At 36.2% G+C, this 288,358-nt stretch overlaps 17 protein-coding genes across 21 annotated transcripts; 9 read left to right on the forward strand and 8 right to left on the reverse strand.

Annotated features, from left to right (window-relative positions):
• The first annotated feature begins 3,654 nt into the window (after positions 1-3,654).
• Positions 3,655-12,804, forward strand: LOC137385320 (hypoxia-inducible factor 1-alpha inhibitor-like). The gene is made up of 8 exons (XM_068071766.1): positions 3,655-3,822; positions 5,287-5,534; positions 5,967-6,115; positions 8,445-8,590; positions 9,123-9,229; positions 9,612-9,675; positions 11,467-11,574; positions 12,680-12,804. The coding sequence occupies exons 1-8, from the start codon at positions 3,655-3,657 to the stop codon at positions 12,722-12,724; spliced, it is 1,035 nt and encodes a 344-aa protein (XP_067927867.1). The 3' UTR covers positions 12,725-12,804.
• Positions 12,805-12,932: 128 nt separating this feature from the next.
• Positions 12,933-20,982, reverse strand: LOC137385319 (outer mitochondrial transmembrane helix translocase-like). The gene is made up of 7 exons (XM_068071765.1): positions 20,806-20,982; positions 20,469-20,691; positions 20,068-20,225; positions 19,715-19,757; positions 18,631-18,827; positions 16,548-16,732; positions 12,933-13,382 (listed from the first exon to the last, which is right to left on the reverse strand). The coding sequence occupies exons 1-7, from the start codon at positions 20,980-20,982 to the stop codon at positions 13,280-13,282; spliced, it is 1,086 nt and encodes a 361-aa protein (XP_067927866.1). The 3' UTR covers positions 12,933-13,279.
• Positions 20,983-25,610: 4,628 nt separating this feature from the next.
• Positions 25,611-36,288, forward strand: LOC137385540 (phosphatidylinositol 3,4,5-trisphosphate 3-phosphatase and dual-specificity protein phosphatase PTEN-like). 3 transcript variants are annotated; one of them, XM_068072018.1, is made up of 10 exons: positions 25,611-25,856; positions 26,048-26,132; positions 26,787-26,831; positions 27,825-27,999; positions 28,940-29,047; positions 30,995-31,133; positions 32,302-32,644; positions 32,745-32,774; positions 34,919-35,051; positions 35,336-36,288. In XM_068072018.1, exons 1-10 carry the CDS (start codon positions 25,769-25,771, stop codon positions 35,483-35,485), a joined length of 1,296 nt encoding a protein of 431 aa, XP_067928119.1. In that variant the 5' UTR covers positions 25,611-25,768; the 3' UTR covers positions 35,486-36,288. The 3 variants fall into 3 exon arrangements, with proteins under 3 accessions (XP_067928119.1, XP_067928120.1, XP_067928121.1); XM_068072019.1 differs by having other exon boundaries at positions 34,922-35,051; XM_068072020.1 differs by lacking the exon at positions 32,745-32,774.
• Positions 36,162-46,245, reverse strand: LOC137385539 (serine/threonine-protein kinase 3-like). Its single transcript, XM_068072017.1, has 11 exons — positions 46,125-46,245; positions 44,053-44,127; positions 43,761-43,841; positions 43,375-43,555; positions 43,020-43,082; positions 42,687-42,851; positions 42,214-42,319; positions 41,839-42,038; positions 41,136-41,451; positions 37,111-37,262; positions 36,162-36,827 (listed from the first exon to the last, which is right to left on the reverse strand). Exons 2-11 carry the CDS (start codon positions 44,064-44,066, stop codon positions 36,669-36,671), a joined length of 1,437 nt encoding a protein of 478 aa, XP_067928118.1. The 5' UTR covers positions 44,067-44,127; positions 46,125-46,245; the 3' UTR covers positions 36,162-36,668.
• Positions 46,246-46,614: 369 nt separating this feature from the next.
• Positions 46,615-65,913, forward strand: LOC137399890 (roundabout homolog 2-like). The gene is made up of 17 exons (XM_068086152.1): positions 46,615-46,755; positions 47,036-47,452; positions 52,543-52,827; positions 54,019-54,267; positions 55,612-55,728; positions 56,549-56,707; positions 58,031-58,126; positions 60,202-60,387; positions 61,072-61,305; positions 61,715-61,819; positions 62,152-62,631; positions 62,758-62,948; positions 63,091-63,235; positions 63,471-63,669; positions 64,343-64,458; positions 64,639-64,809; positions 64,974-65,913. The coding sequence occupies exons 2-17, from the start codon at positions 47,092-47,094 to the stop codon at positions 65,141-65,143; spliced, it is 3,264 nt and encodes a 1,087-aa protein (XP_067942253.1). The 5' UTR covers positions 46,615-46,755; positions 47,036-47,091; the 3' UTR covers positions 65,144-65,913.
• Positions 65,914-66,174: 261 nt separating this feature from the next.
• LOC137393719 (lipase maturation factor 2-like) lies at positions 66,175-100,021 on the reverse strand. Its single transcript, XM_068080394.1, has 15 exons — positions 99,940-100,021; positions 94,273-94,381; positions 93,935-93,985; positions 93,538-93,766; positions 92,704-92,894; positions 92,401-92,426; positions 92,091-92,243; positions 78,039-78,150; positions 75,583-75,726; positions 74,291-74,396; positions 71,486-71,701; positions 71,278-71,399; positions 70,773-70,986; positions 68,633-68,726; positions 66,175-66,939 (listed from the first exon to the last, which is right to left on the reverse strand). The coding sequence occupies exons 2-15, from the start codon at positions 94,355-94,357 to the stop codon at positions 66,787-66,789; spliced, it is 1,896 nt and encodes a 631-aa protein (XP_067936495.1). The 5' UTR covers positions 94,358-94,381; positions 99,940-100,021; the 3' UTR covers positions 66,175-66,786.
• Positions 78,884-90,630, forward strand: LOC137410640 (malignant fibrous histiocytoma-amplified sequence 1 homolog). The gene is made up of 16 exons (XM_068096096.1): positions 78,884-78,987; positions 79,374-79,618; positions 82,996-83,174; positions 83,313-83,430; positions 83,530-83,752; positions 83,883-84,245; positions 84,502-84,754; positions 84,857-85,137; positions 86,096-86,258; positions 86,860-87,051; positions 87,171-87,369; positions 87,530-87,675; positions 88,557-88,796; positions 88,935-89,135; positions 90,004-90,282; positions 90,370-90,630. Exons 1-16 carry the CDS (start codon positions 78,884-78,886, stop codon positions 90,628-90,630), a joined length of 3,447 nt encoding a protein of 1,148 aa, XP_067952197.1.
• A 459-nt stretch (positions 100,022-100,480) lies between the features above and the next one.
• On the reverse strand, positions 100,481-105,936 carry LOC137405573 (SERPINE1 mRNA-binding protein 1-like). The gene is made up of 5 exons (XM_068091871.1): positions 105,549-105,936; positions 104,801-104,894; positions 104,412-104,708; positions 100,985-101,192; positions 100,481-100,900 (listed from the first exon to the last, which is right to left on the reverse strand). The coding sequence occupies exons 1-5, from the start codon at positions 105,847-105,849 to the stop codon at positions 100,664-100,666; spliced, it is 1,137 nt and encodes a 378-aa protein (XP_067947972.1). The 5' UTR covers positions 105,850-105,936; the 3' UTR covers positions 100,481-100,663.
• A 198-nt stretch (positions 105,937-106,134) lies between these two features.
• LOC137404710 (protein FAM234B-like) lies at positions 106,135-128,307 on the forward strand. Of its 2 annotated transcripts, none has more exons than XM_068090946.1 (15): positions 106,135-106,157; positions 111,248-111,435; positions 111,549-111,731; positions 111,829-111,927; positions 114,527-114,709; positions 114,806-115,120; positions 115,798-115,930; positions 116,326-116,505; positions 119,127-119,220; positions 124,089-124,262; positions 124,383-124,446; positions 124,530-124,649; positions 126,904-127,065; positions 127,268-127,431; positions 127,603-128,307. In XM_068090946.1, the coding sequence occupies exons 2-15, from the start codon at positions 111,288-111,290 to the stop codon at positions 127,726-127,728; spliced, it is 2,145 nt and encodes a 714-aa protein (XP_067947047.1). In that variant the 5' UTR covers positions 106,135-106,157; positions 111,248-111,287; the 3' UTR covers positions 127,729-128,307. The 2 variants fall into 2 exon arrangements, with proteins under 2 accessions (XP_067947047.1, XP_067947053.1); XM_068090952.1 differs by having other exon boundaries at positions 124,578-124,649.
• A 1,779-nt stretch (positions 128,308-130,086) lies between these two features.
• On the reverse strand, positions 130,087-137,271 carry LOC137409114 (UPF0764 protein C16orf89 homolog). Its single transcript, XM_068095544.1, has 7 exons — positions 137,067-137,271; positions 135,985-136,110; positions 134,377-134,593; positions 132,667-132,766; positions 131,826-131,961; positions 130,980-131,114; positions 130,087-130,238 (listed from the first exon to the last, which is right to left on the reverse strand). Exons 1-7 carry the CDS (start codon positions 137,269-137,271, stop codon positions 130,087-130,089), a joined length of 1,071 nt encoding a protein of 356 aa, XP_067951645.1.
• A 4,471-nt stretch (positions 137,272-141,742) lies between these two features.
• On the reverse strand, positions 141,743-155,876 carry LOC137404240 (zinc finger protein GLI1-like). 2 transcript variants are annotated; one of them, XM_068090417.1, is made up of 5 exons: positions 155,687-155,876; positions 152,403-152,582; positions 150,504-150,633; positions 143,283-143,411; positions 141,743-143,207 (listed from the first exon to the last, which is right to left on the reverse strand). In XM_068090417.1, the coding sequence occupies exons 1-5, from the start codon at positions 155,787-155,789 to the stop codon at positions 142,568-142,570; spliced, it is 1,182 nt and encodes a 393-aa protein (XP_067946518.1). In that variant the 5' UTR covers positions 155,790-155,876; the 3' UTR covers positions 141,743-142,567. The 2 variants fall into 2 exon arrangements, with proteins under 2 accessions (XP_067946518.1, XP_067946509.1); XM_068090408.1 differs by having other exon boundaries at positions 150,504-150,648.
• Positions 155,877-156,122: 246 nt separating this feature from the next.
• Positions 156,123-160,307, forward strand: LOC137399417 (uncharacterized). The gene is made up of 4 exons (XM_068085560.1): positions 156,123-156,194; positions 158,990-159,049; positions 159,609-159,741; positions 159,845-160,307. The coding sequence occupies exons 2-4, from the start codon at positions 159,005-159,007 to the stop codon at positions 160,006-160,008; spliced, it is 342 nt and encodes a 113-aa protein (XP_067941661.1). The 5' UTR covers positions 156,123-156,194; positions 158,990-159,004; the 3' UTR covers positions 160,009-160,307.
• Positions 160,308-161,690: 1,383 nt separating this feature from the next.
• Positions 161,691-167,946, reverse strand: LOC137398377 (twinfilin-2-like). Its single transcript, XM_068084488.1, has 9 exons — positions 167,812-167,946; positions 167,307-167,381; positions 166,708-166,758; positions 166,263-166,390; positions 166,046-166,141; positions 165,685-165,915; positions 163,300-163,450; positions 162,844-162,965; positions 161,691-162,339 (listed from the first exon to the last, which is right to left on the reverse strand). The coding sequence occupies exons 1-9, from the start codon at positions 167,834-167,836 to the stop codon at positions 162,184-162,186; spliced, it is 1,035 nt and encodes a 344-aa protein (XP_067940589.1). The 5' UTR covers positions 167,837-167,946; the 3' UTR covers positions 161,691-162,183.
• Positions 167,947-168,087: 141 nt separating this feature from the next.
• LOC137398364 (leucine-rich repeat-containing protein 49-like) lies at positions 168,088-204,254 on the forward strand. Its single transcript, XM_068084473.1, has 20 exons — positions 168,088-168,177; positions 168,649-168,818; positions 168,992-169,075; positions 174,393-174,513; positions 178,573-178,623; positions 179,762-179,914; positions 184,628-184,733; positions 185,159-185,362; positions 189,190-189,256; positions 190,415-190,558; positions 192,808-192,869; positions 194,191-194,338; positions 194,696-194,779; positions 196,036-196,196; positions 196,279-196,452; positions 200,096-200,291; positions 201,489-201,674; positions 203,117-203,226; positions 203,360-203,507; positions 203,765-204,254. Exons 2-20 carry the CDS (start codon positions 168,756-168,758, stop codon positions 203,972-203,974), a joined length of 2,472 nt encoding a protein of 823 aa, XP_067940574.1. The 5' UTR covers positions 168,088-168,177; positions 168,649-168,755; the 3' UTR covers positions 203,975-204,254.
• A 125-nt stretch (positions 204,255-204,379) lies between these two features.
• LOC137398384 (receptor expression-enhancing protein 5-like) lies at positions 204,380-218,659 on the reverse strand. Its single transcript, XM_068084493.1, has 5 exons — positions 218,449-218,659; positions 207,962-208,055; positions 205,448-205,586; positions 205,136-205,292; positions 204,380-205,036 (listed from the first exon to the last, which is right to left on the reverse strand). The coding sequence occupies exons 1-5, from the start codon at positions 218,582-218,584 to the stop codon at positions 204,960-204,962; spliced, it is 603 nt and encodes a 200-aa protein (XP_067940594.1). The 5' UTR covers positions 218,585-218,659; the 3' UTR covers positions 204,380-204,959.
• Positions 218,660-219,097: 438 nt separating this feature from the next.
• On the forward strand, positions 219,098-223,445 carry LOC137398372 (rho-related protein racA-like). The gene is made up of 11 exons (XM_068084482.1): positions 219,098-219,146; positions 219,321-219,460; positions 219,642-219,810; positions 219,981-220,120; positions 220,243-220,363; positions 220,470-220,657; positions 221,010-221,163; positions 221,491-221,721; positions 221,808-221,914; positions 222,590-222,841; positions 222,946-223,445. The coding sequence occupies exons 1-11, from the start codon at positions 219,104-219,106 to the stop codon at positions 223,186-223,188; spliced, it is 1,788 nt and encodes a 595-aa protein (XP_067940583.1). The 5' UTR covers positions 219,098-219,103; the 3' UTR covers positions 223,189-223,445.
• Positions 223,446-236,619: 13,174 nt separating this feature from the next.
• LOC137409275 (general transcription factor II-I repeat domain-containing protein 2-like) lies at positions 236,620-238,434 on the forward strand. Its single transcript, XM_068095555.1, has one exon. The coding sequence runs from the start codon at positions 236,620-236,622 to the stop codon at positions 238,432-238,434; it is 1,815 nt and encodes a 604-aa protein (XP_067951656.1).
• The last annotated feature ends 49,924 nt before the right edge of the window (positions 238,435-288,358 follow it).

The following is a 288,358-nucleotide window of genomic DNA, read 5'->3' on the forward strand; positions in this document are numbered from 1 at the left end:
AACAAGCAACCATTGACTAATTCAATCAACAACCAGCACATTTTTGACAATTTTGGAAAGTTATTAGGAATGGTGGGTCCATCTTTGTGATAATTCTCTTTTTTGACTACTACTAGTAGAGGATTTCACTATAGCATGAGGTCTGGCGTGTGGCAGAATGATGCCTACCATGTGACTCTGGGAGTTGTCTATATTTGCTAGTTTTATTAATTGTAGCAATTCATTGTAATTCAGCAAACCATTTATACATGACTTAATATGTATATAGACTAATAGTAAACTATACTTATTAGACGTAATTTGGTCATTTAAACATTAGTTCAGTATTATATCAGCTGAAGTATCTGCTTATAGCAACCTAGATCAGTCGACCAACCTTATCAGTGGATCTCCAGCAATATTATGTAAATACATCAATGTGTGCACACACAAGCAGTGGAGCGATCGTGGTTGGACTCTAAAACTGCAATTTTTTTAAAAAAATGCAAAGGTTAATCAACGGCTGTTACAGTCTCAAGTTGACAAGTTTTCTGGAAGGCAATGAAAGGAAACTCAAATGATTGATTTGTTAAATGTTTAAAAGATATACCCACTACCACTACAAATATAAAAAAATATTTTTGTTTGTGATATGTAGGCCTACATATCTATATCTATATATATATATATATATATATATATATATATATATATATATATATATATATATATATATATATATACAGTAATACTTCAACTTACGAGTGCTCCAACATACGAGAAACTTGAGATACGAGCCAGCTTTTAAGCAAGTGTTAGCACTAACATACGAGCCATGTTTGAGATACGAGCACGTGAGTCACGTGCCAAGTATGCCGGAGGTGTTTTATGAGAACAGCATCACTCTGTATTTTTCAACTGCTCAGGCTATACTTTTGTATCGTGTTTTTTTTTGTGCGCGATTTTCAGTGCAAAATAATGTGAATTAAAAGTACTGTGCGTTGACCAAAAGTTTGCCAGTAAAATGAAAAATAATGCAAAGAAAAAGCGAATGATAACAGTTGATATTAAACGGGAAATTATTGAAAAATATGCAAAATATATATGTGTGATTGAGCTAGCTCAGCAATTTGACAGAAATACATCCACAATTATCAAACAGAAGGATAATATTCAGGGCATTTAGTTCGCAAAAGGACTAACGATAGTTTATAAATGGCACAGCGATCTTCACGACCGCTGATGGAGAGACTACGCAGACATTGGTTAAAAGATAAACAATGGGCCGGTGACAGCGTACTGAAACGATGCTATGTGAAAAGGCCGGGTGCTATTTATCAAAACTATAAAAATTGACATTCGGACAAGTTGGCTAGTGGTCGTGCATTAACCCTTTGTGACGACACCTGTGTTCGTCCTAATCGCAACATGTTGAAATGGCGACAAAGGCAAACGTCCTTAGATAGGTTTATCTTAAAACGGCCGGCTGGTCGTGAAAGCGAAACAAAGGAAAAATTAGCTAACCAGCGAGAAACTTCAAACTATGAACGCCAAAGACATTTTAATTACGTTAAGGTGAAAATGAAAGTTTGCTTTTAGGTTTGCTTCTAAGTTTGTCTGTTAAGACATTGATAAAATCCAAATTTATTAAAGTCAACTGTCGTAATGAAGGATAACTTATATCTCCCCCCTGGCAAATGCTAGCGTTAGCTGCTATTGTATGTATTTAATTTTACATTTTAATTAATCACATTTCCTTGCATTATTTTTTATTTGTTGCTTTTTGAAAGCATGTGGCAAGTTAGGACAATAACCAACATGTTCTTTCTGTTACAATATCTTGCTTTGAGTGTTTTATTTGCATTTTTTAGAGTATGGAAACCAATCAATATATATTTAATTGTTCGATATATAAATAAATTGCACCAACATGCGAGCAAATTAACATACGAGCTTAGTCTCGGAACGCATTAAGCTCGTAAGTTGAAGTATGACTGTATATATATATATATATATATATATATATATAAATCTAAGCGTTTGTTTGTCTGTTGTAAGTTCAGTTAAAATAAAGCAGAAGCACACTTGAACTACTAAAAAAGTAGACGCCGAGACTTCTCCAAAAATGATCAGATCATGATGTGTAACGATCATAAGTACAATTATTCCAAGGCATACCAGTATTGGTAGTACTGTTGGCTAAACACTCGTGTATTCAAATGTATGGGTTTGGTTCTTGTGAAGTGAAATGTTTTTTCTCAATACCCAGACGGAAGGACGAACATCAATCTTATTATAATAAAGATTTCGACTAGGTAATGTTACCCAAACTTATGCAACTCATAAACATGTATTCATATTCATGAATTCGTACAAATTCATAAGTTGCTCAAAAACATTTTTGTTACCCGTGCAACGCCATGCATTCATTTAATATGTGTATATGTGGTGTTTTAAATTATTATGAAGAGATGAATAATTTATGGTAGACCGCACGCTAAAGTGATAACGGGAGATCAACCTCATGTTGTAGTAGTAATAGACGGAGTGACCATTGAAACGGCCTGAAGCGTATAGCTTTTTTGGCAAAGAGGCAATATTGAAAAATAGGGAGTGCATTTAAAATATAATGAATCAAGCATCAGCACGCATAAACAGTCTGTATAGCTACTAAAGCTTCAGAACAATGTTTCTTACTGAACAGCCCAAGTACATTGGCTTGTGAAGTCAAAATGAATTAAGTTTGCTTTAATCACAAAGTTTCTAAAGAGAAATGTTACATCAAAGAGCTGCTTTGTTGACACTTGAAAATCAATCAGTGCTTTGAGAAATTGCGTATTTACGCATGAAGAGATTTTTGACAGAGGTGCTCCGAGAAAACTGCGTCGTTTTTGTATGGAATAATATCGCCGAATAAACGCGTCCTCATCTATTGCACACACAAATGACATTGTGACAAATATTTTAACTATTTACATTATTAATATTAGTTTTCTCTTACAAATAAGTAAGGATTTAAAAAGTATCATTGAAACTTGCAATATTATGTCGAAGATTATTGATTGTTTTTGTCAAATACTGACTAAGATTTGGACATTAAAATCACCATATAGATTGACGCACCATCACATGACAGCCTTGAGACTGTAACACCGTTTTATTAGAAGCTTAGTAAATAGGATTTTGAAATACGGAACTATGCGGTGATTTGTATTATGTAGAATTGGTCCAAATGTTATCAGATGCAAACTGGAAACAGTCAGTTTCTCCATTGGGTTCAATCAAGACTCAGAAAGAAGTTTGGAGAAAGAATACGATTAAGCCAATTATTATTCATGTATGCTATGTTAGAATTTTAATTGTTGAATATTACGAGTATTTTTTCATTTGGTTACACTCACTTAAGCTCTCATGTATGAATCTGCAATACATATTGTTTTCATTCAAGAGACCCATAATTCACTAAATTGTGCCGAAGTTATTTCGGTAGAGTTGTCTGTTCACTCTCGAAACGAACATTTCTAAATGGTTTTGATAAAAACAATTAATAAACAGTTATCTCACAATTTTTTTTATAAAATTTAAAAATTTTTTTTAATTTTTATACGTGAGTTCTAGCTTTACACAATAAACAGTTCTAGCTTTGCTGTTATAAAACCACACCAGTCCTACAACATGGCCGAAGTGAAAACATCTGTAAAAAATTGTGACGCCTCTGCCATTGACAAAACTAGTTCTACCGCAGCGCCTAAAAGAAGCGATAGAAAAAGATTTTTTACAACTGAGACAATTCCTCGACTTAGCCACGAGGATCCCAGAGCTAATGAGCTTATTGCGCAGGAGGTAAAACTACAAAATTTCGTTTGGAAAAGTTATTACGAGCTAAGACTTTCCTACACGAGCTATTTTGCTGGCAGGTCTATTTTCCTTATATATCTCAATAACTATGCTTTTTTGGACTCGAATGCTTCTTATTGTAAAAAAGTTCTTATGCCTTACGCAATGTATATATACATGTATATATTTATGATTTAATATTAATGATGATAATTATTACGGAAACATCAATTCATCATTTAATAAACGATCTACGTTTAAATATACAATACTCGAAATCATGCCATAACTTGTTTTTAAAAACTGAAGTGTGAGGTTGATCTTATAGATGTAAATAGAACGCCTTCCTGAATGAATTGCTTTAAAAGCAGTTCATTCATGATATAGCCTACAAAATATGCATATACCATACAAACTAACCTTTCATAGTTGTTGTTTATGCGTAAGTAGAGTAAAGGTTTAGCTATGTTTTTACAAGATATATATATCTTTAAAATTTCCAGTTTTTTGTCATGCTCTTAGTTGATATCACATTTTAATTTCAGTATTAAATACGATTGAAGACTAAAATCAAATTGCATCAATGTTTTCTTTTGCTTCATAATATTTGTTGTATTGTCCACATTTTCTTAATGCTAAATTTAGTACTGCTTTTATTACATAGTATGGGTGGTCTCGAGGCTATTCAGAGCTAGTACAATTTGTACTCTCCTGCAGAGTATACAATCCTTTCACACATTTTTAACTGACACATTCTGTTATAAAAATAATGATTGGTAGCTTCTAGTATGATTGGCTAGTATGCAAAAACATGTATTTTTTTTGTCTTGGAAAACTTGCTGTTAGCCTCACAGATTGAATTCACATTCGCAACCTACTAGGTGTAATTGGATGGAGATCAAACTAACGTTTGCACCCTGAGGTTACTTAGCTATCACTATGCATTAGTTGGCCATTAGTTCTCTGTTGATGTGCTACTGCAACCCGAGCTGTTTTGTGTAAAATTATCAGATTAACAGAGAGCACTTAGAAAACATTCTACTGTTTATGCAGTTCAAAAATACTGTGCAGCAGGCTCTAACAGATGGTGTTGGCAAGCATATTTGTCATACTCTCTCTTGATTTCAACTGGGACTAGATCAATACTCTCAAAATCTCAGCCTTTTTTATGGTATTACCAATTTTTTTAGCTCTGTCAAACGTTAACACATTTTCGCTCTGTCAAACGTTAACACATTTTCGCTCTGTCAAACATTAACACATTTTTGCTAGTAAACTTTATTGTAATGGAAGTTTTAAAGTAAAACTAAAATGGTGTTGTGACACAAGCCCAAAACTAGTCATATTTTTTTCTTGTTCGCAACTAGCCAAATAGTCACAAAATAAAAGAAGACATGGATTCTACCCACCTGAACCACTTAAGTTAACCAAATTGTAAAGTTTTCATATCGTGAATACCTCGTGCTGTAGAAACCAGTGGTACTCACAGACACAGGGCTAGTGGCGACTGCCTTGGGTTGGGACTTGGATTTTTTGCGAATCAACCTTGGAGACGGTCTGTTCTCAGTCTACCTTTCTGACACTGATAAGTTTCGGTACTACGATGAGAAAAAAAGGAAAGACTTTGGTGAAGACTTTCTAGTCGGTTTGGAAAGGAGGGATATGAAATTTCCAGAATTTGTTGAACTGTTGCAGAATTGGAAAGAAGGAGATAAAAGGTGTGCAAGCCACGATTCTAGAAAGTGCTTGGCTTTTTTCTGCTTGTTGCCAGTGTTAGAATGTATCTACTTAAGGTTTGCCAGTATTTGCTTCGGTTGAAATTTCAGTGTGCCTTTTTAAAAAAAGCTGTTGTGTTCTGAAATGACTTCTACGTGAAACTTTTTGATTATATACTAATAAATTCATGAACAGTGTGGCTTCCAATGGTTTTTAATACCACACTGTACATGTACATATATCCGACCTTTAAACCTGGTCCCAGTACTAGTTCATATAATTTATTTAGATAAAGAGTGACATTTGAGTACCTCAAAGAGTACCTTTTGAATTGTTCATAGCAATGTTTTATTTTATGGTCTTATTTTCTTATTTGGTGTATACTTGAACTCATTTAGTAGCTGTAAGCACTCAAACTATATTTCTGTGTGTAGGATATATCTGCAACAGGCTCTAACAGATGGTGTTGGTAAGCGTATTGTCATAGACTTCCTTGGTTTCAATTGGAACTGGATTAACGATCAACAGAAGAGAAACAACTGGGGACAGCTGACATCAAATCTCCTTTTTATTGGACAGGAAGGTATATTTGGTTACAAATTTGAAATGAATAAAGGCTGCTGATGATAACAGGGAAATAATTCATTGTGATTACTAAAACACTTAAATTTTGTCGTAATGGTTTATGCCACAGGGTTTCCACTCATAACCTCAATATTGTAGTTGTCCTACCTTGTAATCCTACTATTCTTTGTACCTTCGACATCAACTCCGTGTGATGGCATTTAGACAGCGTATGTCTTTTTTTCATACACATTTGCAGCGCTTCGCAATTATACATGTGCCTACAAGTACCACATTTATGATTATCATGGGCATCTCACATTTTTCCCCTTTGTCTAGTTGTAAGTAAATCAGCGAAATGAAACCTGATGCATGTATGTGTTTAAGCTTTTAAACCTCTCGCTGCTAGAGGTGAGGTCGCACCTTTTTTAAAACTTTTACTAGAATGTTGATGCTTATGGCCTAATAAATCAAACCGCCAACAAATTATTATAGAAATTATTAAAATTATCTTATTGCATCCGAACGTGTCCGTAAATCATATACAAATTCAATATGCTGTTAGGGAGAGGAAATAGTATAATTTTTTACAACAATTTAACACAGAAGGTTCTTCTTACCTTTAAGAATGTGTTTAATACTCATTACAAACTACCTAGAAACTGCGTAAACACAAATACATTGTCATTGGAGTTTTTATGATCAAGCTGGATTGAAAAAATAACGTTTTGACAGTTCTCAGTATATGTTAATAATCTCTATTTACAATTATGGCAGCTCAGAAAACTTGAGGAGCTTGACTTGTAATTAACAGTCATTCACCCTATTAATTGTTTCTTGTTTCTATTGAAATAATTTTAGCTAAAACAATTATTGGCATTGCAATCAATGATTCATTTCTTTATTTATCAAAAATTGGTGAACATATCTAGTTTGAAAATGTTGTTTTAAATGAAAGGAAACAGTCATCTCTGGCTTTATCAAACTAGTTTGGTTAGACAATGACCTTTATTCAAGAATAACCCTAGTGTTCTACAGTTAATGGGAGTGAGCCTAAAAACACATGTAAAATAAGGCTGCTCATTTTCATTTCAGCTAATACTTATATTTGTTGTAAAATTGGAATTTTCAAGAGTTTTGGTTTTTAGCTGATTTCTATGCTTCATCTATAAAGGTGGCAGTTGGAAAGTTAATGTAAATTATATGTGCTCACTAGACGTGCTGCTCACTAGACATGCTAGTGCTAGGGCTTGTTACAATGGCATTATGAGCGCTTAGGCCTATATTGCCAGCTAGTGTATCCGGCAGCAAAAAGCTTAAAAATCGTATATAATAATTCTGCAAAAGAATGGAATGACATGCAAGGAAAGTTTCTGTCTCAGTACATTGTCAAAAAGACTTAATATGTGTGATGTCAATAAAAGTTGCCAAAATAATCTCCTATCTGTTGTCTGCCTAATTATTGAATGTGCTGGTGGGATTTAAAAAATAGTTTTTTTGGATGAAGAATATGAAGAAAAATTTCCAAAGTTTTGTAAACTCACAAGGTTTGATGTTTTGTTGCTTTGGTAGTGTTGATCTGGACCAACTCAAAAATATGTGCGTAGTTTATGTAAGGCAATTGTGAATTCATTGTTTTATCGATAAGGCCATTGCTTTCAACATTTTGTATTATTCATTATACAAACAAACATTGACTTCAGCTGCTTCAGCATTTAAGTCTTCCGGCATGCCATGTGAAATGTGAGCGATATCTGACTACAAAGAAGTAGTTTCCAGGATTCAACTCTTGAAGTTTTTGAAAAATTTCAGTTCTGTAAGTGAACATAAGGAGGCTGATGGACATTAAATATGAAACAAGAATATACACAATTTTATAATCATTCATGTGAGCCAAGTTAGTTTCAATTTCATTTGGTGTAGGTTAGAGTAAGCTGCATCGCAAATTTCTATTACCACGTCTACCTACCTATGCTTAAAAACTAGTTCTTATGGATTTTTGCGTAATTAGTTTAGATAGCCACAGATGAATTAGTTTTTTTTTATATAGTTTTATATAAGGTATTTGTTTTAATGCCATGTATAATTACATGTTGTAGTGGTAAAGAAATTATTGGTGGTTGTGAAGCTGTGGTATAATTCTCATGTTTGTGATGTATTATAGAAATATTTTTTCCAACATGTGACAGGTTTCATCATACGAGGCAGACATTGGAACGAATTAACTTTTTATGTCAGGGTTTTACTATAAATGAAATTGCTATACAGTAAAACCCTGACATGCAAAGTTATAATTGTTAAGCATGTTGCGGGAAGCGTTATGTCAGTGGGATTCATGTATCTTGTAGGCAACATAACTCCAGTGCACTATGATGAACAACAAAATTTCTTTGCGCAGATCAGTGGAAAGAAAAAATGCACATTGTTTCCGCCTGAAAATTTTGAGTCTTTTTACCCCTATCCAGTGCATCATCCTCATGACCGACAAAGTCAGGTTCGTTACATCTGCTTAAATTCCTTCTCGTCTTTCTGTAAAGGACGTATGGTATCCAGGGCTACATACTACAGTAGCCCATCCAGTTCATAGTATTACTAAATTTAGATTTTTTTTACATTGACTGCTTTTTGAGAGACTTAGCCATTTATGCCATTGCCTACCCAGTAGTTCATGTACATGTAGGTTGAAAGAAGGTGAAAACTCACATAAGTAGGCTTTTGTTATAGTTCTAACTTGGATGAGATAAAAATAAACACTTTTACATTTTTGTCTGATTCGAGAATAACAAAGCTGATCAATTATAAGTATTGTTGCCAGAATAGCCGCTTGACACCAAGCTGGAGAGACTCATTCTGCCATGAACTGTATAAGGATTTATAAGGCATATTGTGTTTGCTTCAATTGTGACTATTTCAGGTACCATGGGTATTTGTATTAATGTCATGTAGTAAAATTTTTAACTAGGTAAACAAAATGTAAGTTCGTGCCAATCAGGTTTCTTACACATGTGTGTTCTTTATCTGTTCAGGTCGATATGGACAATCCAGATTTTGAAAAGTATCCAAAGCTCAAACAGATAAAAGGGTACGAGACTGTAGTGGAAGCTGGGGATGTTCTATATATACCTATGTACTGGTAAGTTCTATATATACATATGTACTGGCAAGTTTGATATATACCTATGTACTGGTAAGTTCTATATATACATATGTACTGGTAAGTTTGATATATACCTATGTACTGGTAAGTTCTATATATACCTATGTACTGGTAAGTTCTATATATACCTATGTACTGGTAAGTTCTATATATACCTATGTACTGGTAAGTTCTATATATACCTATGTACTGGTAAGTTCTATATATACCTATGTACTGGTAAGTTCTATATATACCTATGTACTGGTAAGTTGTTAGCTTCTTGTTTCACGAGTTCTTGTACTTCTTTCATGGTTCAATCAGTGATCAATGCAATTGGTGTGAGATTTACTATACATGTACACATGTAATCATACAGGTGGCATGAAATTGAGTCACTGGATGACTGCGGTGTGGCGACATCTATCAACTTTTGGTATAAGGTAAGTTAGCTCTGCTTTGACGCACTCTATGTGTATCCTCTAGTATTGTTCCCCAAATCACTCTTTGTGTATCCTCTAGTATTGTTCCCCAAATCACTCTTTGTGTATCCTCTAGTATTGTTCCCCAAATCACTCTTTGTGTATCCTCTAGTATTGTTCCCCAAATCACTCTTTGTGTATCCTCTAGTATTGTTCCCCAAATCACTCTGTATCCTTCAGTATTGTTCCCCAAATCACGCTGTGTGTATCCTCTAGTATTGTTCCCCAAATCACTCTGTGTGTATCCTCTAGTATTGTTCCCCAAATCACTATGTGTATCCTTTAGTATTGTTCCCCAAATCACTCTATGTGTATCCTTTAGTATTGTTCTCCAAATCACTGTGTGTATCCTCTAGTATTGTTCTCCAAATCACTCTGTGTATCCTTTAGTATTGTTCCCCAAATCACTCTGTGTGTATCCTCTAGTATTGTTCCCCAAATCACTCTGTGTGTATCCTCTAGTATTGTTCCCCAAATCACTATGTGTATCCTTTAGTATTGTTCCCCAAATCACTCTATGTGTATCCTTTAGTATTGCTCTCCAAATCACTGTGTGTATCCTCTAGTATTGTTCCCCAAATCACTCTGTGTATCCTTTAGTATTGTTCCCCAAATCACTCTGTGTATCCTTTAGTATTGTTCCCCAAATCACTATGTGTATCCTTTAGTATTGTTCCCCAAATCACTATGTGTATCCTTTAGTATTGTTCCCCAAATCACTCTGTGTGTATCCTCTAGTATTGTTCTCCAAATCACTCTGTGTATCCTTTAGTATTGTTCCCCAAATCACTATGTGTATCCTTTAGTATTGTTCTCCAAATCACTCTGTGTATCCTTTAGTATTGTTCCCCAAATCACTCTGTGTATCCTTTAGTATTGTTCCCCAAATCACTCTGTGTATCCTTTAGTATTGTTCCCCAAATCACTCTGTGTATCCTTTAGTATTGTTCCCCCAAATCACTCTGTAGCTGCCTCAGATATTCTACATTTAGAGCAATTTATTTTATTAAGAAAGAAACCTTAACTATCCAGTCATCAGTTAATCGTTCCCTATTTATTCGATAGTCGATGTCAGTCAGGTTCACCATCTTCTAGAAACATCTTAATATGCCTGGTGTGTCTCCTTACTATTATTTCTTATTGTCAGATGTCTAGTAGCTTCTGCGAGAGAGCTGAAAAAATCTATGACGCTTGTAAATGTTTGAATTGTAAATATTAATAATTAGCTAACACAAACAAGCCTCTACTATAAATTGTATAATAAAAACAATGATACTCTAACATAATAAAACTCAAATCAATAAAAGTGGTGCCGATAGCAGTTGATTCTAAAGCTTGCTTAAATCAAGGTTTCCAAGAACATTGATCACTCGATTGCATTTGTGATACAAGCTTTTAGTTTGACAAGTGTTCGTTTGAAGCAGCACAAATCTAATTTTTACATAGCTTTTAGTCATATTGTGTCCCATAAGCAGACAACTAGGGTAAACTGAGTCAGGCCAGGTTGCTCTATCAGTTCTATAAGAATGGCTGGTATTAAAGCATGGCTGGTATTAAAGCATGGCATATTCACATCATCTACATCTATGGCAAAGAAACCCTGATCCTGCATATTGTCACACACTTCTTGTATAACATGTACGTTCCAGTTTGTCTTTGAGTTTATTCATGAAGGATTAGAGAGGCCAGCCATGAAACTGATTAATGCTTATATTTAAGGAAACCCAGATTGTTTCTGATTTTTCGGTACAGGCTGGTCCTACTGGGAAAATAGAATACCCTCTGAAAGCTCATCAAAAGGTTGCCATGATGAGGAACATAGAGAAGATGATCACTGAAGCTTTAAATAATTATGATGAGGTAAAAAAGTATTTTGATTAGCGCGTCAAAGTCGAGTAGTCAAAGTTGCCATCATTGTTTGTGTTTAATGATGACAATCAACATAAGTGTGCTAAAAAAGCATTTGTGTCTATAATCTATATACAATGATACATTGAATGAGAATATATTAACATAAATCTATAACAATATGAGCTGTGATTCTGCTAGACCTTCGAGATGCGAATATGTTCGTAAAACGAGCTTCTGTAGTAAGTGTCACAAGTTGCTGTATTTCTATTACAAAACTACTCATTTAAAATGTCTGTGTATAAAAATAGTTTGTTTAAAAATTATTAAATAGTAGTACTGATCAGGCTCGCGGATGTGTTTTTAAACTACAATTAGTGAACCAGCAGAAACTTGATAGATTTTTATTGCGAACATTTTTTACTGCTCCATTTCTGTTCACTCGTTTTAGTGATCCTGAAGCTGTTGTTTTCACTGCTTGAATGTTGCTAGTAGCTTTTATATTTATTGTGATGAATAGAGGAGAGTTGGTCTTAATATTTTTATCCCACTGAAAGAAACTGATTGCGTCAAGGAACAAAATTTGAGCAATCTCATATCTTGAAATATCACTATTCGACCTACAGTAGGGGCTCCTACAATGTAAATGATCATTCCGAGAAAATTTACGCTATAGGAATTGTACGTATTTCTGAATAATTGTGCACCCACTTATTATCTGTGCTTTATCGGCACACCGGAGGATCTCTTGTGGCACACTAGACTACCAGGGTACTCGCATATGTATATATGATAGAGATACCCAATGCCAATTTATTTTCGAAGTGTGACAAGAAAAAACGATAATTTTCAAGGGTAACTGCGGGACTCTTGTTATTCAAATCGAATTTGAGAACTTTTACTGACTTGATGTTTTACGTTATATAGAATTTCTTATGTAGTACAAAGCAAAAACTTACCACAAATTCTTTATTTTATGTGGAATTTACATAAATGTTTACGTTCTAATGTTAACGTCTGCTATATTTTGTGGATTACTAATTTTTACAGACAACCATTTGTTTTGTATGACAAATGTAGGACACATTGTATCAACAGACTTGCATTTATTTGGTAGGTCGCTCCCTTCATGCAGTCTATGGTGCTTGGACGTTACACATGATGGCTTTCATCAAAGTTAAATAATTTTGTATGTGCCATGTTTAATAGCATTTATTATAAATTTTCTTATTGAACTATTAACCATCTTGCCTCAGTTTTGTATTTTGCTCACAGCAAGACATTCAGAAGTTCAGCCAATACCAAGATTTGTAGCGTGTATTGATAGTGACATAATTCATCAATTTATCTTCAACAATATAAATAACGAAATAGCTAGCTAAAATTACCTATATAGCACTAGTCATTTTTTGACTGACGTGATAGTGGCTAGAGTGGTAGTGAATATAAGGTTACTTGCAGAGTTCAACTGTACAACAGTTCAAACAATAGTCACAGCGCAGTTGATGTTCAAAAAGATCTTCAGGTAAACTTGTTAAAATTTAAGAACAAACGGCGAACAGCATGCCCAAATTTATAAAACAGTTTTGTTACATCACAGCAGCCATCCATGTGGAGAAATCCTGGCTTAACTACCCAGGCAAAAGACAGAACAAAGTTGTCAATGGTTGATTGGTTAAGGCAGCAGTCTCCTCGGGCATGAATACCCATGTGTGTGCTATTGTAATGACATGTTTCTAAACTTTTCCAAAGCTCTCTTGAAGTCTTGTAAGTTCATTTGTCGCAACTGAGGAAAATCACCTAGGTTTCTAGCTGGTGGACTGCAACATAGATTACAACTTTACCATAGACAGAAAACTTATATCTTATGAGCTGTCAACTGTATTGTCGATGGCAATGAATCCCTAAAAATGTACAAAGGTCATTTTCCAAGGTGGACAAACTTCGTATATACTATATAAGACTCGCATAATTTCAAATTTGTCTTAATAGTTTTTTTATTTTAATCATGCAAGACATTTGAAAACATTGAGAAACAGAAAAACTTGGAATTTAATAGAGGTTTCAAATAGGTAGTGGATTGCCTCACCCTACATCTCCACTCTGAATGCTGCGTAATCTCCTGAGATGTTCTTACATTTGGTGCTCATTTAAATTGAACGCTCAGCTTGCCTAATCTTTATTATTCCACAAATGAATTAAATATAGCCATGAGTTCAAAGAAGTATCCCAGGCATGGTATGCACCGTGCCTTAAAAGTTCCCAACAGCAATATTTACATTGCCCTCCAACAAAACTAAAAAGGATTTATAACTAGACAAGCATAAAACAACTCCTTTCCCGTTTCTCTTTCAATCTTTTGATATGTCTCAATAGCATATCATATTCCAAATCTAAACCTGATTTGGCATAGCGATGTGGTTAAGATGATAACTGTTGTGTTTTCACTGTAATGTTCTTTACACCAGTACTGAGTTTACAATGAATTGGTAAAAGACATCCCAAGTATATATGTATAGAGAGCTGTTATAGCAAAAGTATTATCCTTGAATTATACATTAAGCAAGTAAATTTAATATGTAATTGTTCCATAAATAACCAGCTATGTATAATACTATAATGACATAGTCAATTTCATTCACAATTTTGGGCACTGATTGTCCATTGTAATGTCCCAACAATAACAATATTAAAAAAGTTAACAGCAAGTAAGTCAAGCTAAGATGATTGTTAACATACTGGGTTGTTGGTAGCCTGTCTTGAAAACTTGTTTTTTCAGAGTTATACACCGTCAAGCGAAGCGAGCAAAACAACAGCTTATCACAATACGCACTGCACCTGATGCATCAGCTGCACTGAAAGGAAGTTGTTCTCTTCCGTCTATGCAGCTTGGCTGTGATGTTGTCGGTCGCTCCATTGGTAATCATAACAGATTTAGCCCAAAGATTTATGTAAAAAAATAGATAAAAAACGTTAACATTAGCATATCTTTAAACTGCAAGAGGTTGCGAAAAGTCATACTGTAATGGCCTGATCTGGCGAATGTTGAACTTCTGTAGCAGAGGCCATGGTAACTGAATTTCGGCATCCATATAACTTATCTATTTATAATCTAATTAACTGAAAACAATCAATGAGCCAGCAATGAAACTGAATTTAATTTAGAACAAATAAAACTGACTAATACAAAATTACAAATAAAACTGACTGACAAATAACAACATGTTTAGTCACTGTTGTTGCCTAAGTTCTTACAGGTTGACTTGCAATAAAATTCACATTACAGTTATTTGATATGAAAAGATTCACCATGTTTTACTCTGTTGTGTTGTAGATGCAAAATATGTGGGAATGTGATTACAAGCTCTTAAAAGTTAAAAAACGAACAGTTAATCGTAGCCACACGAGACAGCCGTAGTTTGGATTCGCTTTCCAAAACGGCTCAAATGGGACGTACTTGCTACAGGATGGTTTCTGTTTACACTTTCATGCAATTTCATTCGTCAAAATATTTTCACAAATATACTTCACGCATTCAATAAAACCATGTCTATTGTTCTTACATGTCTATTTTATCGTCATTGTAATGCTGTCACTTTTAGCACTGATATCTTATAACTTACCATAAGAAATCGTTAAACTTTTCAACCTTAGCTCGAATGAGTACATATCATTGTCTGATAATCATGACAAGCCTGTTGGTTACCTGTGATAATCGAAAAGTGATGCAAAAATTATTTGCGAAGTATTGGGTCACATGATCAGATTAAGACTTAACGATTAGTCCAAGCCGAAACAAAACGATAAAGTAGCGAGCATCTATATTTGATACGGGGTCTTCGGTAAAACCCCAAGTGTTTGTCATAAACTAGTGCTATAATAAGTTTTATATTGAGCTTTTTATTGGCCTTTCAATTCCTGTGAGAACATCACGTGACAAGCTGATAACCAAATTTCATGGTTACGTCATCGAAATAAAGAGATTCCAATCTATGACGGCTTTTCATTTTTGAGCATTTATGAGCTTGTAATCACATTTCCACGTGTTTGGCACCTACAACACAACAGAGTAAGACATGGTGAATTTTTTGATACCAAATAACTGTAATGTGAATTTTGTTGCAAGTCAACCTTTAAGTTCTACTGAAGTTTACCGCAGTGACTGGTCTCTGGTTAAACGTTTTTATCTTGTTTTTCCTACATAAATTCTTGGGCTAAATCCGTTATGATTACCAATGGAGCGACCGACCTAACATCGCAGCCAAGCTGCATAGATGGAAGAGAACAACTCCCCTTCAGTGGCGCTGATGCATCAGGTACAGTATGTATTGTGACAAGTTGTTGATTTGTTCGCTCCGCTCGACGGGAGACAACTCCACAAAAACAACAGTTTGTCAAGACTGGCTAGGTTGTTGGTAGCAACTAGCAATCATGGAAAACTGTTAAATACAATGTACAAAAAATAATTACTACACCATAACATGCCTCATGCATCAACTCCACCTTTGAATGTATGATCTTCGTATACAAACAGTACCATATAACTGCTTTACATGGAATCTTACATAGGGAAGCTACATCAACTTCAATGGCAATTAAAAATCGCAAAAAGGCAAAATAACAATGTCTATTTTTTGTTTCAGTTTGGCCTGTTAAGATGTGATGCCTTTATTGAGTTGGCTGTTTTATATAGTAGATAAAAAGCTGTTAGGGCTTCTTAAAATATTGTACCGCACAACAAACAACCATAATTAATCATATGATCAAACGCAAAAAAATGTACTTTGTACAGTTCATTATGATGTAGATAATAATGGAGTTGTCAGCACATCATGCATACAATTCTACGTAGATTAATTTCCACAATATAGCCTGAAAACACATCCTTGAAATATGCTACACAAAGTAAACTGCTAATATCAAATACCAACTATTAAGCGGATTTATGCTGATAGTGAGATTAAGAAGTCATTTGTAAAACTTACCTGACTCTTTCGGAGTTTATATAATCCCAAACCCTAAACAATGCAGCATGCCTACACAGTTCCTTGAGGTCGCTGCCAGAAAGCTGATCCGTTGCTGCTGCCATCTCCTTAATCACTGTCTCCTTGTTACCTATCTGCTCATCTTTTAGAATAACCCCAAGTATCTGCTCACGATCCTGCTCCCTCTGATAGGAAAATAAACAAGAATAGAAATCAGATATTGTATAGTAACATTTGTAACACAGAATAATGTAAGTGCTTAGGCAGCCCTCAGGACTCACTTGTCAGCCGACAATTCACAATTTGGTAAAAATTCAAAAGCTAAAATCTCAATTGAACTAATTTCATACGAAAGCTATCCACAAAATTAGTTCTCCGAGTGCTGAAAACATTCAAAAGTTTGGAGTTGTCTTAACTCTACCTTGCATAAGTGACTTCAGTTACACAGTTACCATAGAACCTCTAATTGAACGCATCATTTTTCAAGAACTTTTTCTATAATGGTGGTCAATTGGAGGTTGCATTCAAATAGAGGCTGGCGTTGTATTTTTTAAATGGCTTGTCAGAATTTTCGAAAGATTAATTTAGCCCCTTTACAAGCGACACGAAGGTCACCTATATTTTCCCGTCTTTCCGATATTAAACCGGTAAAGCAATATTAACCTTTTGGATGCAATAAATCTGCTAACTTAGGTACAACTTCTCAAAGCTCGCTTAATAAATACAGTATACATTAAGAAACTGAGAAATATCTCTACCAGTCGACATCTATTGCTTGCAATTAACCTGCGATAATATTATAGCCTGTGTCCTGCTTTGCAATTTGTTGGGGCTTTCAATTTTTATTTCATTCTAAATTTGAAGACATTTTTATTTTATACCTATATTTATCAGTGTTGCATAAAAGCTCATTGCACTTATTGATATGTTGGCTACAGTTTGCAGTCAATACTAGCTTTTAATATGCAATAGAAGAGGAGTTACGAGGGTTGATCAATTGTAAGTTCAGATTACTGCAATGATGCTATTAAATAATGTGTTATAAATCTGCAATTTATAAGTTATATGAAGATAATCTATCAAATGCTACAAATATATATTCATGAACAAGTGACATAGAGGAACCATACTTATATTCCATGCAGAAACAAAAATATTTGCATCGTTTGCTCGGACAGCTGCATTCTGATTGTTGCTTTTGATGGAACGAACATCATCTAGTTGTATAATACCTTCCACAATCTCTTCTGACCTAAACTCTTCTTCTGCGCTACTGAACTAGTCGATATAAGCGTCCAAACATTATTTTTGGAGGAGTAAAACTTTTACACGTTGCGTTGAGCACAAATGCAACACGAAAATGTTTTGCTCACTAAATGTAACTTTTAGTCCAAAACTGTAAACAGTTTTTTATATACCTGAGACAGTTATTAATTATTTCTACAGTGTTGCTTTCAAAATTTTAACAAAAAAAAAGTGAAAAGCTTAAGAGCTGGACAATGAGAGAATTGATTGCGATTGATGTAACGATTCATTATTAATACGATTTTGTGGACGCTTTTCTACTGATCACTTGATATTATGGGTTCATATAGGTCAAAGATTGTCAAATGGAGGTGGCGTTAAAATAGAGGGTGGCGCTCCATTTTTCAACCCTTTTCTCATAGTGGTGGTCTGATAGAGGTGGCGTTCAAATAGAGGTTTTACGGTAATTAAAATTTCAATAACGATAATTGATCAACTCAACGAGAGCAATCCTCTATCAGGGTACATGTATTCACGATAATGCGAGCTGATCACAATTTCTATTAAAATGATATTCAATGTTTCAGGCAATATCAGCTTACCAAAATAATATAAACTGATTGATTATTGTAAAAGATATTTTTCCAAGAGTATCACAGCTTTGAATTGCTTTCACCCAAATACATGCACAGATTTTCGCATCACAGTTGCCTTCCTAACGACATAAAATATGCTATATTCATTTGGCAGCAATCAACATTCAGTACAATCAACACAGCGTACTCAGTGTAAGCTGAGCTAATGATAACTGGAGTGAAATGGGTTAAGGGTAACATACAGGCATGCCTATTTGTAGCATGCAGGGCATGCGTCTTCGAAATGCAGGGTCGACATCCATAGGTCGGTTGGTAGCACCCATAATAAGCACTTTACTACCAGCGTCCGTGCACAGACCGTCCCAGAGACTCATAAACTGAGCTTTCACCATAGCTGTGGACTCATGATCAGAGGCATCTCTTGATCTCAAGAATGCATCTGAAAAAATATTGACATTGAAACCATTTAAAAACTCAACAGTGCATCTGAAAAAATATTGACATTGCAACGATTTAAAAAGGGGTAATATTGTTACTAGTAAAATAACTATTGTTGCATGTATAATTTAAAACCACTCTCTACAAGTGATTCAGAATTGTACAAGTGAGATAAGGCTCACATAGAGACCTAGAACACTGCAATGGAAAAAGTTATGCTTGTTTATGCCTTTCTGGCAGCCAAAGCAACTCGATGGGACTGTGTTAAGATGAACCGCTTTTTGTGGTAGATGATAACGTGGCTCGTATATTTGGAGACAAAAACGTACTCTATAGTTTACCGATAACATTTCACAATTGACTATATACAAAATTTTATGCAACTTGATATGGCTACTGACTCATAGAACATTTCAACTGAACAAATCAATTGATATTGTGAGAGAGCAAAAGCATAAATAAATGAGGAAAACACACTGAAGACCTAAAAAAATGACAATCTGATTGAATCTATCATCATTTTGCTTTCTACTTTACATTTGTGTTAAAATGAACAATTCTGATAACAAAAATAACTTTTTTTGCTATGATAGTTGCGATTTATGCTTAGTCAGCTAGTACTAGCAACAAACATTGCATGCCGCTTACTAGGTAGACCTTATTTGTGATATTAACATCTTTGGAACTTAGCAGGGACTTCCACATCCAAGACTAAACATCGGGGAGTTTGCAGACCATCCGTAGACCAGTGTGAACCAGGTCTACGGATGCACAAAAACTTTGGCAAACATTCTGGTGGGTACAGAACTGAGATAGAGTCAATGATAGCCCTGTAAAAAGGGTGAAATCGAATAGTAAAACAGGAGAACTGGATGAAGGTTTGCTTACCTATTTCGTCGATAAATATTATAGTTGGCTCGATTCTGGCAGCCTGCAACAAGTTTACGAAAAGATTGCTGTTATGTAAAAAGCCATAACAAGAGTTTGTACTGTAGAGTTTGATACCTAAGTTAGTGGATGACCCCTTAGAGTCCTAATTGACTATGTCAAGGCCACTGTTGAAAAATAGAAGACTATCAACTACGGTATATACATTTGACATACAAACATCTATGATTGAATGCAACAAACACAACCAATCTACCATCTCATATTGACTGGTTACCTCACTCTAAGGATATACAAGGGTTAATACACAATTGAAACTACATGTGACAACAGCTAGCATTTCATTCACTTACTAGTGAAAAAATAGCTTCTGCTCTCTTTTGTGATTCTCCATACCACTTATCAAACAAGGCTGAGGCCTGTAGGTTTATAAATCTAGCACCGGCTGCCTTAGCTGTAGCCTTAGCAAGCATGGTCTTGCCACAACCCGGAGGTCCGTATAGTAAGACACCTACAGCAAATGTATGGTGAACTTATATAAAAACATATATGCCTGCTAATGTTAAGATTTAAAGTTAACGCTTACAAAAACATAATTTTTTTGTGAACGAAGTCAATCAGCACTAAAATGCCAAGAGTCATCTATCCTTATGCCATACATCAGACACATGGAGCATTGCAGATTATTAAACGATTAGAGTATCACACAATAGCTAGAGCTGAGTGAAATGCAGCCACAGCAACTATGCTTTACCCTTTGGTGGTTGTAAGAGTGCCGAAGAACGAAAAAGATCAGGTCGTGTGAAAGGAAGAATGATGACTTCATTGATTTCTTCAATTATATGTTGTAAGCCTCCAATATCCTTCCACTCGATAGTAATAGTGTTTGTGTCAACTAAATTACTGGCTATGCACAGCTCGTACTCAGACAATGGCTCTGATAGCTCAATGCCAAGCTTCTTTATCATCTTCTTTGCCTGTAACGAGACGAGGTGTTGGTGTTTTTTAAGGCTACGAGACTACCGCAAGTATTCTAAAATGACAAATATACCAAATTTAAAAGCATCTAAAAGGGAACAAACATAACCTACTATTTCTTGAGACTTATGCTTGTCGCCTCCTGTAGGATCCAGCCTTTTGAGGATTTGACTGAGAACTAGATATGCAGTGCCAAGAGATAGCCCAAATCCTAACAGTGTAGATAGAAGTTCAACTCTCGTCTTTGCAGGCATATTTCTGAACTTTAATTGAGAGAAGACACTCCCCATGGCTGCTGCGTAAAAGAACATAAAATCATCGAGAGAGCATCATAGATATTCATTTGCTCTACACTCACAAACATTTGAAATGTAGAAAAATAAATAAATAATGATGAGTGTATAAGTAATAATATGAGTAATTCCTATGAAAGATCTCAAATACTAAATGAGATTAGCAAATGGCTAGCAAATAATCTCGGAAAAACAGCTATTATATGTGAGCGTATATAGAGAGACTAGCTGTGCTACCGCTATAATATATATATATATAGATAAAAAACAAATGCATTGGATGTAAAAATTCATGATACAACGGAACACCCTCACATGAAGAATATGGTATAAAACACATAATAGAGATTTGCTGATCGCGGGTACACTGAGACACGCAAATTTTCAAATGTAGACCTACAAAATCGCATTGACACAATTGCAAGCTGCATATGGCATGACGCATATGGTATGACACATATGGTATGATGCATATGGTATGATACATATAGTATGACGCATATGGTATGATGCATATAGTCAAGACGCGCTGTTTGGGAGTACACTGACGCATAGAAACTACGACTGTAAACATACAAATCAACTAATGATGATTCTAATAAAATGCTTGACAATTTATTTTATAGACCAATTGATCAATTGTAAATAATAGACTTTTATGTCAAATATTTGGTAGGTGCAAACGGCAAGACTAAAACAACCAGTCAACCCTCAAGCTTGTATTCTAAATCTTTGCTTTGTACGACTCAGAAAGCATGTATATCAATGTATTCTAAATCTTTGCTTTGTACAACTCAGAAAGCATATATATCAATACGAAAAAACAACAATGCATTTTTTCAACTTGAGTAAGTGTGATGGTGATAAACGCTGTGCATTTACCACAATAAACACATACACAAAACTCAACAGTTATCTATATATATATCTCAAAGTTTGTCTGTTGTCGTCTGTCGGTCTTCTGTCCAACTGTAGCCGGTAAACTTTTAGCAAAGGAAAATCACCATCGTCATGGATTAGAACTGACGACATTCAAATCGCAAGTCTAATGACAAGTGTGCGTAACCACAAGGCTAAGCCGTTCTTATCACATCCACTGGTTGTGTGGATTTAGCTTCGCTGGCCACTGAGGCTAAATTATCAACAACAGACTTAGAATCCCTATTATATGACTGAATACTAAAGAATGCGTGGAACCATAGAGAAAAGCTGAGGTCGACTTGGCCTCACGATTATAATAGACACTACTACACCGGTAACATAAACCTCGGTTTAGGTAAATCTTTACTATAATGAGAGCAGTGTCAATCAGTCTATCTGAAGCCACAGTAACAGCGTTAAGAAAAAGGCACCGCATGGAAATGAAACCCGGATTTTCAGATTTCTAGACAAGCAAGCTACCATCTACACCAATCGATCATCTTGTAGTAGCAAGGAATAATTGTACACATAGTTATTACACAGGATGATCTCTCACAGCGCACATGATTAGTTTAACAATATACTAAAACATTTTGTATAAAAAAAGTTTATCCTTCACTAGTAAAATATAAAACTGGTACTATTTAATTCCTAAATTACTAGCATTTTTCAAGATATGATACAATGTCTGAAACATGACTGTAGCAATAGCTAATGATAGTCAACCAATTTTACACATGCATTTGTACGACGATAACCATACTTGTATACGTATGAGTGTCAAAGATGTTACTGTATACAATTCAAACTTTGATATATTATTATATTACAAAACAAACCAAATTACTAACTTATTTGATGTTTTAAATTCGGGATACCATAAAATATATTTCTAGTTAAAACGGTTGATGTCAAATGCAGCAGAAATGTTATTAAAAAAAATTTTCTTCTGCACAATGTTAACTGTTGATATAAGCGTGCCTCTTTATTCGAATGCCACATTCCAAACTTTACAGGAGCAAAGCTGCTTAATCTTGCTTGTCATTTGATCATTTGCATCTAACAGTGACATGTTGGCTCAGTGATATTTTGGTCTCGTATTTACATATTTCCTTCAACCCATGAAGAATTGAAGTGACAAAGATAATCACGTGTTTCAAGTTATATGTTCTGCATAACAAAACTGAAAGCTTTTCGATGTGCAACCATCTAGTTTGTTTCTATGCCTCCTTATCATTCATGATCGTGATAAGTTTCTTACTGCGATAGAATCACCACAGGACACGCTGAGCTTTTTGTGCAACCAATTTTAATTTAGTTAGTTTGCAGTTTTCTCATGAGTAATCAAGGGTACTAACAAATTTTGTGTCACATTGTTTAATTTGTATGTCAATACATGAAATCATCCTCCCCCTATTTGTATTGCAGTCTATGCAAAAAAGAACTACATACACAGATAGTGATTAACAGACTGTTGTTAAGTTTGTACTTAACAACAGTCCATTGCAAGTTAACTAGTTTACTTACGGTACCTTGTATGTTGAGACAGGTATTTGCTCAAATTTCATGTTATATGTCAAAAATTTGTGTGTGGAGATAGTCGTAAATCGAGGTTTGACTGTATTTAAGCAGGTATCTCAATGGATCATTGGCAGCATAAAATAATTTAAACACCAAAACTTTAACTGAAAAGTTAAGATTATTGCTTTATGAAATCTCATTAGAAAACAAGCAACGATCTGAAAATAAACAAAGTAGTGTATGCTATTGTTAGTAAAATTAGTTTAAACTGTGATGCGCTAAAAAATACCAGTTAATTGTTTAAAACATTTAAAGATGCTACTGTAGAAAATGTGCAATTTCATGAGATTTATTCAATATTATGCAATTCTGATCCAACAAGTCGCTGTAGGTAATTTGTGCACTGTAATTAGGCTGTTAATACATGTAGCTCATGGCTAAAGTAATATTTGTGGTAAGGATGTCTTGAATATTCGACCACTAATTCATAACATCACTAGACATTAGTGTAGCTAAACATTAAATATCTTAACGCAATTGTGAAACAATTTTTTTTACTATACAAATAGTTCTTGTGGCACACAATAGCTAATGTTGCAGTCCAAATTCACGGAGTTGCATATATATATCAAGAAACAGCTAATATATGTAGTCTCCATTTGAATATGTTTTAAAATGCCCATAAAACTTAAGAGGAGCTAAATAAACTGCATTGGTTTTAAAACACATAAAAATGCAAGTTATTCAAGTGCCCACAATAAATAAAGTTAAACAGACCACAAGCATTCCATAATCGTACTAATTGATATTACACATTTTCATTGTAACATATAAAGCAGTTGCAAGTTTTGTAGACCTTGTCTTAGACAGAACCTTTCGGACGATTTTAGTTTGTTGAAATCATAGTGTTTAGAACAATGACAAATTTGAATATTGGCCGCAATTAGTGAGATAGCAATGAATTAAACCTTAAAATGTATAGGCCTTTAAACTACACACAAATATTTCTTGTTTTGAAGTGATCAAAAGTATGAACTCAGTCATGGGTACTACGTGCGTTGTGAAAGACAGGTGCGGCGAGAAAAATGGTAAAACTCAGTTTCTAGGTTATTTGAGGCCTAGTTTTCTGTTGAATGCATTAGCAAAAAATTTTTAATATGTCCTTCTCGTTGTCATCGTATTTCGCACCACACGTAATACATGTACTCGTGATCTCCGTGGATACTGCAACGAATGACAAAGATTTCATCAAATACGCGAAGCACAGCAAGTTTTCTTTTTTGGTCAACATTGAACATTTTACAAGCTAAAATCAGTAAAAGAAGTAGTGATACATTGAATAGTTGATAAATATCATATGTTCATCACAACAATGTCGAGCGTTAAGGTTACGTTTCATATCGTCAGAATAAAAAAATTTCACCGAAAACTTGCTAAATGGGTTAGCTCGGAAAATCCCGTATAAACAGCGAAGGCTGGTTTCTAGCGTCGTGAGAATAGCCGTGAGAGAAGTCTATGTGCGGTTACACGCATTTTATCTAACGGCAACAGACCAGCTCTATAAAAATCGAAAATATATTCATTCGCGTTATTTTTTGCTGTACGAAAAACAAAAAACGTTCTATTAATTTTGCATTTTAAAAACTGCAATCAAATATATAACACTTATAGTACATTTAACAATTTGCATTGTAATATTTAAATGTGCGTTATTTAAGTCGCGGAGTAATTAAACTTTTGAAGCGGCAACAAGCTACTACTAATGGAAAAAGAGGTGGCTTCCTATCAGCGAAGCTTTGTTATTGTCATCAGTTGCCGTTATTTTTGTTGTTTTTCATGTAGATATGTGGTTGCTAAAATGTGATATTTTGGTTTGGTTTTTTCTATAATTCTCTAATGCATAAATGTTAAAGTTTCTAATGCATGTATTTTAAAGTTGCTTTAAAACTTTCTTAATAAACTAGTTTTAGTATTATCATAATACAGTGCATCTCACATATAGGACGTTCTTTTATTGCCTAAATGTTATAATTACTTTGTAGTAAAATATATTATTTGGTTCATGTACATCGATCAATTGCTTGGAGTTGTTTTACTGGCTAATATAATCTTTGTTTTTTAATGCCTCCGTATACTCTTACAGAAATTAATGAGTGAGCTCCAATACGCTGTATCGATTTGAGAAAATTTTACTATATTCCAATGTGAATTGTAGGTTTCATATTTGAATATGACCTGGTAATATTATTCAACCAGTAAAATGATTTGATACGAGGACAGAAGATCCTAACGTTCGTGGAAGGCGAGGCGTTTCTCAAGACAATCCTGTTTATGCCTTACAATGGCCAGCGTTCTCAATGTTGTAAGGAAAACTGTCAGTAAGAAGAAACGACGATTCGAAGATGGAAATTACAACCTCGACCTTACCTGTATCCTTTCAGTTTGTCTAAATAAGTAAAACATTCGCTTTTTACTTATCTGTGACATGCTAAACCGATCGTTGTATTTTCTCCACGTTGTATGCGGTCACGTATACCTCAAAAAGGCTGCCATTTATATTTGCCAGTTTTATTGTTTTACACTTTTAATCTTGCTAGTTTCCTCAACTGGTTTATGACAGATGTTAAACAGAATCTAATAGCAATGGGATTTCCAGCTGAGAAGATGGAAGGAGTCTACAGAAATCATATCGATGATGTGGTTAAGTGAGTCTTTGGATTTAGTTGAAATTTACCTGATTTGATGAAGAAGTTTTTTGTAGTAGCTAAAGCATCTTGTTTTGGTGCGATTGGTTGTGTTCATTAGCAGCAATTGTCAAGCATACATATGCCAAGGCACCAATGTAAAACTTTCATAAAAAAAGATATTTTGCTTGAATCAGTTTAGTATAGGCTAAATTAGGTGCTTCATTGTAAATGTTCTTTATTTACTTCAAAACCTTGTTTGGCGAGGTAGATTTAGTTTTGAATCGGATGGATATGTTAGAAGTACCAACAGATGTAAGAGTTAACATTCTTTGTTTTACTAGAAGCTGCAGGTGTTAATTCTAAGGGTGAGCAAAACTTTTGAAGTTGGGTAAGACTTTCAGTGGATAAATCAAGGGGCATTTTGAATGGACGAATCAGAATTGATAAATGGCGTAGACTTATGTAACACCCTGAAAGGCTAATTGTAGGGTTACCTAATAACAGCGCTGGCTTTAAAGCCAACTAGTGCCGTTCTTTGTTCATTGCTTTTCTTCCATATCTTGGTTTGCGTTGATTCAATAGTATGAATTTAAATCTTATTGTGGTGGGCGCAGAGATGTCAGATGTTAAGATAATGTGTACAATAGGTATACTGGTGTATTGTTTCTGCAGGTTCCTTGAAGAAAAACACCATGGGCATTACAAAGTCTACAATCTGTAAGTTGTTGCCTTTTATTTGTATCTAGGCATATGAGATTGTCGTTTGTTCATCCAGTTGATGTAGTTAAAAATAAGGTTTGTCCACAGAAATCTATTCCACAGATACTCCTCGATCTCTAACCTGGGTGAGGAAAAGATATAAGTTAATCTACTCCCAAGTCCGTTTTTATTAATATATACAAACATCATATAGTTTTTTTTCTACTAACAAGAGATCACCAAATTCAGTAAATATTTACACAAAATAGTTATAGGTCGCTTTACCTAGTATTAAAACCTTCACTCAAGCTATGTATATCGTACTTTTCAGACTAGTTGCCGCTACGTTTTTCCGATGTTTTGGGCCATGTGGCTTATTTAGAGGCTGTGGCTATTCTGTGGTTTTTTTCTTTCACCACTAGGGCGCATTAACCGCAATCTCTGGTTAGTGCGCCTCTAGCGGTGAAAGAAAAAATGAAACAATGCCTAACGGTACTGTTTCATTAGGACCTGGGTTAAAAAACTTCGTTTAATACGGAAGAGTGCCGTTAGGCACTCTTCCGTATTAACCAACGTATTAACTGACGCATTCCGTCCAGTGAAGTATTTGAGCACAATAAATGCCTTTAGCTTTAACACACCTTTCTATTCCTTATATATATATTTTTGTACCTGTTTGTGGTTGTCGGTAATGTTGCTTGTCATCTGGCAATGCAACTGGGCTAAATAACTGGAACTGAAATATTCTGAACTAGCATTATAGTTTTGCTGCAATCATCCACGTAGGGTTTGCAACAGAATACAGCCTTCTATGGCCTTAAATCAAACATCTGCATCTGACTAATAGGTCACTCATGTTACAATAGGTTGTTACAATAGGGATGTTATGTCTGTGTGCTAGGTATAGATATGAGAAGCAAGCACAAAACTGCCTGTTGCAGTTTAAGGACAGTCTAGTTTGCTTTGTTGTTGAAAATGATTCATGTATATTGACTGTTGCACATTTTGTAGATGCTCTGAACGGAAGTACGATGTTACCAAATTTCAATCAAGAGTCGCACACTACCCATTTGATGACCACAATCCACCGAGGATAGAGTTGATTCAGCCATTTTGTGAGGATGTGGATGCGTGGCTGGCTAAACATCCAGACAATGTTGCTGTGGTTCATTGTAAAGCTGGCAAGGTAACCCTTAACTTGGGTGTTTTTTTCTGCTCATTGCATTATCCTAATGTTCTGACAGTTCTTGACAGGTTTCATGCCATGTTGGTTCCCTGTAGCAAGTGCTACAGGCTCCACACTTGACAAACTCTTTCTCTAAAAGTGCAAGAGAGATAATCAATTTTTGCTCGGAAATATGAAGGATTGCTTGATGGATTTGTTTTACATTCTTTTATGAAAATAAAAGTGGAAATTAATGAGGTCTCTAACTATACAAGAAAAAAAACTGGTACTTTTATGTCTTCAAATAAGACATTTTGTATTTAAAGCTGATAACTATGGATTACTAAAAGATGGCCACATGATCATATTCTGGCAAGTCTCTCTAGTCACTGTAGTTCTAGCATTCCATTGAGCTTTTGTTTCATTGATTCTTTTGCCGAAATTTTTTCAAGCCAAAATGTCTCCTCTCGTGAAAAATTCTTCTGGTAGCCCACTGCTCGTCCGTCCTTTACAATTGTCTGTGATCTTCGATTAATTTGCCGCTCAAGTTATGATTTGTTCTGAAGCTACGCGGGTGTCATTTTAAAAAAGCCCAAAAAAATATCAAAAAAAATATTTTTTGCTTCATTTCGTATAAATTTTTGTCATAATTTTTATTAATAATTCTGCATCTAGCCATATTGTTAGAAAGAATAGCGCATGTTATTGGAAGTTTCAGCCACCTCTGAAGTGGACTTCATAACTAGGTGTTTTATTCTTGTACATTCTCAAAGTTCAGGCTAGGTTTTATCATTTAGCTTGGTGTTAGGGGAAATATGGTACATTACTCATCAAGAGTTCCATGTGTTTGTGGTAAATAGCATTAACTGGAGGCTATGGTTCAAGTTTCTGTTTGTGCTAAATAGCACTCTGTTTGTAAATAGTTTGTTTGTCTAATTGTGAGAGGGTAATCTGCATGCAGGGCCGAACTGGAGTGATGATTTGTGCATACCTACTCCACCAGCATGTCAAGGAAAACGCCGCCGATGCTCTCAAGTTTTACGATGAAACTCGAACTAGCGATCATAAGGTTAGCGCTGCATTATTCCTATCCTTTTGAAATGCTGCCATTTTTTAAAACAATTTTACCATCTTTTATATTCATTTTTAACCATTTGCTAATATCACAGGTTTTGCTGTGCGATTAACCATAGCAAGTGACTAGCTTGTAATCTTAAGTCGATAATTAAAGTATGTAAAAACTTTATCTATTATAAACGTAGAAGTAAAAATCCACCCAGTTGCTTGTCTTTATAGTAATACCACATTAGTATTTGTAATGAGGATTGGTTCTACCACACCAGTGCGTACACATAAGTTAGCACTTGAATAACGGGAAACAGTGCAGGTCAAAGACTTGAAGATATGTATGTAGATGGGTGTTGGTGAGATTTGCAAAGCGCTTCTTACCTTAGATGGATAGTAAGAAACTAGCTGTTTTCTTTATTCATTTTGTAACCTGCAAAATTGTTTGTGCAGCTGGTAACATGGTATTTAGTAATGGCCACAACAATCACAAAAGCTGACAAAGAGATGACTGAGCGCCTGAACACAATTGGATTGAACTTCCTTGACTTGACATTCTGCTCGAGTATGATCAGATCTATTAGAAGTCAGATGCTTAGTCTTCTCTTTGTTGTACTTGTACTCGTAATCATTAGAGAAGCAAGGAAATTTGTAGTTGCTTATTCTTTTCTCGAATCGTTATTATCACAGACAGTTTTAATTCAGATTTTAGTCCAGGGAAGAGTCAAAACTAAAATCAAATACAAAATTTCGGATTCTAGATGTTGCTCAACAAGCTAACCAGTAACGCCATTACTGTGTTTCTATTCATCAAATTGGTTTGTGTTGCCCGCTGCTGATGAGTTCGCGTTCTGCTGTTTCATTGATTCGGAGTTGCGCTGTATGTATAGATCTTTCCGAGATTCACGATTTATCCTTCAATAGAAAACTTGTTAAAGTAGGTGTACTTTCTCACAGCAACTGCCTTGACATAAATGTGGAGAAGTGAAATGGCGACAAATGCGTTCGGATTTTACTGTTTCTATGATTCAAAGTGGAAGCAACTCCAAACCCAATTGAAGCATAGAAACACTGTGGATGTGGCCAAGAGCCTTTTTAGAAGCGTTCTTTATTTGCTGGAATCATTTTTGTTATCGATAGCAAGACAGTCATGTCAAACAATTTGTGTAGTTCTTCTGGTCAAGGTCTGAATGAGTTTCATTGAGCTTAACAGTTTTGTATGTTTGGAGCAAAAGCATGTTTCAACATAGCTGTATGTGTTTTATTTGATCTCCAAAAGGACAAATGGTCGTAGTTGGTATTAAACTTGTTAAAACGGTTTGTAAACAATCAGCAGCATTAGTTTGCTGGTTTAGCAATATTTCTTTTTAGCATAAGGTTTTCTATGCTGTGATTTTTCGTTAGCGATACTAAATTCAGTAGCGTTTTAATATCCATTTATCTACAAAAAACAATCAGAGCTTTAGAAAATTTTGTCATGTTAATCGAATGTTTTAGGCAATATTAGAACTTATTTGTGTGAAACACGTGAATGTTTTCTGTCAAGTCTGCCTGTTTGTGTTGGTAATTTATTCAATTTGTAAATATGATGGATCGGATATTCATAGCCTACAAATATTTTGGTTGCTAAACGTCTAAATTCACTTTGGTTGATTATACTTCTGTTCCATGGGCTTCAGATATGCTTGTTGGCGGTTGCGTGTGCTTATACTTCTGTTCCATGGGCTTCAGATATGCTTGTTGGCGGTTGCGTGTGATTATACTTCTGTTCCATGGGCTTCAGATATGCTTGTTGGCGGTTGCATGTGAGCATGCGCTATGAACTATGGTACAAGAGTTAAGACTGCAGCACATTCATCAATAAGCTAGTGTGGTTTAAGGGTCTACGAGGTTGATTTGTTCTCCTCTGTTTTAAGGTCAGCGCAGTTAAGTTGCTCTCCTCTGTTTGAAGGGTGTGACCATACCGAGTCAGCGACGCTATGTCGGTTATTATGACCTCCTGCTGAAAGCCAAGCCAGAAAAATATGTAGAAACAACCCTGTTACTCAAGGGCATACGGCTTAAAACAATCCCTCGCCACTCCAATCTGAGTAAGTAGCGGTTCAATCTACATGTAGGTAGTATTAAGGTCAGCCTCTTTTTTAGCATCTCATTTGCTTTAATTTCACCCTCAGCTCTGCCAGTTCCTGAGTATCTAGTCTGAGAATTATGGTACGCTTACCAAGTCTGTCACCTCTTATATCTCTTCAATTATGTATTCCTTTTAAATCTTAATAAATTCCTTAATGCAGCGATACCTTGTACTGCCTTGTTTGTACTCCCTAGTCAAGACCAAATTATTAAAAATTTTAGAAGATTTGGTGAATTGGTGAATTAAATGTCAAACCATTTTGTGAATGCATTTTTATATTCATGTTCGAAGATTGCCATGTGTTAACTATTCAGTTAGAATTTAATTGGACACTAGTCTGCTGGTAGTCCTGCGCACCATGAGAGATGGTTATGTGTCTATGCGTAGTGTGTAGGCGTAGCGAGTATGCGTGGCGATGGTAGTAGGTGTAGAATATCGCTCAGCTTCAAATCCGAATACCCAGGTTTGATTACCTTTTATTATAGTTGAGATATGAAGGTTCATACTTTTTAGTATTTATTTAAATGAAATGATAAATGCTTGTATATAACTATTTGTAGCTTTCTTTGATTCATAAGACACACGTCATAAAGCGGTAATTGATTTTTGCAGTATTTATGCTAATTTACACATACTATTGTTGCGCCTTTCAATCTGAATTTTGAAAGCACTTAGATTCAGGAATTGTCAATCCTTGCTAATCTGTTGAGAATGTTTCAATATAAGTACAAATACTATGGTGGCTCATTGAGATGATTTACAACTGTTCGTAAAGACTGACATGCGTCATCCTGTGACTGTTAGTAATATTTGTTATGAATAAAATCTTAGTTTAGCCAAAAGGTAATTTCTGCTGATTGTTCTGATAACTGAGCTCTAAAAATAAAATAGCCATAACCATGCTTCCACTTTCTTTTCCATCAAAGAGTCATGGGCAGGTTTAGTATTTATTGTACGCACATTATGGCTGTTTGTTTTATTTAACTCTAGGAGGGTAATTATGTTGATGTGACAATTCTGCTTGCCAGGTGAATAACAGCTTGTTGCTTAAACGCTAACGGCAAAGTACAGCTGCATATGTACCTACGAAGTTGGAGTGGTTGTTATGCCTTTTGCTCTTTTTGCAGCACCACAGATAGTAATATGGAAGTCGTCCTCCTCTTCGGCATCGACTGCCAAGTTGTATGAAAGTTTACCCATCAGCAATGCAAGCAAATTTGACAATGAGCTTTTCTTAGAGTTCACGGAAAAGCTGCCGGTGTCAGGGGACACTCTCATTACCATGTTTAACAAGCCACTCATTCGTAAGAAAGAACGAATGTTTCAATTCTGGTTTAACACGTATTTTGTGACGGAGGACTCAGGTCAGAATACGTGTAAAAACGGCAGCACCATATCAGATCTCTACCCTAAGCTGGCTGAAGTGCCCAAGTCTACGCACGCTAGCTATGACTTTGGCAGGGTGCGCAGGTATGCTCAAATAGACCTTAGTCTCTTCGACTCTTGGTTAGCCTGGCCAGCCTGTCCTTTTAGTTGGTCCCTTTCTGTTGCACTTAAATTTCCTTTGCAGAACTCAATCCCAGCCTACCCATAGTGAATCGTGAGTATAGACATGACCGGTTATATTCCATTTTGTACTCGTCTCAGCATGAATTTTTTCTGCTTGTTGCTCGCTTCATTTTGTTTGGTTTAACTCGCATGATGGTCAGGGTTAGTTACGAACTATCAATTACCTACTAACTGTCACTCCGCAAGCCCACTCTTTCATTAACAAACGATTGGTGCATGCCATTTGTCTCTCTTTTTTACCTCTACTAACCATCGTGTATGTATACAATGTAGTTGTAGTTATTCGTTTCTACCATCTTGGTATCCACTTTTATAGCTCTACTAATCTTTGTGATTGCTTCTTTATTATCTTCTTCAATTTATCTCATCAACTTGTACCAGCAGAGGAGAGGTGGCAATTATGTTTTTAACCATTTTAATTCTGCTTTCACTTACTTTGCATACGGTACGTAGATAGTAAGTAAATAAAGGAGATATCATATGGCTGAGCACGTATGTTAACTAACATCACATGTTCTCCTTTTCATAGTATCTGCGATATTTTCGGTATGTTTATATTGCCGTTACTTCATTCAATCACAATATGACTCGCTTATTTCATTTCTACAAATACATACACTGTAGAACTTTTAATGCATTGATTAGCTTTAACAATTCTTTTGGTATCTAAATGAGCTAATGTTGTCTAGTTTTAAATAACTCTAACCCATTTCTCTCATAAAATCCACTTATTTGCATCTCTGCATTTACCATAATTCACCGCGGAAGAAATTTTTCTAGAATAAATTGCTTTGGTAGCAGAAAAACCGTCTTAAAGTCGGTGCGATCTTAGTTTTACTAAACAGTTGAATGTAACTACATGGCGTGGCCAATGATGTTTCACTATAAAACCCGTTCTGATTGCAAATTTGATTAAACAGTTAGTGATTAATCTTTAAGATTTGAATATTAGTGACTAGTCCAGTGTTCCAGGTGTTTTGTCATCTCTTCTCTATTGTGGCTTAACACGCTTCTATGTGGATTGTTCTATAAGCTTCCTCCACTCCCTCCTTGGCTCATCTTATGGTTCATATACCCCACCTCTTTCTACTCAGTGTTCACTATACCTCTTCTCGATTCTGGTAACATACTGTCTACTCTCCGTTAAATCTCCTGATACTGTTTTTTTTCTGCATGACTGGGCTGTGGACAGTGTCAAAGCTTTGTCTTACTGTTGGCTTCTATTTAAAGTGGATGGTTGTTATCAGTTTGTTCAACTATTTGCTGTCGTCATGAGCAATGGTCTGTAACAACAACATCGATGATTCAAAACAGGTAGTAGTCCCTTCATTTTACTGCAGGCTCTCTGATAGCAACTAAATTACTAAGCCATAATTGTTATGAAAATGTTGCTCCTCACAGTGTGTGTGTTACCTTTTTCAGCTATTTTATTTGTCACTTCTGTTATATTACTGGCTACTCGTAACTCTACGCGTTACTCACTGCTAGAGTTATGTTATCCTTGACTAGGGTTATGTCGCTTGCGACTAGTATCATGTTCACACAAATAGCATTGACGTACGTATACATAATATGTCAGTTTTTTCTTAAATGTCAAATATTGCATAATTCTCACAGAATAGTAATTGTTACCTACATTGTAGATTGTAGGTTTGTAATTTACAGTCAGATGTCACAGCGTCTACTAGTTATCAGTTGGACGGTTTGTTTAATAGAAAGTTTGTGATGCCTCTCACCACTGGGACATTAACGTTCAGTATGCACCAATGCATTGGCTTATTTGCAGTTTTCTAAAAAAACTTTCCCACAGCCTGAAAGGCATGTCCTCAAAGTTAGAGGCATGTCCTGAGAGTACAGCATGTCCTCAAAGTTACCTTGTGTTACGAACTTCGTGTCTGTTGACTGCATTTTTAATCTGTTTTGATTTTCATAGGGGTGTTCGGGTCGAACATATTAGATGTTGTGGTAAGTTTGTGAACAATGTTGTACAGATAAGTCTCATGTGTAGGAAAGAATAAATTTGGTGGGATCGGTCTTGCCTGCTGGCTACATTATGGCTGGTTCTGCCTGACAAAATTAGTATTTATTGAATTTGAACTCACGAAGAATAGGAAAAGCAGGTCAGTTTTGTTCTCATTGCAGTACAAAGTTTCACATATTTATTGGTTCTTTTAGCAGCAGAACTGTGAAAGCTTCCTCATCTTTCTCATTTGATATGTGCAAGTGCCTCGTTCTAAAGCTTAACAAGCAGGAATTAGACAAGGCCAATAAGGACAGATCACATCGCCTATTCGATCCAAACTTTCAGGTAAGTTTCTAAAGAGTGACCTATTGTTCCATATTGCTAATTCATATTGAATATCTGGTATTTTTTCATATCATATGGAAAACCTAAGCCGTCTTTAAAAGTGAGCATTTTAGTATTTGCTTTTTTTCTTGTAAAATATGCCATTGGAAGTAAGAAGACTTACTTTTGGCCTGATTTGTATGAAGCTACATGAGCTTTCATAGTAGTATTTGTTTGTGGTACTGATGCTGTTCTTTGTTTGCATTAATTTACTGATAAGTACAAATAGACATCCATTTATCTAGGTGATTTGTTACTTTGAGCGGGAAGGCCATGCAGGCACGTTGCTGGCAGCTGCCGGCTTAGAAGGAATAGACGTATCTCTAGGTGATGTGGAGGAAGTTGCATATGACAATCTGTCTGACAGTGACACTGATAGTGAGGCCTACGCTTGATGAACTAATTGAAGCAGTACATTACATTATCTGATAAATAATGTTGTATAAACTATTGTACCAGCGAGTTTAGGGTAGTTGCAGGCTGACCTTGTACCATTATGCTTGCCTTATGAGGCCTCACTTCGATCTCGAGGCCTCACTTTGTAATCGTCCATTATCATCTTTGACATTGTTATGAACAATTAATGGATTGTCCAATCGAGTTGTCATTAAGTTCGAAATTACAACCTAGGTCAGCAGTTTCTTTGGGTCAGCAGTCTCTTTTTGGTGCATTGTTTAGCTACTTGATTTGGCAATTGTAAAGCTGTGTAAGTTTGGTACACAATCATTGCTTCTAGCAAAATAGAATTTGAAATTGAACATTTTGTTGTCTAAGACATCCCTACTTAATGTTATCAATGATGATGCTTTTACTGTGTATCAGTGTTCTTTGCGGCGAGGAGGACTAACTGTGCCTTTTTTCCTCAGACATTTGAGTATTTATTGACTAGAGTGAACCATTTTATTGATGTTAAAATTAGTCAGCCCACTGGGCATCTCTTTATTTGGAGTTGTTTGCAGTTACAATGTGAAGGTGTTTCTAGCGGATGGTCAATTCAGTAGAAATTTGTACATTAATGTTTTCTGAGATTCACTCATTTTTCATCTATGTGTACATAGCAATTCATAGCAGTTCCAATTTTATATTATTTGTATTGTTATACGTATATTATTACGATTATAATTATTGCGTAAGCATTGTGCCGATGAATATTTTTGTACTGAGATTTTAAAACAATAACATCAATGTAAAGTGTGCACATGATGTGTTATGACTCCAATTTGAAAAACAGGTAGCACAGATTATACTCACCATGTTGCAACATCATACATGTGTACTAATCATGTATTGGACAAATTCTACATAATTACAAATTAGGTAAAAGCAATTTTAACAATAATTTGCAGCAATAAATAAATAAAAGATTTGTCAAATTGAAGCGTATTAGCTTTGATAAAAGTGTTTTAGCATATCAGGCAATCTCATTCTACTGGATAGGTAAATCACGCCATGCAAATGACTATCGGAAGGGGTAGCGATTCTTGAAAGCCATCAGAAATCTAGAGTGCAGGAAGCATATATACATGTAAATCAGCTTGAACAGCTTTCATACAGTAAACCAAAAAGAGATTCCATATGTCAAAAGTTTTGAAGCCTTCGTTTTTTAGCATCTATAGCTTGTATGATCGGAGTGCGTTTTGCTTCATAACGTCTGTTGAGTTCTTCAATTTCTCGTTCCATCTCTGGGTCTATCAGCTTTAGTCTTTCCTGAAGTTCTTCATAAGTCAAATTGTTCAGCTGCAGAAGAAAGACATGCATAAGTTGGTATTGGAAGAGATGTTTACGCGCTGGCAAACTGAACTTTACTGTTACTAATAAACATGAGAGATGAATAATTGTTGTCCTACGAAGATCAACTCAGTAAGCTCAACAAATCCACAGCTTTCTTGATGCTCCGAGGTCAAAAAGACATACCTAATTGTGTTGAAAAGTTATATTATTCGCATGTAGTATCACAATTAGCGTGCAAGCATTGAGCGATTAAATCTACCTTTACTAGGTTTAATAGCAAATTCCTTACTGAGTCAAAATTTCCATCAAGTGACTGAGCAAACAAGCCTCCGGAGCTTCCCCTTGACCAATTAGAATCTGCATTGTTTCTTGAATTCTCTTTGGATTTATTCTCTCGTTCTTCTGCGTCTTGCTTATCAAAATGAGCCATGTAGGCTGGCACTAGAATACAGCATATGAACATTGGAGCCTGTATGCTAGGATAATACCTGTAAACCTAACTTTAGTAGACTGGAGTTCCTGCTTACACATACTAACTACTTCGCAATTGTTGGAGGTTTTGTTGGGCCATGTTCAAGTGATAAATCTGTTAACAGTGTATTGCTATTACCAAACTTCGAAGGTTTAATTTTCTTGAATCTGGTAAGTATACATGCATATTTGGTCACGGCTAGAAAAACGACTGCAGTCTTAACCAGTCATTTGATGATATATAAAGAAATTTGGGTATTATTGTTTACTGTACAGACGGTTCCCAACCTACGAACGAGTTACGTTCCGAGCGATTGTTCGTAAGGTGAATTTGTTCGTAAGTTGCTTCAGTGTTATATTTTGTATTATAATTTATGTTTAAGGCCTATATAAGTATATTGAAGGTTTATATAAGTATGTTTAAGGCTTGTATAAGTAACCTGTATTGGTTTGTACTGAAAAAAAAATTTAATGAAATGGAGATAATACTTTGGTGGACGCCGGGCCATGACACTGCATTTCTTATAATTACATCTTGTCCTTTTTATTATATTGCTGTTTTAATCGTTATGCTATCACTTATCGTTGTTGTCTTATTTTTTGTATGTGTTGTCCGTTTATTATATCGTTGTTTCACCAGTTATGCTATTGTTATATCTGATATACTGTCATAACACTATCACTTATCGTCACTTAGATTGTTGTGATACCAACGCGGTAGCGGTCCTATTTATTCACCTTGTTAGCCGGTGTTCTTACCGTTTGCCGTTAGCCGGAATGGTTGATATTATTGTATATAACTGAGTGCGCTCATTTAGTTGAGCAGAGCAGATAGCCGTACGCTCCTCGGCTAGCGAAATTTCCTTCGCTAATTAAAAGCTGAATGAAACTACACGCACTCTCTTCTCTTTATTTATTAGTAGAGATCGTGCCAAGTAAAGGCCGGCAAACCCCTTTACAATACGTATGTAAAGTTCAAACAAAGTTCAAACAAATAACTCAAAAGTAATTTGAGTTACGAACAACATACATACGTTCGTATGTATCGTTGTTCGTAACTCGAATGTTCGTAAGTAAGGAACTGTCTGTATCAGTATAATTGTATAATGGTTAGTCCAAATTCCTAAATGCTTTGATAATTCCAAAACCACGATGATTGGTCATTTAGCACTAAGGCCCAACTGAAATTGTCTGCACATAGCAGTATGTGCAGACAATTTTAGCGGTACCTTCGTGCAAGCACCAATACGTTAATGACTAGATTCAATTTTGAATGAAAAACTCAGCCAAATGTCACGAGAATATTTTACTATCTGGAAGTCTACAAGTTCATCGAAAGAAACTTATTAGAAAGAATTTAGAGGTGCAAGGGAAAGTAGTTTTATCTGTCTCTACAAAGACTGCTGAATTTTTGACAATAGCACGCAATTCTTTCAACTTGACATCAAATGACTTGCTAAAACCATAGCTGTTTTTCAAACCGTGGTCAGTTCCAAGAAACCTGATGCCTCAAATGAGACTTGAAAGTTGGGGATCCGCAATGAAGACCATGTTTCACCTAAACATAGCCTAGGAAAAAGTCAGTTTGATATAACAGTAGGTAATGTGTATATATAATGATATAACAGTAGGTAATGTGTATATATGATGATATAACAGTAGGTAATGCGTATATATGATGATATAACAGTAGGTAATGCGTATATATAATGATATAACAGTAGGTAATGTGTATATATGATGATATAACAGTAGGTAATGCGTATATATAATGATATATTAATAGGTAATGTGTATATATAACTAGAAATTCCACTGTCATACAGCCCACGACCAAAGTGATATTGGAAAAAGAAAGGGTACTGATGGTTGAGAAATGCAATATTAGCAGTCAAATGGCACTGCTGTGCAATAGGATAACTGCAATGGTAGCTGTAATGTACTGGGTGTGGGTGTTATTATATACAACAAACAGCAATAATGAAAGGAAAAGATTATATGTTTATATCTCTCCCCCTGCAATAGGAGAAATGCAATATTGGCCAATATTAGAAGTAAAATGCACTGATATTATTAGAATAACCAATATTATTAATATAGTAATAATATAAAACCAATGCACAATTTTGTTTACATTTCAAAACGTCATAGCTAACAATATCAAGAAGTGATATTTATATAGATTTTTAGAAAATCTATTTAAAAAAGTGTTTGGTCATGACAAACAGTAATAATAAAAGGAAAAGATTATAGGCTTATATCTCTCCCCCTGCAATAGGAGAAATGCAATATTAGAAGTAAAATGCAATATTAGAAAACAAATGAACAATTTTGTTTACATTTAAAAACGTCATAGCTAACAATATCAAAAAGAATATCACAAACTTAGTAATAGTAATACAGTAATAATAGAAAACCAATGCACAATTTTGTTTACATTCCAAAACATTCCAAATCATAGCTAACAATATCAAGAAGAATATCCAAACTTATAATTAAATATCGTAATCTCATAAGAATTGTTAGAAAAAAATATCATCATTTCCTTTACTGAAATGAAACGATTTTAGTACTCCTACGCTAATTACAGAAACCTTCGACAATGCTATAGACTGGTGAAATGTGCAGGTTTTTTTTCATGAAATGCGCACGACTTAATCGTTCTATTCCCTGTCGCTCGGCATTTGAATTTCGGGTCTTAACTTTGAAAAAAGTGAGGCTTAGCAAGTTTTAATAACGATTTTCGTCCAAATAAATCTGTCTATTTGTGTATAATCCGATCAGATGGGTAAGTTTTAAGAGAATTTCGATAATTTACAAAGACTTGGTAACATATTTAAATAGGCCTATATGTGTTTTGTATCGTTATTATACTTTAACTAATCTACAAAACGATGGTTAAATTTGTTGATGAAATTTTTATACAAGGGTTCGTCTCATTGTTGATGAATAATTTTCGTAAGTTGTGTGCACATGCATTTATCATAAAACTCCCAAACTTCGCATCCGCTCGTTTGGTCGTGGGATGATATAACAGTAGGTAATGCGTATATATAATGATATAATAGTAGGTAATGTGTATATATGATGATATAACAGTAGGTAATGCGTATATATAATGATATAACAGTAGGTAATGTGTATATATATAATGATACAACAGTAGGTAATGTGTATATATGATGTTATATAACAGTAGGTAATCGTATATATAATGATATAACAGTAGGTAATGTGTATATATGATGGTATAACAGTAGGTAATGTGTATATATGATGATATAATAGTAGGTAATGTGTATATATGATGATATAACAGTAGGTAATGTGTATATATAATGATATAATAGTAGGTAATGCGTATATATGATGATATAATAGTAGGTAATGTGTATATATGATGGTATAACAGTAGGTAATGTGTATATATGATGATATAATAGTAGGTAATGCGAATATATAATGATATAATAGTAGGTAATGTGTATATATGATGGTATAACAGTAGGTAATGCGTATATATAATGATATAATAGTAGGTAATGTGTATATATGATGATATAACAGTAGGTAATGTGTATATATGATGGTATAACAGTAGGTAATGCGTATATACATGTATAATGATATAATAGTAGGTAATGTGTATATATGATGGTATAACAGTAGGTAATGCGTATATATAATGATGTAATAGTAGGAAATGCGCCATAATTTATCTATAACACATAAAAAAGATCTAAGAATAAAGAAAAATACAATGACAAAGGCATGACATTGAAGGTTATACTTCCTACAAGGATATGTGAAGGACATTAGCAGAATCATTCTATTGACACTCACATTTAGCAGTTCCCTCATTAGTTTCTTCTTCATTGATGACCATAGTACCGAGTTCAGAGGTCATTGTAGCTGTTGGAGTGCTGTTTCTAATCATCGTACTATCAGCTGTTGGATTGATAATCATGGTGCCCGCATCTGTTGCAACTGTGTCAGCTGCACTCGTTCGTATCATTGTTCCTCCATCCACCTCGTCTTCTTCCTCTTCTTCATCATCATCATCAGCGCCCTCATTTTGCTGAGCTACTTGAATCTCTTTAGCCTCTGATATCATCTTTTGTAACGTTGAGCAGGGCTGAGCATTCCTCACGAATTCATGCTGCAGGCAGACAGAAAAGACTCGACAGTAGAACAATAAATACTATTTAGTTGAATTCTAACCAATATGTAATCAATGGTTCTGTCTGTTATCATCCAAAGATATGAACAATTCCGATTAAATATTACGAGTAACTGTATGGATACCTTTCTAACCAATCCATGAGCAAACGTTACTGCAAACTGGCTAAAATATGTGCCCTACCCAATTACTAACAGAGTCAAAAGAAAGATGCCAGTGGACTATGAGCGACATAAAAAACAGCTCAGTAATGACATAGCGTTCTTTTAAGAATACACAAGTAGAAACAGCAGTAGGTTGATGGAGAAATAACTACCAACAAATGGCCTATCAACTGCTATGTACTGTTGGTGACAGGAGTTACACCTTGAGAAGGTCAGATGCATTAGTTCGCTCTTGTGGGTTTTTCACAAGACACAACGAAACAAAGTCTATGAACTCGGCACTCCAGTTATCAAGATCTCTGAAGGATGGAGGGGGCCTGGTGGGGATGGTAAATATGGCCCTCATCGGGTGCACATCACCGTAGGGTGGCTTTCCTTCTGCCATCTCTATTGCTGTGATGCCTGTACAAACCAAGGTCATTATAGAGCTGAGATGATAGCCAAGTAGAATTCATCACTATGAACTAAGTTTACGAGCCAAGACAACATAAAGGTGTAGGACTTAACTTTAAAAAAGACGCTTAACAAACTGTGAAAGAGAAAGAAAGGTGCAGAAATTAACTTAAAATACACCCACCGAGGCTCCAAATATCAGCGAGACAGTCATAACCGATTTCCTGTATGAGTTCGGGTGCCATCCAATACGGAGTGCCTATAACCGTGTTTCTCTTGGCCATTGTATCCTGTGCATTAAGACATAGCAACACTCAGTGTAAATGAACAAACTTGATAAACATGTTGACTGGCACACTATTTACATACAAGAGTCCTTTGTTTTGCTTCTACTCGAGTGGAAAGAACAGAAGATATGAACAAAAATTAAATACAACAATAGAGTAAATAACAACAGATAACAACAAACAAGATCTATGGTATAAACTACCATACTCAAACACAAGCATAAAAAGCATAAACTGGAAACCTAATACTGAAAATCCAGTACTGAGAAACTACCCTAAAATGAGAATACCAACAAGCAAATTGAAAACCAGTAGTTAAATGTAGATGCCAAGACACGAATCTAAGCAAACAACTAAAGGCGCATTGTACCGTCAATTGTCCAGCGACACCAAAGTCTGCAAGTTTAGCGTGTCCTTCTGTGTTAAGGAGGATGTTACCGGCCTTAATGTCTCTGTGTATCTTGTTTCTCTGATGGAGATAGTCGAGGCCTTTGAGTGCATAGGATAGAATGGTGGCTATCTCCCCCTCGGTTAGCTGGAAAAATAGTTCTTACAATACAGACGCAACTTCTTAAGCAAAAAAGACAACCACAAGTATTGTACAGAGCATGTAACTCATAAACAAGCCCATGCAGAATGGTTTGGCTGTCATATGAGGCAATATGCAATGCAAAAAGACAAACAATGGAAAATAAAAACTTACAACTTTGCGTCGCAGACGCATGATGTCACTGACTGATCCAGCACCGCAGTACTCCATAACGATCTAAAATAATACTCCAACAGTAAATACTGGTCCTACTCAAACATATCTTTGCCGAACCACTTCTACTCACAGAGGCTACTTACATGTAATGCCACATTCTACAGATTTTGTGGTGTCATTGTTTATATCATTGTATCAAATCACAACAGCGGGTCAATTAGATAACATACGCCCAGGACAAAAGTTGTGATGACTACTACGGGACTCGGACAACCCACAGTATAATATAAACATAACACAGTATATCGAAAGATTCATCACATCTGTCTGAGAGAAGGCAGTGCCATATTACCCAGAGATCCTTGTCCTTGAAATAGCTGCCATAATATTTGACTATATAGGGACTGTCACACTGCTGCATGATAGATATCTCCTTGATGATTTCCTGGAGGTCTTGCAAGACGGGCACCTGCTTTATGGCAAGCATCTGCCCTGACTCTTTGTGCAGCGCTTTGTACACGCTGCCGTACGACCTGTAAACACGAATGAAAATATTAGAGTTGAAGTAATAAATATACACTTCATTACATATGACTTTTGATAAATGTAACTGACTGTATAGAGAGTTAAACAAAGCTAGGACAGTTTCAAACATGTGCAATATATGCGTAGAGTAATGGAATCACTCTCAAAAAGGCTTGAAGCACGTCAAGGTATTCATTTAAGCTAAATTTTTACCCTCTACCGATCTTGCATATTATGTCAAAGACTTCATCAGGAGGCCTCGCAAGGTGATCGTCACTCAATTTGCTCAGGTCTCTGTAACATACAATTGTAGAGTACTTTTTGCATGCATTTAAATTCAGAATCTAGGTAATCACGTACCATAGCAATACTCTATCTAAAATTCATACTCTAGTACATTTAATATAATTTATATAGTGCATGTAATTATATGTTCACGTATAAATTATACATACCATATATAATTTATACACGGTATATGTGTACATATAGAATAATAACAAACCCTTTTCTTGACATGCTTGTAAATGAAAGGATTGAAGACTTCTTCAATAACTATATCTGCCTTGCTTAAGAGTGCCTGTAAAAACAAAGTCCATGATAAAATTTTGGTACTTCAATCTGGCACTAGAATGCAGCATATGAACATTAGAGCCTGTATGCTCGGAAAATATGTGTAAACCTAAATTTACTAAACTGGAGTTCCTGCTTACACATACTACTTTGCAATTGATATTGTTAATTAGAGGTTATGTAGGGCCATGTCCAAGTGATATATCTGGTAACAGTGTATTGTTTTCACCAAACCTCAGTTGATTAAAGTAATAATTTTCTTGAATCTGGCTAAAGTATGTAAATATTTGGTCACGGCTAAAAAACAGCTGCAGTTTTGACTATTCATTAAATGATATATAAAGAAATTTGTGTATTATTGTTTACTGTATCAGTATAATCGTATAATGGTTAGTCGGAATTCCTAGTGTAAATGGTTCGACTGATTCCAGAGTCAAGACCTTTCGATAGCAAAATGTGCAGACAATTTTAGAGGTACATTCGCACAAGCCCCAATACATTTAACCATTTACAAAAGTTAACCTTCACATTAAACAGGACTATGGTCATTAGATGTCTGAAGGCAGTTTGTGCGCAACATAACTGGATGTAAGCCCATTAAGCAACCAGGTAGCCGAAAGAGCTCGTTAACTGAGAAAAACCATTGATCAAATCTCCTACAATATTATGCGATAGTAAATTTTGATAACTTCAAACTAACAAACTAAATTGAATGTTAGAGAAAGACTAATCACCTTTTCAGACTAGCATTATTCAAGTAAAAAATTATATGCAAGATATATACATGTAGTATTAGCTTGACTGTAGAATTTTTCAAAACATTACACACTATATTAACAGTATCAGCAGTCTATTGGGTGTTTGGTGAAGTGCCCTAGTGATGTAATTATGTGCTCTCAAGTACAAAGCGTAGGGTTATGAATTATGGGTAATGAATTATGTTACAGCAACAACTCAGTTTACGTACAAAGTTTTCAGGCAACAGTGAAAGCAAGCATAAAAAGATGGTAAGGCACTATTGAGTAATGTTGAAGTTTATGTAAACGGGTTTATGAAACTAAAAACGTGCGTTGATAATTAGCAAATAAGTAAAATACATACATAAAACAAAAGTTCACAAAGTCACAATTGATATTAGCAAAAAACTTATTGATATTGTCATAACGCTGATGGCTGAATTAGCATTTCTTTTTTACTCAACAATGCAACAAAAAACTGAGTGTCAGCAGACTTAAGCTGGTTGTGTTATAAGTTAAAATCAAAAACAGACTTGCATAATACCAGTGATATACAGCTCCCTGTATATCAATGGGGGCTGTATGTCATTGATAATACATCATATACAGTGCAGTATTAATCCCGATACACAAGTCTTCAAACCAATAAAAATTTGAAAATAAAAAATACTGAACAGTTGAATACTTGCATATACCTAATATACAAATGTAGGTAAAACGTATAAAACTAAGAATTTAAGTTTCGCGTAGTTTTAATTCCTTTAAAAATCAATGTCAGTAAATTATTCGCAAATTATAAAATTTAAGAAAATTTACCAAAAATAGCCTACCACGCTTATAAACATGATCTTTTGACTGAAACATTGTAATGAACAATTGATTTTCTACGTTCCTACTAGTTGACACTTACTTCAATAATCTTATTCAAATAAAAATAAAATGTAGAATTTTCATGATTTTTATTAATTAAGCTACCACTTTGCTTTACGTATAAAAAAGATAGAGTTTTGTTGGTGTAAAATATGTTTAAAGTGTAGATACAGCAAGTAATGCACAACACTAAAAATCCTTACATATTAAGACCAAATAAATATGATAATATCTATGTTATTGCTATTTTATAATTCTGCCGAGTAGTATAGCAGATTGCTATATGATTTAAAGGAATTACATATTGCCAGAGCTTATCGCACCTATAATTTGTAACTAAAACTAAACTGAGTAATAATAATTACTCCTAAATATTTTTTTAAATCGAATACTGTACCTCATAATTTGAGTTTTGAGTAATAAGTTTTTATATAATGATTCATTGGCCACAGGAAGTTCTTTCATTTGCCTTCTCTCGAAAACCCGTCGGATATGTCAGTTCAAGGTCTGGTTCAAGGATATTGCGGCTGACAATGGTCAAAACTAAACTGTAAATCTGCTTCAAAATATAGGTGGAGCTAATCAAGTAGAAGCCAATGCTGTTGTAATTACAAAAACAACGTCGACGAATATTGGCTATTCGCTTCAATTCTCCGCCTACTTCAATCATTTTGGGTATCTTTAATCATCAATTATAGCTAACGTAGCCCTAAAATCCAATTATTTGGTATGTGACGTAGTCCAAAGTTTTTCCATTGGCTAATAAACTTAGGCTCTACGCACAAACGCGTGGTCAATACGATTAGCGCAGGATAGGCAAGCGAATGGTATATGTATGTGATATCGGATTAGATACCTTGCTGCTCCTAGAGGCGTCGTTCTTGTACAGTAAATGGTCTTGGATGAATTTGCCTACATATTATTTGGTGTAATATTATAGTTTGTGTTGGAGAGATTTAAAAAACTACTGCTTCATACCATATATAAAACTATTGTGCAGGACAGCCAGAAGTAAGACTACAGTTCAGGTATGTGTATAATGTATATTTTACCAGTAAACCTTTTAATAGCTTACTAAACTTTTCGAAGCATAATTGACAGTAATATGAATACAAAGGTTCAGCATAAGCAAATAATTAGGTTGCATTTTGATATAATTTTAACATTCAGCATATCTAGTGCTCAGTTCATTATCATTGAAGATTAATCAATTCAAGTGTTTGTGAGAATTTCAACAATTGAATAGAAAGCTGTTATGTGGCTTAGAAAAACTTTTGTCTCTTTGTGTATCACATCTGTTATTCACAGACCCAGCAAGCTGTCTAGCGGCTTGGCTTACTCGGGAGGAGGTTTGTCAAAGAAGGATGTACACCACCTTTGCGTTTGTCTTCATCTTCACCCTAGTCTCAGGTGGTTTTGTCAAGGAGCCATCTAATGTAGTCTACAAGCGGGGAGAGCAGACGATAGGCCACATCAGCTGTGAAGTTTCACCCGCTGACTCATCAACCCTAATATGGCAGTTTCAGTCTTACAACTCTCAAGCTTCTGTGATCATCTTCTTCAATAGAACAATTGTACACAACAGGGAAAAATATTCTACTTCGAATAACGCTGTGAAGACAGGCAACTTCACAATCACTATAAATAACCTGGAGAGGAACGATAGCGGCGAATACACTTGTCAGGTGGACGGGATGGCCAGAAAGGCCACCCTTTACGTGGCTGGTAAGTCTTTCATTCCTACAAGCTGATCACCTCGGTCACTTCATTAATAAAGGTTTTTGGAAATTTAGGAGCAAAGGCTAAACACGGTAATGGTGTGACTATCTGAATGGGTAAAGGCTATCCATGATCAAAATATTTTCAAACCAATTCTCAAACAGAATTGAAACAGTTGAATCTAAATATGGCTCATGCGCTTGTCATTCATATGTCAACCCTCAGGTGACACGAATGACAAGGTGGCTGAAGTATAGCACAAGCCAGTCTCCGCTGAATCAATCACCTATTTCACTCTCTGGCATGAGACATGATTGATTAGTGTGCAGTTGAGTTCTTGTTTAAATATGTTTAATATTATGTTATAGTGAAGCCCGGTACACCGCTCGCGTAGGTTTACACAGTTAATGTCTCGACATGTCAGCGGGAAGGCAGGCTTGCTGTTGCAATGCTAGTTAGTACACAAGCGATTGTTTTACCTGTATTTGGTTACCATTCTATTAAACGCATAATGGCGTCCTTCTATTTGCCAATTTCACACCGTTTTTGCTTTGTTAAATCAACAAGCATTATTTTGCAATTTGTCAATGCGAGTCAATAAAATAACAGAGGGTCTAAGAGGTGGCATTGATAGAGACAATGGAGCGTAAGGATTAGCTTGGCTCAACCTCAATGTTTATGGAGTAGGTGCACACATCTCTAACCTAGCCATTCAAACTTGACAAACACTAACTATTAGCCATATTCGTTCTGCTGCCGCTGTTTGAAATTCATTTTAGACCACCATGAATATAGTTAATTATTTTGAAAATAACTATACATCATTGGTGGCAGCCTTTCTTTTTACTATATTAAGGTCATTATGCTACACCTAGCTTAAACCTCATTCGTTGAAATCTAATTATGGCAGGAAGACAAATTTGTTTTTAAGACAGCCTATACCGTGTTTAGTCACTTCTGGTTGGCCGCTACTTCTATTTTTCTACACGCATCCATCCCCACATCCTCATCATCCTCCACCACTCTACTTTCACCTCAGCATCTCTCTCTGTACTGTTACCATTCGCCCATGGATATGATGAACCATTCGATATGTGATAGAGGATTACACAGATGTTTACTGATTTCACCAGTGCATAAATCACTCGCAATGTTGCTGATTTATTTATGAGCGCCAATTGTGGATGGTATGAACAGGATGTACGAACCAAACTTCTCAGTAGAGCACTATGTTATGTGGGAGTGTTATTTATGTTTGGTAGCGATATGGTGAAACTGTAGAAAGATCTTCTGTGATGGCCGAGGTAGCCGTAGGATTTGTTATACCACGTTTAAGAGAAGAGATTAGCGATGGCGGTTGTGGTTCAGGCTAAGCTATCTTTCCCTTCTTAATACTTAACCTCGATGTTAAGTATTTCTGTGAAACTTACGCTGTATTTTATTTTACGGCAGCGCGATGTGGCTATAATCTGCTCTGGTGTCCTAGTCAGCGTGGAAAACTGGATTGGTCACTGTCATGAGCGCGAGGACAGATTACTAATGGGTTTTGATTGCTAAAAGCATACCTGAAGAGATATAATTGCGACTTATGTCTAGTGCAAACCCTGAGTGCTCCTCCTAGCTCAAGCACTACAATAATATTCCTTATTATAATAATTATATGTCACGATGAGGTTTATTGGAAATTATCCGGCTTTGTCTCTACTCATTAGCAGCAATTAGTGTTTGAATGCCAGGGACACGAACATCAACAGTATGGAGGCTATCAAAGTTTTCAGGTTAGAGATGCTTTAAAAACAGTCGTAAATTGATCATAATCTATCGTGCTCTGTGCCATGTTCCGGAAGCTTTTGAGACACCGTGCAATCGCTCAGAGTATATCGTGACTGACTAGTCGTTCTTCTCATGTTTCGCTCTTGTTCATCAACATTTATCTGATAGATTTGCTTAGCCAGCGACAAATTGATATTCGATAAATAAAACGATGACAGTTGTTAAAACATGTGACACGTCTCTATTAAATACTCGCTCATTTATTCGTGGCTCATCAGCGCTCGCCTGGAATTCTATGATGTTGTTACTGTTTCTTGTTCAACTCCGTTACAACTTACCCAACAATGGCCAAGTCTGACAATTCTCAAGATAGTTGTCAATATATATAGTTCAAAGCTGCAGAGTAGAGTAAAAAAAACCTAAGATGGAAGCCTGTGATGGGCTGACAGGCAGTGTGAGGTGCACTCTCTCACAGCACCCGAGGGAAAGATTACATGTTCGCAGTGTCTTTTCATCGCCGGCATTATTGACAAACAATTAGGTGTTATAGGAGAGCTAGACATGCCTGCACCAACAGACTCGAGTGTTTTCTTGTGTTTAACACTCTCTTCAGCAGCCATCTATAATTGCTACATCGTAATGACGCGTAACGTATAATTTGAAGACTGACGCTTCAAAGAAACGCCTACTGATGGTTCGAGCAGAAGAGGCAGTTTAAGTGTCGAACACTCGAGAGTTGCTCGGTGAATGCCGAGTAGCTGTGGAATAGATGTATGGCATACCAAACCCGCTGTATAATTAGGGTGGAGACAGGAGTTGCTCTATCATTACGGTGTAATTACCAGCATTACTGTGTCTCGTGTGTTGGGTGCTTAATATTTAACAGAGCCACTTACTGCCCACAGCTGCGCCGTCCTGTCACGACACGACCTGACATTGTTCTAATATAGCTAATAATCCAACATCGGTCTATTAAGCCTATCAAAACAGGCTCTTTTCTGCCACCGCGTAAAGAACACTTTATCTGTGCGCAGATGAAGGATGGGCAACCCTTTGTGGTACTGTCATTACTGTGAGCTGAGCAGCTGGATTTCACTATTTTGTTCTGATGTTTAAACATAGGTTTTAAGTTTATATGTTAAGAACAGTTGGCACGACATAGATACCATTATATATCCGTATAGGAAATATGGGATAAAGCCAGCTTTTCTATTCTTGAAAGTGTTTCTACATACCCAAAGCAGCGAGGTAAGAAAGTTGAAGACAATTTGCCCATGCCCTAGTGCTACACAGCTCCTGGTTTACTTCAGGGTTCCTCGTACGAGAGTGATCTTTTTTTTAATTAATACTCATTGCTTATTGGCCAATGAAGTTATGAGTTTAAAGTTCTTCTCAAAGAACTTTTTCTATTTTTGTTAGATACCAAAATAATTAACATAATGCAAGACTTACTGTATTTGGTAATTTTCCAAAACAAAAAGTATATTCGCGATCTCATTGGCTAACATTAACAAAATTAGCCAATGAGATCGAACGATGCAAAAGCACTTGGGCCAAAATACCAACACGACATCAGCACCACCAGAAGCATCCGTGTGTAGATTAGTATGCAGCGTCATATACATAGAAGTATGCTGCCAATTTACAGAACTTTACATTTTGAGCTCTCGTGTGTTATGTATAGCGAGGATGAATCTATGGCAGCTTTACGGTACTGCACTAGTGAAGTCTAGATAGGTTTTGTGTTCCATTTTTATCACTATATTTCTATCACCTCAATTCCACAATACAATCAACGCTTGAATTGATTATCAATGAAATTTAATAACCTGACTGGAACAAATGAGCTACTATTATGACATGTAAACAAAAGACTCCATCATACGCTCTGGCCTCTCCTTGTCTTATTATAATACTCACTCAAATAGGCTGTAAATTAAACATCTAATGTCATTAGATATTGGTCATCGTGTCCGACCAATCAGAATTCATACTAAATAATTTCCTTCAGTGCAGTACCACTCGTAACAATGTTTACAAGTTTGGAAAACTCTTTGCGCAATTCTCATGTATCAGCACTAAACTAGGACATAGCCAACATTCACACCTGTGCGGAGGTCAATATCTCATAGTTGCATGATTCTGCAGCTGCATGACAAATAGGATGTGATGCGTACGTCCCCTATGCAGTGACGTTATAAGCCTGTGAACCATTATGTGCAATAGATTACATTATAGTTGTGACTGAGTTTGCTCATACCTACTGCTCGTGAATATTGAGTCATAGCTTGTGTTCTGTCTATGGTTATTACTCATTCATTCCTATCATTCTGCGCGTAAATAGAGTGTTTGAAGATTTCTTAATGTGCTTTATACAAGATAAAGAATAATAAAGTTAAACTGATACAAAAAACTTAAGTCCTTTAAAAAATTGTGTTTTAGAGTTATGCTACTGTTATTGTCAGTTATGACCAGCATCTAAATGCCCTTAATGCTGATGAGCTAAATGTGTCACTAGATATTTGCTGTTTAACTCTTTCATTGCTGCCGTAAATTCGTTATTCTGACCTAATTAATTCGAACGGATTTTCAAAAAATCTATATACCGTTCGCTAGTATTTAAGTAATATCTCGAGAATCAATGCAGATATTGTTTTACTGTAAAATGCGTTTTATTCAGAACAAAACTTTCTTCAAGATAAGTATATAATAGTGTTTTGTGAAACTCTCGCAAAATTTCGTTCGTTTCTTTGCGTTGAACGAATGCAGTGAGTTCCTTATTGCTATGATGATATCGATCTGGTTTTCCCGTTTTAAAAAATAATTAGCAATGTAATTGCTGCGTCAAAAGATTTTCGATTGGTTGCACGGGATTGGCAACAAGGTTGTTTCGTTGGAGACAAAATTTGATTGGTCTAGCTAATGTGTAGGTTTCGTAATGAAAAGGAAAGTGAAATCCTATTGATAAGCCGATACATCGGCTTACGGTCTGTATATCTATTACCGCGAAAGCCAATACATCGGCTTACGGTAGCGAAAGGGTTAAAATGCTCAAATCGTATCTCCGATCTGCCTGACTATCTGTTACATTCCTACTTCTCTAAAAAAAACCACTACACCTGATACTAGACACCAACACCTTACCGATTTACAATATAGAACAGAGTTATGCAGAAGAAAATTTTATTTCAATACATAAAATGTACTTTACTGTTTTTGATTTTATTTTTTGTTTTATGGTCTGATTTGTTTTAAAAAAAATTGACCAATGATAACAAAGTTCATATTTATCTAATGTGAGTGATTAAATATCTCTTTTGTAGACCCACCAGAGGTTCCAAGCTTCTCAGTGGACACGTCTCTTGTGGAGAACACGACTGCTACTTTCACATGTCAGCATGTTGGTGGATTTCCTCAACCAACTTACTCGTGGCTCCTCAATGGCAGTCCTGTGCCTCCAGAGCGATATAGTGACATTACGGAAGGCGGAATTACTCGGTCTCGTCTCATGCTAATGATGAAGAATACAGACGACCAGTCGATGCTGGTATGTCAGACCTCTAATGTTCTCAACTCAACAAGAGCCGGCAGCACTCTCGACGTGCAGTGTAAGTCAGCATTCCCCTAAGATGATTGCTATTTGATGTTAGTTTGCCAATTGTTGCGTCACTCTCAGGGTGAAGAATTGTAGGACCTCTCAGGGTCCTGTATGAGCAACTGTATAATATTTTAGGCTTAGTGGCCTCGTAATCTCTCTAATCTCCTTGTCGTTCCTTTCATCTCTGATCACTCTCAATATGTCCTCTTACGAATAGTTACTAGTAAGCAACAACCAGCATAGTTTAAGGATTTCCACAAAAATTGATTAAATTATTTTGGTAGAGTTAACAACATTGAACAGTTTGCTGCACCTGTCCGGACCTGTCAGTTCAACAGGTGGCAGGCATTGACAAGTCTTCCTCAGTTTATTCGTATCTAGTTAATGGATTGGACAAGTCCATTTATTACAGCCTCGCGTCATTTGGCATGGTTGTGGTAGAGATATGTAACTTAGTTATTTTCTTAAAATTTGCAACTAGGAATGTCGTATGTCGAGTGCAAAGTTGGGCTCAACTCAAAGAGTAAGGCTTCTCTCAGCATAGATTAAACAGAGTTACTCTCTCGCTCTAGATTTCCTCGCGCATCAGCTGGAGTTCGCGTGATATTTATAGCCGTGTAGACACCTCAGATTATTTGTTTTCAGACAATAGCAAAACGTCACCAGCGTAAAACTTTTCACAATTAGAGATATGAAGGCGCTAATTGCAGCAACAGCTGAGTGCCAGGATCTCATAAATAACTGCTCAGACCATAATATGCCCCCTACCATGTATTTCTCCTTTAACAACTCAACCCACTGAATGCTCCTGGTACCTAGTCATTGTATTATTGCAGTTCTAGCTAGAGAATGGGTCAGAAGGTTAGTGAATGTCAAAAAAACATGTGGGGGGGGAGAAAGGGGGCAAACAATTTTCAGTCTTGGTCAATGACTAGTGATGAAAAATGCCACCCATGATTCATCTTAAACCAGCTGTAGCAATGACGTGTGGATGTTGGCTGGCGTCTATCTTATTTCGTTCTCTGACAAAATGATTATGACAAAAACTCTGTAATTGTCCTGATCCGAATTGCCATCATGGTAACACAACATGGTCTTGCTACTCGACTCAAACCCATTATTCCACTGTTTAATTGTGTATCTGATCTTCCTGTGGTTATTGTCTCCGTCCTCTGCCTTCTACCTTATTTTCTCTGTTTAGATTCTCCAAGAGTCAGTATTGCTGAGCAAAATCTGATTGTCCTGCGAAGTCAGCCATTCACCCTGACATGCCAAATGGCTCTAAATCCTTTCTACACAGAGCTGCAATGGTTCAGAGGGTCCGATATCATCAGTGGAGCAAACACCGCCACCTACATCGTGACTGGGCTGGAGTCAGACAACCAGTTCTCATGTTTAGTGAGGAACGCCCTTGGAACTGGTCAGGGCTCCACTAGCGTATCTGTCCACTGTAAGTTAACAACTCCACGGTTTATAGCTTTCTGCAAATCTTGTGAAAGGAGGCAGTTCTCCGGTTACTAGTTGATAGCGCTCATGCTAATGGAACTAGTAGTAACAGATAATACAGGGATCTCTCGCTACTCTGCGTCTCCTCTTTCTTAGCCTCAGTGCATCAGGGAGTTTTCAATAGCCGATTTCTATCTTGGATGACACTGAGGGAGGATGGGAGGCAACATAGCTTTGACAATAATTTGAGCTAATGAAAAATCAAGTTATTAGCCTACAAACCGCTTAAATTAACAACTAGATACATAATATGACTGTTCCTGGACTGTCTTATGGTTCATCAACTGTTATATAAGTGATGGTTTCTCCATTCAACATGTTCATTACTAATACTAGTCTAGGTAGAGCAACTCAGTGAACATAATATATTATAAACTACAGCATTAGCAACTCAGACTGGCTCACAACATATACACTAAGTTTCATCTAATGTATGTACAAAATGAAGGGCTAATACTACTTGGCAGTTTTCACCTATTTTGGTCAGCGTTGTCAAACACACCCAGTGGTTGGTATCAATAGTGTTTCAATAGTGCCTTTTTAAAGTTTTGACTAAATTTTATACTTTAGCAACAATTTTAAAATAAAAAATCGACAGAGTGATACAAAGGTAAATACTAACTTAATTTACCCCTGTCAATGCCATTTAAAACAAATTAGCCTACGAAACAAAAGACGAAAAAAAGTGAATCTATGTATATTTTCTAGCTATCAATAAAAATCGCTGCAAACCTCTATAGTTAGCTCTACAATTAACTCTATAGTTAGCTCTATTGTTAGCTCTATAGTTATATTAAACTTGCTCTGTTTTTGAGCTGTCAAGTTTAAATATTGGCTTATTGAGGTAGGCACATTAACAAACTTGTAAAATAGCTGATTTTTAATGAAAATTTCTAATTTTTGTGAAAGAGTTTACTGACAACACATGACAAGTGGATATAATTCTAGTCTCTACTCAATACTGACTTATTTCTGGTGCGAGTGCAACTAGCTTCGATCCTGCCGTGCAGGAAGAGTAATGAAAGTCACAATAAAACAATAAGATCTCCATAAGCTAACTGTATTGCATTCTCATGGCGGCCAGCCGCAATTGACAAAGAAATCTTTGTGTTCTACAGACAAAAAACAATCCTTGCGTCAGTGTTGAGAGTTTTTCAAATCATTCATTGTTCTACCATTGTCAATTCAATGCTGATAAAAAACCTTGATTGTATTGTTATAAATAATTGTAAATTTGAAATTCTGCCAGTGTTTGTTTAACATATCTGTTTGCTTCTTGTCTTTGCAGATGGACCAGAAGTGGAGATAGAGGGGGGTGATTTGGTAGTTATCGCCGAGTGGGAAACTCTGTCAGCCAGTTGCGTCGCAAAAGGCAAACCGACTGCCGATATAAAATGGAAGAAAGGTGACACTTATAGCATATTTTGGCAAGCGTCACCACTCGGTCTCCCTTCATCCTACCCTCCATCTTGCTCTAGTTTCACAATCAAATGATTTATCACTATTTTACTCATCTATAAATTCTCCTGCCTAGGGACGGCTTATAAGTTTGCTTGTCAGTTAGTAACCACGGCGATATGCTAATATTCTATCTCTGAGGTAACATAGCGCATATGAAATGATATGGTCATAGATTAGTGCCAATGCTAATTTCACATAATTGATATGTGTTGTTATATTCGTGCTTCTGCCCTGCGGCACGCTTACCTCGTGCATAACTCAATAGGCGGAGAGACACCTGGTTTCCGTTTAGAGAGCTCGGAGGAATAATCTTAGAGCACAGACATAAATGTTTCACATCAAATGCAGTTGTGCCATAAATCACCCTTACTTCACTTTAAATCTGTGCCTCAAAAATGGAATATATTCCTGTGTTAAGAACATTTCACTCTAATAAAAAGACAATACTTTTTTATTTAATAGTTTATTTTTGTACAACATTTTTGTATAAAAATGATGATTGTCTGCCTGATAAAGATATATATATATATATTATATATATATTTTTTTTTTTGACCTACTTTTCAATGGAGGTATTAATAGCAATGTATTTTCATGCTCTGCTAATATACATTGACAGCCTACTTGTTGATGTCTATTTCTTCCTTTTATAGCTAAGAGCTTGCTTATACTTCTCCATTCTGTCTATCATGATTCAGTGACTTTCGTACACCAGATCCCATAGCTTGTATCATTGACCGCAATTGATCTGTAACTATCTATAGGAAACCAGGTATTGAGTACCTCAGGTGAATTGGAGATGAAATCGATGAACAGGCAAGATAGAGGAGAATACACGTGCGTAGCCACTAATGTTGTAACACCGACAGATGGAGGACCTCAGGAAAAATCAGCCACTGCCACGCTCACGGTTACTGTCAACTGTGAGTAGTTGTGTTTGGTAGTTTTGCTTTTAGCATCAGAACACTATGTGTAGTAGAGAGGGGGTGTCACATTGTGAGTGAAATGTTCATTCACGCTTCCCCTGGTACACAGTATGATTTCCTGATGATTTGCTGAAAGAGCAGTAATATGGCACAATTATCAAACTGATGGTGACTCCGAACTTAGCCTCAGCTGTCAATTGCGTACATGTGTAAAACATATTTACATTTCACCACATACAGGGCCTGGGAGAAAGACAGACACTTGAAACAAGGGCTAAAGAATAATTAGCATATCCGTGCTATTTTTGGTGCATTTGTGTAATTTCCATGTAACATAGTAATGCCATGCTGGAGGGTCTCTGAGATAGTAGTCTAAGTCAATGTCATGCAGATTGCCATGACAGCTCTCCACTTGAGTCTGCCATTGCCAGACAATAAGCTTTAAGTTGGCATAAGCTCTGAATTCTAATCACCTGCCAAGGGCTTATTCAAATTCACTTTCATCTAAAGAGAAAAGCTTTGGTAAAAAAGACAGTCACTCCCCGCCTCGCCAGCTAGAACATCATTACTAATCCTGCGAAAACCCATTCTTTCAAAGAACATCAAAGGACAGTGTTCAGACCACAGTTTCATTTTCTGTAAAGAACTGACTTTGTTAAGAAACTAATATTTTTTATGTTAGCTGAGAGTCAACAGGCATTTTTTACATACATAACTGAGACTGCCAGCCAACATGATATCATATCAACTGCTGACAGACTGTCTTATTCTGCTTTCTTTTATCTTAATTTTCTGTCTCATGACAGCATTTTGGTCGATCTGGCTAGCATTTTACTAGTGAGAGCTCGCTAGCATTTTATCTAATAGTTTAAAAGTTGCTATTGATTGGTTACACGTTGAACCTTTTGAATATGTGGATAATAATGGTCTAAAAGAGTGCAAGCTGTCTACAAAAGATTAACTTTTACATTATACAACACTATGGTCTTGAGATGTCTGAAGCCAGTTTGTGTGCAACTGGCTAAAAAGCCCATTAACCAACCAATCTTTTGATGGAAAAGGTTGTTAACTGAGAAAAATATTGATCAAATTTTCTACAATATCATGTTATAGTTCATTTTGTGAACTTCAAAACTAACAAACTAAAGTAAATGTTTGGGAAAGATTAAACACCTTTTTATACTAGCATTATTCTAGTGGAAACTTGTATGCAAGATATACAGTATTAGAGTGACCTTGAATGGCATTAACCGGCGATGAAGTTGATATCCATCTGTTGTACCACAACGGCGAAACTAAGTCATACCTTATGGTTTGCAGACGCTGCCGACACTCCAACGCTGCTAGTGAGTCCTGTGAGCTCTTCTGGCTTCTATTCAGCTAGAGAGAAAGTTCAACTAGAATGTGTTACAGAAGGTAAGAGCTCTCCACCATCGTATTATGACAAACTTTTGTAAAACCAGTTGTGAGTGGCTGATATGAAGTCGTTACGTAGGGTCACTCAAGGTTTGGCCAAAGCCATTATTACAAACACATTAATATCTTTTGGTTTTAGGAAAGAAGGAGTAGATGATAGAGTTTTCTGGTTTAATTTATAAAGAGGTCGACATTTGTTCATAACCTTTAGCCTTAGGTCTAGCCTGTAGAAGCTTCAATTATCTTTAACTTATATATATAGACTCACTGTTGCTGAATCCAAAGATTGTGGACTATAGAGTCTTCCTTTTTCACCTTTAGTACTATCAACACCAATCTATTAGGTCTCCAGTTTTACTTGTCTATTCTTCACCTGAAATCCAAAGTTTTTAAATGTGAAGTCTTTGAATCTAACTTAAATTGGCTAGTTCTGATTTGATGAACTCTTCAACTCTGTCCATCCAACTTTGAGAGTCAGAAGTCTGATTTGCCAATAGCTCACTAAATCAGAACACTCTTTTTTACCCTTTGATACTTATTTAGCTGATATACAGTACGCAACAAAGTAGTTGGAACAGACAATCAACAATGCATGTTTTTCAGCTTTAGACTTCAATAACTTTCAAGTTTCTACATATCTCCAAAACTATATACATGTATATTCAGATTCCTTATACTGTTAATAACCTATTGAGTTGAATTTTCTCTCTTTTGATCATGTTACATACTAGTTAATTTTTAAAATGGTATCTAACTTTTAAAACCATTTATAAACTATTTAAGACTATTTAAGACAATATTAAACTACACATACTATGTATGTGCAGTTGCATACTGATCAGTAAGGTCTGTTAGTCTGGTGTCCCAGTGCTTGATCTGTTGAGTCATTAGTTTTAATCTGTGGAATTTAAACTTTTTTCGCTGAACTCTATAGCCTTTATGGAGTTTCAAGTCTTATCTATAGACCCTTTCTGTTAGATATATATATATATATATATATATAGTCTTTATACAATTTCAAGTCTTATTTATAAATCCCTTTCTGTTAGATATGTATAGTCTTTGTAGAGTTTTAAGTCTTATCTATAGACTCCTGTTAGATATGTATAGTCTTTATAGAGTTTCAAGTCATATCTATAGATCCTTTCTGTTAGATATATATAGTCTTTATAGAGTTTTAAGTCTTATCTATAGACTCCTTCTGTTAGATATGTATAGTCTTTATAGAGTTTCAAGTCTTATCTATAGACTCTTTCTGTTAGATATATATATTCTTTATAGAGTTTCAAGTCTTATCTATAGAACCCTTCTGTTAAATATATATAGTCTTTATAGAGTTTCAAATCTTATACATAGACCCCTTCTGTTAGATATATAAAGTCTTTATAGAGTTTCAAGTCTTATCTATATACCCCTTCTGTTAGATATATATAGTATTTATAGAGTTTCAAGTCTTATCTATAGACTCCTTCTGTTAGATATGTATAGTCTTTAGATTTGTGTTTTACTGTCTTTAGGCTTCTTCTCTAAAGTTGTTCTGATCTTTTTGTTTTCTATTTTGTTCACAATAAAAAACTTGACCAGAATAACCAAATTAGATTTTTCTCTAAGGATTTTGGTATTCGCTAACTTGGCAGTATAACTATAAGTTTTAGTCACGAGTAATATGTTTATTCCAAACTGCTTCAGTCGTGATCGTATCCGTACTGAGTAATCTAGGATTATTCATGAGTGCAAACCATAAATGTGTACAAGGATAAATGCGTGTCGAGTGCTAATCACTCTTTACGATTGATCAACCGTTGGCATGGTTACTAGATATCCATGGCGATATTTCATAGCGCTCACAGCTGAGTTCATAGAGAATCGCTCAACAAAATGTTTTATCAGAATTGATTCAGTTGTATATTCATTGTTTGGCAAGCACTGACGGATATCCTAACTCAGTTTGTCATAGAATACAGTGGATGATGTGCTGGTCTGATATTGTTTATTACACAACTGTATGAAATATTTCCTTATATTTGTCAATCCTTTTTGTTCCGAGATTAAAAAAGTTCCACGCTTAATTCTAGATATTGGCAGTCCAGAGGCACAAATACGGTGGTACAAGTCTCGCAGCCAAGATACTCCTCTAAGTGTTGACGGTGCTACTCTGCAGATAGAGCTGCCACAAGTCGTCGACACGGATGAGTACTTCTGTGAAGCTGTCAACTCAGTTGGCTCCGTGAAATCGAACCACCAGCTGCTCCAGTTTATGGGTGTGTGTCTATGTCTAAAGCGTGTGTCTATGTTTAACGTTTGTGTTGATCTGACTGCTGGACTAACCTCACTTTAGTTTGCTGTTTGATCTATGGAAACAGACTTAGCCATTGTAAGCTCTGTACAATTCGTAACAGATCGATATTTAACTTTTAAAATCTTCAACTTACTGGTTTTTCAATCGTCTTGAAATAAGTTTTTTATGGAATGTATGTATAACATTTTGTTGGCATAGGTAGTCATCAACAAAATTACGTTTGTCATTACATGACAAACATAACAATGAGAAGACCGAAATCATGAATTATTGAGTGAGTTGACAAACGTGTTTTAAAAGATGGTGATCTAGTAATTCTACAGATGGATTGGGAGAGTGAACTGAAGGTTGTAGCAACAGAAAGTTCATAAACCGATATATACGATGGTGGATGGAGTATAATGGTGTCACAGAATAGAAAATGATTGTTGTTATATTAGTGGAAGGATAAATACTAATATTTTCGGCATAGTTTACAAAGGATTTTGAAACCTGTAAAACAAATGCAGAAACGAGAATGTTTGGGATAAGGCGATATATTCAAGGATTTCGTGTGTTTTTTAATTTGTTTTTGTAGTATTGTAATTGGTTTTTAAAAACATTCATTTTGGTATTTTAATTTTAAATTGAATACTGCTTGTTTCAGATGTGCCTGAGTTATTGATGGCCGACCCCGCATCCAAAGACAATGTATCTCGCTCTACACCGGACTATACTATTCAGTGCAGCTACCGAGCATTCCCCAGCGCTAGTATTTCATGGCACAAGGATGGCCAACTACTGACTCCCGGTGACAGCTATCAGATACAAGAGCAGCAGGAAGTAGAGGAGAATAATTACCCATATGTACGCACAGACAGCACACTGCTTGTACACAATGGTATGCATGATTTTAATAGTTTTGCGCTTATTTTCACACATTTTGTTTCAGCTTGCGTAGAAATCAAAGTAGATAAATTACATACATTTTACAGCTCTATAAGTCTTATTTATGGCTTGTTTATCACCAATCATTGTGATTTATTGGTGATCGAGGCCGTTCAGTCTAGTAAACTCTGCATAAAATTAACTCTTTATTTGCTCTCCTACAGCCAAATCTCCGTAAATAAATCAGATACGCTGTTAAGTGACTCGTATTAACTTTGATAATCATCATAAATGTGTTGCTTGTTGAAGTGAAGCTTGCCGAGTCGCTGGCTCCAATCCTCACCTTTTCGATAGAAAACTAGATGGCTGGATGCATCTCAATGCTATATAAATTAAGTTTTTATAACTAACTTATGTCGCAGGTGGAGACGGGGTTCAAATAAAGGACTCAGGCATGTACAGCTGTTCAGCTGAAAACAGAGCTGGACTGAGTCTAGTGACATACTCCAAGCAAGTGAACGTTATATGTAAGTTTGAGCAGTATTTCCTGTTAGTACTCTGTTATACTAGTACTCTGGCAGTCTGGTGTGCTGTAAGAATCGTCATGTGTATAAGTATCTGCACAATTACTTCTAAATGTAGTGAGGCAGCTGGATGGTGCAGATGGTAGAGTATTAGTTTAACAAGCTGAAAGTCATAGGTTCAAATCTTGTTGAAAGTAATCTTTTTTTAATCGCTTCAAACAGACCTGGCTCTTATTATAGTAAATATTTTTCGCATTTCGTCACATACAAATATTCATGCTTGGCATTTATAAGTAAGTTCTACTTACCGTAACTTTGTTTTACGTCTGTTGTAGATCGTCCAAGTTACGAAGGCTACGGAAAGGTCGCTGCTAATCTTAGTTCTTCTGTCAGCGTATTGTGTGAGGTTTCAAGCTACCCTCCTGTCTCCTCTATCTCATTCTTCAGAGACAACACCGATCTGAATGCTCCTAAGTATACGATGAAAACGGTTGAGTATGAAGTCGGAGGAGTAGTCTACCGACAGCGTAGAGAGATGATCATCAGCGAGGTGACAAATGCTGACTATGGCGTCTACACTTGTGTAGCGGAGAACAACAAAGGAGAAACACGACAGGAGATCGTACTCACTAAAACTTCCAAGCCTGATCCTCCGACAGATCTAGCTTACAGTGAGCTGTCTTGGCATTCGGTCAGCCTTAGTTGGCAGCCAGGTTTTGATGGGGGTCTCTGGCAGACATTCACAGTGAACAGACTCTGGAACACAACAGAAGTAGCCCAAAATGGCATTGTAGATACAGAATATACCTTGGAGGGTAAGTCTCTATTGTATGTATATACAGAGTATTCCTTGGGTGGTAAGTTTCTATTGTATCATGCACCTGCCGTAAAAACTGTCACGACCTTTGGAAGGTTTACGATAACATTAGTAATTTTTGCAGGACTTTTCCCGAGGACAAAGTACACACTGAGGGTACTTGCTAACAATAGCAAAGGCTCATCAGGCTCCTACATAGAACAAGTGCTGACAACTCCTGATCTTCACATTCCAGTTGCCAAACTTGTTTATAATGAGAATGAAGAATCTATAAATGTCTTAATCAACAGCACAGAGTACTGCACTACATTGCAGGTTTGTGCTAAACAATGTTAGAGTTCTATACTATGGAGATCTTTGACAAACAAGAATGCAAATACTTATCATACCTTTTGGTCTCGTGTAGCATGCTTCAGGACCAACGTGTGCACCTTTTAAAAGTTTTAAGCTTTTACAGGGAACCACAGACAGAATAACATTTACCAACATTACGCAATGTGAGACATCTTTAGGAAGCGTGTCTATATCGGGATTGTCATATACTTCATACCAAGCTCTGACATGTGTGCCGTTCAGAAGAGACATTTGCAATAAATCAGAAGGTATGTAATCCACAACTAGCTATGTTTAGTATGTAGCACAGCTGCCAAACAATTCTTGAACTTTTCTTATTAAATTCTTTGAGCAAAGGAACAGCTTACTAGAAATAATGTAACTTGGGTAATGTAAAGGAGTTAGGAGATATCATTGAGACTAAACTGATCTGCTCAGAAATCAGCTATTCTCTCGAGTGGTGAGGTCACACCTGTCTTTACATGTTTACATTTCATGCTGCAGATATCACAATGGATTTGGCAAAGAAAGACACAAACAAAGGTACAATTATTGGAGTATCTGTCGCAGTGTCAGTCTGCCTGCTGATCATTATAATTATTGTCGTCATTTTCATTGTGAAAACACGGAGGAAAAGCCGAATACAGAAATCAGCAAAAAATGCTTCAAAAGCGGGACATGTTAATCCTGTCATGACTCCAAAGTGAGTTTACTGTGGTGATGTTCCAGGAGAACCTACCTTGCTATGTAGAGCCAATGTTTATGTACTGTAGTAGTGTACCAGGAGAACCTATCTTGCTATGTAGAGCCTATGTTTATGTACTGTAGTAGCGTACCAGGAGAACCTACCTTGCTATGTAGAGTCAATGTTTATGTACTGTAGTAGTGTACCAGGAGAACCTACCTTGCTATGTAGAGCCAATGTTTATATACTGTAGTAGCGTACCAGGAGAACCTATCTTGCTATGTAGAGTCAATGTTTACGTACTGTAGTGGTGCACCAGGATAACTTACCTTGCTATGTAGAGCCAATGTTTATGTACTGTAGTGGTGTACTAGGAGAACATACCTTGCTATGGAAAGCCAATGTTTATGTACTGTAGTGATGTACCAGAAGAACCTACCTTGCTGTGTAGAGCCAATGTTTATGTACTGTAGTGGTGTACTAGGAGAACATACCTTGCTATTAGAATCAATGTTTATGTACTGTAGTGATGTACCAGGAGAACCCACCTTGCTATGTAGAGTCAATGTTTATGTGCTGTAGTGATGTACCAGGAAAACCTACCTTTCCATGTAAAGCCAATGTTTATGTACTGTAGTGGTGTACCACCAGAACTACCTTGCTATATAGAATTATTATTTATTTACTGTAGCGGTGTACCAGGAGAAGTACACTATTCAAGTCCAGGCATCTACAACGTCAACAGTGACTTAGAGATGGATGATGAGATAGATGCACTTCCATATGGTGAAATTAACTATCACAGAGGTATGCTTGAAGTTGGGCTTCTTTTGCACATTACATTCATTTTATATGATTGGCTATAGATTTCCTATCTTATTGACACGCCAACGCCTTACCAAAACTCGAAAGTTATCTACTTATGTAATCCTTCTTCAGCAAATTGTTTTTGTGAATTTTCTCTGAGTGTAAACATTCTTTACGCAGAAAGTCCTGTACAACCAAAGCAATCCTATGAAAATCTAGACTATCCCTATGCATCCCTACAGAAGAAGCCATCTGAACAGAACAAGTTGAATGATGCCGCTGAGTATGAGATGCCTGTTCGACCTAGTAGCTTGAATATACATGACCCCTCATCTGTCAGTGACAACTCAGGTGTGTCTGCAGGAATTGGTCTTCCACTCTATTTTTTGTTGTTTAAAAACAAGAGTGTCTACCATTGTCCTTGCAATATTTTATATAATACTGAATTGTGGTCGATCAATAGAGCATCATTAATTGCCATCTACAATAACCTGTAATGTTTCATGATTTTGTAGAAGTGGAAGACTATGGAGAGCAGCTACCTGGAGTATATCCAACTGATCGCTTAGCGGAATTCCTTGGTCCAGATGTGATGGCTTTACGTAGGTTGCCCAGCCGCAGCGAGAGCGGTTACTCGACACCAGACAGCAAACTTAAGAAAGTAGTGTACGAGGTGATTGTCTAGTTAAGCAGCTCGGCTAGCTGGATACAAGGCTACAAGGTCAGCTAGCTGGATACAAGGCTACAAGGTCAGCTCGCTGCATACAAGGCTTCAAGGTCAGCTAGCTGCATATAAGGCTTCAAGGTCAGCTAGCTGGATACAAGGCTTCAAGGTCAGCTAGCTGGATACAAGGCTACAAGGTCAGCTAGCTGGATACAAGGCTACAAGGTCAGCTAGCTGGATACAAGGCTACAAGGTCAGCTAGCCGGATACAAGGCTTCAAGGTCAGCTTTTACCAAATTGAATGACCTGGTCACAAGGCTTTCACAATTTCTGCTCAATACTCGGCTCTGGCTGCTCTGCAGATGAGCTGGTTGTATATTTAGTTTAAGAAATAGACAATAATGAGCCCTGAATAGAGCCATAGGTACTTCCAGATGCTCAGTTCCCTTCAACTTAAACCTTTTCATTTCATATTCATTTATTTTATTGTTAAAATGATTTTTCAGTCAACTTGGGCCCATGAGACTGTCTTCATGGTTTATTATGTTCCAATACGTTGATGGTGCTATGCAATTTTTTATATCTTACTTTTCTTAGTATATGTATATATTGGGCACAGACAGCTGCAAGGAATCTCTAGCAACGCATTTTCTTGTAAAAAAATCCTCTGTTATACATGAGCTACTTAGTTGCTGACATGTTTCTATATCAAATATTGTTTGAATTTTTGTATACATTTATTGTTCTGCCTATAATAGCTTGTACTTCCAATATAAAATTCTGTAAGCATACATAAATTAGGTTGCATTTATTGATTGCTGATTGATTTTGGTCAGCATGCTGAGTGTTCAAGTGTAGTGAAAAAAGTGACTTTGTGTTATACAGAGATATTTTGGCGTAACAACATGTCGGTCTTGAACTGTTGCTTCTAGAAGCACTGAACTGCCGTCTAGTAAGAGATCAAAGGGTATTTGTAACTATGTAAAGGTGAAGCGCTTATATACGCGCCATCGGTATGAACCATGAAAAGAAGAGGAAGGATTTATGTATTAATTATATATATTTGTCTTGGTTAAGAATATTACGTAACATAATTGTACTCTTCACATGCAAATGCAGACTACTAATAAGAACTGACATATAGAATAGCAAACTACATAAAGGAGCCAAGAAATAGAGAAGTCGATAAGTATATTGAATGGTTCCATAAATACATGTATGTATATATATATATACATGTATGTATATACATGTATGTATATACATGTATGTATATACATGTATGTATATACATGTATGTATGTACATGTATGTATATACATGTATGCATATACATGTATGTATATGTATGTATGTACATGTATGTATGTATGCACATGTATGTATGTACATGTATGTATGTACATGTATGTATATACATGTATGTATATACATGTATGCATATACATGTACATGTATGTATATACATGTATGTATGTATATACATGTAATTATACAATGAAAGGAACACTAATCTCATTGGAGGATATTTGGGTCAGCACAGATGACACTCAGCTTTGCTGTCATAAGCTTCTGACATTGAATAAATTGTCATCATTGGAATGATTGCAGCCTGGCCGCTAGGGACATGTTCGATCACCTAATTAGAAGCTTGCTTTTGAGAGTTATCTCGCCATGCGTAACAAGAACGAGGAGCTGATAGCAAACAAAGTGACACCTGTGACAAGTATAAAATGATCTATGCCTCGCACCAGCGACCTGATGTGTCTTAGTCCAGAATCTAACTGGCCATAGGGCTTGTATCTTGCTTTCACAGGCTACAAAAATAGTTTTAAGCAGATAGTAAACCTCACCAATAAAAAAGATTTATATCCTGTTATGGGTGCCAAAATGACAGATAATTTAAAATCGCAACATAAATTCATTTTATGTTGTAAAATAAATGTAATCTGATTTGCACTTGTCAGCTGACCACTGAGTAAACCTCAATCTATACATAATTACGAATTGAACTTTCATGCTTGCCATTAGAAATTCACTTCATACTCAGTGAAAAGTTGTTTCAGCCCAGTGTCCAGTCTAATTCTCTATACATGAATATGTGTACCTGTTACCTATTTTACCAACTTAAACGACGGATGAATAGAACCGGCTTTTTACTAGCAAATGGGCCTGCTGAAGTAAAAAAAATCAAATAGCTTTTCCTCGAGTATGTCGGTACCCAGTCATAGCTTCATGATCACCAACAATTCTCCTGTTCAAGTGAGTTTTCACCGCTCAAAATTCAGACCAAAGCACTTATCCTAGTTCCTAGTTGTACAGTAGCTTTTATTAACCAAGACCTTCAGTTTTGTAGTGTTTCCATTACCTTAACTTCAAAATTGTCACAATTCATACTGCTGTTACTATCTTCTTAAAGGTTGGCTTACAACAAAATTCACATTACAGTTATTTGGTATCAAAAGATTCATCATGTCTTACTCCGTTGTGTTGTAGGTGCCAAATATGTGGAAATGTGATTACAAGCTCTTAAAAGCTCAAAAACGAACAGTTAATCGTGGCCACACGAGACCGCCGTAGTTTGGATTCTCTTTCCAAAACGGCTCAAATGGGACGTAGTTGTTACAGGATGGTTTCTGTTAACACTTTCATGCAACCTCATTCATCGAAATATTTTCACAAATATACTTCACGCATTCAATAAAACCATGTCTATTGTTGGTACGCGTCTATTTTATCGTCATTGTAATGCTGTCACTTTTAGCATTGATATCTTATAACTTACCGTAAAAAATCGTTCAATTTTTTAACCTTAGCTCGAAGGAGTACATATCATTGTCTGATAACCATGACGAGCCTGTTGGTCACCTGTGATAATTGAAAAGTGCTGCAAAAATTATTTGCGAAGTATTGAGTCACATGATCAAATTACGACTTGAAGCCGAAACAAAACTGTAAAGTAGCGAGCATCTATATTTGATACGGGGTCTTTGGTAAAACCCGAAGTGTTTGTCATAAACTAGTGCTACGATAAGTTTTATATTGAGCTTTTTATTGGCCTTTCAATTCACCTGAGAACATCACGTGACAAAGCAATAACCAAACTGTAATGACTACGTCAGAGAAATAAACAGATTCCAATCTACAGCGGCTTTTCGTTTTTACGCTTTTAAGAGCTTGTAATCACATTTTCACATATTTGGCCCCTACAACACAGCAGAGTAAGACATGGTGAATCTTTTGATACCAAATAACTGTAATGTGAATTTTGTTGCAAGTCAACCTTTAAACGAAGGGGCTAAAAGGAAGGAGTTGTCTTGTCCAAGTAAAAGCTATAAAAAGGGGTTAAATGGATTAATTGTTTCATTAAAGAGCAACTATGAAAAAGTTGATTGAAGTTGCTTCCTAAACTGTTACGAAAAAGTAGATAAATAGGTGGAGCTGTCTGATCAGATTACTACTGTGGAGTTGTCTTCTAACGGTTAAAAATAGGAACAAGTAACTACTCACCAGTATCTTCCTATCTGTAAGGTATTGTGTCAGATCATCTTTGGTTAAAATTGGCGTATATTCCTTAGGATTTGGATCTCTCCTCCACCAGTTTCTGAAAAATCGTGTTTTCAATATGAGTTCATGTTAACATGGATGTGGCATGCCTACATCAGGGGTGTCAAACTCATTTTCATTGAGGGCCACATCAGCGTAATGGCTGTCCTCAAAGGGCCAGATGTACCTTATAATTGTAACGAAATGTAATCGAATAATGTACAATAACTTTAACTAGTCTTTGATATTAAATAACTCTGACTTTATTACTCAAAGCTGCAAACCGAACAGTTGCACAGCAAAACATGCAGAACACTTGTTTTCGAAAAAAATCACAATAAAAAAAATTACACAATACCCGTTTAACATGGGCATACTTTCAGTAAAATCAAAAATAATGAGCTGCTAAAAACATGAATTTGTTTGCATACACACATTAAACCTGCAAACACTAAATAATTGCAACAGCAGCAACACAAAATCAATATGTGAGCAGCAAAAACAAAAATTATTTGCTATTTGCTGAAACAAAGTTAGACTTGCACCAAAAAAATTGCAAAATATACAGTGTTTGACTAAAATTACTTATTTATTACATACAATACAAAGTTACGAATATTATTTATACACATACAGTTAGTCATGAACATGAAAATCACGAAACTCTAATTTCGAATTTTTCCTTGCGAGTATTATCTTTCAAAGCATAGCAAATCTACATCCCAATATAACACAAAAAAACTGTCATAAACATGTTTCAAATAATAGAAATATGTTCAGTAACTCTGTTCTTGACTTTTCAGAGTTCAGGGGCAGCTCTAAGAATCAATATGATCCTATCGATATTGAATGATAACTTTAGTTTGACTACGGCTGACAGCCTAAAACGGGCATGTTTATTCGAGAATAACGATTCAAATTGACAAAACTAAAAGTTAGTAAAAACTTTGAAACATTAAAAATAATGTTTCGATTTGATTTATGCAGTCTTTCACTGTCTTACCCCCTCTGAATCTGCATATTTACTTCTGGAGTTGAAAAAAATTGATCGCGAACGATAAATTTTATAGTGACCGCGAGGATTTTCAGTTTAGCTAGATGTCGAAATGGGTGTAGTATTTTAGTTAAAACTTTTGCCAAATAAATCATTGAGGCATATTTGTACGTTTAATTGATTAGCCATAAAACTTTATTTCTGACTAATCAAAATTATTCTTATGTAATTTAAAAATAACGATGCAACGGATAGATAAATTTCGGAGGCAAGATAACTCATGTTTTGTTGCCTAGCAACGTTATAAATACGGGAGCTAACTCCGTCTCGTGCGAATGAGTGCGAAGCTCTCGCGGGCCACATAAAATGACGTGGCGGGCCACATGTGGCCCGCAGACCATTTGTTTGACACCTGTGGCCTTCACTATGGATATTAGGTCAAGCTAACATAGATATGGTTTGCATACGCCATGGATATTAGTTGAACATAACACGAATATGGTGTGGCTGCACTAAGGATATTAGTTTAGGCTAACATGAATATGGTGTGCCTATACTTTGAATAGTGATTCGTGCTAACATGGATATGGTGTGTCTATACTAAGGATATTAGTTTAAGCTAACATGGATATGGTGTGCCTATACTAAGGATATTAGTTTAAGCTAACATGGATATGGTGTGGCTGCACTAAGGATATTAGTTTAAGCTAACATGAATATGGTGTGGCTCCACTAAGGATATTAGTTTATGCTAACATGAATATGGTGTGGCTGCACTAAGGATATTAGTTTAGGCTAACATGAATATGGTGTGCCTATACTTTGAATAGTGATTCGTGCTAACATGGATATGGTGTGCCTATACTAAGGATATTAGTTTATGCTAACATGGACATGGTGTGCCTATACTAAGGATATTAGTTTAAGCTAACATGGATATGGTGTGCCTATACTAAGGATATTAGTTTAAGCTAACATGGATATGGTGTGCCTATACTAAGGATATTAGTTTAAGCTAACAGTTATACTAAAAACCTAGAAACCGCTTCCTGTTCAGTTTTAAAAGCCAGAGTGATCTACTGTGGAAGGAGGAGATTACAGGTGCCTCACCTGTTCTCTGTCATGGTTGAGTAGTGATAAGTGTAGAGCTGCGCCTTGATAAATTGTGGTGCCTTATGAGAAAATGGATTGCTCTGGAGAAGGTCAAGGACAACTGGCTCATTGTCCAGCAGTCTGTAGAGCATGACTACGAACCAATAGTTGTGCTGGTAACTTCCCAATGCCGCGAACCACATCTGCCAATCAAGTCTTGGTTGATGAGGAGCTGTAAAAATCAATTTGGAGATGATTTTTACTTTTACATAATGTATCACCAATTTCGGTACTTCGATAAACAGGAGGAAATACACATTGTATTAACATAATAACCAAAAGCAGGCATTCTATGTTCAGGCATCTTACTCATTTCAAGCTGCCCACGTTCAAGCGATTGGATAATGAAACGTGATGCAAGAGTTGCTGTAGTCTGCGAGGTTTTCCAGATGGAACGGGTTATGCTCAGACTCACAAAGAAACATATTAGGTCAACGTAATTAGAATTAACGGTACTGCTTACCCACTACCGGTGGAGCCCTGTCCAGCTGCCCTGGTTTATAGAGAAACTCGTATTCCTTCCAGTTGGTCCTATCAGAACTCCCCATTACAACCACCTCAGGCCTTCCCCCTATTCCAGTCATGCTGTAAACACCACACAAACTTGTTAGCTCCACCTATCTTAGTAAAATGGTATCTCAAGGACTTTAAACGGCGTGACAAGAGCTAACCTTCTGAATAACCCGTAGGAGTTGACCAACTGGAGGCTGTCCGTCTGTGAGTGCCAGTGAAGTATAGGAGGGGGCAGCTGACCCCGAACCTCACTGTCCAGCTCCGTATGTGGCACAAGACTGAGGCTGAACATGTAAATGACGATCAAGCTCATCCCTACGGTACTCACGACTGAGTAGATAATTCTCACAAAGCCTCTCTCCTCTGTCGCACACCTAAACATAATAGGACATCAGCAACATCTGTTCATACCCTCCTCCTAGCTAGTAGGATCTGAGGCTCCTCTTAGCTAGCAGGATCTAAAGTGATAAGTTGAGGAAGCTAACAGATGAGTATTCTTAAAGGTTGACTCGCAACAAAATTCACATTACAGTTATTTGGTATCAAAATGTTCACTATGTCTTACTCTGCTGTGTTGAAGGTGCAAAATATGTGGAAATGTGATTACAAGCTCTTAAAAGCTCAAAAACAAACAGTTAATCGCAGCCATCATGAAAATGCCGTAGATTGGAATCTCTTTATTTCGACGACGTACTCAAACATTGTAGTTATTGTTTTTATTCACTTGAAATTAAAGGCCAATAAAAGGCTCAATATAAAACGTCTCGTAGCACTAGTTTATGACAAACACTTCGGGTTCTACCAAAAAGCCTGTATCAAATATAGATGCTCGCTACGTTACAGTTTTGTTTCAGCCTGGTCTAATCATCTAGTCATAATCTGATCATGTGACCCATACTTCCTGCCAAATAGCGCTAACAATTTCTGCAGCATTTTTCGACTATCACAGGTGACCATCAGGCTCGTCATGTTTATCAAAGGATGATATGCACTCCTTCGAGCTAAGGTTAAAAAACTAAACAAATTTTTCTGGTAGGTTTTGAGATATCAGTGCTCATAGTGACAGCATTCCGATGATTGAAATAGACACGTAAGAACAATAAACATGGTTTTATTGAATGCGTGAAGTATATTTGTGAAAATATTTCTACGAATGAGGTTGCATGAAAGTGTAAACAGAAGCCATCTTGTTCAACTACGCCCCATTTGAGCCGTTTTGGAAAGGGATTCCAATCAGTGTTTTCGTGATGGCTGCGATTAACTGTTCATTTTTGAGCTTCCAAGAGCTTGTAATTACATTTCCACATATTTTGCACCTACAACACAGCAGAGTGAGACATGGTGAACCTTTTGATACTGAATAACTGTGAAGTGAATTTTGGTGCAAGTCAACTTTTAACAACCCTGTAACTAGTCGGATTCTAATAGTAGCTACCAGTATCAAATTTTAACATTTTTTTGGAATATACATTATGAAGTGTACAAGCTGTTCCCTCGGCCTACGCATCACAAATAACATGATCTTACAATGGAGAATCTGGTTGAAGTACGTAATTGTTTATCACAAATCCAAATGTCTAAAAGACTACAACAGCAATTGATAACCTGCTAACAGTATGAGCTTAAACACACATTCATGTTGGTTTGACAAACAATGACAGAGTATAACACACTATGTAGAGTTGTCTGCTCTTTTTTAATACGGAAAGTTTAAATAAAAGAGAAAACAATCTGTAATATTTTATTTTACAGATAATATAATAATTTATCATATGTGATATATGAACAACTGTTCAATTCAACCAGCTACCTGATTTTGCTAAAATGTGTGCACAGTCATACCTCGACATACGAGATTAATGCGTTCTAGGACTGAGTTCTAGCTCGTAAGTCAATTTACTCGCATTTCTAGGCAGTTACCTATATAAAATAATCAAGTACAAACTAATCCGTTACCATACTATGAAAACATTGTTTAAACAGGATATTATGATGGAAAAATGTGTTTTTTTTTGTAATCCAGTACCTACAATACCTATTTAGTTGTTATTATCTGCAATAAGATGTAACATCACTATGTATACTACTGTATGGGGTTTTTACCTTCGAAACGCAGCCGTTGTGGAAAACGGCTGTCTGAGAGAGGCTTTGGAGCAACGCATCGGGTACACTAAACTTTTGCGACCTTGCGTGATAAAACTTTGAATTTAACTTCAATAAATTCAGCTTACTAAACACAAACCCTTGAAACGATGTTTTAATCTTTTACTAAACTTACTTTAAGTTTGTCGTCGTATTTATTTAGTATCTGTTTCCGGTTAAGCGGTTTTGCCTCGCTTCCCCTATAACTTTTAGCCAACCTTTCACAAACTTTTTTCAAAATAATTCGAGGAGAAAAACCTAGCAATGCAGTTCTCGAAAGCGTAGTTGCCAATATGTGGCGGCCATCGAGAACCATCTCGTATCACAAACATTACTTGTATCTCAAGAAAGCTTGCGAAAAAGTCAGCTCGTATCTCGAGTTTCTCGCATGTTGGAACACTCGTATGTAGAGGTATGACTGTACTGAGAGGTATATATAGCTGTATATTGGTACCTGATACTAGTATAAAGCTATAATTGTATATTGGTACCTGATACTAGTATAAAGCTATAAGTTGTATATTAGTACCTGATACTAGTATAAAGCTGTAAGTTGTATATGAGTACCTTATACTAGTATAAAGCAATAAGTTGTATATTGGTACCTTATACTAGTATAAAGCTATAAGTTGTATATTGGTACCTGATACTAGCATAAAGCTATAAGTTGTATATTGGTACCTTATACTAGTATAAAGCTATAAGTTGTATATTGGTACCTGATACTAGCATAAAGCTATAAGTTGTATATTGGTACTTGATACTAGCATAAAGCTATAAGTTGTATATTGGTACTTGATACTAGTACAAAGGCAGCATACCTATATAGGCAGGTTGCCATTTCCCAGGCAAGGGAAGCAATGGCCAACCAGATGCTGACGCCCGTTGCATAGCGCACATAGACATTAAAACCCTGCTTGGTAAAATCTACAAAACATTTAATCATAATTCTGCATATTGATGCAACTTACATGCAAATTGACACAAAATGCAGATACAGCAGGAGCTCCTACAACGTAAATAATCCGTTTTAATAATGTTTAGGGTACAGGGAATTTACGTTATACGAACAGTAAAATACATATAAATTGCCCAATCCGTTCCAATTCTTTCCACATTCACTCCTTTGACCATACAAGAAAAAAACCAAGACTTAACTTTTTATTTGTTGGCTGTATCGTAACTGTATTATTAGTTTACATTGATAACTTGTCTCCTTTTTCTGACCAATTTTACTGGTTTTATAGACTATGATTGTGGTAATTGTACAATATGTTATGGAGAACGCACATATTCGACGCCCATTTTCAACGATTTGTTGATTTTTTTCAAGACAACGCCTATTCTGGAAAGTAAACCTAGTAACAAACATTTCATACGTTTGCAATAAAATAAAACTAAAATATATTTTACTATAAAAAGAGCGGTGTCTACCTGTTCGCTGTCTATCTGTATCCAAGGGTCAAGGTTAGGATGAAAGATAACTTTTGGCGATACGCCCAACTCGTGACATGCAGATTGGTAGACTGATGCTGTAACACTTGCACCAATCGATCGCCTTCAGGTATTTATTAACAATTGCGTAGCTACCTATTCTCCGTTTGCCGACACGTCTGACAATCTATCACAACAAACTAGAATATCATGGAAGTTGTATATTTAACAAATATAATGCTATACACACGTCATTTTTTCTCACAAGTGCGCTACTTGACATTTTACGTTATATCGAGTTTTTTCCATAGTACGAAGCAAAAACTTTGCATAGTTTTTTTTATGTTATTTGGAATAAACGTTATAAGAGGTATACGTTATAGGAGCGTCTACTATACACACATTCAAAGAGGCTTTATGTTCATTGACCTGGCTAAAAGAAAGAGGTTGACACTACAAATCATTGAGCTCCCATGATCTAGATAACGGCGAATAAGAAATCTACATCCTAAAGGAGCTACAGTAACCAATATATGTTATGGACTAACCGCTGAGCTTACAAACCGCTATTTTAAAACTATAAAGCCAACAGTTGATTTTTAATACAAAAGCAGAATGCAAAGGCTTGACAGCAAGTAGCAACAAATAACATACTGCAGAAGGCAAAAAAGTGACTTACTGATTTCTGAAGAGACAACTCCCTCCTTGATGTGGATGCCAAAGTACTTATAACTGCATACAATGAGAATTGCAAACACCAGAAGAGTGAAAAGGCTAGAGAGCATGGAAGTTATTTGATCAACAATGGAGTTGCGTTTCCTTGCTACAATATAAATATATAGGTACATGTATATACTGTCCAGCAATGTGTCTTTTAGTCTTGCATCATTGACATCTAACTGATGTACTGCTTGTCACTGCGTACAGTACTGCTTGTCACTGCGTACAGTACTGCTTGTCACTGCGTACAGTACTGCTTGTCACTGCGTACAGTACTGCTTGTCACTGCGTACAGTACTGCTTGTCACTGCGTACAGTACTGCTTGTAACTGCGTACAGTACTGCTTGTCACTGCGTACAGTACTGCTTGTCACTGCGTACAGTACTGCTTGTCACTGCGTACAGTACTGCTTGTCACTGCGTACAGTACTGCTTGTCACTGCGTACAGTACTGCTTGTCACTGCGTACAGTACTGCTTGTCACTGCGTACAGTACTGCTTGTCACTGCGTACAGTACGACTTATAACTGTATGTCACAGGCTTTAGTATAGCGAATACCTGAGCAAAGTCCTATTTATAACTGAAAACAGCATTTTTAATACTTGAGCCCACGTACAGTAGACGCGCCTACAAGATTTTACATTATACAAACAGTAAAATACATGTATATTGTCTAATCCGTTCTAAGATCTTCTCAAAGTCACAGCTTTGGCTCTTCAAAATTAATCAAACTTGACCTATTAATTTAATGACTGTACGGTAACTGTGGCATTATTGGTTTCTATCGATAACTTTTCTCCACAGCGAGGTCTAGGTCTATGTCTATGTCTAGGTCTATGTCTAGGTCTATATCTAGGTCTATGTCTATATCTAGGTCTATGTCTAGGCTTATGTCTAGGTCTTTGTCTATGCTGCAAAGAAAAAGGGAACAAATATTGTATAGGTCTAAAATGAGGTAAAAGAGAAATACACATGGTTAATTCGAACGGTTTCTTTGGTCCGTTCCCACGTAATGATAAATTGCTATAGATAACTCGAACTCAACACTGTTAACCCGAACTGTTTTTTGCCCAACGGCTACCGAAACGGTTGTTATCGCTTTAGAAAATCACTTTATTCCAAGCCATAGAGGTAAACCGCAACTTTTCGTAATTCATAAGCGTCGTTATTACCACCATCGGCAAAATATTTTTGTCAATGACTTTTCTAAAGGTTTGGTGAAATTTGATTTATACCAAACATCCGCTTAACGATCGCCCTTCCGAAGCGAGGTAAAGTGAGGTAATCTTTGCATAAACTTCAAGAAAAATCGGCAAAATTGATCGTGGGTAAAACGCTCAAAAGAAAAAGATGTCTTTTCTTTTGAGCATTTCAACAACGATCAAGTTTTGCCAATGTCAATCTAAAAAACGTCCTGGCAATAACATCACCTCAAACAACAAACCAATCTCAAGTGATAGAAAAATCTCTATACTTTTTGATAAAAACATTTTAAACTTTACATTAGATGCATTTAATTTGAAACAAGCCAGTTGTGCTTTTGATTTATATTATAGTTTGTATATGTACATGTATCTACTAATAAATAAGTAAATACATGGACTTGTGACAGTGCTCTGATAACTTGAACGCTCTGATAATTCGGACACTTTTGCTCAGTCCCGTGAAGTTTGAGTTATCCATGTTTGACTGTATATCTCTGCTATAACACCAGCGGTGTCTGTCTGTCTGTCCAAAGCCAGGGTTCAAGGTTAAGATAAAAGATTGCTTTCAACGGAACGCTTGACATTCAGCTTGCAGTATTTCTGAATGATTATGTAGCTACTTATTCCGGGTGCTTTATCGGCGCTCCTGATGGTCTCTCATCGCCCGCTAAACTGCCATGGTACTAGTTTATAAGATAGATACCTCAGATACCCCTATATGTCAGTCACTTTCTCTCTCAAAGTGTTGCAAGAGCGAATACGATACTTTCAAGGCTGACTATGATACAATCCTTATTCAAATTGAATTTGAGAACTTGCACTGACTTAATGCTTTTTGTTATACATGTATAAAATTTTCTATGTGATATAAAGTATCATACTCTTTATAACAAAGTATCATACCTCTATAACAAAGTAGCATACTCTCTATAACAAAGTATCATACTCTCTATAATAAAGTAGCACACTCTCTATAACTAAGTAGCATACTCTCTATAACAAAGTAGCATACTCTCTATACCTAAGTATCATACTCTCTATAACTAAGTATCATATTCTCTATAACAAAGTATCATACCTCTATAACAAAGTATTATACTCTCTATAACAAAGTAGCATACTCTCTATAACTAAGTAGCATACTATCTATAACTCAGTAGTCAAAGCAGAGTAATAATCTATGCAAGTATTAAATAACATGAAACTCACCGCCTGCTTGTGACAAATCGTCATCATCAAGAAGAGAGAAACAGAGAATTATAGTGAGAAGGTTGAAGAAGTTATAGTTGCCGGTGAATAGTATAAGAAACTGTAGAAAGACCTAGCAAATAAAAGTACATATGTTTGATGATAGAAGACAATCCTTCATAAACTGGAAGTCCACCCAGTGCACACACTATATCAGTAACTAAATTCAACTAGATACAATATTTTAAAACCAAACATCTACATACGATCAACGTCTGAAATTATCTTGTGATCTTTGGGAAAAATACAAAAAATAATACCACGCACTATCAACTTATGAAAACATGACTAAAAAGGGAAGGCATGAGGGGGATTTTTGTTAGCATAAGCGCTGCAAGCACATGTCTAGTAGGGTACCTGCAAGCACATGTCTAGTAGGGTACCTGCAAGCACATGTCTAGTAGGGTACATTCTTTATCCAGGCACTGTAAAAACTAGCAACCACTGGCGAACATTAGCATAAGAATTGTCTGCTTTATGCATAGCCTGAATTTGTATGGCTGTGAGAAATCGTTATCATCGAGTCCACCACTCTCTAAGACTATTATCACATTAATGGCAGGCTATGTTTACATAGAAATCAATACATATAGAATATACCGGGTAGTATGCTTTTACTATCTATTGTTCGATGCGAGCCCGGTTGCCCCAAACAACCACTCAATAGACTGCACAAGTAGTGCACGTATGACATTACTAGCTTACTAGTCAGCTCTGTCGCTGGCAGGATGACTATATACTGTTAGCCACCCAGTGGCTATAGAACATTTGCCCTACAAACATACGGAAGTAGTACAGGCCACAACATGCCTTCCTCAAAGTCATCATCACCAAAGAGAGGAGATTCCTCTAAGAGGACAGCATCCAAGTCGCCAACAAGAGTATCTCAGACAGGAAAGAGAGTTCCAACGTGAGTATCGTTACTTATCGTCGTACCAAGAAAGAATGAGCAGCTTGGCATGGAAGGACAAATTACAGTCCACAAAGGATGGTTTACACGCTACATTTTACAATGTATAAAAAATAGTCAGCGAGATGCCTGAGCAATAAAAGTGCCCACATGAACACCGCAGAGAGCTATGGATAGCATAAGTTGATGGTACTAGAATAGAGAATAACGGTGTCTTTGATTTCCCGATAAAATAGTTTCGAGGGCTTAATGAAGGGAGAATGAAAGCACCAACAATGCTACAGGAATGTAATAGTAACAAAAGCATTGATGTCACAAAGAAGGATCCAAATCGCTGCAGAATGCAGACCTACAGCAACACAATATATTAATATCTATATTTGCAGCAAAAGTGGTAAAAAATCAACAGGAAGCGCTGTGAGTCAAGGAAAAAAGTCCATGACATCCGCGAAGTCCAACAAGTCAGTCTCTTCCCTCCAGTCGAGACTTCTGTCAGCCAAGAAGTCTACGCCCGAGGACAACAAACCCAAGAAGGTAATCATAAAATCACCGGACTTGGCAGCGCTCAACCTGAGAACGGAAGATCTATCATTTAGCGGGCTCACTTCTCTCCCATCAGAGATGTTTATTGGTAAGCAAACCTTCATGCAATGAACAAATGGTTTAGGAGGATCAATGTATAATCAATGCACAATTAAAGAGACTGTTTCATGGGCAATGTCGCAGTCCTAAGCATCCATACTCTTTTAAGGCTGGTTCACACAATATCGCCGTATGTCGTAGTTATCCTTTCGGCTATGTGCACTGTAAACCGATAGCATCGATGAAGCAAGGCGGATACGATGGGAAAGATTGCAGCCGTCAAATTGACCCATTATTTTTGGTGAACACCGATGACAGCCTGTACTAAGTGCACCACTTCGATGATAGTAATTCGCTGTCGTGGATAGTGTGATTTATTTTCGTTTATGATAGTTGCTGCAGGACTAGCATTTGACTCGAGCATGTGACAACAGAGAATTTTCTTCAAAAAAAATGTAAAAGAAAAATGGGAACACTATGTCACGGAGTATTCGCTGATGCAAATGCAGATGGGCTTGTGATAGTGTGAACATGGATATTACTGACAATCACCGAATTATTGAGGCATCAACGCCAAGATACGGTGATAAAGTGTGAACCAACCGTAATACGATATTAGGAGTGTTTGAGTACAAGCGGAGCCTTCAGCAATTGATGGGCGACAAAAGACATGGAGGGACATGATGCAGACATAAGTGTAGACTACATGGAAATGATAAAGGGGAGAACTTATAGACTCGCCGTCTATTTATTTTTAGCCAATTACTACATGGATATAGTATGGTTTATAGTGGTATAGTACGGTTTATAGTGTTATAGTATGGTTTATAGTGTTATAGTACGGTTTATAGTGGTATAGTACGGTTTATAGTGTTACAGTATGGTTTATAGTGGTATAGTATGGTTTAGTGTTATAATATGGTTTACAGTGATATGGTATGGTTTACAGTGATATGACATGGTATACAGTGATATGATATGGTATACAGTGATATGACATGGTATACAGTGATATGATATGGTTTACAGTGATATGACATGGTATACAGTGATATAGTATGGTTTACAGAGATATATAATGGTTTACAGTGAGTAAATATAATAATTCAATAGATTACTTTGATTCCCAATGGTTTTCTATAACGTTTTTAACAATAGCCTAATAGTCATCATGAGACAAATTCTACTGTTAATATAATTACGGTTGGACTGTGGGCAAATCTTATATTTCAGGTATGTACTGCTAAAGAACTTAAGTCTATTACGAGCCTCTGTATATCATTGATATTCAAGTGTATATATATTATTGGTATTCTGTATTCATTCATATATCAAGTGATATTATATAGCTATTGCAATAGTTCCAATGTCAGCAGCTTATTAATACTTGATCTTTAGTTTGGTTTTCATCAGGCTGTTGAACATACAAGAACAGCACATGTAAAGTCTTCTATTTTATCTGCACAAAAAAAAGAAACAGGTCATTCTTTAAAAATTCCCTTTATAATAAGTATTATGGTCACACCATACATAGAGGACAGACAGAGTGAGGTATATTGAAGTGGTTTTGACACAAAGATATGAGAAAGTTATAATTGTATGGTCAGTAAACCTTTTGCACCACACCTCTCCTTTAAGGAGTGCATAGCCTTCTAGTATACCGCTATATGATGCTTACCTAATCCCACGACCAAACACGAACAAAGCGATTGTTTGTGAGATTTATGATAAATGCAGATGTGCACACAACTCCCGAATATGATCCAATAACGGCCGTGACCAAACCCTTGTACCGAAATCTCATCAACAAATTTAACCATTTTTGTGTAGAGTCGTTTAAGTATAATAATGATACAAAGCACATATAAACCTATTTAAATATGTTACCAAGTCTTTGAAAAGTTGATGCAATATCCTAAAACTAACCCATCTGATCAGATTATACATTAATAGACAGATTAATTTGGCCAAAAATCGCGATAAAAACTTGACAAGCTTTTTTTAATCAAAATTAAGACCGGCCAACGAAACGCCAATAAGGCCACGCGACAAATAGTAGAAATTAAGTCGTGCGCATTTTATGAGAAAAACGTGCACATTTCACCAGTCTATGGCTTGTCTAATTGCCGGAGGTTTCTGTAATTAACGTAAAAGTACAGAAAAGTAATCGTTTCTTTTTTGCCGATTCTACGGGATTCTGACATTTTGGACACTTATAATGAGTATTTTGGTATTCCAACTGATGTCCAAAGCAGTGAAAGTAAAGGAAATTACGATGATATTTTTCTAACGATTCTTACAATATTACCTATAAGATTATTACAATATTTAATTGTAAGAATAATTATTCGATTTTATAAGATTTAGTTATAAGAATAATTATTCGAATTTACAAGATCGAATTATATAGTGACCGATGGTGTGCAATATGTTACTGTTATTATTTTTCTAAAGATTTTGTTGATGGTACTACAGCTGTGCTCAATATTGCAGTACTGCCAAGCCGTTTTAATACCTGCAAAATTAAGTAATAGGCCTACATTTTCTTATAGATATACATCTATTTCTATGACAACCAGCTAAAATCTGTGTAGATTTTTAAATTCAGCATAATTCTTTAGATAAATCTAGATAAATATCACAACTTCTTGATATTGGTTGCTATGGCCAATGATATACAGCCCCCAGCTATATATATATATATATATATATATATATATATATATATATATATATATAGCTATATATGTATATTACACAGCAGCTTGCCATTTTACTTCTAATATTGCATTTCTCCTATTGCAGGGAGAGATTCAAACATATGATCTTTTCCTTTCATCATTGCTGTTTGTTGTACATAATAACACCCAGTACATTGCAGCTACCATTGCAGTTCTCCTATTGCACTGCAGTGCCATTTGATTGCTAATATTGCATTTTTCAACCAGCAGTACCTTTTCTTTTTCCACTATCACTTTGGTCGTGGGCTGTATGACGGGAATTTCTAGTGTATTTAACAGTAGATGTATATTCATCTAGCCACAGATTTTCGATTCACAGACAATTGCAACAATTCACTTGGTGGATGCTTCTTTCGGATACAAACCTCCACTTACGACCAACTTAACATAGGGATAGTCTAACAAGTGAGGTGTATTTTATTAAACATTTTACTAGATGAAATTTCCAGCTTGGAAATTTCTCAAAGCCTGGGAGGGGTTGGAGGTTAATGCTAGTAACAGGTCTAACTAGTAACAATTAGTACGATTGTGAATAGCCCCAAATATGTCCCTTATTCCGTGATTGCTATCTGTGATTTAGTGTGGAATACTAAATGGTTCTAATATGATAAACACACTTGCAATGCAAGTGTGCACAGCATATCTTCACCTTTTAATACTAAATCTTCAAATTTTCTGCTTACAGCTGCTGACACCATAGGAGAACTTGACATATCAGGGAACAACCTAAGGTCTGTACCTGCTGACATCCATAAGCTGACAGAGCTGAGAGCTCTCAATCTCAGTCAAAATAGCATCAAATGCACAGCTGTCTCTGACTACTCAGGGCTACCAAAGGATTTGGCGAAGCTAAAATTTCTTCAGGTCAGCCTTGACTTAAATGACTTATGACAGTCTATTCGTACGAGCACATCTCAAAGTACACATTTCAGTCTCTAAACTTTCGTTCGACAATCATAAAACAGTTGGGGTAAGTGCTGGTAACCTTTTACTGTATTTTAGATAATTGCCATCTCAGAATGCAACCTGAGGTTTGTACCAACCGTCATATTTGAATGTGTTGGTCTGAAGAGACTCGATCTGAGCAGAAATAAGTTCCAACTTCTCCCACCAGACATAGGTACTCATTGCATATTTTGGTTATAGATATTGTATCATTGTGAAGTCATAATTCGCTACAGCCTACTGCCTCAAATCACACTTTGGTTTTGTATTTAAGGTAATCTGGTAGAACTAGAGCATCTTGACATGAGTGAGACAAGCATCAAGTCTCTACCACCAGAGATAGCGTATTGCGAGAGACTCAAAGAGATCAACCTTTATGGGAACATTCTCGAAATGCTGCCAGAGACAATGAGGGAGTTGCATGAGCTGACTGAACTTAAAGTGAATGCCAGAAGCTTCCATTCCCACCTAGACGAATACATGAACAAACTGCTCAGGTAAAAGACTACGTTTAGTCGTTTACTGAGTTTATACTGAAACGAGCTTCCTTCCTCTGCAAATCGATTTACGTAACCTCCGTAGACTAGTATCAAACCTAGTACGCTGTTGACTATCTACTGATTTTAGAAATGGGCAAATTAAATCCGAGCACATTCCCAGTGTACTGTTCGACATTCCTGAATTAAGGACCTTAGATTTGGACGGTACGCGAATAAACAACCTGCCTGAGGAAAACAGCTGCAAACTGGAAGAGCTTTACCTCAGCAATAACTACTTCCTCAACATACCCAAAGGGCTTAGGACTTTGCCTTATCTAGTCATGGTGGATATCTCTCACAATTTTCTAACCAGTATTCCTGAAAGTATCCATGAATACCTGCCAAATATCAGAGCACTGAGGCTCAACCACAACCTTCTCACCAGTCTTCCAGGGAATGTCTGTAAACTGATCACACTAGAGGAACTAGAAGTATGCAACAACAAGTTAACGTAAGGGGCAGCAGTGTCTGTTAACATAACTAAAGTGAGTCATTGTAATAATGTAGTCTATTATTGTAATGATTAACTATGGTTAGAATGAACTAAATGAGTCAAGATATTAACCGTGGCTTCTCACTATGCTGAATATTATAATAGTATTTCACTAAATCAATTTATTTCACTAAATATTTCACAAAATTAATTAAATGCAAGGAAGGCAGTTTACTATGTTGTTATTACAATTTACTAAACTGTCATTCAACAGGCAACTTCCATCTGGCATAGGAAATCTTATCCAGCTGAGGGTGCTACGAGCATCAAACAACCGAATCTTCAGTCTGCCAGATTCCATCTGCCAGTTGCTTGACCTGGAGACTCTCGAGATGACAAACAATAGACTAGGAGAACTGCCAGTACCTCTTTTCAACCTTTCCAAACTCAGACACATGCATACCTACTCTCATATGAAACCCATAGGTCTATGGTTACACAAGAATCCTATCACTGAACCCCCAGAGGTAAGCAAACATTGGACATCTCCAGACAGAACCATATGCTGGAGATAATGCATCCACGGTTGATTTTTCATGACATTTGGTGATGCTACCGAGCGCTTGCAGGTGATCTGGAAAGGAGTACAGATAGCTCCCTTATACCACTACCTGAGAAGGTTACAGATACGAAGGACTGAGAATCTCCAGCCGGTCAAGTTGATATACATTGGGCATTGTGAGACTGGAAAGACCACATTGAACAGAACTTTGGCTACAGGAAAAAGTGTGCTCAGTCTACCCAATGAAAAAGAGCTAAACAACAACTACTTGAGTGCAGCTGAAAAATCAAATTTGATGAAACGACTGCCAAGAGATGCTTTGATTGAAGACATCGAGGAACCAAACCGGTACAAATACATACGTTAATATCAAATCATATCGTGAAATACAACGCAGAAATATAGCATACCCTGTACTATATCCATTATTACATAATATCTTGTTAAGAATGTTACGGCGTATACTATTACACTTTTGTTGTTGCAGACATGATAAAATAGGGTGCAGGTAAGCAAGTAATGCAAATAACCATTCGCTTAAACCAGTCATGAAACTTCACTACATACATGTAGTAAGAAAGACAGCACCATTCTGAAGAAGCTTAGCTATACATTACCAAACATTAGCTATTAAAGAACAGATTCTTTGCTTTCTGGTTACCTAAAATCCTATGATCCTAACATAGCCTGTGGTCAACAAAGTTAATAGCCTTCTATAGGTTGGTTCAGATCGTATCCCTGCATGACCACCTTGACAAAGCGATTAATTGTGGTCATATCATGACTGATGAAGAAATAAATTTTATAAATCAACGAGCCTTTGATATATTGGGAATTGCTTGTATTTGAGCTCACAGTCGTGAAATTAAAGGAAGACAATTCCTTATAGCTCAATAAGGATAACTTCTTAAATGAAAGCAGAGAATCTTTTCTATCAGAACTATTTCAAATGTTGATTCATGCCTAACCCACAACCCTACTGCTGCTATATTTCACTATCAAACCTTTCCGGAAACTATGCGGGTCAATCAGACTTGAAACCCAACCCAGCTAAGCCTCTACTAACATAAGGAAACTATTAGATTCTGACTTCTTACTACACCCATATTCGAACAGCAACAGTAGTAATAACTAATGCTTGCTGCTAGAGTCCAAGTGTGTTTATATAAAGCGTTTGCTACATGCTAGTATTAGTGCTACGGCTACACTTCCCACTAAACAATTGGCTCTTGCTATATCCTTTCTTACCACTTCTATTTGAGTGCTAACAAGCTACCATATCAAAGCCTGACAATTATTATTGCAGCACATGCGTTGCCTCTATTTTGCACTGGCAATCAGACAATGCCATCAGGTTCTGCAGCTATGATCTTGGTGGTTCAGAGGTTTACAAGGTGTTGCATCAGCACTTCATAGACAAAGATGCCATAACATTACTTGTATATAATCATCACAAACTCGCCACAAGTGTAAGTATAGTTGTATATCATTTCTTACAGAACTATGTGAACGATTATGCTTGCATATACATGTATATTATTATGAATTAAAATACCGTATATAAATTGCATCATACAAAATAATATCCGTTAGCCTCCATCTTTAAAATAACTATTTCTAAAACCTTCCCGAATAGGTCAGTAGTCTACACGCCTCTTAACCATATTTTGAGCCTCTTAAGCTACTTTGAGCAGCAATTTGAAGGACTACGCGATATCAAGATCTTGTATAAATATATAGAATATGTATATATAGAGAGAATAAGTGTATACATATACCGTATATATTCTATATACAGTATATTATACATTCTATATATATTATATATTCTATATAGGCCTACTATATATTCTTTATATTATATTACATATATATATTTTTCTATATATAGTATATATTATTCTATATATATAGAATATATACACCATACATTTATGTATAATGGAATAGAATATATTTTAAATACTTGTTAGACTGCAACCAGAATGATACTAATCTGTGCACAACATAAATAATTTTTCCATGTAGCATATGAAGACTTCTTAAGCTTTGCACGTTTTCACTTTATAGCCGGATAGTTATCAGGAGCAGATCGGCTACTGGGTGGATCTGCTGCAGCTCCACGTACCAGGAGCTGTGGTGAAGCTGGTAGGAACGCATACCGACTTGGCAGAAGAAGTGTCTAGTGTCGAAGTCGTCAAGGAGTGTGTGCGACAGCAAGTAGATGAGCACAACGCCCACTTAGCCACAGAATTGTTGAAGGTAAATAGTCAAACATAAGGGTAACATAAGAATCTAATACCGAGATACCCAAACATTGCATTGAATCGAACCGATTAAAATTCATTTTTAAAAATGTTCGCTAAGACATATTTTTGTAGCTAAACGAGAAGATAGCGAAGGCGCAAGCAGCCACAGCTGACACACCAACACAACAAACCCACAACCTTACAGAGTTTGATCCCATGGCCAATATATTGCAACTGCAGTACCAGGCTAAACAGATGAAGGACTTGCTCGATACGCCTCTTAAAGTAGAGCCAACCATATCCCTTGTCAGTTGTACAGGAGGCCTTCAAGGTACAGCAATATACTTAAAATAAAGCCAACCATATTCCTTGTCAGTTATATAGGAGGCCTTTAAGGTACAGCAATGGCCATGTGAAAAAAATTATGTGTACCCTAATTTGAAGGAGCTGATAGAATGAGCAGCAATATTACACAATGTTACCACTCGTAGGTGTAGAGGAGCTCAAATCAGATATCGAGATGATAGCAATCAATAAGGAGTTGATACCTACAGGACAGAGGTATATACCATCGTCATGGCAACGATTTCGAAGTGCAGTAAAGAAGCGACCTGGATACAAACTGAGTTGGCCACAGGTAAATATACAGTAATCTCTCCTACTTGGCGAGAGTCCCATTCTGGACTCACCCACAAAATAAGAATTTCTGCAAAATAAAAAGACTTTTCAAGTTTTTTTGCCACAATTTAACCACTTCAGAACAGTGAAACCGCTTTATAAACCTTTGCAATTATGATACATATAAGTACATGTACATGCCCTTGTACATGACAACATACCTGCATAGTACATTGTACATATAATACTGCAATGCGTAAGAGATTAACAAAAGCTGCGGTGAGAATCAAGGGGGCAAAGTTAATGCTAACTATTCTTGAGCCAATCATCATCAGGATAACAAAATGGTAGAAAGCGCTTACTGGCAATAAGCGCGCTATGTAGATGAAAGATGATCAAATTCCATTCAGTAGTTGAAAAGAGGTCTCAAGTTATTCTAGGAACAGGGTCTATTTTTAATGCTGACATCAACCAGCTCATTGCCAGGGTACTTTGATATGAATACATTGTGCACCTAGTATTTTTGCCTTCACGACAAGACTGACAGTGTATTACTATGGGTACCCAAAATGAAGGCAGCCGACAAACAAAAAAGAACGTTTTGAAGTCACACAGTGACGATAAAACACTGTACCGACTCCTCAGTTGGTTTATTTCAAAGCAAAAAGCAATTTCTAAACATACGTCACCATTATTAATTGAAAATAAAAAACTCAAATGGCAGCGATTTTTTAAAACCCGCTATACAGCGAAGCCAGGATAGTTGAAGCTGCAATGTAGGAGGGATTATTGTAATCAAAATTTCCTCATTGAAGTGTTTCAATGAGAAGTGCAGTTTACGCGTTTAGCAAATCCTTGAGTAAGAACCTGCCCTTCAATCATAGACCATGCGTTGCGCAGATAAAGGAGCTCGGAGAGAAATTCAAGATCCGAGGAGAGGTGCTGATGGACGCTGTAGAGTACATACACAACTGTGGTGATGTCATCTGGCTGCAGATGCATCACAATCTCAAAAATACCGTGTTCCACAAGCCTGTCAGACTGATAGAGACTCTGAGAGGCATCATACACCACGACCTCAAACACATTCTAGATTTTGAGGAGAACAAGTCCTTTTCTAGCATTAGCAAGCTCTCCAAGGTGGGTATAAAACACCCATATAAATCAGCAGAACCAACCTAGTTGTCTCTGCCTGTATTTTCAGCTCAAACCAAATATTATTGACACCAAAATCATTCCTATGTGACAAATTAACGTGGATAATCTGGTGGGTTGTAGGATCAGTTTACAGAATGCAAGAGACGAATGACAGAGTATGGTGAGATATCAAGGCAGCTGCTTCTAGGTCTATGGTACTATTTGCCATCCAGCAGAGAGCAGTTCATGGACATGTGTGGACTCATCATAGACTTTGAACTGGCCTACCTAATACCCCAGTCAGATCTGCCGACATCCAGCACCTACTGCGAGCCTCTTCTAGTGAGTTGTCTCACTTGGTCCATGTTCTATTAGAACACAGATGTTTAACTACAACCACCTCTACATATGAATTGTCTGACAAACTGTAAAAAATTTTGATCAGAAATTTACTTTACACTACAAGTAATTTTCAGCATACAGCATTTAAAATTTCTCAAAGTTTAGTTTCACGACCCGATAAAATAAACCAATAGTAAAGAATTTTTAAGTTAACTCAAAAGTTTAGGTAAATTCAAGTTCTTTCAAGTCTAGACTTCACCTAGTTCATGTTAAAGTAAGGAAAACAGCATTTCTAGCACCACATCTCCTTTAGAACAGATGCATCATCAAGCCATCACTTACGCTTTTGATGTAAAGGAATATAAAAAGTCTCTATTGACTATTATTACTTCATCAATCTAGTTTCTTACTTAGCTTTGCACAATACAGGTGTTTTAATGCTATGTTTAATTACCTAGAGTAGTTATCTTTTTTTTTGGACTGCGCAATGAATTACATGAGACAGGGTATTGTTATGGAACTATTTGTCACAATATACGATGGCTTTGATGTACAAAGCGAACACCGGAACGGATTAATATAGCGTGTCGAGGTTGGCCAGTCTCGTATTATACGCTGAATGTTCTTGTCACGTGTATACTGATAGCCAACCATGAAATCTTTTCTCTCATTGGATAACCTTGACCCTCAAACTAGTTAGTTGCATACGCTGTATGAACTTTTGTCAAAAGCAAACAGCTAGGCGGAAGTTAAATGAACCTTCTCAAGGCCGCAAAGAGTAGCAGTTAGCCACTACTTTCTCAATCAATCAATATGCTGCCTCAGAGAAATCTTCTAAACATACAAATCAAGGTCTGTTCTATTATAGGTTGTACCATGGTATGTGACTGCCAAATGCACTTCTCTCGACATAGACACATACTGGAATAGCAACATTGAGGAAGGCAGCAGAGAAATGGAAATTGTTTATGTATTCGGTAAACAATTTCCAGAAGGACTGTTTGAAACACTAAGCACTCAGCTACAACAAAAAGCTGACCTCAGACTAGACTGGGCCAACACTATCTACATCGAGACGGCTGACACCAAAATTCTCATTAAGAGATACATCGACAGCAAAAACTCTCAGATCAGTGTCAGCATACAGGTACGACCAACGGCTGCTTCAGTTCCATAACTCATCTAGAAATTAGTGAGCCAGAAAAATAGTCTAAAAACCTTTGACTATTTGCAGGTGAGGAACCCCGGGCTACGAGGAGCCATGCAGCATATGGCACAGCTGCACCAGACGTGGACAGCTATCCTCACAACTATACCAGGCCTCCTCTGGAAGATACTCAACTACACAGCGCGTAAAGTGCACAGGGACCGATCCCAACGGCTCACTCCGTCTAGCGGCGAGTCAATGGGGAGCCTTACGCCATTTAGAGAGGAGACTCAGTCAGCAGTCCCCACGAGCACCATCGAGCCGACAGCATGCTCATCAGATTACTGATTACCCACAGGACCCACTATCATACACCCTACACTCAGCGTGCGTAATGCATATTTCTATACCTGTTTGATATACACCCATCAGTAGGCTAATCCATATGTACAGAGTATTAATAATATTGGTTACTACCGATTCCTTCATGATAAATAATATAGCACAAATTGATATACTGTATTCAAACCAATCTATAATCTACACCTGCATGAGACTTCCGTTGTTATACATGATTAGATATTATACAGTCAGAATCTGCTAAAGGGAATACATTACCATCGCCTGTATATTCACACAAAAAAACTAATTATAGATCTACACGATCAACGTATGACTGCCTCTAGACAAAATAGGCTTACACAGAAGCCATGAAAAGTTGCTTTTCCTAGGAAGGTTTCTGATTTACAAAAATTGACATTATTAGTTGACTGGAGTACCACACGATGGACTCAAAATACAGTAGATGCTCCTAAAACGTAAATTCCACTTAAAATAAAGAAATTATGTAAAGTTTAGGCTTCGTACCACATAAGAAATTCCATATAACATAAAGTCAGTGCAAGTTCTCAAATTCGATTTGAATAATGGAAGTCCCACAGTTGGCCTTAAAAATATTGTTTTTTTCTTGCCAAATTTGAGAGAGAAAATGATGTAGAGGGGGTATCTCTCTTATATATACTAGTACCCTAACAGTCTTGGGTGATGTGAGAGACCGTCAGGTGTATCAATAAAGCAAAAAGAATAAGTAACTGCACAACTATTCAGAAATACTTGAAGGCAGTCGGTCTACTAATCTGAATGTCAGGATATGGAGTCTCATTCAAATTCATTCCAACCTCTAACCTTACCTTCGGAAAATTGTATGGACAGACAGACCTATGGACAGACAGACAGCTCTTACGATATTAAATATATATTTTTGTTTCACTTTAATTTAGACATACACATTATTTTTTATTTTCACTATAGACCTTGTTGCCTAAAAAAAGTGAATAAAAATTGCTGTAAATTGACAGTGAAGGCGTATGCTCCCTTAGCTTAACATGCAATTACCATAATCATGGACCATAAACCAAATGAAAAGGACAAAAAAGAGACAAGTTCTTGATATAAAACAATAATAGCACAGTTACTGTACAGTCATGAAATTAAGAAAGTATGTTCAGTTCTTTTCATCACGAAAAGCCAAATAGGATGAGTTTGGAAAAACGTGGAAAGGATTAGGCAATGTACATGTATTTCACTGTTCGCAAACCTTATCAGAATGAACTGTTTACGTTGTAGGAGCGTCTACTGTATAGCTTCTACACATTTTCACTTCAAGTTATCAAGTTTTGCATCATAAATACCTTTTCTATGCTGACAGTATTTAGAGCGAGCGTTCAAACAGCTATCATCGAAAGCTGACTTTATGTACTGCTTACTTACGCAAAATGAGGAGACGAAGGTAAGTGACCCATACATACCTGAGCATAAAATGAAAAAATTCGAAGAGTCCTTGTTGGTGCGAAAAAGAGAAAAGAGACAGCTATCTGTATTATAAAGACAGAAGCATTTGAGAACCTCTTAAACCAGTCAGGTGTGTGGTGGAAGTACCAGGCAGGTGGAGTTGGGATGCACTAAAACATGATAAATTCTCCATATTACGACAGCTCTAAGGAGTTAAAAATAATTGAGGTTACTGAACAGTTTCCCAGCTGGACTCATAATCAGGGGTTGCATACTCCTTGTATCAAGAGCTGTAATACAGGACTATTGAGGAAGTTATCAACTCACCTGAGACTCAAAGTGCCAGTCCAGTGCTACAAACACAAGCAAAGTAAGTGATTTAAGAGTGCATAGCAAAGGAATGAGGATGCTGGGTAATAAATAACAACTAACAGGTTCATGAAGATGAAGAGCAAAACAAAAAAATACTGAAGACGGAAAGCTATAACATTAGCTATAGACAAACCTGGCTTACATCAAATTATGAATTATCACAATTACTAAATACTACCATCAACCCCTGCAGACACCCTACAAGTTGGCTACAGAAAGGTGAATCCATTAATTCAAAGGAGGCAGGACCTAACGTACCTGTGAGTCCCCACCAAGTGTGACATCCACTTTTGAGTTTGACCACCCCTGAGGCAAACATGAGCCTGAACAAAAGCCATTTGACTAGCCACATGGACATCTTGTCGTGACGATGTTTGAGAGGCAGACCCAACAGCTGGAGTGGTGCGATGATAATAGCTAGAAATCCAGCCTCCAAAAGCAAGATGTCCCTAAATAATAGTTTACGCTTAGTTTTTCATTCATATTTAATAGATGATGAGGTCAAGAGAATTCTAAAACTTCATACAAATGCAAATGTTCAACGAGGACTACCTGTATTAAATACAATCACTCATTATGTTTCAATACGAGGATTGCATGCTTAAGACAAATAAGTCAGAGTATTGAAATATGGGCTGTTGGTATTGTAGTGTATTAAAAATATCGACATATCGACAGATTTAGGTCTTCAAGAAACTCTTAGCAAAACAAGAAAAATAATTTATTTATTGAATGTTGTGTTGCTTTGGATAGAGCTCTACAACAGTTCCTTGACACTGAAATCATTACACTTCAGCCGTTGGTTACACTTTGATCATCTATTGACTAAAATTCAGGTATAGAAATTCATTACATTTGCACCACTAACTCATTTTAACTCCTGCTTCCATTGAAACTTCATGTTTGACAGATATCTTCAGCAAACTTGTTTAATTTAAAATAGTGATAACAGTGATGATAATAATAGCGTTGAACACTATGATTACACACACTTGCACAAAAATATATTGCCTTCCAAAGATAATTATTATATTTACTAGGTAAAAATAAGATAATAAAACATGAAAGTAGATTAAGCGAAGTAGAACTTACCATTGAAACCAGAGAAAGGTTTGACCAAGGGCATAAAGAGACATGTAGAGCACCCATAAAAGGAAGAAGACGAGACTCGACCTCATGGATGTGAAAATGACAGCAAGGGTAGAGAAAAAAGCCCCTACTAGACAACATAAATCCATGGCTGACTCAGTGTCCATTGAGTATTTGTATCTGTATCTGATGAGAGAGGGCTGGTCGAACCAGTCAGCGATAGTCTTGGGCACTGTTCAGCAGTAAGACAAAGCCTTAGCATAAACTTGCAACATTTTGACTAGGCAACAATCTTGTATTACGAGCTGTAAAAACCATGGTCAACCACTTGGACTACATAATGACATAATCGACTACATATACACAGCAGAAACATAGATCTATTGAGAATAAGATTTACCTCCTTTCACAATATTTTTAACAGGAAGCAGCCCATGGTCTCCATAAAGTCCTGAAATATGAGCGATGTTGATGTGTAGATATTACAGAGAGCAGTTAGCGATGGTAGACTAAACAAGGGATCAACCCGAGACAATAACTCGATGATGTATGTTATTAATCACAAAGCTCATGTAGAGCTGGATACCATTGCAGACTTGATCACTAAGTTACCATATAAAGCTGTGAAAATGAGGATACAACATGGGTGTAATAAAACAAGGAATCACTTAAACAGAGAGATCTAATGGGCAATGGATAGACAACTCCTCTGGCGAGTAATATTTCGCAGAAACTGACCTGGAACTTGAACATAGAGAGATGTAAATGCAATAAGGTAGACAACTGCTATTCCAATCAAGTAGATATCTTTGGACGAAGCCATCGCTAGAAAGAGCGATTTATTGTGCTACAAAATGAGAAGAAGCTTTACAATTCAGCTAACTAGATCATGAACAAGTATGTTAATTTTTTATTGTTTTACATTGTATTTAAGTTGCTAACAAGTGAAAATCTTGAGTGTTTCATTTACAAATTTACAATAAACTCTGATGTGAGAAATGTCGAGTCACAATGGCTATTATCTAGGGGTATGAACCTAGAACTATATTAAAATGATGTTGCAAATCCTAATTGATTAGTAAAAAAATGCAGAAGAAAATATCTACCATATTTTGAAACAAATTCCTTGTGGAATACTGTACTACTGTAGCTCATAACTCCAACCCTTGGTGTGCCTTAACAGCCAATACAAACACCACCATACATTGAGTGGCTATTGCAACGCAGAGCAGGTAGGCAGTCCTCTGCGCCAATATGAGAGTCAAATAAATCCTAAAAAGCCTAATCTATATACGTACATAACTCTCAAAAGTTTGTCATCTGTCGTTCGGTCTGTCCAGCTATAGCGATTAGTATCTAGCAATAAAGAATCCGTAGCACACGAGATTTGATCTCGAGCCTCTCACCAGGCAATAAGCTAACCAACTGAGCTACGCGAGACACATTGGATTTATTGAGTAGTTATTTAGGTTCAAATAGGCATAGCGACATCACCTAAGCTTGCTCTCACGGCTCTTATTAATAGGTGTAGCGAAACGAATGCTAGCTCACTCAAATTAGCCATTGACAATGTGCCAGGCTAATGGCAAGTGGCAGGCAACTACATTATCTGCCACTGTTTATAAGCTGTTTTTAATACCCGTGCAACGAAGGGCATTCGGCTAGTATTTATATAAACATAAATATATAACAGCCTGTGACTTTGACCAGTAAAAGACTACTACACAGGATTATATTATGAGATTTTTCATTGTAAAACTGAACATAACGGCTAAACTTATACGAATAAGTTGAGCAACTATTTCTAAACTAAGACTGTGCACACCTTTTGGTATAATAATTACAGCAACTTAATTTTGAAGGTCTGGCATGTTTTCAATAATCGAAGCATTTATACCCATTCTATAACTGACTAGATATAAACAAGTTGTAGTTGAGAAAAAGCAACTACTGAAAATGTCTACTATGACTATTCGTTTAGCTTTTGAATCATATTACGTAAAATACTGGTTCCGATCTGTTCATAAAACACTTCAAATATTGAACAGGTTTATGCCCAATCGAAAAATGTTTCTATCTACAGCAATAATCTTTTTCAACAACATCAAAGAAATAAACTTCCATACTGACCTCTATGTTTTCCATGACTTTCTTATCGTTTAAGTAGGCAAAAAACAATCACAGAGTTACACAGTCAACATAAAGTTATGAACTACAACAAATTTGGTAAATACAAATAATAAAACTAAATATACCTAATATTTTATATCTGTGTAAAAATAAGTGTGAAACAAAAAGGAATAATATAAAAGTCATATCCCATACATACGTACAAGTTACTCAAAAATAATTTAATTTTCAATATTTTTTGCAGCGAAAATTTTAGCCAAAATTTCTAAGCAACCTAATAAAAGCTCAACTACAGACAATTATTGTGAAACTGATAGACATCAATAAAATCTCCAAAATGCCTTATGCAAATATCTAATGTCCTTGCAAATGTCATGCACCATTTTGGGAAAGCTAAAAAGGCTACTCCTTTCTCATAGACAATAAGCAGCTTTGAATGCTTCCAAGTAAAACAGCAAAGCCAAATCTACATATATATTTTTCAAAGTATGTCTGTCTTCTGTCGTCGTATGTATATCTGTACGCATTCCAGCTATAGATCTTAATATCTTGGAATAAAAAATCTGGACCAAAGGTGATTTGATCTTTAACCCTACTGTTTGCAAGTCTGACACCCTACTCAATACACCACAGAGATTAATAGACTAGCTTTGCCATACATGTCGATATATTGGAGCAAACACCCAATGGCTTTGCGTACGATGCAGGGTCATAGCATAATGTCACGAGAAGCTGTTGGCTTACATTATTAGGCTTACTCAAATTTTTCCATTGGCAATGTGCCAGACTAATAGCAAGCATTTCTTATTACTTCTCATTGTTTATAAGACAAAACATTTTTCTAATGATATGCAGTTTGAAAGTTAGAATGGCAAATGTTGTTATATGTTAAGTATAAATCAATTTTTTGTCCAAAGATGTTTCTATTACCCGGGCGACGCTGGGTACCACAGCTAGTAATTAAATAAAAATCAAGTCGCTAGGGTTTTGTCTAAATGATTATTTGGGCAATAAGGATGTTGTGAAACTCGCAAATTTCTCACAACCATACTCCATTATCTAAATGAGAAAACGCTCTTATAACTGACGTAATAGACTTTTCGATTTATGGTGCTACATATGACAAAACAATGTTTTTATGTGAGTTGGTATTCACTCAATTGTTGGCAAAAAGGTATCGAAAAATTATTGAATCTCCATTCTGTACTGCCAAAGTTTGTCAACTAGCCAGCTAAAAACCTCCAGGCAGTTTCCATCTTCTGACAAAAAATGGTTTTCTTTAAATATTGATGAATGATTTTGATGTATGTAAACAGTGAGCAATAAAGAGGTTTTTTCTAACACCAAAACCTAATTTCATAAAACATAAAAACATGTGATTGAAGCTTTGCCAGTGTCATTTGGTGTAAATAGATCTCCATTGAGATCAATTTGGCAGAACTGATTAAGCAAAATAAAATACTGCATTACCAAATACCTATTACCGCCTCTTCATAGATATGAAAGTTACTGTTAGAGAATTTGATGTAGCATATGTAGTATACCGTGATGATTTTGATAGTTTTAGCCATAGATATAGTAAACCCTAAATTGGCAAATAGCTATCGTTACAATAGAGCAAAAGTGAGGCCTCTAATTGGCTGTTGTTCTCACGACGTCGCAGTGATGTGCATCACGGCAACACAGCCTTCAGCTGAGTAATGAGTTTAGTAGTGAAAGCATGCTTGTCCTACTAGTTTGTAAGTCATAAACGTTACAATAAGACCAAATTTTTGGTGAACTGTCATCGGAGGAGACTACAACACCTCAGGTATGTGAACCCACAATAAAAGTTTTAAATACTTGGTAAACCTAACCTTTGCACATGTACTATATCATTGGTTCATATTGTAAGTTGCTACTGGAAACAAACTAACTACCTTACCAACTCAACTGAACTTACTTGTCTTATCATGGTCTCATAACAACGAACATACCTTTCTATGATTATTCGGAATTGAAAGTGAAGTGAATGAATGCTTGGGACTATCAAAAGAAGGTCTCTAGACTGATTACAACAACATATATTACATAATAGTCTCTCAGCTGATAGGGTTGTAATCTAGCTTGGCATGATTGATCAAATGCCTTTTTTGTCTCATTCCGAGTAATGTAATGATATTCATTCTACTACATGTATGTATTGTTAATGTTTAGGCTAAGAAAATGTCAAGACGCAGCTGGTGTTGTGCCTATGAATGTTCAAGCAATCCTGAGAAATGCCCAAATCTGGCGTTTCACCGCTTTCCAAACAAGAAACGAGCTGAAACCCGTAATGCTTGCTTAAGGCAGTGCGAAGACAGGATTGGACTCCAACATCAAGCTCTGTATTATGCAGTGGATATTTTCAGAAAGACTGCTACAAGGTTCCACGAGGTATTGGCAGTAAACCAATGCTAAAATATGACGCAATACCTGCAATATTTACAGCTTATCCAATCTACCTTCAGCCAAAAGCTGTGAAAAGACGGACACCAACCATAAGAACAGAAAGCCTGCCGAAACGTGGAAGAACAGCTCAGACAGCAGCCAGCACCAAAATACCTGACCCTGAAAATGCTACACCTGGTGATACTACTATCCATGATGATGAACAACCTGCAGCTTCTGACAATCAGGACACATCTACAGCCTCAACAACGAGCTGCTGACGTGGTGGTAAACCTAAACAGCTTGCTGTCACACGTATCTAAATATTAGAAAGAATCAAAACTCTACAGCAGAGAGTCTGTCGATTAGAGCAGAGGAATAGGATTCAAAATAATTTGATCACAATGCTGAAAAAGGACACTAAACTTAACAATATAGAGCTTACATCGGTGGATGGATGTCTAGGAGAATTATTGTCTCATGCACAGTGCTTTCCATTAATCTACTCAAAACTATAGTAAATCGCTATATTAAAATCAGAATACACTATGCCGCTTCAAAGCAGGAATCTAGTTCAACCAACCTTAGACAAAAGCGATCTCGTCTAGTTATTTTCAGTCATGTCTAATGGGTGTTTAATACAGTGGTCCAATATAACTGCTTTTAAATCTCATTTGATTCATTAGTTCGCTATTAGTTTAATTTCTATTTGGTCACTCTTTGTATTATCAATAATATAGAAGCTTCTAAATCATTGGTATTATCCATTACCATGTGTCTAAGATTCTTGCCTTTCTCATCCAAAGTCAGAGTTTTATATATTATCAATAAAATATGCAGTCTCACATGCACAAACTATGGAAAAATTGAGCAGTTTTTAGTGTTAAGTCAATAAGAGTTCATAGATCAGCTGATTCACTTTACACATCACCATGACGTTGCGTCATGCTAATTATAGGCCTCACTTGTTTTGATTATTCGCGCATCTAGGGTTTACTATATCTATGGTTTTAGCCATACACATGTCAATATGGTTGCAGATGCTAAAATAGGCTAAAATTTACAGCAATTCTTTAGGATAAATGTTGAAAAGTGACTGGCTTGTCTAACAGAAATAAAATTACGAGATAAAAGATTTAAAATGCATTCTAAAATCTTAAACAGGTGTTTCGTCACCCTATATTTACATCACTATTACACTTGCAAAGCCACTTGTTTGGGCAACATTTTGAAAATTTTGTTACTTAAATTTCGATAACAACTAAATACGAGAAGCGTTGAAAGCGTTGAACGAAGATACGTGCAGCAACAAGTTTTACAAATGAACATTGTTAATAAAGATCAGGCAAATGTTAAACAGACTTAAATCGTCAGTAGCTAGCCAGTGCATATTGTCATAACTATGCTGTCAAATAACGAGTTCACTTTAGGGTAGTCCCACAGTATTATGTCTCACAGAAACGGTCTTTTCGACGCGTCATAAACGCACTCTAGCCACTGACTCTTTTACGTGTGGCAAGTCAAGCATTACACTTTCTTGAGCTAAATATTTGATCTTCTCTGCACGTTGTAAACAGGGCACAACACCTACCTACTGTTTTTATTGCGGGTTATAGTGCTTTTTAAGTGATTAAATCGAATTTAGAAAAATTTTAGACGCCTCAAACAATAGAACATACTGCAGAAATATGACTCCATTCAACGGACTTCAAATCAGTATTTTCGAACCGTGCTAAAACGCATAATGGTGCATACCGATATTTATCTCTCTAACTGTGCACTTATCAACAAAATTTTGATCTTCTAAAAGTACACGCAGTAGTAATGTAATTAACACGATTGAGTTCTTGATATGCGCATACGTACGTTTATTCCGGGTGATTCGAAATGTGGCACGAAGGTTAAGCTGAAAACGGACCATAGATAGGTAACGACGTTGTATATAATCTTGTTCGATATTCACCTGCGCGTATAGCGTTTACAGTTGAAAATAAATCTTTGACATAGTCAAGGTCTTGCCAACATGGAATATTGGGCGGATCTTAGAGAACCTGGGCCACTTTGAAGCATAAATCCTGAAGACTGAGTTCTTGTGCTCATATAACTCCGCTACTCATTCGTTTCGAGAGAAAACAACTTCTTATCGATAATTCACCAAGCATCCGTTACTCCAGCCTCGGTCATTTCAGGCTACAGCTATTTGTTAGTTTAATTGGTGGAATATCTCACCAGCATATTGTAAAATGACTAAAGTAAATCACCACTATTCATCAGTATTTTGTCGTTTCCACTTGATAGTAGCACTGGTTAGGTAGAATCTCACGACCAGCCATCATTGATTAATCTTGTACAAGAATCTACTTGTGAGCTAAGGCCGATTAGGAGAGAATCCATTAAAGCAAGTATATTGATTTATACAAACTATTTATGCTTATATTGTCATAAACAACACATGAGTCTGCCCATGATTTCACAACGCAACAAGAACAGAGCATATGAAAAAAACAATGCATATTATGTAAAGAACTATTCCACCAAGCGCCTGGATATCAGCAGCAGTCAACATAATGTTATTCAGAATCGGTCCGAGTTACCGACTGCCTAGAGAGGGAAAATTTTCATTATCTATTTCTGGCACATGATGCTTGGCGCGACCACCTCGCTTCTCAAAGCCACCCCGCGAACTAAATGCAGCCTCCCCACGGCTGTCGTAACCACCACGACCTCTTGACCCTCCAGAGCCACGTCCACGACCTCCCCTTCCTCTTCTATCTCCAAATGTAATCTGGATGTTAAGTTTCTCCAAAGTGGACTTGGTAACATCCTCCTAACAAAGGAAAGAGTAGGGTTAACGGCGATGCCGGATAATAATAACTATGAGCTAGCGATCAGGCGTATGATATATGCTTACCATCTCCTCATCATACAACTCGTACTCATCATCACTATGGTCACCCTTGACCTTCTTCTCGAGAGCCACAGTTTTCCGCCATTGCTTAGTGTCAACTCCTTCATTCGCCTTCCTCGTGTTTTGGAATACTGGTTTGGCCCGAGCGTTCTTGGCAAGGTACTCCTCATATGTCATAGTCTTCGTCTCTGAATCAGCAGTTTGATCGGCCCTACGAACACATTACAGGAAGAAATAATCAAATTGTTTCATCGCTTGAACAGAGTTTTCTCCTTCAAGCTGTTTATGAATAAACAAGATCTTGTTACCGTAGCGTTGCTGACCAAACAAACAATTTGAAGTTATATTACTAAGGATAAACAAGTAAACTCAATGACTAATTGTCGTATGGTAGCAGTCTGATAATAGCTAATAAGCACGCTGTAGGTATTTAAGTCTGGTCCAAATTTTGAAGATTAACGAGCTGACATACATTGGAGAAATATCAAGCAATTTCCCAAATGCTGCCGCTCTGACTGACTCTAGCGAAATCACGTGTATAATGAGTGAATGATAATTTTGCTTGACAGTTTGTCTGATAAACGGATTGTTTTAAACAAAACTCAAAAAGTAGTGCAACTTATGATAATAAAACTTGATTGCTCTGAAACGATTCGTTCTAAAACGATTTTTATTCACCATCGTGACTAAAAAATTTTCTCAATAAAATTATTAAAAACAAATATAAAAAATACCTCTTTGTATTAAAAATTTTAATAAAATTAATTTCTATAAATGGCAAAGACATGACTTCACTCGTGTCTAGTGTGCTTCGTAACCCGTTCGCTGTTAAGCTGACATCAGCAGAAGCACTTCAAACCAACTCTTATTTCGTCTTCAATGTGCTTCAGCCATATGTGCAAGAAATTGTACTTAGATGTGATTGGGTCAAAAAGTCGATCAAATGAGATTAAGACCAATAAAAGGCTAAAACATCAGCTACAATTTGATGTCATTTTTGACGTTGTAGACAGAGATATAAGCATTTGAATGAGATCATTTATTGAAATGCTCAGATTCGAGCGAGTGCTTTACTCACGACGTTTATAGTGAACTTATATGGAAAGAGTCCACGAGCGATAAGTATAAGTTCTCTTCTTTAGCCAATCATCAGCACGAAATTTTTATACAGGTCATAATGTTATCGCTCGTAAAACGCATTGTCTGTGATCTCGAAGATTCTCGTCATTAGGGTTTTACCCAATTACTAGTTCACTGATCGTCATCTTTATATAATTAACTGAATTAATTGACATCGTTAATTTACTGAATTACTGCATCCCGACATGTGTTATTGACCAATGACAGAATCGTAACAATGCTTCCAGTTCCAGAGTTTTCCAAGCATCAGCTGATTAAAGATTGAGGCAGACAACATATCGGGAAAGTTTGACAGCTGCAAACTTTCCCGATGCTTCGTCAGTCACCATCAATCACCTGGTGCACATAATCGACGATGGACGCCGAAAGGGAAATGCTGTCAAATGCCTTAACTCGACAACCAAATTACCGTAGACTGGCAGATATGTAATCGATACCCAGATGTTTACACAGCATTTAGAGGAAACTAATATGACAAATTTTCAATTTCCCTTATTTGAGGCGTTTGAGATGTTTATAATAATGTATATGTAGCTAGATTTGAAATTTTATTCTAGCAACCATGAGCAAATATAAAATAAAATATATGCCAATAGAGCGGCATAGGACTACAGTTATATCGCAATAGCCGATGTGAATACGAGAGATAGACACGGGCTGTTTCACTATATACATCATTTTAGGCAAGTCTGAGCATTTTTCTGAGCATCTTTTTTTCTGAGCATTTTTCGTCATCGATTTTAATCTTCAAATACCGGGACAATGAGATCGCTTAAAACAACAAACAACATCTAAATTGATAGAAAAAAATCCATACTTTCTGTTTAAATCAACTAAAATTTGACGCAATCACATCTTTAACAATTAAACATTTGCTCATAAGTACGAAGACATCAAAGGTTTTATTTCGTGGAGCAGACACCTACCGAATTTTAAAGCCATCGTAATTTTTATAGCAAGAAAATTTGAAATGAAACCTCACTTTATAACTCGATGAAACCAAACCGATATATAGCAACTATATCAGCATATCATTCACTGAAACAAATGAGCTAATCTCAAAACAAGTATAATATAGAATAACAAACTATTAAACAGCTAATATAATTGTTAAGTGTGGTTATCTGAACTATATAAACTCCTGCTGCCATTCCAAAATAATGGAAAAAAAAGCAGGTTCAGGAACAAAACCTGCAAGAACACCAGCTTGTGAAATCTATCAAAATAGATGTCCAATGTTGCGCAGGCTACTTTAAAAACATTTTTAGATACAACTCTTCCAATAATGAACAAACAACAGCTGTCATTAGACAACAATATATAGTGCCTTGGAAAATAGCTAATGACATAAAACAAATGAGCTCAACTTGGGTAAAGAAATAATAAATCCATTGAAATAAAAAGCAAATATCATAGTTCATGATTGTTGCACAATTATAGCAGTTGGGCAAAATAACAATGACCCTCATTACATAGCACAAAAACTGATATGTTATCTTTGTGATAAATTTTCTTTGTATTAGCTTGCCACTGATTCATACCTGTGAATCTTGACACCTTCATTGAGACATGGAAATGCGCGCCAGATTATTCGCATCAGACAAATATTTCTTCCACACATTGAGCAGCAACACAGCTCTTTTGAAAGATCTCAATATACTTTAGAAGTGAAACCTTTATGAACCCATATTGGTGTGACTACTTTTTACCATGACAACTTTAGCCCACTACATACATAAGGGCAAAAATTTACTACAATGATTCTGCTTATGGAATATTGCAAATGAAAATCTGTTTCTAACAAAAAGTAAATGTCATCATGCAACCCATCTCCTATTCATTTCTGCTACATTTGTTAAAAAGATCAAAGGAAATTGTGAACATGACAAAAAAATTATAATCATTTCTATTACACTCCCCTTTGGAGAAATGCATGCATGTAAACTTGTAAGTCAGACAGCACATGCTTGCACTCAAATATTCTTACAGAAAGAATCTGTTAGAACCTTCTGACTATGATACTGCCAGCCCAAACTTATGATACACTATAAAGGAGCATTTTCAACCTTCAACTTATCAAGCGGACTAGTCTTGAAAAAGACTGGCTAATGGCCTCATCCACAATCCGAGATTACAGTAGGCACTGGTAAATTAATTAGGCTAATTGCAGGAGTCACCACTGCTGCTCCTATGATAAAATATATGCTTTGTGACTATCAACTGCTACTACTGCCAAGCTGCAACATTGCAATTACAAATAGATTAAACACACCAAAAACAATAAACTCACATCTCTCCCTCTGGAACTTCTTCCTTGATTGGAGATTCTTTTTCAGCAGCCTCCTCTGCAGTTGACTCGGTTGTCTGCTCAGTTTGTCCATCCTCTAGGGTAGATTGTTCGAGCTGAGAACTGATCTCATCACCCCAATTGTGAGAACCAGAGCCATCTTTCTTTTCAACAGCTTTCACTCCAGTCTTGTCACTGCCGCTATGCCTTTCATATTCTCTCCTGCCACGATTGCCACCAAATCCTCCCCTCATTCCCCTACCGCGTCCACGGAAATTCCCATAGCCCTCTTTTCTTTCTCTGACAACACAAATTTTTGTTGTATTACTACAATGCCTCTGCCAGTAAACTACTCTAGAAGCTTGAGCAAACCTTCAGCAAATACAGCCTACCGGTTGTCCTGTGGGGGTTTTTCAAAGTTCATATTTTCATTGTTGGAGCTGAACCGTCCTTGATTGGAACTTCGTAGTCGAGGAGGCCTGTTCTCTGAAAGTTTTATATAAATATTAAGAGATTATGCCTTGTTCATATCAATTGAAACTGACACTAAATGAATGACAACGCTTTTCAAGTTGAAACAACAAAACGTAACAGTCACTAAAACAGGCACGAAGTTACGTAGCTTACATTTATTTAGACAAATCGAACTAAACCACTTACATAAAATTTGGGATCAACGCGAAAGGCTTTAAAAAATGTTACAGTAATTACATTGTAGGGTTGGTCGGCAACACTTCAATGACAAAGCACTCACACTGAGCACTAATTGATGCATTATTGCCTGAAATCCTTTTGATATTTAATTCACGATTTTATTGATTCAATAATAATTACTTTAATTGGTTTACGACAATAATCAAAGCTGCACATGTACTAGTGCATAACAAATTTACACACTGGTACTTGTAATATAGTAACGACTACGATAATAGTATACTCACAATAAAAAATCTTTGGGACAAGTTCTTCATATTGTTCCTTCGTTAGACGCATACTTGTGCATTATTACAAGCATGCTTTAGTGAACTTGAACTTACCAAACAAAGGGTAAATTGAAAGTACACTTACAAAACATGTCACAGTTACGGTGTTATATACACAGTAAATTTCGATAATAAGAAAGTGAACTGCGTTACTAACCGTCGTTTCTAGGATAACTGGAAGACTTAACGGGGACATTATCCCGAGTTTGATTAGTCTGGATATTTGTCGAATTCTGGCTAGATTTGTTGGCAAACTTCTTAGTGTTAGTTTTATTGTTATTGATTCGCTTGTCCTTTTTAGCCTTTTCGGCTGCCTTGCGTTTAGCTTCCTCGGCCTCTTTTATTTGTTTCTCTTTTTCCTCCTGTTTAGTCTTTAACACCTCGTGCAAATCTAGTTCATCTTCGTCTTCTAGGCCTAACGCAAAGCGGTTGCGTGTGTTCACACTAAATTCTGTCATTTCTACCAAACAGAATCTCGGATGAATAGCGATTTAATTTTCTTCCCCAGACTAAATCTAATAAAATCAGCCCGCTTCCCATCCAATGCTTTTTGTTTAGTATAGTTTGGTTTGCAGGTACACTAACCAATAATATTATTCAATAGATTAGTAACGTATAGTTTTGTATATTTCGGACTATTTAAATGTACTATAGTCCAAGTTCGTTAGCTCGCACATTATTATCGTTATTCTAATCTATGTGTAAAGCTCGCGTGCGTTGTAATAGTCGCAGCTATTAGTATGCTGGGCAACTGCAGTCCAAGCGGGTGAGGAGTCATGATCTAATCCATTGAAGCATGGTTTTGGCTATTACCAACTCCTTTGGCATCCCTGTAGGATAGGTCAACGGTGTATTTACAAATTACTATTGTGGAAACTATTTTGTGATAAGGGACTACTGTTTGCAATACTAAGCCGATTAATACTTGACTGAAAAGTTTGTTTATAGCTAAGTATAGTTATAAATTTGTTGCTGGTTTGTGTTTACCACGCTAACGACATAATTCGTGTTGATATAATATAAAATCATTGCTTGGAGTTTTTTTCATATTTAATCTCGGGTTGTCATAGCATCAAAACATTCTTCTGTCACAAGAGAGAGTGCATTGTCGTGAATTAAGGACTAAGAAGCAGTATAAAAAACGTAACTGTCAGACTAGTAAAGTCGATTGGCATGGTCACAAGTGTCACCAAAACCATCAAACAGCCAATTGACCCTAAAATGTAACAGAAAAAAAACCGCTGACTGGACAGTTTTCAATGTGTTTCACCATTTAATCAACCATCTGACATGACACCTCATCTCAGTTCGCAGCCATCTCTTCATCATACTAGAGACCACAGCTAATAGTACAGAATACCTCAGTGTTGTATTTTTATCAGAAGTTCTTTTTAGTCAGGCAAAAATTACAATCGGCTACACACGGACAGTATTTTCTTAAATGTTGACTTGCAACAAAATTCACATTACCGTTATTTGATATGAAAAGATTCACCATGTGTTACGCTGTTGTGTTGTAGGTGCAAAATATGTGGAAAGGTGATTACAAGCTCTTTAAAGTTCAAAAATGAACAGAAAATCGCAGCCACACGAAACCGCCGTAGTTTGGATTCCCTTTCCAAAACGGCTCAAATGTGATGTAGTTGTGAGAGATGGTTTCTGTTTACACTTTCTTGCAACCTTATTCGTCGAAATATTTTTACAAATGTACTTCACGCATTTAATAAAACTATGTCTATTGTTCTTACGCATCTGTTTTATCGTCACCGTAATGCTGTCACTTTTAGCAGGATATCTTATAACTTACCATAAAAATTGGTTTAATTTTTTAGCCTTAGCTTGAAGGAGTACATATCATTGTCTGATAATCATGACGAGTCTGTTGGTCACTTGTGATAATCGAACAGTGCTGCTGAAATCATTTGCGAAGTATTGGGTCACATGATCAGATTACGACTTGCCAAATAGACCAGGCCGAAACAAAACTGTAAAGTAGCGAGCATCTACATTTGATACGGGGTCTTTGGTAAAACCCGAAGTGTTTGTCATAAACTAGTACTACGATAAGTTTTATATTGAGCTTTGTATTGGCCTTTCAATTCACGTGAGAACATACGTGACAAGACGATAACCAAATTTCGTGGCTACATCATCGAAATAAAGAGATTCCAATCTACGGCGGCTTTTCGTTTTTGAGCTTTTAAGAGCTTGTAATCACATTTCCACATATTTGGCACTTACAACACAACAGAGTAAGACATGGTGAATCTTTTGATACCAAATAACTGTAATGTGAGTTTTGTTGCAAGTCAACCTTTATGATTGAGTCAACTATCCTGTTGTAAAGGACAAGCAACCTGTGACGATTTTTAATCATTTTATTGCCTTGTTGCCATTTTGTCTGGAATGAATAGTGATTAACGAGAAATCAGTTGTTAGAACTGTTTTGTATTGAATGAAGACGATCGACAGCTGGTATGAAGGTATTAATAAAAATTCAAAGGATAGACTTGTTTTAATGATATATTCATTATTACTTTTGCTAAACAAGCTCAGGTTTTGTGTTTCTTTAATGCTATAACTGCCGGATTAATATAGCGGATGACATGGGCAGAAAAAAGGCAAAATATTAGGTGCATGTATATTAAAAGTTTCTTATTTGTTCCACGTGTTGACTGGCAATAGTCATCACAAATGATAATCCCACACCTCCCGTTATTGGACAACATAAAAAATGTAAAATATACAATGTACTGCAACTACAGCATAAACTTATAGAACATAGAAAGTGATTCAGCAAAATAAATTATGCACACTGAAATATCTAGAATCTTGCTCTGCATTATTTTGAAACTGCGCCTCTCCAGTGTAGCAGCCATGTTTGATTGGTGAAGTACAGTTAGCAGTGTGTGGTTGTGATGAAGCTTCTTACCATTCTCACTACTCTCATGAATACGGAGTATTATTTGGAGAACTAACTGCCATAGCGTTACGCTGAAAGTCTCTTTCGTACATGTCCTTTGGTCCCTGGCTCTATTGCCAGCTTTTTTAGCTCGATACACTCTTCATTCTGCTTGCTCTTTTCTTACCTATTATCTTGCACATCTTGATAGTCATAGGTTATAGTATGGATGCTAGAGACAGAAGTGTTACATGTACGCATTTTCCCATCAGCAGATCAAAAAGAAATGTCCCGTTTTTGGGGAAATGGTTTGTACGCCATTAATATCAGGTAATAAGTAGGTTTTTGAACAAGGATCTAATTTTTGAACTGTGATCTGTAACCCGTTAATGTTTTAGCAAACTTTTGAGGTGAGTAAATAAGTATTCCTTGGTATACACTCTGAGCTTTGCAAATGCATACGCTCATTGTCCAAACTTACCAGCTTGAGGATCTTATGGAAGAAAGACTTGTTTTTCGTGTTTTTGCTAATTAATATAGTGAGCAGCGCAACATGAACATAGCTGAATTAGTAGTCCTGCAATAGCAATGGTTTTGCTATGAAACTCAAATAAGTCATTTCCTACCCTTTTATATCAATGTTCTAGGAGATTAAAGATTGAGAATTGTTTTTAGAGAAGTTTTGACAAGGTTCACAATTGTTCACGATGCGAGTAATTTGCTGGGACATCTTAGGCCACCACACTTTACTTTATAGCTCTATTTCAACACTTCAACGCGATGGTTCAGGTGAAATCTCTGTAGCGCCTCTAATCGAGTTGCGTGTAGAATAAACCTTCAATTTTCTAAGGTTGAAACTCTGTCAAAGAAAGATGTTAGCAAAGGGAGGTATGTTGGCCAATCATCTTTGCCATGTTGGATTACCTTAGACAGCACAGCATTCTTATCTTGAAGACATTGAAATCTTCCAGACATTTGGCTGAACCTGCCTATCAAAGTGTAGCAATGGTATAAAGTTTCACATTTGAAAGAAATTTTTATAATCAGTTGTCAGAATTGTGATACTTTGCTGACAATTAGGTCGTCTTTAGCAGCAATATACCTCATGCAATAATCATACTTTAACAGGCATACGTAAAGTCACTGCATTCAAGCACCGAGCTTGCTTAGCTCCACATCGTCTACAAGTTGAGAAGTTAACGGAGCGGCTTTGTTCAAAACTATTAGCCCGATGGCTTACCCTTTAAACTTCTCAAAAGCGCAAACCATATCTAAAGCTTTTCTTTGCATAATGTTTTTTCCTAATTTCTTAATTTTCAGAACTAATTTCTCTTAAGACTCACTCAGTGCCACATTGCCACCTCATAGTAGTTCGTGCCGATGAGTAGGCCCACCCATACTTGCTAGCTAGCTGGATAGAGAACTTACTCACCTGATTCCAAAGTCCTAAGAAACTGTGCACATTTTTACTGCATGTTAGTGCAGGACAATTTCTCATGCTATATATAGGTTGGAATTAGCAAATGAACCATTAATATATATCAGGTATACCAATTTTTCTCTGACACTAATCACGCTTGTTGCTGTTCAGTGTCAGATAAGCAAGAGACATTACTTTGAGTTTGGCTCAAACTCTGTCATCATGTCTTTTGCGCTTTTCCCCAATACGCATACATCATAATCTATGTTGCATACGGTTTCATCAAGTCCCTACAGGACTTATGATTTGATCTTAAAACAAGACTCCAGGCTTAATGTCAAAGCAACCTCTCTTTTTTTAAGTGTGTCAGGCTGGTGTGGTATTAATGGTTTTAATTTAAACAAAATTCAAGATACAGTTTTGTGTTTATAAATAGAAAGAATGAATCTGCTTTATTCATAATGATGGTTGGTATAGCTATTAAATGTAACAACTCTTTAAAAGTTGTAGAGGTTTCGTTAAATCTTCTTGTGGAATTTATTGGCAAAGAAAGATCAAAGAGTTTTACGTTTTTCCATGATAAGAAAATTTATAGGCAGTTTTGATCTGCTTCAAGCTTGTAGAGGCTGCGTTTGTACTATATTAGCTGTTCAACGCTTTGGACAAAAACTCAAATTTGTTGAAACTAACTCACAATATAGCTGTAAGGATTATTTTGGATTCAACTAAATTCATTTCCATGACAACTGGCTGTGAAATGTTGAGTATTGATACACTGACTGGCAGGAGACATAAGACACGTGAAATGATGGTCAAAAATAGCCCTAGTAATATATTTACACAGTCAAAAAAATTTCTCGGCACTGAGGACTTGAGATAATAACATACAATAATCAAACCCAGGTATAGAACCAGTGCTCTAAGAATATCAGTTCACGTCGGTTCAGTGAGCCGGTAAAATAAACTCAAATGGTTGCCAGGTTTCTTGAACAAATAAAAAGTAATATTCGCTCGCGCATTACATAGGGAATGTATATAAACAAGGTTACATGTCTGACACAAACTTAGTGCTGCCGCTTTTAGTCACAGTGCTAAACAAACAAGCATGTCATTTATATGTGTAGAAATGTGCTAATATAAATTTCTTTTGCGCTACTCACAGCAAAATGCTATAAGAATAGTGTGTTAGATTGGTTCACATTAGCAGTCATTATGCACAGCAATAACATCGCTCGATGCTGGGTTTCTGCTTTACTCTATTTTCTGGCAACCTTATCCCGAGTGAAGGTTATATCCACGTTATAGTGAGGTTATATCCAGGTTATAAACAAACTTTCACGATTTCACTGTGACAACTAACATAAATACAAATTAAAAATATTAGTAGTTATACTATATCTTTGGTAGTTCAAACTGTGATTTATATTTGGTATTTATAAAGACAAAAGAGTGTTTGATCTGTTATTAATGCTGATGAGCTACAGTAATTTTCATTGTCATGCTTTTGTGTCATATCTGCTGAATGTTTTACTAGGCTATAGCCGAGGGACCGTATTGGTTCGTAGGAAGAGAAAATGAGTGAGTATGCCGTACGCTACTCCTTACTCCGACGAGAGAATGATGGCTGCTCCACAGATACCGAAGAAGATATTGCAGAAGCATTTAGTCATTCAAGCAGACCTCGAAAGGTCCATCGCTGTCAGACCACATTTTGTAAAAGCTGTAAGTATCTACTGATATTTTTGGTGTCTCTTTCAGCTTGAAGACATGCTATCATAGACCATACCTTGAAGGATTTGATTATGAATTTGTGTCATCTTGGTGTTTGATTTTAGACAAAACCTGCTCGTGTTTCTGCATCTCAATAACAGTAATTGTCATACTAACAACATGCCTCCTATTTGGAGTTGTCTACTCTACAATGTCAACTACATCTAGTGAAACTTCGGATGTAGATGAATCGTCAACCGTTTCTGAATCACCATCCCCCAGGTGGACAAAGGAGCTGGAGGCTACAGGTGTTTTAATATGTAACATATATTGTTATTGGGGTGCCCAGAAATGTAGCCATGTTTCTATGTATGGCAAATGGTGAGCTGTAAGAAATGTTTGCAGGAATAACCAGTCCTGTCAGAGTAGTAGATGTGGATGGAGATGGACTGTTGGACTTGATACTAGCAGCGAGCTATGACTCACCTATACCATCCAACACAGGTGAATCTATCATGTCATCACTTCCTCTGAATCATATCGAATATCTAATTATGTTAATTTTGCCAGCATATCTCTTGGCTCAGCTCTACGTTGTTGGAGTTGTTTTCTTTTGAATTTGTTATCAATTAGAGTTTACTAGAGATACAGTCAAATATCAAATGTCACTACATATGTTCTCAACTTCCTTTGCGAAGGTTGATTCTACGTAGCTCGAACAATATCAAGGAGGGCTTCCTTACCTTTATTTTTCAGTTGTAAGATCATAGATCATTGGCAGACTAGTGTGAGTAGTAGGAGTGGTGAGAAAAAGAAGGCAATATCTTCCTTGGAATTGAAAAACTAAGGATAATAAAACCTACGTTAAAGATTTTCCGAGATATTCTGGAAAAAATCTGGATTTGAGGCGTTTGAAAATCTGGATTTGAGGCGTTTGAGACATTCATAATGATGTATCTTTAGCTAGATTTAAAATTTTATCTTAGCAATCATGAGCAAATACAACATAAAATATATGCTAATGGAGCCGAGTAGGACTAGACTTTTATCGCAATAGCGGTTGTGAATACAAGAGATAGAGACAGATTGTAACACTAGTTACATCATTTTGGTCAAGTCTGGGCACGTCTTTTTTCCCGGAGCATTTTTATCGCGTTCAATTTTTGTCGATTTTAATCTTCAAATATTTTAACAATAAGATTGCCTAAAACCACAAACAACATGTCAACTAATAGACAAAAATCAATACTTACTGTTAAAATCAACTAAAATTTGACTCAACCACATCTTTAAGCTGTCTAGCAGTTATTGTAGAAAAGAAAGTGAAAGTGCTCCGAAGAAAATGCCTCAAAAAATTGAGTTGGACAGGATAGCTATGTTAATAAAATTGATAATTAATAAATTAAGAAAATATCAAATATAGAAACAAATGTATATATATTCTATTACCACTTGTACCTACAGGCTACACGCCATCTGTTTCTTGTATTACCAAGAGTGCGCTTCAATGTGCCTATCTTTAATGTTACAGCAATAAAAACATTATTTTATTTATTATTACTATATTTATGTTATTTAATTTTCCTCTTACAATTGACTTTTTTACATTTAGTTTTTTTGCACTTCTTTAATGTGTTAGTTTTAATGCTGTGGATAAATTATCCATCATCCTCCTGTATTGACAAATTTAGGTCTCAATTCGCCTGTTTTGCGCGTTTAGTCAATGTGACAAAGAAAGCCATTTCTTTTTATTACCTCATTCCATTTCCTCAATTTTTAGCATAAAGTTTATTTGTTTTACATTAAGTTTTTTATACGGTTTCGTACGATACATTGGTTTTAATTAATGGTATATGTAATTTCCTGAAATTTCTTTTTAAACTGCATTGTGGGACGAATTAAACAAAACACCATGTATTCCTACGAGAATATTGGCCTTTTCATATGACTTTGTCAATTTGTAAGTAATATATCTAAATAATTAACTTCGTATGTTGAAGTTTACCTGTAGTTTAATAATATAAAATAATATTGTATATTAGTCTTGGATGGAGTTTTCTATGTGTAATCTTGCCCCAAGTCATCAAGCATTGTATAGCATTGGTTCCCAACCTTTTTAAAAGCAAAACAAAAATATGGCTTTACTATTTGTATTAGGAGCGAGTGTGTGTCTGACTGCTAGGATAAGAGATAGTTTTCTACTAGGCTAAAACTCATGACATTAAACTTGGTATATCGACACTCAGATATACCAAGTTTAATGGTATAGATCACCTTTAAGTATTTATGAATAATTGCGTGGCTACTTATTTTGTATGTTTCTTGACACACCTGACGATCTCTCACGGCAAACTAGATTGCTAAGGTATTAGTACATCTATATATACATGTATAAATATATAGGGAGAGAGCCCTGTATGTACGTCGTTTTCGTCTTAGACTTGGATAATGGATAATCAATACAGTAAAATAAATAACTGATTAATTATTGTGCGGCCCGGTGGTGATTGATCCACCGACCGGTACCGGTCAGCGGCCCGGTGGTGATTGATCCACCGACCGGTACCGGTCAGCGGCCCGATGGTTGGAGACCACTGTTGTTTAGGATATGCTTTTGTTCAGGCCGTTACATTTCTGTATGAGTGTATATGTTCATGTATGAAGAAATGTACTGGATGTTCTTGTATAAGTTGTGCACTTTTGTATGTGCGTATGCTTTTATTTAGATGATAAAAAATTGTATTAAACTCACAGCTTTTATCCAATGTATAATCAGTGAATTTTACTCAAGGTCGTTCATTAGAGGAAATCCGTGTATATGATATCATATGATGCTGGTAAATGTTTGCATAAAATCATGAGATGCATGTAAAAGTTTTCGTAATATCATGTGATGCAGGTAAATGTTTGCATTGTATTATGTGATGCAGGTAAAAGTTTGAATGATATCATGCAATGCATTTACAAGTTTGTACGATATCATGTGGTGCAGGCAAGTGTTTGCATGATATGTGGTGCAGGTAAATGTTTACATGATATCATGTGATGCAGGTAAAAGTTTACATGATATCATGTGATGCTGGTAAAAGTTTGCATGACACAGGTAAATGGTCACATGGAGTCATGGCTATGAATGGACAAAATGGCCAAATGCTTTGGAGAATTCTTACGAAAGACGAGGTGTTTGAACTACGGTGTCCGGTATTTGATATGGATAGAGACGGAGTGCCAGACTGCATCGCTTCTGGCAGGCATGGAACTCTTATTGCCTTTGAATTTCAACATGGTGAGTCAATGCAAAAACTAATGTTTGCACCACAAAATATATCAAATACAGTCACATCAGTTGGTGTGTTAAGCCAATGCTTAATACTACCTGCAGGCACAGTGCTTTGGTCAGCATCACTAGCAATCAATGCTGCCTGGAATGTATTAGCTCCTGGTGTAGTACAAGACGTGAATGGAGATGGTATACAAGATATGGTGGTGATGAATGGTGGGGACAGCAGCTATGCCCCTGAGCAGCACAACAGGACAGCTAGTCACTTGTTGCTTCTAAGCGGTCGAACTGGCAAACCTGTTGGAGAACCCTTCAGCATGCCTGATGGCAAGGAGAGCTATTGTCTTCCTGTTATTTTCACATCAGGAGACACCTCACAGTATGTACTATTTGGGACAGGAGGTGAGACTGTCTCAGGTATGTTAGTCAAACATTTAGTTCATTTGAGTAGTTGTCTTCCTTTTTGTAATAAATGTTCATTGTGGGACAACTCTAATGTATAGCTATTGTGCATTTAATCCGAAGGTTTGGTATTAGCCTAAACAAGAAAACAAGTTAAGAAGACCAAACGAAGTGTCGCTCTACAGATGATATTCTACTGTGTGTTAGAGATCTTAGGTTATCAGATCTTGTGCTTTGAAGGTTATAAAACATTAACTCTTGTTTGCATAGAGTCGACGTTTGCATAGAGTCGAGAGTTGGGTAAGTAGACCGCTTGCACCCATTTAAACATTTTTCTTTTAGCTTTCACCAGTTTCTATCTAATTGCACTATTTGCTGTTTTCTATAATCACTCGCTATATTTTTGGTGGCTTTGGTGTTTGTCAAGTCTGGTCTACAACAATACATACTATGTTTTACCTCTTGCGTTGACCATGTCTGCTATTACATAGCTCTAACTATTCAACCTATCTGCGCTACTTGTGTTCGATTAGCTCCTAGATATAGCAGAGGATGAGTCGTTAAAAAGGTTTTAGCAATTATTTGCCCAAATTTCTGTCCATTTTTAGCAATATAGGTGCCAGTTGGTTTGCATTCTGTTTTCATCCGGTCAGCTAACACCTTAGGTTATATTTTTAATAGTGTTTTTGCAGGTGCTCTTTATATGATCTCACTCAAGCACTTGCTGGCCACTGTCATGCCAGGTGTCAGCCATGATTTACCTGGAGCTTATAATCACTGGAAATACAGGGAAGATTCTAGGATTGGGCTCATCACCCTTTATGAGTACGTACTAACTGTTCGTATGTATCAATGTTGCACTACACATTTGACAGATAAAAATTATGAAAAAGAACCAACTATTTGGTCAAGTGGTTGTGGTGGGCAGGAAGTAGCAGGAAGTAGCAGGAAGTAGCAGGAAGTAGCAGGAAGCTGGTTATATGATAGGTTAGTGATTGTGTATTAACTAAATTAAGTATCTGAAAAAATTGCTGAAGCTTGCTAATATTGTAACCTTTCAGTTTCCTCTCCTGATTAAGGCAGTCTGATTCAGTGGATACGCAGATAATGGTGAAATGAGAGCATTGCCGTGTATGCTCGCCAATACCTACCATATGTCTGCAACAAAGGCCGTGAAATTTGCTGTTCACAGCAAACTGACCTCTTGTCTTTGGCTTCAGGACGACTACTAAGGGTGTGATGGTTCCTGTTAGCCTGGCTGACCTCAACAACGATAGTGTGGATGACATCATATCTATGACATTCGATGGTGTCCTTCTGGCTTTCTCTGGTAAGGATTTGACGTACTTGTGGCAGCCATGGAACTTTACTTTGGATAGGTCACAGACTGAGTCTTACACGTGAGTCTAAACTAGTTGCCTTACAGTGCTTGTAGCACTGGCTACACACACTTTTTGACAGGAGATGATAACTTTTGACTGGCAAACCAAGAGCTGTGTCAATCGCTGTGTCAAACATATGAATTTTTAGTCAAATGCTGCTGCTTAGTCTCTGATAGATGTATATGCAAATGCAATGCTTGCTGACATAAAGATTAGTGTCAAGGACATGTTGCCCTGTTTAGCCTGCTCTTCAGTATCAACCTGATATCATAGGCGCAAGCTTTTTCTAATATATTTTCCATTGTGTCATTTGTGGTTCCCTTATCAATAAAACTTTGTTGATGATGATACATGGAACAACATCGATTTTCCCTTTTTTTAGCTCAATACAATCTTTACTATAATGGGAGCCGTGTTCGCGCTTCGAAGCCATGCTAAGAGCATTAGAAAAAATATTGCACTGCATGGGAGTTGAACCTCTGTACCTCTATACCTGACTATCAGTCACAGCACACTGGACTATCTGTGACAGCACACCTGACTATCTGTCACAGCACACCTGACTATCTGTCACAGCACGCTGGACTATCTGTCACAGCATACTGAACTATCTGTCACAGCACACCTGACTATCTGTCACAGCACACTGGACTATCTGTCACAACACACTGGACTATCTGTCACAGCACACCTGACTATCTGTCACAGCACGCTGGGCTATCTGTCACAGCATACTGAACTATCTGTTACAGCACACCTGACTATCTGTCACAGCACACTGGACTATCTGTCACGGCACACTAGACTGCCAGGGTACTAGTAATTTACAATAATGCGGGACATAGTGACGCTGACCAACTGAATCTTCAAAGTGATGTCACTACATTGAGACTCACTGAATGATACATATGTGATTTACATGTGACTGTCCATTTCCAAACAACTGTTTGTTTTGTTTGGTGGAGATGAACAATTCTATTTCATAGAACTCTTTATTTGTACAGTTCCTATGCAATAGGGCATTTGCACTCCAAATAATAAATGTCTAAAAATAAAAGTGTGCCAGCCAACTTTACCAGGCTAAGGTTTGACGCTAGCGAGTTGTTACTGTAGGAGACAGGTATCTTTCCGCTAAAGTAATTAGCCTTGGCGTCAATGTCGGCACTCTCATTCATATACAGCTGCCTTAACAGCTGTCTTTTCACTTTCACATCATTACAAATTGGGCCTCTAGTTTGACTGGCAGAAATAATCAATAAAATATTAGTCTGACAACTCAGACTCGGGCTCCATTCAGCTTCACACAGTTGTACTTTTGAAGAATGATTCACTACAAGTTGCTCAATACATATACCATCCCTTACCATTGCTTCTTTCCAGTTTTATCGATCTTTCTTATAAATTGTGTTTTATGTGCAGCTGGTAATACCATATTGATGTGTTTAAATTAAATCCTTTTATACTGTTATACAGTCAGTAGTCTGTTCATATGTCAATTTTAGTACTTATATTTAGTATTATTATAATGCAAGCTACATGTCTGTCTTTATTTACAATGTATTGTCCCATTAGTTGTGCAATGTTTTGCTATGACGGGTGTAATCTCCAACTTGGCTTTCTTTGGCAAATAGATGCGTCACCCTTCCTAGTTACATGTATATGTACTTTGAGTTTAAAAATCTATCTACAAAATATGTATTCAACGTGTAACAGACCGGTGTGTCTGTTGGTAAATCTCAGGTGACTGGTGACATGTAGCAGATAAATGTGTCTGCTAGTAAATCCCAAGTGACTAGTGACATGTAGCAGACAGGTGTGTCTGCTGGTAAATCCCACGTGACTGGTGACATGTAACAGACAGGTGTCTGCCAGTAAATTCTAGGTGACTGGTGACATGTAGCAGATAGGGGTGTCTGCTGGTAAAGCCCGGGTGACTGGTGACATGGTAGAAGATGAAAGTGTGTAGGCAGGCACACAAAATATGAGTGTTAATTGTTACATTATGAAGTTAATTTGTTTTAGAATGTGTTTCATGTGTCAAGTCAAAACCATTGTGCATTTAAGTGAACATTCCTCTAAGATTACACTGTATTTAGTATAATTTGTTCCATGATATAGGAAACCTACCGATAAGTACTTATACATGGTATTAAAACTAGTGCATTCTATAAAACTATTTAAAAATTAAGTTATATGTAAAAATACTTATGAAATGAATAACCGTGGACAAGAAACGGTACTGTATTATCGATACATAACCTCAGAGATACAACCACTGAAGTGTAGGCTGAGCAACGTGTCGGCCCTCCTACGCAGAGGTGACAATAGAGATAACTTAGTCTAACTTCTTGATTAGATGAAGTCTAAACCAACTTAGTTTATAAACTTTTATATTTGTATTTTTTATTGTATTTCAGTTTTCACTTGCTTCTTGCACTTTTTCTTTCAGAGGAGTAATATTTTAAAAAAATGTTTAAGCATATGTTGGAATTTGGTGTGTGAAGTAAAATATTTACTCAGTTTTGTATGTTAAAAAGTTCTGCGTGTTGAGATGATTATAAGTTAAGGTTCAACTGTATATCATGAGCCTTTAGACCTGTCTATCCCGGCTACCTTTTGAATTATACTTCGTACTGCAGGTCGCCAGCATTTGGCTTCTACAATGAAGATGAAGTACCTGATCTGATGGTTCAATGGCAAACAGGAAGCTGGCCAGCCTATGACTCATTGACGGTTTGTATACCAACTTTCTGTATACATTCTTTTTTGAAAGCTGTGTTCTCATGTCCGTCAATTTTACATAGTATAGCTTATAATTGTGGATAATTACGAGGCAACATCTGACTAACTACATTTATAGGCGGTATTTCTTACAATCTTGCTTCCATATAATCGTAATTGTATTAGAGATGCCCCGATTCTAAATTCACCAGCCGATTCAGATACCGATCCGATATACCGATCCTAATTGAAAAATAATCCGATTCAGATACCGATTCAGATCTTTTGTGTTGCATAGATAGTTGTTCATTTTATTATGCAAATACAAACATAATGGAAAGAAAACATGAATATTATTGTATTTATTTGTTTGCATTTATGGAAAAAATATATATACATATTCACATACTGACATACCGCGCATGTAGTAACAAAACAGTCCATGTTTCTTGTAATTTGTAAATAAAGGTAATTACTGTTAGTGGTACAGTTCTATCTGTGATAACGAAGTCCCTCTTCTATTGTTGGATGAACTGCTGTGCCTGTACAAGTTTAGAGCAAATCAATGTTTCTTTTAATTACCGTTAGTGATTCAATTATCTCAGTAAGACGTCTCTTTCTTCCATCATTATCAGTGTAGCCAAGCGTACTGAAGGGGGGATTCACTTACCACAGAAGTTGGAGGACAGGCTACATACCGATACGCCACTGGGGTTACCGTTTTTTGTACAATACAAACGATCCATTGTATCGTCAGGATCAAGAGAGTGATAGATAACTTTATGCGTCGACTGTTTAAATTACTTTCGTAATGCTAGTAAATAGAAATACTACACTTCGTTCTTGTCTCTCATTTTTGTTATCTTGTTCGTGATTGCCTGCAATAAATCCTATCGCTGTAATTGGGAAATACCACACGTTTTGTTTACGTTCTGGCTAAAAGTTTCCTTCGCTGTGTTGATCAGGCTATAGACATGAAATAAATTGTGTGGCAGGCCTGAAATTCATTAAGTAAAAGTAAGAAGCTTACAGCTGATGATTTTTTTATTAGTATAGCAGGCTAAAATACAGTTTTCTGCTAAATGGTTGATCTTTAAAAAGTATCGGAAGGTTCAGATTTTTTAAGAAAAGATCGGCCGATACCGATTCAGATACTTGACACCCATATCGGCACCGATTCCGATACCAAAATCGGGGCAACTCTAAATTGTATAGTAGTCACTTAGTTCCCTCAAGAGTACTCGCGTGATATAACTAAAAAAATTTCAAGAATGCCTACTTGATGTGACTTGAGGTTGCTCATGTGTACCAGTTTGGAACGATTTAGGTTCACATCAGATGGTTTACTTAAAGTGATTCTCAATAATACATACTTAAAATGTCTTAGCTCCTGTTGAGTGTACCTACTTGAAGTGACTTAAGATTGCTGAGAGTACCTACTTGAAGTGTCTTAGGATTGCTGAGAGTATCTACTTGAAGTGACTTATGATTGCTGAGAGTACCTACTTGAAGTGACAGGATTGCTGAGAGTACCTACTTGAAGTGACTTAGGATTGCTGAGAGTACCTACTTGAAGTGACTTAGGATTGCTGAGAGTATCTACTAGAAGTGATTTAGGATTGCTGAGAGTACCTACTTGAAGTGAACTTCCCTTAGAGCGGCACTTTATTAGGGATGACGTTTAAATAAAAGGTGGTGTTGTATTTTTTAAACACCTCGTCAGGATGTTGAGAAGATGAAATTAACCCTTTCACGGGCTAATCAAATATCACCTATATTTTGCACTCTTCAAGCGGTGCGACATTAACCCTTTTGGAGGTAAAAAATTTGCTAACATGTCTCCAACTTGCCAGGGATTTTTTTAAATAAATATGCACGAGGAAGCTGATACATGTCTCTACCAGTTGATAGCTATTGATTACAATTAACCTACGATGGTCTTATTGCCTGCATTGCCATTTGGAGCTTTAAAGTTTTTTATTTCATTCTAAATTCGAAGGTATATTTTCATTTTAAATCTATTTGACAAAGTTATATATAAGCTCATTGCACTCATCAATATGTTTGTTACAGTTCGTAATGTTTGATGTGCAATAGAACAGAAGTTACGAGCATTGAACCATTGTAAGCCGTGTTAAGATAACCGTAAGGATGCTATCAAATTGTTGTGTTCTCCCTGTAATGTTTTTTATTCCAGTACTGAGTTTACAATGAATTGGTAAGAGACATCCCAAGTATATATATATGTATAGAGAGCTGTTATAGCAAAAGTATTATCCTGGAATTATACATTAAGCAAGTAAAAGTAATCTGTAATTATTCCATAAATAACCAGCTATGTATAATGACATAGCCAATATCATTCGCCATGTAATGCACTGGCTATCCATTGTAATGTCCCAACACAAATAATATGCTATAAATAGGCAAATCTATAAGTTTTATAATAATCAATCAAATGCTACAAACATATATTCAAGAGCAAGGGACATAAATAAACCATATTTATAGTACATGCAGCAACAAAAACTAAGATTTTAAAACAAAAATGAACATTTTTAAAAAACAAAAATATTAGCATCGTTTGCTCGGCCAGTTGCATTCTGATCGTTGCTTTCGTTAGAAACCATTTCATATTCTTCTGGCTGTTCAGTACCTTCCACAGTGTCTTCTGATCTCAATTGTTTTTTGCACAAATGAACTAGTCGATATTAGTGTCCAAACAATTTTTTAGCACAGCAAAACTTTTTACGCGTTGCCATTTTAAATAGAAACTGCTAGCGCGAATAAAGAGAAACCGCATGTATTCAAAATAACCGCAACATACGTTGCGTCTATTTTTCAAATTGCGAACACTTTTTCCAACATACATAAAAGTATGAAGACTGCCTTAACAAGGAACTAGTATTAGCCTGAACGGTTACTGATTATTTCTATGGAGTTGCAATTAATTTTTCTAACAAAAAACCTAAAGACTTGGAGTTGGAGAATATAGTTCGATACGAACAGAAACAACAAACGGATTACTTGTTATTGATGTAATTGAGTCAGTATTAGTACAGTTTTGTGTTCACATATTCTACCGATCAGTTGCCATTATGGGTTCGTGAAGTAAGTTTACATAATCCATATAAATAAACGAATCGGTGTCTCACATTCTGTATATTCACCTGAGCAAGCATTGCTGCCAGCCGATCCAGCCAAACTTCTATCCCAGAATCCTCAACAAGATTCTGATGCTTATTTTTACTAAAAATAAATTTTTTTAGTAAAAATATCAGGAAAAGTATGGTTCTTTGTTTTTCGTCGTATTATATTCCTCAATATTGCCCGATTACAATTACTGCCCATATATAGAAGTACATTTTACCATTGGGTGTTCTTTACGGATAGGTTTACCCTTTCTGTAATAAATTGCTGCCTTTTTACGTCAAGCTTGCACTTCAGTGCCAATAAAAAGCCCGCAATTCACGAGTTTGTGATCAATTAGTTGAGCTAATGGAATTGGTCCCAGTTGGTTGATTAACGATTTGCCTTCGCTCCTTCCTAATAAGTCACTCGGGTTGCGGTGGCGTAACTTTGCGGTCGTTTGTCTTTTCTAGCCGGATAATTCTTTGTGTCCACTAACCCAGGGTTCAATTAGTTATTGCAGAAGTGGCTCATTGAGCAGTTTAAGGCATTGCTAGGCAACTCGCAGGCACGCTCAAGGCTGGACACAGTTCAGGATATTAGCTCATGTCTAGGCAGCCAGTCTGACCGCATTAGTAAACTTGTAATAGCCATATTCCAAATTCTCTCATTTCAGCAGTTTTATTACAAGTTTCAAAATCCTGTGTAAACCATGCACAAAATACCCTACATGAAGAAAAGATTCGATGGATTTAATAATTCGCGATTTCGCGAACAGTCTATTCTGCGAATTATTAAATTCCGTGAATAATTAGTTCTATTTTTAAACACAAGGGAGAATAACTACTGTCTCAAATTAAAAACTAGCCGCTAGGCAGAAGTAGTAAACGTAGCTGAGTTCCAAATCTTTTTGAAGTCATCGCCGGGGCTTTAAGTTAAGCCCATTACCAATGCATCACACTTCTTTACAAAATTATTCAAGGTTTTCACAAGTTATTCGGCATGGCGTCGTCATCGCAAAAATCTCTTTTACTTTTTTTTTTAACATTAAAATCAACTCTAATACCAACCTCTAATACCGAAGTTGAGGACGATAATTATTCTGATCTGGACATTATGATATGTAATTGATTTGCAGTGCAGATATGTTTTTCCATAATTAACTGCATTAGTTTATTCTCTTGTTTAAAAACTGATCGGTTTCATTCAATACTTCAGCTATTGATACTTAGCATGATCGACTCGTAGTTGTCAGCTAAATAGAAACCTAAACACGGGGTGTACGCGCGTGAAGGGTTAACTCTATTGCTAGCTGCAATAGAGTTAACCTTTAATAGAAAGTTATTGTGTTCATCCGCGAATAAATTAGTCCGCGAATATGCATGAAAAAGGCAATTTGGGCGAAACTTAACTTCGCGAATATTTTCATCCTGTAGAGTGTTGGTATTTATCCTTCCACTAATATAACAACAATCATTTTCTATTCCGTGACACCAACATACTCTATCCACCATCGCATATATCAGTTTATTTATTTTCTGTTACTACAACCAGACTTCTCCGCAATACTATAAGATTACCAACTTTTGAAACACCTTTTGTCCAACTCACTGAATAATTCCTTATTTCTGTCATCTCATTTTTTATTTTAGCATGTGACAAACAACATAATTTGATGTCTACTATCATGTTGATTACTAATGATATAAGGCTTTACATTCATACAAGGAAACCAATTTGTGTTTTGTCAGATATACGTTATAAATGGCCTCAACGGGGAGCTACTCTGGTTCAAGGACACGCCTATAATCTCCGACTACAGTATATCATCTCCCCTTGCCCTCACCACTAGCCAGCCTTATCGAGATGCTTTCATTTTTCGCATCTCATCAACTAACGTGCCATTTTCTGAGAGCTCTGCTCAGGTTGGTCCTCTATAGCATGCATGTCTCTCAATACTTATTCCTGTCTATAAATAAATAAGCTCATTTTCTAAGATCGCTTTTGACTACCTCGAGTCAAGTGTAATTCTCTTTTCATCCCAGGATGACCAGCAAAGGGAAGAACATGACCGCATCAGCAGACGACATTTTGGAACAGATGAAAATGGTAGGTGATGTGTTGTTGGCTAGACCGCTGCAGTCAGCTGATTTACAACTGATCAAGCTTTAGATCTGTTTGCTCTTGTTTAGGCCTTGAGTATAGCTGTGAGGAGATGGACAACTCGTTTGTGGATACAGTGATTTTAGATCGAAGTAACATCCAATCACCTTTGCTCCTTTACCGGCAGCATTCAACACCCTACTACTACAGTAAGCATTAGAACTAGCTCATGTATATCAGTTGGAACGCTCACGCGTCACAGTAACCTTTGTCTTGCTACAGTAATTTCTGCGCTGTTATAGCAACCCTTGAACATACGGACACAGGCTTGTAACTGTTAATCTAGTTTGTAGATGGATCACTTTACTGAGCTGTTCATGGTGCTCTATTTGTTTGATTCTATGTGAGAGTTGTCCCCTTTTTGGTTTGTTTATGAGAGTCACATTTACCAGTCACCATTTATGCAATATATTAATATAAGTAGTTAGTTATCCTATGTTTAAAAATAATTATATGACAAAACATAAAAAAGATAGAGTAAAATTCAAAGCTACCAAAGAACTCTACAACAATAATAATGAGTGGAGTACCTACTTGTTTACACTAACATTTATTTTAATAGTCAAATTTTTTTCACTATAATTCTGTTTTGTGGTGCCACTCATCAGGTTCTTTGTTTGAAAAAAAAACATATTTTCTGACAAAGATGCTTCAATAATGACACCGGGAAACAAATTTGTACTATTTGTTTGACTATGTATTTGACTTTCCAGATTAATTTTTGTCTTAATATAAATATGAGCTTCAGTAGCTTTTAAATAGAAAGCTTACCCGACCAACCCTTGTTTACCCTGTTGATAAAGAGTGGAAAATATGGTTAATTATGGTAATATAACTTTCATTATATTCAGCCACAGTCTAAATTTAACAAACGCAAAACCATGTCAACTAGGAGTAGCCTAGTTTTGGGTTAACTACTTTCATAGCCTCAGGATTAAAACGGCTCTTTCTGAATTTTTGTCGAAGATATCTTGGGTGGTACTGATACACATATATCACTCAAATATCAGGTACCCATATATCCGTATCGGTGCCTGACATTGGAGCAGTCTTCAATCTCCCTCTGTTATTAGGATGGATAAACAAGTACAGTAGACGCTCCTATAACGTAAATTCCAGATAACGTAAAAATCTATGGGAAGTTTTTGCTTCCCATTACGTAAAAAATTTCATATAACATAGAGTGTCAAATCGGGCGAGTTTTCAAATTCGATTTGAATGTTGGTTTATTTCGCAGCTCTTGTGGACGGAAAACCGCCGTGCGTATAACGGTATAGATAACTTTCTTGACATTCTAGTTCGTCGTAATATATCGTTTAATATGTCGACCAAAAGGAGAATAGGATAGCTGTGCAATTGTTCATAAATACAAAGGTGATCGATTGGTGCAGGTTTTACAGCGTTTGTCTACCAATCTGAATGTCGTAAGTTGGAGTATCGTCAAAAGTTATCTTGCATCATAACCTTGATCCCCCTGAATACAAATTGACGATGCCCAGGTAGAATCGCTTTTTATAATAAAAATATTTTGTTGTTTTGCCTTATTTTTGTATAAAATATTTGTTATTAGTTTTACTTAGCAGAATAGACTTTGTTGTTTAGAAAAAATAAGAAAATTGCTGTAAATGAACATAGAAAATGTGCAGTCCCCATCAACTTGTAAAGTTATCGCAATTATGGCCAACCAATGAGATTGGTCATAAAAGAAGAAAAGTTGTCGATGCAAACCGATAATGCTGCAGTTATGATACAGCACACAAATTAAAAGCGTTAAGTCAAGTTTTTTTTTGCATGGACAAAGGGGTGAGTTTGGAAAGATCTTGAAACTGATTAGGCAATTTACACTTATTTTACTGTTCTTATAACATAAATTCCCTATAACGTAAACGTTCCTGGAATGGATTATTTACGCTGAAGCTAAATAAACTGTTTAGCAGAACAGTTAGCTATGAAAATGATGGGTTTTATTGACTGGATGCCAATCATGTGTGGACAGAGTGTCTACTGTGCAATTCCTTCGTGTTGACTTTGTTTAATAGAAGCAATAGAATTTGAGGAATTTGATAAATGTGTAACACGGGTGACTAGAGCATAACTTATTTTTCCAAGCAAACCCTCAAATTTCAAGTGTACACTGTTGTGTACACTTGAAATACACTTGTACACTTGTTGTGTACACTTGACATAAACACGAGCCTTTAGCTTGTTTAGGGTGCCGAGCTAAGAGCTCATTTAGAGGTAAGAGATAAGGTACTGAGGTAGAAGAGTCGTCCGCACTTGTTTAATGCTCTCTGGCAAAATTTCTTACCTTATGACTCGTTCTGTTCCAGTTTACAAGCCTTGGAGTTATTGTTCTTTTTGCTTTTACTGGATGTTCCTTTTGCTAACATTACTTTATGCCAGATGTGACAAAGGAACTGGTAGAACACAGGCTAGCCTATCTAAACAGTGAAGAAGGTAGCGAACACGAAGTGGGACGCAGGCATCTTATCAAAGAGGATGACTACGGTGATGTATTGGGTACTGAGAGATGTTCAAGACTCACTCCTCACAATATCGCCACCGGTAAATCTCAGCTCACTCATCTGGGGCTTTATTTGGGTCCATGCGGTGAATCTGCTGAACTCCTGGATAGCTGTTCTGTCACACATGTTAATGGCATAGCATCGCTATGACTTGTACGTGTGCTTGCTGGCTCACCTTGCTGGCTCATAACTTTTTGCGGTGCCATCAGAGTTATGAATGGCAGCAATGCTATAACTTGTAGGTGTGCTTGCTGACTTGGATGGAGATGGAGGGGTAGACTATGTTTCTTTGGACGCATTCTACACAAAGCTTTCAGTGAGAGACAATGAACCAACAGGAGACATGGTTACCAAGAGCATCGTTCAAGTTTTTTCACTCAAGGATGTTTTACATCTGCTGCCTCTGGTCAGACTCTTACTCTTTGCTGTCTTTAATTTCTGTCTTGGCATTATGCCATAGCTGACAGGACTGCAACTCACTCACTCTTTGGTTTAATGTATAGAACAGGTAACTAAAATAGTATTGATGAACTTTGCCCTCTATGGTTTGACCTACGCAGCTTCATCTTATTTGTAGGTGAAACTTGATGAGGTGGTGACTGTGGGGGCAGCACCAGCCGTGACGGCTCTCTCTAATCTCACACTCGGTGATTACCATAGTTGGCCTCAGCAGTTTGGACCAGAACAGAATGGTCGCCTGTAGAAAACTTAAATATTGTTTCTATATTAATCCTCCAGACCCGTGCATTACTCAGCTACCCTCCATATCTTCACATTTCCAGCTCTCTGCCACTGGCACTATTTATTGCACGCTTGTATAAGGCATTATTTTTATAAGTCCAAAGTGTATATTTTTTGCCAGAATTGCAAAAAAGTAGCGCATTTATTTATTAACATACAAAAGGATTCACACAGAGCCATTTTGAGTGTTTGTACATCTATGTTTATGGTCACTTGTTATGTCTATATACATCTATGTTTGTGGTCACTTGTTATGTCCATGTATATCTATGTTTATGGTCGCTTGTTGTCTCTTGTAGTGTAAGTTCTTTATTTATAGACAATAATTTCGGTAATATATGAGGGCTATTGTTGTCCCTGATGCTCTGCTTGTTATCAATGTGGCCAGTTTTGACATAGGGCTAGGTGTCATTAACCTGCCATAACATATGGTTCTTTAGAATTGAGATTTGTCTACTATTACAATCTGATAATTTGTGCTGTGATCTCTAGTCCAATTTTAAACTATAAGTTTATATAATTCATATGAATAAACAAATTGGTGTCTAAAATTCTGTACAATTGTCTGAGCTAGTATTTTGTCACTCAATCTTGTCAGACTCCTATCTCAGAGTCCTCAGATATCAGAAAATAGTACAGTATTTTGATTCTCTGCTTTTCTTTATGTTACATCTATAACTTGCTGAGCTACATGGCGTTGCCCGGGTATTAAAAATTAACTTATAAACAATGAGAGTTGTCTGCCGCTTGCTATTAGTTTGGTACATTGCCAATGGATAATTTGAGTAAGCTTACTAATAAGAGCTACCCCTCTCCGTGACCGCTATACCATGACTTTGCGTCATGAATGAAAGCGGTAGCCTATTTGCTCATATACACAGACATATAGCGCCTAGCGAATCTATCAAGCTCGTGTGGCAGACTTAGTAAGGCGTCGAACTGGTGAACGGGAAGTTCTTGGATTAAATCTTCAGCACTACGATTTCTTTATTCCAAGATTTTAATAGCTATAGCTGGACATATACAGATGACAAACTTAGAAATATATGTAGATGTACTGTACATCATAATAAAGTATCCTGTCATGTTCATAGTTTTACAGCTGGCTATTGTGATGAGTTGCTGCCAGTTGTTTTAAAAAAAGTGTCCTATTACATAAGTAACGCTGTAGCTAGTCTCTCCCACCTTTGTATCTTTTTAGGGAGATGAATATTGTAGCTTATTCATGTTGTGCTCGAGTCACCTGCCAGCTAAGTTCTCCGCGAATAATCTTTTTACAAAAGTTGACACAGTACTAACACATTAGTTATCCACGCTTTATTTTGGTATTTTTGCTATGCTAAATCGTCCTTTTTCAAACTCTTGCACACATAATTGCTTTATATTTTTTCAAGTTATACACACATGGCAGTAAAGTTGTTCTTGTTTTAAGATGAAACACCTGAAGTAAGACAACTTGAAACAAAGTAAGCTAGGATGCCTTATCATTCATACCAAGTCTGAAAACTGGTAGCTTAAAACGTGCTGATCAGACACGTTGAACTGTAGGAATCCCATGGGTAGCTTTTAGACTAAGGCCCTACAGTAGTGCAAGGGCCTGGTGGTTATAAACAATCATCTTACTTGTTACTAGGATCTTAGGAAGTACAATTGTGAATAGCTGACCCAGTCAAGTACTGGAGTCGTCATTTCAGTTGTTTGTTGTTGTAATTGAACCTAACCAACTGGTGGCCGGCGTGATGTTGTTCGTTTCATTTGTTAGCAAGTTGAATTACAAAAATGTATGAAAAGCAACAAAATTTATTATTAAACTAGTAGCACAACAAAAAAACTTATGAACTGACTATTTTTCCATAGGGACGGTAATTAAAAAAAACTAGTTGATTACATTTTATATACTATATAGCATATTTGTTGTTGTACTAGAGTAGCGAAGTTTGAAGTTATAACATCTGTTGAAAAATAATAAGTAAGTATATCCATGAAGTCATAACAGTTCAGGAGGGTCGTAACTAATATCATTTTTATTACTCCGTTTGTGTTAAAAATAGCAACATTCAGCTACAGATCGTCCTCAATGTCACTTTAACAAACTATTTTGGAAGTCATGGCTCGCTACATCGCTACAACTAGTCATCATTTAGCTTACAAAAGCTGATAGGAAGTTGAAGATAGAACCACTAAACATAGAAGTGATCGCAAAGTACAACATAAATAATACCCTATGTAATGCCGTGTGTTTAGTACCTCTAATTGAACTCTAATTATGCTGTGTCATAACTTGCTGTCCTAGATTGATGGTTGTGTTAAAGTGCTTAGACTACAGATCTGATGGTTGGATCTGTGCTCTGTAGTTCTGTACCAGAGCCATCAAAGCTACCGTAGTTCGATGACACAAGCATTCCTGAGGCATGAGTCTTTCCTCACGCTTCGCTCTAACTTTCGTTTCTCTCCTGAACCTCTCTCTATCATCTGCAAAAAAGGTGTTCTATGATCTTCGACCCACAAGTTTTGCTATTTTCTCTACTAAAAAAAAGTAAAAGAGGGATGGCATGAAACAACACATACAACTACACTACACCACAGTATGCAACCACACTAATCCGTTAACAAATATCTTTTTTGTGGTTTGTGATGCATGTCAAGCCTGTGCTCCCATAAAACAGCACTAAATACCTTATACCAACAAGACCTTACCAAGGATGAACACACAGTTAATATTGTCTCTAAGGTACAGCTATCATAACCTTATGCAATTATAAAGGCAGTTCCTGAGATATACATGCATGCGTAGGAGGTGCAGGGTGAACTTCCTGACACCAAGGCATCTTTAGAATACTTAATGGTTTTATGGTATACTAATGACTCCTTGGTCTGATTACATGGTTTCATAGTAATGAAAATCATAATAGGCCTGTTTTGAGTGCATGAACTTAGTGTGAATAGAGTCATTACGTGTGAAACAGCAACCGGTGTAACTATAACCAGTACGGAGATGAATACAGCCCATCTGCACACTTGATCAGTTTCTCGGAAGGTTGAAGAATGAATTCCTTCAAAGTTTTTCTACTTAGCTAACTATTATCAATCAATTTCTAACGATCATTCCACACTCTCGTACAATAAATATTTTTATAATGTTTAGGATACTTTTATGATGAATTGGATTATTTTATGAGGTTTTCAAGCACTGCTAAAGATGTGAGTACTTACTCAATAGCCTTAGTTCCTGAAGAAAAGAGTTCGCCTGACCATAACAGCCAGCAGGTCGCTGCCATCCAAGAATCCTCTCTACCCAGTCAATGCGAGAGAACTGTCGAAAGTAGCCGGCTAGGCCACAGAATGCAACTGTAACGTAAATTGGTTTTGTTGTTGTTTGCTTGAGTACCGGGTCGACGATAGTTAATATATATTTTATTTACTTGTCTAAAATGGTTGTGTTATAACTCAAATCATTTTCTACTTTCTATAGATTGCAAGTCAAGCAGCTATTCCATAACCACTATCAACAATAGCACAGTTTCAAGGTAAAAAACCTTGTGATACATTACCACTTTATACAGACTTGACATTTTTATCCAAAGATCTTAATTTATGTAGTATCTGATAGTGGATACATAAATTGTCCCAGATATTTATTAAAACAGAGTTAGTGTGCTGAGTATTTCTCTGTACATATTCTACACGTTATATATAGGCCTATATACTGTTATATGTATACATATGTACACGATGCAAGTACTGAAAAAATGCATGGATGCTGCCACTTCATATTTATTTAAAAGAAAAGCAGACAGCGCACACCCTAAAATTTTAATAAATGAACAAAGTGACTAAATATTTACTTGCGAGACTACAAGTTGAAGCATAAGATAAACCAATCCTACATCGAAGCCAAAAAAAGTTAAATCATCAACACACCTACCGATGCAAACAGCACTGAACTAAAGTTATTTACTAGTTTGTGTAGATGCTGTCAGCAACCAGAGCATATGATAATTATCAAGGAGATCAACTGATTCGCTTAACAAGCTCTAGAACTTTCAGGTACGGACCTACCTTGCTCCATAAATAGATCTTGCTCTATGTCAGTCTGTACCGGCTCAGACTTTGTTTCCATATAGATTGTAGAACAGAGCTCTTTCTTCAGGTCAGCAATGATGCCAAAACGTCCAGACGTAGTTACACAGGTTGACTAGAGTAAAAAAACCGTATTCAAACACTAGATAAACCATTGTTGTTGCTGAGTTTTTTTCCATTTAATTGTACAGTGAGAGGCTTAATGTTTGTATTTTTACAAATTTGTAGTTCATGCATTGTTTTTTATATTTAAATCAGCAAAAACTATAGTATTTTTTTCTAGTAATATATTATGCAATAACATTTTTGATCAAAAAAATTAAAGAAAATTTAATCCATTTATTTTCTAATTATTTTACTCGTTATTTTATGAGAGAATTTTTACCATATATCTTTGTTTGCCAATAACTTTGAAAGAACATATTTCAACAAAATAGTTGATGAAAAGTGTGGTAGACAGGAATCTTAGTCAGAATTTCATTCTAATTAATTTATTTTACGTGGTGTACAGCTTTTCCAAAGCACACTGCATAGTAATCGAGAGTGATTACATCATAAGAAGCGGGACTGTTAAAAACAAAGACTAGCTGTGACATTGACAGGAAGGCACAAGGAGGGGGTGTTTGAAAAAGGCGTCTAACGGCGCTGTTGACAGGAAGACACTTTTTTTTTATAAAAAAAAATAAACAGAAATTAACAGAAATAATTTTGAGGCCCAATTATAAGATAAATATAGATATAAGTTTCGAATAATGTTGGAGAAGACACGACAGCGGAAAGCAAACATTCAATCAATAAGCTGTGGCAGCGCTGCAAATACCTGAGAGAGTATGAGAAAATAATAAAGCTGGTGTGTAGCTGAGTAGCCCCGGACATCCGGTGCCATCATCATTTGAAGACACGAGCTGCTGATGTTGCAACTGCAAATAGATGTTGAGGCTGTATTATCGCCCGCCCTTGTTTATCAGAACATTTTGGTAGAGCTACTAAGGCTATGGCGAGTGGGCATAGCTATTTGTTGAAACAATTATAAACCTTATTCACAGTATAAGCAACCGATGTCTTATAATTATAATTACTTGTGTTGAATGTAAAATGGAGCATGCCATGACAACACCCGATGTATAGTGATATTAATTTTAAATCTATTTTTCACTTTTTAGTTTATAAGTTTTAGACTGGTAAATTTTTAAAGTGAGAATAATAACAAATAAACTATAAACAAATACCTACGAGTGAGTTAAACGTTAAAGTTGCAATTTATAGACTTTGCAAGACAGTTGGGATGTGAGGAACAAACTACCACTAATAATAAGGATGAAAGCTGCCACTAATTATGATAATAATAAGGATTAAAGCTGCCACTAATTATAATAATAATAATAATGATTAAAGCTGCCACTAATTATAATAATAATAATGATTAAAGCTGCCACAAATTATAATAATAATAATAATGATTAAAGTTGCCACTAATTATAATAATAATAATGATTAAAGCTGCCACTAATTATAATAACAATAAGGATTAAAGTTGCCACAAATTATAATAATAATAATAATGATTAAAGCTGCCACTAATTATAATAATAATAATGATTAAAGCTGCCACTAAATATAATAACAATAATGATTAAAGCTGCTACTAATGGTAATTAATAGCTCATTTTCAAAAGAGTTTTCATCGCTCTTTGAAATCGTATATCAACTCAATTGTATTAGCCAATTGGACGTAGGCTTGCTGATAAACAAGACAACTGTCCAGAAGTCATTAAAACCGCTACTAAAACATAAAAAGCTGTAAAAATTTATAAAAAATTAACACTGTAAATAAAATCAAAGCTTTTTTAGAACAACTTATTGTTTCTTGACATGTATATAGAGAGCTGGAGTGGCAGCATTAGTAGCGGACACACGCTTTCTGTAATAAACTTAACAAATATTTTTGCAAAGAGACAGTGGTATTAAACCAAAAGGTTGGAATTTAGTAAAACATTTTGGCAGGTCATATAGCTTACCCCGACTTACTCCAACATTCATGTTATATTAATGTGTAAGTGAGAAGGAAAATGTAAGGAAACACATAAAACAAAAATATACCTATAACACAATTATAATGCTATTTCTTAAAAAGCAATGTTTAATTTTTTATTGGTCAATTGAACTAGTATATACAAATATTTGCAGTATTTATAGTGGCATTCACTAAAAGTAAAATTAATAACTAAGCTTCTCTATATAGTTTTGTTTCTGAGTTTTTACCATTTGCTAGTACTTGCGTTTTGAAATGGCCCAAACACAACTTGCAGTACCGAGTCTATGAATTCCCCAAACTCATGTTTACATGCAGCACGTTGCTAGGAGATTGTTTATGATTGGCCACTACCATTGTTTCAATGATAGATCATTTGTGCTTGGCCACCACCAGTGTTTTAGTATCCCAAAAAAATGTTATCTGCTCGATATAAACTTCATTGACAACACCCACCAGTTGATATTCAATATGGCAACAATTGATTGCAATATTTACCTGCTGCGTAGTGCCTCTTCTATGCACATATCTGAAGAATCTTCATCGAATAATTCAGAAGGAACATCTTCTGTGTCATCTGGCGCATCGCCAAGGTCTGGGAAAGTAAATAAGTCTAAAACGCCATTCATAAACTCGCCCTCTTTTGCCCTCAGTTCTGGTCCATCTCGTTCAATCACACTCGGCCAGAAGTCAACCGCAATCAGCCGCCTCAACTCTACAATACAACCAGATCAAAAACCTAACGATTTTTAGAATGTACTTTTTGCATAAGATCTCAACATTTGTATACGACCAATATCTCAGCATTGTGTAGATAACTCCTCATTTTTAACACGCAGTAAAGTGGAGGTAGGCACCTATAGCACTGGTTGTTTTCTTTTACTGGTTTTAACTGCGTATACAAATAGATAGGTATTAGCTTTTTTTTAATCAATCAGTACCGTTTAAAGAAAATTAGACCATTAAACAAAAAAGTATATTATAATGCGCTTTCAATCATTGCACGTTTTACCTTTTTTGAGGTTTTGCATAAAAACTAGCAGAAGAAGCATAGAGTTTATACTGATTCGTCATGTAGGCAAAAAGTAATTTTGAGCAGATTGGATTTATTATTTAGCTCATATATATGTATTAGAAGTTGTATCCTCATAAAAAACCGTAAATTGTTTTTTCTCGGAGCAGACAACACCTACTAGAACTCAAATCATTTCAGCCAACTTGTGTTCATGCATAAATATAGTTAGAAAATGAACCCAACAAGTAAATTACATTAATCATATTTGACTGGGTTGATAGACATTAGAGTCATTGAGGTGATCAACCTCGGCAATGTTTCTCAGAGCTAAATCAATATCTCACCTTGAATGTTGATAACGCTGACATAAACGCTGCCATGATTATGAGTGTCAACAAGTTTGTGTGATGATAAAATCATGAGAATGAATAAAAGAATCTACTGTACAAATCTGTGACTGGAAGCTGATAAAACTGTACAATAAAGGAAGAACAGTGGAGATCACACAAGAAAAGATAGAAAAAGTAACTAATATAAGAAGGCGAGTGAAAGATAAAAAATTTAAAAATGTGAATAGCGAATAACTTGCAGGCTTTGAGATGACTTTAAAAAAAACTTGAAAACACAAAAAATATAAATTGAAATTTAAGTCAAATTTGGACTAAACCATCAAAGTAAAAAAAATGTCGGACCTATAGATGGTATAAAAGAAATGATTGTCGGCATAAAAAATATGAAGCTGTTGGTAAAGGTGCTGCCAATGGTCTTTAGCATCTTTATTATTAATATTTTATTTGTCAGTACAAGTAAAGTGAAGATTTTTCAAAATTTACAATTCACAAAATGCTTACATTACAAATTTACAAAAAACAAATGTTGATATAAAATGAAAAAGTGTTGCTTTTGTTAATTTATTGCTGTTTTATTATTATCCAATTGTTTGTTTTAATTATAACGGCACAAACTATGAGATTGCAAAAAATTATTTTGAATGTAAAATATAACTCTGCAACACAGTGGCGTAATCAGATTTGAAATGACAAATAAAGGTTTTCAATCACGAGTCAGCAAGCATGTCTGACAAAACTCACTCTCGTAATACACATGTTCGTAGCTGGCAACCTCTGGAATGGCAACTTCTATTGTCTCAGACACTAAAGAAAGCAGCTCCACTGTCTCCCTAGTCTTGTCTTCTGCTCGAAGTTGCTCCAGTTGAGCTGCAAATAAAACCCACCAGTAGTTGGACTCATTTAGTCTACATAACAGCACTGTACTAGTATATGACGGCACTGTACCAGTATATTACAGCACTGTACTAGTATATGACAACACTGTACTAGTATATGACAGTGATGTACTAATATATGACAGCACTGCATTAGTATATGCAACACTGTACTAGTATATGACAGCACTGTAGTAGTATATGACAGCACTGTACTAGTATATGACAACACTGTACTAGTATATGACAGTGATATACTAGTATATGACAGCACTGCACGAGTATATGATAGCACTGTGCTAGTATATGATAGTAATGTACTAGTATATGACAACACTGTACTACTATATGACAGCACTGTACTAGTATATGACAGCACTGTACTAGTATATGACAACACTGTACTAGTATTGACAGTGATATACTAGTCTTACACAGGGAACGTCACCTTTAAATTTACAAATGCAATACATTCAAGTATGGCTTAGCATCTTGTTAGCTGAACAAAACTTTGGTGTCACAATACGAAATTTTTTTAAAGATAGTTGAAGGTGTAAAGAAGTTAGAATACTATAAACAAATTAAGACTGTTTTAAAAGTGCAATGACAGGCACTGACACAATAATCTGTTTTTATTTAATTGTTTGTCAAAACCTGTGTGTTTTTACCAATATTCAAATACTTTCCACCAACTGCAACCAATTTTCATGCTTTATAAAAACTTCATCACAAAAATTTCCTCTACCGATGCCTCAGAGATTGAGAACACTCGAAGTCAAAGTCTTAACGCTGACCATGTACTAGATGCCTCTATAAAAGGTAATAACTCCTTTATGTACTCCTAGATGTATATAGTGAAAGCTGTGACTGATAGAAAAAATTGAAAAGTTGTGCTGGGACAAAGTAAAGATTTTTCCTAAATAAACTTTTGAGGTAAATTTGCATTACCCTGTACTATACGTAAACCGATGACAGCGTCTAAGTTGAGATGATCGTAATTCGCTCTCATGTACTCTGTCGCTGACTTTATTGCAGAGGCAATCCTCTTTCTCAAAGTGTTTGGTTGTTCCTGATTGGTAGTCTCTAGAAAAGATGCTGCCGAGATGAGCATGGCAGACAAGATCAGAAGCAGAAATGTGAATTTCCAAGGCATGGTGATTGTAGGAAAGACAGCGTGTTTGTAACTGGACATAAAATCTCTTTTTCGCTCTAAAATACTGGAAGCAAATGATCCACTAGAAGAAACTGTGTCAGGGGCGGATCTAGGAAAAAAAGTGTGTGGTGCAAAATTTGTGTAATATACCTATCTTGAGTGGGAGGGGGTGCGCGGGGTGACCCCCCTACCTGGCTCCACGCTAGCGGAACTTTTTGAAATTTAGGCATCTTAGAATGAAGGAGAGGTGTGTTTGAGCCCAAAAAGTGTAATCATTTATTTGCAGCAAACAACAAGTTTAGAGGTAAACATTGACATTAGATAAGATTAATTAAATTGGTGTTTTATAATGTTCCTTATACTATGTATATCAAGATTACATGTAAACAGAAAGTTAACAAACATTTGTGCAATAAAATAAAATCAAGACAAAATCAATCACAAAACTTCAGCAGCTATTTGGTTTGGCTGTGCAGAAATTAGCCATCATTTCTGCAAACTGCCATAAAAAATGTTTCGTAGTATTAGCTACAGCTGTACATAACGATGCTATTATAAAACAAACATATTAGGGCATACTTTTTTTAATTGTTGTTTTGTCGTCGAAAGAAATGATCCAAAGTTCGTTCTTGACCTTTCTTTTGAGACATTTTGCTTTTAAAATTGCTTGTAGTTCTTCTTTCGAAAAAGTTGTGGCTCAATTGGGGATGTTTATTGGGACCACTCAGGTCAATGTTATTAAAACTGGTTCGTTATAACAAGCTCTACTAGGCCGTTTTTGTTCATTTCCTCCCAAAGCAAGTTCTCAGTGAAATGAATTGTACTTTACTCAATTCTTGATAGATTTTAAATCTTTTTTTAAAAATTTTTTGCCATATTTGTGGTGGTGCATTTGCACCATATGCACCACAGTAGATCCGCCCCTGTGTGTACACACCTTAGCAATTTTATGCACAACACTGTGATTTCCTTTAAAGTCAGTCTCAAACAAAACCAATAAAAATCTGATACACTTGTGAAAACATTAGAAACTTAACTAATTTAGATGGTAGGCAAAATTTAAAAGATCAAATGAAATAAATATTTCTTCTGGTAGTTTTGAGTGCCAAGTTAAAAGAATCAACTTAAGAGGAAGGTAATTACCTTTCTGTTTCGTTAGACTGCTGTCAAAAATCAATAGCCGACGAGATGCAATTAGCTACGTACCAGTAACTGATGCATTACACTCCCAATAGCTCCATCACCTCTCAATTCCAATCATTAATCGTTTGTTGGACCGTGACCGTATCGTCTGTAAGCGTGACATAATTTCCTATTCACATCCTGTCTTTAACACACCCGATGTGACCTTCACAAGCAGACCTTTCTCTCTCTTTGAATATACATTTCATAGCACACCACGTCATTTTTCTTCAACCAGCATCATTATTATAAATATTTATAGCCTATAAAGAGCTTGGTACCAATATCTCATTGCTAATGCAGTTTAACCAGAAATCATACGTATAGGTAAAATATTTTATTTGACGCTTGAAGTTTATTTTCAGCTAAATACTTCTTAGCACTACAACATTAACCATTTTAGTTGTTTTTTTATGAGATTTACCTTTGTTAAGTTATCGTAAACGTCCAAGAAATGTTATGTTTTACTAATCTTTACCGTAATCTTTACTATAGTAAGAATCGTAGGCGTATGTCGGTCTGAAGCCACGACTGGTGATTGAAAAATATTGCATTGTACAGGATTCGAACACATGAATTTCAGCAGCCCACCACACTGCCATCCGTGGCATAGCAGGTCACCACTTTGCCATCTGTGGCATAGCAGGTAACCACACTGCCATCTGTGATATAGCAGCTCACCACACTGCCATCTGTGGCATAGCAGCCCACCACACTGCCATCCGTGACATAGCAGCCCACCACACTGCCATCCGTGACATAGCAGCTCACCACACTGCCATCTGTGGCATAGCAGCCCACCACACTGCCATCCGTGACATAGCAGCCCATCACACTGCCATCCGTGACATAGCAGCTCACTACACTGCCATCCGTGACATAGCAGCCCACCATACTGCCATCCGTGGCATAGCAGCCCACCACACTGCCATCCGTGGCAATCGAAGAGCCATTAGTATTGCAGAATAATTGTATGTATAGTTATTACACTTAAGAATCTCTTATGGGGCACTGGACTGCCATGGTACTTAGTGAATGTACTGTGATGGCCTTCATAAACACTAACCATAGGCTAATTTGTGAGTGGAGTTATCTATCTAAATCATTTTACTAACCATAAGTAGACAACTCTCTGTTAAACTTGTGTCTGTTAAACGAACGAAGACGGAGGAAGATTTTCATTAGATGGAACCTTGTATCTGTATAATATGAGATTCCATCTATGAAAATTTTCCTTCATCTTCGTTTGTACAAGCTCCTCATGAACAGAAGCTGGGCTGCATAACTGTAGGAGAATGATCTAAAAACTTGTAATGTTACAGAGCATATTTAGCAAAATCATCTTCAATAGATGTTAACAAAAAAGTTGTCAACTGTGTTGAATATGTTTGCTATGACATGACATGAGCAGCCTTAATTTTACGCTTGAATTATAAAAGAATTTCAAATCTGACATTGTTCAAATGTTCAGCTCACTGCTTACACCTCCATAGGATAATAAAGGGGGTAGGAACTAGGACATCATCTTACTAATGGAGTATATACAACGCAAGCTTCTATCTGGTATGTTTTACAACTTAACTTTGTTTCTCCCAAATGGATTTACACCGAAAACCTTTTTATAAAGTTATTGCTTTGATATGTCATAAAGAAAATATAACAGTACTTGTGAATTTGGGAGCTCATTCCACCTGAGTTCTCAGATAAATGCTTGTGAGAACTGCAATATCTTGCAACAAGCTTTTTAGAAATACACAAAAGATTTATATGGACAAATGTTAAGAATGTTAAGAGAATGTTCAGCATCTTATAGTCGTTCACTGTTTGTACAGCAACTGCTGACTCAGAAGACAAAAAAGCAGTAAAGCTTAAAAGGCCAGCCACACTAGATTTGATTTTGGGGCTGGCACAGAACTCAGAGGTATCATCAAGTAGGTGTTGTTGGGAGTTGGTAAAATTATTTTACGACTTTAAAACCCTTTTTGCCATAACAGCCATAACAAGAGAGAATGCAAGCAGCAGTTTTACAAAGTGGCTGTTTAATGTCATCTGCGTGTGCAAATAGATCTGCTAATTAAAACGTCAAACAACTGGCCTTTTAGGCAACTGGTTAAAAAAGCATTTTCAAAGCCAGAAAGCTAAAATCGAATATGAGCACAAAGAGAAAAGTAGTGCAATGTCCTGAAAATTTCTCTATACAAATTTGACGGGATTGTGTGTATATACGTGTACATAATGCAGGTTCTGCAGAAATGCATGGATGCTGTCACCTCGTATTTATATAAAGGAGAAGTAGACAACACGCACTCTAGTCATGTATTCACTCTAACATTTCAATAAATGTACAAAGGGACTAGGTATTTACTTGCAGAGATGAAACATTTTTAAACTTTCAAGTGCTCTCTATCTCTAAATACCTCGCCCTGTGAAGATGTAGCCAGACACTTATCGTTATACCCATTTCCTATAACCTTAGGTTTTCTTGACATGCTTCAGCAGCGGTTTGCCATTGCCTTCTGTTGAGTGTTTTTATTTCATTAAGACACCATCTCTAACTAGCTGGCTGTTGGCTCGCAAAGGAGCTCCTTCATCCGTGTCAGGTTTTTGGCAGGGTTATTAGCCACTCTCCTCATCCGCGCTGGAGCATAGATGGGAGCCGGTTTAGTCACCAACAACCTGACCAGGTTTGGCATAGGAGTAATGGTAGTTGGATGCCCTTCCTAACACCACCAAGGGTTCTTATGCGACTTGAACCACTGCCCTAGTGATCGTAAGCCAGCGGCCAAACTACTGAACAATGGCCACTCCTACGTGCTACATGCTATCTTGGTCTGTTTCTTGCAGGAAGAACTGTTTAACAAAACGTACAAGCCTAGCTCGATTAAATAAAAGATATGCAATAAAAATTCCAAATTAAATCTTCATTAGCGCTCATTTGTATTATTTGTGCCAAAATTGATTTTACAACAGTACAAAATATTCATTTGCTTTTAAAAGCATGCAGATGTTTAGTATATGAGCAGCTGACATATATTGTTCAATAGCCATCTCCACATATACATAGGTCCTGCAGTATACAGAACTGCCAAGCTAGACCAACTGTTAAGACCATTCACTGGTTCAAACGCTGATGCTTAGAACGTTTGGTATTAAAATACAATCCTTGGCTTATGACTGAGCACTATAGATATTAAGCCAGCTACCAATAGAAATGATAGAATATAAACAATGTTCCATAGCGCTACTAAGGTGACGAAGCGTTAGAGAAAAGTCAGAATGCTGGTTGCTTTAGAAACAAATAAACAATTTATTGCGATAACAAGAGATTACAACGGGAAACAACAGAAATTCGCTCGGAAAGTATAAAGCCAGCTAATAACTAGAGAGATATAATGACTATCGGCAGAACTGCACTACTGTGACACAAATGCTCAATTCATGCACATGGTAAACAAAGTCAGTACAAGCACATAAAAAACTAGAGCAAATATGAAAATTATAAGCACCTCCGCTACTTGTGTATAGAATAGAATTTACAGACTCAAAACTGCCAAATGCTACAAAAAAAGTATAAAAATCTTCAAATATTTATGGTATGAACATTGATGACAAAGAAAGACTACATGTATCGTAACTAGGTAAAGTAATCCTCGAGTAGTACAACTTAGAAATCATGTCACCACCTGTTAGATACAAGCATATACATCGTGTGTGAGTATTAGACATTTGTTCAAAGCAAATAATTCCCTGGTAAGTGACTAATCAATGTAATAAAATAAATAGAACAATAAATATAAAACTAGACAATTAGTAAATTACCAATGCACCAACTGCTGATAAGGGACGAGCGATCAGTTCTGAGCGCCGACCCACAATAGCGCCGCAACGCAGCAGGCTGATACAGCGTATAGCCTTAGGGCTTCAAACACGGCTATCAGTCTGGTGAAATAGACTACTCCACAATAAATCTATCAGGGCTTGGCCAGTAAATATTTGATAACTGCATCATGTCAAGAGATATTTTTGAAAAAACGTGTGAGAATTGGATGGCAAGCGCAGAGTGATTATTATCACCACCGGAAGAAATGAGGAGCGATGACAAGACGCAGACATTTTAGGTTGAAGGCTGCCGTTTGACTATCATGGCCCGTTGAGGGTTAACAGTCGTTACAGTGGCTGAAGAGCTCGCCTTGTTGGCGTCATCATCAGCCATGGCCTTCTTGGCAGCAGCTAGCGCCTGCGCCACCCGCTCATTTATGGCCTTCTGCTGCTGTTCATTCAACATAGTTGATTGACCGCCAAAGGATGATAGGACCTTCGTCGATGTAGTTAGACTGAGATTCGAACTGCGTTTCTGGGGAGTGTTGGGAGGTGTAACAAGACTAGAAGAGGTGCTGACTAGGCTAGCTACTGACTGCTTGTTGGAGCCAACTATAGAGCTAGCTGATATCTTATGCGCGACGAGTATGTCACCCTTGTTGACCGTCTTGAGAGCCCGTGCAGTGCCCGGGGCAAACAGCATGCCCCCACTGATTGTTATAGGGTGTATAATACTGAGGGAGGGTGCACTAGATTCCCGCAAGGCTGATGGCTCATCTTTGACGGTCACACTGAGCTTAGGGTCCAGAGAAGTAAGGGAGGCATCAGGTATGCCATAGGAAGCGAGTGAGTGCTCCATTTCAGTATGTGCCTCCAACTGTTTGGTTGAATCAAATGACTTGCCGCAGAAGCACTTCAAAATGGCTTTAGCCAACCTACAAATGAGACGCGGGATATAAAAAGAGAAGAACTGCATGTGGACAAGTTGGACCAAAAAGACAGGCTATTACCTTGCTTCTCTCCTGTGTCCATTCCTTGCATGGTATTTAACCCCATTTATGTTCTTGTATCTCTTCTTGCAGCCCTTCATAGGACAGACAAATGGTTTTTCCTCATCTTCTGCCTTGCTCGACACCATCCTATAAGGAGCCAATTCAGCTTACACTCTGAGTGTACAGTATTATACATAGACAGTAATGAAGGATTCATTAATTCCAAACCTATCATTTCTGTACTTGTTTTTATATGCTAGTAATTGGAATAGTACCTATTTAATTTGTCCACGAATGTTAAGGTTATACTAAAAATGGCTATATCGAGCACAAGCAAATATCGCAGACATATTCTTCAAAAGTAACCATAATTATCGTAAATCGCTAGAATATTATTTTTTCCTTGAATTTAGTGGAAAATCCCTTGCATATAAAAGCTGGCAAAGCGACTTTGAAACAGATTACCGAGAGACAATTTAATTTATACAGCCAATCACAAGTCTGAACAGAAGCCTAAAAATATTGCTAGGTGGGGAAGCTGATGAGATCATTGCGCAATGATGCATTTTGTGAAGGACCGGAGATTCAAGTGAGTGATTGGCAAGAAGAGAGAGCTATTAATACTGTGCCCACTAACGGGCTTTATTCAAAATATTTTCGCGAAATTATTATAAACAAAACTTGGCTAACTTATACATACACGAAATTAAAAAAACAAAAACCAAAACATAATACAAAATAGCCAAATTCATATGCAGATGCTTTATTAAAATTGACTGTCAGTCAGGAAGGTTTCACAAAGTTGGCTAGATGCTTTAACGGAGGTGTGACACGGGTTTAGTTAATGCATTTGTAGAAATAGTTGTGGGTCGAACAACAATTAATAATAATCTATTCATGTTATAGACTTTCAAGCCATCAATTGATGTATGCAATAATAATTGTAATTTTTGATGTTTGGTGTGTTCAAAGAACTCATCTCCTACTAACTACATGTTACTGCTGACTAACATGTCAGGGATTCCACTACCCTGACTAAGTTCTTTAGTTGCAAAATTATTAAACAATCCAAATCATCCAAACTTTGCTGTGAGGTGCTATTCTAAATTCTTTGACTATTCAAATATTTATTAAAACTTCCAATTGGTTTGTTTTGTAATATCTTTTAATACAACAAGTTCAAATATCAAAACAAATTTCTATCTTCATTTATTTTAAAATAGAATTTTCAACATTCACTTAATAAGTTCATATGAACTGTTGACTATGCTGTTGTAAAGAATATTCTATAATTCTATTAGTTCTGACACTTAAAATGATGTTGTTGTAGTACAAAATGACAAAGGAATGATGAACGTTAAATTAAACTTAACCATGAAATAAATCTATGCCTCTAAACAACAGGTTAGGTGAAACAACATCTTTACATTAAAGCAAGACAATTGTATTTCATCAACAGCCATAGCGTACTGTGATTATCAAAAGGAACCGCGCAACTGGCAGCGCATTACGACACAAAAGAATGATGTAACAGGATAGGTTTGTTTATGGCACCATTGGTAAAATAATTTTTACTTCTCTCTCATTTGAACTAGGTATAAATGATCAGCTTACATATTGCTATACAAATGAGGTGTCAACAATAAAAACCGACACAATTATAGTAATCTGAAACCTGCAACTACATTTTATCTAATTGAGCAGAACTCCAAATAATCAAATGCAAAATGTCAATATTTGAGAATTTAATGACCTCAAATGTGATTATGGGCCGTGTTTGACTGCTAGGATGACCTTGGTTAATAGAGGAATGCTAGAAAGACAACTCCAAAGTGCTTATAAAATTGCCTGACACTTGACTGGGTTATACTATAATGAAAATGGTCTATTTTACAAATATTTGAAAAATTACAAATTCACAATGGCACAGTGTCAACTTTCTTCATCGAGGTCTTGCACACAGAATGCTATAAACAGTGTATCCACACAGCCAAACTTTAATAATTGACAATAAAACACATTTAATGAAGAGAGCAACTGTATAGTTGATAGAGCAGAACTTGATTGACAAGGGAGATTTTGATTGATAGGAAAGGTTATCATAATAGCAAGTAAAGCATATCGAGTAAAATTACATACACATTAGAAGAGGACTAGAACAAGTTTTTATCAGAAACATGCAACAATTTTACAAGCTCCACCTATCTCACACGATCCCTTAGTGCTCTCCGAGTTGGTAGTGCTCAACATATCTACACATTGTAGTCACCATGACATGCTTGCAGTACAAGGATGCAACAAGAAGCCTTTCTAAGACTTTCTAATCTATATACAGTGCACCCTCAGGATACGATTACCCTGATATACAATTTTTTCACCTTACGAAGTTGAACATAGTGAGAATTTTACCTCATCATACGAATCTTATTTCACCATACGAATTCGAGAAACTTTTCGCCCGAGTTCAAATTTGGCAGTTTGTGTGCTTATTACGAACGTCGAAATAATAAAAACGCTGAAATGCTGTTCGCTGAAAACATTTTCACGCTTGGAAGAAACACGATGACCGATTTCTCTCAAGTCAGCATTCCCACGTGGAAAATTTTGTGAAAATTACATAGGCGAAAGCAAATATTCATTTTTAGCGTTAACTCATATTTACTATAAACTTTTATTCAGCATATATATATAACTACAAGTATTTATATTTAATTCGTTAGCTATGGAATGTGAGACTGATACAAACGTGACAGGACGAAGCAAAAAAGTGATTTTTAAGACAACAAAGTTGGAGATCATAAATGAATACGAAAAAGGCGTTCGTATTGTTAATAATGCCAAGGAATATGGCTGCAACCAATCAACAATTGCAACTATTATTAAAAGAAGAAATCCATTAAAGCAAGTACAGGGAAGAGCTTACGACTTAAAAGAGTTGGAGGGCATGCACAGAATCAGCATTCAAGAGCAACAAATTAGTGGTGATGAGGAAGTAGATAAGACAGAAAAACCTACATCAGCAAAAATCAAGGAAGTTGGTATGAAAACCTTACTAGGTTCATTGAAAATAAACACCCAGAAAAGGCTTTCACAAGCCGTGTTAAAGACAATGTTAATGAAAGGTGCATGAGCTTTTGTAAAGAAATTTTGAGGAGTCATCAGAAACAGATTTCATTGGATAGATCTTTTCAAAAGAAGTGTTGAAAAGCAGATGATAAGCAGATGATAACAATAGACGGTGAATCTAACAAAAAAGCTAAGGATGAAAGCGCATCTGAAGAAGTGCTATTAGATTAACCCTTTCGTGGGCAGTGCGACGTTTTTGTCGCTTTGCGATACGGCTGCTAATGGGCAGTGCGACGTTTTTGTCGTTTCGGTAACGTATTTTATTATTGCCGTTTCTGGTTAGCTAAATGCCGTTTTTTGTTTACTTTTTTTACCAATAGCAAGCTACGATATAGTAGTTTCAGTTAGCCTCAAAAATTGACTTCAAGGTTGAAAAAAAACGATCGTTTTTAGCAGTGATGAATAAATAAACTTTCGAAAAAAATTAGAAAATTGTTCTAAATAATTTATCAACTTTTATTTTTCTTGCTTCGGTTTTAGCTTTTATTTACCGAATTTTTTGAGAGTTTGACTTTAGTTTACTGTCATGGCGACTTCTAAAAGAACCTCCCGAGATTATTCTCATAAAGTACGTACTAGTACCGAAAATACTAAGAGATTCAGAGATGACAGTGACTTTTTAGATTTAGTAGCAAGAGATGACAGTGAATCAGGTTTGAATTGTGATTGTAATGACTTTACATCTAGAAGTGACAGTGATAAAAAGGCTGGTAGCAGTAATGATGAGGATGTGAGTAGGAGTGATGCCAGTGCCTGGAAGAATATAACCAACATAAACAGAGATAAATCTCCTACAATTCAGCAGTTTATAGCAGTGACAGGCCCAGTATTTACTCCAGTAGATGCTCAACCAGTAGAGTATTTTGAAAAGTATTTTGAGCCTGTCAATCCAGGAAGTACATTTTTGTGGGAGCTCTTTGTTACACGAATAAGTACATGGTGCAAAGACTGTGATGTGGGCCTTTGTAAAAGAGAATGCTTTCAAAAATATCATTCGTAAATAGACAGTTATTATGAAAAGCATATATTTTATGTTATACATTTTTATTTGTTTATAATATATATATATATATATATATATATATGCCTATGGACATATACATGTATACATATGCACCTTTAAACATAGAGGTATGCACATAATAACACACAGAAAAGTGTATGAAACTTTTGGAAAAAATTGATTTTTTGGAAAATTAATTCGCCCATGGGAGTCTGATTTAGTTTTGAAAATTCGCCCACGAAAGGGTTAAGTTCTTTTAAGAATGTTTAACTTTGAGTGTTTAATTTACTGATGTACACTGGTACATAAAAACAATACTGTACAATGCATGCATAATGTATATCATTACTTGTCCTCTTAGTGTGTCACATTTTTCATGTTTTATTTATTTCATTTTATGTTATTTTATTTCATGTTTAATCATGCTTTTGCAAACGGGCCTCTTTTCTACTACGTAAATACAAATCATCGTATGTAATGCACATATAACTAGCTACTCAAGATAGTTGACGCATCCACATTATCTTGTAGGACTTGCTACCCTACCATTTTGAGTATAAATACATACAAACTCCTGTATGTATGGTCACATTGATTCTTGTGCACATTTCATACAAGACAAGCTACAACCTTCTCTGAATCTTTTTATAAGTGTTAGCTAGCTAGCAATTGTTTGCATTGAACCAGCATTTACAGTGCACCAGCAAGCATCATTAATAAGTGATCAATTAGGCTATCTTCTACATTGCGCCAAGTTGGCTTGTTTTTTACGAACACTCTTTGTAACAGCAGGAAAGTTGTGTCTTCCTGGCCATTTTTGCTTTTCAGGACCCAAAAGTGGTAACCTTTTTTAAAACCGGTAGAAAACTTGGAGTTGCGGTCTCTTCGACAGGACTAGACAACTTCTTTTAGCCTGCTTAAAATATTCTATTTCATTACGTATTAAATTTATTTTCAAGTGTACAATAACATAATTAACGTTGATACATTTTTGCCTCCTCTGCTGTACCCGCTACATGTACCAGCTCAAGTCAAGTTACTACAAAGGTATGTACGTACTGTGCAGTAAATAAAGTTTCCTAAAATGGCCAAGAAGTGCGGGAGAGGGCGCTTTCGAGAACTGCATCGCTCAGCCTTTTTTGTCGTATTGGGTTGAAAAAGGTAAAATGCAGACACGCTAAAAGTTACAGTGAAAGCGAAGGCAGAAACTGATGAGTGATAAAATGTTGAAATTCAGTAAAATAGTTAAAATACATACTAACACTTAGCTTTAAGTGTGTGTTTAGTAAGCTAAACTTATTTGCAGTGAAGTCAAAAGTTTGTCATACGTACATCTTGAAGGTAGGAACTCCTTACCGTACATACTGCATTTGGTACACAAATTATAATGTTGTATTTTATTGTAGATCATAACCACTAAATACAATACAGTTACTGTAGGTAACTATAGTTACTAAAGTTAACATACTATTTTGTTACTAATTTTCAATATGTACAACATTTTTATAAAATTTTGACTATTTTTACCAGGGGAGGTTTGCATTGGGTAATTACAAGGTCTCTATACCCCTACATTCAATTTTTTCACCATACGATGAGAACCCTGGAACAAATTAACATCATATCCTGAGGGTGCACTGTACGTAAATCTCAAAGTTTGTGAGTTTCGGTTTGTCCAGCTACAGCTATTATAATCTTGAAATGAATTGGATCTTGGAACCTCCCATTCCCAAGACGATATGCTAAACCATTGAGCTATGCGAGATTAATGGATTCACTGGGCGACATATGTCGCTATTTGGGTGAAAATACGCTTACCACTCCGCGTTACAGCGCAACATCATTTTATGCTTGCGCTCACGGTACCTATTAGTAAGTTTGGCAATACTAGCTTACTCAAATTAGCCATTGGTAATGTACCAGGGTAATGGCGAGTGGCAGGCAACTACATTACATTTTAATACCCGTGAAACGCCGGGCATTCCGTTAGTACTGGTTATCTGAAGCTTATTCATATAGAAAATTATATCACTAAGTAGATGCCAACACAATTAGAAAGTGACATCGAGAAGAATCAACTTGACTGAACCACATAATGGATCAGGAACCTCAGGTTGGCTATAACTGCCCTGCAACTTAACCCATTGACATCTGAGTGAGCAGAATGAGTGTACAAGTTGGTATTTGAGCTTCACCGTGTGTCATATAAATAGATACACATAAAGAGGGACCAGCGACATTTGGCATGTACAGAATGTAAAAAATTAGACTTGACTTGTAATTTGTTGGCTGTACCATAACTGTAATATTATTAGTTTGCATCGACAACTTTCCTCCTTTTTCTGACCAATTTTACTGGTTTTATAGACTATGATGGCGGTAATTTTTCAATAAGTCAACGGGGAACGCACATCTTCGACGTCTATTTACAACGATTTGTTTATTTTTTTTAGACACCAAAGTCTATTCTGCAAAATAAAACTAATAACAAATATTTTATACATCTACAATAGAGAAATACAAAAAATGTTTTTTACTATAAAGAGTTAACAACGTTAACGATCGATAGTTATAACGATCGCCTTTAAATATTTATGAACGATTGCGCAGCTACCTATTCTGTTTTGTCGACACATCTGACCATCTATCATGGCGAAGTATAATATCATGAAAGTTGTACATATAATAGATAAAATGCTATATGTACATCGGTTTTTCTTTCATAAGTGTGGTGAGAAATGTTAGCATTCAAATCGAATTTGAGAACTTGCCTCGACTTCACACTTGACGTTATATAGAATTTTTTACGCAGTAGGAAGCAAAAACCTAGCGTAAATTTTTTATGCTATCTGGAATTTGCGCTGTAAGAGGTATAAGTTATAGGAGCGTCTAATGTTATTCATTCTGCAGGACGGTAGAGCTGGCCAAAAATTAAAGAAGATGGGTGATTGTGATTATAATGGTTATGATAGAGCCGAGCAACACTGATAGGTTATTTGATGAAACGGGCCATGGGTTATGGTGTCTCCTAAGGGGCCGTGGGTTATGGTGTCTCCTAAAGCCACATAGTGCTTGAAACAAAGTCGCTATCATAAGGAGCCCAAACCTACCTAAGGATGAGCTGATGAGCCCACTGCTGTTCATTGGCCGTCGTTGAGCCTTTAAACTCGGCTTCGGACAAGCTGTCCAATGCACCGTAACTGTCTAAGCCATCATCATCATCAAAGTCATACTCACTGCCTGTCAACAGATGACCTGCGATCATCAAAGAAGGTGACAACATTACATACAGAAACCTACTAGTAGGTGTAAGACTGTAGACCTACTTGTAGATGTAAGTCTGTAAATGGAGATCTACTAGTAGGTGTAAAACTGTAGATGAAGACCTACTAGTGAGTGTGAGACTGCAGATAGAGACCTACTAGTAGATGTAAGACTGTAGATAGACACCTACTAGTAGATGTAAGACTGTAAATAGAGACCTACTAGTAGATGTAAGACTGTAGATAGACACCTACTAGTAAATGTAAGACTGTAGATAGAGACCTACTAGTAGATGTAAGACTGTAGATAGAGACCCACTAGTAGATGTAAGACTGCAGATAGAGACCTACTAGTAGATGTAAGACTGTAGACCTACTTGTAGATGTAAGTCTGTAAATGGAGATCTACTAGTAGGTGTAAAACTGTAGATGAAGACCTACTAGTGAGTGTGAGACTGCAGCTAGAGACCTACTAGTAGATGTAAGACTGTAGAGAGACCTACTAGTAGATGTAAGACTGTAGATAGACCCCTACTAGTAGATGTAAGACTGTAAATAGAGACCTACTAGTAGATGTAAGACTGTAGATAGACACCTACTAGTAAATGTAAGACTGTAGATAGAGACCTACTAGTAGATGTAAGACTGTAGATAGAGAACTACTAGTAGATGTAAGACTGTAGATACGAGACCTACTAGTGAGTGTAAGACTGTAGATAGAGACCTACTAGTAGATGTAAGACTGTAGATAGAGACCTACTAGTAGGTGTAAGACTGTAGATAGAGACCTACTAGTAGGTGTAAGACTGTAGATGAAGACCTACTAGTGAGTGTGAGACTGCAGATAGAGACCTACTAGTAGATGTAAGACTGTAGATGAAGACCTACTAGTGAGTGTGAGACTGCAGATAGAGACCTACTAGTAGATGTAAGACTGTAGAGAGACCTACTAGTAGATGTAAGACTGTAGATAGACACCTACTAGTAGATGTAAGACTGTAATTAGAGACCTACTAGTAGATGTAAGACTGTAGATAGACACCTACTAGTAAATGTAAGACTGTAGATAGAGACCTACTAGTAGATGTAAGACTGTAGATAGAGACCTACTAGTAGATGTAAGACTGTAGATACGAGACCTACTAGTGAGTGTAAGACTGTAGATAGAGACCTACTAGTAGATGTAAGACTGTAGACCTACTTGTAGATGTAAGTCTGTAAATGGAGATCTACTAGTAGGTGTAAAACTGTAGATGAAGACCTACTAGTGAGTGTGAGACTGCAGCTAGAGACCTACTAGTAGATGTAAGACTGTAGAGAGACCTACTAGTAGATGTAAGACTGTAGATAGACCCCTACTAGTAGATGTAAGACTGTAAATAGACACCTACTAGTAAATGTAAGACTGTAGATAGAGACCTACTAGTAGATGTAAGACTGTAGATAGAGAACTACTAGTAGATGTAAGACTGTAGATACGAGACCTACTAGTGAGTGTAAGACTGTAGATAGAGACCTACTAGTAGATGCAAGACTGTAGATAGACACCTACTAGTAGATGTAAGACTGTAGATAGAGACCTACTAGTAGATGTAAGACTGTAGATACGAGGCCTACTAGTGAGTGTAAGACTGTAAATAGAGACCTACTAGTGAGTGTAAGACTGTAAATAGAGACCTACTAGTAGATGTAAGACTGTAGATAGACACCTACTAATAGATATAAGACTGTAGATACGAGACCTACTAGTGGGTGTAAGACTACGGATTGAAGCTGATGTTGACATGACTGAATTGGTCCTCGGTCGATTTTTCTTGCTAGATGCGATTGCTAATAGAGACTTTTTAGGTTTGGCACCCCCATAGAACCGCAAGATTTTACTCATGGCAACAGACTGTGGGTGATCACTATCATCTCTCTCCACATCTACAATTTAACCATTGGGTGAATGTATAGGGTACACTTACTAACCCAAGGCTTCATCCTTGCAATCAGATATTTTACTATATTTAGACGGCGCCAGTCAACCTGTTTAGGAAGGACTTGCAGTCAATAATGGAGACTGTTTAATCATTTGGCTCATTTAACAGTAATGAACTGAATTTCAGTTCAGCCAGTCCGTAAAGCTAGTTCTTGAGTTTCAACTGTAACAAATTTGTTGAACCAAGACGTTATTATGTTTTGGTCAAGCATTAACTAGAGTACCATATTTGTACACACTACACATGTTACAATAATATCAAAAAAATAAATTTCCTATGCTTTAGCCTATGTTTTGGTATGACGATCTTGGTACAAAAGCAACTGCTAGTTTGCAGAGCCCATTTTGGTGTGATCAAATCTGATAACCGTTAAACTTAAAATAATTAGCCAGTCAGACTAAACTCTACTGGTGACCATCTTCTTTTTATCACAGAATTTTTACAAAGCAAAGCTCTATCCAATGCAGCGAATAATTTAGGATAAAGTGAAAGTCAACTTGATGCAAATGTTCTACGCTGGAGTGTTCTTGTTTATGATGTTCACATTAGTATTGTTGAGTTAACACCATTTATAGAAGTATAAGGAACTAAGTGAAACACTTCTTTGGCAATTCACTCAGCGGTGCCTTATCAAATATTTAGTTGTACATATTAATTGGATTTTATGAGCCAAATTTAACAACTTCTAAAACGCCACTTTTATGAGTTTTATCTAAAACCAAACAAATTAAATATGGAATTTTTGAGACTAGCTCAATAATAGATAAAACAAAGCAGATTTGGAACTACATAACATTTTGCATAATTGTTACCACAAATAAAGATTGATGCTTTACTTGTTTACCCGCATTACTTACTTTATAAATAGTCACCCTGACTACATGCAATTATTCAAAATATTCTTAAAAACTGAACTTTTTAAAAAACTGATGCACATTGGCACATAGACCAGATCAGCGTTTATTTGTATTTTATTAGAGCAGAGCAGAGAGCATTTTGAGCAGAGAAACACAGTAAACGGTGAGAATTATTGCCAATTGCTACACCAAATCAAGAAGAACATTAAAAACACGAAAAGAGGCATGCAATCTAGTGGCGTCATTCTCTAACAAGATAATGCAAGACTCTACACTGCCACTCTGAGACCATCAACCAACTAGGTTGGCAACTGTTGGACCAACTGCATTCCAGCGCTGATCTTGCACCTTTTGACTATCAACTTTGGTACTCTCAAGTCCTTTATGAGAGGAATTCATATGGAGACTCAAAATGGGGTCAGAGCTACTGTGAGCCAATCGTTATGAAAGCATTCTACAGAATTTTATGCTGATGATATCAAAAAATAGTACCAAGATAGCAAGTGTTTTGAATTGTCTGCCAATACATGTTGATAAAAAAGTATCTAGCTGAACTACAACTTGACTTGGAGTAAAACTATCTTTATTTATCGAATCGCCCTCATAAATATAGATAAACCATGACATACAATTGATCAGCTTAACATGAATTTTGGAGAAAAAATGTGACAATTTTAGCAACTATTTCTGTTGACATATGAAGCGATTTTCAATATGAGATGTCAAAGATTTACAAATAATTAGTTTAGTTAGTAAAAAAGATGGTAAGGTTAAGAAGAAAATGTAAAAACAAAAAAAAATCTAGAAAGGTTTAAATTTGAACTAATAAGCTAGAATAACGTACTCTGTGTATTTCTATCGCCCAATGAATCAGCAAACATACACTTTGCCGAGCCTATACTTCCATTTACACTGGTGTCAAAAATGTAATGGAAAAGCTCTTTTTGCTAAGTATTATTATTTAGTTAATTTAGTTCTTATATATATATATATATATAGAACTTACACTTTTACATTCAGTTCTCTACTCAGTTTCTATTATACACTGGCTGCGACGCAACACAATATTACTTTAATAAAGATTCATCAGTTTTTAGGTCTAGAATGAATGGAAAAAATGCAATGTATTTTTATGAAAAAATTATCTTTTTCAATATACGATAGTCTTGACATTCAAAAGCTGATATCAGATTGAGTTAACATTATATTCTAAGGTTTGATTGTACTGTTGCAAATCACTTGATTTTGTGCCACTATACACTTTCAAAATAAAATCTCCAACACACAGGAAGTGATCTGATCTCCCTGATACGCATTTTCTAGGTAAGATGTTTAAAGCGTTTTCAAACTGTACATCAGTTGCAAGGAGATGAATTGCAGCAAATGAAACATTTGGCTAAACATATTATTTTACACAATATAGTTCATGTGTTTTACTCTAGTAAAACTTAGTAATACGCATTAAAAGGCTTAAACATGCTATAATTCATGAAACATTGATACAACCTAGCAACTGCGGTATAAACAAGATGATACCAAGATGCAACATAAAATTGAGTACATGTATTTGTAACACAACCTAATTGACACATTCAAACAAGCAACAAGGACAAAAACAAACGCATAAATGTAATCTCAGTATACTTCTTCAAAGTACCATAAAAACCAAATGTTTGGTGTGTATTACTAGTTTTTAAGTAAAAACTTAAATAAATTATTATATACTGGCTTTAAAATCATAACCACACAAAAGCTTTTCTTCCCATAGTAACGTTATTTTTGATCCATGGTTCAATATTCAAAATGTTAATTTAAGGTATTTATTCATGTATTAATTGTATCACCACTTTACTGATTTTTTAATGTCATACATACATACCATAGCATCTTGTATGTATTTGTAACAAAGCCCTTAAATCACTCGTCATTTTAATTTACTGAACGTAATGAAAAGTACATAGCAACTGACAGCAAATCTGGTGCAGCTTGCAAACGTCTTCGCATATTTGGCAGATGTCATGTTAAAAATCAGAATTACGTGCGCACAATTAGTTGGATGTTGCCGCACCATTAAAACGTCTCAATGACCTACAGTAGCAATTAGCTTTTCGCAGCAATGATCGAAAGTACTAGCACGCAAACCTGTCGTTGGCACAAAATAAGTGTAATAGGATCGCTTTTGTGCACCTACCTAAAATATGAGCTTCCTCAATGTGCTGAATTAGTTCACCTAAAGTTTCAAAAACCAAATTACAGTTTCTAAATTTGCAACCGTTAACCATAAAAACGGCCATCTTCAATTAATTCTACACGTATTTTACTGCTGGGAATTTTGAGGATTGTAGACGCGAAATCCTACACGCTTCCCGTTTATATCCATTAATTTCTGACCTAAATTGACCTGTTAGACACAGACGAAAGATAGCAAAATATTGTTTTTATTTTAAAATTATTTATGAAAATTTAAAATACAATTAAAATGTTTTATTTATTTATTTAACAATAAAATTTTAAATATTTATTGTTAAAATTTATACTTTTATGTTGGTTTATTTTAGGGATGTACAGCATTAACTTTTTTTATCTGATGGCGTTTCATTGTATCCTATCCCAACATATTCTGTTTTCCGGCAGCGCATGCTCGGTTCACAACCGGTGTAATCATAGGTCGTCGATAGTTGCTTTGCAGACAGACACAGGTACGGTAGATCTTATCCGCTAAATTTGTTGTCATCGAAGCTGGAAAGTTATATTTTGATTAGGCTGTAGTACAATATTGGTAGACTAGTACTGGTATACATAATATTTGCGTGCAGTTTTTATATAAAACGCAAAATTTGGTGAGTGATTCAAACCGAAACTAATAAAATGAAGCCGGCCGGCTTAGGCTGATGCGCCGTATATAGCTATCGAATATGTGCATAAGAAAACTGTATTCTCGTACTAGTGTAGATACAGCAGACTTTAGCATGATCTGTATAGTCTGTTGGTATTTTTGTGGTAATCACAATAACTAATGAATCGATAATAACCTACACCGCTGGTACCCAATATTTATGTTGTAAATACGTTTCAGCACTTAGGTTTTTCCATCACTGAATTAGTAACACTTTAGGGATATAGGCGTGTCAAACTTTTTCTTAGCATGTTTCTTTAAGGCAAACAGCTGTTTGTAACCACTGGCCTCAGTCTGTTGTTTATCCTTGATTTGGCCGTGTCTCATTACGAAGTAGGCAAGTTGCAATGTTATGAACATAAATTTTTGTTTTGGCGTAGTTTTCATTTAAGTTGGATAGTCTTTAATCGAAGCCAATTGTAGGGAAAGCTTACATTGGGTGGATTTTCCTATATACTTTTTTTATCGCCATATGGATTGTGGGGTAAAAAGAAGGGATTACTTCATATCTCAGGGCATATTTGATACGTTTAACCCTTCAGCATCAGCAAATGTACATTCTTTACATCATTGCATGCTGTAAATTTCATTTTAATATGCAGACTTGTAACATAATAACTCAAATTTGTAGGAGAATGCACATGTTAAGTTTTATTGCCTTATATTTGACACCTAAAGATAATTGTCTATTTGATAACTACTATTTGACAATAATTTTTGAAAGTCATTGTTTTTAATTCAGTTTGTACTTGGTAGCAATGGTATCTGATATATGGATGTAGTGCAAGGTATGTGCAGTTGCGAAAAGTGTGTCATTAATAGTTATGCACTGCGTAATGATATTGTAAAGGGATGATTCATAAAATGTTATGTAAATAAACGTTCATTTCTTACTGATGCAGGCGTTAGCATTTTGGTGGCAAACCTATTTTGACGCACAACGTTGCTTTTTAGGCGTTATGTGAATTACAGTGTTCGTTAAGCACTGTCAATAACATGTTAGATCGATCTTATTAAAGATTGATATTGCGAAGATATAGAACCCCAAAAAGTGTTAGTCTATACTACATTGAAAGATTCTGTGCATCAATGAATGTCAAAGTACTGTCTGTAGCGGTTATACAAACAATGTATCAAGGTCTGTAGCGGCAATACATAATTCAGCCACGCGCAACCACAAATTTCTAGCCACATTCATTGCTTTGGGGCTTGTCGACTACTTTGTGGCGTAATAAGGTCATCTTTCATGTTCAGTATTTTCTCGATCGGTCATTCAAGTATCATAAATCTAATCCTTTCGATCTGCTTCATGTCCATTTTTGCAGGTGTAACAGCGACAAATTACTGTCGTTTTATTGATCTAATGTATCGACCTTTTCCCAATCAAATCTGTCATGTAGATGTATTTACATTGCCATTTACGTTATGCATCAGTTGGCTATCACTATCAATATAGGTTGAACCAAGTTTGTGGTCTTAAATTTCTTCCTTTTTTCTCTAGAAAAGGTCCAGATTTTCCAATGTGGTTTTTCTCTTTGTTGTATAAACGCATCTTGAGCATCTTTTGTTGTTGCTCAAAGCCTTAGTTTGTTTTACATCGTTGTTATGTCACTAGCCTATTAATTCTTTACTATAATAAGAGCCGTGTCCGGCTGTCCGAAGCCACACTAAGAGCGTTACGGAAAATATTGTCTTGGACGGTAATCAAACCTGAGTGTCAGATTCAAAGACGAGCACGTTTCCACTACACCACTTTGTCACATGACTATTTCACATAATAATCTTCTATATGCTCATTTTTCGTGACGATCTATCACAGTGTCGGGATTGGAAAGCGTACTGGTGTGGAACAATGCTGCAAGCCATTTGTGACACTGAACCTTTTTGGCGAAGTTGATAAAGAGTGCTTCCTTATTAAAAAGCAAATAATGCAACAAAGAGTTTGCTAAAAATTAATATTTCGTCCGCAGAAGTTCTACTATAAAATGGTTTAAACAACAGCTATTCTTAGCCGATGTCATGATGACACGTATTCATTGGTTGTCAAAGACAAAATGCCGCTGCATTGTCTTTGCTTTGTAACAAAAAATGCCATATATTCATATCAATGTTATTTCAAAACACTTACGTTAAAATTTAATTGGCTAGCGTTGTCTTAGGTTGTTTTACAGTTGAGGGCTTACAATATTGTGTATAGATTAACTCCCAAAGTTAATACATGCTATCAAAGTTTGTGAACTATTGAATGTTATTGAAAAGTATTGTCAATTCATATTTCCGTTTGCATGCTGCATCAATATAGTTTTAGTCTGACGCAGAAGTTATAATTTTTCTTTATCAGATGTGTCGATTCTGCATAGATTTTAAGTCGCTTGCCTGCTTTGTCTTCCAAATACAAGTTATTTAATGAGCGCAACAATGCAGACCATTAATGATAGTTCCTTTTTCATTTATTGAATTTCTTTCGTTGAGTATACCATTCTAATCTTCTATTGCACTATTTCACCACAGATACATGTTAAATGATACACATATACCGAGTGATGTATTTAGCTTTAATATAATGCTTTGGAAAGTTTATTTATATATGTTTTTTAGATCAAACTACTCAACATGTATATCTGCTCAAGAGCATTTGCGCCTGTTGCCAGAAATGTGGTAAGTACTTACCCACCTCTTCTGAGAAAAATTAACTTTTAATTAGGCTCAGTGCCATCGGTGTATGATTAGTGAAACAAAGGCACAAAATTGAAGATACTGGTCTGAACCCACAAAATTTCCATGTTGATGTTAATATTGCCTTCAGTTTGACAATTTTTTGAACACGGTCCATCTGTTGAACCGAAAGTTGTCAGTATATTTAAAGTTGTGTAGGGATTTTCCAAGTAGTACATGTCGCCATGCTTCACAAAACTTTGGTTTTATTGGTTTTAATTTTTTGTAGTAAGTTTATGTAAGCGTTGTCTAATACTACAACACATTAGTAATGACTAATATGTTAGTAATGTTCAATGATTATCGAAGGGCACATTGTGTGTGTGTGCGTGTGTGTGTGTGTGCTGTTACATGTTTTGGAAGACTTTGTTCTTCTATTCAAACTATTTATTTGCAAGCAGGATTTGAAAGTCGTTAAATAATTGTAAATTTATCTCAGAGCTGAAGCCTTACTCCCTTGCTAAGAATGAATCGAGCTCATAAGTTCTTTGTATTCTTGTAGGTTGCAAGGACAGCATCCCGGCCCATGGTAGTCAGCACAGCAAATTTCCACACAAGTCCTCTGAGACAAGATATTGATCAGGCTGCCAAGTATATAGGGGCAGGAGCTGCCACTGTAGGAGTTGCAGGATCAGGTAATTTTGTGAATACTTACTTCTTGCATCATCTCACTCTGTACTGCAGCCCCACAAGTATATCATATTTTGTCCCTTGTGACAAGTAGTGTTGTTGTTGCAGGTGCTGGCATTGGAACAGTCTTCGGCAACCTAGTAATTGGATATGCTAGAAATCCCGGATGCAAACAGCAACTATTCACATTCGCTATCCTCGGCTTTGCTTTATCAGAAGCTATGGGTCTTTTCTGTCTCATGATGGCATTCCTCATGTTGTTTGCTTTTTAGTGGCAGCCATCGAGACTTTAAAAAGACTTTTCTAGATAAAATATTAATCCATGTAACAACAGGTGAATTATGTGTATGCCGTGTTTGGATGGGAGAAAAACGCCACTTAGGTGTTAAATGCACCAGCTCCAGTTGGTCACGCTGTTTTGTTTTCACCGAGTTTGCGTAATAATAATTTATACTATTGTCTGGTGTACCACTGTTTGTGTTTGTTTCCATGACTTGACTGCCTTGGGCTTCCAGTGGGTACTCAGTTGTGATTCGTTTCTGGCGTGTCAATAAAAGGAGCTGTTTCTACACCAGTATTGCCTAATTTATTTGCTATTCAAACAAGATGTTGTAACTATCGTAGTATGAATTTTCGCTCCTTTTCACGAGAAATTGGTGCACTAAATTCCATGCTTGTTATTAAGGGTCTAGGACCTCAGGAGTGGGCAACCCTTTTAAGAGAAGGGCCATTTTGCAAAATTGAACTATTGCTAAATGCCGCATCATACAACCCTGATTCGGTATTTTCTGTCTCTATTAAAATTTCAAAAAGTAGCATATAATATACAACATGAATACAATACAAGAATAAACGTGTATGTATTGGCTTTATAAATGACAGTAGATAAAGTATGGAGATACGAAATAAAATATTTTTATAATATTCATAGTTATTGAGAAGCTTGCTGTTGGATATTTTAAGTTAATTAGTTAGGTTCTATTCTTGATGTGCACAGACGCAAACTATGCAGCAGATGACTGTCGGTCAGATTGATTTTAATGTGCTTCATTTTAGAAAATAGTTGCTCACAGGTATATGTACTTCCAAACAAGCAGCCAAATCTTCTGGCAAACTGCTTTAAATTACAGTAATCTGCAGTTGGTAAGGACTTATAAATGTCAATTAGGTGCATCTCTTTGAAATTTTGGATGAAAATGCCATCCTCTTGCAGCGCGATCAGTTCAAGCTAGAGCTGGATAGCTGCTGAGCTTATCTCACAAGTACAAGGCAATGAGCGGATGGATGGTCATCTCACTTCTGAACTCTGTAAAATGAGAGGAAATTTCCTCCCGAAGTTCTACCACTCTGAGCATAGCTATCCAGGATCTCGCTGTTGCCATTAAAACAGATTTAAGTGATCAACTTTTTTTCACGCAGACTTTGCTCATAGAGCTGAAGATCTCTTTCAAATGTTCGGGGGTGCTTAAACAAGTCATTTACCAACTTTTCTTATCTTTGAAGCCTCACATTGAATTGAAATAATTTTTGAGAGATATCATTTAAGAACACGAAGTTCTTGAAGCTCCATTCGTTTCAACTTCAGAAATAAAATTATCTCATCTAGTAATAGCCAGAAATGTTGCAATGGCAAAAACAAACAACCAATCATCGAAAGGGAATGGTCGTAAACAGTTATTAAACTATTAAAATTATTATTTATTTGTAAGCAACTACATTATTGCAGTGTATGCTATGTGTAAGACAAACCTGTAACTGTGATCTAAATACATGTATAGAAATATCACAGATCACGAATTGGATGATAAATAGATGACATATTTTAGTAAGTACGTGTATGTACGTTATATAACACTATCTATGACTACTCTGCGAAAGTTAAAAGCCAACTGAAGATTCCACTTGATGTGAGGGACCCTACACAATGCTTTCAATAAAATCTCACCGATATGTAGCATTTTTTATATTTAGTGCATTGTACTCATTCAAACGCATCTATATATGCAAAATTACTGAGATGGGTGAAAGGGCCACACAATAAATGGCAAAGGGCCACATGCGGCCCACGGGCCGCACGTTGCCCACCCCTGGTCTAGGTGGTAATTACAGTTGGGTGGGTATGTTGCTGTGAGCCTTCAGAAAATGGCTTTTAGGTGATATCACCATGAATGCAGTTGGTCATTAACATCCAAATTAAAAAATTCGAAAAAAGTATCTACAGCGGTAAAGTTGCAATTGAAATTCATTTTGATAAGTTGCGAGTGGATATATTACAAAACGACAAGACTCTTACATATAGAAGCTTAATGAACAACAACATAAACAAGAATTATACTATTTTATATTATATATAGAATGTTAAATAATTTTTTTCGCAAAAATATGCAGCGTGAATAATCGTAGTCAGTTAAATCACAGAAGATACTTTTGCTGTATAGTTACTGCGTTTATTCATTTACGGCTGGTTTTGTAAGTCTCTTCGGTCCCTTCCTTGTTGGGCCCTTGGGCTTGTCAAAAGCTCGTTTAGCTACATTTTTGGGAGGGTGAACCTCGTCATAGAGATATTGATCATTCACTATATCACTTCCAACTGATACCTCCAACTGCAACATAAAAACAGCCTGACACAAAAGTGAATCTAGATTCTATTAAGAGAGTATACAGGATACTAACTTAAATTTGACCTATAACAAATAAAATAACAAGCATACAAACAATATTTTTCGCAGGCTTTGCTCAGCTGAGCCATTTGTAAGGTAAGCAACAACGTCTAATGCACAATAATAGTGAATAGCAGATAAGAAGTAATACAAGAGTTTAGTTCATTCCAGCATTAGATTACACTGAATACATCTTTTATCAGTCTGGTTTTGATCACAGATTGAGGCATTATCTTCTGTTAAAAATCAGTATTTTTACTCAAGAAGACAACTCCAAAGCAAGTGGAGCTGTTGTCACTACAGTTGTCACTTTTGTGATAACAGCTAATCATCTTTATCATTTTTGCACTGGTCGTAAATAAAGTTCATATTCATAACTGATCCTTATCATAGTAGAAATACATTGATAAATGTCAACTGCTGCATCTGACATGTGAGATTACTGACCTTTTTTGTTATTTCCAGGTGCATTTGACTTTCAAGAGCATCCAGTAAAGTTGACTTGCAGCTTGAATACAACATTCGCTCCTTTATAGGGCATTTATACTCTGGGTTGCTATATAGGAAGACTACAACATCCAAAAGGACGATAGATGCGCAAGTCAAAAAGAACAACAATCAAAAAGAGAAAAGCTGCACTAAAAAAATCGGTTAGACTCTGGAGTTATTAGTTATTTTGACTACGAGAAATGATGTTTACAACTAAACATTGGATTTTGCATTTACATCAACTGCAACCCGAATTGATAATCCCTGTCAAACATTCATAAAACGGATGTACAGTAAATATATACAGTCGCCAAGGAAAAATGGGAAGTACATGTACATGATAACAAAACGTTACTAAGATTGTAGGCGTGTATTTGTTCAACAAAGCATAGAGCTCAAAATTACAAGTCTCACCTAATGACTGCAAGTAGTCTCCTTCGTGTGAATGTTGGTATAGGAACAGATGGTACCTTGCATGGTCTGTAGGAAACCTTGAGTTGAGTGACTCGGCATCTGTATCCTCACAGTTGTCTAATTCTATTGTCTCATTCTCCAAGTCTATCCTCTGTTTAATATACAATGTAATATACATGTATGTATATAATGTATAGTATACATAAATATACTTACCTAACTACGCGATTATATGTAACCTCTATGAGTAAAATCTCAACTCAGCGGCCAAAGAGCAAACCTATATATATACTTATTATTATATATATTTATTATATACCGTAAAACCTCTAATTGAACGCCACCACGAAAGAAGGGTTGAAAAATAGAGGCCCATCCTCTATTTGAACAGCGCCTCCATTTGACTGCCACTTTGATTATCTTTGATTTTTATGAACCCATAATATCAATTGATCAGCAGAAAAATGTCTACAAAATCGTATTAATAATGAATCATTTACATTAATAATCAATTCTCTAATTGTACGAATCTAAAGCTTTTTGCTTTTTTTCGTTAAAACTTTGAAAGCAACACCATAGAAATAATCAATAACGGTCTTAGGCTAATAGTAGTTCCTTGTTTAATGTTGTCTTGGTACTTCAAAGTACATGTACCTATATAAAAAACGGTTAGAATTTACTTTGGTAGATGAGATTTGAAAGGAACACCATAGAAACAATAACTGTCTCAGGCTAACACTAGTTCATTGTTTAACGTGGTCTTAATACTTCAAAGAGCATGCATATAAAAACGGTTTGCAAGTTTTGAGCCCAAGGTTACGTTTAGCGAGCAAAGTTTTACGTGTTGCATTTGTGTTAAATGCAACGCGTAAAAGTTTTCCAGAAAATTGTTTGGACGCCAATATCGACTAGTTCAGCAGTGCAGAAGAAGAGTTGAGGCCGGAAGATATTGGACGAGAAGATTTTTGTTTTATCGAAAGCGACAGTCAGGACGCAGCTATCCGAGCAAACGATGGAAACATTTTTATTTTTAAAGCGTAAATTTTTGCTTCTGCATGTAATATCAGTATGATTCGTTTATGTCACTTGTTCATAAATATATATTTGTAGCATTCGATAGATTGTTATTGTATAACTTATAAACATGCAAATTTATAACATGTTATTTGATAGCATCCTTGTGGCTTTTAACACGGCTTTCAATGAATTGATGCTCATAATTCCATTTCTATTGCACATAAAAAGCTAGTTTCGGGTGCAAACTGTAGCAATCATATCAAAGAGTGCAATGAGCTTCAATTCAACAATGTTAAACATAGATATTAAATGAAAATATGTCTTCAAACTTAAAATGAAATAAAAATTGAAAATGCTAATGAATTGCAAAAAAGGACACAGTCTAGGTATAATATTATCGCAGGTCAATTGCAAGCAAAAGATATCAATTGGTAGAGATATTTCTCAGTTTCTCAATACATATTTATTAAGAGATCTTTGACAAGTTGGAGGTAAGTTAGCAGATTTATTGCATCCAAAAGGTTTAATATCGCTCCACCGACAAAAGAGAGCAAAATATAGGCGACATTCTCTTTGCCAGTAATAGGGCTAAATTTATCTTGTGAAAATTCTGACAAGCCAATTGAAAAATACACCACCAGCCTCTAATTGAACGTCGCCTCCAATTGACCACCACTATAGGGGAAGGGTTGAAAAATAGAGGTTTTACAGTATACGTTTATTATATATTTATAATATATATTTATTACACATACATTTAGTACATATATATTTACAACATATATATATTTATTACATATATTTATAATATATATTTATAATATATATTTATTATATATATATTTATTACACATATATTTAATACATATATATTTATAACATATATATTTATTACATATATATTTATTATATATATATTTATTATATAACACAAACACTAGAAGAATTGTTACAATAAAACTAGTTATGTCTCATCAAACTGGAATAATAAGTGAATTTTTATAAGCAGTGACTAGCCATACACTGGCTTGTATCGATCAATGAAGCAAGTTTAAAGCCTCTAAGCTCACTCTTTTACGTTTCCGTCTGCTTGGTATAAACTGTAGCGGTTTGTTTGTAGGATCAACCTTCAAAGTTTTACAAAATAATGTTTATATTATTAATTGTTTAACTATCCCAATGAATAGAAAAAATCAGTATGTTAAATTTTAATGAAATTTGTTGCAATACCAAGAAAAGGAGTTGATTATGTGAAACGAGTGCTCCCAGGACTTAGTAGTGCTTTGCTTCCCGGCAGATCATGTGTCAACTCCAGTTAACAACTCAACGAAGCTACTAAACCCTTTACAACATGGTATGCGTACTCACAATTTGCACATAATTGACGGCTCCTTGTCTTAACCGCTCCACACTGTTGAGAACTTCATCTGAGATAGGAAAGGCAACTCCCTGCACTGTTTGATGCTTGCTGTTTACATTGATATGATGGTTTGTTTCAGTTTCCTTTACTAGTTTCAATTCTTCTTCAGCAAAAGTAAGAGGAGCGGCAGCTGACTGTGCCACGACATGTGCCTTGTAGCCTGAGAATGACACATCTGTCTACAAGAGGCAGAAATAACATCAGCAACCAGCTGAATGCTGATCTCTGGATGTGAAAATAGCTAATTACATACGAATGCCATTACCAAAAATGACTCTTGTAGTATGCAGTGTCTATAGATATACTTACAGGGACTGTGCCAAAAACTTCTTCTCGAATCTGACCTCCACCAAAAGTTTTTTTGACTGTAGCCCTTGTGGCTGCATACAGCATTTTCTCTCTCACCTGTAAGGAAAGTTGCCAACTGAACCAGTATAAAGTCAAACTTAAACAATTAATTACATAAATAAGAAGCAGACACAAGAGTAACTTTATAAAAACAAAATAGTCTTTGTTGATATCGCACAGGCGCAAAATCAGGAGAATATGCCAAGAATATCCACTCATATCCCAATTCATTCATGCTGTCCAATCTGTATAAGATGTAGCAGGGCTGTTTCTCCTCCAGAGCTGGTAATACCATAGCATCATAATCTGTAATTAAACATATTAAAATTGTTATAGATCATAAATGCTCTTGAAGTAGGAGACATACATGTATAGCAAACCTGCTAGCAGCGACCATGATTGTGCTTAGCCTGATTAATAGACAACAACCTCACTGTAATTCGAGGGTTTCTTTGCGAACGCGACCTACTGTATGCTATATATATATATTACTTTGTGAAGTTTTTAGAATGTGTATGTGCCTAAAGACAAACTAATTACATGTGACGAATATGAAACCTCTATGGAATGTAATGACATAAATGGTTAAAATATTAATGCTATCTAACGCGAATCCAACTTACCATCTTCCCATGTGCCTTGTGGTGTAGCAGAGTCTGCCAGCACAAGTTTTTCTACAAAAGTAAGATCTGATATATATATATATATATATCTAGGCGTATATATTATACATATGTGTATATATAACATTATAAAATTGTAGCTTCTGTATGTACACAAGCCCCTCTCAAGGCTTTGAAAATAAAGCCCTTTAACCACATATACCTTTATATTACATGGCAATGGGTGCTTAGATGTGCATATCTCCTGTCCAAATATTTATCACATTCAAAATTAAATATTCAATCCCTGAATGCTAATGTGCACGATAACATTTATAAATTCCGCCTTGATATTTTATTAAGTCACTTAGACATATCAAGAAAAAAGTAAACAATTTATGTTTTTAATTCGTGTAACAACGCAATAATGTTGACGCAGTTATTTTGCATAAAATTCAATAAAGGAAAACATTATTTTATTACAAATATTACGTGAACAGCAAAACAAATGGGTAATTCATCAAATAGATGTATGCAAGTGGGGTATTGAATTTGAGGGATCCTGTCTGCTTAGGTATTAACAACACAGCCAGGCTAACAAACACAACATTCCTACTTGCCTTCCTTAATAGAAACCTTGATCAATCTGTGATCTTGCTTGTGTTGACCAAAGAATGACTGCAATTCTTCATCCGCTTCAAAGATAAAAAACACTTCATAGCAACTAAATTTTAATAGCTTGTGACTTTTATCTTACCAAACAACCTACTTGCGCAAGTAAATGTCAAGCAGTGTAACCGAGTTCAGGGATTATCCATTGCTAATTAAAGTCCTGCAAGCAGCAAGCACTCGCTTCACGTACAATCGTTTCCTATTCTTGGTATCGCAAAAAATTTCATTAAAATTGGACACACTGAACGTTTCTACTTATTGGCAGAGTTTAAAACTTATAACATAACAAATATTTGGTAAAACTTTGAAGGTGGATTTTACAAACAAGTAGCTGCATTTTGTAGCAAGCAGATGCTAACACAATAAACCACCGGCTAGCTTAGAGGTTCCAACTTGCCTTATTTATCGATACGAGCTATGGTATGGCTAGTCAACGTTTGAAACTAAAATCACCTGTTATTCCAGTTTGATGCGACATAACTAACTGTGTTGAAAAAAGTTTTCAGTAGTTGTGTTATATAATAAATGTATGGACATGTATATGATTAAAATACAAATATTACTTCCTCCCACTAGGAAATGGAGAAGTTATTGTCGCTATTTTTAAGCGTTCGGCTTGTAAACGAATTTTTATTACATTTACAAATGACGCATCGAATGACTTTACAATTATTTTCACATGTCTATGCAAATATAACATTGCGGATAGTTGCCACTATCCGTTGCTGAGATTTCCGTAATCAAAAGCTAGTCCAATGATCCCTGTCAATCTTTCTCATATTTCTTTATTACATACATGTGATATTTTCAGCAGTTGAGGTATGTAATTGTAACTTAATAAATACTTGAAAAGAAAAATAAATTAAACCATCTTTACACTATATATTGTCAACTTCCCTAGTTTATACATTGTTGTCTTCGGGCCTCAACTCACTTTGAAATTTTCTGTTCTCGCTCCTACATTTTGGATAATAGTGACAATATATAAACTTCTTGATATCAAACTTTGAATTTTTGTATTAATTGTGTAATTGCTTCTGACTATTGAAAATTAATGCGATGAAATCAATAAAGAATGTTAAACATAAAATTACAAAGGAATTAATAGTTGAAAAGCAGTACAACCAAAGTGTTTACTAAGAGCTTACATACAAGACCATGCTGCTGTAAATATTGTACTGGAAATAATAACATACATTAAATCGAAGTGGTTAGCATTGGGTATGCTATTTTATTTAAATTACAGTATAGTATCTTGATTAATATTAATATATTAAAAATGTCCCTTAGTTAATGGAGGAGAGCAACGCAGAACTTGAATAACACGCTTTTTGCCGCTGGTGCTAAATATACAGCCGCTCAACTGGGTTATTGGCCTGTAGTCATATCAACTAGTAATGTATACACCTGGTGGGAAGTCTTCAATTGGAGGTCGCAGCGTATCTTCAGGAAGAGCGGAGGTTGGTTACTTATATACTTAGTTGTGAATAAATGGTATGTTAAACTGATACCAGGAACCAGTGGCCTTTTCCATCACTGTAATGAGTACTCATGCACTTGTTGGTTAATCATTTAATTTTAACTGCTTGCTACATAAACATTCAACACAATAAGCTTGCATTGCATCATACAGGGAAGGTTCCTTGAACCAAGTCAACTTAAACTGCAAGCAACAGGTGGAACAATCGTTGAAAAGCCGAGGGATTTCGTCAGACCGGTAAGAAAAAATTGTGAGCTAGATCAGTATTTCTGTATTTTCTTTGTTGCATAATAGGCCTATGAGCAAATCTACATATATACCGTAAAACCTAATTGAACGCCTTGACGCTATATTTTTCAACCCTTCTCTAGTGGCGGTCAATTGGAGGTGGCGTTCAAATAGAGGCTGGTGTTGTATTTTTCAAATGACTCATCAAAATTTTGGGAAGATAAATTTAGCCCTTTTACGGGTGAAGCGAATGGCGCCGATATTGCTCTTTTTTTCTAATGGACCGATATTAAACCTTTTGGATGCAATAAATCTGCTAACTTACCTCTAACTTGTCAAAGATCTCTAAATAAAATATGCATTGGGAAGCCAAGAAATATTTCTACCAGTTGTTATCTATTGCTTGTGATTAATCTTCAATCATATTATAGCCTGTGTCTTGCTTTGCAATGTGTTAGCGCTTTCAATTTTTATTTTATTCTAAATTTGAAATCATATTTTTATTTTATATCTATATTTACTAATATTGAACAAAAGCTGATTGCACTCATTGAAGTGTTTGTCACAGTTTGCAATTAAAACTAGCGTTTTATGTGCCATAGAAGAAGAGTTACGAGCATCGACCAATTGTAAGATCAGATTACCGCAAAGATGGTATCAAGTAATATGCTGTAAATCTATAAGTCATATAATGATAATCTACCAAATGCTATAAAGATATATTCATGAGCAAGTGACATAAACTAACCATACTTATATTACATGCAGAAACAAAAATGAACGTTTTTAAAACAAAAATATTTGCATCATTTGCTCGAATAACTGCATTCTGATTGTTGGTTTCAATGGAATGAACATCTTCTGGTTGTCCAATACCTTCCACAGTGACTTCTGATGTCAAATCTTCTTCTGCACTGCGTAACTAGTCGATATCAGCATTTAAACAGTTTTTTGGCAAAGCAAAACTTTTACGCGCTGCATTTAGCACAAATGCAATGAGTAAAGGTTTTGCTCGCTAAACGTGACCGTTGTGCCATCGCAAATGTAAACCGTTTTTATATACGTACACTGGCGTTGTCTGGGTATTAAAAATCAGCTTATAAACAGTGAGAGGTAATGAGAGTTGCTCACCACTTGCCATTAGCCTGGCACATTGCCAATGGGTAATTTGAGTAAGCTTACTGATAAGATCTACCGCTTCTCATGACGTTGTGCTATCACATCGTGATGGAGAGCGGTAGCGTATTTGCTCCCATCTAGTGACATACATCGCCTAATGAATACATGAAGCTCGTGTGGCTGAATTGGTAAGGCAGTTGAACTGGCGAAGCTGAGGGTTCGAGATCAAATCTTCTGTGATATGGATTCTTTATTTCAAGATTTTAGTAGCTATAGCTGGAATGACACACATACCAACTTTGAGAGATATGTATATATACTATCTGTGCTACCTGGCATTGCCTGAGTATTACAAATCAGCTTAAAAGTAGTGAGAGGTGCCTGCCACTTGCTATTAGCCTGGCAGATTGCCAACGGAAAATTTTAGTAAGTTAACCATTGACAATCACTTACTTACGCAATCACCCTGCGTGGTATGTAAAGCCATTGGGTATGTGCTCCCATATAGCGGCTTATATCAGCAAGCTAACAACTCAATTTCTGTGACCTATCGGGTAGGGCGTCGGACTAGCGAATGTTAGGGTCCGAGATCAAATATTTTTCGTTACGGATTCTTTATTCCAAGACATTAATAGCTATAGCCGGAATGCAGACAGACGACATACAGACATTAAACATACTTTGGGAAATATATATAGATGTACATGTATTTCGAAGTATCAAGACAGCGTTAAACAAGGAGCTACTATTAGATTGAGACAGGTATTAATTATTTCTATAGTATTGCTTTCAAAGTTTTAACGAAAAACAAGCTGAAAGCTTTGGAGTTGGACAATGAGAGAAGTGATTGTTATTGATGTAAGCAATTCAATATTGGTATGATTTGGTGGACACTTTTCTACTGATCCATTGATATTATGGGTTCACAAAGATCAAAGGTTTGCGAAGTTGCGTTTAAATAGAGGGTGGTGTTCTATTTTTCAACCTTTCTGTCACAGTGGCGTTCACATATAGGTGGCGTTCACATAGAGGTGGCGTTCACATAGAGGTGGCGTTCACATATAGGTGGCGTTCACATAGAGGTGGCGTTCACATAGAGGTGGCGTTCAAATAAAGGTGGTGTTCACATAAAGGTGGCGTTTACATAGAGGTGGCGTTCACATAGAGATGGTGCTCAAATAGAAGTGGCGTTCAAATAGAGGTGACGTTTAAATAGAGGGGACGTTCAAATAGAAGTGACGTTCACATAGAGGTGGCGTTCAAATAGAGGTGGCGTTCAAATAAAGGCGGCGTTCAAATAGAAGTGGTGTTCAAATAGAGGTGACGTTCAAATAGAGGTGACGTTCAAATAGAGGTGACGTTCAAATAGAGGCTTTACGGTATATAAATCTCAAAATTTGTCATTCGTCTGTCCAGTTATAGCGATTAGTATCTAGCAATGACAAACACGTATTGTAAAAGACTTGATCTCAATACCTTCTGATCATCAGGCAATAACCTAACCAGTTAAGTTATGTGAGATGCATTGGATTAATTGGGTAATATGAGTTTTTACTTGGGTTAAGATACGCATAGCACTACATTATGCAACGCCACTAAAGCTTGCTCTCACGGCTCTTATTAGTTAGTTTAGCAATACGAATACTGGCTTACTCAAATTAGAAATTGGCAATGTGCCAGGCTAATGACAAGTGGTAGACAACTACATTACCTGCCACTGTGTATAAGCTTTTTTTATCACCCGTGCAACGCCGATCATTCGGCTAGTATTGTATATGAGCGGATTTGTTGACTGAATTTTTGTGCAGTGTTAATATTATACTTTATCATTTTGTCAACTCAATGATCAGCTCTCTCTGATTATTTATTTTAGCCAAAACAGAAATTTGAGGTAGTACTGACACATCGTATTGCTTACCTTTGCTCTTACTGTTAAAGTTCTCTTCTCTCATTCTAATTCTGTTCTGTTTTTGTGGGCTGCACAATCTCAGGTGCTCCTGAAAAGCTGTGAGTGCGCATTTCTTTTCTTTTGTGGTAAAACCTGTGGACGGGGGGGCTGAAAACATGTCCAAAGATATTTCGGTTTAACATTTAGGATTCTTTAGTTAAGGTGGAAAGCGAGCCTAACACAATGCCGCTAGACAAAAGGAAAATATGTTGAACCCTGTAACAGCCAATGACTAGTTCAGCTCAATACTCTGCAGGAAGCTCATGTTAGATGTACTCTGTAGATGTTTTGCCACATCTCATGCATGCCAATCAAACCATAGTATTTTTTTGCTGAGTTTACATATTTGACTTTGTTAGGTATTGTACTGGAAATGAAAGGCCTCATGCTAGTCTCTGTAGCGTGTATTGCTTGGCAAGCATGTCAACCTTCTGTGTGATTTATCTGCTAGCATGTTTTCTCAAAACAGAAAAAATGACATAAATTATTATAGCATAGTTGCATCTTGAGATTTGCACCATTAGTTCAGCTACATGCTTGCGGTTTTATTATCTGTTGCACACAGATAGTCAGTAGCATCCACTTCTGCTAATTATTTGTGTTCTGTTACTCTGACTTCTATACATCAACCAAAAGTATTTGTAACCTTCTTATACAAATTTATCTGGTAAACTCTACCATGACATGCATGATACAGAGAGAATGTCATCAAGACCCCAGTGAGAGCGTATTATTTATAGGTCTATTGCAGATGGCGGTTAGGCATGCGCAGTCTATAAATTAGCAATTGCAGCTACAAGGATAAAGTAGTGATGGTGGCATTTGCTAATTGAACACGCCATGTTGCCATAGCAATTAATAGTTTGGTATGCAAATACAATGGTTAGTTCAACACATACTATTTACTGTTATTTGAGTGTGTAATATCTATTGGTAGTTGGGTATGTAATATCTATTGGTAGTTGGGTATGTAATATCTATTGCTAGTTGGGTATGTAATATTTATTGCTAGTTGGGTATGTAATATCTATTGCTAGTCGGGTATGTAATATCTATTGCTAGTCGGGTATGTAATATCTATTGCTAGTTGGGTATGTAATATCTATTGCTAGTTGGGTATGTAATATCTATTGCTAGTTGGGTATGTAATATCTATTGCTAGTCGGGTATGTAATATCTATTGCTAGTCGGGTATGTAATATCTATGGCTAGTCGGGTATGTAATATTTATTGCTAGTTGGGTATGTAATATCTATTGCTAGTCGGGTATGTAATATCTATTGCTAGTCGGGTATGTAATATCTATTGCTAGTTGGTTATGTAATATCTATTGCTAGTCGGGTATGTAATATCTATTGCTAGTCGGGTATGTAATATCTATGGCTAGTCGGGTATGTAATATCTATTACTAGTTGGGTATGTAATATCTATTGCTAGTCGGGTATGTAATTTTTATTGCTAGTCGGGTATGTAATATCTATTGGTAGTCGGGTATGTAATATCTATTGGTAGTTGGGTATGTAATATCTATTGCTAGTTGGGTATGTAATATCTATTGCTAGTTGGGAATGTAATATCTATTGCTAGTCGGGTATGTAATATCTATTGCTAGTCGGGTATGTAGTATCTATTGCTAGTCGGGTATGTAATATCTATTGCTAGTCAGGTATGTAATATCTATTGCTAGTTGGTTATGTAATATCTATTGCTAGTCGGGTATGTAATATCTATTGCTAGTTGGGTATGTAATATCTATTGCTAGTCGGGTATGTAATATCTATTGCTAGTCGGGTATGTAATATCTATTGCTAGTTGGGTATGTAATATCTATTGCTAGTTGGGTATGTAATATCTATTGCTAGTTGGGTATGTAATATCTATTGGTAGTTGGGTATGTAATATCTATTGCTAGTTGGGTATGTAATATCTATTGCTGGTTGGGTATGTAATATCTATTGCTAGTTGGGTATGTAATATCTATTGCTAGTTGGGTATGTAATATCTATTGCTAGTTGGGTATGTAATATCTATTGCTAGTTGGGTATGTAATATCTATTGCTAGTTGGGTATGTAATATTTATTGCTAGTTGGGTATGTAATATCTATTGCTAGTTGGGTATATAATATCTATTGCTAGTTGAGTGCATCATTACAAGTAATCCATAACTGCGCTAAGCCACTATACAGATTTTCACCCAATTTACTCTTTTCCATTGTCCAAAGTTTGATAAAGTTTAAAACATGTTTATATTTTGGTAGGCTCTTGACTTTCGTCTAACAAAAGACACTGGAGTGGTAAGGTCAGTGGGAGATAGCAGTTCTCAACCTTCTCATGTACCGCCAAGAAGGGCGCATAGTGGAGATGCCCAGCATATCGCAGGTACTTTTCTCATTCATTGTGGCTAAAATATATATATATACATGTATACACTCATAATGTAAAACACAGTTATAGTTTAGCCTTGGCTCTTATATATATTCGTGACATGGCCGTTACAGCGTACGCCGCGAGGAGGGGTTTGTACTTTGGCAATTTTATCCCAGTTATGGCACATCTCATAGTTTTAGCTTATAATCTTGTCCTGTCTCTGGTTTCCGCTGTCCAGTGTTACAGAGTGATAATAATAAGTTTCTCTATGTATGAGCTATCTCACTTATTCCTGTGTTATTATGGTCATAGTTGGGTTATGAGAAGTTGTTCTCCCTTGCAGCTGCAATAGCCACTTGGCAAGTACTGAGCATATTTATGTATCTCAGCTATAGTTTATATATAAATGTTGTGTATTCTCGTGTTTCCTTCGACCCTGTTTTCCTTGTCACCAACCAATTGTACCAGTACAATGGTGTACATGAAGAAATGCAAGTGCACTTTAACACTTTTCGCTCGTAGTCATCTCTCTATCTCTTTTTATGCCCATGAATTCCATATTATGTAGGCTTTCATAATTGACTGGTATCACGTCACTATCAAAATTTGAAAAATTTCGACAAATACTCTCAGAAGTTTTGACAAAAAATCATTCTTAAAAATTGAACAAACAGTTCAATATGTGGTGCATCAGAAAAGTAGCGGTGTTTTAAGAATAGAAGAGCTTTCAGTAATAAAAGAGTTTTATCTTTTTGGTTGCAGGTGTGTTATATCCTAATAAAATAGGTTCAGATAGCTTCCACGTGGTGCTAGTTACATGCTTTTTAGTCCATGAACATGATAATAATAATAGACCAGCATTAATAGTAAGACTGTAACATATATTATATACAGTGTATATATATGTATATACACTGTATATACACTGTATATACACATCATATCAGTGTATCATATATGGTATTATATATATGGTATATATATATTTATCATATATGATACATATATATATACGGTATATATATATGTATATACAGTATATAAATACCTATATATATATATATATATATATATATATATACGGTATACCGTATATATAATCATGCTACAGACAGTACTGTTTTGGCTATTGAACCCTCATCACTGCAACGTAGAGCCGGCATGGGAGATAAATCCCATTGCCAATGAGAGTTGACTTCCTGCTATGAAACAACTAAGTTGTCTCACAGACTTTAAGAAAATCAATATACTGACACCAGAGTGCTCAAATCACAAAAAGTGACAAGCCTTGCACGAAGGCTAATAGTGTCACACCTCTCACAGAGCGCTCAACCAAACCAAAGAGAGGTAGCGCAATACTCATGCTACAGACAGTACCATTTTGGCTATTGAACCCTCATCAGTGCAACTCATAGTCGGCAAAGGAGATAACTCCCATTGCCATATATATATATACATATATATCACAAAATAGGATAAGGTTGTCATTTTGCTACCAACTGAGTTTACTCAGGCTCAACAGAACATGGCCGCAACGTTTTAACAGCCGATAAAGTATTTTATTTCTGGTATTTTTCTATTAGTAAGGCACTGACACATAATTCTGCAGACTCACCAATTTCGCTAAGTTAAATTTAAAAAAAAAAGTTTTTCATGTGTAGTTTTTTTAATTAACATTTTATAAATGTCTTCGCAACTTACTTACATTTTGTCTAGTCTGCTTTCTTGGCCAATCAAATTGTTACATTCTAAAATGCTCTACAAATTGGTCCATGAGGGCTGCTGCTTAAAATTCTGCAAATCGATATGACGGGTCTCTTCTTGTCAGTTTGTCTTTGATACCACTGGCAGCTGTAACCGTCACAACTATGACTCACTGGCAGCTGTAACAATCACAACTATGACCCACTGGCGGCTGTAACCATCACAACTATGACTCCCTGGCAGCTGTAACCATCACAACTATGACTGTCATATAGTTTCAACACCCAGTAATTTTTCCATTCTAAAACAGAATAACTTTCTTCTAGTTTTTCTGAAAATTAATTTAATATTTGTAATGCATAATATGCGTATCCATTTCATTGGCTGTCTCCGTTTCATTGGCTGTCTTCAGTATAATTGGCTGTCTCCTAATCCTTTAAAAACTCTCTGAAAATCTGCAGCCTCTATCACACTGGCTCCTATTCAATAAAGAGGGTCCCTGTGTTCTTATCTACCTTACTAACACATCATCATCATCTCTTTGTGTAAGCCAGAGTAGGAAGTTTGCTCAGGTTCCGCTATAGCCTTCAGATCAGGTCGGACAAGTTAACAGGAATGTTAGAATCTTTGCTAGTTTAGATACAAGGTTTCCTCAATGTCTGATTAAATGCTAAAGAAATGTATTTTGAAATTATTAAAAGACCTAAATTTTTGTGACATGCTGGAAGTTTTTATGTAGAGATGTGAAAAGCTGATTGAAAGACGAGTCAATGCGCGTTTCTCTACTTCAAATACACCGTTAGTAATAGCGTATTTTCCTCATTCATTTATTCACCCTTGTTTTCTAACACCTTAAAGATTTCGAATCTGTAGTCATTTGCTCAGCCATAATACGAATGATAATATTTAAGACAGACCTTGTACCATAATGTTATATAACTGCTATATTTTCCTTGTCCAGATACACACGCAGATCACTTTAGCCTTCAAGGTATGGTTCACCCCGCTTGCCCCTGTCTGTCTTTGCATATTGTTTGCCCTTTCTGTTCCTTTCCTGTTCTGCACATCGAGGGCCTCAAGCGGTCAAACCAAATGTTTAGTAGCAAGTATGAATAGAGCGATTTAAAGACGATTGTATGTAAAATCACATACACAGTAGTAGTAATAACAGTAGTAGTAACTCGTATATTGATTATGGTTCTCTGCACATGTCGGGGTCAGTTGGTACGAGAGCTATTTCTTTATGATTTTGTTATTGTTTTCTGAGATTGCTCATTGTCTAGTCACTAATGTATATCGATCTATATTGCTATAGCCCTCACTTCACTGTTAGTGCTGCCTCACTTCACTGTTAGTGCTGCCTCACTTCACTGTTAGTGCTCACTCAGGAGGTCGAGTTAGTGCTGCCTCTAAGATCTGTGTTAGTGCTGCCTTGAAAGTCTCTTTATTCTGTATACGCTTCATCGCTGTGAGTCATTTACACACTTCTTGCTGATGTTGCGCGAGTTCTAGTTTGGTGCGTTGCAGCTACATGTATATGTGCATACTGGAAGTGCTATATTTATTGATGGTACAGAGGCTATTCATGTGTAGTGCAGTTGATACCACTGGTACTAGAAGTATTAATGTATTGCAATAGTTAGTAGTAGGTCTGCTCATAGGATGTATGTTGTGCTAGTTGTATATGTGTTGGTCATATGCTGATAGCAAGCAATTGAGCTGCAGGTAGGTGATAGTATGATTTTTTGTAAATTCTTTCAAATTTTAAAATGTGCTTATTTTATGAGAAATTTTAAATTTTCTGTGACATAATTTGTGAGTTTAAAAAATGAGCCACGAGTTGCACCTGCTGTTCTTGATTTTATTGAAAGCGGCCCTTTTGGGCTGAGGATTAAACTATAGCAAAAAACGTTTTATTTTCAATAATTACAGTTTTTTATTAAATTAACAGAAAAATTTGACTCTGTATATTCCATACTGTCTCATTTATTGGCTATTATGTAATTAACTCAATTGCCCAATATCAAGTATAAACAATTTCTACTTTAAAAATCTCTGATACAAAAAGTACATTAAATCCTAACTTCCGTTTAACTTAAAGGAAAAATTTACTATTGTTGTTGCATCTCCATATTGTCTATTATACCTGTAGCATTATATAGTATGTGATAGCGCATGGTGCTTGTGCATATTCTACAAATGTATTAAAAATACACATTTTATTTTTAACAAATTATCAGCTCATTTGCAAGAGCAGTAGTATTACTAGTTTTAGCAACATTGCATGCATGCCCTAGAATGAATTGTTTTACACCAAAGCTTTCCAATCTTTGTTGTGATTATAATTTGCACCTGTGTACTGACCAGGATTTCCTCGACGCTACCTCGTACCTATATCCAATGTAGCATCTGACCACGGTAGGCATGTCTGTTCACCTCGTCGTGCGTAAACAGTCTCTGCAGATAACCCTTATTAGTGTCTTGATTTTCAGCTTGTATTTCGTCCGCTTCTTTGCTAACAATTATTAGGCATTGCAGCTGATTGGTGACATGTGTTGGTGACATGTGTTGGTAGGTAGTGTGAGGTATTTAACATGTTCTAACCATAAACAACAGTGTGATGAGAGGACTACTGGGTGATTATTACTTTATAAAAGGGAGATGATTCCCATTTACATTTAAACCTTTTTATATGTTTGCAAATTTTAGTAGTTGCTTCCTCTTGTGTTGGTGACTGATGGTGTAGGAAGTATTATGGTTTTGAAAAGTAGTTTTTATTAGCTTGTTTGCTTTTAAAAACATATTAAATCAAATTAGTTTAAATATTGTCACTTGATTAAGTTTCAAAAAGACTAGTAGAGCTAAGACTAGTAGAGCTAAGACTAGTAGAGCTAAGACTAGTAGAGCTACTAGTAGAGCTAAGACTAAGAGAGCTAAGACTAATAGAGCTAAGACTAGTAGAGCTAAGACTAATAGAGCTAAGACTAGTAGGGCTACTAGTAGAGCTAAGACTAGTAGAGCTAAGACTAGTAGAGCTAAGACTAGTAGAGCTAAGACTAGTAGAGCTAAGACTAGTAGAGCTAAGACTAGTAGAGCTAAGACTAGTAGAGCTAAGACTAGTAGAGCTAAGACTAGTAGAGCTAAGACTAAGAGAGCTAAGACTAGTAGAGCTAAGACTAGTAGAGCTAAGACTAGTAGAGCTAAGACTAGTAGAGCTAAGACTGGTAGAGCTAAGATTAGTAGAGCTAAGATTAGTAGAGCTAAGTAGAATTGCGTAAGTGAATAGAGCAAGTAGACATAGAATGATTAAAGTCTCAGCCAGTGATATTTTGAACCAACCAGCTCTACATAAGTGTTACTAGCAAATTGACTAAAAGTCTTCATATTTGTGTTTTATCGTAACTGTCATTATGTAAACTCCTTCCCCTTTCTTCACGATCAAGAGCAACATTCAGTCTCATCAGTTGGTGATTTGCTGTTTTCTTCTATATGTACTTAGCTTGTGCGTAAAAAACAAAGACCAGCCCACTCATCAAATACATGTAATATTACACAGGCTACCTGCACATGTACAATGGCAGCCAAGAGGAAGGTGCGGGAGACTTGAGCGAAACAGGAAGTGGCTCAAGCATTTCAGCCAATAGAAAAGTGAGCAGAAGCAGTAGTGCAACTCCTACAAACTCTGCTGCAGCTAGAGTTGCTACAAACGGTTAGTCTGGCTGATGATAAGTGTAATGTAACCGCCGGCAATCATCTAGTAGAAGGTTAATGCGGCTAGTCTTTAGCCTCTGGTCTTTAGCCTCTGGTCTTTAGCGCTAGTCGAATAGTTGAATGAATTCTCACAAGTTCTTTTTATCTTCCGTCAATTTCTTTTCATATTTCCACTAACAAGACAGGTTTCAGCTTTGCTAATCTCTGCAAAGGCAGATAAAAATCATGCATTTATTTATCTTCTTGACAGCAGAGATATTTCCATGCTAATGTTGTAATGTAGAGGGAAATATTGATCAGAAGGAGGGGAGGGCTGCTTCGATTGTAAAGTTGGATTTTAGTCAGAAATGCGTTGAATCCAGAAAAGCAGCTACCTTGGTAATTTGATTGATGTCGAGTTGTGCTATCAATTAAGTAAGTGCAACATCCACCATGTTAAGTTAACCGACTGAGTAAGATTTTAGTATGATGAATGTAAAAATGGCTATTAAATTCCAAACAAATCTATTCAAGATGTCCTAAAAGCTTGCTTTCTCTTTTTTATTGAGTTCATTGATTTCATGTCAAAACTCAAATTCTTGCCTTCAAGTGAGCCCAAAAGTACTTGGAATCCTAACCTTTCTGATTTTTAAATGCATGCAAAAGGTTAACCTCTTGTTTAAAGAGATCAGTCCCTAATCCAAATAAAGAGTTTGTAATCGATAAACCTTTTGCCACGATAACACATTAAAACTTCATGAAATACTGTTGAATGCTTCACCAGTTGACACCTTTTCATATCCACTGGTAGTCTAGAGCAGGGTGATAGCAGGTAGCTCAACAGGCAGCGTAGATGTAAGCAATCAAGTTATACTCCTATTTGTTGTCACCTGCTACATCACTTGCCTGTATCCATATCTAGCGGCACTCATTCTATTGTGTCATAAGAGCCCATGTCAGTCTTACCCAGTGTTGCTGCCAGGTGATGACCAGATATGCTCTAGTTTTTTTCAGAAGCTGGTCTGTGTTGAACATGTCTTGAACATGTTAGAGGTCCTAGTATACCGGGTAGTACCTTGTATTAAAAAAACTAGCAAATTCAAACACAATCTATCTCTCTACTCCGCCATCAGCCACTCCCTCTTTAACTAGTCTGCATATCTGCTAGCTCTGGCGCCACTTGTAACCATAGGAAACATGGCCTCAAGTCATACATTGGGTGTAAATCAAGCTAACTATTCAATATTATAATAAACATTTGATCATCACTGCCACTCTATTCAAGTAGACCAGAAATTGCCAACGGCAAGCTCTCATGCTTGTCAGAATTATAAACAGCTGGAGTCTATATTAGTGGACAGCGTCAGACATTAGCAGTTAGGTTGAGTCAGCAATGGGCAGCACCAGGCATCAGCAGCCTGGGAATATAAAGGAAATGAATACCTGTAAGAATACAATGAATTGGAAACTGCACAATGTAGGTATTAGGGATGCGTCTGCAGCTTCTTATGCACTCAGCAGTGTGATACTTGTATGCTGTTGATAAGGTAGAACTGGTCTGTACTGGTCTGGAGATCTAACTCATTTCAATGCGCCAAAATCTCCATTCTTATACTATGTTGACAGAACACTGGATTGAAAAGTAAATGATAGTTGCGTAATGCAAATGGAAATACTTGGTATAATTAAACGTTTCAAATATGAACCATGATGGAGTCAGCCAAGTTCTTTGGTTACAGACTAACATTGCATTTGTTAAATTAAAATGAATGCTAAGTATTTAAAAAGTTTTCAAATATGTAATTTTAACAGTTACTGATATACATGTATATATCCTATATTTCAGTCTACAATATCTAACAGATTATACAATGACTGTTCCGTGTGAACCAGAGTTAAATGCAAAAAGTTGAATAACTGTATAGGACTTGTGTTCATGCTAGTTTTCTCTCAGTTTGTTTGACTGCTGGTGTGGGTGTTGAAACAACTTCTCTAATCCACCACAACACTACCTCAGTGTACTACACTGATTAGGTTTAATCCACCACAACACTACCTCAGTGTACTACACTGATTAGGTTTAATCCACCACAACACTACCTCAATGTACTACACTGATTAGGTTTAATCCACCACAACACTACCTCAGTGTACTACACTGATTAGGTTTAAAACAATTCTTAGGCTTAACGTATGTATGAAAGAGGGATCCATCAGTGAGAAAATATAGAATAGCCGCTAAAAATATGATATTACATTAAAATATTCATCTGCACCCTATAGTTATCATTTTGGTACAGACTCTAGATAGTAATTACAGCTAATTTGAATGTGACAAATTCTTTAAAAATGCCCACTGAAGTCTCATTCGCCTCTGAAAATCTCAGAGAAACACTATAGACACATCTATAACATTATAGACACTTTTGAAGTACAATGGACACCTCTGAATTGTTATAAACACTTATGAAACACTATAGACAGCTATGGAACATTATAGACATTTATGAAACACAATAGACAGCTCTGAATCATTATAGACACTTATGAGACACTATTAGACAGCTCTGAATCAGTATAGACACCTATGAAACACAATAGACTGCTCTCAAGCATTATAGACACTTATGAAACACAACATATGGCTCTGAATTATTATAGACACTTATGAAACACAATAGACAGTTCTGAATCATTATATGTAGACACTTATGAAACACAACAGATAGCTCTGAATCATTATAGAAACATCTGAAGCATTATAGACATTTATGAAACATATAGACACCTCACCACCATTATAGACATCTCTGAATAATGATAGACACATTAGAAACACAATAGGAAACTTAAATCCTACAAGCACTTGTGATGTTTTAAATCAAATTGGCTCTCCATGTTGTAGCTCTTATTTAGTATACATTTTGAATTGATCTCGTAATGGCAAGTATTGATCAGCGCAGTGCCTCGTCAACCATAAGATAGAATTAGACCTTATTGAGTATATGTATTATAATTACAATAAAGGCCGTGTAACTATGACACTCTGTCTTCTTCCACATCTACTGCATCCTGTAGGCAGCATGGAGAGACTTGAGGCACTTTGTCAGTGTCGTAGGGTAACAGTATGTCGTAACCCTCGCCACGGATATGAATATTGTTGTAAGTCTGATTGTAGCATTGATGTCTCAGGTCTATGGTAATGTAACTCTTATCATTACTTCTTTCCCGTATATTCCTGTTTTTTCAGCTCATTCTCAATGATAATGCTATACTATTCATAGAGTTGCAACATAATATAGGGCTTTCATAGAGTTGTATTAACATTCTGGAAACTTCCATAGAGTTGCACTAAGTACTAAGCTAAAAATACAGATTCTCCCAAGCTATCAAATCCTTCATTACAATTAGTTTTAAAATATTTTGTTTTCATAATATGGCCACTCAGTTTTGGCCTTATGCCTTGTAACACATACCGATCAAAAAGAGCAGCTCTCATATGATATTTACATGCCAAAACCAAATAGTTTTTTACTATACTCAGCCTCTATTTGTATGGTATAGTTGTTCAGATACAACATCTATTGTATGATATAGTTGTTCAGATACATCTATCTTTCACTCTTGCTTTAAAACTTTGTGAAAACATTCCCTAATACTTTAACTGGTCAAGGTGTGTCTTCCTACTGTCATAGCTTAGTGTGTACGTTTTCAATTCCGTATTGCGCTTCCTCAACTCCTAGATGTTCTGGTTGCTTCACCAAATCTGATCGGTAGTCTAGAGAGTGATTTTCTATATAGCTGATGATTTTCAGGACAGTTAGTGACTGTCAGTGTGATGTGTGACTGTCAGTATGATGTATGACTGTCACTATGACATGTGTCTGTCAGTATGACATGTGTCTGTCAGTGTGACGTGTGACTGTCAGTGTGATGAGTCACTGTCGGCAGGATGTGTGACTGTCAATATGATGTGTGACTGTCAGTGGGATGTTTGACTGTCAGTGTGATGTGTGACTGTCAGTGCGATGTGTGACTGATGGTGTAATGTGTGACTGTCAGTGTGATGTGTGATTGTCAGTTTGATGTGTTTCTGTCAGTGTGATGTGTGACTGTCAGTGTGACGTGTGACTGTCAGTGTGATGTGTGACTGTCAGTGTGATGTGTGATTGTCAGTTTGATGTATTTCTGTCAGTGTAATGTGTGACTGTCATTGTGATGTGTGACTGTCAGTGTGACGTGTGTTTGTCTGTGTGATGTGTGACTGTCAGTGTGACGTGTGTCTGTCTGTTTGATGTGTGACTGTCAGTGTGATGTGTGACTGTCAGTGTGATGTGTGACTGTCAGTATGATGTGTGACTGTCAGTGTGATGTGTGATGTGTACTGTCAGTGTGATATGTGACTGTCAGTGTGGTAATTGCCAAACAGTGCAAGTTGTGACTGCGAAACCAGTCATAGCTAGAGCTGTTCGTGAATCGGTACGATGAGTGACCATCAATGACAAGTACCTGTCAGTATTACGAGTGACTGTCAGTGTTGGTTTTGGCTGTTAGTATGGCTGCTGACTAGCAGTGTGATTACTGACTGTTAGACTGTTTAGTGACACTTTGACAGCGAGTGACTGTTATTATAGTCAGCATCTATCAGGTTAACAATTTTCCTATCTCTGCTAGCATAACAATTACTATCTGTAAGGTAGAGATTAATCTGTTGTATTCTACTTTTCTTCAGTAGATAGAGTGATGATTGCTGAGAGCATGAAGGCTCCAGGTGTGCCAATCATATACAGGACTGCTGAGGAGAGAGCAGCCAACCCTGACAGACTAAACTTGGACAGGTTGGTGACAGGCAGATCTCCTGACATAAACTTGTGTTGGAAATCTTTCTTCTGTCAGTCCCACATTGCCAGTCATGAGAAAGTCTCCTAGCACTAATAACCTAAAAAATTACTAACTACTTTTTTTCAGTTTGGTTTTTACAAATTTTGATAAATCTCATCTGAATGCATACGGTTCTAGAGATAGAGCAAAAAACTTGCTGGGAATTTTGTTGGCTGATGAAGACTGATGAGTTGCTAGGCTGTACTCCGTGTTAATTGACAACAGTAGCCACAGCACCCTCACTCATACATCTAACTAACTGTAGTGAACACCCGCTTGATCGTTCTAGAATATTCCTTTAGTGCTGTTTAAATTGTTGTCTATGCATTTACCAGTAGTGCTTGACTCTAAGTAATTATCTTGTTGTGTGCACCTGTTGCAGACGACGTCTCGTTATGTGTCCTGTACTCGATGGAGAAGAACAGCTTCGGCTACTCAACTACCAACATAATCTCATAAGGAAGATATCAAACCTTCAGTCTCTCAGGAAGCTCATATTTCTTGACCTCTATGACAATCAAATCGAAGAGATCTCTGGTCTATCGAATCTTCGATCTCTTAGGGTTCTCATGCTAGGCAAGAACAGGTAAAGCTACTGTATTCTTTTTAATAAATCTATAATACTCTAGGTTACCCGCTATTAACAGGTCATATATAAAGAATGCACTAGTGATGTAATATGACTTTGACAGCACTGTTTGATACCTAAATACTTTTTGATCTCTAAATATAAAGCAATGTACTCCTTGTGACTCTACAAAAACGGATGAAGTATCGACTCAAAGGGGTGAAACCATTTTAAAAGTTGTCTACTCAATAAGAAGACTGTATAAAGAATGCTTATTTGGCTGCCATCTGATCAATGTTTATCAGCCGCAGAGTTGTTTTCTCTTGGCACTATTTACCCTAGACGAAGATAAACAACTTTATAATAATTTTTACTATAATAAGAACCGTGTCCATCCACTCATCTGTCAGAAACCATGGTTGGAGGCTGGGAAAAAATATTGCATCATGCAAGATTCGAACTTGAAAAATTCAGCTTGGTAGACTAACACCAGCAGTCATGCCAATCAATCCCCATTGGCATTTCAGAATACTATTGCATATATTTATTACACCTGACGATCTCTCACAACACAATAGACTGCTTGGGTACTAGTGCTATATAGTTTCTCTAATAGTGCATTTAGTTTTTCCTATGGTGTAGCAGGATTGGTTACTGATGTCTATTCTCCGAGTGTCAAGGTTCATTATACTACTGCTTGAATGGAGACATGACGTAAAACATGTTGCATGTGAACTGATGTTATTATATATTTTGTTAAAATTGGAACATTTTAGTAGCATTATATATATCATTGTATTTTCAATTCACAATCATATTGGTTGGTCGGCATTAACCCGTGTAAACAGTTGAGTGTGTGTACTGGATAATAATGATAATCACTATATCTCTGTGGTGAATGAGTTTGGTTCAAGGTTGACTTGCAACAAAATTCACATTACAGTTATTTGGTATCAAAAGATTCACCATGTCTTACTCTGTTGTGTTGTAGGTGCAAAATATGTGGAAATGTGATTACAAGTTCTTAAAAGCTCAAAAACGAAAAGTCGCCGTAGATTGGAATCAGTTTATTTCTCTGATGTAGTTATTACATTTGGTTATTGTTTTGTCAAGTGATGTTCTCACCTGAATTGAAAGGCCAATAAAAGGCTCAATATAAAACTTCCCGTAGCACTAGTTTATGACAAACACTTCGGGTTTTACCAAAGACCCCGTATCAAATATAGATGTTCGCTACTTTACAGTTTTGTTTCGACTTGATCTAATCGTCTAGTCGTAATCTGATCATGTGACCCAATACTTCGCAAATAATTTCTGCAGCACTCTTCGATTATCACAGGTGACCAACAGGCTCGTCATGTTTATCAGACAATGATATGTACTCCTTCGAGCTAAGGTTAAAAAATTAAACAAGTTTTTACGGTAAGTTATAAGATATCAGTGCTGAAAGTGACAGCATTACAATGACGATAAAATAGACACGTAAGAACAATAGACATGGTTTTATTGAATGCTTGGGTATATTTGTGAAAATATTTCGACGAATGAGGTTGCGTGAAAGTGTAAACAGAAGCCATCTTGTACAACTACGTCGCATTTGAGCCGTTTTGGAAAGAGATTCTAATCTACGATGGTTTTGTGATGGCGGCGATTTACTTTGTTTTTGAGCTTTTAGGAGCTTGTAATCACATTTCCACATATTTTGCGCCTACAACACAGCAAGGTAAGACATGGTGGATCTTTTGATACCAAATAACTGTAATGTGAATTTTGTTGCAAGTCAACCTTTAAAAACATTTGATGTTATAATGACTAGTACCCTAGCAGCCCAGTCTACCAAGTCAGAGATCACTAGGTGTGCTGATAAAGCGCCGCGAATCATAACCTGCACAATTATTCTGAAATGATGAAATTAGTGGTTCACATTATCCATACAGATGTGATCAGAATGACTTATTCTGATCACATCTGTTGAAATGTAATCAGCTGATCACATTCCAACAGATCGTTGGAATGTTGTCAGCTGTGGTTGATTGGCGCAGGTGATAGAAATGGGGTCCACCAAACCAATGTTGGGAGTTCAAATCTTGCATCTTGCAGTCTTTTGTTCTGAGGACAAATCGACACAGCTCTTTTTATAACAAAGATTTTGAAAAAGTCTATGGAGCCATATTTATTTTAGTAGCAAGTACATGTCTATGTCTAGCTAAAGTCTATGGAGCAAGTACAATGTTAAAATAAGGTCATCAGCTGATGACTACAAAAAGTTATTCAGCTTGTGTTATGTGAATCTATGAAGCATCTTTATACGTACTGCAGTACTGCAAAATTGATAAAACAAAAGGTTTTTATTGTTAATTTGGCTTAGAGACGTGCGAGTTGGAAGTGCAGAGGTTTAGAGTTGAATGTGGTAAAAGAGATACACACCGTAACTTGGTCAAGTCAAAACTATTTTAGTTTAAATATAATTTTAATTTTTTATATTATTCTTATATTTAAACTAACTTTTTTCTCATCTTTTCACTTTTATTTATGAACTCTAATTACTGGGAGAATCTTTTAATGTTACTTGTTACAAGTTACTTTAGGTCAAGTCTTCTGTGGAGTTGTCACATCTTGTTATAAAAAATATATGTTAAGGTTACTTACAAGCAGAAGTTTTGCTGAAAAATCTGTTTAGTTCATATGAAAGTTTGACAAGCTCTACTTTAGGAGTCAAGTACAAAGTTAGCAAATGCCTACAAATGTTTTATCTTATATATAGTGTAGGATGGCATATCTAGGGGCAGAACATTTTACAATATTACTACATGGATTCCATCTTATTTTGGTAGTCGGTGATTAGATAGCCGTATACTTACATAGCAGAGTGTTGACAATGAAGTTGTACAGCTTGTAGATCATATATTATACTGTAACAAGTGTCTTTAGACACATTACCAGTTTAATGTATATACAGTATATGTGTAACATTATGTACATACATACAACATATATTATACATGTATAGTAAGTACACATAGAATATGCATATGTACAAAAGTCTATACATGTATAATATATATACATACATATATATACATTATATATACATTATATATATATATATATATATATATATATATATATATATATATATATATATATATATATATATACATGTATATATATATAGAATATGTATATGTACAAAGGTCTGTACATGTATAATATATATATATATATAATGAATATATAGAATATGTATATGTACGGAAGTCCATACATGTACAGTATATATATGGAATATGTATATATACAGAAGTCTATATATATGTATAATATATATATGGAATATGTATATATACAGAAGTCTATACATGTATAGTATATATATGGAAAATGTATATATACAGAAGTATATACATGTATAATATATATATATGGAATATGTATATATACAGAAGTCTATACATGTATAATATATATATGGAATATGTATATGTACAGAAGTCTATACATGTATAATATATATATATGGAATATGTATATATACAGAAGTCTATACATGTATAGTATATATATGGAGTATGTATATATACAGAAGTCTATACATGTATAGTATATATATGGAATATGTATATATACAGAAGTCTATACATGTATAGTATATATATGGAATATGTATATATACAGAAGTCTATACATGTATAGTATATATATGGAATATGTATATATACAGAAGTCTATTAATACATGTATAGTATATATATGGAATATGTATAATATATATATGGAATATGTATATGTACTAGATGTGCTTTAAAGAGTTCACACTGAGTAAGTCTGCTTCATTCTGTTTACAGGATAAAGAAGATAGAACATTTGGACAGTCTTGTCAAGTTAGACGTCTTAGATCTACATGGAAATGAGGTGTGTATAGCAAAGGGAATGTGGTGCGCATAGCAAAGAAAATGAGGTTTGTATAGCTAAGGAAATGAGGTGTGTATAGCAAAGGAAATGAGGTGTGTATAGAAGAGAAAATGAGGTGTGTATAGCAAAGGAAATGAGGTGTGTATAGCAAAGGAAATGAGGTGTGTATAGCAGAGGAAATGAGGTGTGTATAGCAGAAGAAATGAGGTGTGTATAGCAAAGGAAATGAGGTGTGTATAGCAAAGGAAATGAGGTGTGTATAGCAAAGGAAATGAGGTGTGTATAGCAAAGGAAATGAGGTGTGTATAGCAAAGGAAATGAGGTGTGTATAGCAGAGGAAATGAGGTGGGTATAGCAGAGGAAATGAGGTGTGTATAGCAAAGGAAATGAGGTGGGTATAGCAGAGGAAATGAGGTGTGTATAGCAATGGAAATGAGGTGTGTATAGCAGAAGAAATGAGGTGTGTATAGCAAAGGAAATGAGGTGTGTATAGCAAAGGAAATGAGGTGTGTATAGCAAAGGAAATGAGGTGTGTATAGCAGAGGAAATGAGGTGGGTATAGCAGAGGAAATGAGGTGTGTATAGCAAAGGAAATGAGGTGTGTATAGCAGAGGAAATGAGGTGTGTATAGCAAAGGAAATGAGGTGTGTATAGCAGAGGAAATGAGGTGTGTATAGCAGAAGAAATGAGGTGTGTATAGCAAAGGAAATGAGGTGTGTATAGCAAAGAGAATGAAGTATTTGTATAGTTCGAGCATCATTGGGCTTATTTTACAAAAGATTTGTACATTAAGCCACTAATCACTTACTTAATCTATGATACAAAGAATAACTTTATACATAAGACTTCTGATCAGGTAAAACTTACTTTCATGAAAATACTATGCGTTTTTGATGTCGAATAAATACTATAAGCAATCTAACTTTTTGCAAAAATTTTTTATGTTAGTTTAGTCTAACATAACAGGCTGGTGAGGTTTTGATAGAGTGACTGTAGTTCAGCGCTGCTGTAGATATGATATCAATTATGTTAACATGAGTTGAAAAGTTAAACTATGTCCACTATGATGCTAAGGGATCACTCCAATTCTCTTTGAATGCCGTAAAACGATAATGGGGTTTGAGTTTTAGCTAGAAAGATCACTCATTATTTATACAGATTCAGGTGATTGAGAATATAAAACATCTCACTGAATTACGAGTCCTGAATCTTGCCGGGAACAGAATCACATTTGTGGATAATTTGATGGGAATGGGCTCATTGGCAGAATTGAATCTTCGCAGAAATCAGATAAATTCACTGGTAAGGTTAAATGTTAACTATGTTCACTGGTAAGGTCAAATGGGAACTACACTCATTAGTAAGGTCAAATCTTAACTATATTCACTGGTAAGGTCAAGTGTTGACTGCGTTTACTAGTAAGGTCAAATGTTAACTATGTTCACTGGTAAAGTTAAAGATTAGCTAACTTCTCAAGTTGAAAGTTGTGATGACTTGGCATGGTAAAGTGTTGGTTACCTCTATTGATGAAGATAGAACCACAGTTAAACACATGGAAAAGTAGATCTATTTTTAGCTGACACTATAATACGTCTTTTACCAGAGCAGCTAGTTGAAAACTGTTTATTCTATGAAATAAGCCACTCTAGGTCTTTTACCCACCAAGGCATTGATAATGTCTGACAACTTACGTTTGCAGTAAATTCCACATACAGTAGGTATTTGTATGCTGTTTAATTGTGATCATCAAAAGTGAAAGTTTGCTACATTTTCATATACGGTGAGTAAACATTGTGGCTTTAAAAAATCATCCAATCTGCTGCTCAAGTCAAGTTTATGTATATTCCTATATAGCATATACATACATATAAGTTGAAGCTGTCCGGGAGGGGGTGGTGGAGGTGGTACTACTCATTGGCTACTGGCTACACAACAGATTGTTGATACGTACAACTAATAAGATTTAATGTCAGATTGTCAGTTTACATGAATTCCCTCAACATCGCTCTAAAGTCCCTCTAAACTATATCAGCTAGATTAATCATGGCTGACATTTCGATATTTGTTTAAGTTTATCAGAGGCTTTCAGTATACCATCGTAGGTTTAACGATTGAGAAGTGTGTGAAAGGGTTAAGTTCGTACCTATGCTCTAGTGTGCAGTCTATAGCCAATGTACAGGTAGGTTTGCTGTGGTTTTTAGTCACCTACTGTCTACAGCCAATGCATAGGTAATGTAGGTTTACTGTTGTCTATAGTCACCTCCAATGTGCAGGTAGGTTTACTGTAGTCTTTAGTCACCCCCAATGCATAGGTAGGTTTACTGTAGTCTTTAGTCACCTCCAATGTGCAGGCAGGTTTACTGTAGTCTTTAGTCACCTCCAATGTACAGGTAGGTTTACTGTAGTCTTTAGTCACCTCCAATGTACAGGTAGGTTTGCTGTAGTCTATAGTTACCTCCAATGTACAGGTAGGTTTACTGTAGTCGTTAGTCACCTCCCATGTACAGGTAGCTTTACTGTGGTCTTTAGTCACCTCCAATGTACAGGTAGGTTTACTGTAGTCTTTAGTCACCTCCCATGTACGGGTAGGTTTACTGTAGTCTTTAGTCACCTACTGCTGTCACAACTTCTTTGTTCAACTCTTTAGTACTCCTCATCAATTTATTACTTGTTAGACTTGTAGGTTCGTGTTGAATTTTAGCTAGCAATTCTTACTCTCCAATGTTATTGTGTTTCCTCTCTAACTTTGGGTGTCTAGTTATGGTTTTTGGTCAAATAAAGAGGCATTCTGTTGCAAAATGTAGAATTTAAAGAAATTTACTATCTTCAAGTTTGTTATTCTTCACAACTATTGCTTCTCTGCCTAAATTGATCAACTTAGCATGAAAGTGAATGCTTAATCAAAGTATTATGTTGTTGTGTTTTGGGACTATAAGTTTACAGGTATGATGTATAAATTTACTCGATAAAAGGTATTCCGTGACACATACTAGTCACCTGATCATAAAAGGTACCTAATGATAAATGCTAGTCACCTGATCATGGAAGGTACCTAATGATAAATGCTGGTACCCGATCATATAATCACCTGATCATAGAAAGGTGTTCCATGATAAATGCTAGTAACTTGATCATAAAAGGTGTTCCATGATAAATGCTATTCACCTGATCATGGAAGGTACCTAATGATAAATGCTGGTCACCTGGTCATAAATGGAACCTAATGATAAATGCTGGTACCCGATCATATAATCACCTGATCATAGAAAGGTGTTCCATGATAAATGCTAGTAACTTGATCATAAAAGGTATTCCATGATAAATGCTAGTCACCTGATCATAAACGGTACCTAATGATAAAGCCTGTGGATAAAGGTAAAACCTGTCAGATACATATTCGGAGGCAGTTTTGAAAGCTTGTGATTTGAACTCTCCCGTGACTAGCTGTATTTCTAGCATCTACTTACAGTACAGTGTCATCCAGTAGAATTCTACTGAGTTGATTAGAAGATGTAGCCATGTATTAACTAACCACTTATCTTTCTTTATAGACAGGAATAGACTACTTACCTTCTCTCCAGAGACTCTTCCTCAGCTGTAATGAAATTGCCAGGTACAGTTCTATTGCTCTTTCTTACCAATGATATACAGCCCCCACTGTATATCATTGGGGGCTGTATATCATTGGGGGCTTTATATCATTGGGGCTGTATATCATTGGGGGCTTTATATCATTGGGGGCTGTATATCATTGGGGGCTGTATATCATTGGGGGCTGTATATCATTGGGGGCTGTATATCATTGGGGGCTGTATATCATTGGGGGCTGTATATCATTGGGGGCTGTATATCATTGGGGGCTGTATATCATTGGGGGCTGAATATCATTGGGGGCTGTATATCATTGGGGGCTGTATATCATTGGGGGCTGTATATCATTGGGAGCTGTATATCATTGGGGGCTGTATATCATTGGGGGCTGTATATCATTGGGGGGCTGTATATCATTGGGGGCTGTATATCGTTGGGGGCTGTATATCATTGGGGGGCTGTATATCATTGGGGGCTGTATATCGTTGGGGGCTGTATATCATTGGGGGCTGTATATCATTGGGGGCTGTATATCATTGGGGGGCTGTATATCATTGGGGGCTGTATATCATTGGGGGCTGTATATCATTGGGGGCTGTATATCATTGTTCTTACCATCTTTTTTCCGAACCATTCTTTCTCTTACATTTTTCTTACCGAAGTGTCTTTCTTAGTTTGTTTGGTTATGGATTAAACAACAGGCATCCGCAAGTCTGTAGATGTATCTGCTTGGTGGTCAGGTGGTTAGGTATCCCTACCCCTTCATCCCCACCCCTTCATCTCCACCCCTTCACCCCACCCCTTCATCCCCACCCCTTTCACTGGGCATCGCAAATGTACTTGTGAGTTACACAATTCTAACTTCTTATTGCGCTTGGCCTTCCCTTCTTGCTGCATCAAACCAACCATAATGAGTCAGCCATTGAGTCTATGGTGCTGAACAACTATGTGAAATTATTTGAGGTGGTTGCTAGTGGGTGGATCACAACAGATTTTGTGTGATGTATATTATGAATTTTATGTTTACTTGTACGCTTGCAGTTTAGAGCACCGTGAGAGATCATCAGGTGTAATAATTATCTGCACAATTATTCCGTAATGTAGCAAGGTGGTCAAGTGGCTCAGTTGGCCAAATATACGAGTTGAATTCCCGTCCAATGAATATTCCCCCTCCCCAACTTCTGAGCGTGCATTCGGACAGATGAACAAACAAACACAGCCCTTATTATAGTAAAGATTGTATGTTTTGCACTTGTATTGCAAGCATTCTCTGCTCAGTCTGCTTGCGATTCAAAATACAAAGTAACTTATACATGTACATGTAGTTTCTCCACTATTTACAGCTTCGACGATATCAAGTGCTTGTCAAGGTCAGTAAGCTTGCAAGAAATTTCCTTAGACGGAAACCCCATAGCCTCTGACCAGTTCTACAAGCAAAACATCTTAAGCAGCATGCAGCAGATTCGACAACTGGACATGAAGAGAGTTACGGTAGGGTTATGACAAGAGTCGTCTGCTTCTGGTAACTTTTATACGCATGTGGATTTGTGTTTATCCCTGAATAAACACAAATCCATTATATATTATATCCATTATCGTGTTATATACTGGATTGTATTGCTACCTTATTTGGCATGATTTGGGTTATGCAATACTCTTAGATCAGGTATGCTTTGAGTTATGAGCTTCTGTTAGATCTGGTATGCTTTGAGTTATGAATTACAATTGATCTGGCATGCACAAGTGAAATAGTACTGTTTATAGTTTACATATTCCCATGTTTCAGTGGGCACTCTAAAATTTAGTGGGTTTTGTAACTCCTCAGCAAAAAACCCTTCATTGTTACAGGATGAAGAGAAAAGAATATCTACAGTAATGGCTCGTAAAGAAGAAGACAGAAAGAGAGAAATGCAGAAAATATCACTTATGAAGGTTTGTGCTAGGATTTATCTGCTCTTACAAACGTGAATCATTTCTCAGAATGTATAGAAGTTTGGAGTGGCACTCCTTGAGACTCTGTTTTACGACTATCTTATTTACTCCAGGGTAACACTAGGTTCATAATACTCAAGGTGATCTTATCCTCTACTGCTGTTGTCTCAAAATCCATCAGTTGCGTTTCCATCATTGTGCCTTATGAGTTACCATCTTGCATACTTAACACATCAAACCTTCCCTTCCCATTTAACCTTATGAACCTCATTGCTAGTGCCACCTCCTTTCCTTCTCTTTTTCTTCTTTTTATCTGAAAGAATACTTGAGGCAGATTTCCTTCTTTGGACTCGAGGCTAACTCATCGTGTCTAATGATTTCTGTTAGTTTTATATTCCTACTAGCGTTGAGCGCGGCGTTGCACACGATTTATTTCATCTTCTATCAGACCGCGCGCGCCTCACTAGTGCAGATTTTGAATGCGAATCGCTACACTGCTTTTATGACAGCAATTCATGAAGACATTTATTGAGATCATATGTCCTTGGTGCGTGTGAAGGGGTATTATTGAGTTTCTAATCAGATTGCTGTTTAAGAGTCTGGTTCTCAGAAACCAGATAGAGTTTTGAAACCAAATAATTTTGGACATCTGGCAGAAGGTACGGAGCGCATGCAAAGTTTGGATGAAATTGACCATAAAATATGAAAATACACAGTATTGACACGGACTAGCAGGTGCTCACACATACATACCCATATGCGCACACAGACATATGAACATACACAGTATTGACACGGACTAGCAGGTGCTCACACATACATACCTATATGCGCACACAGACATATGAACATACACAGTATTGACACGGACTAGCAGGTGCTCACACATACATACCCATATGCGCACACACAGACACGATGACACAGTGAGATTTATTAACATAGATCGTTATATTTTGTAGACTGGGAGGCTAGAATGTGGAAATGCATGTAATTTCCACAGACTAACAGACAGACTATGGCAAAGCTGCATTTATTAATATAGATTTATTTTGTTCATTTCAAATGTCTGAGAAAGCAAACTAGACATACATTTAGATGTTTATGGAGGCCCCGAAGCATCAATCTACATTTCCACAATAGTTGTAGCATAGAAATGCACTGCTCGCTGTCTTCAGGGGAGCAGATTAAAAATTAGGAACAGGGAGAAAAAGAAGGAATCTATGACCTTCACTGAAACTTAGTTTCATTGACAGGAAAAAAGAAAACAGGCTATAAACACCGCCAAGCAGCAGTGGGAGTTAATGCAATCTACTATGATGGGAAAGTCAAACAGACTCACTAAAATGCCTGATTTCTATGGTGGCCACGGGGACGCCTATGAAGGAAGTGATGTGCAGGATGAAGATAAAGCTGGGTGAGTAAAACAGTTTAGCTATCTTGACTCAATGTTCGTACCATACTTCACTATTGCATGCTAACTGTACCTGTTGGCGCAGATTGACTGACTCTGAGGACAATATGGTGAGGTCACAGAGTGTGTTGAATGATGAGCCAGTAACACAAGTAGGTCGAGGGGCCAGAGGCTATGGCAGAACTCCTGCTCAAGCCAGATCTCAGTCAGAGTCACGACCAACCAATCCAATGATTGGAACACGACCAGAAGTTCATGAGTAAGTCAACAAGCTTTATAATGTAAACAACTCAAATATTAGAAGAAATTTTGCTGTTTTGAAATTTAAATAACTTATTTCATTGCTTGTATTTGTCGAGCTGAAGAAGTTAATACATCTATAAATTGTGTTACACACATGTATTAGGAAGATGCCATTTCTCTTGTGTTTGCTTTCTTAAAAGTAGTGCGACCATTGCAACGGTTTTATAGGACAGACAACTTGATTCTAAATAGGAGTAATGTTCTCGTGCAATAATTTATAATTCTAGTACTTGTACCCAAGCAGTAGCATTGTCGTTATACCTGTTTATGGTATAAATTATTACTGCTTCCTTTTAGCTGAGGCATCTGTAGAATGTGATAACCTTATATTCGGCTCAGAGACGGAATCTATTACCAATAGAAATATGGGTGTGGTGTTCGCTGATCTAATTGTTCAAATATGAAATTTGATGTGCCAATGTTTATCAATATTATCAATATTGTTATATTTCAAAGTCATCCTAATTTATTACTGCTTGATTACTTTTAAAATTATTCAACTCACACAATATCTTATTTTTAGCCAGTCTAGACATGAAAATAATATTTTTTTACGGTTTGTATTGCATATGCTTAGAGAAAGAATTGTACAGGCGACAGTTAGAACGTAGATGATAAAATGTATCATCGCATAAGAGAAACCGAAGAAGACAAATTTAAATTTGTTCATAACATAAATTCCAAATATCAAAATTATTAATTAGCAGTTTGTAAAATTCTTATATCACACCTTTAATGTTCACAAAAAGAATGCAGTTGCTAAAAGCATGGCATAGCCTTAGTTGCTAGAAGCAAGGCATAGCCTTAGTTGCTAGAAGCTTGGCATAGCCTTAGTATAAGATACCATGTAGTTCATAGAATGATTCTCAACTATTGATTTCTAGGTGATTTATTGTGTGTTGAAACTGGTTTGTTCAACTAGTGAATTGAGCTTTGTAAGTTGATGACCACATCTAGACGTTTTTGCTAGATCTTTATATCACTTACCTTTGGCCGCCAAATCTTTTTATTTACAGTAAATCAGGCTAATTCATTGCAATATATATTATTATTGTTATTTTATTATCATTAATATTGTTTCTACGAGTCATTAAATGACTCCTCTACATGGTTACTGGAAGCTCATTTTATGTTAATTCAATGCAATTTAAAACATTTTTTTTTTGCAAATTCTCAACTTTGGCATGGAGATGCTGATAGAGTGCAAATCAACATATTTTCATGATGTTAGAGGAAATACTTTGAGTTAACAGGAAAAAAATTTAATTATAAAAACTATATGTACTATACAGATAAATACTATATAAATATATAATACACAAATGTATATTTTAAGTGTTTCTAAATATTTTTTAAACTCATTCATTTCTTGACAGTAATATTCATACCGCTATAATAAATGTTTATATTTTATTAAAACAAAGAAAGTTTAAAATATATATTTTGGTTACATTAATATAATTCATCTGCGAGAACACATTAAATTTTTACACTACCAATACATCATCAATGAATTCAGTCATTGCTTGTTTCTCTACTGAAAAAACTGAGTTGTTCATAAGTCAACTAGAAACTTCTCCAGCTGCAGTAAAAATACATATTCTCTAGTTTTCTCATAGAATTGCACACGCAGGTAAATCTGAGAGCTTTTATTTGGTTGCAGGAAAGAACTATCATTGTAAGTGCTCACTCGTGCTACTCTCTACCTTGGTTTGCTACTAGGTACCAATCTAACTCACTTAGCTAGCCTACTCAATTAGCACATACTCGCACATAGCACAGTTGTGTAGGAGTTGCCTTCCACTGTTGACTCCTACCGCAATACCGATAACTCCCCTTCAACTTTGCTTAGGAATGTAGAACTACTAAATTCTTTTCTGTCTCTCAAATGCACTTGAATAATGTAGACTACATGTCTTCAATGTAGAGTTCTACAGGCCTTCCTAGTGCTTGAGCTAAGAAACTTCTTTACTCTCTGCTCTAACTCTAGTTCATTCATAAAATGTCATGCGATTGTAATGCTCTGTCCGTGAGGCAACTCAAATTATCACTGTATCTTACTGTTCACTTTCTGTGAAGAATACCCTGACATGCTTCAGTGCTAGTAGTTGTGATTCCAACATTGTACTAATTCTTTAGTTGGGTTCCCTTTTACCTTCCCAGGCTCATTTTGTAATCATTTTTCTAAACAAGATAAAAAAAGTTTATGATAGAGGGGAAGGTGGGACTGTGGAGTGTTAAGTAATGACTGCCTTTTCCGAAAATTGTTTGGTAATCTTGTTATATATATTAGTAATCTTGATATATACATATACTATGTATACTATTATTACTATATATTTTGTTATATATAGAAAAGCTTTCAACTAGCTCCCTGAGCGGTCGAATCAGACACTCAGGAATTTTTTCACAGGACACTCACAATTTTAGAGCTATTTGTTTGTGCAAGCTCTCATGTACGTTCAACAACTATGGTAGAATATGCCTTAACAAGTTTTTTTTCTTTCTCTGACTTATAGTTAAACAGAAAATAACACTTAGTTTTATACTTGACGACTTACATTGAATGCTCCTTGTAATCAATAGTGTCATGGTTGTTTAAAGGTCTAAGAGTTAAAGATTTACCTAATGTCCAATATTCTCACAGGCTTGACTGAGCAAAGTGCAAGAAAACAGACAATAGAAAGCTATATAATATATATATATAAATTAAAACGATTCAATATATTATATATTAAATATATAATTAATATTATATATATCATAATTTTTTTATATATATTATACAGATACATTCAAATGCTGAGTCAACTAACGAATACATATCATTGCGTTCTATATTTATAAAGATATATGTTTATATATATTTATGTATAGCATAGTTTTATTGGAGTAGCATGGATTCTCATTACATATATTCTAAATATTTACATATGAAATTACAGAGTTTGACATAATTAAATTATTTTTGTTTTACTTTTATAAAGCCTTTTTTTTAGAATTCTTAGCGTAATGTTATCACCTGACTTGACACCAGTTATTCTACACACTGGGGCTGGTGAATATATGTATAATAAAACTGTGTGACACTTGAGTATATCAGAAGTTGCTACATGTTAGATGGGCAGTCTTGGCTCCCCCCAAGTATGCCTATATCCTTAAGAATAATATTTAGTCCTACAATGCTATAGATATGAGAAAACTGGACGTGGACTAATACAGTATGTATTGCTTTCTCATTGTCTCCCTCCACCTCCTTGGCTACCCTTCCCTGGTAGCCTTAGTTCCTCTTCTCAGACCTTGGCTTCTTCATCATTTTTATTAAGCATGCATGTTTATTTTTGTTATCATTTCCCACATCATTTGGTGTATGTCGTGTCGAGCAATTATTTATCTTGAAGTAACTTTATTTTCGCCCCTTAATTTTGATTGGGTGTACTCTGTTGGATTGCTTTGGTACTCCATAGCTTTGGTGGCTGTTATTTGTTTCACACCAACAGCAAAATTGCAATTCAGTTGATATGGCATGAGAGAATATCATGCGATTATCATAGTGGTGTTCGTAGTGCAATGCGATCGTTTTTAATTATCTGTTTCAGCAGAGGAAATGGTCTTGCAGAATTGGATGGTGACACACTAACCTGTTATGGCCCCGGATCTGTTGACAGCTTAGACAGAAATTGGGGTATCACGGCAGCTGGTGCTGTCAACACAATTGTCTTCAAGTTCATCGAGTTTGGAGATGTCGTTGCTAAAGCCTTCACCAAGATTCGCAGCAAGTTTCCCGCTGCCCATGTATGTTGCATCTTTTTATCTGTCTACCTGCTCATATCTCTTTATCTTTATCACCCATCTCTTTGTCTATCCGCCCATCTCTCTGTCTACCCACCCATCTCTCTGTCTATCCACCCATCTCTCTGTCTACCCACCCATCACTCTGTCTACCCACCCATCACTCTGTCTATCCACCCATCTCTTTGTTTATCCACCCATCTCTCTGTCTACCCACCCATCACTCTGTCTATCCACCCATCTCTCTGTCTACCCACCCATCACTCTGTCTATCCACCCATCTCTCATTTTTTGACCTATTTCTCTGTTTATCCACTTGTGTTTGCTAGTTGCTTATCTTCCTGTCCATCTTGGTGTTTTTCTATCTTGCCCTTCGAGTCAATATTATCCACTTGCTAACAATGCTCACCAGGTTGTTAGTTCGGATCATCCAACAAAAATGAATAATTGTTCATATGTAAATCTAGTATAGGAACTGCCCAATTGTTATATATTTTGTTATTAAGAACTTGAATTGCCAAGTGCGAGGCTAAGCATGTATAAAATTCAGGCTTTAGGTGGTCTCTGACACACTGTTAGATCAGAGACACTGACGAGATAAGCACTCGGCAGGTGCGCAAGCAACAGCTTTATTGAAAATTAAAAAAATCATAGAACTTTGGACACACTAGTAGATCGCTTCTCGATTCGATCTCATCGCTAAATCTCTTGCAACTGACAAGGGCAATCTCACACCCAATTGTTTTAAATCAAACCAAAAAGGGCTCTATACATGATGAAATTGGACATATACAGAATATACAAACAAAATATGTTAATGGAAGGCCCTTCTAAGAACATATAAAAACAAACAACTCACTTTATGACCTTTGACATTTTTCCTGCCTCTTCTTTGCAATTATCTGACTGAAACCTGGTTTCTTGAGGGTGAGTGAAATGCACAGATTATTTTCAAGATTGAAGCACTGCGATGTTTATTTTTGCTCCATAGAATGGATGAAAATCAACAAATTGCTGCGTTGAAAAGTATATTTTCTCTATCCTTACGATTTATTCTTAGACCCCCATGAACACCCCTTAAGGAGGCGAGCAACCCTAATCGGGAAGTCCTCCGCCAGTAGTTAATGTACTTCTATTTTCTCACTTCCTCAACCTTTCCAGGTCTGAGTTGTTTATGGTTGCTATGGTTACTATTCGCAGGCATATGACTTCACTGCCAACAACATATACAGTCTGTACCAGCTGAATGCACTCGCACAATTACGAAGGATTGAGTCTCTCACCATACGAGAGGAAGGAAACCCTGTTACCCAAATATCTATGTGGAGGAGTTATCTTCTCTTCCGCCTTTCACACTTTTCCATAAAGTACCTCAATGGTCAGGAAGTATGTTACTCATCAATATACGCTAGTCTCTAGTCTTTAATATACATACGACGCCATGTTGCTCGATTATGGCCAATCCTTCAGCACAAACGATTTTTCAACTCCCGACCAACAAAGCTTGCTGTGATTGCACCAGGGCTAGTCAACACAAGTTCCTAAAATCTTTCACACGTTTGCGTCTCATTCTGAGTGACACACAGAGGCTCTGTCTTTGTAGTTTAACCTCTGTAAGTCTAATCAAAGGACTGCTGCACTATGCTCAGGTGAAACGATTTGTTAATCATCATGTTGTTAAGCTGCGTCTTTTACGTAGATTCATCAAATTTCAGGTCATGTGCGTTTATTAGGAAGCATCAGTTTTCTTGTAACTGGCCAAAGTATATATGCAACATATTTGACCACAGCTAAAAAACAACTAAGATTCCGACCATCTATTTCTAGAGTTAAGTTCTTCAGCTTGCAGTTTGTGCAGAGCATTTCAGTAGTACCTTCGCACAAGCACCGACAATGTTTAGCGAAACAAGCGTGAGATTTGACCTTTCATGATAAAACTTCTCTGGAAGTCTACAAACTCGTTGAATGAGTGATATTATTAGAAACAATCAAAGATGAGACGAGTAAAGGTAGTCCTTTATCAGCTATGACAAGGATTTAGCTTTATTCAACCGCATAACTGAAAATTCAGCAATCAGTTTGTGCGTGATCGTTCTATATGTAAGGTTTGAACGCCGTTAATTTTTGGTCAGCGTTCATAAATAATAACGGGTGCAATTCTTTTGACACATCAAAAGACTGGTCAAAATGGTCATTGTTCCTAGCCTGAAATGGTTTTATGTTGTTAACACATGCTGATCAGAATTAGCAAGTATTTGAGTAAACTAGCTTTTTGACAGGGTTTAAGCAATCCCTTCAGAGTAAAAACTGCTTCAAATATTATTTAATATGTGAAAAATATATGGGAATCGTATTCTATGGTTCTAAAATTATATTTCGATGGCTTACATCAGTTGAAAAGACTTATCTACAGATATCCATGGTTAAGCCAAGAGACACATGAAGCAATCTGTGTTTAATATTATGTACTACATCCTGTCGTATCACCTATAGCAGTCACATTTTCACATATTTGTTTTAGTATCTAATGAGACTGTTATGTCCATTATTCTCAAGTTAATGTTATCTCAGCTTTCATTTTGTAGTTGTACTATTGCAGTTTAGATCTGAAAGTCTCAATGAATTCACCTTTTTGAATGCACAGGAAGCTGGTTATACTGGACTGCACTTCAGCAGTCTTTTGCAAACAGTGTGATGTGAGCAGACAATTCTCATAATGTTCAGAATAAAGTATTAGACCATTATGTAATAGTATGACTAAAGCCCAAGGAGTGACTGTTCCACAGCTACTAGAAGTTGTGTACCAAATTTGGTGATGTCATTGACAGGTGACTGCCAGCCAGATTATGCTTGCTGAAAAGCTCTTTGGGCCTGTAAGTCAGAAGGTTGGGGAATATCTACCCAATTTCAGACTTCTTACACTTCTTCCTGAGCCGAGGTGTGTATGTAATAGTATTCACTTTCAAAAAATGCTCAAAATAACTGTGTACGCTAAATAGTATCTACGTACGCAGAGTTTCAGTCAGTACACTATTTCGTACAACATTATAAAGAAATATCCCACTATACAGAAAGAAGCAGTTACTAGTAGAAGAGAAAGCAAAGAATGCCGAGGCTGGTGTGCGTACAGGAGAGGATAACAAGTCATATGGCAGTGAGACAAATAGCAAGGCAGTCCTCTCTTACTGCACTATTGAACAAGGGCTTGCTACTCAGCAGGTGCGAGTCTCTTACCATCACCCATTTATTAATTGCTTTTGCATATTTCCTTCCAAAGGCCTGCACTACCACAAATGTGTTCAAACCAATTTGTATAAAGATATAGAACCGAAATAACATATTTAATAATACTGGATAATTAGAAAAGCAGATATAGATACCACACAGCATGAAAAGGATATGACAAAGAAATTTCAAAATGTTCTCTTGTTTGTAAGTCCAACCTATGGTTGGTAATTCATAGATTTTTTATTTAGGAGAATACTGCTCGGAAGAAATTAGCGCATGACATCGTCAGCTCAATAGCTATGGATATATCCGTAGCAGACCAGCTCAGGACGAAGGTGAACAAAGTCTGGGATAAATCCTTTACCAACCGAGTACAAGGCATGTGTGTCAACATGCTCGATACAGAAAACTATGCCACAAACAAAATGGACAAGTTTTTAGCCTCAGAAGCGAGCTGACAACACAGCATCAGCATAGCTTAAAACTTGATAACTGCTAGTTCATGCATTCCCTGTAAGCAGAACAGATCACTGGATTTATTCAAGGAAGAGTACGTACAGGATTCATCCTTGGATCCAGAGAGCTTATCCCTGGGCTGCCGCAAGATGGAGATTTGCGATATGATGTCTAATTTTGAAGTGTGTAAATGCTTGAGTTGGAATTTCTTCATGATTATTTTTGAACTGCTGGTTTCCTGTATCAGGATATTACGAGCCTACCATGTATCAGATTAAGATTTTGTATTAATAGTTGAGACTTTGCTATAACACAGAGATGGAGAAAAGGCATCTTCGTTTATGAGTATATCATCAAGCCATCTGTCATTTTAATAAGAATTGCCGAGATGCAGAAATAAGGCACACTTAGCAAGGCATGTATTTATTAGTTGTACTACCATTTAAAAGGCTGTATGTGAAGAGTACATATAGGTCACAATTTCTCAGACTACCTGCTCCTAATTGCCAAAATAAGTTTTAAACATAATGTTCATACAACAATTTGTAAAATCATAAACCCCTATCAATCATTTATACATAAAAAAGTTGATAAAAATGCAAAACTCGTAACCGACATGCAACAAATGTGTAAATGCGGATATAAATATGCAAGGGGAAAGAGATGGAAGCAAGCAACGTGAGGGAATTTAGGTTAGAGAACAGACATATCCTACTCCCACGCTAGCAAGCTGAGGATTGCACAGATTTCACTACATACAGACAGCAAGGGACAGCACGAGAGATATTGAATGGGCTAGAATTTGGTAACCAACCATACAGCTAGGCTCGAGTAACTGCAAGAATAGGTACAGCTCTTGTTGTAGCTAAGTGAAGACTATACACATTGCTTGCAATTAAATTGTGCCTATTTTCATATTTAAACAGCTGAGGAAAGCGCAGCCACAAGAATGGATAAGAGAGCGGCAGCTGCTGCCTGAGGCAGGTCCTACTCCGATTTGTTAAAGGCTTTGTCAGCAGCAGCACTTGCAGCAGCATCCTTGGCTTCATCAGCTAGTTTGGCACCTGCCAATCATGAAATTACCCGTCTGTGATGTCAAACATGCTCAATATTTATGCTACTGAACAATTTGGGCTACCACAAAACTGTGGATGGTTGCTTACCTTCACTGATCAGTTTGCCGCCTGCATCCTTGACTTGGTCTAACCTTGACTCGATCTGATCTTCATACCGGAGAATGAAGGGCCTAATGAACTTATAGTAGACGAAACTTGAGCCATTCCAGGAGTTGGGCACCATACACCAGATGAGGAACGCACACTAGAATAGAATGTTCACTCTCATGATATACTGAATAGAGTCAATAGCCTTTCTATACGATTACATAACAACCAAACAATTACTATCAAATATTGATTTTTGAAGCGAAACGCTCAATACATGTAGAGCTGCTTAGACTGATCCAGTCCAGGTACCTTGAAAAACCAATAGAAGGGTATCCAAAATAGAAAGATGTCTGTTCCTAGTTCGACGAGGGCAAACGTGCCATACACCACCCAATAGATGAGCCATTGCGTATCATCACTTTTATCATGGCTTTCTATAGCCTTAAACCTGTAATAAAGGAAACCGTTTAATGAGAGAGTAACACAAGTAGCACAATATGGTTCGCACAGCATTTTATAAGCACTGATGGAACAGGAAGTAATGGCTCTATATGTAACGTACATCCACTCGAGTCATCAACAATGTTTGGCATGTTGGAAGTAAATAAATTCAGGTACATTTAGCACATTTTTCACTTTAAAGCTAAAACAAAATTCAAAACTCAAACAGATGAAAGAACGAGAGCATAGACCTATTAACTATACTTAATATATAGTTATGTATAGTTAATAGGTCTATGGCCGACGGGCAACCCAAAATGATGTATCAATACAAATGATTGACACACTGATGCTGTCTTCCCGGTTGGCTTGGTTTAAACCAGTTAAAATTTCATTGGTAATGGTAAGCAATATTTATGGAAGACCATTCATGGTTCCTTTAATGCAAATATAAAGGATTTAGTATTTACTCAATTCAATATCTTGGCTTTGAAGTGTTAATGTCAGACTTCGTCTCTTTCATGAGAATAATACTTGGAAGTTTTGATGCGAGACTTGCCCATCTCCACCTACACTAAAACCCCTAACTCCTCACTCAGTTTGCGCTAACAAGCGTAAAAGAAAATAAAAAATATTAATATTGGTAGATCCATGACATGTTCCTCATTCATTAGGTAACTATCAGCCTATCTACAAGCGTTGCACCAGTTTTGTATCTCACTATGTCTCAAAAACAGGATCAGGCTTGCCAGTATGTCGTATGAACAGCCGAAGGAAAGGGTTTCAAGTCATAATAGCATTTCGATAGTCTCAAAAACAGTTAATGTGATATTATTCTATATCTGTCCCTTCATTTAACTTTTGTCATTCAATGTCTATGTGTAATTAAATAAACAAAAATAAATATATATAATCACTTTGTAAAATATAGAGCGCAATAGCCACTCCATATACATGTGTAAACAGACTAATGCAGTCTTTCTACAACATAAGTGTAACAGCCTAAACCATAAACCATAAAACCGTCTAAACCATAAAAACCGGTTTAAGCCAAAAACCTAGTTTAATCAGTTTTTTTCCCCGACTGTCTTCTTCCACCAGAAGTACAACAAAGCATATTCATCCCTTGCGCGTGGCACACCAGTCCGTTGCATACCTGTCCGTTGCATACCAGTTCGCAACTTCAAAGCTTTAGATATTTGTATGGGCGAGTATGCAATCTCGAAACAGCACAAATCGAGATCGTTGTAACCAGAGGATTCTGTTAGGCCAAGTCACTTTTCCATTGCTCGCTTCATTTTTTGATCAATACACATGGTAATAGTTTTTGAGATTTGTCTCATCTTGACAGCACCCTCCATTGCGGCAAGGTTCCCGCAGCGTGTTTAGCATTTCAAGTGGTATAGGTACATTTAGCACATTTGAAGTGGAAAATAATTAAAGAATGACAAATTTTGCTAAATAGTATGCTGTAAACCATGGATGACTGCTTTAAACAAATTCATTGGAGAAACTTAAGAAATCCTAAAGCATTAGGAAATCCTACATTTGGAAAATCTGTAGAGATGGATGTGGCCTCAAAGATTCTTCCTAACACAGTAATACAAATTAGATACGTGATAAGCTAAAATATTTAAATGTTTATTGACTACTAGAAATATTTCGGCCGACACGATGTTGAATTTAAATATTGCAACCAAAACAGATAGGTGAACAAGTATTTTTACATGCACCATAGCATAGTAGACATACTGCTATGCTATGACAGGAAAACAGATAACAAAGTTAACCCTTTCTATGTCACAAGCAACTTCAGATTTTCCTGCCTATTCACAATCAATAAAGTTAGCTACTCCAATCGCACCGTCAAGCTTTATCAGTCATCTCTCCGCCATCTTTACCTCAATAAGTTACTACGCGTTCCCAAACTTGAATACTTTCATACCGTATGTGTTTGGGTAGTATTCTATTTCTATGTAAAGTCTCTGGATAAGAAAGACACGGAGACCTTTTGGGCTAATTTTGGGGTAAAATATCATTCGTAGGATGATCCGAACAATCCAACTGATTTACTCTGGTTATATAAATACACATAATTTTAAAGTATTGAAAGTTGAAATTGTTTTTTAAGAATCAGAACTGGTATTGCCATTTTCCTTGACCCGCAGCGGCTTCATGGATTAACATAGTCAATGACAACTAGTGACCTAAATTCAATCAATCACGCGGACTCTGCTTGCATTGATAAATCATATCGAAGAGACACGCTATACCGGTTACGACTGGGCTCAAGATGATGAAAGCAGACTAGAAAGGGCGGAGTCTAACATAACTAATTGACTTGTAAGAGTAAGAAGTATGTTTTGCATATTATCCACTCACGATGCATATCCTGGGTAGAGAAATCCAATGAAGTTGCACAGGATCTGAGCTCCAAAGCCAAGCAATAGCCAGAGAGCCACGATGGCCATCACGCCTACAAATCATGAGCACACCACCCACTAAACTATAGGCTTTCACGCACAAGAGTCAAGGCAGCTTCACATTGTCAATTATATCTTTTGACAAAAACAATACATTGCCAGCCCATGCGAAGGCAACTCTCCAGGTTTGTTTTGACAAAGCAAAGAAGTGAAACTTTTGGGATCAACAATTGTCTACCAACAATCTACTTCAGTTGCACATGCTTTATACTAACACACAATTAGCAATCATTCTAATGCAGGGTTGTATGTAATTAAACATAATGCTTCAGTACACTTAATATCTTGTAGGACCTCCCTCAGGGTTTACATAAATAAAATAGGTCAAATCATATGGCTCCGGTAACACCTTCAACTCATATGAGGAACAGAAGCTGTATGGATAATAAACTACATATTTAATAAGAAATGCAGAGGCAAAACATATTTGAACAGAGTGTCACTCATAGACTGCAATCAGGTTCAATGGTAGAAGACAGGTGCAACGGAAAAAGTAGTTGACAAACACTGACATGTAGTAGGTTTCTATGATCCTATCCTAGGTTGCGCAACTGCGCTTTGTATAAGTCATACAACGATGGCAACAAAATTGTATACAAACATTTACTCATATTAGGAGAAATGTATGCTGTAGTTCAGAGATCGTAGTAGCAATATAGGTTGCCCAGAATATTTATTATTAGAAATATATTTGATTGCCAGCCCTACACAGTGCTATTCTGATGTAGACAGCTATAATAAAGTTGTTAATAAGCTCAGTTTTACACTCATTTGAGCCCCAGCAACACCATTACTAGCTAACATGCTATGCAGATGAGTTGAGCAGGAATGTAATGCTGAGATGCTGAATGCAGGAGCGGCAGACACACTTTAACCTACCCGCTAGGCAGCCAGGCATCATACCTAATACAGAGCAGTGTACTGCCCTCTGCTATATTAACATCGCCTGCAGATCAGCAGTGTTTGCAGTTCAGCAGCTGATGTCACTGTCCTATATAGCTCGGTGCTTATCAGAATGATGAGCATGCCCATGCTTGCCCCACGCCTATGTTTGCCCATGCTATAATCGCAATCCCATAATTCCTAACTTTCAGTTGACAGGCTCCTATGTGAATTTCTGTTTCAGTGATCTGTTTGAGAGAGTAGTGGTCATACACAACAACTGGTTTCACTCTACAACCATGAGTATCTATTAGGGAAAGGAAAGACTAATGGTTCGTTTACACTGGCCGACACCGACTCCGATTAGGTGCCAATACCCCGACTCAGACAGGTACCTCCGACATTTCACGTATGGGTGCCGACACCGACTCCCACTTTACATTGCAACGATCAAACGATTTTTGTCGGTACCAACAGCCAATCACAGCGTTTCGCCGTTCTGACCTTCACCCGACCCCGCGAAGACGATTAAACTTAAAACACATAAAAATCAACGCGCTTGATGTGGAAAATTATATACTAGTACTACACTACTACTACTGCTCCTACTACTACTGCTAGAAGCAACTACTGAATGCCAAGCAATAAATGAATGATGAGGCAATGAAAATCCGAGCAAAGAACTGTACGTGCAGTTCTTTCGTCCGAGTAATTACAATAAATAAAATGAATAATGAAGAAGATTGAATGGTGAATGTATATTTGTGGTAGTAGTAGTGCGATGGACGCCGGGCCAACACTTTACACTTCTTGTAATTATTTGTTTGTATATATTTTATATGTCTGTAAATATTTTATTATATGAGTTGTCCTTTTTATTCTCTCTTTATTGCCTTTTTATTGTTGGCCTTGTTACTCGTTATGCTATCAATTGTCGTCGTTTATGTTGTCATATCAACGCACTAGCGGGCCTAATAATTGGCCATTTAAACATTGCTAGCCGGTGTTCTCACTCGGTCCCGTTAGCCGGAACGGGCAATTTTATTGTATATAAGGGAGCAACGCTCACTTAGTGGACAGAGCAAATGTCCGTACGCTCCTCAGCTAGTGAATTTCCTTCGCTAATAAAACATTGAATGAAATCACACGCAATTTATTTCTGTATGACATAATCTAAATCGTGCCAAGTAAGGGCCGGCAAATTTCTTGACAGTTGTATTTACAGTCGTACTAGTAGTGGAACTAGTAGTAGTCGTACAACTGGCTATTCACTTTTAATTAATTTAAATTAAAGAAAAAAACTTGATTTTTTGGTACTCTCGCGTTCACATCGTTGCTAGCCATGCTGGTTCACTATTAAAAAGAGAACGAGGGAAAGTTTAATGACAGTCTTCTAGCCTCTCATTAAACCTAGTCCTTTCGTTTCATAAACTTAGCACTGTCATTAAAGCCTAGGCTCATTTAACCAGAGGCTCCTAGCTTCTGATTGGCTGATGAGCGCCCGACTTGTCGGTGCAACCGGGCACTGCTGGGTAGCTCCGACACCGACTTTCAGATCGGTGCCGACACCGATTTTTCTGTTCACACCTACCGACACCGACTCATCAAATTTGTCTGTGCACGACAAAATCGGTGACAAAATCGGCCAGTGTAAACGCACCATAATAATGCATACAGTGTCTTGTAGAGGGTTAGATAGGAGAGCCGGTGGTGGTTTCTAAATGCTACTTGGGTTTGACACCGGGATTTTCAACTGACAAAACAGCATTACACAACTGGCAGTGCCAGAAAACATCTATTATAATGTACGGAAATGCGGCAATGTAATTTTTTAAAATCATTATTGTAAACTCGACTCATTTGCCGCCACGTAAGTCAGTGTAAGTCTTGTCATAGTGCTATGCTAAACTCCAGTACCTACAGAAACAAATTTTACTGAAAACAACCCTTTTGCTGGTGAGTATTCTGGGTTACTTGAGACCCCCTGGACAAATTAATTTTTCACAAATCGATTAAAAAAAATCATTGATACACTATCATTTATGATACAGGTGAATACAAATAAACACGTTTCAATTCAATTCTTCATATAACTGTTTCTCTAGCTATGGTACGTTTGGAACCATTTGCCCTTGCAGAGGCCTACATCGCAGTCTTGACATCATGTGCTTATTCTTGTTCCTCTATAGTCTTGCCTTTGCCTATAGCTTTTGGAAGACACCATGACAGTAAAAGAAAGTTTTTTGCACTCTGGGAAACCATTCAGACAGCAGAAACAAGCTACAAAAAAGTTCCCAATTTTATTTAAATACGTTTTTATTTCGGAATTTTGGTTTGTTTAGTACAGCAAAAACGAGCGGTTTTTTTTTCTCAAAACAGCTTATTTTTTGTTGCTAGCAAAAATGAATCTATTGTAGTTTACTTTTGGTAAAAAAATTAAACAAAAAAGGCAATAGGCCAACCAGAAATCTATTTATAATAAACGTTTGCGTGCCGGACATAATAGTCGCTCTGTCCAGCGACTATTATGTCCGGCACGCAAACGTTTATTATAAATAGATTTCTGGTTGGCCTATTGCCTTTTTTGTTTAATTTTGTTTAATTTCTCTGTCCAGCGTCAGCATCAGCATCGCGAAACCTATGCCTGCAAAAGAGTTACGCAATTTACTGCTTCATATTAATTAAGACACATTCTGTAACCTCTTAGCATATTTACAAATCTTATAAATTGTATTTTACCATCGTACAAGACAAATAGCACACCAATCTGATTGAAAAATCTAGTTTACCTCTTTATCAGTAATATAAAGAAATGGCTGCGACAGAAAAGTGTTTCCATCTTTCACTATTTCATAATTTGCAAGTACATGTAAGCCATAAATCATCTACCAATCGTTTAAATGTAACTGCATTCGAATTGCAGCTCAAATGTCCCAATTTTATGTTAAAAACAATGTAATATTATTTAAAGGTTAACTGATAGCATTTTGAAATTGAATTTATTTTTACCAATATAATCATATTTCATTTTTTTCAGTAATGATTTTGATGTTAGAAGAACAAGAAAACCAGTTTTGGAGACAAAAACCCTGGTGATGCAAGCTCCAAGCTGCTGCTATAAGGCAAAACAGATTTATAAGTGACAATGTAATTACCGATGATTAACCAAAAAACGCATGAACGCCAGACAAAGCATTTCTATTGGCTGTCACTCTTATACATTTCGCATCTAGTCTCCGCGTTGTGTTGTTATGGTTACCCAGCATGGCAGATAATTACAATACAAGGTTAAACCAGATTTCACGCATACTGAACAAGTCTGTACCATATTTATACACCCGGCATTAACTTATGATCTGTGGCTATAAGGTTATAAACGCCAGTGAAAAATTCTTCCTTCACGAGTAGGAATTTTAAAAACTGTCCGCATAAAATTCCATATAAAGTAAAGTGTCAAGTCGGGACTATCTCGCCGCACTTGCAAGAGTATTTAAAGGCGATCGATTGGTGCAGGTGTTATAGCGCCGGTCTACTAATCTGAATGTCACGAGTTGGACTATCGTCTAAAGTTATCTTGAAAGACACTGCTCTTTTTATAGTAAAAATATTTGTTTTGCTTTATTGTAGACATATAAAATATTTGTTATTAGTTTACTTTGCAGAATAGACTTTGCTGTTAAGAAAAAAAGCAAATCACTGTAAATGAATATCGAAGATGTGCGCTCCCCATCAACTTATTGTAAAATTACCACAATTATGAGTTGATCAAAAAAGAAAAAGGTGTCGATGCAAACCAATAATATTGCAGTTACGGAACAGCCCACAAATTAAAAAGTTAAATCTAGTTTTTCAAATTCACCTCAGGGGTGAGTTTGAAAAGATCTTGGAACACATTAGCCAATTTCATGTATTTTACTGTTCACATTACATAAATTCCCTATAACGTAGACGTTCCTGCAATGGATTAATTATGTTGTAGAAGCACCTACTGTAATTATATAGCATCGCAGGTGTTTAAGTAGATATTTTGCAAAGATCACAAATCTTTCTGTCCAATTTCACATTATTGACAAAACCTGGTATTAGGTAGTAATTACTGAAAGATGTTATTAAAACTTCAATCAGTAATCTGCTGCTTCATTTTCGTGCTATTAAAATTTGTGTCATTAGTTTACCCTTAAGCTTTGTACTCATTGGCTGATCATCAGACTCATTTCGCCAAGATTTTGATCGGCCAGAGAATTTTGAAAAACCTTTGTTTTTTGGTAGACAAAAAGTGTTGCGGAAAATCAGTCAAATTGCAGTTAGAACTAGTTTAATTTGCAAATATGATTGGACAGTTGCAATTACCAATCAGCAAATCGAGTGTAGTTCCTTTTCTCACGGGATAGCGTGTGCTAATAGGCAATAAGAGTGTTGACCATACTGGCGTGTTATATCAATCACCAATATAAATCAGTTGACCCGCCTCACACAACAATCTACTAAAAAGCTCATAACAGATTATTGACAGGCTAGGTAAGCTAGGGAGCTACCAGATAACTTTCAGATAACCAGAGCTTTAGATAACTTGCCTTATCACTTCATCATCTGATATAATTGCAAGGAAATTGACTTAACAAATTCTCAGTCGATTGCCCTACACATATTACTTTTTAATTGTTTCTTAGCTCCATGATAGAAATTTGGCCAATTCCAAGCAATCGACATATCGCGTGATCGCTCTGTTAACGACTGATTAAAGAATATCTAGCTTAAAACACGTATTTCATGTCTCAAACTTTAAGATACTCGTTTACAAAAGTTTGGGCTTGTTTCAAGAAGCATGCAGCCGTGTTAAGGTTACACATTGACCAATGATAGTAGAACCGATAAAATGATTTTCCAGTTAATGCGAGGTACATGCTTCGTCAGATCTAAAAAAGGCATTACACATTGAACTGAGCAGAGACCAATAGATACTCTGGTAGACACCAGAGCCGTATAGCTTCACAGAGTCCAGCGACAAAAACTGGAAACAAAAACGCTTGTTTCCAAACAAACCCGACCGACGTACTGATCTCTAATGGAATATTCTTACTTCGCTCTCAACATCTCACTTTTTTGCATTTACTTTACTTTTTACAAAAAAATTATTTGTGGTTTATGGTAGAAAATTTTGTTTTCTTTCAAATGGTGTATAATACAACAATCAATTTCAGAGTGACTGCCAATGGGAGTAATTTTTGTTGGTTAGTGTTGAGGCCTCTCCATTATAACTTATATAAAAATGGTGGGCGTGGTGGCCTGTTTGTTTGGAAACGAGCGAGCTCCCATATACGCTTCCGTTGGTCGCGGGACTCTGTAAAACTAAACAGCTCTGGTAGACAGACAGAGCTGAAAATAAAACAACCCAACAAATGAATGATAAATAGCTAATTTGGAGGAGTCAGACAGCATGCCCTAGCAGCAGTTACACTCAATATCATCCATGATGTATGCACTCGATCGGAAATGAGTAGAGAACATGAATTTGGAGTATGACATCGATGAGTAGGCGGCACAGGGGACAGAGGGAGCAGTAGGTTCAGTCACTTCCCACACACTAGTGAATACATGAATACATTGCTAATTGTTAACTACTCTCCTTTCAAGCGTCACGACTGTCTCATCTGACAATAGCATACAACTAGTAGAGCTACGGAATCCTAATGTAAACGTAATCAGTCACAAGTTGAGGTCAGAATGCATCACATGATTACGGGTAGGATAGGAGGTTAAAAGTATGAACATCATTACACTAGGCAACGCGGTTACTAGGATTACTAGCCAACTCACTCCCAATGATTAGCATGCGTGGATGGCATGCATGGTTCTACAGATTAGCTATTGCTGCGTGTAAGAGGTCATAACTGATAATATAACAAGGCTTCCCAGAGGTGACGTTACGGAAAAAAATTGGGTTTACTGGTAAAAAAAGAGTCAATGCATCGAAGAATGGTGCATAAGCGAAAGTTGTGGAACCTAGCCATATAGGTTTAATTAATAATATGTGTGACAATGCCATCAGACCTAAAGGCCCGTTCACACTATATCGCCGTTTGTCAGCGTTTTCCTTTCAGCATTCATCGTCGATTATGTGAACTGCGAATTGATTTGATCGACAAAACATCGTGGACACGTCGGGAAAGTTTGCAGCTGCCAACTTTCCCGATGCTTCGCTGAGCATCGACGACTGCTTTTCAAATGTGAACCATTTCGGCGATGGTAATTCGCGGTCGTGGATAACGTGATTTATTCATATCCGTTCATGATAGTCGCTGCGGGACTAGTATTTGATTCCCGCATGCGAAAACAAAGTTTTTCGCGAAAACTTGAAGGCGATATAGTGTGAACCAGCCGTTTCACTATTGACAATAGTTAATTTGTAAGATGCGATGACCAATTATGCCTTAAACAAGCATCTCAGCAAATGCTAAAATGTTGCTATTGGACACATGCGTGGGTCACACTTTAATTTCATGAGAAACTGCCCAATTTTGAAAGCTTAGTGTAAAAGTTAACTTCATGTTTATGGATACACTTTAACAATTGCTCATTGCATATCCCAATCAATGATTTTCTTACATACACCTGACGGGTATGTGTAGAGATTTTATGAACAACCAACACAAAGTTTTCCCACGTCCAACTAAGTCAGTATATTTCATAAATTTGGCCGCGCTCAAAAACTCGTCTTTGACACTAACTTTATGTTAACTGACATTCGCATATAAAAATTTTACGATGTAACATCACCCCATAGAAAGCTGGTAAATGGTTAAACAAGAGGCATTTCCCCAACTAGTCACCACATTCAACGAGACCTTACCAATCAACCCTGATAAAATAAATATAACCTATACTGGTAATCCAATCCTCACACTAATCATCGATGATGGTCAGGTATGTTTGTGTTCAACAATAAGGCACTGATAGCAACTAGTTGGTTCTAACATAGACGGAATTAGTATTGCAGCAGAAGGGTACCAAATGTGCGTGAGAGAAATCTACTAAAATGTAATACCCTTATATGATATTTTTATTGCACCTGCCATTTGCCCCTATCATTGCTGCCTTACAGCTCAAAGAGAAAAAGTTGAGTTCAAAGGCCTTGTATTGCTTGTGTAATAAAATAATGAATAGATTGTTGATTTTTGTAGGTAAATTGACTAATTTTTTCAATGCATTGTCAAAATAAATAATATATATTGCTGCAGTGTAAAGCTTAACTTGCTTCAGACATCTTAAAATATTTATTATTGGTAAATAGATCTAACAAATTACAAGAGAAATACAAATAGCGCATTAAATACTTGCGTACAAAACATATTGAGGCTAAATGAATGGTATGAAAAACTAAAAAACTTTTACCCAAAGTAACCACAATAACACTTCAAAAAAAGGTATTATAAGCTTTTCTATGGCTGATAAAAATAACTCTTGCAAAGGGCTGACCTAAATTTTAAGTTTCCCATGAACATTGCTTCTATCAAAAAGAGTGATTGCTCTCCAAGCTTGTAAATAGACTCAATATAAATAAAACAACATCACGTGATAAGGTGTTATTGTTCAAAAAAACTTCAAAATGTTCCACTTGTCAGCCTAAGATTTCATTGAAACACTGTAGCCATGGCAACTAAAAGTCTGCTTCTGTAACAACATAATGCATACCCAGCAACCATATATATGGCAATAGCTAGCTAAACTTCTGTGCTATGTACATTCATTGACATATACATGTGTATGTGTTTGTCAAAGTGAACTAAAGTCACACATATATTTTTAGCTATATAAATATTGTACTACCGACGTGCTATGAAGCAGGAGCCATACATATGATCTTTACCTAAACAAAATAAGCTTTGCATAAGCGTCTGACAGAACTACAAGATGAAAGTCTTGATATGTATACGGACGAGGATAGCAATGAGTGCTGCGTACAGAATATGTAAAGCTGTGATATGCGTTTGTCAGTTCATGACACTGCAGGATCTTTTCCAATCCTAAGTCCAAACCATGACGTCTCATTTCATTTATTAAAGAACATTAAAGTTATATCTGTAGCGGTTTCTATGATCATACAAATGATGCTTCAAGGACAGTAGCATGGATAGCAGACCACAGAAGTTATGTGAATTTATTGTTCTTTCGTAGTTTCATCATTTATCAAAACATGTTATTGCTTAAAAACATTTTTTCACGTATCCACAGATTATCAGCTATTTTATTACTTTGCAATGTTATGTCTATTTTTTGCACAACAAGGTCAGTATTTCAGTCTGTTTTTTTCAATGAACAATATTTTCTTGACAGGACCGGTCTTTTAAATTACAATCTAAATTTATATTATCTTTGCTGAGGCAATTATGGCAATATTTTCAGTTCTTCGAATATATTGACCTTTTTTCGATGCATTTTGTGTCATGAATAGAGGATTCACGACTCATGATTTATATTATTCTGGCTAATATATTGGCTAATTCTGTACAAGACTGACACAATTTTTTTGTTTCAGTTAACAGAAAAAATTCACAGAGTGATAATTTTTGTGACAGAAAATCTGCCTCTCTCTCTAAATGCCATTTTTTGTGAAGACTTGAGCGATCATGCTTCTCCCCCACTTCCTATCCCTTGTTCTTTGTTGAAAAGAACAAGAAATAGGAAGTAGTGAAGAAACATGATCATCCACGTCTTTACAAGACATGGCGCATACAGAAAGAGATTTTCTATTTTAAATACAAAAAATAGAAATAGCAAATATGTATGGTAAAACGACCTTGAACCTTCATTGAACAAACAATATACTAATCAGTTGAAGCATTACTAAAATTAGCACATTTACATGAAGCAGCAAAATCAAAAACGATGGACTACACTCTCAGCCTTCGCAACTACTGTTGCATGGTAACCCTTGCCCACGAACGCTGATTGCCTGATTTGATTAGCAAACATTAGCTATGACACTAAGTCAAACGACACTCACAGAAAAAGGTTGAACTGTAAGAAATTTAGTAAAACGTATTTTAGCTTGTGGCACATAATTACAATAAATGGTTTTTATGGTAACTTTACAATGGCACTCAAATGTGCTAGCGGCAGTAAAACAGTCAAACTTGTTACGCTAATTGTAGAGTATTAAAGATTAAAAAAATTGAACAGGGGAAAACTAACCATACTTAGTACTTTTCTTGTTTTGTGTTTAAAAAACCAATCTTTTCACTCAGCTAATGTCGTAATACGTAAATATTATTTAAAACATTTGTTGAGTCCGAACTCTAGCTTGCCAAAATAATGATGATTGAGTGTTCAGAATCCTTGCAGATCTTATATATGTTAATAAATGATCCCCGCTAGTAGCTTTTACTATTAGTAACAATGAATCTATTTTAGCATATATTTGACCAAATTAATTACACTACAACATTGCAACAAATAATCTGAATACAATTTTTGCATTGCGAGCCACATACAGTTTGCACTAACCATACGCCATGTAAAGTCTTTGCACTCCAGTCGCCTTTTCGACCTTGTCTATCACGTCAGTGACTGCATTTTTTTCGTGTAGCTTTTTATTGAGCCATTCTTTATACTGCTCAAAGTTTTCCTTTACTTTAGCCATGGTCAAACCTGTTGCTGCAACACAATGCTCCACGAACCACCTTCGTAAAGGATGTAACGAGTTGTACCGGGTCACGTGCGGCTAATTCCACGTTCAAGGTTAGTAAGTTACACCAAGCGTTGTAAATACGACTGTGTAATGGTAGTTTCATCAGCTATTTACCGAACTAGCAGTGGAATTTGTTGGTCTATACGTTTGGCAAAAGTAGCCAATGGTGAAAGAATATGAGGTAGCTTCGACCAATTGCATTACACAGTTGATTCAGCGATTACGAGTCAATCTACTTGGTACGCAAATTAAGAGTATTTTTAAACTCCGTCGACCATTGGACGATATTAATAGCATCAAGAGATTTCCCCAGCGCGGGCTTTATTAGGAATGCCTCTCGTACAAAAGCCGCAGTGTAAACATTTTACTACAAGACTCTCGTTCTTGGCAGCGTTAGAATAATTCGCAACATTGACGTAAAACTTGTCAAGCATCTTTTTTTATAAGTTTTGCTAATAGATCACGATCATCATGAGAAATCTGAAAGTGACAGTAGTCGGTGATGGCAGCGTAGGTGAGTGAATATTAAATGGTAAAATGAGATATTATTTTTAATTGCTTTTCTTTATGTGGTGGGGTGCAACTTTTTTGTTCACCAAGTTTATTTATCATGCTTACTTTTTCTTGATTCACACATGCTTGTGTTTACTTTCAATTATACATACATTATTATTTTGAAATTCTGCAGGTAAAAGTGCCATGCTCATATCATATTCAACAAGTTCATTTCCAAGTGAATATGTTCCCACCGTATTCGACAACTATGCGGTAAATAAAATGGTTGATGGAAAGCCTTACAACATGGCTCTCTGGGATACTGCTGGCCAGGTATGTCAGGGGCAGACCACATCATGGAGCTCTCTGGATCAGAGACTGCTTCAGCTTTTTCGGATGTATATTGCGCGTCGGCTTTTTGTATAAGATGGACTCTCTATGTATATAATGAGTGTATTGTATATTTGCTCGAGCGTAATTTTTCATGTAATGTTTTATGCTGGTATGGTCTCAGGAAGACTATGACAGACTAAGACCTCTTTCCTACCCAGCTACAGATGTCTTTCTCGTCTGCTTCGATATTGCCAACAGAGACTCCTTCGAAAACATTGGACCAAAATGGCTTCCCGAAATAAGCCACTATTGCCCGGCAACTCCCAGACTACTTGTAGGTTGTAAAAGTGGTGAGTTTGATTTTCATTGTGGTTGATATTTTGTTATTTCTATGAAAAACCTGCTAATAGGAAAGCTACTTTAAAAGTCTATTTTTCTGAAAATTTTTGTCCAAGAACCAAATAAAAATTTCTTGTGAGTAACCATGAGTCGGTGAATATGAATTTTTCACCGTTTATAGATCTCCGATCAAGCAGACGTGAAGACAGCTGTGTAACAGTCAATGAAGCCAAAAAACTATGCACGGATCTTCAAATGTGCCAGTATGTGGAGACAAGCGCTCTGGAGCTCAAAGGCCTTGACCTCTTGTTTGATGTTGCAGTGAGTAGACTCACTAGTTTAGCACATACAATGCTCTTGAAGATTTTTAGTTAAGCTTTTTGTCTCACTACATTATAATATTATTCAACTAGTTAAAAAGGATTTGTCTGACCTTTTTACAGACTAAAGTGGCGGTAATGGCCGCAGAAAGAGCACAAAAGAAAAGTAAGTCTGGCTTTGGCATAAAGAAAAATAAAAACAAGCCATTGGAGATTCTTCTACCACCTGTCATGCCACCTGCAGGTACATGTCACAAGTCACTGTCAGTCTACTATACTTACAGTGTCTTTCGTTTGGCTAGATGTCTTACCTAACCTTTAAAAAGTAATTTCTGTGCTGGTTTTCTCAGGATTCGCTCCAGAAATTGAAGTTGAGACATGCATCAAAGGAGAGCAGTGGTTGGCTATGTTACATGATGACATCAGCACTGATCTATCACTCATACTAACATCAGGAGAAAAGGTCAAGGCGCACACAGTAATTCTTTCAAGTGCCTCGTCAGTTTTTAAAAGAGCCATTAAAGTTGAAAATTATGAGGTGAGACAAAAAGGAAAAAGTTATCTTACCTTGTGTATGTGACAAATAAATGGATGAAACAACTCCTAATTTTTCATTTAGCAGTTCAATTCTTATTTTGCTCCCTGAGCAATAAGTATTCAAATTACAGGCTAATTATTGCACTGAATGGTTGTCTCCGTGTGCTAATTAGCCCTTTTATTCAAAAGAGTTTAAGGCTAATTTGATGAACAAGTTCAACTTCAATTGTATTCCATCTCAGTTCTTCATTGCCCTTTATTACTCCTTGTCATGTTCACTGCTGCGTCTGATGCAATGCCATTCAATCAGAGGTTCTATGGAACTTGTGCACACTCTCAGAGCTTTGTTTTAGACTCGACACAAAAACGATATACAAGTGGACAGTGTATTTTCTCATCCAGCGTTTCTCAAAGTAGATGCGAGTGATTCATCCTGTGTCCAGATCTTCTTTACAGACCTCATCAAGCCTTTGGTCCTTAAATATGCACTGCAGTTCCTTTATGCGGGTTTGTAATTATTAAATTATATGAAATTATATATTGTGTATGACTTATTTGCATCAGCTTTAGTAGTGAACCCTCCAATGCTGACAGCGCTTGCTGCCAAACTACATAGTAATTTTGTTTATAAAAGCATATTTAAATATATTTAGGTAACATTTTATCTATAAGTGTTTGAGCAATCTCTTGACGACCGAGTATGGTATCTGCTTACCTCACTGCAATCAAAGTCTGTGTTTGTGTTTTTCAAAAGTCATTGTTGTACAAACAATTATACCCAAGGAGTGTTACGTAGGAGTGAGTGAATTGAAAGGGCTGTTTTATGTCTACCAGGGGTGATTGCCTTCAACGAACCTCCAAATGATGAGATGCTTGACTCACTAAAACAGTTCAGTGAGCTCTTCTCCCTGCCCTACCTTAAGCAAACCTGTGAAAACATAGAGAATGATGAAGAAGAGCTAAACCCAAGCATCGGAACATTTCTGTCTGACACGACTGCCGCCAAAATTAAAGAGCTCTTTTTCAACAGCCCTCAGAAAGCGGATATAAAATTTATTTTTGAAGGTAAAAATTCTTTTGAATTTTAATTTGGTCATATTGTATTTGTAATGGTCTCTATGAAAAGAACACAAATATTGCATTAATTTTAGATAAAGAAGTGTTTGCTCACAAGTGCCTTCTGAGCGCTCGAAATAAGATCATGGCAGCCATGTTTGATGGACGCTTTCTTGAAGGGAATACGACGCACGTGACAACGGTATGCCATTGTCTTTAGAAGCACAGTTTTATTAGATAATTCCATCATATACACAGTTTAGAACAACAAGTGAGTAAGGAAAAACCGATAATGCCATAAAACTTGTGGCGCATTTAATAAAACTTGAGTCACACTATAAGCTGATGTGAAACTACAATACCTGCCAATACCTGCCAAATTGTTGACACTTTATTAATTGCTAGTACTCTGGCAGTCTAAAGTGCCACTACAAGTCTTCAGGTGTAATAAATATATGTACAATCATTCCGAAAATCTATTGAGTGGTCGATTAGGGCACTTTTTATAGTGTTGGTCTATCCAGCTAAAAGTCGAGGGTTCAAATCATGTTGAAAGATATCTTTTTTCTTAACTTTGAACAGTCTCTTATTATAACAAAGGTTAAATGGTTTCGCATAATGTATGACCAATACTTTATTAAAACCAATTTTTATTATTACTATCATTATTTTATTTATTATTGTTGTTTTAGTATGGTAAGGCTTATATGTTATTAAAACCTTTTAGCTTGGCCACTCTTTCTTTTTAAATCTTTGATATTTTTTTTAAACAAAAAGTACCTATCATTGTCTGCATGTACTAATAATCATCATGATAGGTTCGAATCATACATTCTGCAAAAAATAACTCTTTAAACTTTTGTCTGTGTGTCTGTAGATTGACATGAGAAAAGACCGTGAACTCGATTATGACACCTTCCTCATACTGCTAGAGTTTCTTTATACCGGGCACACGCCTCTTGACCAGGGAGTAGATCCGGTAGCTCTACTCATGCTCTGTGACAAGTACAATGTCACACGCCTAGCTAACCTATGCGAGATCCACCTCTCCAAACTGGTAGATAGCAAATGCTGCAAAAATATTGAAAAAGCAGATATAGATGTGATTGGACTGCTTAACCTGGCCAACGTAAGTGCGAGCAAATATTCTCATTTGTGGAGTTGTTTACACATCAATAGTTTCTGCTTAATTTGGTTCATTTAATTCGAGCTCCCGTTGTATCTTATTTGTAGTTGTACAATGCCCCTCAACTCACCAAGTGGTGCCTGCATTTCATCAGCAGCAACTATTTAGCCTTTGCTCCCCGACTTGAGTGGAGCCAACTTTCTAGCACAGATCTAGAGCACATTGAAGAGCACAGGTGGCCCCCTGTAGACTACCTTAATGAAGTGCAGGAGTATGAAGTTAAGATGGAAGCCATCAAACGAAGAGAGAAGTCATCTGGCTCATCAGATGTTGGGTGCACTGTTATGTAATAAGTGTTCACAGCTTCACAACTTGGACAGTTCTTTTACTTCTACCAATCAACTGCCAGACTGACTCCACATATTGGAGGAAGCCAAGTGCTATCGTCAGGAACTTGGGAAGGTTTTAGCTGAATCTTTTATGTATATTTATGCAGCTAAAACCTTCTGAAGCTTTGGGTCCTCAGTCTTTGACACAAGTGATGACAAATTATCATTTATATTGGAAATGTTTTGTATTTATCATTTTACAGATTTTATATATTACCTAATTCTACCTTGATATTTTAAAATATATGACATATTTTGTATATAACAAATTGTCTATTTGAGAGAAGTGTGTACAAGTTTTGTTGTACCTTTGCATGGCATTGCATCAGATATAGTAGTGACCTTGACAAGAGAGTAATAAAGGTCAATGAGGAGCTGAGATGGAATAAAGTTGAAGGTCAGATCTAAAAAAGATAACGATTTGTGAGTTTCTAGCCCGCAGTTCCTAACTCGGTTTGAAAACTGTGTAGCTGTGTTGGCGATTATATGTAATCAGTAGTACCATGGACGTAATGGATTTATTTAATAGAACTATAACTGTTTTCTAGCTAGACTAATATTTGCTGAAAAGTCAGGTTCCACCATGTATTTAATAGAAATATAACTGTTTTGTAGCTAGGCTAATAATTGCTGAAAAGTCAGGTTCAAATTTGTATTGTAATTAGAAGAAAAAGTAAAACTGTTTTGTGGGCAAGCCAAAACCTGCTGTAGTCATATAAAATAACCGTTTTGCAATGTAGTACATACGTAATAGTTTGTAATAATATTATCAATGTACAATCTCTTTTCAAAAGTATACTAAAAACCATTTACAACAGCCTACTACAACTACTCAGTGCAACTAGCATTAGCAGTTTTGTAGTTGCGTAGAAACGGCCTTATTAACGCGCTGTTATATTGTAGGCGCCGAAATTAATTCACGTGTACATTCCGCAACTGATTTAGGAATTGCGGCTAGAAACTCACAAATCGTTATCTTTTTTAGATCTGACCAAAGTTGAAGTTGTACTAGCTTGTCAAATTTGTGATAAACTCTTTTGAATAAAAAGGCTGGTTAGCACACGCAGACAACCTTTCTGTGCAATAACTAGCCTACAACTTAACTTCTTATTGCTCAGACAGCAGAATAAGAGATTAACCGGTAAAAGACAAACTATGAGTTGTTTCATTTGTAGGTCTATATGTCAGTATTTAATATTTGACCTTGACCTCCACCTATTCGTCTCTACTTTTACTTCTTCTCAAATCTAAAACTTTTTTAATTTTTTTGATAAACACTCAGATTTACATATTCTTTCTTATGGCTCTTATGGAAAAAGTACAAGCCCAACCTTAACAAATAAATGGAAAAAATATAAAAGCAATTCAAGCAAGAAACTAAGCTATTTGGTAGCATATAAAGGGGTGATGTCCTTTTGATAAATTATATTTTTTTAGCCAACATTGAATACCAGGCTTGTACTGTAGCATGTAACACGCTGGGGGTTTTATCCAAAGGTGAAAACCCAACACTAGTTTCTAAAGAAAACCAATTCTAGTAAACAAAATATATTTAGTACAATAAAACTACATCTAGTGCTATGAGAATTGAACGGAAACAAATATTTTTACATCTGTGTAATGGGAGTTGTCTGTTGCTGTATGTGATAGACCCGTTTAGTAAACAATGATCGTTCAGCTTTCTATTGTGATGTCTGCGTGATAAGCTGTGATTTCAACACCAACACTCAGTTTGACCTCTAAGGAGGAGCACACACTTTAGTTGCTGTCTGCTCCTATCTCATTTTTCGAATAGTTTATACACCATAATTTATAGGAAGATAGCTAGAGCTCTAAAGTTCAACATTTATAAATAGATATTTATGAAATACACATGTACTTTGTCTCAATCTGAATTAGATCCAAGTCAGACTGAATCACATCATTGCATACTTTAGCATTGGCTGACCTAAAATTGTTTAGTATGTCAGCGAATGAGATTGAGACATTGTGTCAATGAGTGAGTTGAGCTGAATTGGTTAATGTATTACCATCACATGCTGTGAACATGGTGAAATAGTTTTAATGTTATAGTTTTATTGTCACAGTTTTAACGCACTGTATTTAATGTGATTTAATGTATATTTAATGGAATAGTTTTAATACATTAATTTTAATCTAAGTTTTAATACAACAGTTTTACAGCAAGTTTTAATGCAATAGTTTTAATGCAATAGTTTTAATACAATAGTTTTAATGCAATAGTTTTAATCTCATGATTTATAATAATAATTTAAATATACCAGTTTAATGTAGTGGTTGTAATCGCATCGGTTAAGCTCTGATAGAAGACGACTAACAAGTCTTAATATTCTATTTTTTTATTCAGGCAACATAAACACTCGTCAGATTCAGTATTAACAATGTTCAGTATTTAACTGACAAATAACTGAGACATGGAAGAATTTTATTGATATAAAACAAAACATGCACAGACCTACTTTTTGACAAACAGCTAAAAGAAATATTTATTTGCCATCATTGCTACCATCTGTGGTCACTCAATACAATGTGCACACAGAAACGCTCAAAAACAAATAGTGAAATAGCGTCAGCTCAGAGAGGATAATTGGGAACAAACAAATGAATTTCCTCTTGAGCAAGTTAAGGTGGCGAGGCTAACCTTCTCTATTGATGAGGATTAGGAAGGACCCTTCGATACCCAGAGAATCTTTGACTATGTCTCTCTGACGTTAGAGGTGAATGAGTGTTACGGAAACTTTACGTAAAACACCGCGTAGTCCGCTTCCCACACTGAAACATATGCATACTTTGGGTCAGCAATGCCAGTAACTATGACAAGCATCGCATTACTGTTTGCTGTCAATAATCACTTATAACCACATGCATTGCATTATCTAAATACAAAGCCTATTACAGCATTCTGAGAGTATTTTATGATAAAATCTTTCATAAAGAGCATATTAAATTACATTGCAGATCTTATGCTGTATTATTTTATATATAATATGAAGTAAAATTTAATAAAGTAACATATGATATCATATATTTAATACAATTTATGCTACAATACATTTTTAACATTTTAATACTATCCTGAAATTATAGTACATTAACAATTACTTGCTTGCGGGCTAGTTGTCTAACAAGCCTGCTCTGTGAACAGCAGGTTGGGGGGGGCTAGTTGTCTAACAAGCCTACCCTGTGAACAGCAGGTTGAGGGGGCTAGTTGTCTAACAAGCCTGCCCTGTGAACAGCAGGTTGAGGGGGCTAGTTGTCTAACAAGCCTGCCCTGTGAACAGCAGGTTGAGGGGGCTAGTTGTCTAACAAGCCTGCCTTGTGAACAACAGGTTGAGATTCAATTCCCAAAAAAGCAACCAATGGTGACAAAAATGGTATCCACCTTAAATTGCTTGCAGCAGCTGGATACGCCTCCGATCATCAGTGTTCTTGAGACACATGACTCAGACAAGTCCAGGCAAGTTCGCAGAGACATTGCTTGTGCAACAATGCATGTAAAAACACTCAGTCTCTGCTTGCAGTAACCAAGGTGGACATGGTAATCGATTTTGAAAGATTAAGAACAACAAATTGACTCAACTGCTCACACTTTCTAATTCTTCAGCAAAGCAGGCAGCGTCAAACAAAGCGAGCGTGAGCAAGCGCTGTAACAGTTACCAAGCTGCCAGAGGACACCCAGGATATATTGTACGCTGACCTAATCAAACAGAAGTACTAATAGTGTGCAATAGGTCTCCATGGATTATTACAATATGAGCATGATCGCTTACCTCATAGGCAAATGCTGCAGCAAATATTAATACTTATAAACACATTGGTTAAAAAGATTTGCTAGTTAGTACAATATACCAATATCAATAATATACATGTCAAGTTGCCTTATATACCTGTTAGCATATGACAAGTATAGCTTGATGTATGTCACTGTATGTTAACATAACAGTTAACTGAACATAATTTATCACTTAAAAAGATAACGTATCTATATATATATATTTCTCAAAGTATGTCGGTGTGTCGTCGTATATCTGTATATCTGTTGGTATTCCGGCTATAGCTATTATTAGAACAGCGGAACTGGACAACAATGCAGACGCAAAGTCATGGCTTACCGTCATTAAAAGCCTAGCCTTATTAACTAGCTTAGTGGAATTTTCCATTGGCAATATGCCAGGCTACTAGCTTGAAAGGGACAGTTGTTTGACAAAGTTTTAAAATCTTTACAGTTGTTTTTATTTTTCTCTTAATTTATTTCAACTACACAAAACACTTCTCTCATGATATGTAGTTTGAAAATAAAAATGGGAAACGTTGTTATATGTTAAATACAAATCAAATTTCTGTCGAAAGACCTTTTAATTGCCTGGGCAACGGCGGGTGGTACAGCTAGTTTACATATAAAAGTACACAAAAACAACATATTAGTTAAAATAGAGATATCTGTTATCATAGCACATTAGTAACATAACATTTCAATTGACATAAAATATTACATTAAGTTAACATACTACACCACATAAAAAAAACTAATCAGTTAGCAAGACTTACTAGTTAACATAACATTATTGATTCGCATAAAATATTTTAAAACATATTGTTTCTGTTTAACATACTAACACTAAGTTTCTATTGGGTGGATGATGTGAGTTTAACATACTACCACTATGTTCCTATTGGGTGGATGATGTGAGTTTAACATACTACCGCTATGTTTCTATTGAGTGGATGATGTGAGTTTAACATGCTACCGCTATATTTCTATTGGGTGGATGATGTGAGTTTAACATACTACCGCTATGTTTCTATTGAGTGGATGATGTGAGTTTAACATACTCCCACTATGTTTCTATTGGGTGGATGATGTAAGTTTAACATACTACCGCTATGTTTCTATTGGGTGGATGATGTGAGTTTAACATACTACCGCTATGTTTCTATTGACTGGATGATCTGAGTTTAACATACTACCACTATGTTCCTATTGGGTGGATGATGTGAGTTTAACATACTACCGCTATGTTTCTATTGGGTGGATGATGTGAGTTTAACATACTACCACTATGTTCCTATTGGGTGGATGATGTTGAGATGGGTTGATCAGTGATGAGATTGGTTGATCAGTGATGAGATGGGTTGATCAGTGATGAGATTGGTTGATCAGTGATGAGATGGGTTGATCAGTGATGAGATGGGTTGATCAGTGATGAGATGGGTTGATCAGTGATGAGATGGGTTGATCAGTGATGAGATGGGTTGATCAGGGATGAGATTGGTTGATCAGTGATGAGATGGGTTGATCAGTGATGAGATGGGCTGATCAGTGATGAGATGGGTTGATCAGTGATGAGATGGGTTGATCAGTGATGAGATTGGTTAATCAGTGATGAGATGGGTTGATCAGTGATGAGATGGGTTGATCAGTGATGAGATGGGTTGATCAGTGATGAGATGGGTTGATCAGTGATGAGATTGGTTGATCAGTGATGAGATGGGTTGATCAGTGATGAGATGGGTTGATCAGTGATGAGATTGGTTGATCAGTGATGAGATGGGTTGATCAGTGATGAGATGGGTTGATCAGTGATGAGATGGGTTGATCAGTGATGAGATGGGTTGATCAGTGATGAGATGGGTTGATCAGTGATGAGATGGGTTGATCAGTGATGAGATTGGTTGATCAGTGATGAGATGGGTTGATCAGTGATGAGATGGGTTGATCAGTGATGAGATGGGTTGATCAGTGATGAGATGGGTTGATCAGTGATGAGATGGGTTGATCAGTGATGAGATTGGTTGATCAGTGATGAGATGGGTTGATCAGTGATGAGATGGGTTGATCAGTGATGAGATTGGTTGATCAGTGATGAGATGGGTTGATCAGTGATGAGATTGGTTGATCAGTGATGAGATGGGTTAATCAGTGATGAGATTGGTTGATCAGTGATGAGATGGGTTGATCAGTGATGAGATGGGTTGATCAGTGATGAGATGGGTTGATCAGTGATGAGATGGGCTGATCAGTGATGAGATGGGTTGATCAGTGATGAGATGGGTTGATCAGTGATGAGATGGGTTGATCAGTGATGAGATGGGTTGATCAGTGATGAGATGGGTTGATCAGTGATGAGATGGGTTGATCAGTGATGAGATTGGTTGATCAGTGATGAGATTGGTTGATCAGTGATGAGAAGGGTTGATCAGTGATGAGATTGGTTGATCAGTGATGAGATGGGTTGATCAGGGATGAGATGGGTTGATCAGTGATGAGATTGGTTGATCAGTGATGAGATGGGTTGATCAGTGATGAGATGGGTTGATCAGTGATGAGATTGGTTGATCAGTGATGAGATTGGTTGATCAGTGATGAGATGGGTTGATCAGTGATGAGATGGGTTGATCAGTGATGAGATGGGTTGATCAGTGATGAGATGGGTTGATTAGTGATGAGATTGGTTGATCAGTGATGAGATGGGTTGATCAGTGATGAGATGGGTTGATCAGTGATGAGATGGGTTGATCAGTGATGAGATTGATTGATCAGTGATGAGATAGGTTGATCAGTGATGAGATGGGTTGATCAGTGATGAGATTGGTTGATCAGTGATGAGATGGGTTGATCAGTGATGAGATTGGTTGATCAGTGATGAGATGGGTTAATCAGTGATGAGATTGGTTGATCAGTGATGAGATGGGTTGATCAGTGATGAGATGGGTTGATCAGTAATGAGATTGGTTGATCAGTGATGAGATGGGTTGATCAGTGATGAGATTGGTTGATCAGCGATGAGATGGGTTGATCAGTGATGAGATGGGTTGATCAGTGATGAGATGGGTTGATCAGTGATGAGATTGGTTGATCAGTGATGAGATTGGTTGATCAGTGATGAGATGGGTTGATCAGTGATGAGATGGATTGATCAGTGATGAGATTGGTTGATCAGTGATGAGATGGGTTGATCAGTGATGAGGTTGGTTGATCGGTGATGAGATGGGTTAATCAGGGATGAGATTGGTTGATCAGTGATGAGATGGGTTGATCAGTGATGAGATGGGTTGATCAGTGATGAGATTGGTTGATCAGTGATGAGATGGGTTGATCAGTGATGAGATTGGTTGATCAGTGATGAGATATGTTGATCAGTGATGAGATGGGTTGATCAGTGATGAGATGGGTTGATCAGTGATGAGATTGGTTGATCAGTGATGAGATGGGTTGATCAGTGATGAGATGGGTTGATCAGTGATGAGATGGGTTGATCAGTGATGAGATTGGTTGATCAGTGATGAGATGGGTTGATCAGTGATGAAATTGGTTGATCAGTGATGAGATTGGTTGATCAGTGATGAGATGGGTTGATCAGTGATGAGATGGGTTGATCAGTGATGAGATTGGTTGATCAGTGATGAGATGGGTTGATCAGTGATGAGATGGGTTGATCAGTGATGAGATGGGTTGATCAGTGATGAGATTGGTTGATCAGTGATGAGATGGGTTGATCAGTGATGAGATGGGTTGATCAGTGATGAGATTGGTTGATCAGTGATGAGATGGGTTGATCAGTGATGAGATGGGTTGATCAGTGATGAGATGGGTTGATCAGTTATGAGATGGGTTGATCAGTGGTGAGATGGGTTGATCAGTGATGAGATGGGTTGATCAGTGATGAGATGGGTTGATCAGTGATGAGATTGGTTGATCAGTGATGAGATGGGTTGATCAGTGATGAGATGGGTTGATCAGTGATGAGATTGGTTGATCAGTGATGAGATGGGTTGATCAGTGATGAGATTGGTTGATCAGTGATGAGATTGGTTGATCAGTGATGAGATTGGTTGATCAGTGATGAGAAGAGTTGATCAGTGATGAGATTGGTTGATCAGTGATGAGATGGGTTGATCAGGGATGAGATGGGTTGATTAGTGATAAGATTGGTTGATCAGTTATGAGATTAACTTCCTAAGTAAAAAACGGCAAACTTACGGTAGTCAGTGTGTACAGCTGTAGGAGAATTAGAGAAGAGCAGCCTAGGTATCTGTTCATCAGCAGTCTCTTCCCATGGACACACAATGTCTACTTGATTCTGGATGAGTGACACCCAGATCTGATCATTTGGACAACCATCATGTGCCTTGGCAAAGTACACGCTTCTTGCGGGAATATCAATAGTTGTCCTTTGAGACATGTAAATGTTAGTAGGAGCTCATACATGAGAGATGAAAACAGATAAATATAAGTCAACAGACACGAATAGCAGAGATACTATTAAATATGGAACAATAAATTATAACAATGAAATAATGATATATCATAATGTATCACAATTGTAAAGTTTTTATTCATGAGACACTAAATTTTATATAAAACATAATTTTCTTTGCAATTGAAAGTATTGTTAACAATTTGCATTGATAAGAAGCAAGTATCCCACAGTGGACATATAGACTGAAATAGCCTTACACAGCACCTGCATACAATATGCTATTATTATGAACAACTAATATGCTATTATTATGAATAACTAATATGCTATTATTATGAATAACTAATATGCTATTATTATGAATAACTAATCTGCTATTATTATGAACAACTAATCTGCTATTATTATGAATAACTAATCTGCTATTATTATGAATAACTAATATGCTATTATTATGAATAACTAATATGCTATTATTATGAATAACTAATATGCTATTATTATGAATAACTAATATGGTATTATTATAAATAACTAATATGGTATTATTATGAATAACTAATATGCTATTGTTATGAATCACTAACATGCTATTATTATGAATAACTAATATGGTATTATTATGAATAACTAATATGCTATTAATATGAATAACTAATCTGCTATTATTATGAATAACTAATATGCTATTATTATGAATAATTAATATGCTATTGTTATGAATAACTAATATGCTATTATTATGAATAACTAATATGCCATTATTATAAGTACAGTGTAAATAATCTGCATGAAGAACTCACCAGCCAATTTCTGTAAAGCTCTGAATTGAATCCAAATCCTGCCAAGACGTTCTGAGGATTCGAGAGTGTTGTAACCAAGAGTCAATAGAAGAATTCATTCCATTAAATTCAATGTATTTATGCTCCTGCCCTTCCTTGTACAAACTGACCTTCACCTACAAAAGTGTTAGCAGATTTTAGTGACAATAGGAGAGGCTACATTGTATTAGCCCTAGAGCTCAGCTTTTTAAGATAATCAGTTGAAAGTTAAAATGCATGGCCGTATATGTGTTAGCATGATTGGTTAATTTAAGTAACTATTTAGTGAATAGAAGGTGAATATATCTTAAACAATTGACTGTGGCCTTTTGGTTTAAAATACCTGACTTGCAAACAAAAGGTTGGGGATTAGTTCCCATTACAGCCACCGGTGGTGACAAAAATGGCATACAATCTAAAATTGCTCTCTGCAACTGGAAATGTTTCCAGTCATTGAGGTTATTTTGCTGCTGGACTCGGACGTGTTCAGCCAAGATCACAAAGCCGTTGTTTGTGCAACAATGTTCATAAAAACACGCACAGCCTCAGCTTCCGGTAAGCTAAAAAGACATTCTTGATATTTACGTGAATGCTCACACATATTGCTATTCATGAAGAAATATCTTGGTTCTCATGCTTTTACCTAAGTAAGGTCGGTCGCTTTGATGATGTGACTTTAAAAAAATACCTTGACTAAAACGGAAGAAGAGATGTTTATGTGTACTACAGAATGCCAATGGCTCTATCGTTCAACAATGACACACCAAGAAATACTGCTAAAAAGAAAAGCTTAGGAAGGAAAAGAGTTATCCTCTCTTCTTACTGCTACGTCGAAATCTTTCAAAGTCACAGCATAAATGAACATTTTTTCTAACCCATAATTTCAAAAACTGTTAACAGGTTAAAAGTTCTCTCTGTACAGCTTCAATAATAAACTAAACTTGAACACGGAATAAAATATAAAAATGATAAATAAAGTTGCGAAGCGAAAGCAAACTGAGATTAGAATTATCTGTATTTTCTTTGCAATATTCTCACCTACAATAGCTAAGAATATACTGTCACTAGTTCACTGTTATACATGTACTTTGAGTGTTGATAAAAGTAAGTATGAAATTGTTCTATTGAAAAAGATACCTGAGCGATAGAAAGGTAGTCCCAATAGTGAACTAGCGAGCTCTTAAGAACGGACCAATCATGTCCATTGGGCAAGGATGAGTCAAGACTAGGAAGCACTCCATGAGTGTAATAACCCTCGTCAAACCAGGGACCGATTACTTCTTGGTCGTAGCCAGTTTTAGTTAACTTAGGACGGCGGTACACCATCTTCCATTTCTCTAAAATAGTTTCCAGAGTTTATTATCAACAAATACAATTTCCATACAAAGTAACTCAATGCGATATGACCAGCTACACTACAACCCAACACTATATGATACAGTACGATATAATACAATGTAGTGCGATGAAGCGCATTGTGATAGGATGCTACAGGATTTGTTTTGCATCTTGGCTCAATGAAGTGTAAAGCAGTATAGCACCATTCAGAAAAATGTTACGCAGGGAAGGAAATGCAAGCTAACTAGACCGTTACCCGATTGCTATAGGTGAAGAACGTGCCAGCTTAACTATTGCACATGCGAAGAAGTTATCTACTTTTGATATTACACATGCTAAAGAGGTCTCTGTTTTCATTGTTTCAATCGTTATGGAGTTGTTTGATCTTGTTATTCGATTGTTATCAGTTTTTGATTTTACAGCTGGGAATTACAGCCTGCAAACTCCTTATAAATATAGCTGTGAAAGTGAGCGGTTTGTTATTAACAATGAGTAAAAACCATGGGAATACAAGGTAGAGGTAAATGAGGCACACAGAGCGTTTTTATGGTGTGATTCCCAGTAGCTACGATTATATTATTATGGTAAATGTTCTGCACTCCTGTATCCAGTAAGTAACATTATGTTGTTTTACTATTTAGTCAATTTATAGTTTATATTTTACTTCTTTAGTTTTTTTATGTGTCGTTTTAAAGGTTTTATGGAAAGGGCAGCTTTGGTACTGCCACAGCTCAGCAGTCAACACAGCATCTGCCTGTAGGCTAAACTTGGCATTTACTGCCAGCAGATCTCAGATAACATGACTGTTGACGATGACCTTAACAAGAAACAAACCAAAGCTACCTAGTTTAAGGCTTTGGTATGGTGTTTAGTGTTGTGACTTACTAAACTATCCGCCAAGTTAGGGCATAAAGTGATCGACAGCGTGTAGTTATATACCCATTTCAACACAACAAACAATTCTTCCTACTCAATTCGTTATAGAATATCTTACCAGAGTTAGCCTAATAAACATAGGTCTGGTCTACGGTGTGACACACCTAAACGAAACTTACTGTTACCTACCTGGTTGGGACTTGTAGCAAGATCTGGCAGAAGGAGACCAAGTTGACAATGTCCAGCTTTCGTAGAAGTCTGCGGAGCTGATTTCACAACTTCTGTTCAGTTCGCTATAACTATCAACAATGCAAACCCTTCAGCAACAGTTTCTCACAGTAAGATAGATACAGTATCACTGAAATAAAATTTTCACATATATTCTTTAATGATGTGATTGCGTCAAATTTTAGTTGATTTTATCAAAAAATATTGTTTTTGTTATTAGTTGATATGTTGGTTGTTGTTTTAGGCAATCTCACTTTCAAAATATTTGAAGATTAAAATTGACAAAAATTGATCGCGGTAAAAACGCTCAGAAAAAGGATGTGCCCAGACTTGCTCAAAATGAGGTATATAGTGAAACAATCTGTCTCTATATTTTGTATTCACATCGGCTATTGTGATAAAAGTCTAGTCCTACTCGGCTCTATTGGCATATATTTTATTTTGTAGTTGCTCATGATTGCTAAGATAAAATTTTAAATCTAGCTCCAGATACATTATTATAAACGCTTCAAACGCCTCAAATTAGGGAAATTAAAAATTTGTCATATTAGTTTCCTCTAAATGCTGTGTAAACATCTGAGTATCGACTACGATTCTGCCGGTCTACGATAATAGCCAATCAAACAAAAAACATACAACTTGCCCTTCATTGACACCATTCATACACTTTTTTTTACTATGTAAGTCAACTTTAGGAGTTTTTAAGTGCCTTAATGAAGCTACACGCTAATGTACATACGGGATGGTTGACGGATCGGGATGGTTAAAAAATGTCAATTGCTGGTGACTTATTTTCAAATATTATGTTGTCAGTCATTGACTCCAAATCTGTTGTTCTTTACTGACTTCAAATGTGTTGTTGGTAACTGGCCATTTCTGATGACAAAGTCACCAGAACACCAACTCAAGGGTTTTTCATCTAAAGATTGCATCAACTGGCTGACATGAGAGAAGTTGCGCTATATTTGTTAATAGCACTTTAACTGATTAAAACATGTCAACTCTTGCCACCTGTTATTATGTATTACCTTTCAGCACCTGCTATTATGTGACACATTGTCACTTGTCATTATGTAAGCTCTACACAGCTATAGATTTGTGGCTTCGTGATTGGTAGGGGTTTTGTATCTAGCTCGTAACATTAACTGATTAATGTGCTGCCAAATGAGCTGCTGAATGTTTCTCTATACATGTACTAGTAAGCTGGCAATACCCTGCGCTGTGAGATATCATCATCATGTGTAGTAAATATGTGCACAAGTATTCCGTGATGCAGTTAGGAGATTGAGTAGAGCAGTTAATAGTGCGCTTGGCTGGGATCCAAAACCCGGGCTCGACTCTCTAAATCAGTGCTGCCCAACGTCCGGCCCGCGGGCCGGATCCGGCCCATGAAGCCTTAGAATCCGGCCCGTGCGTCAGTCTTTAACTTATTCCTGTTATTAACGCAGAAGCTTACAACTGTTATTTTTCTTCGAAGATGATTGGCTACTAATCAATAGTTTTCAGTTTGAAGAATTCAGTAGCGTTAGGTCAAAAATTAGTGTCTTTGCTGACATTGAAAAATTGATAAAAAGTGAAGTATCACAGCGTGTACGATTGATTGATTCGATCGTCGAATCAAAAGCCTCAGGGCGCTCACCTCAGCTGGTTGAAGAAGGACTGCTGGGAAATTACCATAGATATTTCAATAGAAAACGCTGAACTTTTTACCGCTTATTGAAATATCTATGGTATTTTCCACCGAGGCGCGCACGCCTTATTGACTTTCCGCATCAATAAAACTGGCTTTTGAGGTGATTCAATTTCAAATATACTCCAGCACAACCTTTGATAAGGAAGCCTTCTTATACCGATGAGCAAATTACAGTAGTTTCTTTTTCACAATAAATTTCAAATTTTGTTCATCCATGGCGTCGGCTAGAAAAATCAGAAAAGTAGACAAGGAGAATCGCAGGTTTAACGAAGCATGGACAAATTTGTATTTCTTTGTGGAATCAAATGCAAAATGTCTTTGTCTGATCTGTGGTGAAACAGTCGCAGTTCTAAAAGCTGAAAATGTGAAACGGCATTACACATTAAAGCACGCTTCGACCCATAATCGTTATGAAGGAGATCAACGCAAGGAGAAAGCACTTTTACTTCAAAAGAATTTAGTCTCACAACAGAACATTTTTCGGAAAGTAGATGATGAATCGAAAAAGTACGCCAAAGTGAGTTTCGTCATTGCTGAAAAGATTGCACGCAACATGAAACCTTTTTCGGAAGGAGATTTTGTCAAAGAATGTATCACCTCGGCGATTGAAATTCTGTGCCCAGAGAAAGAGAAAGCTATAAAATGTGTTAGCTTGTCGCGTAATACAATAACCCGAAGGATTGAAGAACTGGCCAAAAATACGAAAATGCAGTTGAACGAACTTTGTAAAAACTTCGAAACTTACAGCATTGCCATCGACGAATCTACTGACATTACTGATACACCACAACTGGCGATTTTCGTGAGAGGTGTTGATTCAACTTTTAATATCACTGAAGAATTACTTGCTCTATGCCCCATGAAAGGAAATTGCACGGGTGCTGCTGTTTTCAAAGAAATCGACACTGCACTCGAAAAGGCGGGACTGACTTATGATCGTCTGGTGGGAATTGCTACCGATGGTGCACCGGCCATGATCGGCAAGGAGCAAGGCTTGCGTGGTTTCATCCAAAGAAAACTGGAATCCCTGAATGTGAGTAAAGACCAAATATTGTGGTACCATTGCATTATACATCAGGAATCACTTTGCTCCAAAATCTTTAAGTTTGATCACGTCATGGATAATGTCGTGAAAGCTGTCAACTTCATTAGGAGTCGTGCATTGAATCATCGACAGTTTCGAAATTTTCTCGATGAGATAAACGCCGAATTTTCTGGCATTCCTTACTTTACCGAGATCAGGTGGCTCAGCCGTGGACGTACTTTGAAACGCTTTTACGATATTCGAGAACATGTGGCAGCATTTCTTGAAGCAAAAGGAAATTTATGCATCAATTTTGATGACGACAAATGGATGAATGATTTTTCTTTTCTGGTGGACATTACAGACAAACTGAATGAGTTGAATGTGCGGTTACAAGGAAAAGAAAAACTCATCCATAATTTGTTTGGGGAGGTGACAGCTTTCCAAAAGAAACTGGATTTGTGGATTGCTCAAATTGCTGACAGCAATTATGCCCACTTTCCTTGCCTTCAGAAACAGTCGCACATTTCAACCATGAACCGGGAATTCTTTGTGAGTGAGTTAAAACGGATGCAGGAAGAATTTGCCAGGAGATTTAAGGATTTCCGTGCTTGTGAAGACCAGCTGAAATTTTTTTCAATGCCTTTTGACGTGGATCCTGCTGATGCCCCCGTTGAGCTTCAAATGGAATTGAATGAATTACAAAGTGATTTTGATGTCAAGAGTCAATTTTTAAATAGGAATCTGATGGACTTCTACAAATACGGTCTGCCTCACACTCAATTTCCAAATCTTACATGCTACGCAAAACGCTTTCTCGTTTTGTTCGGTTCGACATGGATGTGTGAATATCTCTTCAGTCGCATGCAATTAATAAAATCGAACAAAAGAAATTCTTTGAGTGACGCTCACCTCGAAGATGAACTCCGACTGGCCTTAACAAATATTCCGGCAGACATCGAAAAGCTTCTTGATGACTCGAAACAATTTCAAGTTTCTCACTGATATTTTCGTTCATTACCGGTTTACATCTAAAATGAAATTGTTTTATTATTGAAATACAAAGCCATTTGAACAATGTTTTTTTTAATCTTGATAAATTGTTGAATTTATTTTATAGAATTTAAGGCACTAAATCAAAATTTCTAATGATCATTTCGTATTCATGTAATATCTGGAGACTATAATCTTTTGATAGCAATAAAAGTAATAGAAATACATGTAGTATCATATGTAGGACCCCCTATGTTTAAATTGAGTTATGAATTATAATTGTATAAAGGGTAATTTCTATAAATAAAAAATACAATCAATATTTACAGTTCTGAATACTTTTCCAAACCATTTCAAATAGTTCTATTAAAGAATGTAAGACTAGAAATGTGAGTCCGGCCCACTGGCGTCATTTTTTTTTAAATTCGGCCCATGTTCGGAAAAGGTTGGGCAGCACTGCTCTAAATGCTCTTAGCGTGACTTCGGACAGACAGACACGGCTCTTATTATAGTAAAGATTGAAGTAAAATACAAGAACTTGCAGAGCTGATAACAACTATTCATGTGATAATCACAGACAACCTTTTATGATATACTTTAACAAGATATTCTCCATTTTGACCTCTGATCATATGCTAAAGAATGAAAGAAAACGAAACATTAACAGAATTGTAACCTCAACTGTTTAAAACATAAATTGGTCTCTTCGACATACTGAGAAGGCCTCTTAGACTTTAATTTAACTTATGACCTTGACATGCATATTCATGGTTAACAATTTTACTTTTCCAGTTTGTCGCTTTCTTTAGCTAAAGGTATTGAGCCAGTTTTCTCTCTAATAGAGATACGCGTAATAGGATTGATAATACAGCAACTCTGAATAAATATATTTTTCCTGTTTTTCCAATTTCTGCACACTTCTGCTCTTAGCTATTCTTAGACATACAAAACATTGCTTACATCCTGCATAAAGGCAAGAGATCAGCGTTAACAACAGACTAGCACAGTCATTAGACCCAATCTTGAGACTAGAAGCTTTAAACCATGCTACTGAACCACCTGATCTGGTCTAAAGTCATGACTCTCAGGAAACTCACTGACTAATTCCTGGTTCTGTTTGTGCTATAAAGTGCTTTAAGCACTTTCAGCTGAAAATTCTCATAAAAAACTAAACAACCTGCTCTGTACTCCACTGGATAGTGAAATGACGTGATTGGCAATGATTATCCTTTTTGAATTACCTGAAAAAGTTGCAGCTAGATCCGTAAGTCGACTGACATTTTTCATAGCATAACAGATCATCTTTCACGCCTAACAATGTCTGGCTATTCGGTCTGTTTTCAATGCCTTCATATATGTAGGTGTTCATCAGGGAGGTGAAGTCAGCATCATTAGCACAGCCAGAAGCTATACATAAGAAACCATCTTTAAAGGTTGACTTGCTACAAAATTCACATTGCAGTTATTTTGTGTCAAAAAGTTAAACCATGTTTTACTCTGCTGTGTTGTAGGTGCAAAATATGTGGAAATGTGATTACAAGCTCTTAAAAGCTCAAAAACGAACAGTTAATCGCAGCCATCACAAAAACAAAATGCCATAAGTTAGAATCTTTCCAAAACGGCTCAAGTGGGACATAATTGAGCACGATGTGCTTCTGTTTACACTTCCATGCAACCTCATTCATTGAAACGTTTTTACAAATATACTTTACGCATTTAATAAAACCATGTCTATTGTCATTACGTGTCTCTTCCATCATCATTGTAACGCTGTCACTTACTGCAGATATCTCAAAACCTAGCCTTAAAATTAGTTTAATTTTTCAACTTTAGCTCGAAGGAGTGCATATCATCCTCTGATAAACATGAGGAACCTGTTGGTCACCTGTGATAGTCGAAAAGTATGGCAAAATTTGTTCGCGTCATCTGGAAGGAAGTATGGATCACATGATCAAGTTATGGCTAGATGATTAGACCAGGCTGAAACGAAACTGTAAAGTAGCGAGCATCTATATTTGATAAGGGGTTTCCGGTAGAATCCAAAGTGTTTATCATAAACTAGTGCTACGAGACGTTTTATATTGAACCTTCTATTGGCCTTTCAATTCACTTGATAACATCACATGTCAAAACAATAACCATGTCGAGTTGAGTATGTCATCGAAATAAAGGGATTCCAACCTACAGCGTTTTCGTGATGGCTGCGATTAACTGTTTGTTTTCGAGCTTTTAAGAGCTTGTAATCGCATTTCTACATATTTTGCACCTACAACACAACAGAATAAGACATGGTGAACCTTTTGACACCAAATAACTGTAATGTGAATTATTTTGCAAGTCAGCCTTTAAAGTTCTAAATTTCACCACATGGTAATTTGTTTCCTTGGTAACACAAATACATTTCACATTTGCAACCAAATTTTCTATCAAACCACAGCTTAATGAAAAAATCACTATTTTAGCAAAATGTAATTATATGCATTATTGGAATGCTAAAAATGATCAAGTGTTTTACTAACTTTTCCATAGAATCTGACTGCCCTCAGAATTCCGATTTAAGGAGGTGGTTGGCAAGTTGTACGTAGTGGTATTGAGGTTGTAGTGGAAACAACCACTTGTATTCTGTACAACAAAGTTGCAGTAAGGGTCTGCGGCGCATATGGTAGCGCAGTCCAGCTACAAGAATACAATTGTGCACACATATGGTTATGCCATGCCTTATACTTCGGTTAAATTTGCAGCAACAGTCAAATTTAGTATTTCTACACACAGAAATGAAATCCAACCTATTGTTTACACTTATTGTTCCTTGTTCGCTTTATCAATGACTATGTAAGCTCGTTCAACACCATATACTTTTAAGCATTTTCAAAAGCTGCATTCTGATTATGCTGTTCTAGCATCCGTCTGTTATTCACTTTATTAACTGTACACAATCTGGCTTCAGATTTGCTATTATCATCATTGATTTTTCTCAGCTTTTTGTTTGCTAGTATACTGGTATCCGGTAAGGTCCCCTTTCCTCAGATATCCATTCCTTTCCATAATATTCTTGCAGATCCCAACAGAGTAGAAAACTGCTCTGTCTATTTCCTTCCTTTCCATGCCAAACTCCTCTAATTCTTCTCTTAGATTTGCCACAGCTCCCAGTGATCCAGTCACAACAGGTATCACACTCCCCGACATCCTCCACAGTTTCACTATCTCTCTAGCCAGTTTCTGGTACCTACCTCTCTTTTCTTTTTCACTCTCACATCACCAGGAACAGCTATATCTACCAACCACACATAATCTAATTCTCTATCTAGAATTAATGTCTTGTCTCCTTGCCTGTATTATATGGTCTGTTTGTATGGTGAAATTTCACAGTACTTCGGCCATGTTGTTCTCTGCAGCCTTTTCTGCTACACGGTCATACCAGTTCTTTGCATGCGGTAGCTCATACTTACATGTACAACACATGTTCCAATGTACAAGCTGTGTAACTTATAATGCCTCTTATATTCACACTGAGCAAGAGTTTCACACTCACTCAGTGTGTGAGCCATAGTTTCCTCTCTCTCGTTACACATCCCGCATTATGGCTTTCCTTTTCGCTTTTCTATACTGACTTTTCTACATCTTGCAAGTAATGCTTGGTCTTGTGCTGCAGTTATCATTTCTTCAGTTTATTTTTCATAAATCCATCTTTTATTCCCTTGCAATAACTTTTTCTTCTATAATTCTTTATCACCTTCAGGTATTGTGTATGCAGAGCCTTTTCAGACCAATCTTTCTTGTTTCACTCCTCCATTTCATTTCTGTACTCTTTTTGCTCCTGTTCTTTATTAGTGCCTTCAACAGTCTTTCGTATCTCTTGTTTTTGTCTTTGATATAATCCGACAATCTATGCTCTTCAGTATGTATCATCATTTTTACTGATTTCAGTCCTCTCTCACCCTTCTTGCTACAGTTGTGCAATACTTACTCCGGTATTATTGTCATTATTATTAATATTATTATCATAATTTTTGTTGAACTGTTCTTAGCTTTATATTATCTGTCAAGCCTCATTCTCACTATGCTCTTGGTACGTAGTGATAGGCTGTTTATCCTTGTAGCTGTTACCTTTTCATATAGTCATATCCTCTACTGACTGCCAGAAAATAGACATTTTTTTCCATGTGCACAACCATCTGCTAGCTATAAGCCATCCAGCTTGGATTTGCTGCTGTTTATCTCTGTTCTGTTGAATACTATTTTTGTCTAAATTTCTCTCTTTTTTGCTGTATATATGTAAGGTCTCTGGGTCTCAATTGAAAATCTTCTTGTTCACTGTGTGTTTCTATATTTTTATGTAATTCTATATTTTTCTGTACAAGGTTTTTTCTATTACTGTACACACTGTCTCATTGACCAGGCTTTTTGTTTATTGTGTCAATTTGTTGGAATAATTTTGGTTCTCTACCTAAACTATTATCTTTGTCCTTTTTAGACTTTATAAACAGGTTTGTAGATCTCGTATAACTCTACCAAAAATGAATTAATTATTTAAAGAATACTCCATGAGAGTCTATGCTACCAACTAGCTCGTACTATCTGAATATGGACTGATAGGTATCATGTGAATAATAAACTAACTAATAGACAGAGAATAAGCTCAACAAGTATAAAATGTCACCCTTCTATGTTCTATCCGTTTACAAAAAACATCTATCAGAATTTTACCTACATGATTACACAAGACCACCAATAAATTAGGCGATATATATATATGCATTTTTATATCATCTAATGTATTATATATGTATATATATACCTATACTACCACAATAGGTAATATATATATATACAGAAGATATATAAATTGGAAAACTAAATAGTTTACTCATCTTTTTTTGCTGAAAAAAAGATAAGTGAACTATTTAATTTTCCAATTTATGCAGCTTCATCTTATGTTGAGCACTCTGATTTTAGTTCTAAGTATGATACATTATATATATATATATATATATATATATATATATACATGTTCATATACAGGACAGATAACGCAGTTGATAAGGTATCGGGACAGTGATCATTAGGTCCTATGTTCAAACCCCAACAACTGCACCCTTCTTGTGGTCCTTAGGCAAAACCCTTGCTTGTATAACGTCTACAACCTTTATGGTGAGTGCAATAACCAAAGCCATGCCGGCTTGGACGTCGCCCGGTCAAACAAGGTCCGCGCTGCCTGTAGCTGAACCAGGACAAGGCAGTAGAAAATGGGCTACTGGTTCAAAACGGATGAAATGGACTCGGACTGATAACACGGACCTCATGCAGTGCTACTTTATGAGTGAACCTCAAAAGTGGGGCTATATGGGAAGGATGCGTCAATTGTGGATAAACATGCGCCCTGAATTGCCACTAACCGCTAAGCAACTTGTAGCTCAGAGGAGTAACATAATCAAGCGGCACCTCATATCAGAACTTGAGGTAGATGAAATTAGGGAACAGTTCATCCAAGTAACCTCGACCAACGAGGAGTGCATATCAACACACACAGTCACACATACATGATCTTGTGTTGCCTCACAAGTTGAAGAAGAGACGTGCACTTTGGCCTTGACCCAAGAGTGAAGGAGCTTGCGGAAAATATCATCAACAAGATGCCAGCTGCTAAAGACCAAAAAAGACCATTCTGTGTGCACAGATGGCCTAGAAATGCCAATTGGTACCATCCAAGATATAGAAAAAGGGTACAAGTACTTGGGGATTATGCAAAACAACATCAACAATGAAGCCGAAGTGCGTCACAAAGCCATTACCGAATACAAGAAATGGCAATCAAATCATGGCAATAAATACCTACGTACTGCCAGTAATAAGATACCCAGCAAGCATAATTAAATGGACTGAGAAAGTCATCAAGAAAACAGATATAACAACTTGCAAACTGCTTACAATGCATGGAACACTCCACTCAAAATCTGATACTACTAGATTGTATCTCCATAGGAAATATGGAGGTAGGAACTCAAAATCTGTGCAGCAGACAGTGAAAGAAGAAGAACAACGCATCTAGAGTTAGTGCTAAAATTACCACCCATATGGGTTAACCAGGGTAAGGAAACAATTGTATAAATATGTATATATATACATACATGTATATAAATAAACGTTTAAATATACCTAGGTACATGTATATGTATAATCAAACGCATTCTGATAGATCAACTGTGCTCAAAACAGTCACTAGTGATGTATCCGAGAAGCTAAGAACGGAATGTGGAAGGCGATATTTGAGGCCAGATGTTGAAGGCTTCTCACATCAGCTTCTCACCTCCTTCTCTGCTCTGCCAAACACAAAAATTTCAAAGTATGCAGCATCCTGATAAGCGATGTCGAATTCATCTGAAATGCAAGAGCTGCGACTACTACCTGCACCCGAAGGATGACTTTGAACAGTACCACACAGTGCTGTAAACATTTGATAAAAAAAGATAAAGATATAAAAGACATAAAGATTTGCTACAAACTGAGAACATGAAATTTTCATTTCCATTGTAATTGGATGCATATGGTAGGCATACGGTAGGCATACGGTAGGCATACGGTAGACATATGGTAGGCATACGGTAGACCTGTGTGTAAAGAAGTTCTTGGTTTCAGTAAAAATCATGTTTCGGCTTAGCAATTACCAGCATATAGCGACTATTGATTCAAACATTGTCTTTAACCAAATGAGCTAGCAAGATAATTTTTAGGGCAACAGTTCTTTATATGTTTTGATACAAAAGTATATTAGATTGTATGTTTTACCTATATAATATGCCTACTGCCTAGTTCGAAATGAACATGAGATATTTTTGAAGTCAATATTCTAAAATAGACTCTTGTTTTTGGTTATTTTCTGTAAGAGAAAAACGCTGATACAGACTTACAAAATGTATATCAGTGAAAAGATTATTTTCTGCTGGTCATTTTGATTATACAAGTTAAACAGAAAATAAGGAGATTATGTGCTATTTTGAGAATGGCTATTTGGCTACATCCAGGCTAAGAATGAATTTTGTAGTGAATGAGTTAAGGTGTTTGCTGGGCCCAATAGATCAGTTTGTTGGATACTGTCTAGTGTCGTCTGGTCAACATGGAGTACCATCTTCTTGTTTCAGGTGATAGAGGCTTCTAAATGCACCCATCACCATTGGTATCTCTTGAGCGCTTGTGTTCCACATTCTGATCACTTCAATAACTAGGTATTGAGGCTTCTTGATCTTTTCTTGGTCCGTTTCGTTCACTCGCAAATCACCTGACTCAGCTAGATCTGTTATCATTGTTTCTCTAGTTCTCTTAATAATGATAATAATAATTAATGATAATAACTTAAAATGGAAAATAAGCTGTTTATTTTTGAGTTGATGATAAACGGACTAGAGATGTACGTGTATAGAAGGTCTTGCTACTTTTCTGATTCTTTTACTAAATGTTGATCGGCATTAGACCCGTGCCAGCTTGTACTAAGATGAAGTATGAAGTCTCCTCTGCATGGTCATTCAGTCTACAACTGTTGATTGACTTTCGCTGCACTGTCTGCGCTTCACCTTATTAGTGTATTATCTGTATTTCCTGATATTATCGTCAAACATGAGCTGGCTTCATTAACGCGATAAGCTTTATCGATTCTGACTTTTGACAAAAAGATCTCATCAATTTTTTGATTTAAATTTAGTTGAGCATCAAAAGACTTGGTGCGCAGCAGCCTGCTGTATGGCAAACCAAACTATCAACTGGTTATATCATGCACATGAACAATCTTAACTCTGCAATCAAACTGAGGCATGTCATGCAAGGCTGACTGAATCAATATGGCTACTGTCCGTGTTCACGATTAACTTTAAAACATTTCAAACTCTGGCAGCTAATCCGCTGCCTATAATGAAAGTTCAACCAGCGGACTGTATACAGTACAAATAGATATGACTAATATGAAAACTTGAATAAGATTGACTGGTATTCGATAGTTTCTACTTATACATTTGAACGAACAAGTTTTCACAGCAGCACTTTTATATTTTACTTTTATATAAAAACAAAATATCTTTATATAAAAATGAAATAAAAACTTTTTTGTTCTATTTTCATTACCATTTATTTTAATTTTAGTATCCAAAAAACATGAAATAGCACGCAAAGTGAACTGTTACCAGTCTGTATCTCAGCTACCTGCGCTTGTAAGTCCTGTGTTATGTATGGACTATTGTTCCTTTATACTATCTACAATCAGTAGATTTGAAGCTTTCCTTCATTCAACTTGAGAGCTCAATGTTTCAGAAACTATCTTAAGATTTTTTCACAATACTATCAGCCTTGCTGGCAAGCCTGTGATACTTGTATACATATTTCCAGGCTCACTAAACACCACAATTATATTATATTTGTCACTTAATAAATTACCAAATCTATTTTCTGAGTATGGCTCATCTAGCATTGTATGTTTTTTGTCTGTTGTTCACATTTCCTTGTTACTTGTTAAACTTTTCTCGATTATGTAATAGTTTTGGCATCCATCAAAGTAGTTTTTTTCTTAAACATTTGCTGTTTACTGATTTTTTTATTGATAGCCATTTGTCTCCCATATTTCTAAACTCACCTATCGTGCTGTTCTTTTTTATTTATTCCCTCGGCATTCTTCGCGAGAGCTGAGAGCCTTCTAAGAGCTGATATAGTCTTTATTTGCCAGAGCTGATGAGCAATCTTTATGTAGCTTTGAAGACTACATTGCTATTTTTGAACTCACTGAAGATGTTCCTATAAACATCTGTTCATCCGGGCATCTCAATACAAACTCTTGCTTAACCTTACAAGTCTCTGCTGACACCACGTAAAATGTAAATGACCTCCCGAAGTTAGCCTCAGATATCCAATGCATTCCTGGTTGCCAAGACAGCAGAGCAGATGCATTAGTAGTTTTTTAAAAAGCAGAGTGAAGAGACTGACGACGATTTTGCTGACTCATCATTGGACCCGCTGCTGTCTTTCAGTCTCCTTTTTTCCAGAAGAGGGTTTGACATTCGCTCTCATGGTTCTTCCTTAGCCTTCCTAAAGACCACCATTTAACTTCACCATTTAACACTGGTTCACGGGCTATCACTTTCACTGGTCATTAATTCTTACCACATGACCTCAATGACCTTATGACCTCTTCTCTTGATATGGGAATAAAAATGATCTATCGAGCATTTCTTCGTTCCTTTGGTATATATTATTTATGACTCAGTTTTAGACAAATTCGCAGGGACTTAAAGCTTATCAATTTCCTGTGAATATAACTGTGAAAGTGAGCTGTCAGTCATTAGAAATAAATAAGAATCATTGGAACACAATGTAGAGACAAGTGAGGTAGAGGTAAATGAGACGCACATAGCGTTCTTATGGTGTGATTCCCGGTAGCTACAGTAATATCATTACTACTGAATGCTCGGCATTGCCTGGGTAATAAAAAAGTTTTTGGACAGAAAATTAATTGTTATTTAGTGTACCGTATACAACATTTACCATTTTTAATTTTAAACTTCATATTATGAAAAAAATATTTTTTTACAGTTCAAATCAATGAAGAAAAAAAAGAAAACAACTGTAAAAGTTTTCAAACTTTTTCAAACAACTGCAACTTCTAAATTTCATATCATGAAAGAGGTGTTTTGTTGAAATAAATTAGAAGGAAAAATAAAACTGTTAGGTGCCTAAATGTAAATGTGAAATCATTAGCAAGTAATAGCTAAATATAGTCTGCTTTGCTATGATTACAAAGAAAAATTATTTGGTATACAATTATAGGATTTTAGTTCATTTTAGTGTTGGCATCATAAGGTGAAAATATTGTATAGAGTGGTAAAGAAACCGGTAGTAATTATCTAATGCAAACACTTAGTAAAAATCATCAGAATCTGCAGCATTAGGAAAATAGTAACAAAACAATATGTTAACCTTAGTAACTATAGTTACCTACAGTAACTTTAGGGCATTTTGTGGTGATGATCTGCAACAAAATGTAACATTACAGTGTACTACGTGCAGTACGTATTGCGGAGAGTTCTTACCTTAGAGACAGACGTATAACATGAATGTTGAATCAAACTTAAATGAGTTTAGCTTACTAAACACGTACCTACTTGAAAGAAGTTTTGGTATGTATTTTAGTGAACTTCAACTTTTAACTAAAGTTTTTTCACTTACTTGTTTGCAATTCCGTTTTTACTGTAACAAATAATGTTGAATTGAGATAGCGAGCAACATATATCTCTTTCCGGTGTTGTTCATCGTAATCAGTACAACAATTGCGGAATTTTAATTTTGAGAGAAATTTTTGTTGATATCGTATGGCAGGAAATAAATTCGGCCTAGTATAGCAAGGGCCAAAAAGCATTGTGTTTCATGAATGAAGACAAAAAATATTTTATAACAGGAGCATCGTATACCGTGCGTGCAATGTATCAATTAATACGTCCTTTAGCATGTGCAGTCGAGGAAAGGGTATATGGTATATGATAAGAGCACTAGAATTCTAAGTACTGTGTAGCTCAATGGTTAGATGCATGTGTAGAAACTTGTGGATGCCTACTTTGTGTGTTCAAATCCAGCATGAAACATACATATACATAACTATAAGCATATATGTACATGTTTAGGAGGCACTCCTCTGGCTCGAGTTTTACCCTCGTATTAACAGAGTTTTAATAATCATCAATCATGACAATATCAAAAATACCAAAATGAATAAAGCTTGTATCAAACATTAGGTTTATAAAATTTAATATTTCGTAATAGTCTTATGATTTTTATTAACCATAACTAATTACTATGTATTACTATTACTAATACTACTAATATAGCTCAACTTTTCAAAAGGTCGCCAAAATTCTGAAAGAACGTGAATTTGCCATAAGAGGTGCTGTGTTTAAAAGGCCCCCTGGCCAATTTTTTACTCATTGGATGAAAGAGCTTATTATAGTTTGATGAAAGTACGAAAGAAAGTATGAAAGACGAATTTTTTGTGGAAGGTCGGAGCAGTGATCTTCTTTACTGAGATGCTTTAGCATGCTTACAATATTTTAGAAATTCTGAAACAATAAACTTCCTGTAGTTATACCAAACTAGCCGTGACGTGAGCTTTTAAACAATTCTATTAATCTGCATTTGGACGAAAATAATTCACAAATATTTTTTCAAACATCAAATGTTCTGTTGAGAACTGCAGAGTACCATCCAAAAGTGAAGATCAACATGAGTGCATGTGACATATCTTTGTACAAATAGATTTGTAACTTACCAACACTTGATGGAAACTTGTTGAAAGGGAGTAAACTCAAAATGCTAAAGCTTACCTTTCTTGTTTCATATGCAGATATGAAATGCGCTGCAACAGGAATTCCAAGCCCATCTTGTCTTTCGACAAAAAAGTTTGTTGAATCTGTGAGTGCAATGCATAAAGCAATAGCACCCAACATCCACACACATCTGATTGTTAGCATCTTCCAGGTTGAAGTAAGTCACTTGGTTGAAGTAAGTCACTTAAGGGAAGTCCGCTATTGATTACCGAGACTGATGTTTAATATTTTCAGTACAAAAATCCTTATTTTATGTCATGCCAATGTACCGAATACTGATGGCAGCGCCTTTTATTTCTTTATTTTGCTGATATTGATTAGTAAAGAATGTTTGCCTGGCAGATGAGGTGATTGTATGTATTATTTAAGCAGAATAGAAAGCTGCATAAGTGCACAAGTTCAACCTATCCATATACATAGAGAAAGTATGATACATTTTGTCTTGTACCCATATCAACTGCTAGAGGCTATGGCAACTGAAGATGCCTCATCAGGTTAAGGATTACACTTGAGCTCTTGTTGACAATATACGACTATACAATTGCAAGTATTTGCAGGGGATTTATCTTCCGCTTGAGCGATCTGAGGCAGCAACTCCCATATAGGACAAATTCACAGATCTCGCATTCAATTTGGACAGGGATTTAAAACAGAAGTATTTGTGAGTGATGCCTACCAACAAAACATTAAAGCAGGGTGTGAGTGTTGTGACCCGTAGCTAGGCTTTTAACCAAAAATTACGTTCCATCCACAGAGAAAAAACACAATAGAAAAAAATAAAAAATAAGAGAAAGAAGAAAAAAGAAAGATAGAAAGAAAAAGAGAGAAAGGAATGGAAAAGAAAGAGCTAAAATGAGAGAAACACTAAGACAAAAGAATTAGGCACTAACAGCAACCAAGAATAATTTTACAGCATTACAAAACAACACCATTGTATACAAACGTTTTATTCAAACAGAAAGCAATATGCAAAGCATGTACTTCACAAACACAAATCAAAGCTTTCTTTTTAATATCATGCAATATTGCAATAATACGCTTTATTTCGCATGCCTTCCTGTCACACGTGGTACCACCATAGCATGCTATGCATTTAAAGTACATTTGTGCACAAGCTAAAAGGCAAACCTTCTACAAAAAGTTATTAGGGTTTGAGCAACATAATTTATGTTCCCTACGGCTATGATCAGTTATGTTATCTTATCGTAGGTGTATCCGCGATACTTGGATAAGCGCTGTGGGCTGGGACACTTGGCGGTATGCTTCTAGGTGCATCATTTGGAGGAACACTTTTGGCAGCAGAAGCTGGAGCAACGGAGTGAGCAGCGGAGCGAGCAGTTGCTTGGTCAGGAAAAGCATTACCTTCTTCATCATCAGGTGTTATGGCACTAGTTGAAACAAAACACACGCTACGAACATATATACTAACATAACACTATAGAAATACACCAACATAGCATTATAATAACATACTAACATAGCACTACAATATTATATTAACATAGTACTTTAATAATATACTAACATAGCACTATAACAATATACTAACATAGCACTATAACAATATACTAACATAGTACTATAACAATATACTAACATAGCACTATAACAATATACTAACATAGCACTATAACAATATACTAATATAGCACTATAACAATATACTAACATAGTATTATAACAATATACTAACATAGCACTATAACAATATACTAACATAACAATATAACAATATACTAACATAGCACTATAACAATATACTAACATAGCACTATAACAATATACTAACATAGCACTATAACAATATACTAACATAGCACTATAACAATATACTAACATAGCACTATAACAATATACTAACATAGTACTATAACAATATACTAACATAGCACTATAACAATATACTAACATAGCACTAGAACAATATACTAACATAGCACTATAACAATATACTAATATAGCACTATAACAATATACTAACATAGTATTATAACAATATACTAACATAGCACTATAACAATATACTAACATAACAATATAACAATATACTAACATAGCACTATAACAATATACTAACATAGCACTATAACAATATACTAACATAGCACTATAACAATATACTAACATAGCACTATAACAATATACTAACATAGCACTATAACAATATACTAACATAGCACTATAACAATATACTAACATAGCACTATACCAATATGCTAACATAGCACTAGAATAGTATACTAACATAGCACTATAGCAGTATACTAACATAGCACCAAAGTAATTTACCAACACAGCACTACAGTAATACTGTAACAGTAACACAATACGATATCACAATACATTGTAATAGCCAATACAGCTTGTAGGCATTAGCATGTAGCATTTTCACAGTGGCTGTTGGTCAAGGTTGAGCATTATAATCCGCATGAGAAAAGAGACAAATAGATTTCCGGTAATAAGTGTACACGATCTTCACTGACGGCTTACCTTTGAGATTGAGTTGTGACGGCAACCCAAACAGCGAAAGCAATTGCTCCTACAAGTGCAAGACTGCTGAGAACTATCCCTGCAACCCATCCAGATCCCAACGCTGCCTTCTCACTGCTTGCTAGCTCTAACATAGCATAACATAAATCAAAAGTATAATTTAAAAATATCACGCATAAACTTATTTTCAAACAAGAGTTTTCTTGAACTAGAGTAGAAGATTGTTTTTTGACAGTGTCATTTGAAGCAAAGACGTATGACTTATTTACTTGAGTTTGTTGAGGCTCAGGAATTAGTAGCTCCTCTTAATCGGGCGTTACCAGAAAAACTTACCTATGCAACTTTGACCGTCGCCGTAGAAACCATCCTTACAAATACAAATGTAGGTTGTTGCTGTATTTTCGCAGACAGCATTCGCATCACAATTGACTTTCCCAGTTTCACACGTGACAGGTGTAGGAGTAGCAACTGTAGCTGGTGTTACGATATTAATTGTTGGAAATATTGGTTGTTTCTTTGTTGTTCCTGTACCAAAAGTAAGGATTTTCGAAGTCGTATAGGCCACTGTGGTAGGACTTCCTGTTAGCTCTGCAACATATGTTATGCATGTTTTCAGCAGTGTCGTAGCTAATTACAATTAGCAAAGCCCATGGCACTTACACCACTTAACTTGTCATAGTAACAGACATTTGCTTTTTGAATGACTTACGTATGTACCGAAAAGTTAGAGCCTGCTGCGTTGCAAGAAGCCGGTTTAACATTGTTCCACAATTAATCAGCTAAATATGTGGGAAGAGTTTGAACATTACGAGCTGTCATATCTATAGCTGCCATATCTATAGCTGCCATATCTATAGCTGTCATATTTATAGCTGTCATATCTATAGCTGTCATATCTATAGCTGTCATATCTATAGCTGTCATATCTATAGCTGTCATATCTATAGCTGTCATATCTATAGCTGTCATATCTATAGCTGTCATATCTATAGCTGTCATATCTATAGCTGTCATATCTATAGCTGTCATATCTATAGCAGTCATATCTATCGAGTCTAACAAGTGCCAAAGTTACCAGGTTATTTGATGCTAACAACTTTCATCGGACTCATGAGTCAACAAAAGATAGGAGTTTAAAAGGTACTGTATTAGTGAGAAGGCAAACGTCATTTTGAAAGGCAATATAATGGCTAATAGCTAATTCTGAGTGATTTAGCAAGGAGTCACTATCAATATCTAGTTTACTGTCAGAACCCATTTTATTCCTTTAATAATCTCTTACATTCATCAGTCGAACCAGTCCAGTAAAGTGGTGGTACACTAGACATGTTGGTGTCATTCAATCTGAAAACTTTTCATCTCACATTAGTCACCAATTGTTCATGTAGAACGTGAAAATATATTATTTTTTATCTTATCACACCAGTATCCCTTTTTTCTGCATTGCCAGTCAAATATACATGTAACTGTTAGTATGTAACAATCACTAGTTCAGCTACTGTCTAGCCGCTATTAATTCATTTATGGCATGCTGGTTGAGCACCTGGCCTTACACTTTTCAATATCATGTAGGTAAATGTAACCAGTTGTTATTGTTTACAATTAATTAGTGATAAAGGTTTCTAAATTTTTTTTGGGTTTAAATACATAATTTAATTTTTTTAAAATAAATTATTATTTATTCATTATTATATAAATTGTTATTTACTTATTATTTGTTAAATGAAGGAGAGATGAATATACATACGTACAAAGAAGTTACAGTAATTATTGTCTAAAAGGTCGATCATCAGTTTTTTACAAAGAGTAAGTCATATACGGTAATTATATATTGAATACAATTGAATTGAGTTTACTAACTTAAACTTATATTAAAAATCTTATATTAATTTTGATATTTATATTTTTGAACAACGGTTCAGAGGCTGACAAGCTCTGATAGACAAACTCTAAAGGCTAAACTAATTTTTAAAACTAGAAAAACAGGTATTACCTGAGGCGGTTTCTGACGTACTTTGGCTAACTTTTGAAGTGTTAAGATACCCAAATTGCACTCTTCAGTATTACCAATAGTCTCTAACAATTTTGTTTACCAGTGACATAACAGCCTTCTTCATCTGATGAATCGGAACAATCGGTAGAAAAATCGCATCTCCATTCAATTGGTATGCATGTGTTAGGATCTCCTCTGCACGGGAACTTCTCTTGTTGCAAACAGGCAGCTCGTGGGTCTGTTGAAACAGCAGATCACTAAAAACCCCTCTCATATAGACCTGTACTCATATAGCCCTGTACACATATAGCCCTGTACACATATAGCCCTGTACACATATAGCCCTGTACTCATATAGCCCTGTACACATATAGACATGTACACATATAAAGCTGTATTCATACAGCCCTGTACTCATATAGCCCTGTACTCATATAGCCCTGTACACATATAGACCTGCACACATATAGACCTGTACACATATAGACATGTGCACATATAGCCCTGTACTCATATAGCCCTGTACACATATAGACATGTACACATATAAACCTGCACTCATACAGCCCTGTACTCATATAGCTCTGTACTCATATAGTCCTGTACACATATAGACCTGTACACATATAGACCTGTACACATATAGACATGTACACATATAGCCCTGTACTCATATAGCCCTGTACACATATAAAAATGTACACATATAAACCTGTACTCACACAGCCCTGTACTCATATAGCCCTGTACTTATATAGCCCTGTACACATATAGACCTGTAAACATATCGACCTGTACACATATAGACATGTACACATATAGACCTGTACTCATATAGCCCTGTACACATATAGCCCTGTACACTTATAGACCTGTGCACATATAGACTTGTACTCATATATAGCTGTACATATATAGACCTGTACTCATATAGACCTGTACACTTATAGACCTGTACTCATACAGCCCTGTACTCATATAGCTCTGTACTCATATAGTCCTGTACTCATATAGCCCTGTACACATATAGACCTGCACTCATACAGCCCTGTACTCATATAGCTCTGTACTCATATAGTCCTGTACACATATAGACCTGTACACATATAGACATGTACACATATAGCCCTGTACACATATAGCCCTGTACTCATATAGCCCTGTACTCATATAGCCCTGTACACATATAGCCTTGTACTCATATAGCCCTGTACTCATATAGCCCTGTACTCATATAGACCTGTACACATATAGACCTGTACACATATAGCCCTGTACACATATAGCCCTGAACACATGTAGAACTGTACTCATATAGACCTGTATTCATATAGCCCTGTACACATATAGACCTGTACACATATAGACCTGTGCACATATAGACTTGTACTCATATATAGCTGTACATATATAGACCTGTACTCATATAGACCTGTACACTTATAGACCTGTACTCATATAGACCTGTACTCATACAAACCTGTACACTTATAGACCTGTGCCCTTATATACCTGTACTCATATAGACCTGTACTCATATAGACCTTTACTCATATAGACTTGTACACTTATAGACCTGTACACATATAGACCTGTACACATACAACCATGTACACTTATACACCTGTACTCACTTAGACCTGTACACATATAGCCCTGTTGTACATATATAGACCTGTATACATATCAGAAATTGACAGCCTTAAACTTGAAAAGGAGGCAGGCGGCAGAAATAGTGTTCAAAAGCACACAGATGGGTGAGATCCATAGTATTCGAGTCTAGGATCCTTGCACAAAAGTTGGGAGTTACGAACAAAAACTAGAAGAATCGACTTGCTGATTGGCATGGTTATATGCAAAACAGGGAAGCACAAGAAAAAACATCTAAACTTTAGTTTTTTATTTTTGCCCTTTTTGTTGCATAAATAAATCCTTTTTTGCACTCCGATCTTCAATAATTACTACCAATTATTGGATAACTGTTTTAATGCAAAATCTTTGGCCATATTATTAAATTGTTTGCTCAAATCATGTAACAAATATCAATTGAACAAGAATAACAATTGTCTAAAAAATCTATGATGCATGATTTTAATATCTGTGAATTAATAGTACCTCTAGTGCAGTTTTGGCCATCTCCCATATAACCATTTTGGCAGAGGCAAACATAGTTAGTACTGTTTCCATAGCATATAGCATTTGCGCCACACATGCTGCTGCCGTTGGAACACTGCATGTTTGAGATGATTGTAGGTGGCGCTACAAAATAGTTTCAAAAATTATTAGAACTAATGGTCAGAGCACGGATCTTGAGCAGGAACGGTACAAAACATAGTTCATTGTGTGGTACATTAGGAAAGCATAATTAGTTATAAGTAATCTGACTATGATATTACTTCTTGAAACCAATTAATATTTGAACATGTTTTGTTTTAAAAACGACCTTTGCATAAGTACTTAAAACTACATCTGAACAAATACTTCATGGTATGTTGACCACTCTTCAGGTGAATATTAGCTAAGAATAAAGTTCAACTTACGAGTCATAAACGGGATAGGGCAGTTATTTTCATCACTGCCATCTGGGCAATCCAAAGTGAAGTCACAAACTTTGGAAACTGGAGCAATGCAGTTTCGTGTTGAAGAGCATTGAAATCCTCCAAGTATCTCGTTACAAACTCGTCTCCAGTCTACAGATGAAAATGTAAGTGAGTGAAAACATCGGAATATATATAATTAAAACCTTCATGCAGATGTCTTTGAAAACCTTTGTTTGTTAATGTGAAATATCAAATGTCTACATACGATCTCCTTCACAGTGCATTTCATCTGTGTTATCTGCACAATGAGAATATCCGTCGCATCTTGTAGATGCATCATAACAGTGACTTCTATCACAAGCAAAGCGGGAAAATGTGAGGCCGCAGAAAAAGGCTACAAAAGAACATAAAAAACAATAGCCATCCTATTAATGTTGGTAACATAATGCAATTATCAGAAGAATCTACATAATTTATTTTAAACTTTTTTTACGAAGCAGCTACAGCTAGGCAACAACCCAAGCCACTTGTGAATGCTTGCCACTTTTGCTACATTTATATATGCAGTTATGTCTTTTGTCACAACATTTTTGACAGCAAATTTGATCATTTCAAATGTACATTTAGTAAAATACCTGTTTTTAGACAATTTTTCGGAAAGATTGACTGAAAACGAGTAGTTTGGTAAGGCGGTAAGTCCAGGTAGTAGTTACTTGAAAGTTACAACAGTAAATCAGCCAGCCAGTTAGTTTAGCACCCAGTCAATAAGTCAGCCAGTAGTTTAACCAGTGAGTCAATGAGCCCAACAGTCAGTCAAGATGTCAGGCAGTCAATCAATCAGTTGGCTGGTCACACAATTGGTCAGTAAAAATCAGAATGTCAGGCAGTCGACCAGTTAGTCAACCAGACAGTACATCAGTATAGTAGGTAGTGAATGGGTGTGGTGGTAGATGAGAGAGATAGTTCATGAGAGAGGTAGCACATGAGAGAGAGGTAGCACATGAGAGAGAGGTAGTACATGAGAGAGGTAGTACATGGGAGAGGTAGTACATGAGAGAGAGGTAGCACATGAGAGAGGTAGCACATGAGAGAGATAGTTCATGAGAGAGGTAGCACATGAGAGAGAGGTAGTACATGAGAGAGGTAGTACATGGGAGAGGTAGTACATGAGAGAGAGGTAGTACATGAGAGAGGTAGTACATGGGAGAGGTATGTATAAGAGGTGTAGCATATGAAAGAAGTATATAAGTAGGCAGAATTTTGGAGTGAGAATGTCTGAAAATACCAAAAATGTTAAATACTGTAGTTGTGTTGTCTGTAAACCAACTTGCCTGTCAATGTAACCAATCAATTGAACTGTCTCATAAATCTAACCTGTCAATGTAACCAATCAATTGAACTGTCTCATAAATCATTGCATGCTTCTATCTAGTTATTATAATGGGAATATAGCAAATGGGATAATAGATAGCTATTTTTACGTTAGTGGTTTTTGGTATTTGCAGGAAAGCCAAAGCATTGCACTCACCATTACTGCCGGAAGCTGGACAATTTTGTTCGTCGCTGCCATCACTGCACGTCGAGATTCCATCACAGATATACCACTGAGGTAGACACAAACCATTTCCACATTCGTGCTCCCCACCTTGACAATTTCCTTCAAGTCATAATGATATTTGCTAGCATGGCTGCGAAAGGTTTCTTATGACATAACATTACAGGGACTCTTTAAAAATCAGAACCAGAACATTTGCAAAATTTAGTTTCCTCAAAGACAAACCAACTATTTTCAAGTTATTACAAACGCATAATTTCATGCCGTAAACTTTTTTATTTTTTAGGTACAATTTGGTGCCAATTTAACTTGGCAGCTTTTTAAAAAATAATTGGTGATAAATCGCTGCTATTTTTATTTATTTGTATTGTTAAATGCAATTTTAAAGTGCAAAGTACCATTATTATGTAAAAGAGAACATTAGACATAGAATAGAATAATAAGATGTGTTTTACATGTTTTACACTTACATTGTGAATTCAGGCAGCTTTTATTGGCAATACATGTATGGTTATAATCGCGATAACATTACTGTAACCATAGTAACATAGATGTTGAACGAACATCATAAAAGTTGGAAACTGCCAAAAGGAGATTGCCATTATAATCTCTTAATGCTCCTAATAACCTCCAAGGCGAACTCCTAACACAATTTCTGTAAATTTATACCTAGGTGAACCACTGTTTACCTGAAATAGTTGTTGCAGGCATAGATGTTGCTGGCATGATTGTTGCAGGCATAGCTGTTGCAGGCATCGATGTTGCAGGCATGACTGTTGCAGGCATAGCTGTTGCAGGCATAGATGTTGCAGGCATAATTGTTGCAGGCATAGCTGTTGCAGGCATCGATGTTGCAGGCATGACTGTTGCAGGCATAGCTGTTGCAGGCATAGATGTTGCAGGCATGATTGTTGCAGGCATAGCTGTTGCAGGCATAGCTGTTGTAGGCATGGCTGTTGTAGGCATGGCTGTTGCAGGCATGGTTGTTGCAGGCATAGATGTTGCAGGCATGACTGTTGCAGGGATAGCTGTTGCAGGCATAGCTGTTGTAGGCATGGCTGTTGTAGGCATGGCTGTGGTAAGCATGGCCGTTGCAGGCATGGCTGTGGTAGGTATGGCTGTTGCAGGCATAGCTGTTGTAAGCATGGCTGTTGCAGGCATGGTTGTTGCAGGCATGCCTGTTGCAGGCATAGCTGTTGTAGGCATAGCTGTGGTAGGCATGCCTGTTGCAGGCATAGCTGTTGTTGTAGGCATAGCTGTTGTGTTAAGTATTGCTGTTACATTCATTGTTGCAGACATGTTTGTTGGTGTTGCAGTTGCATTCTGGGCTGTTGCTGGTATAACTGCCATAAACATAATTTTTTCAATTTTAATAGAATGCAAGAATTTTTTGAGCAATGTTTTGCATATAAATTTTTGTGGAATTCTAAAATGTATCTAGATTCTAAAAACCAAGTAATGATTAAATTAAAATGTGAAATCGTAGGTAAAGTACAAGCAGACACTTATTTTCAACTGATGCCGCCTTTTTTATAAAGTAGCACTTCACTCCACAACTCCATATCTCTAAACATAGTGGCTAACTGGCCTAACACAAAAATTATGCGAAGTAAAGAGCTTGCGTATATCTTGCGGTGAGAACCCTTAAAATATGCCATTGATTGGAAAAGTTTATTGAATGAGCAAAGGCTATGAAGGTATTTAAACCTACATACCGTATATGATCATAAATGTTTTTAATTTGTCAATGCTTGTTGTGACATTCAACATTTTGCATTTGTCTTCTCCCGCTATATAGGGAGCATCATATACATGTATATGCTGATAGTTTGTTGCTTAAAAACCCATGTTTCCTCAGACTCACTATTAAAAAATTATGGCTTTTGATAACTTACTAAATTCATATGACTACAGAAATATTTTACTCATCCAAAAGCTGAACAACTAGACTAAAAAAATGTTCACAGCTATTTAAATAAAAAATATGTTGTTGATGCAAGGGAAAGCTAACAAGCTGACAGGTAAAACAATATAATGACTGCAATATTACTTTTATCAATTAAATGACTTGAGAATGTATTTAAAACAAAAAAAAACAGCTTATATGCATAAACAGATAAAGTATAAAACAAATGCAAATAAATTGTGATATATACTGTGTATAATAACAATAATGAATTTCATGAACAAGTTTATTGCTAGGACTTTTCAAATGAGGGACTTTCAGCGTTTTTCGTAAGTTATTGCAAGTGGTTTTTGCAAAATGCACTAGCTTGTCTGTTGTAATATTATTATAACTATTATTATTACTACTGTTATAATAACATAGCAAGTAAAAATATTATGTTTTTATTACTATTTTAGAAAACTGGTTGTAAAGCTTTAAAATATAACCATAATTAGTTTAGTTTCAGTAATAAAATATGCAATTATTTTAAAGTAATTCTAACTTGCCTTATTATTATGCATTTGTGTACATACTAAAGATAAAGATTTTAAGCGTCTTTTTATAGCTACATAATAATCTTGCATAAATAATAATTTTGAATAATTAATAATTTTGAATAATTAATATTAAAAAGTTTAGCAGATGGGTCATCCAATCAGAAACCAAGTTGAAAATACTGTAGAAGAAATTTGGAACAAGCTAACATTGATAAAATAAGATCAATAGCCAAATGATTATTTTTCGTTACATATTATGCTTTACTAATACCCTGGCAGACTATTAAGCCGTGAGAGATTGTCAAGTGTTGCTAGAAAGCTCACAGAATAAGTATAAGCGCAACTATTTCATGCCCCAAAGCCGGATGTCACAAGCTCGCATACCGAGCCATGCAATACTTTATACCAACGTCTAGCCTGGCTTCAGTCAGATGGACAGATGGACAGACAGACCAACTCTTATTATAGTAAAGATTTGATTGGTTTTAAATAAAATACTATTGATTAATACATGTCTATAATATAATATACTAGAAATTCCACTGTCCTACAGCCCACGACCAAAGTGATATTGCAAAAAAAAAAAAAAGGGTACTGATGGTTGAGAAATGCAATATTAGCAGTCAAATGGCACTGCAGTGCAATAGGATAACTGCAATGGTAGCTGTAATGTACTGGGTGTGGGTGTTATTATATACAACAAATAGCAATGATGAAAGGAAAAGATTATATGTTTATATCTCTTTCCTGCAATAGGAGAAATGCAATATTGGCCAATATTAGAAGTAAAATGCACTGATATTATTAGAATAACCAATATTATTAACATAGTAATAATATAAAACCAATGCACAATTTTGTTTACATTTCAAAACGTCATAGCTAACAATATCACGAAGTTGTGATATTTATATAGATTTTTAGAAATTCTGTACTACGTAGTCATTGTTCTGTAGTCATCCAAACTTATAATTAGTTGTTGTAATAATCTCATAAGAACCGTTAGAAAAAATATCATCGTCATTTTCTTTACTTACACTGCGTTGGACATCAGTTAGAATACCAAAGTACTCCAAATTGTCTAAAATGTCAGTTACTTTTAAATCCGCAAAAATGAAACGATTTCAGTACTCCTAACTTAATTACAGAGACCTTCGGCAATTCGACAATGCTATAGACTGGTGAAATGTGCACGTTATTTTTTGTGTGAAATGCGCACGACTTAATCGTTATATTCTCTGTCGCTCGGCGTTTTAATTTCCAGTCTCAACTTTGATAAAAGTGAGGCTTAGCAAGTTTTAATAACGATTTTTGGCCAAATAAATCTGTCTATTTATATATAATTCGATCAGATGGGTTAGTTTTAGGAATTTGCGGTAACCTTTCAGAGGCTTGGTAACATATTTAAATAGGTTTATATGCGTTTTGTATCATTATTATACTTAAACGACTTTACTGAAAAATAATTAAATTTGTTGATAGGATTTCGTTACAAGGGTTTGGTGACGGGCAATAACGGATGACTTTTCTGGAGTTGTGTGCACATGTGCACATGTGCATTTATCATAAATCTCCCAAACCAATCACTTCGCTCGTGCTTGGTCGTGGGAATATAATACAATATAATAAAATACTATTGAATAATACATGTAGTTGTCTTTTAGTCTCTCAGACATTACATCCCAATTTCTAATTTAACTGTGTTGTTACTTTTGCTAGTTATTGTTAACTGCTCTCCTAATCACTTACTAAAATGTATCTTAGCAATTTAATGTTAACACAATATCTCACAGGTGTATGAAAAAAAGGTTCACTCAATACCTTACTCTAACCATGCCAGCCTATACATTTATATATATATAAATATAGTACTGTATATATACATATCGCTATGGTAGAACTGTGTTTAATTATCTGTTATTCGCCATTAGCTCTTTATGAAATTTAGAGTTTTCCTTTGCTTCCTTTCAAGCCAGCCCATTTTAAATTTGAAAGTTCAAATTATTATTTACATAATGGTGGTTCAAAATGTTTAGTTCAGAAAATGCGACTTGATATTCAAATTTGTGAAACTAATGCTGTCTTGCAATTCAGTTGAGCATTTGAAATGATTATTAGTAACACCACCAAATTTACGGCCGTGTTCTTAAATTAAATTACAATAAATTGCATTTTCAAAGCCTGCCAGGCAGCATTTTCAAAGCCTGCCAGGCAGCAATTTCAGCAAAAAATATTAAAAAGGACTTTAGAAAATACTTAATATATAACATACAAACTTGTTTTTATAACTTTGTACTTTTATCCTTAAAGTTTAACATAGGTATCTCTTAAATTATTTTGTTTCATCAAGGTAATTTTTATAGTTTCGCGAAAACCATAATGGTTATAACTCAAGTAGGTTTACAAGTGCAAAAGGTTTATTTTTAAAACATTATCTGTTTCTTAGTAAACTATAGGTAGACCTGTCAGAATGTCTTTGTTTATACATGTAAGTGCTTTCTGTTTATTTGATAAAAAGATGGATGTTATTTTTTATATCACTTCTAGAATGAGCCAAACTCCGATCAAAACTAATTGAAGGTGAAATTGTTACTGTGCTCTTACTCGGTCGCATCATCAAATAGTCATCTCCAATTTTTAACAATTGAAAATGACTACTTGATATAAAACTTGTGTTCTCCATTTACAAATAACAAACTTTTGACAAATTATAAATTCGCATCTCTTAAGAAAGCGACTACCTTTTGTTCAATGTATATGTACATGTTTTTTTTTCTTATTTGGATAACTATTGGTCAATTTTTTATGAAAAGCCTATGCGAAAACTTAAGTTAACAGACTATAAAACTTGAAGCATTTACATGTATTTGGGCTTAATTTTTTTAACCCTTCATAGGATTGACAGTCTTATAAATACTCTCTTTATAGCTTTTAAACCAATAAGGCGAAAGTATGCTCAACCGGATCTTTCAACAATTTTAAAAGTATCAGTTTGAAATCAATAAACTATTTAGTAAACCGGCTTACCAATGTGCAGAAAAGCTGTCCAGAACAACAGAGAAACAAAGTTAAAACTACATTTCTTAGTAAGCATCTTTACTCCTTCAATGACACCCTCTTTTATCATTTGAAGAAATCCGTGTCATCAAGCATTGTGCAATGGCCTTCGCAACGCATAGCGCAATGTTAAGGGCGCTTGAGCTAATTGTAAAAGTAATTTGGCAATGGCCTTACTTTATTGTTTTCTGCTGCAATATTAGCTAGATAAAAAAGGTGTTAAATCACTGCTGAATATATTTAACTTATAAAAGTTAATTCTACTTAAATAATCTCACATTGTGCCGAAGACACGACTCAAATACGCTTCATGAACTTTTTTTACTAATGAATCTAAACATACATGTAAATTGTTCTCGCAGAAACTTTTTGGGAATGATAAAAAAGCTTGAAGAATGAAATCAAATCTTTGAATAGTTGCCAATTTATTGCATTCATTAATCTATGCCAATCTTTAACACAATGATTAGATTGGTAGAGCACAGTTTGTGCATTCTTAATGTATGTACAAAGGTTTAACAAAAAGATTGCTCACATTACTATTAAATATGACACATTACCGTATTGTATACACTAGATGGGATCAAAGAAAGACTCATCTCACCAAATCCAAAAAGCAATTGCATTTAAATTTATTTATAGCCAAATACAATTCAATAGAGTGTTTTGCCACACCGCCAATATTTCATCTCTTGCTAGGCAGAGTGATTAGCTACTACTTTAAAAGTTTCATTTGTTTTTTAAAAGTTTGCTTGTTTCTAGAACAGGAATTGAAAGGCTCAAAACATCCAGGTTATATCAGAGAGTAAGTAATGCGTATGATTTTGTATGGTATGGCATCAGTCTTTACACATAACTGTCACATGTGCTGGGAATGCTATTCTTACTTATGGTGTAACCATAAGGTAGCGCAACACACTTGAAATAATACCAGTTCTCGCACTGATCATATTCTACCCATTTTTCTACCTCTCTCTGCCAAGTCAGTCTGTACACCTGTACAATATTCTTCTAACTCCTTCGTACATGCATAATAAATGCACAAACTTTGCACTATCAACTCAACCAATGGGATAAATATTGACATGCGCACCTGTTTACATCTACGCTGAGAACCAATAAAATGATTAAACTAAGCTGATCAACTTGAAAACACATGAAATTTTCTTTTTGTAGAAAAGAAGTCAGCAACTATTGTCGACAAATAGTAATTATTTACAAATTGCTCAGACGGGGTTTAATGATATGCTTACCAACTGTCTACAATACCTCTACGGTTCTGTTATTGTGTACCATCTCATACTTGAGTATTTTATTCACAAACTATTTAAAAAATCGTTCACAGATTGTAAGGAATAATAACATATCTTTATCCTTAAAACATGTGCAAATTGGTGTTCTACAAGGTTCTATCTTGGGCCGCCTGGTATTCATTATATTTATTAATGATCTGGTGAATTGTGCTCCATCACTAAACTGCATACATTATTCTAACGATACAACTGTTTTTACTACTGATTTTTACATTTGACAAATTGAATTGAAGGCAGTTGACAAATGGTGTTTGACAAATAGTTTTATCGTAAATAGCCAACAAACATTATTTTTAAACTGTAAAAACCCTTAGAAATACTTGCTTGATTCACTAATTGGTTTAGTTTTTATTAACAAAGTGCCAACTTCCGTAAAAAGCCAAACAGAGTTTTTAGGAATAACGATTGATGATAACATATCATTTCAAAACCATGTTACCAAATTTACCAGCAAATTACATTGTGTACTTTTGATGATACGCCATTGTGTCTTTATACATGTTTTGATTTTGTTCCTGGATAGATCAGCTAGGCGTATGTCCTTGTTTTATATCACTTGATATAAGATTTTCTGCTGAGCACATTGATATATAACATGTTCAGGTTTGAGTGATTCTGGTCATGTTATACTGCAACGATTGTGCCTCTGCCAGACACAGTCTAAACTCTTTGTTTTCGAGTATAATGCTGCCAAAGTTCTAAGTTGAGAAAAATCCTGTGACAGTTTACCATCACCAAGCAACCAGTGATCTAACATCAGCTCAGTTTATGAAAAGAACATCGTTAGTGATTCTTAGTAAATCAGACCATGCTGATTATCAGTATTAGTGACTAGCAAACTTACTCTGGATTGCTGAGGCAGCCATCAATGATGTAACATGCGAGGAACTGAAGCCAATATTACCAACCACTTTATGCATCGGATCGAGGCTTTGCAAAGGTCTCCGATTTAAGTATTTCTCACCTGTTTATATTATCTTTACAATGTACATGTAGTTGCATTACATGTTATACACAAGGTGATTCTGTTAGCAAACGAACTTTGTGTTTTTTTCCTAAAACTAAGTTTGTTCTTTACTTTTGATTTAAGATGCAGATAGAATATTTATGAAGTTACTTTCTTATATTCTAGTATTTTTATATGAACTAAAAGTTCATCTGCTCATTAAATCAGCTTTTACTTACAGATCAAGACTCTTTTTGCCACTAATCTGTGACTAGCAAACCTACTCTGGATTGCTGAGGCAGCCATCACATGATGTAGCATGCGGAGAATCAAAGCCAATATTACCAGCAACTTTATGCAGTGGATTAAGGCTTTGCGAAGGTCTCCGATTTGAGTATTTTTATCTGATTTATATTTTCTTTACAATGTACATATAGTTGCATTATATATTATACACAAGGTGATTCTTTTAGCGAATGAATTCTGAATTTTTCTCCAAGACCTAAGCTCGTTCTTTACTTTTGATTTGTATGAGTAAGGTTTACAGACTGTAGGATGTATGTATTTGTCTACAAGTAGCAGAAGAAAACATACATAATAGAGCAGCACACTGAATAACAACAAGAGGAAAATATGAATGTTTAATCATAGTTTTAGGTAATGTCAGGTTAATATTTTTTTAACATATCATTACTGAGTAAGAAAGTCGATGTGTCAACAGGACATTGAGGTACAAAGCTGTTAAGAGATACTGTGGAATCAGTTAAACACTATATATTAGGTATATATGATGCAGGTATGGTTTGTCTCATAGGAGAGCCTCTACTTTTATCAGCTCTTAATAGTGACTGACTGTAGACACACGACGGCCAAAGATGTCGAGGCCATTGCTGTTCCAATCGTTGATCTGAGCTCCTCGCTGTCCAACAGAGGACATCAGGTCATCACCCATTGATGCTCTGTGTATGTTTGTATTGAACGGCTCAACCGGTTTAATTGTCGCTGGTTCCGAGATAGCTGTTGGCACCTTTCCTCTCCTTAGTAATACTACAACCATGTCAAGTCATCCTCAATTATATATTGTAAAACAGCCAAACTTAGCTGTGCCAAAGCAGGCATCAGATAGTTTTCACATAAGCAAGAAAGAGAGCAAGTATTTTCACTGTCTTAAAATGGAAAACTTTGACAGCATTGCCGAGAATGCAAATGAAACCGAAATAGTAATTGTCTTCCTTACAAACGCTTGACAAGCAAATCAACCAGAAAAAAAGACAATATTTGTTGTATTAATTCTTTAAATTGTCACAAAAAGTAATTAATTAAATAAACAAAAAATCAAAATCTTAGTTTTATTTTAAAGATGTGTTGTCTTCATGCACTAAGTTAATTTGGTATTAAATGACATTATGGTTTTCACAGGTGTTTTGTTAAACCTTTATCCAAAGTTTAGCCCAGTTAAATGAGTCATTATAGACTCTTTACTTCTCGTCATAAACAAAAGTAAATATAAACCAAATAAGACAATAAATAATAATAATATAATAATAAATAATAATAATAATAATAAAGATAAACCAAATACTAGAAACATAAAAGCAATGTAAGTCTTAAAAACCTGCTGGCAGAGCTTGTGAACACACCAATCATAACTTACATCCGGCACCAGCCAATGAAAGAACGCTAAGCGCTGCCAAAGCTGCTCCAAGACCTGCGGCTAATCTTGTGTATTTTTCTTCATCATTTGGTGGTGGACAAGAAGGCTGCAAAGAATAGAAAGAGACTTACTGAAGCATTCTGACAAATGTGAGCATGTGTCTGTCTGAGAGGCCATGTTTCATGTATAAATGGTATATTTTATTTTTATATTTTTATGAATATGTTATATATTATATTTTGTATTTAGTGTATTAATAATATACACCGTAAAATCTCACTTTGAGCCCTATGGCACTGCATTTTTCAACCTGTCCCCATAGTGTCGTTCTATAGGAGGTGACATTCAAAGACAGGGGGCGGTTTATTATCTGACTAGCTGATCCCAATTTTGATAAGAAAAGTTTAACCCTTTTTACAGACGAAGTGATGTTAATGTTGTCAACATTTTGCACTTTCATTCAGGCAGAGCAACATTAATACTGTCGGCCACAGCCCTTTTGCAAAACTTTTATTTATATAAGTGCAAGTATCCGCCCGAGTTAAACAAAGGACTACCTTGAGTAAAACTTAGTTGACGAATACAATACAATATTACTTATTTCAATAGTGTTGCTTTTAAAGTTTTAAGGAAAAACTGAAAAGCTTTTGAGTTAAAAGGTAAACTTTGATACAATGGCAATACAATAACAATGGCTGCTATTACGTCGTACGTTTTAAAAAAATATTTTCATCATTCATCAAAAAGTTTTTGAGTTTTCAGATCAGGCTCTAAACCACCTCAAGGACAAACCTGAAGACATTGAATCAGTTCAAGGCAATCACAACTTCTAACCAGAGAGTGGTTTTGATGATTGTGATGATTGAGGACACTTTTCTACAGATTACTTTTTATCATGGGTTTGTGAAGACAAAGAATTTCGAAGTGGTGGTATAACGGAGGTGACATTCAATTAAAGGGTGCCGCATTATTTTTCAACCCTTTCTCTATCGTGGCTTTTATTAGAGGCGGAGTTCATATAAATTTGGTGGTCAAATAAAGGTTTTATTGTAATTAGTATATTTTATTGACTTTTGGAAGGTATGCTCAACAAATCAGGAAAGGAAATAGATAGAAACCTTTAAGAAACACAAAATGCTTTGAAAACAAACATATGAACCAAGAATGCTGCCCTCAAAGTACATATACATGTACAAGATAACTTACTTGGGTAATGCAATGCATGTCACAGAATGCCTTAGATGAAATTGGGCAATGGGAAGAAGAAGGCTGGCTGCTAACCACTCGAATACTGTAGCTCTGATTTCCAGTAGGGCAGCTCTAAAACATAACTTATCAATAAACATATGACCAAGATTTTTCATCATTTAATGTTACAAAATGAAAATGAAATACTGCTGGATAATTCTGGGTGGCTCACCGCCTGGGTGGTAGTTGTAGAAAGAGTGGTTGTAGTAATAAGAGAAGGGCAAAACATAAGACATGTTCCTCCTTGAAAAGAGTTGCACCATTGGCACCCACCTCCATTTGAAATGCATGAACTCTGGTTAAGTCTGAAAATAGCACATAGCCTTACAATGAGATTGAAATTGTGGTGTCATAAGAAATTTTGTCGTTATTGATGTCCTTAGTTTTAATTTTTATATATAAAAACCTGGGATATATTCCAATAAACAAAATCAATCAATCAATGATAATAAATCAACCAATTTTCCCAGGAGAACTCATCAAACTAAATTCTGATACTGTCCTATTTCGTTAACCTTCAAAATAGAAAATATGATTTTAAACATTTGTAAAATATTTTTGAATTTCTCCATAAAATTTTAGGTGAACAACAATGTATAGCAATTATAGGTCTGGGTGAATTTTCGTATTTAGCATATTAAAACGCTAAAGTTCCTACTGATTGTTCAAGAATTTCAAATTGTTTCTATAGATAGTTGCGTATGTCTATGCATACAGTAATTTCTATAAATGTGTATGTCTATGAATATATGTTTTATGATATATAAAACATGCTAAATACGAACATGTTTTAATATGCTAAATACGAATATAATTTTCGTATTTAGCATATTAAAACGCTAAAGTTCCTACTGATTGTTCAAGAATTTCAAATTGTTTCTATAAATAGTTGCGTATGTCTATGCATACAGTAATTTCTATAAATGTGTATGTCTATGAATATATGTAGAAGCACATGTTTATAAGTAACCATATAGATGCATATGTTAAACTATATAAAGTTATTTAAAAAATAATTCATTGCGTACAAAGGGACAATGCAGATGTAAAGATATGTCTATATGTATGACTGCATTGCTGTTGGTCATCTGGTATCATATCTGCAATGTATACACATTCTGAGAATGTGGAACTCAAAGAGGCGTAAACTAGTACCTGTGATGACAGTCGAGTGGGCAAGGTCTCAAGGTCGTGTTCAACTTTGGTGGCTTAGTTGGTTTCCATGGAGCTGAAATACATGATGATTAAAGTACAGATCAGAACGAGCTTAACCTTGTATTGGAGAGAAGAAGGAAAAGATGGAGAAAGAATGTGAAAGGGAGAGAGGGGTGAGAGCGATAAAAAAAGTAAGAAAGAGATGAGGAGAGATGGAGTGGGAGAGAGGGAGAGAGCTAGGGAAATGGAAAGAAACACAGATAGAGAATGAGGTAGGCAGAGAGGTGAGAGGGACAGAGAGGTGGGAGAGAGAAGTGGGAAGAAAGAGGTGGAAAAAGAGAGGTGGGGCGAAAACGGTCGGAAGAGAGAGGTGGGGAGAAAACAGTGGGAAGAGAAAGTTGGGGAGAAAGCAGTGGGAAAAGAGCTGTGGGGAGAGAGCGGTGGGAAAAAAGAGGTAGAAAAAGAGAGGTGGAGAGAAAACGGTGGGAAAAGAGAGGTGAAGAAAAAACGATGGGGAGAAAGCGGTGGGGAGAAAGCGGTGGGGAGAAAGCGGTGGGCAAAGAGAGGTGGGGAAAGAGAGATGCGAAGAGAGAGGTGGGGAGAGAGAAGTGGGGAGAGAGAGGTGGGGAGAAAGAAGTGGAGAGAGAGAGGTAGGTAGAGAGAGGTGGGAAAAGAGAAGTGGGGAGAGAGAGGTGGAGAGCAAGAGAGGGAGGACAGGAGGGAGAAAGAGGGATAGAAAAAGAAAATAAGAGGTGGGAGCAAAAAGAGGAGGGGGAGAAAGAAAAAGGAGCAACAATGATAACAATTTCAATTATCTTAGAATTCTGTAAAAACACTAACTCACAACTAAATCACAAATCACAACTATTATAAAACTTGCTGAAATGCGTACAACATTATAATTTTACCAATTAAAAAGTCGATTGTCTGAACCTGCCTCTAGTGGATTGTCTGGACCTACTTCTGGTGGATTGTCTGAACTTACATCTTGTGGATTGTCTGAACCTACATCTGGTGGATTGTCTGAACCTAAATCTAGTGGATTGTCTGAACCTACATCTAGTGGATTGTCTGAACCTACATCTTCTGAGATGTCTGAACATATATCTGTTGGATTGTCTGAACCTACATCTGGAGAATTGTTTGAACCTACAGTACATCTGGTGAACTGCCTGAGCCATATGGCAGAAAGGTATATAAAATGGTAAGTTCTCCAAAGACACTTCTTCTGAATGATAATGCAAAGCCTTAACACAGAATAATCTAGTTGTCTCTTGCAACTATGAACCTACAGTGACAAATAAGTTTTATAAAGTCTTGAACAAGAAAGAATACAATTCACACCATGCAATGAATAAATGTTTCTCACCTGGGCAACTTATTGGTGGAAAATCTTTGCTATATCTGTTTGTACATGAGTCAACCCCAACCATACACTCACATGGGCACTGAAACATATAAGGTTTTTTGAAAATTCAGTGCCTTGAGTTGCTCTGCTGAGCTGAATCTCGAAATAGTCTATGGATAAATCTATGACTATTGCTACACTGAATATTCATCACAACTAAAGCTGATCAGCAGTTGCCTCTGTGAGGCCCAAAACCTTATGCTTAAATAGGAAAGAAAATGATATTATTTATTAGTTTTTAGTAAATCCTTTTCAAATGCACATTTCTAGGTTGTACTACTCTTACCTGACATGTTACATTCACGCTAACACAGCTGGCACAGGTCTGGCTACACGTACAGGGAGTGGTGTTGGTGTTGTTATTGCAGCTTGAGATGTTACTGGCTGCAAGGCAGTGAAGGTTGGTGCCATCAATTGGGTGTAGTGTGTAGTTGACGCAGCTGGAAGGGAGGCTAACAAGGGGTGTGTATTTTAGGCTGAAGTCGTAGAACATCTGTGACTGCTTTTTTGTGCCAGGCTGGAGGCACCACTTGGCCTGAACACGCAGGTATATTATATAGTCGCACTATGTTATACATGTACATGTTACTCCACTTACACCCCACTTGCCATCTCTACCCAAATAGAATAATTTTAAACCATTTGGTTAGGAAGTCTTGGCTTTTGTTCTTTCTTTAATTCTGATAATTGATAAATAGTTGATGTTATAAAAGACTTCCAGTATGACTTTGCGCACTGATATGAACTTCGTTTTAAATTTTGTTTTCATTTTATGGTGTGCATACTCTTTGTGCTATTTTTTCCTACTTTTATTTACTTGAAATAAATTATTGTAACCCATTACATTATAAACAATTCTATAATTCTTTTTATTCTTTGCAATTATTCATACAGTAACCTAAATTTGAATTTTTGTAATTATTTACTTGCTACCTGTGTCAAAATTCCTGGAGTTGTCTCCAACAGCAAGTAAACATAATTACAATCAAAAAATTCAAAACAAACTTTTCCTTTGTCTACATGCCTACTGACCTACATGTATACATATCAACTGACCTACATATCAACATATCAACTAACCTAAAGTATATGTCTACATGCCTACTGACGTACCTGTCTACATACCTATTGACCTACATGACATGCCCACTTGTCTAAATATTTAAATGTCTATGAGGTGAACTCAGGCTTTTTGGCTGTTTAGCCAATTAAATAATTTACACCCTTGTTCCAGGAGTGAGGATTTACTCCTGGAATATTTGTTCCAGTATAGGATGGTTTAACATACAAAGCTAATGTCAGAATGAACCAACTTTCTAAGTAGGTTTTAGTGCATAATTTTTGTTAATCCTTTAATTGTGACTACACATACTGACCCATCGAATTTGGTGACCCCATATACTGACCAATCTCTTTTGGTGACTACATATACTGACCAATTGCATTTGGTGACTACACATACTGACCTACTGCTTTAGTGACTACACATGCTGACCAATCAAATTTAGTGACCACATATACTGACCAATCTCATTTGGTGACCATATATACGGACTAATCACATTTGGTGACCATATATGCTGACCAATCGCATTTGGTGACTACTCATACTGACCAATCGTATTCATTAATGCGTCTCAAATGGCTGTTCAATGAATGAATTGTGTCTGAACAAACAGCCTGGTATACATCAGCAAGAAGTAACTGACGCATCTATGACTGCTCGATGATTGTGTTTCCAATTCTATTTTACACATTTTCTTCAGAAACTGACCTTATTTGAGATTCTCTTTCAAAAGACTATGAAAGGCTTCACACAAGCAACTATTTATATATATACCGTACATGTACATGAAAAAAAAATTTCAACCTTTATTAGATGCAAAAGCCCCTAGTGTCACTTGCTCATGTAACTCAGGATAACTCTATGGCTGATGTTTGTTCAACAACTCAAACTCTTCTATTTGTAGTAGGCCTATTCTCATCATTGATGTGAGATTTCCTTTTGATCTAATTGCTGAAAAAAGCCATTGTCATTCCAAAGTGTTGATGATCCATAATAGACCATAAACTTAAAACACTTGATCAATCAGAATGGAAAATCTTGCAAGGATGTCACGACCTTTACATGACTGAGACCCATTCTCATTAGTTAATCTTTTTGTCAATATAAAGAGCCTTTTACTAGCATCAGTGGATGCAGACCCGAAAAATCTTTACACACTGCTTTAAGGTTACAGCTGTGTTTACCACAGGTACAGAACACAAGCATCATAATACAAGCAGTAGTTTAAACATGGCCAAGGAAGGTATGAGGGAGACAATTAAAACAAAATGAGCATGAACAGAATCGAAGTTAAGCGTGATGCTGGATTGCTCCGTTAAGATGTCAAGAAGTTGCCTGCTCACGGTGACCAAACTGAACAAGTATTTCCTTTTTTATATACTAACATCTTTTTAGGACTACTATGCATTAACTTCTAGTCTAAGAACATATTTCTAGTTAAAATTCAAATGCTGTGCAATAGTTGCAAGCATTACATGTATTTTCAATCCAACCTGAAACCAAATGAAACTGGATGCAGAGAGTGCCTACCTGGACGGCAGTGTGCCGGTCTTGAATATCAGCCATGATTTCTGGTTCTAACTCAGCTATGTGCTTGTAATATAACTGAGTTCCTGAACCTATGGGGGTCCCATACTCTGTTACCAAATACCTGAACAATAGAGGGAATATTTACCAACAGATAGGAACTATAGTCCATTTGTCATCTCCTGATGATATTGACATGAGGAACAAGAGTGCTGACTCACCCACTGTGGTCCAGCAAGTAACACTTCATGTCTGGTAAAGTACAGGCAGGAATGGTTGTTTCTACTAGTGTTCTGAGATAAGTGACGGGTACATCGCCACCCACAGCACCAATCATTGTTCCTCTGCAAAAGTGAGAGTGTTAATCCGCTATTATAAACACTAGACTAGCATAACAATTTGACAATTGAGCTCATGCTCGTTGGAGAGCAGTACATTAGTATTACAATTGGACACGTGAGCTTATGCTCATTGGAGAAAAGAAAGCAAACAGCCAGTTTCACATTGAAACCAAATCAGGCTGCCATTTAAAAGATTTTTTCTATTTTGAAATTATCATTATGTAGCAAATATGATATAGCGTAGATGGACATGGGGCTAATGGTTTGAATATACATAAATCAGGAATCTTCTACTCACATATATTAGTTCAAAGAGTGAATTAACATTTGTGTTATTTCCTAAAAGTGTGACCTCTAAAAAAGATGAAGTTGCACAAAATCTTAGGAGATTTCATCTGAAAGATGAATTTTCCTATAATTTGCATTTTTTTTAATGCTTGAGGTGATCTGACTGCCAAAATGTTTCAAGATTAAAATCAGCATAACTTGATTGCAGTTAATATGTTCAGATCAAACGAAAGTGCGATTATGATGTCGATAGTTGCAAAGATACCAACAGAATAGAGTCGCGTAATGCTGTAATTTGAAAGCAAAAGCTGATATCAACTATACCAATGATAGATATTATTTCGCACACATTCTTTCTGACCATTTTAACCACGATCAAGTTTTATCAATTTTTAAGCTTGAAACATTCTAGCAGTCAGTTCACCTCAAACATCAAAAACAATAGCAACTGTTGGTAAAATAAAATTTTTTTTTGATGTATGAGCCCCTGTAAAAAGCCTAAACATATGAATATTATATTGTTATATAAAGAGGCCTCGCAATAAGATGGAATTGCTAAGATAGACTGAACAAATGCTTTGCACTCAAGAAAATATAAATGCCAGTTCAAAATCTAACCTATCCCTCTATATTAGGATGATCTATTAGGGCTATTAATTACTATGCTACGGATAAAATATGTGCCAACGACAAGCATAGACTAACTCTTAGCTAGGCATTTGGAAGACAATATACAATGTAGTTGACCTAGCATGAATTATAACATGAGGTGCAATGACGTTGGTAAAATGCAAAGGTAGTGCGTACTGAGGAGTGTGCAAGGCCTGACTAATGGAGGCCAATGTTTGATCTCCAGTAGGACTATATCCCGGTCTCGTGATGACACACTTATCCTGGTAGAGAGAACTCTGACGAAACCACGGCTGATCTGTCGCGTCATAGCCTTGACCTAGCACCATTCCTGGAGCGATTCTAAACACACCGCCATTGGTACCGAGATAACGCGAAATTAACACATTACTGCTTGGTAGCTGCTCAAACCCTTTTGTATATTTGATCTCTTCCATAGCTTCCGGCAGCAGAGCTGCAATAGGATCATCATAATAACAGCAAGGCTAAAGAACTAGAGATATTTTACGGTCAAATTTCAGAGAGCGTCTCATGAGTAAAAATTTAGAACATAAAACTTATAATAATACATAAACAAAATAAAAGTATTTTAGTTTGTTGCATGAAATTATTCTCATAAGGAAACACTCATGGTTAGACCATGTCTCTGAACAGAATATCACTTAAAATACTCATGGTTAGACCACCTTTCTGAAAGGAATATCACATAGACTACTCACGGTTAGACCATCTCTCTGAACAGAATATAATTTAAAATACTCATGGTTAGACCATCTCTCTGAACGGAATATGCACTGTATATGCACTCTGAACTATATGCACAATTATTCTAAACTGATCGGTGCAGGTGGTAGAGTTTGGTGTACCAAACTGAAAGGCACGAGTTCAAAACTCATTGACAGAAATCTTTTTCCTACCCTCTACGTGCGGCTTCGAACATATGGGTCATGTCAAGCAACTTCGATTCGTCACTTGAACTACTTTTACATCCATTACGGTAACTACCAGATTGCTTCATCTAATTTTTAAATAAATGATCTGAAGTTGTTTGATCAAATTTTCCTATGAATTCCTTTCTAAACTACAAGAAGTATTGCCTTTTTTCTTTCGCCGCCACTTCTGCCTCTAGCGCTAACCTTCTTGGAATTAAGGATTTAAAAGCTATGAAAGGAAAGTATGAACAATGATTAAAGTGGAACCAAACATTTAATGGCAACCTACAAACCGATTTCAACATTATGAAACAAAACAACAAGAATTGTTGCTAATAATCATGATTATTAGGGTAACCAAAGAGTCAAACCAAATTATGCTGCAAAAATGACACAGTGTTTTGACACAGTCTAAAAAAGGGAGTTTTGCAAAGTTCAATATAATATATTATTGAATTAAAAAACTAAAACGCTTACATTCTCATTCCAGTAAAACAAGTAACTATATGCATAACTGCCAAACTTAATCATATGCAATACTGTTAAATGCCTAACCGTATACACTACTGTTAAACACATAATCGTATGCAATATTGTTAAACACATAACCGTATACAGTACTGTTAAACACACAATCGTATGCAATATTATTAAACACATAACCGTATACACTACTGTTAAACACATAATCGTATGCAATATTGTTAAACACATGACAATAGCAATACTGTTAAACACATAATCGTATGCAATACTATTAAACACATAACCGTATACACTACTGTTAAACACATAACCATATACAGTACTGTTAAACACACAATCGTATGCAATATTGTCCCAATATTAACTAGTATAGGCATTTTTAGCGCGCATGAAAAGCATTTAATATCGTATGTACTTTCAGATATACACCTTGAACAACTGCATCAAATATTCATGGTTTATTGCTAGCTGCAGAAGAGCAAAGAGCACAACCCTGGGAATAGTGAGCTCACACTGTATTTACATTTACAGAATAATGTTACCTGTGTTGTTGTTTACTCCAGTCAGAATATCATTCAGGTCCTTTACATATTGAACAGTTTCCTTTTTGTTCAGGTAGTTATCTGGATCAATGAAAGCGTTTGGAGAGAGCTGCAAGAAAAGCAAGCGTTGCTTTTGCGTCAATTTTTCTAGCACATGTGCAGCATTATCTGCCAGATGCATGCTGGGTAAAAACAATGCTATCTGTATAAAAGTATGGCGAGTTAAAAAGGAACTCTCCATCTGTAGAGATGCCAAGTACATGTATAGACAAGCTATTTGTTGGAAAACATTAAAAAAGACTGGTTAAAAAGTGTGTTGAGAATAAACATTGCAATTTGTCTGTAGGATTGACAAAGTCCGACAAGTTATCTGGCAGATATTAGGCACAATAAGGAGAATGCTATGCGCCAGCCACAAAGTGGTGTGGCAACACTTCTACCTGGAAGAAAGTATGCTAAATAGAGAATGTGTTATTTGTCAACCAGTATGCTGAGTAGAGAAAGTGTTATTTGTCAAAACGTATGCTGAGTAGAGAAAGTGTTATCTGTCAACAAGAATACTGAGTAGAGAAAGTGTTATCTGTCAACAAGCATGCTGAGTAGAGAAAGTGTTATCTGTCAACAAGAATTCTGAGTAAAGAAAGTGTTATCTGTCAACAAGCATGCTGAGTAGAGAAAGTGTTATCTGTCAACAAGCATGCTGAGTAGAGAAAGTGTTATCTGTCAACAAGAATACTGAGTAGAGAAAGTGTTATCTGTCAACAAGCATGCTGAGTAGAGAAAGTGTTATCTGTCAACAAGTATGCTGATTAGAGAAAGTGTTATCTGTCAACAAGAATGCTGACTAGAGAAAGTGCTATCTGTCAACAAGCACGCTGAGTAGAGAAAGTGTTATCTGTCAACAAGTATGCTGAGTAAAGAAAGTGTTATCTGTCAACAAGCATGCTGAGTAAATAAAGTGTTATCTGTCAACAGGAATACTGACTAAAGAAAGTGTTATCTGTCAACAAGTGTGCCGAGTAAAAAGAGTGTTATTTGTCCACAAGCATGCTGAGTAGAGAAAGTGTTATCTGTCAACAAGCATGCTGAGTAGAGAAAGTGTTATCTGTCAACAAGAATACTGAGTAGAGAAAGTGTTATCTGTCAACAAGCATGCTGAGTAGAGAAAGTATTATCTGTCAACAAGGATACTGAGTAGAGAAAGCGTTATCTGTCAACAAGAATGCTGAGTAGAGAAAACGTTATCTGTCAACAAGAACACTGAGTAGAGAAAGTGTTATCTGTCAACAAGCATGCTGAGAAGAGAAAGTGTTATCTGTCAACAAGAATTCTGAGTAAAGAAAGTGTTATCTGTCAACAAGCATGCTGAGTAGAGAAAGTGTTATCTGTCAACAAGCAATCATGTTGAGTAGAGAAAGTGTTATCTGTCAATGAGAATGCTGATTAGAGAAAGTGTTATCTGTCCCCAAAAATGCTGAGTCGAGAAAGTATTATCTGTCAACAAGAATGCTGAGTAGAAAAAGTGTTATCTGTCAACAAGTATGCTGAGTAGAGAAAGTGTTATCTTTAAACAAGTATGCTGAGTAGAAAACTAGATATCTGTCAACAAGAATGCTGAATAAAGAAAGTGTTATCTGTCAACAAGAGGGCTGAATAAAAAAAGTGCTATCTGTCAACAACAATACCGAGTAGAGAAAGTGTTATCTGTCAACAAGAATGCTGAGTAGAAAATGTTTCATCTGTCAACAAGAATGCCGAGTAGAGAAAGTGTTATTTTTCAACAGGTATGCTGAGTAGAAAAAGTGTTATCTGTCAACAAGCATACTGAGTATTACAAAATATGCTGAGTAAAAAAAGCTGCCAGTCTGTAAAAATGCAAAGTAAAACAATCTTATCTACGTTGGATAAAAAGTGATAAATGGCAGTAAGAAAGGCAAACAAAGAGACTATCTTTAAACAATCCAAGAAGTTGTCATATGTTTAACATCACATGTCAAAGACGCAAAGTACAAATTGTATACCTTGATAGTGGAGATAGCTGAACTGGTTGCCTTGACAACGGAAAAAGGTGTTACACAAACTGATGAGTTGCTAGAACTTGCTTGCGGTGACAGCAAGTCCAGTCTGTGATAAACTGCGGAGTTACCTTGCGTGGCATTCTAAAAAATACATAGACATGTACGCTCATGTGTTGAACTTTTAGAGAAAGCTGACATGCTTTGTATGATGTCTGTACCTTTGAACATACTGTTAAAAAACTTATCTACCTTGTGATTGTTGAGGTATTGTGTTTTGAAGTACTGACGGTCCTCATCAAAAATCACAACTACAACACTGTATTGGTCCTCAAATAACCTCACAGGCCTGTAGTAGTACGTGGCATTGAGCATCAGTTTGTAGCTGCCATCCAACTGGCTGAGACCTCGCGATATAGATAAGGGCACCTGCAACCGAAAACAGTAAGAGTTACTCAATGTTTCCATGATGAGTTTAACCTGCAAGTTTGTGTCATCTGCAAGATAGAAACGGTAAAAACCAACGAGTCAAGCGAGTTTCGTTGCACGCCAATTTTTATCAAATGTTTTATGCTTACGAAAGAAGCTAGCGGCACTAAGAAATTATGCGGAAAAAAATTCTGTGCAAGCTATTCTATGTTAAACATTTTTCACACTTCAAGAAATCATGCTCCTACGTGGAACAAGAATGCGCCACACTGACCTTTGGTGTAGAACTCCTTTTCATTTTTAACAAACCGCCCGAGTTAATTCGCAACATGTGAATGTCCAATTCCAAATCAGTATCACCTTCACAATGGAAACATAGTGACTATGATATGGCGGTTTCTGTATTCTATGCATTTGTTTGTTTACTGCTGTACAAATTCAAAAAGACATACTTGTGCTTTAAATGATCCTGTGCCTGCCTTCTCTGTAATGTCCTTGATGGTGGCATTGTCCAGCACTGGCTCCGCCAAGTCTAACTCGACAAAGTTAATATCAGGGTGCTGTCGGCTTGGCTTGACAAAGTTACGATGGGACAACACTTTACCTAAACAAACCATAGTATTCATGTCTACCAGCTCCCAAAACTGGCTACACCAAATGACTTCTGCAGCAGCGGTTGCATAACAATAGTGTGTGCAAAAGGAATTTAATATTCCTAGAGGATGTATGTCGATATGTAAGAATTTATATATATATTTCTCAAAGTTTGTGTGTCGTCGTATGTCTGCATTCCGGCTATAGATCTTAAAATCTTGATATTGAATTTCCGCATTCTGATGGATGTGAATTCATGATGAATGCATCGACAAGTTTTTAATCCAGATGCTCTATCACTGAGCTAGAACACCATTGTAATCAGGTAAGTTCTCATATAACGTATACACCATGGGCGTGCTAATCGTTTTATCTTTGCGTCTAGGAGTTACGATGCTCCTGTTAAGAAATATTCTGGGACCTAAGTATATGCAACGCGACGCTTATTCGTCTTTTTTGTTAAAGCTAATAATTTATCTCGAACTTGAAATTTGACGATTTTTGTACTGATTATTTACGTTACTAAAATATATACGTTGAATCGACATTTTGTAGTTTACATACTTGCTACTTAATTTACTTCTACATTTAGTTCGCTACTAATTTATTTCAGCTGCTCAGAAGACTTTTTCCAGCTACATTATGTTTTTTGGATTCCGATTTTTTGGATTCTGAACTCTTATTTCAAAGAAGTTCCTATCAGTGCTATCTCTCCTTCTAAACCTAATCAATTAGTAATTCGTAATTATTTTTACATTTTACAACAATCATTTGTAAGATTATCTGTAATACCAGATTATACCAGATTGTGTTTCTCTTTTTTTGTCTATTTCTTGCCTTTAGTTGTTGAGCTTTAGGTGAGAAGAATTCTAGCTTGTGTTGGTATCCGCTTTTTACTAAGGCTTCCTGATAAATAGGGGCAGCTTTGCTGAAGGCATTTTCATCTGATGAACTTTCTGAGAGTCTTTTGTTGATTGCCAGTGGTATATTTTTAATGATGTTAGGCGGGTGGTTAGAATCTTTATATATATATATATATATATATATATATATATATATATATATATATATATATATATATATATATATATATATATATATATATATATATATAAACTATATTAAGAACTATACTATAAAATGCTCTATTTTAATATTGAGCACTCTCTTCTAGTGAACTGCAACCTTCTTCTTCATCAGTATATATATATATATATATATATATATATATATATATATATATATATATATATATATATACTGATGAAGAAGAAGGTTGCAGTTCACTAGAAGAGAGTGCTCAATATTAAAATAGAGTATATATATATATATATATATGTTTTGATAGGAATATCAGAAGCTACAAATACCAAGTTCTCGAACATTGTCAAACAATATAAGAATTTCAACGCAACTGGTTGCTTCACAGTGTTGATCGAGAAGCTTGATCTTGTAGTTCAACTGCAAGGTGTTGAAGATAAATTGAAAATGCTTCCATTGTTTTTGCCTGGTCCTACAATTTCTGTTTATTGGTAGTTAGTTGTTAAAGGTGATTAAACAAAGCTAAACTGAAAGTTGAAAACGCTTTTAGTTCTATGATCAGTTGTGTAACAGAAATTCGTCAGATGGTGAATCAGTAGATGCATATTTAGCTGATCTAAAGTGTTATCTCAATTGATAAGACACTTCTACTTACATGTGCTGTTGATCAAAGTGTTAGGTTAAAATCTTTGTTTGGTAATGTTTGTCAACAAACCGTTATTAATGTGAGAGCTTTCGATTCATATAATATCTGTTAGATTAACCTCACCAAGGCATTCAGTAGTTTTTTAACGCAACATGATCGATATCTTTTTGACTGGGAAAACCACTGTAGGACGGCAGACAGGAATGCTGTGCTGTATTTTGTATGTAATTGTTCTGTCATCTTTGACATAGACATGATAACAGGTTTGAGTGAATTGATTGTGAATGTCAAAGGAATTCCTAATTTTTGTGAAAACAACTATTGTGAACCTGCTGTGACTTGAGCAGTAAGGAATTACAGAACCAACATGTGTTGAGGTACCTGATACAGATCTTTTAGTGTTTTTTGGTAGTACAAAGTGGACAATCAAATAGAAATGGATACAAAAATCCAGTATCAACTAATCAGCATGTTATGTGTAACATTTACATCTATGATGAGCACAAAACAGACTACGACACAGAAATCTTTACAAACTTGCAGAAAAACAATGGCTTGAAGAGTGTTTAGAGCCAGTAAATATTAATTACATAATAATTTCTGTGTGTATATGTCTGCCCGTTTTACTGTCTGCCCTTTTTCCTTTATCTTTGTGGGCTTTATCTAGTTATAGCTTTAGACCTTACATAATTGTGTGATTTTCATTTCCATCTGTTGCATGAGCGCTATATTGCTCACTTGCCGGCTACAGCTAGTTCAGTTTCAATAATTAACCAAGCAAGTGCAGTTATCAACTTCAACAAGTTATGGGTCGAGCTGCACCTCTATTGTGTTTAGAAAACTCTGCCTAAATCATGAATAATAATTGTCAGTGCTTAACCGAAAATTTGAACAGTGACAACTATTCTATATGGGCATTCAAATAAAACATACTCTCGTTGCAAAGAAGCTGTTTGAATACGTAGATGGATCATTAATGCTAGCAGATGATGCAAATGCTGCCATTAAAGTCAAATTCCGTAAAAAGGCAGACAAGATTTTTTCTCCCATTGTGTTATCTGTGAGCAACAGCCTGTTATACCTTACAATAGACACAGAAAACCCAAAAAAAGCCTGGGATAAATTGAGAGCCCATTTTGAGCGCGACACCCTCTTTAATAAACTATATCTGAAAAAGAAATGTTTGAGAACTATTTTAAAAAAGGACCCACCTATTGAACAGCACCTGAAATACGTGAAGGAAATAACAGACAAACTGGTAGCCATAACTGCGCTAGCAGCTGAAAAGAACCAGATGGTAATACTCCTGGGCAGCCTACCCAACAGCTACTCTACCCTGGTAACTGCTCTTGAAGCGCAGTTGGACACTCAAACACTTGAAATCGTACAGCAAGCCTTGCTCAGCAAAAGCAGAAACAGATGGGAAATAGCAAAACTAGCAGAAGCAAGCTATCTAGTTATTCGGAAACCGCACTCGCAGCTTACAAGCCGAAGAGAAAATGCTACAGCTGTGGCAAAATCGGCCACATTTTATGTCACTGCAGAAACAAAGATAAGTTTAGGGTGAGCAACACAGTGCTCACCTAACTGTTGACAGCAACACAGAAGAGTTTGCATTTGCTATTCTCGATGAGGCACTGACAACTCTTGATGAATTGTTAATTGACTCTGGAGCTTCTCGACACATGTCATTCAATTATGATGTTTTTGCAGAGTATCAGCCATTGGAGCAGCCCGAAAAAGTTACCGTCGCAAATGGTGGTGCTGTTGATGCAGTGGAAGTAGGCCGTATTACCATCACTGTATGTCTGATCAGGAAAAAATGCAAAACAGTGATGTTGCAGGATGTGCTGCATAAATCAGCGTATGAAAATACCTATTTTCCTTAAAAGCTGTGACCTCAGGCAACATGGCCACCCAGTTTGGTCAAACCAATGGTGAAGAATTAAGCAGCAAAAGCAGATGATGTTCACAAAAGGAACCTTCTTGAAACCAACTTGACTTGGAGTTACCTGACCATCATGCGGCAAAAAGCATGAAGACGAGTAGCAGCAGACTGTGGCATGGTCCGCTTGCCTACCTACATAAGCTACATCCAACGGCTATAAATCATATCGATTTGGTAATTGGTGCTGATTTATCTGCTGTTCATGTAGGATTTTGCGAGCCTTGTGTTTAAGGGGAAACACCTAAAAAATCATTCAAGCTATTTGGTGGTATTAAAACCAAATGCGTTCTAGAGTTGATGAATACTGATGTTTGCGACCCTCTGCAAACCGCTTCTGTCTGTGGTAGTAAGTATTTTGTTATGTTTCAGGATGAATACAGCAGATACTGCCATGTGTATTTTGTAAAGGAAACATTTAAAGTTTTTGCAATGTTTTGGGAGTTTGAGTCTTTTGCTTGCAATCAAACCGGTCAGACAATAAGTACACTGCGCAGTGACAGTGGTGGCAAGTATATCTCAGTTACTTTTCAACACCACCTCTGATCACGTGGCATACACCATCAGTTTGCTACATGATGCACACCTCAGCAAAAGTGCCTCAGTGAAAGATATAATCAGAGAGTGTGTGAAGCCGCCCGATCAATGATTGCCCAAGCGGGTCTCTCCAAATTGCTGTAAGCAGAAGCAATCTCTACAGCCGTGCTCATATGAAATCGAGTGCCAACCACAGCACACAAAACTGCAACCATGCCATTTACCATTTAGACTGGTAACAAACCAGATGTGAATCATCTTCGTGTCTTTGGCTGCTGGGCATATGTTCACATACCAGATCAACTGCGGCAGACACTTGATGACAAAGCTGAGCCAATGATCTTTGTTGGTTACAGCAATAGTTTAACGGCTTATCAGCTGTTCAACCCAATCTCAAAAAAACTTTGTTGTGCACAGAGATGTGATTTTTGATGAATCCAAGCTTGCAAGTAGCAATAATACTGCGACCGTAAACGATGTAGCAGTTGCAACGGCTGAAAGCTCTTGCTCCCTTCAAGTCAGCCCTGATTCACCAGCCCCAATTATCTCAGTTCAGCTAACCAGCATGCACCACCTTTTTGATTTGTCATTGAAAAGCATGTCGCATGCCTATCTACAGACATTGAGCCTCTCACCGTGACAGAAGTTAGAAACAGCCCAATAAAAATGGCTAAAAGCAGCAAATGGGAAGCCTGAGGCCCTTACCAAGCACATGGACATCAGATATTACTTTATTCGTGATCCGATCAACAACAAACACATCACCGCCGTCTACTGCGCCATTGAAACAAAGCTAGCAGAAATATTTACTTAACCGCTACCATTTGTCCGATTTGTCATGCATAAAGAAACTCTCAGCATCCACAGTTAGATACCTCAGTCTGGCTGGCAAAGACACTATTATATATTTATCACACATTCAACTAAGTAGGAGTGTTGGTTACATAATTGTTACTGTGTGTATGTGTCTGCGTGTTTTACTGTCTGCGTTTTTGCTTAAGCAGGGAAAGATATACAGATAAACGATGAAAAGGTAGTACAATTTTTTATAGTAAAACTCTTTTGTTGTTTTGCTTTATTGTAGAAGTATAAAATATTTGTTATAAGTTTTACTTAGCAGAATAAACATTGTCGTTTAGAAAAAATAAGCAAATCGTTGCAAATGAACAAAGATGTGCGCTCCCCATCAACTTATTGTAAATTTACCGCAATCATGGTCACTAAAACCAGTAAGATTGATCATAAAAAGGAGAAAAGTTGTTGATGCAAACCAATAATACTGCAGTTACAGTACAGCCCACAAATTATAAGAGTTAAGTTAGGTTTTTCCATTTTGTATGGCCAAAGAGATGAGTTTGAAAAGATCTTGGAACAAATTAGGCAATTTACATGTATTTTACTGTTCTTATAACGTAAATCCACTATAACATAAACGTGCCTGGAACAGATTATTTACATTGTAGAACCGCATACTGTATATTTAAATAAAATTCAAGAAATGTGACACAGTATTCTATTATAGAAGCGTAGCATTGAAACTCTCAATAGCTGTATCTGTACCTACCGAACTACACAAGTATTATACACAGACACACTTTGAGGTTTATATATATAGGAAGTGTAACATTGAAGCTCTGTCTAATAGTAATACGCACCCACGAGGGACAAGTAACAAATGATGTGCTTTATGGTAAGTAGTGAACTCAATTAGGATAATTATCCTATGCTGTTGTGCTTTCGACTAATAATAATAATATTTACCATGTTGGGTGTCCAAAATATATAGTACTGCCGCTAGATAAAAGAAAGAAGCACTTTTTTTCTCATGTTCATGTATTGATTAATTGTCGGCATCGACCTCGTTTATCCTAAACCGGTGTGATTGCAGCACTCGATTACGTTTTGCCAAAAAACAACCTCATTATGTAACAGTTTGAATGTTAACAGCGTCGTCTGGGTTTTTGTTTTACAAACCTGTTTCTTGCTTTTCTAATATCAAAATCATTGCTGCAAAATGAAATAGCGTGATTGTATTGGTACATATATATATAATTAGAATTTTGTGAGTTAACCTTAAAAATATTCAGTCTTGGAGAACTATTTACAAGACCTTTCGAATAGTTCCGTACTTACTAGCTACTTACCTTCTCTCGTTACAAGAAATGCATAACTGTAGGCTCCCACTTTATATCGACTGACATCGCTGAAAAGAGAGGTGAACCTCACATCTATTGCCGTTACACCAATCAATGTGTTTCCTAACATCAGGGGTACTGAAGCCGTGACTAGTAACTGACCTACAAATATTTAGTGGAGTAAACCACCTTATTCAGAACTATGTTTGTCTCACATTCACAGCAGTTGTAAACAAATTTATGCCAATCGAAAATTTTGAGAACTTTTGAAAACACGTAGCTCGTCAAGTTCACACTAGGTCATTTATGTTGAGAATAATGGTGCCCAACCTAAAACAGAATATTATAGATTTCTATAGTTACGCGTAATAAGGGTGGAAGTCTTAAAGATTTTCTCTACGATGAACAACTTCAACAAAACTTCTTTAGATTTTATCAGAAAGTATCGGCATTTTTTTTATCATTTGCGACTGCTTTTGATGTTTGAGATGATCTGACTGCCAGGATGTTTTAAAATTAAAATCGATAAAACTTCATCGCTATTAAATCACTCAGTTTGATCAGAAGCGCGATTATCATGTCTATACTTGCAAAGAAACGGACAAAAGGGAGACACGTAACACATCAACTTAAACGTAATAGCTGATACAACGATCACAACTAGTGACATCATTTTGCCTGTATTTGTCTTCTGAGCGTTTTAATCACTCTCAAGTTTTACCAATTTTAATCTAAAAACATCTGAGCAGTCAGATCACCTCAAACATCAAAAACAGTCACAAATGATAGAAAAATATTAATACTTTCAAAAAAAATCTACAAAAAACTTTGTGTTATTCATATTTTTGTACTCAAATTTTGTCTTCGTGGTCATTTTATATTATCTTCTTCTGGCTTGTCTTTTTTAAACTCACTTTTACTTCCACTTTTAGCAGGTCTTCTTAAACACTTTTTGATCAGATGAAAAAGACCGATGCTGTTCTCATAAGCGGTATTTTGAATACTTGACCGCCTAATGACCGCAATGAAATTTGTTTCGTATGCTCGTATCTCAAATTTGTCTTGTATTTCAAGGCAAAAATTTACTCTTAATTTTCCTCATATTGAAATTTCCTATATGTTGGGACATTCGTGCGTTGAGGTATGACGGTACAGTAGCCTTACAGTCATTAAATTTAAAATTTAGGCTTAGCTTTTTCCTTATTTAAGGGCCAAAGGTGTGATTTTTGGAAGATCTATTAGCAGATTAGGCAATTTACATGTACTCAACAGTTCCTAGAAAGTAATGTCCTTATAATGTAATTGTTTCTGGGAAGGATCATTTACATTACGGGAGTGTCTACTGTACAATTGGCATAATTTATATATTGTATAATTGACCACCAACCCGAATGCGGATCAACAGCTGGTAGTCTAAAAGAGGGTTTGCGTGAGAATGGAGGTTTGTACAACAGATAATATTTCCCCATTATCTGCCTGAGATCCTTAGCTTCAGAGGAATCAATTATTTCAAAATAGCCTGGCCTTCCAACTGGTTTATTCTGACCCTACAAAACAAATTAGCCCAGTTTCTCCCAAAGGAAAAGAAACACATGATTTATGTCATTTTTGTGTCCTTTAAATT

This window comes from Watersipora subatra, chromosome 1 (genome assembly GCF_963576615.1).
Source record: "Watersipora subatra chromosome 1, tzWatSuba1.1, whole genome shotgun sequence".
Lineage (NCBI taxonomy): Eukaryota > Metazoa > Bryozoa > Gymnolaemata > Cheilostomatida > Watersiporidae > Watersipora > Watersipora subatra.

Bases quoted from the DNA above. Each gene is read 5' to 3' on its own strand.
- LOC137385320 (XM_068071766.1), top strand. From the start codon at position 3,655: ATGGCCGAAGTGAAAACATCTGTAAAAAATTGTGACGCCTCTGCCATT. The intron at 6,116-8,444 runs GTATATTTGGTT...TGTATCTTGTAG, and splicing joins CCTTTTTATTGGACAGGAAG to GCAACATAACTCCAGTGCAC. The intron at 9,230-9,611 runs GTAAGTTCTATA...GTAATCATACAG, and splicing joins CTATATATACCTATGTACTG to GTGGCATGAAATTGAGTCAC.
- LOC137385319 (XM_068071765.1), bottom strand. From the start codon at position 20,982: ATGGGGAGTGTCTTCTCTCAATTAAAGTTCAGAAATATGCCTGCAAAG. The intron at 18,828-19,714 runs GTAAGCAAACCT...ATATTTTTTCAG, and splicing joins AATATTTATCGACGAAATAG to ATGCATTCTTGAGATCAAGA. The intron at 13,383-16,547 runs GTAAGTTTTACA...TCTATGTTGCAG, and splicing joins ATAAACTCCGAAAGAGTCAG to TCCACCAGCTAGAAACCTAG.
- LOC137385540 (XM_068072018.1), top strand. From the start codon at position 25,769: ATGGCCAGCGTTCTCAATGTTGTAAGGAAAACTGTCAGTAAGAAGAAA. The intron at 29,048-30,994 runs GTTAGCGCTGCA...CTCTGTTTGAAG, and splicing joins CTCGAACTAGCGATCATAAG to GGTGTGACCATACCGAGTCA. The intron at 32,775-34,918 runs GTGAGTATAGAC...TGGTTCTTTTAG, and splicing joins CAGCCTACCCATAGTGAATC to CAGCAGAACTGTGAAAGCTT.
- LOC137385539 (XM_068072017.1), bottom strand. The intron at 43,556-43,760 runs GTAAAAATTTAG...TCGTGTTTACAG, and splicing joins ATATGCAAGATCGGTAGAGG to GTCGTACGGCAGCGTGTACA. The intron at 42,852-43,019 runs GTAAGTTTTTAT...CTATTTTTCCAG, and splicing joins TGCGTCTGCGACGCAAAGTT to CTAACCGAGGGGGAGATAGC.
- LOC137399890 (XM_068086152.1), top strand. From the start codon at position 47,092: ATGTACACCACCTTTGCGTTTGTCTTCATCTTCACCCTAGTCTCAGGT. The intron at 47,453-52,542 runs GTAAGTCTTTCA...TCTCTTTTGTAG, and splicing joins GGCCACCCTTTACGTGGCTG to ACCCACCAGAGGTTCCAAGC. The intron at 61,306-61,714 runs GTATGCATGATT...CTTATGTCGCAG, and splicing joins CACACTGCTTGTACACAATG to GTGGAGACGGGGTTCAAATA.
- LOC137410640 (XM_068096096.1), top strand. From the start codon at position 78,884: ATGCCTTCCTCAAAGTCATCATCACCAAAGAGAGGAGATTCCTCTAAG. The intron at 86,259-86,859 runs GTAAGTATAGTT...TTCACTTTATAG, and splicing joins ATCACAAACTCGCCACAAGT to CCGGATAGTTATCAGGAGCA. The intron at 87,676-88,556 runs GTAAATATACAG...TGCGTTGCGCAG, and splicing joins ACAAACTGAGTTGGCCACAG to ATAAAGGAGCTCGGAGAGAA.
- LOC137393719 (XM_068080394.1), bottom strand. From the start codon at position 94,357: ATGGCTTCGTCCAAAGATATCTACTTGATTGGAATAGCAGTTGTCTAC. The intron at 78,151-92,090 runs GTATGTATGGGT...TTTATTTGCTAG, and splicing joins TTTTTTCATTTTATGCTCAG to GTCTTTCTACAGTTTCTTAT. The intron at 71,702-74,290 runs GTATGCTGCCTT...TATTATGTTTAG, and splicing joins ATGGCAACCTGCCTATATAG to GTGTGCGACAGAGGAGAGAG.
- LOC137405573 (XM_068091871.1), bottom strand. From the start codon at position 105,849: ATGACAGAATTTAGTGTGAACACACGCAACCGCTTTGCGTTAGGCCTA. The intron at 101,193-104,411 runs GTGAGTTTATTG...ATGTGTTCGTAG, and splicing joins GAAGTTCCAGAGGGAGAGAT to GGCCGATCAAACTGCTGATT. The intron at 100,901-100,984 runs GTAAGCATATAT...TTCCTTTGTTAG, and splicing joins AGTTGTATGATGAGGAGATG to GAGGATGTTACCAAGTCCAC.
- LOC137404710 (XM_068090946.1), top strand. From the start codon at position 111,288: ATGAGTGAGTATGCCGTACGCTACTCCTTACTCCGACGAGAGAATGAT. The intron at 111,436-111,548 runs GTAAGTATCTAC...GTTTGATTTTAG, and splicing joins GACCACATTTTGTAAAAGCT to ACAAAACCTGCTCGTGTTTC. The intron at 124,447-124,529 runs GTAGGTGATGTG...GCTCTTGTTTAG, and splicing joins TTTTGGAACAGATGAAAATG to GCCTTGAGTATAGCTGTGAG.
- LOC137409114 (XM_068095544.1), bottom strand. From the start codon at position 137,271: ATGCCTTGGAAATTCACATTTCTGCTTCTGATCTTGTCTGCCATGCTC. The intron at 132,767-134,376 runs GTAAATATTGCA...ATCTATTTGCAG, and splicing joins GAAGAGGCACTACGCAGCAG to TTGCAACATCAGCAGCTCGT. The intron at 131,962-132,666 runs GTATTTGCAGCG...TTTTTACTCTAG, and splicing joins ATTTTCTCATACTCTCTCAG to TCAACCTGTGTAACTACGTC.
- LOC137404240 (XM_068090408.1), bottom strand. From the start codon at position 155,789: ATGGCCGTTTTTATGGTTAACGGTTGCAAATTTAGAAACTGTAATTTG. The intron at 152,583-155,686 runs GTAGGTGCACAA...GTTAAATTGTAG, and splicing joins TGAGGAAGCTCATATTTTAG to ATGTGGAGAGAGATGATAGT. The intron at 143,412-150,503 runs GTAGGTTTGGGC...GGCTCCTTATAG, and splicing joins GCTCATCAGCTCATCCTTAG to GATGGTGTCGAGCAAGGCAG.
- LOC137399417 (XM_068085560.1), top strand. From the start codon at position 159,005: ATGTATATCTGCTCAAGAGCATTTGCGCCTGTTGCCAGAAATGTG. The intron at 159,050-159,608 runs GTAAGTACTTAC...GTATTCTTGTAG, and splicing joins CGCCTGTTGCCAGAAATGTG to GTTGCAAGGACAGCATCCCG. The intron at 159,742-159,844 runs GTAATTTTGTGA...TTGTTGTTGCAG, and splicing joins TGTAGGAGTTGCAGGATCAG to GTGCTGGCATTGGAACAGTC.
- LOC137398377 (XM_068084488.1), bottom strand. From the start codon at position 167,836: ATGTCGCATCAAACTGGAATAACAG. The intron at 165,916-166,045 runs GTAAGTATATCT...TGCCTCTTGTAG, and splicing joins AAGTTTTTGGCACAGTCCCT to ACAGATGTGTCATTCTCAGG. The intron at 162,966-163,299 runs GTGAGACTTGTA...TGGATGTTGTAG, and splicing joins AGACTACTTGCAGTCATTAG to TCTTCCTATATAGCAACCCA.
- LOC137398364 (XM_068084473.1), top strand. From the start codon at position 168,756: ATGTATACACCTGGTGGGAAGTCTTCAATTGGAGGTCGCAGCGTATCT. The intron at 179,915-184,627 runs GTTAGTCTGGCT...ACTTTTCTTCAG, and splicing joins AGCTAGAGTTGCTACAAACG to TAGATAGAGTGATGATTGCT. The intron at 185,363-189,189 runs GTAAAGCTACTG...TTCTGTTTACAG, and splicing joins CTCATGCTAGGCAAGAACAG to GATAAAGAAGATAGAACATT.
- LOC137398384 (XM_068084493.1), bottom strand. From the start codon at position 218,584: ATGGCTAAAGTAAAGGAAAACTTTGAGCAGTATAAAGAATGGCTCAAT. The intron at 208,056-218,448 runs GTTAGTGCAAAC...CATGATTTGTAG, and splicing joins AAGACTTTACATGGCGTATG to GCGTGATGGCCATCGTGGCT. The intron at 205,037-205,135 runs GTAAGCAACCAT...CATGATTGGCAG, and splicing joins CGGCAAACTGATCAGTGAAG to GTGCCAAACTAGCTGATGAA.
- LOC137398372 (XM_068084482.1), top strand. From the start codon at position 219,104: ATGAGAAATCTGAAAGTGACAGTAGTCGGTGATGGCAGCGTAG. The intron at 219,461-219,641 runs GTATGTCAGGGG...GTATGGTCTCAG, and splicing joins TCTGGGATACTGCTGGCCAG to GAAGACTATGACAGACTAAG. The intron at 219,811-219,980 runs GTGAGTTTGATT...CACCGTTTATAG, and splicing joins ACTTGTAGGTTGTAAAAGTG to ATCTCCGATCAAGCAGACGT.
- LOC137409275 (XM_068095555.1), top strand. From the start codon at position 236,620: ATGGCGTCGGCTAGAAAAATCAGAAAAGTAGACAAGGAGAATCGCAGG.